At 41.3% G+C, this 257358-nt stretch overlaps 1 protein-coding gene and 1 pseudogene across 1 annotated transcript; one reads left to right on the top strand and one right to left on the bottom strand.

The window, feature by feature from the left end:
* Positions 1 to 130997: 130997 nt before the first annotated feature.
* On the bottom strand, positions 130998 to 257134 carry Stim2 (stromal interaction molecule 2). The gene is given in 14 exon segments (XM_037209035.1): positions 130998 to 132409; positions 136876 to 137149; positions 140920 to 141158; positions 141386 to 141486; positions 141887 to 141910; positions 142155 to 142322; positions 146597 to 146774; positions 147388 to 147565; positions 150632 to 150747; positions 151676 to 151787; positions 180200 to 180314; positions 207459 to 207589; positions 256628 to 256837; positions 256840 to 257134. Coding segments are annotated over 14 exon segments (2460 nt in total). The 5' UTR covers positions 256976 to 257134; the 3' UTR covers positions 130998 to 131931.
* LOC114690911 lies at positions 187983 to 189552 on the top strand (annotated as a pseudogene).
* Positions 257135 to 257358: the final 224 nt, after the last annotated feature.

The raw sequence follows: 257358 nt of genomic DNA, 5'->3' as shown, positions 1-257358 counted from the left end.
TTGTGCTCCAGAAAAATTTAGAAAAGGGTCTGGAGTGCAGAAATTATATAGCCACTCAAGAGCCAACATGTATATGTACACTTATACAATTAACTGCATGCCATGACTACCGAAAAACCAAGGCTAATGATCAGACCCAAGGCAGCCTTCAGAGTCATAGGTTCAGTTAGTGTTCTGACAAACAATGAAGATATGAGAAACTCAAGATCCAGGGACTTCAGCTTCTAGTCAAGAGAGACCAGATAAGTCATCTCATCCAAATGACAGACAAATACAGAAAACAGCAATTTAACATAATGGTTTCTGGGAAATGATAGTCTCAGAGAGACATGAAACAAATGTCATGTACCCCACAGACGATGCCTTGAGAATCAGGGGAACTTGGTGCACCCCTAGGTGGAGGGGATGGAGCTGACAGCCTAGGGGAAGTTAAACCAGAGTCAACAAGACAGAGTTCTAGAGAGGAAGCTCGGAGAGAAAACTGTAGCATCTTTTTGGAGAGACTTTGAGGGTCTCTCATGTCTCAAGCTGAGTGCTGGGCAGCCAGTGTGTGGAGAAACTAGTTGGGACAGAACTCCTTCCAGATCAGAGGAAGCCGTGTCTGGTGCCTACACAGGGCTGGTGACAGCCCCTGTCCCCACAGTCACTGTGGAACGCTTATCACTTGAAGGACCCTGGGGGAGACCTCAGAAGGGCTATGCTCAAAGTGGGTTGCGATTCACTGAGTGTTGCTTAGGACCTAACTAATAAATCTTCAGAATATTTATAGGACTACAAAACTATGCAGTGCCCAATAACACCAAGTTCATGGTATCTGATACCCAATTAAAAAAATATCACCAGGTGAGGCTGGAGAGATGGCTCAGAGGCTAAGAGCACTGGCTACTCTTCCAGGAGACCTGGGTTCAATTCCCAGCAACCACATAGTAGCTCACAACTATATATAACTCTAGATCTAGGGGATTCCATGCCATCTTCCAGCCTGTCTGGGCACTGGGCACACATGTGGTACACAGACATACATACAGGCAAAACACATAAGAAATAAAAGTCTTAAAAAAAAATCACCAGGCCTGCAAAGAAGCCTGAAAACAGGAACATAAAAAGGAGAGGGAAAAAAAATCGGTTGGAACCAAATCCAAACCAGCACACTAGAATTAGCAGATAGACACTATGAGATTGTTATAACTAATTCCGTATGTTCAAATATTAAATAGAGACAAGGAATATGTTTGTAAAGACACAAATCAAACTTCCAGCAGTGAAAACTACAGTGTCAGAGATGATTACCCATCACAGAAGGAAACGGCAGTGAACTTGAGATCAGTGATGAACACTATCTAAGATGAGAGGGTGTGGGGAGGAAGGGAGATCAAAATGGTGAGAAAACCAGTGAACTGTGGGCTAGTTAATGGTCTTCCATGTATGTGACTTGTGTTCTCCAAGGCTGAAGGAGAGACAGAGGCAGGGGAAAAAGAGAAAGAAGAAAAGAGTTCACTAAACATCCCACGAGAAGCACCATTGCCAGGCGACATATAGGCAGGGGTGAGCAGAAAACTCTAAAAGTGCACATAGGGGCTGAGGGTGGGAGGTGGGGCCAGGGTGGGGATTATCTATGTCAAGAACCGGAAGATAAGGGACAGCAGAGCTCTCCCTAAAGTGATGCCAGCAAGAAGACAATGGAGGGCTAGCGTGCTCTGGGCCCTGGTTCAATTCTCAGCCCTATGGTTAAAAGAGAGAGAGGGGGGGGGGAGAGAGATTGGAGTAAATGTGTATAAAGTTCTGACAGGGAAAACTTACACTAGGTATTAACTTAGAATTCTATCCCCAGGGATAGCATCTTTCAAAGTAAAGGCAAGATAAAGAGGTAATTTTATTTATTTATTTATTCATTCATTCATTAACTCATTCATTCATTTGCTTGTTTATTTATTTATTTATTTATTTATTTATTTGCTTGTTTGTTTATTTAGAAACATAGAAAAGCTAACAGAATTTGTCCCTAGCAGATCCTCATGACAAAAACTGTTAACGGAACTTCTTCAGGAATAAGGGAAATGATGCTGGGTGGAAATGTGGAGCGTCACAAGAGAATGGTGGCCATGGGCAATACCAAGATTTTGATTTAAATCCCTCTGAAGATAAGTGACGGTCTAAACAAAAATAACAATAAGCCTGAGAGGATTATGAAAAAAATCGTGTTACTCTGAAATGATACAACAGACGCTTGGAAAAGTGCTTTTTACTGAAAGCATGGATCCTCCCTGGGCCCATGAGGGATAAAAGCAGGAAAAAGTCTCCATCCCATATCTTTCTCTTTGGTCCTAAATTTAGGGTCAAAGCTGGGTATCCCAGTGCCCCCTTTAATCCCAGCACTCAGGAGGCAGAAGCAGGCCGGTTTCTATTACATAGTGACAGGCCAGTTCCTATTACCTAGTGAGACCCTGTCTCAAACCAACAACTTAGGTCCAGGCTGCTGCTTAGCTCTGCACACAGCATGTTAGTCATTCAAGGAAGGTCTGTGCAAAATCAGTGATACCTGATTTACCTCATTCCCCTTCGAGCGGGGAAGCATGCAGATAAAAGCTTCTTCCTGTCAGATCTTACGATGTTCTGTTTGAGACACCTCCCCTCCCCTGACAAAATGAAACACAGGGTACCAGAGAACAGCTGCTCAAAGAACACCCACCTTGAGAGTCACCATATCCATCCTCACCCCACCCCACCCCCTGGCACAGAAGTAGTTGTCTCATGGGAACTGGCTTGCCCCCTCAAGCAAGGACTTCAGCAGAACCGGAACTGACCAGTTTAACCAAGACTGCTTACTTAGGCATGCCTCTCACCCCAGTCACACTCATTCCTCTGTTTAACCTAAAGCCTGAGTCAGTTCCAGAAGATGGACTGCAAACGCTTAGTGGTGTTTGCTTCCCAGCATAGCTGTGTTCATTAAAGTCCTTCGCTGTCCTTTCGCCGTTATCCCCACCGGCTTCCTCTGGCGTAAGTGACGGGGACCTGGTATGTTGGAACTTCCAGAGCTGGACCTCTGGCCTAGGACTCCAGCTATGATCACATGCTGAGCAAGTGGCATCTCTGAAATATTATCAGCCCCAGATTCTATTCCCAGAAAAAAATATTTCAAAGATGAAGTGAAATACAGACAAATGCCAAGATAATTCACTGCTGGCAGATCTAGTGTACAAGCAAAGAAACGAGGGGCAGAAGGAGAGGCCTTCACGGATTCACGCAGCCCTGTCATCAGCGTGGCTGCTTTAAGGACTGGCAGGCCTCTGGCTTGCTGTGTGACCTTACGTTAGTTACCACCCTCTCTGGGTTCGTCTTCCTCACACATACAATCTATCTCACAACAGTCTTAAGAATTCTAGGAGAGTAGTGAAAATTTAGAAATTGGGGTCCTGGGTAAAAGGCAAATGGGAAGTCTTTATATTAGTTTTGTAACATTTTATAGGCCTAAAAAACAAAGGGGAAAGTATTATTTTAGTTATATGTGTATACATGTCTCTGAGACACCCAGCATATTCAGGAAATGGTGTATTCTGATTAAACAATGTGCTGGTGAATATGAATGTTTTTTTTTTTAAGATTAAGTACGTGTTCATGTGTGTGTGTGGGGGGAATAATGTGCACATAATGAGAGCCAATGGCTGAGGAGGCCAGAGAAGGGTCTCGGAAGGCCTGGGTTAGTTACAAGTGGTCATAAAACCACCCAATGTGAGTGCTGGGAACCAAGCTTGGGTTCTCTGAAAGAATCATCCACACTCTGAACCACTGAGCATCTTGAGAGCCAATGTTACATTTTAAGTTTTTAATTACTATGCCTAAGAGATCCACAAAAACACCTCTGGTCTACAAGTCCCTTGCCCAAGGACAGATACTTCCTGAAATGCTGGTGGCTATTGTTTCTGGGAGATAACAAGCCTCATGTTTTCACTCCCCTAAACAAGTTTGTTTGACCCATCTACACCAGATGGATGTGCTCGATCACATGTGGGGGGAGGTACGTAGGAGGACATTTGTCAGAATGTATGCTTGCCCCTGATTGGACCTGATGGGAAATGCAATGAATTATGGTTTTCCTTCTTAAGCCTTTGCCATACTTGATTCTGAGCCATTTCCCAGGAATCTGGGTATGGACCCGGCCAGAACCCATCCACCTGGCCAGTATTTAATTAAAGCTTGCTTCAAATTTGACTTTAAATTATGGTAGTGGTTCTTCTTCTCGACTGGTGGGATTAACACAGCCCTGGTGAGATTTCTCTAAGAAACTGGAATTGTACTATACATCTATTCAAGCCTCATGGAGGAACAGGATTGGGTAGGGTCAGAGGCTGCTGTGAGCTTTTCTTATTACAGGTTTCCACTGATGTGTACATACTTGAGATGCATGTTGGACATACATATACAGGTGTTGTACATACATGTCAATACAACAGGTCTGCGTGGAATGCCTTGGTTTCTGGGCTTTTTGCTTTAGGACTGATGGTCAAGAATACCACCTTTAGGGTTTCTAAGACCCTCTTGAGACCTTGGTATCCTACTGTAGATGGCAGAACTACTCCAGCTCCAGCCAGCTTATCCAGTCTGAGTCCTTTCTGCTCTCAGAGTGGTATCAAACCCTAGGAGCAACTTCAGAAAGGCATGGCGTCTTCCATGTAGGTCCAAGTAAAACTTCTGAATGCTGGACACATGGCATTGACAGGTTCCATCCACAAGCACACACAGACCCTTCGCTTCTCAGGAAAGCACTCTAGAGTAGGCAAATGTACTCCCACTCAACTGCTGAGCTCAGATCCCACCCCACCCAGACACCTACTAGGCCAACTGTTGTCCCATCTATCTGAGTAGCTGCACAACTATTCCGCCTAGCATGAACACAAACATGGCTGAAAGGGGGGTGGGATGCTACATTCCCATTGCCCCCCCCCCCCCCAAATCTCTTGAAAAGGTTTCCTTGTAATGTAATTCATGAGGAGCTTACCCTAACAGGATTGTACGTTATGTAGAGTATATCAATGTTCACGAGGCTGACTGAGAGGGATTTTTAGCTAAAACTATGATATAGAGACATAAATAGATTCTCCGATTTTCTACCCGAAAATGCTGTATGGTGAAGATGAATGTATAAGAATGGATGGAGATAATAGATAAATAGGCAGATGATAGATAGATAGATAGATAGCTATAGATAGATAGAAGTAATGAAATAAAGAATAGAATAGGATTATCGAGTGTACACAGTAGAATGATAGAAAAATGGACGTTCACAAGTAGTTGACTGATAAGAAGAGTAGCACGATACCTATTGATCTCAGCACTAGTTAGATAGTAAGTCGATCAGAACGTAGATATGATAGATGATAGGTAGTGATTAGATAATATAATACGCTAACTAGATCGGTTATAGATAGGAATAGATAAGGAGTATTCAGATAAGACTTATAAGAGGCAATGTATAGAACTAGATAGGAACTCTCGAGTAGATCGAGCTCAGAGTGAGAGAATATTGTGTGAGTATGAGGCATCTAGCACTAGATAGAGTTGTGAGTATAGCATTATGAGCACCTGAGACCTTTAGCCCATCCGCACATAAAGATCCTATTGACTCCACCACTTGTTAGGAAATAAGAGATAATTTAGAGTAGATTGAGATAGTCCTATTTAATGACCAGAAAGATGTCGCCATTTAGAAGAAGACCACAGAGGGCTATATGGCTCAAGGGATCGAGAGTTCGCTTATTCTATGGTTCTTACAGTCCTCTTTGCCAGGTTCTCGCCAATGCTCCTCATAGCCCATAAGTCATCAACGCAAAGATGTCTGGCTATGTAGGCTTAATGGTAGAGCAAGTGTCACATGCACTCGGTTTGGTTGTGTCGCTTAGTGAACCTCATAATCCTGCGTATGTCTACTCTAAGACGAGATTATGGAGAATGAGAGCGATGAACTCACACCTATGTCGTAGTAAGCAATATATCGAGACCTCTGACTCTCCACTCCTATACTACACTGCACAATCACCAAACAAGTCTTCTAATTCCACCTATATTACGGTTCACGACACCATCGATAATTAGAAAGCAGAGGAACAAAATCCATTGAATTAGATGACCAAAGTTATATTATGACTGAAAATAAATAAATTTTAACTGTATAAGCCTACCCTAAGCTTAACTCAATTGTTTTTCTTATATAACAAATGCTAACCCTAAGTCCCGTTAACAAGCATTATGTGAACTGTTGCTCGCAAAGCTGCAGTTGAGAATAAAAAGAAAAAAGCGGTTGTGATGATGATAACGACTTTTAAACTGACGTCCCTCTAGCAGCCCTAGAGAGCAGATGTATGATACTAGAAGATGACATGAAATGTGCCCGCAAATGAGGCTTTCTGCGAATCAACAGAGGACACAATTGAGAACCACTGAATAGACGTGTGTGTGCAGACTTGTTTTAGAAAGCAGAGGACGAGAAAGAAAGTGCTGTCACAGAAAGAGGTTACCAGTTGTGAGGGGAATGGCACGACGAAGCAGGAAGTGTGATCCAAGTGTTCCGTGCGACCCCACGAGAACTGAAGAGACAGAGTAGAGTGAGAAGTAGACCACCATTGGTACTCAATAGCTTAGGCGCGGAAAACCGCGGTAGAGAAAGGGCAGCGAGTAAGGAGTGAGTTGGAGAAAAAGAATGGCCTTAACAGGATAGGAAGGAGCGAATTGGAGGGTGATGTGTCCCAGAATACAGGCTCAGCCAACCAACTCTACAAGGGAGAGGCTGCGCAGTGGCTGTCTCTCCTCACTGAAGTCGCTCAGCACTTACGTGAAGCTCCAATGCAGTCAAGAGTAGGAGAAAAGTGCTTTGATATAGTATGTCATATCCTTGGTAATGGTACAAAGAAAGAGAAGAGCGTCGTCCCTATGTATGCCGTAGGTTACAAGGTAATCCCTATTTCTACGAGTGCATTTTCTGAGGAATGCCAAGCGTTCCTAAGACTCAGAAAGCCGACAGTGGTCCAGCTCATCCAACTCGAGCAGCTCCTCTCAGTGTAACTCCCCCAGATAGAGAGATCGAAGAAAGCAATCACCTAAAGGAAATGGATGTTAGTCTCATGGTCTTTATACATATGCATTTGGTGTATTCAAACTGTCGATGTGCAACATTACGCTCTCAGAGAGATGTGTAGAGATATGTTGCAACAGGCACTCCAGGAGCGTGGAAGGGTACACAAGGACTGTGCGAACAACCAATTTGCGTCTTAAATCCATTCCCTCTTGTAGACTATTTGGTATCAACGAGGTAAGACCGAACAACCCCAAGCCCAACCAAACTCAGAGCCACCCTGTCTCATCGCTAACCCGCAATAGTGGAATAGCCTCTAAACATAACTACATAAGAGGAAAGTTCTAGACACGCACAATCTCAGAAAGACGCACACAGTTGTATCCTCAGATTTTAAGTTTACATGTCAAGTGAAAGATCACTCTCTACCTATGATACAAACTATAAACTTAAGAAAGAAGAAAGAACGTGCGAGAGAGATGAGCGCCATAGACACATATCAAGAGTGGAGGAGAGTGCATTCAAGGGCTGAAATAACTGTCTTAAAAGATGTCCAAGAGTGGATAACATCTTCTAAGCGCCATCCCACATAATTGAAGACATCCCAAGTGTTACATATCAGTAACCTATGTCGGTCCTCTAATGCACGAGCTATGTAGTGTTCCAGGAGATACACATCTCCAGATTCTTCCCATGTGTCGATATGAGCGCTAGCTTCTGTAAACCATCTCTCCGCGCGACATATTGTTTTGCTTGGTGTCAGTGACTGCGTGCACGATATATCTCTGGCATAGAAGCTCTATACTACGGAACCACAAGCTCATGGAACTCGAGCCAGCAAGTGTAGCTACGAGTCTTTCAAACACGCGTGCACTTGATCCTATAGTCCTTCCATGTAAAGAAGTCCGAGAGGGAAAATAACTCCGATAGTTTATAACCTATTATTCTTATACTCGAGTTCTTTCTAGCGTCACACTTATCCATATATTAAGAAGCTTGATCATGCGCATATCAAAGAAGCCATTGCAAATAGCTGTGGTACTTAATGAATAGGCACATTGACAAATTGCGAAGGTATGCTCTCCTTAGTTGACACGACATGAAGTAGTACGACTTCTGGCATTTGTCGCTCGCTCGAGCAACACGTATCCACGCTCTCTTGTAAAGACGACTCGCTGCTGAAAAATCTCCCTCCTCCGTGTAAGCGATGCTGTTGCTGCTGTAACAATAACTAGCTCTCACAAGGTCACAACAGAGGTGTCTGCTAGGCTGCATTTATTTTCTGAAGTTAGAATCCTCCTCCAAACTATGAAGTTGAAGACAAGAGTCGGGGTCCTCACCGTTGTGGGACTGAAGTCTCAATCTCTTCTGGCTAGGGCTGCACTTTCCTCTTAGAGGCCAAGCCCCAGTCCCCAAGTCACTCTTCCACAGAGTTGACAACTACAGCATGGCGCTTATTTTCTCCTGGCACGGGAATGGTTTCTAATCAACACTCAAGAGGTGTTCGGGAGACGGTTCAGTGGGTTACGGCTTGCCGAGCGCAGGGATGAGAGCTGAGTTTTGAGATCCCAGCACCAGTGGTGAAAGCACTGTTTTTTTTGTTTTTTGTTTTTTTGTTTTTTTTTTTTTTTAAGCAGACGTGCCTATAAATGGCTTTAGGTTACGTGGGGTGTAGGAGGCAGGAGAAATTCCCCAGGGCTCACCGGACACAGTTAATGTACCAATCCAGTGACTCCCCAGGGTCACTGCAGAGGGCCCTTTCTAATAATAATACCGGAGAGTGCTGATTCTCTTCATCCGTCCCATCAGACACTAACCTGTCCACACCAGCTCTCCATGACTCAACCACTGCCTCAATGCCTTCCTCACACCTTCAAGTGGAGGAGCTAGTCTTCAATATAAGGAGTGTGAGGAACATAGATATCCAGTTCATAACATAGCTTTTTAAACATTTTTCAATTGCTGTCATTGTGTGAACACGTTACATATCATTAATTTGCTGATTTCATGGTGGAGACAGTAGCAGGCCTTCAGGTCCCCTTTCTGGTTCCCTCTGAAGGATAGTTGCTCATTCAGAGCTTTTCCGCTAGAACGATTGTGGAATATAAGGGTTTGCATGAATTTGTGTTTGGAGCAAAGTTATAATATGTTTTTTTCCACCGAGTGAATCGATGATCAAACACCCCGAGTATATTTAATACTCTTGCACTCTAATTGTGGCAATAGCTTTACAATAGATTATATCGTCCATGTTACTCTCATATTTATGTGATAATAAAATGTTAACTTCTACTATGATCCTAAGTAATTGGCACTAAATAATAATTATTCCTGTAATGTGTGTGACTTGTAACCTTTTTATTACGTTATTATAATCAATGATAATATTCTCATCATTTTAATGAAGATGGCGAAATCGTATAATCTTCATTTGAATTTTTACAACATGGTGTCGCTCCGATATATAACGAGTTATTTGAGGTACATAGCGTAAAGATAGTAGTACAAATCCAGGTGATGCAAAATACTAGGAGAATTAAAGTTCAGAAAGAGAGAGAATTAGTCATTGGTTGAGAATTTAGAGAATAAGAAAATTAAGATCACATAAAAAACAGAATCGGCGAGAAGGAGACGTTTAAACACAGAGAATAAAAAATAAAATAAACCAATGCAAAGTTAATTAAAAATTATTTTATAGTCATCAAAATAAAAATTATCCTATAGAGTCACAAAAAAAAACAATGGAATAAACTCCCTAAAGTACTCTTTGAACTCCATCTAGGTGAAGTGTAGATATTCTTGTGATTGAAACTTACCGGGGTGTTCTTTACACCAAGTTGATTGTGGGCTCAAACCAAGAGGTACTGCTGCGCTGTTCCCTCCACTCCTTGTCCAATCTCCATTAGTTTCTTCCCGTCTTATGGCCTGTAGGTATCCCATCAAGATGCCTTTCATGCCTCCTTTGATTGGCACATGTTAGCTCAGAGAGTTACACCCATCTTCCTACTCTTGCGTCAACATCCTCTCGCTAAGCCTACCTGCCCATAAAGGCAGAACCTGTTCAAAAGTCCTCGTCTCACAATTGAAGCTACGAACACTGTCGCGTCCCTAATCGTGCTTCCCTGCCTTCACACCCGATGTCACCTGAACTAGCTGCTCAGACTTACTGCTCCGCTTTGCTCATCCCTCCTTCTGTCTCCCTAAAGGTACTCACTGCCAGAAAGACCTCGAGCCCACGTTCCACCTCGCCATCGCTCATACGCTCCCAGTGCCTCTTTTGCTATTCCATGACAGCTCTCTTCCAATGTTCCTCACGTATCTTCGTAATTTATGCCAGCAGAAAGTGATACACCGAAGTTCCTTCACAGTCTCCTGCCTCCCAAAAACTGCATATGAGAGCCTCCAGCTCTATTACCATTGCAGAGTGTGGTAGGGAAGACCTGTAACCGAAGTCCACCCATTTCACGCCCCCCCCACCCCCGCCCTCGCTCACTCTCGGCCCTGCCCTCGCGCGTCCGCCCCCCCCCCCCCCCCCCCCCCTACTTACTGATTTGTGAGTGTGTTAGTTTCGGAAAATTAAGGAGCAAGGATTAAGATCTTCCGATATCTGGAATCAGGCAAGATGCTATGGAGAAAAAGCTATACACAGGCGTAGCAGCGTCATATGGCTGAGAAGTGTAGATTGTTTGGTTCTTATATAAATAAACTAGCACGTAATTATAGAGGGTGAATTGTTTAGCAACTGATAATGATAAGTACGTCCGTCCCTTTATCGTACATGGCATGACATGATGCACACATAACATGGATTAAGAAAGCGAAGAGCACACGAGAAGTGAATTAAGTCAAGACGATGGATCACACCCTCAGATTACACTGTAGTGAGCATATGACAGAAGAGCATAACCAATCAGCATCTTACTTGCTATAAGTCATGGTCTAATCTTAACTACAAGAACAATAAGAACACCTGACATAGATACGAGAGAAAGCAAGTATGATCAGGCATTTACGCAGTTGCATTTGTCATAGCTGGGCACGCTCTGGAAGCCTGCGAGAGACGGGTGGCGAAGAACACTCTTGGCCTGATTACGAGCATGGCTCATGGAAAGGAAGAAAGAGTCCTGGGGAAGTGAGTTGCCCCACACATAGAGGAATGTGTGATCTGTCGCACTTCTGTCCTCCTACTCCTCCCTCACCTCGCACCACTCTCTCTCTCCTCCATGGTCCAGGTCTTTGGTCTCAATACCGCATGATGTGGAGGTACCCTGCCTTAAAAGACGCTCCTGCTACGCTATCGACCACAAAGATTAACAGCCGCAGCGTGTATGTTAGTGGAGCTATGAACAGCAACTATTAGGGAGTGGCTGTAATTGACAGACATCGATTAGGGTGTAGATAGATGAACTGGTCTAGAGGCACATTCACAACACCGCGCTACAGTACCCGCTATTTATCCTAATTAATTTTTTTAACCCTCGTGTATTCTATTAAACTTAAGTATCTCTATAGAACTTGTTAGAGTTTGAGTGAAATACAGACGATTCATACTGTGGAGGATTGCTCGCTCAGTAAGATTGACCACTCTCCTCTTGAGAGAACATGCTCTCAGTCAGTGTTGCCTTCGAGCAAGTAGGAGCACACAATTGAACATTCGTCCCTCCCAGCACAGCAACCCTTATTACTCATGAAGGACATATGCGTACTCATGAGCTACTCGTTGACACTTCTTCATTGAAGATCCCTGTGTAAACATGTGTGTGGTAAGTGCTCAGCGAAGAGAGGATGTCGGGATGGGGAATGAAAGGGATGTGAGCGCCACCGGGAAGGGAAGGAAGGCTCACGCAAGATGCTATATCCTAGTCCAACTGCTGGTTCTCAACCGCGAATATAATGCCTGACTTGTCTCTAGCAGGGGGGTTCATCTCCTATGTAGTTCTAGTGAGTGATAGATTCTCGACACAGAGGGCAAGAGATGCCAGCCCTGGACTACGGCATACACTCACGCTAAGATGAGTAGTGCGAAGTTGGCACTCTGATAAGAGCCTAGTGGAGGTACAGTTCCACTTAGTGCTCTTCTCGTTATCCTGTCGGCTAACATACTATCTTGAAGCATGCCACTTAACTTAGAGCCTGCTCCAGCGCCGAAACCAGGCGTCCACAGTGGAGTCCCCTCCCTCCAGGTGACGCGTTCTGGTCGATGTGGGGGTGGAGCAGGATAGATGGTGAATTAAGAGCTTGTTCTCATTGATATGTCGTGGGAGGCTCCTGTCATGCTCGATGTGCGTACCTTAGATCTCGTGTCCCTCTGGCTTAAACATGAGCTAGGCTTTTGAGAAGGTGCCCAAAGAGATTCCCCTATTCTCTCTCAAGTGATTGTGCCAAATGACCTCTCCCTATCTCAGTCCTCCGATGGCACACGCAGGGTTGGAGGAATCTGTTGGGACCCTTTCTGGCATAGCCTGTACTGATTATGCCAGCTTGTCCGAAGCCGCTAATCTCCCACGGGAGTTGGCCTCACCCTCCTGTAACTGAGGCAGGTAGATAGGGAGGTGGTGGCGGGGATGGCTGCGGGAGGTGAAGGTGCGGCTGTAAAGGAACGCCAGAGGTGACACAATCTGGTCGCCGCTCAGAGTATGTAAATAAAGTAGGATCTTAAAAAGTGAGAGGAACTACTCATGCAGTTGGGCTGGTAATACACGAGAGAGAACTAAAATTGTGGTACAAGATTAGGGCACTTATTGACTTCTCTGGTGTGGCCAAATGAATACAGGAGAGCGAGTGGGGATCCTCCAGGCAGCCTTATATACCTCATGGCAGATAGCTCTGAGTATATCTTTGAGCAATGGAAATCGAAACCACTAGGCGCTCTAGTTGACTGACGAATTAGAAATCATAGAAAACTCGTAGTAGAGCGTTTAATCTCATACACTCTCTCACGAATTCAGTACATATCGGTTGCCATGGACCTGATAGTCCCATTTGCTACCTTAGCAGCATGCTTCAGTCTTAATGCATGTTACCATAATAACAATATAGAATCATAACCAGAAATCAGGCCTGTTGTCAAATAACCTGCCAACCCTAATCACTAGGCTGCAGTGGACTCCTAGACTTTACTACTGATCGAATGCAAACATGCTGAAGCTATTATGATCACTGCCACACTCCTCAAGGATGAATCCTGCACTAGATCAGCGCCTAGGGCTATCTCTACTATCATTGTAGGCGTTCTACCTGATGTGGGACTTTAACATTCAATCAATGGCCTGGTTAGCCTCATTCTGTTTTTTGTAGCCTTCTTCAGACAAAAATGAACTCCTGCCCTAATCACCTATACTGCTCTTTTCTCAATAACACACACTTTTATAATTACACTAAGACAAAAAAATGTTTGCGCGAGTCTTAATATTGAGTTTCTACTTTCTCTCTGGGTATATCTCTGAATGTGATCTCACATGTGACACTATCTTTCTGTAGGATAACATTCACCATTCCCAAATTTTGAATTCAGCGTGTTTATACTACCGTTAACTTCTTTTCTCCACGTCTCATAGCACTGCAGCATTCCTTTATTCGAGAAACTCACTCCAACCTTTATGTGCACTTATGCATGGATCCGCAGAGACCTCACAGCTAACTTGAAAGTCCAATGGGGAGTCGCTTAATCATTAAACATGCTTATAGAGCTACATCTCTTGAGAGAAGTGCCAGCACTTTGAGTCCCACGAGAGAGGCTCACAGATCGAGTAGCAGAGACGAGAGTGCTTCTAACGCTCGCTGCTCATATCAAGACACTGTGATAACACCTGTTTCTTGAACACACGCATACCGGGCTCTAGTGGGGGAATGGGCAGATGGCCCATCATTCTTTGGCTGCTCTCATGTAGATGAGGTAAGTGCTGTGCAATGAGTCTGCAGCATAGTTTGGCTGAACGGAGAAAGGCGTCTGCATGGTCCTCACTCCAATACTTCGATAGGCCCTTCCAGTCATCAGCTGCATAGGTCTCACGCGAGCTGCCCTTCTGCTGATAGCAAACAGAGTCTAACTCCGCCCAGAGCCACCATCACGTTCATACAAGACCTAACACAGATTGCTGTCACCCTGTGACCAAGTTATCCTTTCGGGCAAGGACTGGCCAAGGCAGGGTCAGCGCTCTCATGTCCACGAGCAGAGAAGGACTTGGTGGTCCATTTAACATTTCCTCTCTGCGGCTTCTCGTCTGACCACCAGCACCATTAGATTAGATGACTGTGGTTGAGCACGCAGCCTTGAAAGGAATCTTTCTCCTCTCTTTTCTCTTTATCTTGGTGGTCCGCACGTCGTCAGCTGTGATGTCAGGCTTATTGTGGTTTTGTCCATTGAGAGACGGCGCCTCGTGCGCAACGTTTACCTAACGACTCTGGTGACATCTTTTTGCTATCGTGAGATTGTGGGTTTAATGTTTTCAAAATTGCAACAGGAGTTTGTGGTTGCTACAATTGATAGACAACAGCTTATTCCTCGAGCATCTGAAAGAAGGTTGTCTCCCCATGATTTGTTTGTCTCACCCCAAGGTCCTTTTCTTCCATTGCTAATCTTCTAGAATTATTCTCGCGAGGAATATAAAAAAGAAGGAAAAAGTTACTAGCTTATTGCGTGGTGAGGATGTTCTTGTACTTCCATGATGGGAGCCGTTCTTGGTTCCTCTGGCTTTAGCCAGCAGGTCCGCTAGACCGAGATGATTAGGACACACGGCGTCTAGCAGTACAGGTTGTCTGAGATGCGGCTTGCTTACTTGGTGCTGTTCCGCTTTGGGGGCTACTGGCCTTTTGTATCTTTCAAGTTCTCTGACTTGTGTCAAAAACTAAAAACCTGATTGGGCTCGTGGCTATGGCCGGATAGTCTAGGCTGCGCGCTATACATCTAGAGACGGCGCAAAATACCTACCAAGAATCTAGTAAGGACAGGAGGTTCCCCAAAGCCTGGAGGCGCACCTCCAGGACAAGGATAGAGTGTAAAAGGGATGACGTTACCGCACTCACGAAGCTGCATGGCAGTATATAGAGATTGTTGGAATGGATCTATCTCAGAGCCGGTATAAGAACAGTTAGTAAGGAAACTGCGAACCGATAAGGCCGTACACCTATTGTAAGCGCACCCCCAAATTACTATAGTCTTCTCCATGACTGATGTTTACTCTGTAATGAGGTCGTGGAAGCAGGAGGCTTGTGGGACTGCGCGTGTGTGACAAAGTTCTTCTCGTCGACTCGTATCTGTAGGAGAGCCAAGGGAAAGAACCGTCATCAGCAGTTTTGTTATCAGACACCAGGAGGATGGTGAAACCTGTATGTGACAGGCCTTCCTGACGAACATTTCCCAAGCGCTTGGTCCTATCGCGTTATAAGTAGTATGAGAGACAGGAGCTGGATGAAGTATACAGGTTCAGCACATGCAACTCTTTCTTAAGTAGCTGGCGCACACATCACTGATCAGGTGCAGGACACCGTAGCAACACCGCTGCGTGACAGGCCAGCCCGGCTGGCAGCTCCGTGGAGTCAATGTGCTGTGTCAAAGCCTCGGAGCACCAGGGGAGCCTCGCTAACCCAATTGCGAGGTGAGAGCGTGACTTACTGCACACACCCGCTTTTTAGTACGATGAGAATGAGACAGGATTCGATGACGCTTTGTGAATCTGTTTTGGGAGGCATCTAGCTGTGGTACGGGTCTGTGCTCATTGCATGAGTGGCTGTTTGAAACGCTGAGGGTTATGCGCGCGGGCACGCTGTAGAGCCTGCAGCCTGGTATGAAGGGCACTGACCCTGTCTCGGTGATTCTTGAAGCCTACAGGTCGCTCTCTCACGTTCGTCAGGGCTGCTTTGCCTCTGTGAGGGTGAGACATGTTGGGTGCGCTTCGGTGGGGTAGGCCATCGATTTGTGGAAGAGAATGGCCTTCTGGCTACAGAAGCAGGAGGATGACCAAACACATTGGAGAGAGAGCGGCTAACCCTGATCCTTAACCAAACACCACCCTGTGCTTCCTCACGCCCAGCGCTGCCACCTCCAGCTGAAGCCTTGTTATTGCCTGGCTACATGCTCTCCTCATTGCCAGACAGATTACCAGTAAGGCAGAGTCTGAACCCCATGGCTCACCCAGAATGCCACCCCACCGGAGCCTTGGGGCCACCGGAGAAGGGCTCATTTAAGACCACAACTGCGGACAGATAACGTCTTGGTCTCAGACATGGCAGACCAGGCACGCAGTCCACAGCAGAGTGGTTTAACAAGACACTTTGACTGGTTGCCCCTGTTGTAACTGGCTCCCGGCTACACCTGGTCAGTGTCCCAGAGAAGTAGCTGAAGGTTGTTCTTCTGCCCCTTTCAAATTCCCAATAAAGTAGTTCACTGTGTGGGTGAGAAATGACCAATGTGGCTGCCGCTCTACAACGCCAGAGCCACTGCTCTATCTATGAGAGACTCCTATCCTTAAAGGCCTTGTCCTTTCCTTGCGGAGGCCTCAAGCGGGCCGTGTTAGGCGAGATGCGCGCCGCGACGAGGGGAGTACCGATCTAAGGGAAATCTGTGGATTGATAGTGTGAGTATTATCTCGAATGGGTCTGTTAAGACACTAGATAGAGAAAGAGAAAAGAAGATGAAATGAGTTCCTCTCCTGAATTTCACCTTAAATTAAATACTATTGACTCTATGAAAATTCACCTCCGAGCTCTAGAGCAACTCGTATACTCCTAACTATTGTCTTATAGTTCGCGATAAGATACACTTTGATCACACTTAGTCCACAATGTAACTGTATCAGACGTAAGAGAATCCTTCCTTTCATCGAGGATATTGCAGTTTGACCTGATGTCTGGTAGGAAGTATGGCTTAGAATGTGATATGTTGTTGTATATGTCAGAGCAGTGTAGCAGATGTGGGTCAATCATGAGCCATTACTTTTTGTCAATTTGATACCAATGTGAAATTGCCTGGGAAGAGGGTCTCAGTGAGGGACTGTCTAGATCACACCCGCTTGTGGACATTTGGCGGGGAGGCTATCTGGCTTGTCTTAATTTGGAGGACCCAGCCTGAAAGTAGCCTCACTGTGCCTCGGTTTGGAGCCCTGATGGTTGTAAGTATAAAAGGGAAGCTGAGCAGTATGTACCCAGGCATTCTTTCTCTCTGCTCTTGACTATAGATGTGACATGAGCGTCTCCAGTCCTATTGCCTTGACTTCCTGCTCTGATGGACTACAACCTGGAAATGTGAGATCAAATAAGCCCTTTCTACCCTAAAAGAAAGAAAGAAAAGAAAGAAAGAAAGAAAGAAAGAAAGAAAGACAAGAAAGAAAGAAAGAAAGAAAAGGAGCAAGGAGGAAGGAAAGGAAGGAAGAAGAAAGGAAGGAAGGAGGAAGGAAGGAAGAAAAAAAAAAAAGAAAGAAAAAAGAAAGAAAAAAAGAAAGAAAGAAGGAAGGAAGGAGGGAAGGAAGGAAGGAAGGAAGGAAGAAAAAAAAGAAAGAAAGAAAGAAAGAAAGAAGAAAGAAAAAAAAGAAAGAAAGAAGAAAGAAAGGAAGGAAGGAAGGAAGGAAGGAAGGAAAGGAAGAAAGGAAAGAAAAAGAAAGAAAGAAGAAAGAAAGAAAGAAAGAAAGAAAGAAAGAAAGAAAGAAAGAAAGAAAGAAAGAAAGAAAGAAAGGAGCTAATGATCAGAGTAGAAAAGGCCTGTGGTCTGTCCCCTTTGTGTAACAAAAAAGACCAAGAACAGGCTTCCACACTTTTCTTTCCAGAATGTTCCCACTATGACATCTCCTAGACCAAGTGAGTATTGACTCCACTCCTAACCTCAGTTTCTTCCTTTCCTTTATCCTAATTTCTCCACCTGTTGAATTCTTTCTCTCCCATCTAAATCTCCTGACTTCATCCACATGGAGTCGATAGGAATCAATGAAAAAAAAAAAAAAAAGAACAAAAGCAAAAGACACGATGCCAGAGATAGACATGAAAGCAGAAGGCAATAACTGGAGGAATGATAAGCTCTCTAACACTTTGCTGGGACACCTGGGGGCCACCTAGCCCTCTCACTAGCCAGGCTATTGATATTAACAATCTAACTAACCTAGTGTAAAGAGCTGTGTGCAACCAGAAGGCAGGGGAGCTTGTGGATACCTAGGCAGCTTACATTAGTAATACTTACACATGAGACCTGTTGGCAAGACTGACATTCTGGGTAGAGTATGAAAAGTTGCAAAGGAGTATTTGTGCCAAGTCTTAAAAAAAAAAATCCAGATAGGCTAAAGATCATGTTTTTAAACATTTAGAACTAGCAATGTAAAACACTCAAATTAGTGAAGTTCCATAAAAAACGAGATACACTGCCTCAGTGACAAGACACTCAGCTGCCTTCCTCCCTTGGGGGTGGGGGAGGCAATGAAGAGGCAGAGGAATTGGTAATGAATGGAAATAAGGAGAAAGCGGAAGAACTCACCATAAAGTTGTAATAGTCATTGCTGTGGTTTGAGAATCTCCCATAATTCATGTGCTGAAATGAACCATAGCAGTGTTGAAAGAAAGAAGGGGCATTGTAGTCCCAAGGGCTCTGCTTTCAGGATGGGCTAATCTACTCACAGAGTAATGGATTAACTGGTTATCTCAGGGTGGCACTCTTAAAAAGTGAATTTTCCAGCATACCTACTCCGTTTTACCCTGAGATGACTTAAACCACATATTGATACAAGAAGGCATTCTACCAATACCAGAGCCATGCTCTTGAAATCCAAAGCCTCCAGAACTACGAGCTATAAAATCTTCTACTCTTGATAAATTCCCCAGTCTGTGGTATTTACTTGTAACCACAGAATAGGGACCAAGATCACATACTTTATAGATTAAGATCTTAAGGGACTCAAGTAAAAGGATGAGTCTGTATCCACTTCCCAAAGCTTCTTCGAAGGCCTTCTGCAAGCACGAGGAAGGTCCAAAGCAGAGGAGGAGGCATATAAGATCCACCTCCCAGATGAGGGAGGATTGAAGGCATCGTTTCAGATACAGAGTGCATGGCAGCTGCCTATGAAGGTCAGGGACAAAACAGCAGGAAAGATACTTGATTGCACAAAGCTAGTAAATAGGACTAGAAGGAGAGGAAAACTCCCATGATCTAAAACATGGCAGCCAAGATGTACACCCACACCCATTTTTCCCACCCAACCTCAAGTGCACTTCTTTAAATCCAGAGTCTACTTTCTGTTGCCAGGATGTGCCTGTCCCTAGGGCCACCCACTGGAGCATGGGTAACCTATCAGGAGTTGCATTGCTGGAAAGAACTGAATCTCCTTCCCCCAGAAACCACCAATTGATAACAGTCCCTCAGCTAGCGGTGGGACTTCCTGAGCGTCTCCCCGATCCATGCTGGAATTTTGGCTGACTTGATCGTATGTAAATATTGTACAAGGCACTGAGTCCACGTGTGCAAGAGCCCCGTTGTGCCCAGAAAACACTGCTTTTGCAACAGTCTTCCACCACCTCTGGCTCTTCCAATCTTACTGGTCACTCTTCTGCACAGATGAATGAGTCTTGGGGACAGGGAGAGCGGGGGAGGGAGGAAACAAAGGAGGGAGAGTTATAAATGTCCTATTTAAATTGGAGTGCTGAACTCATATTCCCAGCACATTGACCAGCTGTAGGTTTCTGTATTCATTGCTCTCTATTGCAAAAAGAAACTTCTCTGAGGATTGAGAGCTGCTCAATCTGTGAATAAAAGATAAACATTTACAGGGTGGTTATAAAATTTGCAGGTAGATGGCTCCTTGCCATTCCCTCTTATATGCCCATCAGAGGCCCAAAACAATGAGTTCTGCCAGTCATGTTTGGAGCCTCCAAAACTGGGAAACAAAAGAAAAGAACATTTTCTCTTTATATGTTCATTGTTTCGGGTATTTCATTAGAGTGATGTAAAGCTGACTTGTCCATTTCTTTCTTACATTCTTATGGGAGCGTCTCCTTTCTCCTTTAAAACTCCCCTTTTCAGAAATCACTTACAGAGAACATTTAGTTACTCACTTCTACATTTAAAAAGAAAACAATGAACATCAACAGCAAAAGTAAAAACAATTTTCTGATGGAATTCCAGTGAATTCCTCCACTCTCATCTTGATCCTCAAAAGAATTTCCTCAGTGAGCTATGATGGGAAGGGACATGTCACCCTTTCTCCAGCCAGCCACCTATGACCACCAATATCATAGTTGACTCCTCATCTGTCAGGGTACAACTTAAAAGAAACACATTCAAACAGCACATTTCTGACAATGGCCACTTCATCTAAAATAAGGACACACCACACACACATGCATGAATGTGTACATACAGACATATATGTGCACACATATACACATATACATACAAACATATATACATTCATACACATACAGACAGACACACATGTGCACAGGTATATACACATACAAATATATACACATTCACACACATGGATATGTACACATACTTATGTATATGCATAAACTTAGAGATGTATGCATATATATATATACAGAGACAGAGAACATGCCCACCACAAACTCACATTCACATACACATTCATACATATGCATACACATACATATACATGCATATAGAAATACACACACATATACAGACAGACATATATACATGTACACGCATGCATACAATAGACACATATGTACACATACACAACATATGCATACACTCACACACACACACATACATAGACCATTGAGTAATAACTCTCAGATTTTCAGCAATAATAGTAATTGATAATAGAGGGAGTGGAGGACACCAGGAAAAACAAGGCCCTTTGAATCAACTGAGAAAGGTTCATATAAACTCACAGAGACTGAAGCAGCAAGCACAGGGCTTATACAGGTCTGCACCAGGTCCTCTGTGTACATATTATAGCTTTCAGTTTAGTACTTTTATGGGACTAATGAGTGTGTGAACAAATGAGTCTCTGATTCTTGTGCCTGCTCTTGGGACTCTTTTCCTTCTGATGGATTGCCTTATCTAGCCTTGATGGGATGGTTTGTTTTATCTTATTATATTTATTCTGTCATGTTTAAAATAAATAAGAGAATCAATAAATTCACACTAAACAGCAAAAAAGAAAGAAAGAAAGAACAAAGGTCTGTCACTCTCTGCAAAATGTACAGGGTCTCTGTCCTTGTCCCCTCTGCTGCAGGAGGAAGCCTTTCTCCAAGGATGGCAGAATCAGACCCTGATCTCTAAATACAGTAGAATGTGACTAGGAATCATTTTATTGCTTTATGAGATGTCTGAGTGATGAGTGTGTGCGTGTCTCTGCATCTGTATGGGATTCTTATGCTTTTTCTTTGTCGTTTTCTTGTTTGTTTATTTTGTCCTGTTCTGGTTTATTTGTTTTTAATTTTCTTGTTTTATTATATTATTACATTTTTAGACACCTGTTTGTACTCTAATGAGAGATGGAAAAGGGTATGGATTTGGGTAGATGGGGAAGTGGGGAGGATGAGGAAGGAGTTGAGGGAATGGAAACCATTATCAGAAATATACTACATAAAAAACTATTTTCAATAAAGTATTGAGTCAAAAAACAATAATAATTGGTGATTAATGAATCATTCACTTGTTTGTACTTGCTCCCACGGACAAGAAGGTATATAGAATCTGGGATCATATTTGTCTCATTCACCCATAAAATTTTAGAAATGGAAATCCAGAATCAAGGGAGATTATGTATTTTTGAGCATCTAGAAAACAACAGAATTGATTCAGACAATGGCCAACTTGTAGGGCACCTCAGCATCCAACCTGCCACACAACCCCATGCCTATATTAACAAACATTTAAAATTTCACAAAACTAACGGCAGAAAATAGAAAAATCCATAATTGTGGCTACATATTTTAGTATTATGTAGAGAGAAAAAAAACAAGATAATATGGTCAGTAAATGCTAAGAAATTGGCTTTGAAAATAGTGAACACTGAAAGGCGATTTGCAGTAAAAGCAATCCATCCAAGTTCCTTGGGTGAGTCATTTTCTCACTGCAACAGCTTAGGGTAAAGCCAAGCTCTGTGTAGAAATCTCAGAACTTCAGTGACATCGAAAAAGGGTATCTCTTTCTCATCCCTGCGTCACACAAAATGGCATTCTTGACTGATCAGCAACAATCTTGTGTAGCAACTTAGCCACTCATTCGCGTTGACACAGGAGAAGGAAGAAAGCCGGAAGAACCACACATCACATGGGATGTCTTGAAGGCGGCATTCTGCTTTGCAAGCCAGGACACACCTCAGAAGAATATGGAGAGCAGGTGTGCAGACTCCCAGGCCTTGGTCTGAGACGTTTGATTTCAGCAAGACTGAGACAGCACTGGGTAATCTGCATTTCTCACAGTCTACCAAGTGACGTCATCCTGCTGGGCATGGGCCACATGGCAGTGGCACTATGTGCGTCACTCCTCTGGGACACTTTTGGCTAGCACTCAATGACATAACCACACTCAATTAGAAGTGTCTGGCAAACACAGGCTACGTGAATGCTAAGAAAGGGGGAAATGGTTCCGATGAGTAGCTGCGGTCTCTCCCACATGCTTTACTTTTTAATCACTAATTTGTCCAGGCAACCAAAGAGCCAGAGAATCAAGAGGGAAATTTATAAATTACTGTTCCCTCATCTAGTCAATCTTCCACCTTCAGTAAGATTTGCCACTCAAGGAGTCAGCCAGCTAAGAAAAGATCAATAGCTGTATTTTGAAACTCTGTCGCTGTATCAGAAAAAAAAAAGAAAGAAAAGAACCAAGGGTAATAAAAGGAAATTAAAGGCTAAAACACACACGGGAATTTGCATATACACACAGGAATTTGGATATACAGGATGCACAGTACTAGCCGAGGGGATGACACGGTTTTTCAGGATGTAGCCAAACCTATTCTTGCAAATGGAAAGGCTAATGGCTCCTTAACGTTTGATGCTGTATTAGTGCTCTCAACACACTCATCTCCAGACCACATTTAATGCACACAACTCCCCAACCTTAAGGTTTTACTTGTATTTTTAAAGATGCCCCTGAGAGCCCTTTCTCTGGCCCCATTTAGCCACTGGTCATGGGATAACAATGCTCTGTGATGGAAGTAATTGCTCCTAACAGTCACAGCCCTCTGGGGCTTCTTTCTTCCCCAGGAGTGTGTCTCCAGGACTGGAGGGACATAGAGAGGTCGATTAGTCTATTCTATCCTTCAGGCTGGAATGTACTTAAGAGCCATCCCAAAGAAACAGAAACGAAACTCTAGCCAGTAACCTTTTATAATTTCCGACTACTCTCCCCAGTAAAGGATTCTGCCTTGGTTTAGCCCTCTTATTGCATTCATTTTGACCTCATTTTTCCCCCAACAGAAAACAAACCACATTTGTCCAACATTATCCTAAGTTCAAGAGCATTTCAGAAACATAGACATGGAACACATAAATTAACTTAGCAAACACAACACTCTGTGAATACTTAGCACTGAGGTCATAGAGAACACATAGGAAATTCTATTGGTAGAAAAATAGGACACTGGTAGTGATAACAGCAAGCCAGTGCTTTAATATTTCTTGAAAAGAAATATAGTCTGTAGTTCCCCTTAAGATGGACCTAATACCTCTGGAGAGGCAAGACATGTGTTTGGCTTGAACTGTATAGGGAGCCCCCAGGTAGTGAGACTGGGATCTGTCCCTAGTGCATGAGCCGGCTTTTTGGAGCCTAGTGCCTATGGTGGGACACTTTGTGCAGCCTTGGTGCAGGGAGGAGGGGCTTGGACCTGCCTCAACTGAAGGTACCAGGCTCTGCTGACTCCCCATGGAAGACCTTGCCTTGGAGGAGATGGAGATGGGAGGTGGGTTGTAGGGAAAGGTGGGGGGGGGCAGGAGGAAGGAAGACAGGGGAATCTGTGGTTGATATGTAAAATGAATAGAAAAATCTCTTAATAAAAAAATTATTTTAAAAAAGATGGGCCTAATAATAATAGACATAGCAGACAGTAGTGAAATCGTACCTTCTCCTAGGCTCCACCGAAACTGGACTACCTGGAGATGGCAGGATCCTTTGAACAACTGTCTCTAAGCATGGGCCTTTAGAAAACCACCTGCAGCAGACACTGTCCGAGTGCAGGATCATTCAGGATTCTTGAAGCACCACGTTTGGAGAAGTGCTGAGCTAGGTGCCGTAGTAAACACTAACAAAGGCAGGATTGGTTTCTGCCCCTTTGGGAACTCAGAGAAGCGGTCCATTGGGCAATGTCTGTATATGTCAAGTCTTTTCCTTGATCTTGGCTGTGCTAAGCGCTGTCCTGAGAATGGCAGAGCTGCGTCTAAGATCACTGAGGAAGGACCAGAGCTACTTGGCAATGTCTGCTTGGAACAAGGAAGATGGGGTTGGAGCATATTGCCCAGATGTTCTCTGCCTCAATCTAGTATCTCCACTGAACAAAGATAAGGACCCAAGAAGAGGCCACAGAGGCCTGAAGTATGCAGGGGTCAGGCTTTAGAGAGAGTCCTTTGTGACATCAAGAGGAAAGTCAGACTTTTTGCTATTTTCCTTACCTCTCCCCACCAAAAAGAATACCTCAACTAAGTAGAATCTGGTCTTTTCCCATGTATATTCCAGGTGCCAATTCCAGAAAATATAAAAGCACACACAGCTGGAATCACAGAAACAAACATTCCCAGTATCCAACACAGGATTGGTTTTTCCCATTTTGTACGTTTTCTTGATTTGACTTCATTCCCACAGAAGATGGCTTTGCGGCTCGGCCTTGAAAAGTGTGACCTGAGAACGGGCACATACATCTTTCCTGAGACCACCTGACACTTCATAAGGAACTTTATGAAACCAGAGAGAAGAAGGGAGGGAAGTAGAGAAGAAGAGAGAAAAGGAGGGAGAAAGGGAAACAGGAGGGAGAGGGAATACAGAGTCTGTGTCCTGAGCACACAAGTAAATGTCAGCTAAGAAGCCGAGCCCCAGCCACTCATCCTCAGGTACCTGCTCCCACTTCATGCCGCACCCTGGGAGGTAGCATGATGACAGTCCCTACTTCCCAACCCATGTGTCTCTGCGCTTAGGCACACACTTAATTCCAGTTGTGATGTGGACCTTACTGAGCTCTGATAGGGGACCCTGCTTTTGCCTTTACCCAATGTCACTAAATCGTGTAAAGTCCAGTTTTATGGGGCTGTTACTCCTACCTATCCACAAACACATACAAAGAAGGTTTCTGACAAGTCTATCCCCTTCTGCTGTATTATCTTTTGATTCATTCACTGTGACTTGGTAAAGAAAGCTTGGATTTTGAGAGGCCCAGGTTGATGAAGAAAAATCACAATCAATTAGCAATGTCTGCCATGGATGTAGGAGTCTACTCTCATTCACAGATGTATTAAACGACTCTAATTTTAATTGCATAATAGGTATAATGCCAATTTAGGGCTAGCGAAGATGGAAAAGGCCATTCTTTATTCATTGACTAGGCCAAGAAGCATTTACTTAACATGAGAAAGCAACGTGGAACAGAAGACCGCCAATGTCATAGACCAACAGTGATCCTACTTTCTAATTGACTGCGAACCCTTCCCATCATGTCTATTCTAACCTACTACCACAAAGGCACATTCTCTTTAAGAAAACTAGAGCCATTCATGAGAATTATGCACAGCCCTGTTGTGTAGATACACTGGAAATCCTGGCTGTGAGTACTGTCTTCAACATAATCAGGCCCAAGCCACTGATACCAACAGTTCACATGTTGTGGGTTGCAAAGTCACATGGAATAAACCAGTTTCTTCCTAAATTACTATCCAAGGCTAAACCTCGTCATAACTTTATAAGTTGAAAAACAGGTGAGAAATTTCAGTCTACAAATATCCAAAATTGTAAACATCAGCACTCTTACAATGAATATAAAATAAGCAAGGATGCTTTGATACTCTAGGCCTCTGCTCCTAACTTTGGCTCCCACAAAGTAGGAAGTAGTAGGGAATGATGGCCTTACTATGATTTATACCTGAGGCAATGATATCAAAAAGACCGTTAAAAAAATGAGGTGAAAACAGTAGTCTTCAGAAAAAACACAAAAAATTAACTTCTGTGTTGTTCTCAGATAACTGTGGAGAGTATGGGAAATATTTTCAGTTCCTCTGGCAGATCCAATGCCTCATTGACAGTCATGAAGATTCTTCTAAGAACTTTAATGTTTTTCTGATATTAGAAAGTTTTCCCATCTAATCCCGTAGTAGAAGATGCACTGTGCACAAGACGATGGCAGATCAGATACAAGATCAAGGGAGTTTGCCTGTCTATGGAGGCCATGTAATTAGCAAGTGAGTTTCTGGGATGGCATTGACAGAGACTTTAGAAATAAGGCAAGTGTGGTGGTTTAGAAGAAAATGGCCCCCAAAGGGAGTGGCACCATTTGGAGATGTGACTTCAGTTAGAATAGGTATGGCCTTGTTGGAGGAAGTGTGTCACTATGGAGGCAGGCTTTGAGGTCTCATGTATGCTCAAGCTATGCCCAGTGAGACAGTCTACTTCCTGTTGCCTGCAAGATGTAGAATTCTCCAGCACCATCTATACTCCCAACCGCCATGCTCCCCACCATGATTATAATGGATTAAACCTCTGAAACAGGAAGCCATCACCACAATTAAATGTTTCCTTTATAAGAGTGGTCATGGTGTTGCTTCACAGCAATAGAAACCCTAACTAAGACAGCAAGTAGGATTGGAGTCAAAACTTTAAGACCAACAAAAAGGAACCAGAAAAGGCTTAGGCAAAGTCCAATAGAAGAACTCATTAATAAATCCCTCTCATTCAGATTCCAGGTTGAACAAATGATGTTTTTATTGTGACTGTGTTTTCTGGGTGTGCTCTGTCGCAGGTTGAAGTGTGTCCCTCAAAAGATATCTCCAGTTCTTAGCACTGGTATTGCGGATGCGACCTTCTTTAGCAATAGTCTTTGCAAATGCAGTTTGTTAAAGATCTCCTGATGACGTTCTCCCTGGTTCTTGGTTGCCCTGATTCCAATGTCTGGAATCCTAACAACAGAAAGGAGAGGAAGACTTGAGACCCAGAGACATGAAGAACAAAGTGGTGTGAAGATAAAAAGCTCAGAGTTACACTGCTGTAAGCAGAACCAATGTTAGGAGCCACTGGAAACTGCAGAAGACAGGAAGGATCCCTGAGTCTGCAGAGGGAATGTGGTCCTGCTAACACCTTGAGTTTTCACTTGTGGCCTCCAGAGAAGGCCACTATAAGAGAAGAAATGACTATTGTCTTAAGGCACTAACTATGTGGGAAGTTTGTAATTGTTCTAGAATAGCATATGATCTGATTTAAGGGAACTATTATGTTGTCTTAAGTACTTCAGTGGCTCAATCTCAAATAGCTTATATGGTACACCTTTAAATTAGCTTTCCATTCCTATACAGAAATCTCCTGATTTAATATGCCTAGCAGGACAGATGACGTTATACCACAGTGATCACATGAAATTAAGTGTCATGTCATGTGAGGTTAGCACCACAAAGTCCCAAGACCAGGAAATCTGGCATGCCACAGATGTGCCAATGATACCATAGAGTGCTCATCTACAGCTGCAAAGAAAATATAATACATAGACATTCACCCCCAACTCCTCCATTCTTTAACCTAGAAATCTACAACTTCTGCCCAGAGCCAACCAGCAAATACTACTCACACAGCCTCACCTCGTGGTGGGAGTAAAGGGACATTTTGTGAGCATTATTGTGACTCTTGGACTTGTGAATCCACAGTTTAAAAAAAAAAAAAACTACCCTTCTCTTAATAGACTTAGAAAGGGAAGAGTACTGAGTTTATACACATAGAGGTAGACATGGAAGTGAGAGCAACTCCTTTTATATCTCTTAAGGATTCACCACAAGGCTTCTTCTGAGTCACATGTCATTATTTTAATACAACATATAGAAAAAATACTCTTTAATATTTTTAACTTCTATGCTACAAAAATATTGGAAAAGTTACTCAAGATACATCCCAATCTAACACTGTACCTGTTTGTCACGTATCCCAGAACAGCTTCTGGCATCATGGGACAGATGTGTCCCACTCCTGCTTCCCGCCCTCTTCCTGCTTCCACATACTAAACGTTCTTGACATTCTCGGGAAAGATTCTCATGATCCTAGAACATGAGAATTCTTGTCAATAGCAGAACCAAGACCATGAAAGGAAATTTTATCACTGTGTATGTGTGTATGCATTACATGTGTGTATATACATGTATGTGCAGATGGGTGAATGTGTGGACATGAATATATGTTTGGTGCATGTGGTGCATGTGTGTGTGTGCTGTGTGTGGTGTGTGTGTGTGTGTGTGTGTGTGTGGACAAGTATGTGTGAGTATGTTCAGGTGCTTTACATGGATCCTAGAGTATCTGAATTCAGGTTCTTATACCTGGACAACAAGTATTTTACCCATGATCCATCTCTGCAGTCCTGTAAGGAAATTTTTTTTATGCCAAGCCTTTACTACAAAGGCTTCCTGAATCAACTACTGACCACTGTGGAGTCACAGAAGCAAGAGCAATCTTTGATGTTCTGGATAATGCAACCTCAAGGTTCCTCTTGATAAGACACTGACATCCACTTAACACTGTAGCTTCAAAGGACCCCTCCCAAGCAAGTAGAGAAGACTTTCCTTGAGAGGGGCTCAACCGGGCACATACAGGTCTTGTCTCTCCTCTCAGATAATCTCCAGTCACACATCCCCTTTCATCAAGGCTTAAGAGTCCAAATGCAATCCAAGTTTACTTCCCATCATTTCCAAACAACAAAATCTGGATCCCAATAATTACCACTGAGTATGATTTAGAGAGGAAAAAAAAGTAAACACTCTTCAAATTGTGATCTGCTGCAATTTCCAGCTGAGGTAAACAAGCTTTGCAAACACAAACGTTTGCAGAAAATTCTTCCTGTGCTGGGGGAAACTGTCTTAAATTGAGCCAGGTGGTTCTGGTGTGACTCCAGCACAGCACTCGCTATTCCCTTAAGGGCACGCTCCCTTCCCACTCCTTAACTGTTATTTTTGTCTACAAATTAATAGGCACCGTTAACCTGTAGTTGGGATTTAACCGGTGGATGGGGAATTGGGACCTGAGAGACTACTGCATAAAGGAGAGAAGCCAGGTCCCTCCCTGGAGCACTGTCAGTGTCCTGAAATGATGCCTTAAGGTGAGAAAGAAATGCCTTACCTTGCAAGGGAATTAGCCTGAAGGAAGAGCAAAGGAGAGCTCATTTAATTCACAGTAAGCCATCCAAAAGTAGAGGAACTTATTAGAAGAAATGGTGTGTCCTGTCACCAACCTTGAGCTGTGCTACTGAAGGAAGGGAATCTGGTGGTCTCTACTTACAATCTTCATTGACTGGAATTGTTGGACACCACCACAACCAAGGTCCCAGCTACTGCTGCATAATGTGGGAACAACCAGCTTCTCCCTAAAAGATCGCTTAAAGGGGTCACACTTACCTAGCTAGTTGGTTGAAGGCAAGCCTGAGTGTTGTGTTTAGTGGCAGGTAACCTTATGGTTGGAGTTAAAAACATGAATGGTGATGCTAAAGGTTCTGAACAGTCCTAGGAGGCATCCTTAGTCCATGTTGACTTCATGAAGGTAAATGTGTATTATTGCATCTCCTCAGCAGATTCTGCTGAGGGCTCAATAGATTTAAATGAGCCATGCTATTCTACTAGTAAGTGATTAACACTGCCATCCTCATACAAAAACAATATACCAATATGGTCAGTGAAATATTTTCTTCTTCAGACTCATTTGATGTTTTGATATTAATGTCACATCTAGTCTGGCTAAATGTGACATTACATCTTCAGTCATTGTGATAGGCCAGAGTAAACATTTCACGTAAAACCAGTGGGGACTGTGGAAATAATTCAGTTGATAAAGTGCTTGCCACATGTGTCTGAGGACCCAAGTTTGGTACCCACATTAGAAAGCTGGATGTAATGTCACATGATTGCAATCCCAGCCCCAGGGAGATAGAGGCAGGAGGAACCCTGGGACTCCCTTGCCAGTCAATAAATCTATGAAAACAAAAAGTGATGGATGATGAGATACTATGCCTGCCAACATTTGAGGCTAAGTCTGGCCACACTTAAAAGCCAAATCGTCTAGTCTACACTTTTTAGCTCCTGAGGTCACTAAGTTCTCTCTCTTTTTGTTCATTTCTTCAATTAAGTTTTGTCATCCTGTAACGAAATTACAAAGATTTACATACTTATATGTCATTTTAATGATAATTTCAAAAAAAACAAAGCATAGACTCTTTGCTCAAGAAATATATGTGCTAGTTAAAATAATATCCATGGTGCTACTTGGAAGAGGCACTAGTTATCATGAATTAAATAACCTGCCACCCTGATAAGTTTTCAGAAAATTAGAGCCTGACAAGTTATTATGGTTCTATGGGAAAAGGAAGTGAGGTTACCCAAGGTCCTGTTTTTAATTCTGGCTGCTAAGTACCAAAAAGGATCCATTACGACACTGACAGGAGCCTTCTTGTAGCAGATTTTGAGCCCTTGAACCTCCACCCACCACCATCGTGTCTAGCTTTATTGTTGAGAGTGCCTGAAGCTTTGGATTCTGAACTGGAAGCTTTTCTGAGCCAAGGCCTGACATGGCAATCTCAGCTCCACAAAGTACAAAGACTGTCAGAGATGCTCTATAAATTACACGGAGCAGTGATGAGGGGAGAGGAGGTACAAAGGAACTGTGCTCCTCTGAGCCTTGCGATGATGGTATTTCAAACTCAAACTAAAAAGTCGGGGAAACAATTTGGACCACAAACAATGGAAGATGGGGGGAGCTGAGCTCTGTGTTCTAATATGTTATGACTAACCTAGAGAGAAAAGCAGAAACTTTAAGATCCAGAACATTCTCCTTCAAGGACATAATGCCTTGTACAGATTTCTGTAAACTATATAGAAATGAGTCTTTAGGTTAAAAATGCAAAGTTATCATGAAGCTGTTTCTTTCTTGTATGATCTATGTATCTCAAAAGTTGGTATATAAACCAGTATGTGAAAACTGTAAGCCATTTTGAAAAATATTGTTTTGATGCTGTATGTTAGGAAAAAATATAAAATTCAAAAAAGTAATTTTACAGACATGGAAAATGACACAGGAAATATAGAGGCTCCTAAGATATGTTTTCAAGTAATAAACAAATATGAGGTGTATAGATAAATCAATTGACATTGCCATTCTATGACAGGTTTCCTGTTTTCTCCCCCATTCCTGTCACTAAATATGTGATTAAATGGCCCAGATGACAGATATCCAAAGGACAGGCATAAAGCTCCACATTAACATTTGGTCTTGATAGCACCTCAAAAAGCAAAAGGAAACTTGGATGGTCAGATGGTTTTTGTTGGAAAGGAATCCTCATGTACTTAGAGCATTCACCATCTTCATGTAAAATTCAGTGATTTCTAGTGTATTCACAAATTACTGAAGCTGAATCAGAAAGTCTATTTTAAAAAAGACTAGTAATATTATTTCCTTTGTTTTTTAACTTCTAATGGAAGAATGGGAGGATATTGTTTTGAAAGCTTTCTCTGCTGTTCATATAAATGCTAAGCTATGAATTTCCTTGTAAGCACTGGACAAGTTGCCTCTCCTAAGTCTTGGAGTTTCTCTTGTGGTTTTCATTTATCTCAAAATACTTTCTAGTTTTCCTTGTGATTTTTTTTCTTTGACCTATTAATTATTTAAGGGTGTGCTGTTTAATTTCCATGCATCTCTAAGCCTCAAATTTTCTCCTTCTGTAAATGATTTCTAGTTCCATTACATTGTGATTTATGATCAGGGAATGTACTTTCTATGGTTCCAATCCTTTTACATTCATGAGGCTTGTTTTACAGTATATCACATAGTCTATTATACAGACAGCTCCATGTATCTTGACACAAATGTGTATTCTGCTATTGCTGAGCATAGTATTCAATAAATGTGCATTGGATCTCTTTGATTTATACTGTTGCTCAAGTCTTCTATTTCCTTATTGATCTCAACTCTGGCTGTTCAGCCCCTTAGTGAAAGTAGGTTATAAATGCTTTAACTGTTACTATTAGGTTGTCTATATCTCCCTTCAAGTCTGTCTGTTTGTTTTATGTGTTTTAGGGTGCTCTATTGTCAGGTGCATAGATGTTTATAATATTTATGAGTTTTAGATAGACTGTCTTATTAAAAATTTTGTTAGTAGTAGTAGTATTTGTGCGTGTGAATGAGAGAGATAGAGAGAGTAACAGACAGTGGACATGTGTATGCCACAAGTAGGTATATGGTGGTCAGAAGACAACTTTCTGGAGTTGGGTATCTCTTTTCTCTGTGGATTCCAGGATCAAAATCAAGTCATCTGACGTGTTCAGCAAATACTGTTACTCTGTAAGCCTCCACAGTGGCCTCAGGTTGCCCTATCATTATATAATGCCCTTCTATATTCCTAGTAACAATGTTTGACTTACATTCTAGTCTATCTGATAAAACAGATTTCTAGTCTTCTTTTAAGGACTGTGCACATGGTGTATGTTTTCAAACCTTTTAGTTTCTTTTTGTGTCTTTGAACATGAAGAGGGACAATATATGCTTATGCCAACATTTGCCTCTTTTAATCTGGGGCTATGGAAAGGGTTTGAAACAGGGTTTCGGATAGCCTAACCTGTTCTCAAACTGTCTTTGTCATTTAGGCTGGCCTTTAATGCCATTGTTCTGCCTCTGCCTGCTAAGTGTCAGGATTACATACATGTGTCACAACTCCTGGCTCAGTATTTGCCTTTTAATTCAAGAGTGAGTATGATTCACTCACATTTAGTGTAAGCGCTAATAAGATCAGATTTATTTATGCTCTTTTGATGAGAGAGCTGTCTGCATATATTACTGGCTTCTGTTTTCCTTTATCCTAACACTGTCTTCGTTCACGTCACATATACGTTTTCTTCTATTGCATCTTAATTGACATTTCTTTTGCTAAATCATATTAGTTATTTCCTCGGCAGTTTTGTGTGAGTTATAGTTATTATTCAATGTAGATCTATTAGCACCATATTCCTTCACACCATTGCCACAACATTTGCATATTTATCCATTGCAAGCCCACTAATCCAGTTTTTTACTCTTTCTGGCTCCTCTTTACAATGTTTCCTGACTCTCAGAGGTGTCATACTCTCAGTCTTAATTACACAAGCCTATCGCTTTTAAGTCATCGTGTTAAAGAAAATAATTAGGAAAAACACCACTACCTTTAAACTGCCTTTTACATTCACCTGCTCTTCTGCAGTGTTCCCTGGGCCTTAGCAGGATGTGCACTCTTAACCTCTACCAGAAGCCTGTATCTCCAGTGAATGGTGGTGAATGCTGAGATGCAGGGTCATAAGAAGATGAGTATACAGCCTTAACAAGATGATTTGTGCTCATCTGTAGCTACACGGCCATGCATTGCATTGAATCTCTTAGAGTGTCTTTTCTGGAATTTCCTTGAACTTCTTGAATGTGCTGGTGTTTTTATTAAATATAAGTAGTTAGCTTATTGGTCAGCTAATTATTAAACAACCAATATATATTCTACTCTTAAGATGTGTTTGTGGTGTGTGGTGCATGTGTGGTGTGTGTGTGTGTGTGTGTGTGTGTGTGTGTGGTATGTGTATAGTGTGGTGGGTGTGTGGTGCATGTGTGGTGTGTGTGTGTGTAGTGTATGTGTGGTGTGTGTGTGTGTGTGTGTGTGGTGTATGTGTGGTATATGTGGGGGGATGTGGTGTATGTGTTGTGTGTCTGTGTGTGTGTGGTGCATTTGTGATATGCGTGTGGTATGTGTGTGGTGTGTGTGTGTGTGTGGTGTATGTGTGTGGTGTGTGGTGTATGTGTGTGTGTGTGTGTGTGGTGTGTGTGTGGTGTGTGGTGTGTGTGTGGTGTATGTGTGTGTGGTGTGTGTGTGTAGTGTGTGTAGTGTGTGTGTGTGTGTGTGTGTGTGTGTGTGTGTATGGTGTATGTGTGTGCTGGAGCACATATCTGGTTTTCATGCAGGCAATGTGTACCTATTCCTAGTTTTCATTTCCTGACTCTACAGAGCTTCAAGTTCACCTGAGACAATAACAGCTTAGATTCTCTCAAGGTTTTCCTAAGCAAGCCTTCTAGACTCCTGGATATGTTCAAGATTTTCAAATTCCCTGTTCGTTTCATTCTTCATTTTTCTTGAGTTTGTTGTCAGCCCCTTGTTAGCTTGGTGACAGCACCTCAAGGAGCTGCAATGTCAAGTGATTGTTCTTGGTTGTTTTTCACCAAGTTACATGGAGGTAGGGTTGTTCGTACAATGTGTGTTCCGGTCCTTTCAAATAATGTTCTGAGAACAGTGCTCTTCTGCAAACTTCCAGACAAGTCAGATGCTGACAACTGCCGAAAGAAAGCACTTTGGGGAACACCAAGCACAGCCCATTTGCTTCCTCCAGTAACTGCTCACATGCTAGTGTTCACAGCTATCATGGTTGCAAAGTTGTAGCTGTATAATACTACCACAAAGCTAGGGAGAGGGAAAGGGAAAGAAGGAGGGAAGAGAGAGGGAGAGAGGGAGGGAAGGAAGGGAGAGGGGAGGGGAGGAAGGGAGAGAGGGAGGGAGAGAGGGAGGGAGGAAAGAAGGGAGGGAGGGAGGGAGGGAGGGAGGGAGGGAGGAAGGAAGGAAGGAAGGAAGGAAGGAAGGAAGGAAGGAAGGAAGGAAGGAAGGAAGGAAGGAAGGAAGGGAAGGAAAAACACCTCTGGACTTCAATATGCCTCTATGGTTCTCAGCAAATATAGTCCATCAATGACTAGCAGAAGCCTTATTACAATAGCGTAAGAAGTGCTAGTGGTTTAACACCCAAAGTCTACATTGCCCTCTTAGTACATACCTTGTGATGGGTAAGGCAGAGAGACCAAGAGGTGGCCAGCGCACAGAAGTTTTCACTTTGACAGGTGACTTCTTGATCAATACTGTACAAGGAAGCGAATCTTCCACTAGGTCTTAAACCTTCTGCCTCAAAAGTTTCAGGACTTGCCAAATTTCATTGGCCAAAATAAAAATCACCTAGACTAGAGAAGTGTAACTTGTCACATAATTAGGAAGAGAGAAGTGCTGGGATATTTGTGAATATCCATAATGTTTGGTGCTGTGACTCTTATCATTTGATTCTTTCTTGCAATCATTCTTTAATTTAGTAAGAATTTAAAGGCACATATATATGTATGTCAATTTTCACCAGTATGTTTAACAGGAAAAACAATGACTTGGTATATGAAATTCTAGTCACTCCTCAACTTATTTCCCTAGAGAAGTAAGGAAGGATAATTTCCACTGGGAGAATTCTAGGTTCCCCAGTAGGCTTCCAACCTGGTTAACTATACCCCACAATATCTTTGGCTTTGGAGGCAGAGATTGAACGTCATAATAGTGACCCCCTTCCTTCCAAAGACAATCATGGGCCAGTACACACAAATATACTTACATGACACTCAGTAGAAGTTTACTGTTGGACAGACTTGGTCCTGTAAACAAGAGTTCACACCTGGCATGTGCTAGGAGCAAGGAATGCAAGAAGAATTCATTCCAACCTCTACCCTGGAAACAGTACACAGACAGGTGGAGGGTCATGGCTGTGTCACCTAATGAATGCAATGCAGTCCTTCCCAGTCAGGAACTCTCCCCTGAAACTGATTCTTCAGACCCACAAGAAGCCTCAGATTATATCTTTTCATTCTTAACAAAAGTAGAGAAAAATAGTGTCTGCATTATATGGAACAACTGACCATCTTCTAGATAATTACTTCCTAAACTTTGGTGTGTAACACAATTCTCTAGAAAAAACAAACAAACAAACAAAAATTGTGAGCAATCCAGATGCCTGGGAATATCTCAAACGCCCAGACTCTGCTGGTACAGTCCATGTTGTCATAGTCTCTCTCACATTCTCCCTGTTATAAGTGAACTCTATCTGACATACGGTGTCTCTACATGTGACACACTTACACAGCTAGTTAAGATCAACAGTCTGCCTCTAAACCTGTATTCCTGCCATCTTTACATAGCACTCTGTTCCAGTTGTCATAAGAAAAACTATAGGTCCAGCAGCTTAAACATCGATCTTTACTCTCTCCCCATTTTGTAGGCTGTACATCCCAGATTATGGCATCTACAGGCTTGGTTTCCTCTGAGACTACTCTCCTCTGTGTCCTAGCATAGCCTCCATTCTATGTGGACACATTACTGGCACATTTGTATTTCAGAGTTTCCTATCCATTTAACAATGCTTATCTGGCTGTATTAGATGTAATGACCTCACTTTAACTTGACCCCCCCCCCTTTTTTTTTTTGTTTTTCAAGACAGGGTTCCTCTATGTAGCTTTGTGTCTTTCCTAGAACTTACTCTGTAATCCAGGCTGGCCTCAAATTCACAGAGATCCGCCTGCTTCTGCCTCCCGAGTGCTGGGATTAAAGGTGTGAGCCACCACCGCCCGGCTTGACCACTTTTTTAAAGGTGTTTTCTCTAAACATAAGTCCACATTATATAAAGAAGCTTGGACATAAAATACAGGAAGAGACCCTGTGTAAAGACAGAAACAGAGAGGTGTTGATACAGTAAAAGGTACAGAACACCAACAAGTTCAGAAAGAACCATCTGCCAACACCTTGATTTGGGCTAGTTCGTAGAACTGTAAGAGAACACACTCCTGAGCCTAGTCTGTGGTCTTTTGTGATGACAGCAGATCAACACACACATGCTTCCTACCAGTGAACACTGCCTGGGGTCTAATTAACTCAATTTCATCACCACAGAGCTTCTGGCCACAAGGGCCTGTGTTGCCCATTGATTGTAGTAGAAGGGCTGGGACGTTAATGGCTTTCTACGTAGGAGCGATGAAACAGTGTGTGAACAGCACAGACTCCTCCCTGCTCTGAAGTGAAGACAGCACCTTGCATCAAGTCCTGCTGTGGTGTTAACCTCCAGTTGTTAACATGGTAAATGGTTTCACACCACACTAACCATCACCTGCCTCATCTTCCCTGCCCCCTCCCTCCTGTTTCCTTTCCCGGCCAGTGTTTCCTTCATCCTCCACTCCCTCAACCCCATTCAATGCTTCTCTCAGGCTCTGTTCTGGGATTCTGAAGTTCTGAGGCGGAGATCTGCATCCAAATGCAGTCTATTCCTGGCTCTGCCTTGAAGGTAGACCACTTCAGAGAGTCCAGTGTCTATTGCCAAGACCAGTTAGAACCCAAGCCTACACAACTATCTCAAGTATTTTGCTGAGATCTATTTTCATATGAGACTCTTGATCAACAGAAATGAAATAGCTACTAAAAGAAAAAAAAAAAACCTTCTAAATACATCATAAAACTCTATCTATATACATGGACCTCCCAAGGTTTATATTTTGAAAAGCATTTGATTACATGAAAGTTAAACACTCTTTACATAGTGAGGACCCTTCCTGTAATGCTAAGAAGTCTACTTTTACTCTTATTTCCCTTTTGCCATGGTGACCAGGAAGCTCTAAGGTGAATCACATACATTATCCTCGTTGAGCTGACATTTACACCATATCAGTTCTTAATATTTTCATGCTCTTATGCTTCATTTCTCCCTCGATTTCCTTTTTCAGAGAGTTGAGATAAAAGAAATAAAGCGAACCTCGGAGCATAAAGAAGGAATTGACTAATTTCCCAAGGTTACTAAAGCCAATGGCTTCCTTGTCACACTTTATATTGACTTCCTTTAAGGAAAGGGTCTGGGATGCATTGTACTGGCAATGGAAGCCACATAATAGGGACTCCCATCATAAACAATGACAATGGATTTGAGCCAGTTACCCAGTTACCAGACATTCATTTGGTCTTAACATCTGAATATACCTTACACTAAAAAATCCATCCAGGGAAGGGGAGGATTGACAGAATCAACAGATCTCCCAAAAAGAAGTCAGCCTACACTAACAACTGGCAGTTGTGTGCAATTGCACACATTCCCCTGGGAAACTGCTGTGGGGGAAACAAGGGTTCCAGGTTCCATTCCCTTTTCCATTCAGAGCAGCCCACCTCAGACAAAAGCAGCTTTATCTACTGAGCAAGAACCCCCAAGACTAAATTCCTGCTAGTCTGGAGGCATCCATAGAAGTCAGCATTCAAAGATTCATTCATTGAGTAAACATTTTCCCAAACTATACACCAGACACCACAGCATTGGAGAACGTCCAAACAGCACCATAAAAGACCTTCTCTTCATGAAGCTTAAATGTTTATAGAGGAGAGCAGGATATCACACCAGTGAAAGACGTAATATGAGGAGAGGGAGCTAAGTCACTTTAATGACTCTAAAGAAAATGAACACAGAGGATATTAGTTGAGGTCCTACTATACACACACTGATCAGGGAGATGATCTTGAAGCTGATGCCTTTAAGTTGTGGCTTAAAGAAGACTCTGAACAAAAGCTTATAGGCATGCTGAGTGACAAGCACACAGACCTTGCAATAAGATGGGCATTTCCCTCCAGTTGGGGCTGAGAAAAACTCCATAGAGAAGAAAAAGTGCACACAGACTAAGGACTGAATGAGTCACCAGGTAGAAAGTAAGTCCCAGCCAAGGGCAGAGGAAACAGAGCAAGAAGCAGGACTAAGGCTCATGCTAATGATTTCTTCTAGCTACCAAGGTCTGTGTCATCAACTTCCTGTCAAGCAAGCATTTTAGGCTTCCTGCATTCTCTTGGGTCAATTTGAGCTAATCCAAGGTAGGGATGTGTTCTGTATGAGCCACCTTAGTGGTCAGTGGCTCCTGATAAATATGGCCCAGGACGGCACCACAGTTAAAGCTTTGGCCACACGATGCAGGGGTCCAGTGTCCTTGTGAGTGGTGAAGAGGTACACAAATCCTCACCAAATCCCAAGAGAAATGCCTGGCAGACTGGAGGAGCAGCTGTCCTCATCAAGGAGCATTAGCGGAGGATATGAGGCCTGGCTCTGCTCCACTGACTGTTACAACAAGCCCAGCCTCAGTTTCCCCATCTGTTCCACGTGGACCAATCATTTGCACTGCCGTGCCTGCTTCTCTGAGCTGGGTGAAGTTAATTAGGCATGGCTCATAAAGGCTGGTGAGTCCTCCAAGCACTTTATGTAAATAAGACATTACACCTTCTAGGGCTGTGGGAGGAGGCTTTTTGCTTTCCATTTCTACAGCAGCTCTTTCTTTTTTGCTGCAGAAGCAATTTTATCACACCAGAATTCACAACTGGAGTGAGGGTGGGAAGAAACACTTCTCCATTTTACTTCCCTATAATCCAGAAACATATGGTCCCTGGATTTATCACAGAGGAAGCCAGAAGGGGCCAGGTGAAGTGTCACCAGGCAGAAGGGGCACAGCATGGGGGAAGTGCTACCAGAAACACCATTAAAGGGAAGAAGTAATTAGGCCAGGCTGCGTGGGACAAGTAGTGGGAGAAAGTAGGACACAAGCAGGGGTAGATAGTCGCCCTTTGCCACACATTCATCCTTAAGAACGGGGCCAAGAGGAAGTGCCCCCCTAACAACCAGCTAATCACCTCATCTTATATGCCTACAATAGCCTTCCCTCAGTCTTCTCAAAGTGTCGAGGACAGGTTCCAGGACCCACCAGTGCTCAAGTCCCTCAGGTAACATGGCAAAATATTTGCACATCCTCCTTTATACTTTAGGCCACCTCTCAACTTCTCACCACATCTGAAAGGATGTGAAGGAGTTTGGGGGACAATGACAAAGGAGGAAAGTCCATACGAGTTAAATATAGATGCTACTTCGTCATCGTCCTTCAAATATTTTCAGTTTGAGCACAGATAAAGCCAAAGATTCAGAACCCACTGAGAAGAAGTCCCTATATAATTTCTGCTCTGTGACCTCCAAGCAAGGACCCACCTGAGTCTCCATCACTTGTCAAAAGTGGTATCAGTAAAGCCACTTCCCCTTGGCCTCCACTGACTGGTTTTTTGTTTTTTTTTTTTTTTTTTTCTCCTGGGTCAGAGATTGCTGTAGTGAATTACAAAACACATTGGCAGCCAAATGAGTAGAACTGTACAATAACAGCCAGATCTGTGTTCATGAGAATGAAGCTGTTCAGGCTTCTTCACGGAAGGGGTGCAGGTCAGATGGTCGCCTGAGAGTCGTACTACAGCTGCATTTGGTCTTGCTGGGTCTAAGAGGTAGAAGGTTGGCTGGAACTTGTGACTTCAGATATGCATCCTTTTTTTTTTTTTTTTTTTTTGCCATTACCCATGCTAGACTTGGACTTGTCATTGATGAAGCTGTCTTTGAGTTGACCCATATTTCCATAAGTAACTCATTTCCCTAAGTTTCCTATCGATAACACCAATAAACTCATAGGTTCAACCAGCTGATTGATGGGATGCCTGAACAGCTTACAGCAGGTAGTCAAGAAAGACCTCTTATTGAAGGAAATGTGTAAAAAAATGAGAAAGAGATCTGCCCATGCAGAAGAGAGAGACGGGGTTGAGAACAGTCCTGGAGTAGGGGTGAGCTGCACTGGAAAGATGGGGGTGGAGGGCGGTGCCAGAACAGACAGTAAGTTGGGAGATGGTGAGGTTAGGCCAGAGAAGGTTCTGAGTCACTAGATGTTCTGGCGCTGAGACTGGCTACCATAAGGATTTCGAGGTTGTACATGAAACGGGAAGGCACTCGCAGGACTAAAGCAAACGGGTGACTGGCTATGATTTGGCTCCATGTTTACAGATTGCTATGGCTGCCCTGTAGAGGGAATGAGTGGAGGCAGAAAGATGTAACAGCAGGCAGACACAGGGGTCCAGGAGAAATCAGATGTTAGCATACGGTGTGGAGGTAACTATGGAGACCGTACTCCAGCCATGCATCCACGCTGCCTGAGCTCACCCTCATTCAGACCTTACCCAGTTTGTATCAAACTGTGACAGGAGCCTCTGCATTCTTTTTTTAATTTAAAGTAATTTTTTTTCAAACAGTATATTCTGGTCACAGTTTTCCTTCCCTCCTTCCCTCCCTCCCAGATCCTTCCTACCATCATATCCATCCAATTACATGGATTCTTTCCCTTTAGAAAACAAACAGGTGAATAAGAAAAACAAACAAACCAGAATAAAATGAAGCAAACAGACAAACAGGAACAAAAGAAAAAGCACAAGAAATACATACATACACACACACACACACACACACACACACACACACACACACACACACACACACACACACACACACACACACGCACACGCACACACACACCAACAAACATAAAAAACACAAAATCGGAGACCATAATAAATAAACAAAAGATAAGTAGGTCAAAAATGCTCAAACACAAAACATCTCCAAAACCACCATTGAGTTCGTTTTGTGTTGGCCATCTACTGCTGGGCATGGGGCCTGCTTTAAGTGTGGTTTGTTTACCCAGGGAGACTTCACTGGAGAAATGTCCTTTGCGAGCAGTTGTAACTTCTGGGTTGGGGGTAAGAATTTGTGTCCAGTTCCCCTCTCAGCACTGGGACCCCATCTGGGCTTGGACCTGTGCAGCAGGCCCTGTGCATGCTGCCACAGTCTCTGTGAGTTCCTATGTGCGTCGGTCCTGTTGTATCTGGAAAGCACTGTTTACTTGGTTTCTTCCATCCCCATGGATGCTTACAATCTTTCTGCCTCCTCTTCTACATAGTTCCCTGAGCCCTGATGGGAGAGATTTGATGAAAACATCCCATTTAGGACTGAATGTTCCAAGGTCCATCGCTGTCTGCATATTACCAGTCTCTGTATTAGTTCCCAAACTACAATCAGGAATGAGACAAGGATGTCCTCTCCATCCACACCTATTCAATACAGTACTGGAAGCCCCTGCATTCTAATCCTTCTACTTTCAATCCTACACCAAACTAGCTCTATGCACCATGACCCAGTAACATACTAGACTATCGCTGTGACCTCACTGCTGGACATCTGTGGGCTCCAGGTTATTTAGTGTCTGCTTGGTTACATATCACTCACTGTGTTTGACTAGTTTTTAACTGTTCACCTTGACACAACCTGTATCTCTTAGTAAGAGGGTATTAGTGCAGGATTATCTAGATCAAGTTGGCCTGTATCTCTTAGTAAGAGGGTATTAATGCAGGATTATCTAGATCAAGTTGACCTGTTAGGGGTTGTCTTGAGTGCTGATTGAAGTAAAAAGACCCAGACCATTGTGGGTGATACCATTCCCTAGGTAGGGGGTCTTGAACAATATAAGAGAAGAGAAAAATGGCTGAAAGCAGATAAGTAAGCAAGCAGGCCTGCATGCATGCTCTTGAGTGTGGATATGATGAATTGTTTGAGTTCCTGCCTTGACTTCCCCTCAGGAATGGACTGTAACCTGGACTTGTAAGCTCACTGAAGCCATTTGTCCCTGGAGGTGCTTTGTGTCCTGATACTCTCTATCAGGCTACTCTTACACATCAATGGCTCCACAGCACAAGAGTGATGACGCCCACAACTTGCCTTTACCAGAGAGATGCTGTAGAGTGAGCCTTTTCCTTGAGTGAAAAGATGCAAGTTCTTGACTTAATAAGGAAAGCAATAAAAATGATATAATGAGCTTGTTATGATCTGTGGTGTCAGAATGAATCTTCTAGTCATGAAATGGTGAGGGGAAAAAGTAGCATCTGCTAGTTTTGCTGTGTATGTTAACAACACCTTCCCCTGCCCCCCTACCCCCTCCCACTTAGGAGCCACCAATATTGTGTCTGTGAGCACTGCCACACGTGACGGGGGGAGTGGCCTCATTTTTATCCCCAACCTGTGAAGAGCCATGTGCAGTCTGACTTAGAGTTTACACCTGCTCACCACTGAGATATCTGAAAACGGAACTGGCAGCTCCGACTGAATAAGGTCCGTGGAGTTGCTGGTCTTCATACAGACCTGGGGGTGGGGCAGGGAGAACCATAAATAAATCCCAGGAAGCTCACAGCAAGCTATTGCTTGGACTATGCTATTTAAATAGAAAAAGAAATTTGACCTCAGTTTGAATTCTAAGCTCTGTAAAGCCAGACCCATTGCTTAGCTTTAAGATCAGTGAAAACAATAATGCTATTTTCATTTGAAAGAAAGTGAAAGTGCAGAAAGGGCCTGGCCTCCTGAAACTCAATCCAGACTCACTGCAAAATCATGCATGCCCACGGTTTCCCAGAACTTAACCTGAACCGGCAGCTCAAGTTTCAAAGGCACAAGAATGCTCTTATTCGCTCTTAAATGTGGATGGAGGGAGGGTTGGGAGAATTAGTGAGGAGACTGGAGCTAGAGGGAAAATAAAAACTCGTGGATTTGCTCTTCACTCTGTAAAGATGGTCAGTAGCTGTGCGAGGACACCCTGACTGGTCCATCCTGCTCACCTAAAGCTGCCTGAGGCTGAATTTGAGATGGTTCTGAGTCTCCTAGAAAGCTGTATTTTCTTTCTCAGATTTTTTATTTTTCTTCTTGTCTCAAATTCCACTGGTATCTTCAGTTTGAGGCTGGAAGAGTGAATCTGGGATTGAGTCCCATGGAGGAGAATATGGGGGCTGCAGTGTACACCCTTTTCAAGATGTATCATCAGTCGGCAATAGTCTTCACTTCATCCTGAGCCTGGCAGAATGTCGATGCCCCTGCTGTCTCCGCCATACTTGTTCAATATATACTGACTGTGGCCTCAGCTGTGGGATTCTGGGATTTCTCATAATACACACATGAGCAGCTATACAAACAAAAGAAATTCCTTTTGTTCTTCCCTTCCCTTGCTGGCATAAGTCTACCTTCAACCCAGGATATCAGAAGGGGTCTCTTCAAATGGGGACAAGGTAGACATGGATGTGACACAGATCAGGGAAGGTGGCCGGCAATCAGTGGTTTGGTTATTTGTTTAGATAGGGTTTCCCTATGTGGCTGAGAATGCCCTTGCATTTCTGATCCCTTAGCTTCTACCGCCCGGCTTCTTGGATTACAGGCATGCACCCACACCCAGCAAAGGGTTCTGAAGCAATGTCTTAAAAATACCAGCTAGCTTTCTTCAGTTTCCTTTTGCAAACCTGCTGTATGTCACAGGGTCTTCATCTTTGTTCTCTGCTCTGTGTTGGAGAGGCCATCTGGGAACCGGAGGCTTGAGCGTTTTCCCACAGCCTTGCTCATTGCTGCTGGGGGGTAGGGGTGTAGTGAAGCACTTGAGAAATGTCCCTTCCCTGGTCCAGAGAGTCTGCGAAGATGTAAAGTAGGGCAGAGGGCTCCCAAAGGGGTAAGTCTGATCACATAAAAGCAAGGGGAAGCCCAGTTTCCCCACATCTAAAGCACGTGACAGAGTACTCGATATCCAGCCCCTCTGACCGCAATTAACCCAAGTTCACATGACGCATACAGCGCACATCAAGGAGAAGCTAGGCATAAAGAAATTACAGGGGCTACATGACGGCTCGGTCAGGAAAGCACTTCTTTTGTAAGTGTGGGAACCTCAGCGTGAGCCCCAGCACCCGCCTTAGAGAGCCGGGCATCAAGGTGCACAGGTGTAATCCCAGCAGTGGAGAGGCAGAGGCCGAAGGATCCTGGGTTCACTGACTAGCCAATCTAGCCACATCCGTGGGCTCCAGGCCACTGAGAGATCTATCTCATAGGAGGTGATGGTACCCGACGGTGAGACCTAAGGTTTTCAGCCTACTTCCTGCCCTTCAGCTACATGCCTCCACCTCTCTCTCTCTCTCTCTCTCTCTCTCTCTCTCTCTCTCTCTCTCTCTCTCTCTCTCTCTCTCTCTCCCTCCCCCACCTCCCTCTGATCCCTTCAGCTGCCCCAAGCTCATTCTGGCCCTAGACACTTGCCCTTTGTTGTCTCATCCACATTAATCTGTGACTGTCACCACTGGGGGCGGGGGGGTCATTCAGGGCCCCTTCTAAGCTGTCTTCATCCTAGAAACGCTGTGTTTGTCCACCCACCGACACCCACAGCCATCCTCTGCCATGTCCTTTTCTTGTCAGTCTGAGTCACTCTGGGCAGGGATGTCAGCACAAGTGACTGGCTTGTCTCCTTTCGGCCATCCCCATTAGAATGTAAGCTTCGCGAAGGCAGCATCTTTAAATGTCCAGAGCAGCACAGGCTTAGAGTGAAGAATCCACCCAGGGAGGAGGTGCCACCCTGGTTAAGTGCCTAGCTGACGTGCAATTTTAAATGCGGTAAATACCGAGAGAGAGAGAGAGTAGATCTGAAGTGGATTACCGCCAGGGTGAGGGTGAGGATGGCCATCGGCACCTGCAGTGGGGACAGTCAGGAGCTAAGAGAGGGAGCTGTGAGGAGTGTGTTTGGGCAAAGTACTCACACCAGTGTGAACCTCCCCCAGGGTTGGGACAGCTGGGGGCTGCTACTTACACTGTGGATTCTCCAGGCACAAAGAGCACCAGCACCAGCGAGACACTTCCCTGAACCCCAAAGCCCTGGGGAACCTGCAGGAGTAGGAGTTTAGGGAACATGATACAAGTGGGGAATGGGGGTAGGCATGCTCCCCAGGCTCCTCTCTGAACCCAGACTCAGCCAAGGGGACTGGAGCTGGGAGGTGGTTTCTTGCTGATCCAATTCCGCTTCTGGGAGTGAGGGTGAGTGTAGCTCTGAGAAAGGAAAGGGAGATGGAGGTGATGCTAATGGAAGTGAGGGGCCATGCTCCTTCACTTACAAAGTGGTCATGTCCCCAGAAAACCTATTGTAAGTTGACAATGCTCACTTGGAAAAAGGTACTCGGGGAGGGAGAGATAGCTCAGTGGATAAGGTTCTTGCCTTGCAAGCATGAGGATCTAAGTTCAAGCATCTGGATTTACATTAAAAAGCCATGTGTTGTGTCCACTAGCTTGTACAGCCAGCATTCATGAAGCAGAGTCAGGGCTCAGTGGCTGGCCTAACCTACTCTGAGAACTCCAGGCCAATGAGAGAGTCTGTCTCAAAAAAATAAAGCAGAACGACAATTAAGACTGACCTCTTGCCTGCACCTATAAACATGCACCCATATGTGTCCTAATGAGCTTACACTCACATGCACACACACAGACATATACATATGTGCGCGTGCGCACACACGTACTTACTGTATCTGACCTACTGAGAACTGGAGATCAGTCTAACCAGCTATAAACATGATCAGTCAGAACACACGTTTGTCCTATTGCTGGGACAAATCATCCCCACGAAGCCTAGTCCACAATAAACTACAGAACATCTCCTGCAATTCATTGAATACTGTACAGAGAGCAAGAAAACAGAATGGTTATTCTGTACCATTGGCCAAAGAGAAGATTAAAATTCTAAGTCGAGTTTTTACTTAATGCACATGGCTTTCATGTCATTGCAATGTAAAGAAATTCTGGCAGAACCAGCAAAAACTGTACCATCTCCATTTCCACTCTGCATACAGATTTATAACACAGCCTTGTTTTCCATCACCTCCTCTGGCCCCTTGGACACCTCCGTCCTTCCTCTCTGTTCCCCCCACAGTGTGTCTCTGCCCTTTGCTTGTCAGACATGGGAAACAGCGTGGTGGCTGCAATCTGCAGCATCGTCCTTTATGTGTAAGTACTGCCTCAGGTCGTGGTGCAGAATAAACTGAAGGCATAAAAAGGAACGGTTTTCTGAAGTTCTCACTGAGCAGGGAAGCAGCAGGAGACAGCAGAACAAGAGATTTGAATTTCATGCCCTCCCTCACTGAGGCAGCGAGTCTGAAAATGCAGAACTCCTAAAATGCCTACCTTGGACTTGACGAAACTTGTGTTCAGGGTCCTCAGGAGGACTGGCCTGCTCTGTTGCTTGTGTTTCCTCCACCCACCCAAGGACCTGGTATCCACACGTTCAGCACACTGTGAAAAACACGGTATGAATGTCTACAGTCCAAAGAGTCACTTGAGTTTTTGTTTTTGTTTGTTTGTTTCCTCTGTGTCAGTTGCTTGGGACTCTAATTGTGTGTCTTGTCTCAACCTTCATACCACAGAAGTACTGAAGATTATCTACAAGAATCTGTAAATACAGGTAGCACACAAAATCTTTTTCTTTGTGTGAGAAAAGACTGAGGAGTGAGGGGGAAAAAGAGAAATGCCAAGTTTTTTTCTGAGGCAAACATGTACAAGGACAGCCATGGCGTGCCTTAGGAAGAGCTAAATATCCCCACCTTCAGGACCTGTGCTCCAGCATCAGGCAGACATGGCTGTCACAGTGCGAGGTACCCACGGTTGTCATTCACTGCTGGGTTTCCCATCACCACTGAGGAGACACTCAACTTCCCATCAGAAGTATTTCTGTACTCTGCTCATCACATCATTAAAGTCAATGAGCAGTGTAGAGCTCTGGGAGAATTCTGCAGCCTGACCAAAGGCTCAGTGGTCACAGACTACCCAGTTGTGCTTGGTAATCTAGCCTTCTTAATACAGTCACCTGCATGCATGGAAAATAGCTCTGCAGGGATGAGGAGATGGGTCAGCCAGTTAAAGGGCTTGCCTTGAAAGCCTGAGGACATCAACTGGATCTCTAGAACCTACATCAGAAGAGCCAGGTGCTGTGGCATGCTTGTGACCCCACAACTGAGACCACAGACCAAGCAAATGACTGGGGTTTGCTAGCCAGACAGCTTAATCTAATCAGTGAGCCCTAGATCCCAGTGAGAGATCCTGTTTCAGTAAAATAAGGTGTATGGCTCCTAAGCAACATCTCAGGTTGATATCTAGCCTTCACATGTATACATGCACACACAGAGAGACATATACCACAAACACATACCACATACATACACATACACACATGACATACATACATACACACCACATACATAGCACACACACACAAACCCCACATATATACACACAGCCTTGGAGAAGGGGATGCGATGCAAGACTCTGGCCAAGAGCTAAGCCCTGCTAAGAGCTTCCTAGGGACAGGAACAAGAGAGCAAGAATCTAGGGCTGTGGGGTTGGCTAAGAAGAAGAGAGGTGGGAATAAAATGAAAATTTAAGTTATTGGCTCATGGTCCTTCTGAAGGCGCATGTAGAGACAGAACTTTGGTTAAAGCTGGTTTTGTTCGACTCCAGCGTTCATTTTCTCCATTTGACAAGAGCTTGCTTACTCTTCTCCCAAACCTCCCTTCCCTAAATGTGGCTCACCTCCACGCCAGCTTAACTCTAATAGCATGAATTTTTCCCCTTCTCTTCTCCTTCTCCTCCTCTGGGCAGCTGCCAAGATAACAGTTTGCCTGCCTTGAGGTTTTTCTTTTGAACTCTAATAATACTGTCCTGGAGCTTCCATGTGAATCTGTTCCTAAATTCTTTCACTAATGAGAGTAAGAACCCCAAGAAGAAATGCTTATTCCACCACCACCACCCCCCCACCCCCGCCTCTTTGCTGGCCTGGCACCTGTCACTAGAGCCGTACAGTAACTAAGGTGTCAAAACGTGGGTGTAAGTCTACAATTCAGAACTTGATCCACGTGTGGCATTATCCTTAGGACAAAAAGTGGGCAACATGCCAGGATGGGTGCCATGACCCACCCACCGTTGGTACCTAGCCAAGGTGATCGCAGGTAGAGGATGCAGCCACTGGCGTAAGCTGTGTGCAACATGGATGAAGCCTGCTGAGAAGGGCAGGGTGAACCCAAATGTGAGAGTTTGATCCATGTTGGCATCGCTGATGCCTCTACATACATTGTTGCTGGAGGGCTTCTCTCCAGGTTCCACCAAGCCCCGTAGTCCCACAATCCACGTATAAAATAATCACTCAGACGCTTATATTACTTATAAACTGTATGGCCGTGGCAGGCTTCTTGTTAACTGTTCTTTTATCTTAAATTAACCCATTTTTATAAATCTATACCTTGCCACATGGCTGGTGGCTTACCGGCGTCTTTACATGTTGCTTGTCCTGGCGGTGGCTGCAGTGTCTCTCCCCCTTTTTCCTGTTTCCCCAATTCTCCTCTCTCCTTGTCCCGCCTATACTTCCTGCCTGGTCACTGGCCATCAGTGTTTTATTTATATAGAGCGATATCCACAGCAATACATTTTAACTTTTTAAATGTTGCGCTGTTCACAACTGGGCTTCGTAGTGTCTCCTTGAGTGCCAGATGTGAGTCCTGCCCTAAGACGGACCACCCATCCTGTCCCAGGCCAGTCCTCATGTTTCATGTACCAAGCAACTTCATACCACACAACCTTTGCTCTAAGACCCTCTGTTCCCAGACCCTGCTGCCTGTGCTGAGGGAGAGTCCCACACTGTCTCAAGACTAGGCCAAACAGTTTTTAGGTTCGGTAATACATGAGTCCATTCAATTTACTTTTTTCTCTTTTTCCTCCTTTCTTTTCTCCCCACCCTACTGAACATTTTATAAATATATATATATTTCTCACCAAAATTCTAGAATCAGAAAGCTGTGAGCTCTCCAATAGAAAATCAGCCTAAATTGTGTCGTTACCCTGAGGAACCCAAAGAGCGAATTGAAAGGAATACATAAAATTCACATCACCTGCAAATGAGTTGTCTTAATGCAATTCTTGCCAAGAGCTGCCCGCAGAGGGGCTCTTTGCAGGCACAAAGTACAGCTGCCTTGCGCCAAGCAGTGGCCAGAACTGTTTTGCAAAGTGTGGAAGCCTCACCAAGTCCAAGCCTTAGCAAGTTGCCTGAAGCCTGGTCCCACCAACTTCTCTCCCACCACACCAACCCTAAACGATGCTGTTAAGTAATTCAGTTTGAAGAACTCTTACAGAGATCAATTTTACTAATGTGCACACAGCACAAAGGAGGCTGGGCTACTGTCCAGAGAGGAATCTCATGCTTTTTCTTTTTAAATCAGACAACAAGAGCAAGAATTTTACTGATCAGGCTGAAGCGGTGGCCTGGGAATGACTTCCCAACAGATTAACATTGCCTGACTTTGGGCTTTCTGAGAGGTTACAACTATTTGTGTTGTGCAGTCTGCATGGGAAGTAGCAGGGCTGCACAGCACCAGCCAGGACACTTGTTAGGACTTCAACACAGACATCAAAGTCCCCGAATTCCTGATGACATCTCTCACTAGGAATCGACAGTAGCTTGTGCATGGTTCTCTCTCCCCACCTCCCGTATACTTTAAAATTAGTTTTTAGAGTGCTTTTGATTCATTTACTGACTATCCATTGTAGCTTGTTCCCCAAATGTTAGGTTACCCAGTGGACTCTGCAACTTAGCAACTGTTCCCCAAGACAGGCATCTAAACAGCTTAAAGACAAACCTGGGTTTCGTGTAATGATTTATTCAAAGCATGCGTTGCTAACAGAAGCCAGGAATCAATGAATGGCAAACCACTTAGAAAGGAAATATGTAAAAGGGAAGGAGGCTGGGCTACTGTCGGTTCAGGAACTCATTCTGGACAGTGATGAAGTGACAGTCTTCACCTCGTTGGGCTGGTTTACTGATGACACCTTCTAGCAGTGTCCCTCCTCCCATGGGGTGTGCCACAGCTGAAGGTGTCCCTGGGGCTCCTTCAATTAAGGCCACTAATCTCATTCATAAAGGCTAATCACCTCCCAAAGGCCGAGGAAGGTAAGTGGAAATTTCAACCTACAGATGCCAGGAGGGGAGGCCCACTCAGAGCCCAAGCATATTAAGCTCAAAACAATGAGCAATCAAACGAAGACCCATGGCTGGTGTTCCATATAAAACCTACTCTCTTAAAAGCTTTGATTTTCTAGTAACAGAATTCTCTGTCCACATGCCTCAGACTCAGACCTTCCCAATGTAATTCTGGCTATGTATTAAGGACATAGTCTGCCACAGCAAAGTAGAACAGGAAAGAGGCATTGGCCAACCAGTGCTGCTTCCTAGCACTCAAGAGGCCTCCACAAGGGCACACAGAACCTGTTTTTGAGTGACTCTGTTTTGCAGCAGCTAACTTGACACAAGTTTCCATGGAGGAAGAAAAGCTAAAGGGGTGGAAGGGAGCATACTCAGGACTCTGCTGACTGACAGACACCATGCTGGGCACTTCCAGACCTACTTCCCACATCTGGGTCCGTTTGCCTTTCTGTTTCCAGAGGAGCCTATTCACTGCAAAGTACCGCACTGTATCCTGTTTTAATTATTCTTCGTATCAGTTTGGCTACAAAGGGACAGAATCTCAATTCAAACCAGGTTTGTCAGGGAGCAGGATTTGTCAGTTGTGAGCCCCTACAGGGAGAGGGAAGAGAGACCAAGGCAGCCAAGCTGGTGCTGGCATCTGGAGCCTGGAGAGGGCTTGCTCCAGGCGCTTGGAAATACCTCTGTTTGGTGGTCTGGCATTTGCTTGACGTCTCTCTGATTCTCACCGCTTTTCTTCACATTCACATGAAGACACATGAGAAAATAGCCCTTCCCAGAGCTTGACATCCAGCCTACAGCTTCTGCCTCACTAACCAGCGATCAACAAGGGTCTGATCTCAAGACCAAAACTCCTAGAGAGGTGACTTTATCTGGAGCAGGTGTCCAACGGGAGAGCTTACAGTGGATACAGAGTGCCCGTGGTTGCCATGGGAGGTGAACATCTTCTGAGAACAAAGAGTGTGTGGGCAGGAGACCCCTCAAAACTCCTTACAACCATCCAGAGAATATTTCTCTCCTTAGTGAATACCGACTTCCGTTTCTAGACTGGAATAAGGCTTCAGTGAGCGTGCATGGGGCGTGAAGGGCAAAAGGGGAAATAGAAGGAAAAGAGGAATAGACAAGCCCGGATGGTTCAGGATGTCAGTCCACAGTAGCAGCATCTCTCCCCCACTGGTGAGCTCACTACCTGCAGATGTGCAGTAAGAGCCCAGAGGAGGGAGACTCCAGGGTATTTAGAAGCGAAGACGCCTCTGACCATACAATATGGCTCTCGTGTCACCACTCATCCCAGGCTTCTTTGATCTCCCCCTGAAGTGACATTTTCCTTCTCAGCAGCTGGTATGAGAAGCCATCCCCCTGGGAGAGATCTACCTTGTCACTTGAATGCTCTGCTAAACCCACTCAGGGACTCGGGTCAGCAGAGTCTTGGGATTATAGAGGCAAACAGGGCTTCTCTACCTAAGAGACATCCAGATCCGGGAGGGCAGGGAGGGAGGCGGCAGAGAGAGGAAAAGGAGTCTTCAAGTCAAGGACAAACCCAAGGATGCTGGAAAGAGAGAGACATGTGGCTAATGGTCTGGCGGTCCCTGGGATAGGCTATGGAAAGCCTCCTCACCACACCAAGCATCCTTCACACTGCAGCAATCCACATTCACTAACTAGAAGGCTTGTTTTCAGAGAAGCCTGAGACAGGAATGGACTTTACCTCAAGGTCAGAGTAGACCTGGTCCTGTGAGCAAAAACAGCAATATTAGGCTTGGGTTCCCAATACACCAAAGTGGCAATGGCCCACATGCCATCCCATTGTCTGTGCCCACAGGGGGCCAGGCGGCACATCACTGCTGGTGTTTTCAGGGAAAGACAGCTGGCCTGAACTTCCTCTGATCCGTGGGGAGCGAGGGGAGTTTTAACAACTCTTGCATTTGTGGAGTCTCTCCCTTGTAGAAAGATCCCAAGACCCTGGAAGTGTGCTGGCATTCTGCCCTGAGATGTTCCGTCCTTTCTCCTCCTCCTTTGACCTAAGCTCCCGCTCCCTTTGGTTCTCTCTCCACCCCCCTCTCCCTGCTCCAAGACACTGTGCTGTGCCCCCTTTAGCATATTTTCTATAGCCTTCAGTGTTCCACTTCCCCTTGATGTGACCATGGTTTCCTAGCTTATCTCAATCATCACTTCAACCATGTTGGGTTAGAATTTACTCGCCACTTATCTGCCTGTTTCTCCTATCAAACTATAAGTTCACTGAAAGCAAGAGCCACATGGCTGTTTGGGCCACTTCCCCATCCAGTGCCCATTGATGCTCATAAACACTCACTGGGTAAGTGACTGCGTTACTAGTGCTCTGAGAAACCACCACAGCCTCATGGTTGAAGATAGGCCCTCTCCTTGCTTTGCCCTGAGCCCTCCATTGGCTCCTATTCAAGCAGATGGGGTTTGTGGTCATGGCTCTATCATCAAATAATTCTTATAGAAGAATGTTTTGCAGCACTCTGTGTTGTAGACAAATTGCCTTTTGAATCTGAAGACTCCCACCCTGGGCAAGCAACACTGGAAAATAAAGTCATTGATGGGAAACCAACTCTTTAGTGCTGTCACCCCTTCTGGCCGCTGGTTGAAGTTTTGGTGATGAGTATCAATCTCTGAGACCCTCAAGTGTGTACCCTCCTTACGGCAGTGGAATAATCAGAGAACCATTGACAGACATCTATAGAAGCCTCTGGACTGTCTTGAATCCCTGAAACACAAAGCATAGAATGGCCCCCTTCTCAGTAAGTCTGAACTATAGTTTAGAAGTCTAGACACCACAGAAAGCCAAGATGCAGCCCATCAAGGCAGCCTCAAAGAGAAATCAGTGCACACCGGAAGCCCAGAGACAACTGACTCAAAGAAAGGATAGGGACAATGTCCTGGGAGAGGTAGGAACCAAGTAGCTTCTGAATAGGTAACAGCATTAGAAAGGGTAGACAGCATTGAGAACAGAGTTTGTTCAAGCCCTTAGGAAACTACCACTGACTGCAGCTGGAGCAGGTGAATCACAAAGGAAAAAGAGAAGCAAAAGGGAAGCAAGGACTTGGTGTTAGTCAGCTTTCCATCACTATAACCAAACAACTGAGACAATCAATTCAAGAAGGAGAAGAAGCAGGAGGAGGAGGAAGAGGCTGGAGAGGTTATTTTGGCTCACAGTACTAAAGGTCCTAGTCTATGATAAATTGTTTGGGGGACTATGGTAAAATAGCACATCGTATCAGGACATGTTGATCAAAACTGCACACTTTGCGGCCAGGAAATGGAAAGGAATGAGGAGAGTCTGAGGTCCCACCACTATCTTCAAAGGTGCCTCCCTAATGACCTAAAGACATTCTAGGTCTTGCCTCTTGAGGATCTACCACCGCCCAGTAGTACCCAACCATAGCTCAAGACAACAGAACATACTAACCTTTGGGAGACTTCAAGATCTAGACTGCTGTAAGCTGCAATATAAAAGCCTGCACTTAGGCTACATAGTTCAGACCTTGACTTCTAAGTCATAAGGAGTCCTTGGGAGTTTTTCTGCAAAGTGAAATTTGAAGGTGGTCCACTGTAATGTTAAGGGAGTGTTAGAAGAAGAGGAGGTTGATGCAGAGGAGCTGTCCAGACTCCAGAGTTCCCAGGTCAGGGTCAGAATAGAGATCGTATACATAATGTGTATTCATGATGGATATGGCACCCATCCTGGAGGTGCTGAGGAGTGGAGAGAAGAGGGCATCGTCATTAAGCAAGTAGGACTGGGGTGGAGGTTGTCAACAAAGGGAAGTTTAGCTTTATCAGAAGCATTTTAATTTTCACAGGGAAACTATCTTCATGTAGTATTTGAGTAGTTGCAAAATGAGTATTAAAGGAAGAAGCAAGGAAGAGATGAAATAGGAAATTTGAGACAGAAAAGGAAGAGGGAAGGAAGGAATAAAATTTCAAAATATCATTCCGGGGATTCATGGAAGGAATATTCAGTGGCAGTCTGTGTGCCACCAACTCTTACAGGCACTGAAACGTAATAATACAAAAGACAGAAAAAAATGCATTCCTTGAGAATTTATATTTAATGGAGGAGCCAGAGAATTAACAAATTGGCAATATTGTCTCATTAAAATTAACCCAACAACAACAACAGCTTCCAATAACAATGATGACTCGTTTCGTTCGGAAGATCCAGGGAGGCAGGGCTCAGTGGGGATGCTCATCTCTGCTCCTGTCACCCCTTGGGGCATCTTGAAGGAGGGATCCTGGGACCACCTCCTGCTGTATAGCTATTTTCTTTGAATCTGAACATTGCCTCCTAGGGGAGTGGAGAAGTTCATAAGACTCAGGAAGAAGCTTACCCAACCCAGGATGCCAAGAAAACTTAGAAGGCCCAGGAAGCTCTTGGAAATTAAGATTCACAGGCCCCACCCTGAGGCTATATAAGCTGTAACGATTGCTGGGGAGAGGAGATGCTTGGAGCAGTGAGCTGTCTGTAAATTGTGCAGGGAGCTCTAAGGATGCAGCTTTCATGAGCCATCAGCCATGCTTACACTGGGTAGGTTTTTCAGTGAGGCAGCTGCCTTTGATTGGCTCATGCTCCTGGAAGTAAGCCCTCCCCCACACCCCTGTAAGCAACCTCAATGCAGGAAAACTTCCGACTACACTCACCAGTCCACTAGTTAGACTTCAGCGGAGCTGTTCTGTGATCTGTCATTGGTGCCCTATCTGATATGAACAGATATGGCCAGGGCTGCTGGGGATAGGTCATGTGACACCTCACCTTGCCGCTTGTGTTCTCAGGTCTGGAGCTGCTGCTGTGTTGTAGCAGGGACCTCTGCTGGGCTGGCTGCCTGAAACAATGTCATATGGCCTGTCCGGGTAGCATGGGCTTCCTTACAATGTGGTAGTTAGGTTCTTAGAGCAAGATTCCTAAAGTGTGTGTGTGTGTGTGTGTGTGTGTGTGTGTGTGTGTGTGTGTGGTGAGAGAGAGAGAGAGAGAGAGAGAGAGAGAGAGAGAGAGAGAGAGAGTTGATATATAAGTACTGTGTGCCTGCATCTATATCAAGACTTTACTCTGACGACTTGGCATGGGGAGTTGTAGTAGCTGGCAATGTGAAATCCACAGCTCAGGCATAAGTCAAAATATTGGGAGCAAGAGTCCAAGCAAGGGGTCTAGTCTGACCTCTACCATGTAAAGATGGCACTGCACATGGGACAGACATAAAGATACCCACTCCAGGACTGGCCTGTGGATCTCACCTTAGGAAAGTCAGACTGGAAAGAAAACTACAACCCTCCAGAATAACAGGCATCAGGAATTCAGGCCCTGGCCAGCTGGCTCCAGCTGCATTCTCAAGGCATCACTTGGAGACCAGAAATGTTCAGCAGGGGATGAGAAGAGAAAGTGTAGAACATTCCAGGGATAGCTCTCCAGGATGGCCCATCCCTGGCCACAGAGGAAGTTTCAAGTCACTGAAGCAAGGAAAAGACAGCAGGCTGAGGAGAACACGCCTCCACTCCCTGCCTCCTGAAGAGGTTGCCCATGTGATGAGGTATTAAAGGCTGTCCCAACACCAGTGGAGAGGCGAGCAGCACGCACACATGCATTACTTATGAGACACTACTGAAATGTAAATGGGGGGTGAGTTCATTGGTTCCCTTGGTCTTAAATGGAATCATAAAGAATTCATCAGGTCCAGCCAGGGCCTTTCAGATCTGGAGCTCAGAGAGAAAATATGTGGCATGCTAAGGTTACATTAATAAAAAATAAATAAATCCATGTCCAGGAAACGTGTGCTTGTACACTATAAAACTGCCCATTCTGTAGATATTAATGTTTAATGTGTTTGTAAAAAGCAGTCGGCTTTGCAGAGCACAGCAACAAAAGTGTCCAGCACCCATCAGTACTTAACATCTCAGCATGGCTCCTAAGTGCCCTGATGGAGAACAAGCTGGTGAGGGGGAAAAGAGAGTTCTGGGTGGGAGTGTCCAATGGAGACAGGGCAGAAAGCTGCTGTGCCCAGAGGCAATGGGCTGCTCCCTTGTTTGCTGCTGATCCCTGAGAGTCAAGCCTGTGCCTACCTTCCCATTCTGTCACCTCCCTGTCCTGGGGAGAATTAGAAGGAGATGGTGTTTTCAGACTAGCATGTAACGACTCGACACCCGCTCTAAAAAGACAATGGAAACACAACACGTCAAAACAAAACCTTTTTATCGAAAGGACTGGTAAATACCTAAGGAAGGAAAAGTAGGGGTGTTTCTGTTGACATTGTTGTCGTGTCAATGACTTCTAGAGCTCTGGCTGTTTCTCTAGAAGGTTCCCGTGATGACAACGATCTCTTCCGCAGGTGCACCCACAGTCAGGGCTAGACTAGCATGTCATTGGCTAGGCCACACTCCACAGCTACCTTGTTTTCTTTTGGTCCTAACTCTGTGAGAAGGTTGTGCCTCCCCCATGCTGATCTGCAGTCGCGACACAGTCCACCACCCCTCAGATCTGCCGGCCAAACCTTACCACATCATTACCTGGGACTGAAGTGGGGAATGAAAAGCGACGGGTACAAAGCCCAGAACGGAGCACTCAGGAATGGAAACGGGTACTTGACCCCAGCACCAGGCTGAGAACTGCTCAAGGGATTGAAACATCCACACGAGACGGACTCCCTCGCTCTCTCCCCCGACGCTCAGGATTTCGGCAGGCCCGTTCTCACTTCGGCACACGCTTCAAGACCCATTGGCAGCGTCCCCGAAGCTGTCAGCCAAGCTCCAGAGAGAACAGGCTTCACAGCTTCTGAAGTTCCAGGAGACATGTGCAACCGGGCTTCGCTGTGAGGAAGAGGCTGTGCCAGGCAAGAGCTTCCAAAGGAAAGCTGTGCCTCTCTCACCCAGGACTGTGAGTTCAGTCAGGTTCCCTCAAGTGACCTGGTGCTAACTTGTGATTGTGCTGTTGGAACTTACTCACGTGACCTCGTTTGGAAATAGGGTCTTTGCGTGTGTAATTAAGCTGAGATGGGACCAACCTGGGAGAATGGTCTGGAAATCCTGAAAGTCCTCAAAGGCAAGAGTTCTGTTCCCACATCCTCAAAACTGAAGGGATGTAACAACTGTGAGAAGCCCAAAGAGAAAGAAAGGCTTCCCTGAGCCTCCGGAGAAGCTGTCCCTTTGGCCACACCTTGTTTCCATAGGCTACAGAGAAACTGTCACTTTGCCATACTTTGTTTCTAGTCAAAAGGACATATTCAGGTTTGCTTGTTTTAATTCACCCCATTTGTTACAGGGTGCTAAAACAGTCCCAGGAAATGGATACCCTGAGAGGGACAGGGACAGCTCAGGAATTAAAAGGGAAAGAAAAACAAACAAAAACCTCCTAAGGTCTTGGTCAGTGGCTCAAGGATGAAGATCTCACAGCTGGCCCCAAGAGACACATGGTGGGGACTCACCAGCATTGCCAAGGAAACCCCAGGGGAGCAGAATGTGGATTGGGCGTGCCTGTCTTTAGGAAGGCTGCGTAATGTAAACTCCAAGAAAAGCAGGTGGTGTACAGAAGCTACCTCTTCCAGGTTCTTCTCTTCTTCATGCTCGGGGCTTGGTTCCTGATATCCGTTTTCCTGTGCAGGCTCACTGTTCTACAATTCAACAGTCTTCCAGGGAACCGGACTGTTCTAGAAAGTTGAAACATAGTCGTGTAGAGCCTAGCCTATCAATGCTTTTCTGGAATGAACCAGAATTATTTCTTTCTGTCTCTTACATAGACAAAGGAGAGAAGGAGAAAGGGGAGGGGGCAGAGATAGATTGAGAGAAAGAAGGAGAGAGGGAAGGAGGAACGGAGGGAGACAGCAGAGGGGAGTTTATCCAGGTAGGCTAAATGACATTTGGCCCTAACAATAGGAGCCCATATTTTAGAGACAAGTGATAGATGTCTATTGCTTCCTAGATCTGTGGCCTTCAGCATAGCTAACCTCTCAGAGTCTCCATTCTCTCAGCAGCAAAAACAGCTATTTCTATGAACTAAAGATCATCATGCAAGGCTTCTAGCACCTGCTAAATATCAGGTGATCCTTATTCATTCCTCCATCTGAACCATCCCCTCTGCTTTACTATAGAGCTGATGAGCCCCACCAGATGGCCAGCCTTGTGTTCTAGCAGCTTCCCCAAATACCCGCTCATCAGACCAATGCTAGCATCCTTAGGGGAAAGGAGGCAGAGGTCAAATGCCCTCCTGCATAGAGATGCCAATAACAGAGTACCCAAAACTGGTGGCTTCAACCAGCAGCAATGTGTTGTCCAGTTGGGGAGTTTTGAAATCTGAGATCAAATTGTCAGCGGAGCGAGAGTTGTCTCAGGCCTGTCTCCCAGCACCTGCTGGTCTCTGGCCCTCCTTGCCATTCCTTGGCTTGTTGACACCTCACCCTAACCTGTTCTCCACCTCCCCACAGTCTTCTCTTCATCTGTGTCCATCACTGTGTCGATGTGTCAAATCCCCACTCTGGTAGGAAGTCATCTACCGCGCCAGGGCCATCCGGAATCATCTCATTCCACCTGATCAGCTGGGAGGCTCTAGAACTCATCCGCAGGCGCTGGTATTTCAAAGCCTGCTGAACCCATCACATCTCCCACGGCAGTCAGCAGATAAAGAACCAGTACTCACACTGCAGTCTCCTAGCTCTCTACCTTGCTGCCCGTCGCTGTCCCTGGTATGACTGCTCTTACAGACATGCAGGGAAAATTCAGTGTGCACAACCCAGCCTCACAGAATCAGCTGGGGAGAGGGCAGGTCAGACTGGAGACATTGAATACAACCGTTGAACAACTGGGGATGTTGAGAGCCGAAGAGTGGCAAGGTAACACTGTCAGGTAAACAGGTCTCCAACTTAAGCACAAGATGCCCCTGCACATCTTCTATTCTCTATGGAAACCCCCCCCCCAACAGACCCTCCAGCTGGAAGCTGCTAGCTCCCTTATTAAGACTGTGAATGAGGAGACTAAGACATTTTTTTTAAACATGAATCTGCATAAAAGGCTCATCCCACTGTATAAAAACACTGGTGTAAGCAAAGTGTCTATCTTAAGCCAGATGAAGTGACTATTACGATAATTCTCATGATCATTATTATTCTAATCTTCAAGTCCAAATTTCCAGAAAGCCCAGAACACCGATTTCCTCCCATGCTTCAAGAAAACAGGCATAGAAAACAGGCCAGAGAAACTGAATCACAGTTTCAGCTAAATACATATTTAATTCCTTATGTATTTTTTATATTTTGTTTTGTGCAGGACTGTTTACCTAGTTAATGGAGAAGTGGAATCTATTGTCACCAAGCGACTGTGGACGGTTATTTTTATTCAGTCTTGAAGTGCCCCCTAGTGAAATGTTTCTGTATTTAAAGAAGCTGAGAAATAAGCTGGAAATTGGATTTACACATAGCTGAAGACGTTTTTCAAAAAGAAATGGGAGGAAATGGAGATGGGGGAAGACGGCTCCTGTGTCTCAAGGTAATTTGCACACGGCTAAGATAAACCCTCTTCCTGGGGCCCTTCTGTATGCACACTCACATAGATTCCCTTGCAGATGTACCCACAGAGCACACACCAGAAATCCTGCAAGCCTACTGACTTCACAAGGCAGAAAGAAGCAACCGAACCGAGCTGCACTGCTGAACAGGAAGCCAGACTTTTTATCAGTACCATAAAACTTGCCAACACTGGATTTGTGCGTGAGCCTATGGAGTGAACATCTCTCTAAGAGATAAAATTTGAGTCTCTGGTCATTGCAAGTTGATAAGGAAAACAACAGCATTAATGTTGGATAATATAATGAGGAAGGAGACTAGATGGGAATTCTCTCTGATTATCAATCAAAGATGCTATAAAGCTAAAATTGCTCTGGTTTTCTTTTTTACCTTTTAAATGAAAACTCTAGCCTTTGAAAAAGCAAAACCCACAGGAAGTAGTTTTGAATCATGGTTCTTTGATTAGTAGCTTCATCTGGTGGGCAGTTTGCAGACCTACTTACACATCATAACTACTTCCAGAACTTTCTAAAAGAATGCATTTCCTGCCTTCCCCCTCAGAGCTTCCTGTGAAGTTGGTCTGAGATACAGCAGGCATCTTTACTCCATCAAAAGTTCCGATCAAGAAACTTGAAGTACCGCCAGGTGGAGAGACATACCAAAAAGACGCCCCCTGCTCAGGCTCCAGGATCTCACCAAGTCTGGCTGAATTGTGGCCTGGTTCCCATGAAGTCCTTTTATAAGCAGGAGTTCAGAAGCAACTGACCACGAATCTAGGAAAGACATGAAGATTTCCCACATGCCCTGTTCCCCATTCCTTGGAGTGAACAAACACAGTAGCTACAAATTATGGACTGGCTTCCCACCATGTCCACAAGAGGGTTGAGATCTCCATGCCAACTTCAATCGACAGGGTGATTTTATAAACAAGCTGTGCTCCAAAACAATGCTGTGATGTAGCTTTACACCCCAGAGTACGGTGCCTGTAGTGGGTTCCCCAGGGTGATGCAGTGTGTGCCCAGTGAGTTGGCTGGAGATGGCAGGGGTGTCATAGCATCACCACACAGGCCAACATCCCAGCCATACCTTTGTCTCCATCCTTACCTGGATTCTGTCTGGTTCAGCTTCACGGGACTTGAGTCTGGATGCACCTTGAGGTCTTTGAAGGAGGAAGAAAGAAAGGAAACTTACTTATGAAATAGATACATACATACATACATACATACATACATAATGAGGGTGTACTGGCTAGTTTGTGTGTCAACTTGACACAAGCTAGCATCATCAGAGAGGTAGGACCCTCAGTTGAAGAAATGCCTCCATGAGATCCAGGTGTAAGACATTTCTCAGTTAGTGATCAATGGGAGAGCGCCCAGCCCATTATGGGTGGTACCATCCCTGGGTTTTATAAGAAAGCAGTCTGAGCAAGCCAGGGGAAAGCAAGTCAGTAAGCTGCTCTCCTCCATGGCTTCTGCATCAGCTCCTGCCTCCAGGTTCCAGCCCTGCTTGAGACCCTTGTCTGACTTCCTCCAAGGATGGACTATGATCTGAAGTGTAAGCCAAATAAACTCTTTCCTCCCCAACTTGCTCTTTGGTCATGGGGTTTCAGTGCAGCCATAGAAACCCTAAGACAGAGGTTTTCTCCGCAGTTCTCCTTTTTCCATCTTTTGAAAAAAAAAAAAAAAAAAAACAGCCTCCAGCTGTCCATCAGATTGTGGGAAGAGGCCAAGGTAATATACAAGGTAATACAAGGAAAATGATGGAGGGCAGGGGAGGTAGCTCAGTTGGTAAAATCCTCCCTTAAATGGAAACTGAGTTCGATCCCTGGCACTGTATGAACTGGGCATGGTGGTGCAGGCCTGTAATCCCAGCACTCAGATGGTGGAGTCTTTAGGATCCAAAGATCAAGGTCATGCTCAGCTACATAGTGAGTGTGGGGCAAGCTTAGGCTACCTGATATCCAGTCTCAAAAAAAAAAGTGAAAACCACGCACCTCATAAATTCTCAATGCACAAATAGCAATGAGAACTGCCTGGAGCTCTTACTCAAGATGCAGGTTTCTAGTCCCGCTTAGCGATACTAATTCAGCAGGTCCAGGGTGGTTTCCAAGGCTCTTCCCTCCTTCACCAAATATTGAACAACCTGGGACTCTGTGTCAAGCTCTAGCCCTGGGTCTGTGGATATGGTGCTGAATACATCCCCCTCTGCTGTTATGGAACTCGGCATCCTAGAGCAATCTTCATTTCTAACAAGATGTAAAAGTGGCTTCTATACAGAAAGTGCTGGACCACAGATGCTGACCATTCAAAAGGCTCACATTATAAACGTGGAAGCTTCATAATTTATAATAAAACCCAGAGAGGTGGCTGAGCTGTGTACTCGTGACTTCCTCCATCTTCAATGTTGGGCGCTTCTGCCAACATCAGCTCCCCTTCTCTTCAAACACTGCCGCCGGAAGTACTCTGGAGAGATGCTTTTGGTTAATACTGTCCGCACCTGCTTTACCCTCCAGGACATGGATTTGCAATCTCCCTATGTCAGCTTCCCCGGCGGCGGGGATTACAGGACTGTACCTCCGTGCCCTGTTGCCCTTTACTGCTTTTTACAGAGAAAGGCCCTCACTCTGTAGACCAAGCTGACCTCAACCTTAGAGCAATCCTCTTGTTGCAGCCTCCCGAGTGCTGGGACTGCAGATATGAACCATCATACCCAACTCTCATCAATGCATTAAAAAAAAAAAAAAAAAAAAAAAAAAAAAAAAAAAAAAACCTTAATGAATGCCCCACCTTCATTAGTTACTCCAGGCAGATAGAGTCAATCAACATGTAATGGGGAAAGTCAAGGAAAGCTCTAGTCTTGGGTTCAAATCTCAGCACTTTGCCAATATGTGTTCTTGGTCATTTTCCTAACATCACTTAACCTGTTTTTCCATCTGTAAAGTGGGCATATAAGGTTCTCCAGACTTGAGACATAACACTTCCAGAGCTTCCCAATGTAGTCTAAGCTACATATGGGGGCTTCTAGGAGCTTTTCCTTCCCAGAATTCTAAGAGCTATCCAGGGAGCATCTGCATGCTTTAGAAAGCAGCCTTGTGACTTGTCAGTTCCACCTCGAGATCCCTGAGCCTACACATCTTCCACTCCACCCTTGCTGTCTGAGAGTTACTTCTTCAAGCTTCTGTCATCCCTGGCCTGCTGTATCCTCCTTCACACAGCAGGTAAGCCCATCCTGGTTTGCCTCCAAGCATCACAATAGCACCTCAGTGCTTATGATGGGAGTTCACACAGCATCGTGGCAATCTCTACCCTCAGCTCCCCCGCCCCCTTATCTCTGTTTGGGATAAATGTCCCATCCATTGAGAAAGAAAAAGAGAGAGATCTTCCTGGGGGGGGGGGATGGACAAGATGAGGGAGCTATAGAGGAAGGCCCTTGGGGGAGGCTGGATGGTGGAGCAGCAATTTAGGGGAATCACATTAAATGGGAGAAAAATTACCCATGTGAAAAGAGGGCACTGCTCATAAAGTGCTGAATGAGGTCCCTCAGAGGAGGAGCACTAGAAAGCCTCGTAGGATACGACCATAGAGGCATCACCAAAGCCCATTGGCCACAGCAGATCTGCGTCCTCACCACCAGGAGTGGCCCTGCCCTGCAGCATCCGCCAGCACAGGAGAGGCCCGTTCCTCGGCCACTGCCTATCCAACCAGAGTGGCATGGCCGTGGCTGTGGGGCTGCCCGTATCAACAACTGCCATGGTAAACGTCCAACGTTCTGAGTAGCCCAAGACACACACCAAGGTAAAAGTTGTTGAGCCAGAGCGTGTACCTGAGTGACTGGGGACCAAAAGCTTCTGTTCCTATTTCAAAAGGAACTCCACCCTGCTCCTAGCGACAACTCCGGGGGTAGGGACCCCCTTCCTTGGCACCACTGCCAGCCCTGGTTGTCTCACTCTAAAAGAACCAACGCCATTGTTCTCATGTGGTTCCAGCATGGGCACTGCTTGGTGGCGTTGCTAAGCTCCATGCTCCCAGGAGGACATTCAATGATGGGTGAGGCAGATGCTATGGTGATGGATAATGATCAGAGGTGGTAGGGTAGCTCAGTGGTAGGAAGTGTGCTGAGCATGGAGGGGGTCCTAGATGCAAGTCTCATCACACACACACACACACACACACACAAAAAAAAAAAGATCAAATTGAATTAAAAATAACAACAACAAAATCATGATCTAGGGCAAAGCTATGACCTGCATAACACACACACACACACACACACACACACACACACACACACACAAAACAAAAACAAAAAAAACAGTATCACTTATGAACTGTAGTTAACAATATTGGTTCATCACTTGTGAAAATCATACCACTTCAAGGCAAGATGTTAAAAATGGTGGAAAAGGAGGTGTGGGCATATACAATACGAACTCTGTGCTTCTTGTTCAATTTCTCTATAAAGCTAAAACTACTAATTTTCTACATGGGGAAAAAAGCAGGGGCCCCGGGAGGCAGCTACCATTGCCAGGCAATCAATGTCCAGCATAAGAGGCACTTTAAATGCCAAACAGACCAAAATACAATAATAATCAAAATGTCCACGCAAGAGAATGAAGGCCACTTGAGAGAACTTGCAGGCAATGCCCTTGCCAAGTCCAGCCTGATTGGTCCCCAGAGCAGTGACCAACTGCCGGAGGTCCTCAAGGCCTGGCAGGCAAGAGGCACTAAAGTCATCGGGAGCTTAGGGTCCTGCTAAAGGCTCAAACTCAGCGTAAATGGAGCCGAGTGGAGACGGGCTGCTGCTCTCTCTCTCTGCATTGCAGCCCAGCTGCTCCCAGGACTGGGAATTACTTACTTACAAAGGTGACTACTTTCTCCGGGGCTGCTTCCCGCCAGCAGCATTGCCCATGCCTGCTTGCTGATAAATGTGTACAGAAGATCGCAGCCGGAAAGTCTGTACGCCCCATTGCGCTAGCCACCATTCCATCTATCCAGGGCTGATGAAAGCCGCGGCTGCCCACCCTGACTAAGCCAATTTGTTTGCTAGAGGGGGAAAAATTACGTTGAGAGGAACGGCCAATTTTAAGACAGAGGTTGCTTTTTCATTATTGTGAAACATTTAGTGTAAAGGGCTATTTATCACCCTTTGCTTACTGCATTCCGCTCTGGTAGCTATAAATAAGGAGCCTGGCGTTCCCATTATCCTGAAGGTGGTTAAGCTTGCCTCGGAAGCGCTGCCAGGGAACCCTTTTGCAAACAACTGTGTGCCAGCGCATGTCCCAGGAAAATGACTACGCAGCGCCCCCTACAGGTGCCTAAACGAACACAAAACCAGCGCCACAGGCTCAGACTCAGAAGGAAGATCTTCGTTACTGGGAAAATATGAAAATATCCCGAATGTAAAACCCCTCTGTGCAAGGCACCAACAAGGAATCGTTTCCAGAGCCTGTTATTGGCCTTGTATAACTTGACCAACTTTTCCCTTTGTCTGTGAGACGCTCTTGGTAGGTGTAAGTTCTCTCCTCTCAGCTCGAAGATCCGTCCTTACAAGAGAATCATTGACTGTGGTCTTGGCTGACCATCTTCTCTCCAGTCACTTGCTAACATAACATCCTCTCCTCAGTCACGTCTTCTCTTACACACGGCCTGGCCTCCAGGAGACACTTGGGAGATGCCTATTCACTGGGGAGAGAAATGTGAGACTGAGGAAACCAGCCCCAAGGCCACATCCCTAGACAAAGAGCATGCAGTTCACTCACTCCCTTAATGATCTGGCTGTGGTGACATACCAGGAGAGTGACAAAAAGGATAGATATGACCCAGAGTGCTGAGCTGGCTGGTGATCCCATGCTCTGCAGAGCTTGGGGATAGGCAATAGCTTTGTGGCAAGATAACCAGTCTACTGGCATCATAGCCAATCTAATGTATCGGGTAACCATGTAGGTGTTGTGTATCCTTTGACAGTGAATGCATTGCTTTATCATTAAGACCAAAACAACTAACAGACTAGCTAAAGAGAATGGATTCTAACCCACCATTCTGTGACATTTTAACTTGTCAGGGCAGGAAAGCTGAGTGGAGCGTCTCCATCCATGGCAAGAGGAGAAGGAAAAGGCTATCCAAGTCATAGCAGAGAGAGCAGCCAGATCTAAGGGACAAGCTACAACCTTCAAGGACCCAACCATAATGACCTGCTTCCAGCAGCCAGACCTCCCCTCCTAAAGGATCCACAGCCTCCCAAATCAGCTCCACCATCTTGAGAACAGGCATTCAAAACACAGCCGTGGAAGACAGATGGATAATATCCAAGAAACGCTTCTCAGATCTGTGAGGAACTCAAAGCTGCTGAGAATGTTGAATGCCAAGCCCCATAATGAGAAGATTACTGTCATCAATACTAACAGGCCCCAGGAACCACTGGAGAGGACATTCTGGGTCATCACAAAGAATACAGGACACCAGTATTCTGGTGAGCCCCAGGCCATCTCTGCGTGACAGTGGTAGAAAGACCTCCTATTAGGATTTGAGCTGTGGAGAAGAAGCACGAAGCAGGATGGGCCTTGGGACCAGCTGGAGGAAGCAGAAGTGAAGGTCATAGCCCAAGGTCATAGCCCAAGGACACAGGCTCTGTGAAAACCTGAAGCCCTACCCAGGGAATGTAGAACATTCACCTCTGACACTTTACACATTGGGATTAGGAGCAGCAGACTCCCTGGAAAGTGCTGGAAAGAGAAAGGCACTCTGGGACGAGATTCTCCCATCCTTTTACATTGGTTGCTATAGCCTGGACCTGGACTCTTGCCCACAGGCTCATGGTTTGAAGACACCCCCCCTCAGATAGTTCTGCTGTTTTGAGGGGTTGTGAGAACTTTGGGACTATGACCCCAGCTAGCAGAAAGGCATCATAGAGGCAGGCCTTGAGGATGGTTTCACTTTGGGTTCTGGCCCAAGTTCTCCCTCTGCTGCTGCTGATGCTCCAAGGTGTAAAGAACCCATTCTATCGGGTCACAGTGGCGCAAATGGAGCTGCCTGGGCACTCATGCACTCCCTGCAGGGATGGCCTTAGAAACCGTGAACCAAAATACTTCCTTTCTCCCTTAAGCTGTTTCTGTGAGGTATTCTGCTGCAGCAATGAGAACAGCGGCGTGGGAAAGCCTTTCACCGACAGTGAACCGAGCGGAGGCAAAGAAAGTCTTGAACACACAGCTGGCATGCCTGCAGGGAACGGAGTGCTGCTTGTGAATGGAGGACCGTGAGTGGGAGGAGCAGCAAGAAGTGAGGACTGAGAACCAAGAGAGAGACAAGAGCTCGGTCACTCAGCCCTGAGGCCAGAGGACTCACCAGCCAACCTGGGGTGAGAACTCAGGGACTTGCTTCTGTCTCAAATGAGTTTGAAGGGGACAGGAAGAGAGGAAGGACGGGTTCACCCAAAAGCAAATTCAAAAAGGAACCAGGAGGGTGAACAGGATCCGATGGAGACTGTTGGGTCCAGAGGCCCCAAAGATAAGAAAGGCAGTGAGACCCCAGAACACAAACAAGGGAAGTAAGTGACTGTGAGATGGTGATGGACCCAAGAAGTCAGGTCAAGGGGATCCCATGGCTACTTAGTTTGGAAATGTAATGACTTGAGTTGGACCAGATGGAAACCTCCACCCTCAGGACCTGCCGTGCAGGCTGTGGAGGCTGAGCAGGAGGGCACCTGCTCTTCCTGGTATGGCCACAAACTCCCTGCAAGGCTCCTACACCTGCTGAACAGCAGTGAGACTATCTCAGCTTTCAAATCCCAACCTTTCAATCCCTGCACAAACCTGCCAAGCAGGTGCTTAGGACCCCAATGTTCAGAAGCTTGAGGTTAGAAAAGAGAACTACTAGTATAAAGTGGTGTTCCCATCACCAGGCCACTTCCACTATGGCTGGGTCTCTTCTAAGAACTGACCAAAACTCACTAGATTCTTACTCTATGAACAGGACGCTTTTACTCTCCCCATTTTATAGATGAGAAAACTAAGGCCCAGAGGAGCAGAAGCTTACAAATATGGGATGTGTATTCAGGATTTGAACTGAGGCTGACAGGCTTTAGAGGCATTGTTCCCTGGCTCTAAGCAGTACAGCCACCCACAAATGGAAAGAGCATCAAATCTGGAGACTAGAATGGCTGACCCTGGTACCTTCATTCCTCCCCTGCCTCTGTGTCCAGAGACTATGGAAAAGAATTCTCTCCTGCCCCATTGTGCTTCTGAAAACCCTAATAAAGTTAGTGCATAGATGGGTGGGCACGGAGGAGCAGAAAGGAAGAAAGGAAAGAAGTATAATTTAAGGTTGCCAGAACTGGGTGGGGCCAGTTTAACAGGCAAGGCGTGACCTTTACAGGTGACCAGTGTTCTGGAATGAGACAGTGGCATTGGTCATGCAAAACTACAGAATTGTACACATCCAGTTAAAATGATTTTCTGCTCTGTGTATTTCAGAGCAAACTTTCTAAAAATGTTGCACAAATTAATTTCTAATCAACTTTAATTCCCTGTTTGCTTTATGGTTCCCCTTTCTGTCTTCTTCAGTTGAGAAGTAGATGGCTTCTCACCAGGCTGGCTCCCACATTACCCCAAGGCATCACCAATACTCTATGTAACTGAGCTGGGAAGGGTTGGTAAAAAGGCAAGCAGAGCTCTCAATAGCTTAGAAGGAAAGAAGGAAGGGAGGGAGGGAAGGGAAGGAGGGAAAGAGGGAAGAAGGAAAGGAAGAAAGAAAGAAAGAAAGAAGGAAGGAAGGAAGGAAGGAAGGAAGGAAGGAAGGAAGGGAAGAAGGGAAGAAGGGAAGAAGGGAAGGGAAGGGAAGGGAAGGGAAGGGAAGGGAAGGGAAGGGAAGGGAAGGGAAGGGAAGGAAGGGAAGGGAAGGGAAGGGAAGGGAAGGGAAGGAAGGGAAGGGAAGGGAAGGGAAGGGAAGGGAAGGGAAGGGAAGGGAAGGGAAGGGAAGGGAAGGGAAGGGAAGGGAAGGGAAGGGAAGGAAGGGAAGGGAAGGGAAGGGAAGGGAAGGGAAGGGAAGGAAGGGAAGGGAAGGGAAGGGAAGGGAAGGGAAGGGAAGGGAAGGGAAGGAAGGGAAGGGAAGGGAAGGGAAGGGAAGGGAAGGAAGGGAAGGGAAGGGAAGGGAAGGGAAGGGAAGGGAAGGGAAGGGAAGGAAAGGAAAGGAAAGGAAAGGAAAGGAAAGGAAAGGAAAGGAAAGGAAAGGAAAGGAAAGGAAAGGAAAGGAAAGGAAAGGAAAGGAAAGGAAAGGAAAGGAAAGGAAAGGAAAGAAGGAAATGTTTACAACTTGTTTCTTCACAAACTGCACCCAAATGTTCTCCTCTACCCCTTCAACATGATCTTTACATCCTGGTCCTGGACGTGTGTGCTAAGGTGAGTGTTCTTTGGTCACTTTTATAAATGTCTTGGTGTGAACATCACGGAGAGGAGTGCATCTTTGCTCATTCCGCAGAGCCTCCTCCTCCGGCAGCAACCACCGGTCTCCACTGCCCCCTATCTAGCAAGGTTCCCACGCGCTGGCCCCTGTGCTCAGCCCAAAGCACTGAGACGTTTGTTTCTGCAGTTTCATCCGAGCCCCAGCCTTAATACTTTCATTCCTTGAGGGGTGTTTATTGATCTTCATTTGCAATTTTAATCATTCATTTAGAAAGTGTTTACAGGCATTGTTCTAGGACATGAAATCAGAGCATGGGCAAGGGAGATAAATCCAATATTTAGTCAGTGGGGCGGGGGGAGGAGGGGTACGAGGAGGGGGACGAGGAGGGGGAAATATTTTAGCTGGATGCTGGGGGAGGGGTGCCCCCCCTCCAGAACTTCGAACAGCTCCTTCCCTTTTAATTCTTCTGAAAATTGCGCTGAGACAGTCACTTTTTTTTTCTTCTTTTTTTAAAGAAAATAGGACGGGGACGTGTGTTTTAGGCAAAGAGATGGCTGCAGCCGGCTTGTATTTCGTTTTGCCAGTATTAATCTCCACATTCAACTCCGGCCTGCTTTCGCTGAGTCAGCGCTCTTCCTTTAAGCGACCTGATTCTGTAATTCCATTATTAATATCATAAAAAAAATGCCTTTCCTCTACACCATTTTGCGCTATCAATGGAAAAACCACAGTTCCAAAATGCATTAGCCCTTGCAGGCTCCGGCAGGATTATTTGCATCAATATAAACCGAGTTAATCAGAGGTGCATTTGAATAATCAGTCACGTGGCTCCCGCGCCTCTCGCTGGCTCCGCAGCACCTCTAAGGCTGTGTCCTCGCCCCCCTCCGTCCCCCTCCCCCGAGAGTGCAACTGTGTCCTGGTTCTCCTAACCACCGCAGATTTTCCTGCTTGCCATCGCTGCAATATCTTGCCATTTATTTTGCAATTTTTTTTTTTCCCTCCGCTTCCCTGACAGTGATGTAAGTTGGTTCCCGGTCCCCTAATCGCCAGGTCGGAGGTGGTAAACCGTGGTGAACCGCCCGTGTTCAAACCAATAAGCATTAAAGAGAGAAGCAGCAGCGTTCATTAAGAAAAAATAATGAGCCTAGGAATATTCATGTCAGCACGGCAATAATTCTTGTTTTTCACAGCATTAAATGGTTTTTCCATAGCACAGGCCTGTGGGGCTTGCTATCTCGCTGCTTTTCAAACCCAAACTTAAGGCAGATGACACTACGGCAGGCTTCGCGTTAACTGGGAGGAAGGAGGGTTTTTATATTTCAGACATTTGTGGGTGCCCCAGTGTGGCTGCTCACCCCACAAGGTATTCTTAGGGGTCAGTTATACATCAGACGCTCCCAGACACCCCTTGGATGTTTGTGTGCATAGATTCAGGAGACTGGCCTCCTTTCTCTTCCTGATGGATGCTAAAGAGAGTTTGGTAAAGGGGCTGTTACCTCCCAGCTGCCCTGAATATGGACCAGGCAAAAATGCCCGTCCAAAGCTGGTGCGTTAGAAGGATCCAAATTTTCTTTCTTACTACTGTAAAAACAAAAAAAAACTGAATTTTGGTGGGAAATGAGGCTGGAGAAGCCAGAAAGTGGTCCTATTACCCAGCATTTGGCCTCAAGCAAAATATTCCCAATGATTGGAAACCGTTTTCTGGGTTGCCCTGACGTTCTCTGACTTTCTTCCTGCCTTGTGTAACTTTCTAAAACTTGGTGGCTTAAGACAACAGCCACCCATTTGTCTCCCGAGTCTGCGGGTAGTTTGAGCTCAGATGGCCTGGTCCATTTTGCTCACGCCCTTGTGGACAGTGGCGCGTGATGGCAAGGGCCTTGGCTGTTGACTGGGGCTTCCCTATGTGATCGCATCCATCTTCAAGCACACTGGCCTGGCTTGTTTCCAGGGCGACAGCAGAGTTTCCATCGCAGCACTCAGAGAAGCTGTCAGACCTGATGAGACCCAGGACTGGAACTTGTCCTGTGTTCCTTCAGCCACGTTTTGTGTCGATAAAAGCAGGTCACAGGAGCAATTCAGATGCCAAGGGTGGATAAGTAGACTCTGCTTCTTCTGTGGGAGAGCGCTAAAGTCTTGTGACCACCTTGCAGTCTCCCACACTACCCCCAGGTAAGCCTCGCCTGATGCTTCATGGAGCCACCCAGACTGACTAAAATTTTGCCTACCCTTAGACTCACGCTTCCTTAATTTTATTTTCTAATTGTGATTCTTGGGTTCTTTACTCAGAAGGCTCTATGAGAAGGAGCCAGCTTATTTTAGAAAGAAAACCAGAAAATAAATAATAGAGGTGAGAATATTGATGGGTTACTCTAAAATGTTCCTTGGAGTAGAAGCTCTGGACTTCAGAAGAAGGCACACCTTAATAAAGCCTGTTTTAAACTCCCATGGTCATAAAGGGTGCCCAGAGAACTTGTAGAAAATAGAGATTCCTGGATCCCATCTGAGGTGGACTAATTTTGAAATTTCTGGGAGGAGCCTACGGTCTGTATGTTTCATTTCCACAGCGTTTTCTCCAAAGCACAGCTTCCCACTGGCCCTGTCGAGGCAGGGTAAGATTCAGGCTCCTGGAGAGACAGACGGGGTCAGGTGTACTTCTCCAATCCCTGAACCTGAACCAGGATCAGAGCTGCAGCCATGTGGACCACAGTAGATTGAATCTGCGCTTCTCACAGCATGCCTCACCTTCCCAGCAGCATCCCCTTGTCAGGAACAGATTGGAAATACAAATGCTTAGAGCTGGGGCTCTAAGGTCAGTGGCAGAGCACTTCCCTGGCATGAGGGAGTCCCTGGGTTTCATTTCTAGCCATGTTTAAAAAAAAAATGAACAAAAAAGAAATGCAAATACCTGGGGCCTCCCTGCCTTCGCCAAGCCTATCTGAATTAAATGCTACATGTACCTGTGAGTGGGGAAGCCTGGGCTGTGAAAGCCTGGGAGCATCTGCACAATGGATGAGGAGGGACCACTCAGCTTTGGCCGGAGGCAATGTGTTCCAACTCACCTGGCCTTGCCTGGGTCTTCCAGCAGCTGTGGAGCTCTTTGATGGAGTCCGTCCTGCAGCCCTCCTCACCTCTGCCAACCCACTTATAATCTGTTGCTGTTCTTTCTTCTGAACTCTGGACAGGGCATCTGGCCCCACTCATCAAGCGGGTCTCCAGGATGATAGATTGGTCGTTCCTGCTGAGTGAATAGTGCTTTCAAGCTGGTGTCAAGTCCCCCCTCAACCCCCCTTTCTGAGGAGCTTTTAGAGCTCCCTGCCTTAGGTAGAGTGCTAAGGGCTTAGGAATTTAAAAGGAATTGGTGTGAGAGGTCAGCGTTCTTGCAGAGTTTCAGATGCACACTCAATTACTAAGATTGTTATATACACAGTGTCCGAGTATTTGCACGTGTGCACGCACTTGTCCATGTGCATGCACACACACACACACACACACACACACACACACACACACACACACCTCCAGATAGCAAGTTGTTCCTGGAAGCCAAGTATTGCTTCAGTGTGGTTTCTTGACAAAACACTTGGGGGAAAAAGGAATATAGTAATTCCCACTCAGCTAAAATAACTATTAGCCTTCCAGTTTCCCGGGCTACAAGACCAGCGGGAGAGGCTGGAGATGGAGGAGAAGAAAGCTCCTGTGTCTAGGTTTCAGGAGTCTGAGAGAACAGCACCAGATAACACTGCAAATTGGTGAGCAAGTGGCTTCCTTTCCTGATGCCTAGTTCATTCTGTGAGATGTGACACCCATTTAGATAATACTTTCCTCCAAAACATTTGTTGAGGGTGTTCATAAATATGAACATATGTCAAACATACTAGAAACACAGAAATGAAAATAAGGAGTTTCTTACACCTTAGTAGGTATTGATGGTACGAACACAGATTGAGAAAATATGAACATTAAATTAGACCCTGAGAGCCTAGAGCCAGGCAAGGAGAGGTGGGCTGTGTGGTAGTTTACATGTAATTGACCCATAAGCTCATAGGGAGTGGCACTATTAGGAGGTGTGGCTTGTTGGAGTAGGTATGGCAGTTGTTGGAGGAAGTGTGTCACTGTGTAGTGGGCTTTGAGGTCTCATGTATGCTCAAGCTATGCCCAGTGTCTCAGACCACTTCCTGTTGTCTGCAGGTAAAGATGTAAGGACTCTCAGCTCCTTCTCCAGCACCATGACAGCCTGCATGCTGCCTTGCTTCCTGCCATGGCAATAATGGACAAAAGCGCTGATCTGTAAGCCAGCCACCCCAATTATATGTTTTCCTTTATAAGAGTTGTCATGGTCATGCTGTCTCTTCACATCAATAGAAACCCTAACTAAGCCATGCTGAAAAGATTTATTTTTTCCTCTGCTATCAGGTAAAAGAAAGGGAATAGAGTGGACAGGATTTGAGCAGGCCTTGAGGTGGTCCCTAATGAAGGAGAGGGAAGGTGTGAAACCCTTCCATTTCAACCAGGTCCCTTTCTGACGTGTCTGACACCTGGAAGTCCCTGATGTCCCCACACATGGTGGCTTTCCTTGGCTTTAGTGGAGAGCACACATCAGTCAAGCAGACAGCTTCTCTTGTTCATCTCCCATGTCGGTGACATAGTTGGACCACAGTTAACTGTCATGCTGGGCTTGTACCAGCAGATGCCATTCTGCTAATGGAGTATCTGTTTTCAGACGGGGTTTTCAAATGGGAAATGCATCTTTCAGCTTGATGAAGAATAAACTTCCATTCTTTGCTGAGTGTGGGAATGCTAAGACAAGGGGGTAGGGGGTGAGGGGGGCACATGGGGATGGACAGAACAGCGAGTAGCCAGTGTCATGCAGACTTGTGGGAAGAAGCTGTATGAAGGAGGGATCCCTACACATTTTAGGACATACTAAGGGCCAAAGTGAACACAGCAACCCGAAGCGGGAGGACAGGCAGGGACACTTCCTACAAGCTGTCAAGACCTATTGTAAAGCTATTGGTCCTGGCTCAGGCAAGCAGGTCACTGGCTAAGGATAGAGAACTCAGAGGACTCCACAGATGTGATAAACATCTCACAAAGGTCAAGCCAGCCAAAACTGACATGACGGGCGTGGGGGAGGGGCTCTCCAGGCGCAACCCCTTACTAATGGTCTGTTGGCAGTTGACAGATGCCAGAGAAGGGAAAACCGTTCTTTCTTTGAGGGAACAGCCACTGTGCTCCTGTGGATGGGCCCACAGCCATGCATATAGAGGTGGCATCGACTGGACTTGGTGGGTTATCACAATCAATCAATAGACAGGAAGTTAAAAGGTGGACATGGGGGGAGGGGCTAGGTCCATCCCCAACACAGTATGACAGTCTTATCCCCTATGAGGAGGAGTTGGGGGAGGGATGGGAGTAGGTGGGGGGGAGTAGGAGGAGAGGAGGGAGGGGGAACAGGAGTTGGTATGTAAAAAGGAAAAAAAATATATAAAAAAAATAAAATGGCAAAACATAAAGAAAAAGGTGGACATGTTGGGGGAAAGTTGCAGGAGGGAAATGGGAGGCTGATATGGCATTTCATTGTATGTATATATAAATTTTTTGAGAAAAAAATTATAATTAAAAAGTCACAGATCAATGGGATATCTAGCGTTCTTCAATAAATGTTTTCTTTTTGACAATTAATTATTAAAATGGAGCAAAAGGAAATGACAGCCTTAATATCATATGGATTAAAGATGTCATTGCAGAAGGACATAAATATGAAAATATAAAAACATAGGAAAATAGAAAATCTTTATACACTAAAGAAACAGTGTAAGTAGAACTTTACTAATTTTACAACTGTCCAAACTCATAAACTACAACACAATGCTGATCTGTGTTAAAACACACACAAAAATATTTACCAGAAGATACGTTTAAAACTAAAAGATAAGTCACAGGAAGACATAAAGAATTAAAATACAGAATACAGAAAGAATCTTCTAGTTAGAAAATTTTGTCTTTTTATTGAAAATATATTTTCTCACATAAGATATACTGATTAAGAATATATTATTGCTAATATGTTCCCCTCCCTCTACTCTCCTTGCTTCATCCCACTTCTCCCAGATCTGGATCTACCCTCCTTCTGTCTCTCACTAGAAAACAAACAAGCTTCTAAAGGATAATAATAAAACAAAAATAAACACATCAGAATAGGATAAAACAAACAGAAGGAAAAGAGCCCAAGAAAAGGCACAAGAGACAGACGTAGAGGCAGAGGCCAACTTTCATGCCCACTCAGGAATCCCATAAAAACACTAAACTGGAAGCCATGATATATACACAAAGGACCTGTAGGGTAAAAAGAGAGAAAAATAAATATATTTACATAATAAAAATATGTAATATATAATAAAAATAAGATAATTTTTTTAAATCCCTGACATGACATTATGAGACAAGGACCCTCCAAAGATGCCGTTTAGTTTATTTTCTGTTGGCCATCTACTGCTGAGCGTGCAGTCTAACCTTTAGAATAGTTTGTCTCCCCAGTGGGACTCCCTTGGAGAACACTAAATTTTCAATTTGCAAGTGGTTATCCATTGGAGACAGCTTCTGGATTCGGGGCGAGGGCGGGTGTCCACTTCTCCTTTCAGCTCTGGGACACCAGCAGGCACAGACCTGTGCAGGCTGTCTCAATCATTGTGATTTCCTATGTGCACCGATCCTTTTGATTCACAGGGCCTTGTTTCCTTGGTGTCCTCAATCCCCTCTGGCTCTTACATTCTTTCGGCCTCCTCTTCTGGAGGGTTCCCTAAGTTCTGAGACATCCCATGTAGGGATAAGTGTTCCAAGGTCTTTAATTTTCTGTATAACATTGTCTGGCAAGGCCCTGTTGCTGAAGACACCACCCACACAACTTACTGAACAAGGAGAAGTCGAGCTGGTGCCTACAGAGAGCCTTCTCTTCCGAGTTCCAGTGTCTTTGGTACAGGAAGGTACTCTGTTCACTACCAAAGGAGAAACATAAACACCAACCCAGTCACAGACCCTTCCATCTACAATGGTGTCCTGGCTACAAGACATGCTAGCGCAATAATGGCAAAAAGCTTGTGGGGATAACCAGCCAATATCTGATTTGACTTAAGGCCCAGTCCGCAAAATAGAATGCATATGTGGTGGTTTAAACAGGAATGGCCGCCACAGGTGCATGATTTGAGTGCTTAATCACCAGGGGATGGTACTATTAGGAGGTGCGGCTTTATTAGAGTTGACGTGACCTTGTTGGAGGAAGTGTGTCGCTGGCTTTGTTCAAGCCAGGCCCAGTGTCTCTCTCTGTCTTTCTGCTGCCTGCTGATGCAGATCTAGAGCTCTTGGCTACTTTCCCAGCACCATGTCTGCCTGCTTGCCACCATGCTTCCTGTCATGACAATAAGGGACTAAACCTCTAACCCTGTAAGCCATCCCCAATTAAATGTTTTCCTTTATAAGAGTTGCTGCTGTGGTCATGGTGTCTCTTCACAGTGATGGAAACCCTAACTAAGACACAATACTTGACACTGTTGGAATGACCAAGAGCCTGAGACTAGCTAGTCCAAGGACCTAGGGTAAAACCAGATACTACTGTTTTACTAAAAGAGCATAGTAACAAGGTGACTCCTAATGACATTCTGCTATACTCATAGATCAGTGCCTTGCTCAGCCATCATCAGAGAAGCTTCCTCCTGTAACAGATGGGAACAAATGCAGAAATTTTTTTTTCCAATTTAACAAGAAAAAGATAAAGAGATTAGTCAGAAAGCAACATGATTGAGATCATTTACTGAAGTAGGCATATCAAGCACTAAAAATCATGTGAAGAGATACTTAACCTCACTAAGAATAAGGAAAAATGCAAACTAAAGCCAAAATTAGATACGATTCACAGCCTCAGGTGAGCAAAAACTGGGAGGCCTGGAAGAAGCAAGTTTGGATCAGGTCATATGCAAAGGGATCCTTTATCTATCATTACCGGCAATGAACATCCATAAACTACTCAGGAAAAAAAACTAAGGCACATCTATTCTGTCAATCAGAATAAAACTGCTATGTTAAACCATAGCTGAATTCATACTTATATACGTACCATTCACAGGTACATATGCATCTTGTATATTCAGGTGAGCATGCATACACAAATATACACTTCTATACAGATATATATGCATGCATGTATAGCAAGAATCATAAAAAATAATCATAGAAGTATTATTTATTATAGCAAAGTACTAGAAATTTCTCAATCTACATCCAGAAGAAAAATAAATTGTGCTATGCCTATGAGGGAATCCCATATAGCAGTGAAAAGGAATACACCAGAGCTCCATGAATCAATACCAATTAATCCCATAAGCACTCTATTGATCAGATGAAAGCAATGTATAGGTGAGCATTTGCAGTATGATAGCCTCATGAACACTCCATGCATGTGAAAAAAAGTGAAAAGAGAAAGGGGAGACAAGAAAGAATACAAATGAATAGCCAGACCCTAAAAACAGCAGCTGGAGAGATAGCTTAGGAGTGGGTGGGTGGGACATGCTGTAAATCCCAGTACCCATATCAAAAACTAGGTGTGGTAACATACCTGTAACCCCAGCATATAATAAAGCACACTTGATGTTCTCTGCTGGCCTCTGCACCCACACATGGGCATATACACCCACATACATAGACACTCATACATCACACACACAAACACACTCACTTATATAAGTCCCTAAAAATCAGGATAAAGTTTAAAGGAAGGAATGTGGAAAGGGTCTGTTGGTAATGAATTATTTTTGAAGCTGAATGGTAAGTACTGGGATGCTTGTTTCGTGGTCTTTTGTTCTCTCTTGTGTCATAACTACAGAACTGATCAACAGTGGCTGCATTGCTGATTACTCATCCATGGGTCCTTCAGGAATGAGCTAACCCCATCATAGTTATTCCATTTTCTCTTTGACCCACCTTCTCCTGTTCCCCTTATATATAAGGAATGGACAGCTTTTGCATCTAATATATTCATTTGTAGGGGGAGAACATAGTTCTGAGAAGCTATTAGTTTGGAGTGGGACGGAATTTCATTGTCCGCAGCCTCTTCCTTCTTTCTGGGAACACTAGAATGAACATGTGATGTCTGCCATGGAACCATCTAGGATCTTCAGGTTCTTAAGTCAGCAGCAATATCCTAATGTTCAGCTACTGGAGGTTGACTTTCTATCGCTTGTGGTCCCAAATCCCCCACATTACAGCTATTGACACACAAAGCCATACATTCCACCCAATGACTATGTACTTGTCTCTAAATCTTCAGTAGTTGATACTATTTCTGCAGCATCATAGAAAACAAAACAAAACGAAGTGCCTTAGGATGAGTGGTACCTATCCTGTGCCTGTCTCTCAGAGGACAAACAACCTAATACTAAAACGGATGCAGAGGAAGAGAAGCAGAGAAAGAGATGTTTGAATGGCCTCCCCACGAGTGAACTCTGCAAAATGAACCCTTCAGATGTTCATAGAATCAGCCACATTCACAGTTGCTAATGGTTTTGTGTGTTTAGCAAAATTATATTTTAGCTCACTAGTTTATTTAAATACTGCTTTCCTCTCATTCCCAAGTCTTAACTAGTTGTAAGTGACAATTGCTAAGAATATATCTGTGGAGAAAAAATTAATACATGGGTACTGCTGAGCTCTTACAAGGTAGTTGCTTTCTCAGGACTTGAACTACAGAATTGTGGGCAACCCTTATGATCAGGTCAAGGTCCTTTTGGGCTGGGTCCTACAGAGACATAGCAAATGCATCATGGGAATCAAATAGACTTAAACATGGTACCGCTCCATGCAAGCTTATCATCAGAGCAGAACAGAGGTTCCATGAAATAGTCTTCCTGTGTTCTGAAAGACTTCCTCTGTGTTTTTAAGCAGCTGATGTGCACATATGTGGTGGGGGTCAGAGATGAGGGGAAAGCAGGGGAGGTCGACAATTAGAATAAACTCTAGAGTGTGATACACCGAAGTGTCTACATTAATGCAGACTTTGTGTCGCCAGAAGGCTGAGACCACTAATTGGTGCAGGTGTTGAGAACAGCCCTCAGCTGAGAGCAGATTCCATCTGCAACAGGCTTAGACTGAGCCAGAAAGCTAGTTTGCAGCAGATCTTGACTCTGAAGAGGGTCTTTTGAAAAAGTTATTAATACAAATGTAGGTGAATTATTTGAGTGTGTTTCATTTAACATTTAGTCTTTGCTGAGTATGTGCATGCTCACGCTTTACATACATCATCTAACGTATATTGACAACAATCACAGGAGGCAGGGACTCTTACTGTTTCCCTTTGAAAGAAAGCATGCTTGGGAGGTGGATCAGATCACAGAACCCATGGAGAAGAGCCTCCCATTTGCTGAGACTTGGATGTAATTCTTGTTTGTGAGTTGGGCAAATGCCACCCTCCCAGAGTTCTGGGGCTAAATGGGCCTTGTGCATAAAGATTCCAGGTGCTTGGTTATCACACCTCAACCTCTGCTGCCCAGAGGTCTGCATTCATGCAGGTGACTCCAACCAAGGTCAAGGGGCAGAGAAGAGCCACAGCATTCTTGAGATATTGACCTTCAGCTGTAGAATAGGACAGTTAGGCTGTCTCGGCATGCGATTAGCAAGGAAGAAGCTGGTATGCAAGCCCTGATTGGAGATGTGGGAGCTGCTGGAAGCTAACCTAGAATTTTCGTGACACTTAGCAGTGTATTCTGGCTTCTTATGGCAAGAGAGGGAGATGTATTCTACCCATCGATCTGTTTGTCACTGGGTACTTGTCCCAGGTCCTCCAAGGATCTGGGATCCTCTGACTTCAATCTTAGAAAGGGAATCTTGACACCTAGATTTGTCTGTCTGCCTCTTATCCCAGTTTCTCCCCAGTGTGTTATCTCCAATATCCTGGGGATGTGTTCCCCCATACCTGGGTATATGTTCCTTGGTCCATCAAAATGCATCTGCTTTCTTTCTTTTCTCTTGAGGTCTTAATAGCTTCATCAGTCATGCTACCGCCTGTATCTTATTATTATTCATTGTGCATATGTATTGAAGTATCACACTACACTCCATAAATATGGACAGTTAGGGCTATAGAGATATCTCAGCTGGTATTCACTGCAAATCAGGAGAATCTGAGATTGATAGCCAGTACCTACATAAAAACCTGGGTGTAGTGATGCATATTTGCAGTTTGTAGTTTGAACACTGTCAGATGGAATCAGGGGGATTTCTGTGTCCCACTGGCCACCCAGCCTAGCCTTATCAGTAATCTCTAGACCAACAGTTCTCAACCTATGAGTCATGAGCCCTTTGGGAGTCAAATAACCCTTACATAAGGGCCAAATATCAGATATCCTGCATATCAGATATTTACATTATGATCCACAAAAGTAGCACAATTACAGTTATGAAGTATCAATGAAAATAAGTTTATGGTTAGGGCTCACCACACTATGAGGAACTATATTAAAGGATCATAGCATTAGGAAAATTGAGAACCACTGCTCTAAATCAAATCAAAGGCCCAGTCTCAGAAAACAAAGCAGAATGAAGTTGACCTCTGGCTCTCACACACATGCACATGAACCCAATAAACACATGCACACACAAAGCAGTTAGTATATACAACTATCATGTGTCAAAATAATTAAGAAAGTTAAACATAGGAATGAAAATGATGAACTCCATTAAGCTTTGGGTCTGTAATTTAGAACAAAGTATAAATGGAAAGGGACTCAGGAATGAATGGAGGAGGAGGAAGAGAGCAGGGTCCAAGGGCTCTTTTCCAAGAGCTGGGGACAACATTGGTGACAATTCCTGTTATGTTCTCCTCAAACCCCACTGCCAATATCTGTGAGGATGAGTCAGGACAAGGCCTCTGTCGTCTTCTCACATGCAGCCTTGGCTGTCAGAGTGTACGGAAAATGTGGTAACTGGACACAGATCCTTAGTTCATGTCCTGCTGAAGATTTGGAGAGGGGCTGGTTCTCTGGTGCTATATTGCAGGAAAGCCCCCAGAATGAATGAAGGCTGTCTGGGAAGGCAATGAAAACAGTGCATATTAGTGGCAAAAATACACTAATTTTCTTCCTTTGTCTGATTTTAAGACAGGGTCTTGCACAGCCCAGGCTGTCCTTGAAGTCATGATCCATCTGCCTCAGCTTCCTAAATTCTGGAGTTATAGGTGTGCATCTCCATGCCAACCTCAGGATGTGCTAATTCCAATTGAAACTTTATCTAGTGCAAGTCTAGGTCTGACCTATCTAGCTCATCGATTAGCACAGTTTGATGGGAAATGTATCCTTCAATGGCAAAGGCCAGCTCCAACAGACTCATGGATTTATTTGTGTTTTAATTGGGCTAAAGTGAAATATGCATCCACTGCAGACTTCCTTCTCTTGAAAGGATAGCAAGATTCAGCATCCAGCAAGAGGACCCGGGCACTCTTTCAAAGAGCTCTTGTCTAAGAGATACTCAACTTTCTATCACTCATTCTGGAATGCATAGGGATTAGGCTTAAATATGTCTCTCCATCCCCATTAACTGTGTCAATCTTTGTCTTCATGCACAAAAAAGCATATTGTATAGAAAGGAGCAATGAAATAATAACCTTGTAAAATATTTCTTTAAACTTGCTGTAGTTGTCAAGAGAAACTTGGCTGTTTACTAGTAGTGAGATATACTCTGTGCCCAGTTAGCCATGGATCGTATTCAATAGTTACTATAGTACTAGTACTGAATAGTTAGTATAACCCACACCGTTTTCAAAGCAAACAATCGTGTTAGTCCCTCGTTTGTTTTGTTTTCTCATGGTAGCAGGAATCTGTTGTGTAGCTGTTTCCTGCAAAGTGTAGTATCCCCCCCCCTTGGAAGAAGAAGGAGGCTTGTCAAATGCACAAGACAGGGACAAGACTCAAGAAGCTCGTGAAATGAACAAGACTCACAAGGCTGCAACTGGAGATTGCATAAGCAGTGGAGCGGGTGCTGGGACAGAGAGAACCACAGTGACGCAGCTGCCTGAGTACGGCCCAGGGAACCCCGGGGACGCAGCTTTTGTGAGTTTCCAGCAACAGTGAGGTCGGCTTTTGGGTGATGTAGCTCCTATAAGTAAATTCTCACCCGTGATCCTGAATATAACCTCAGTAAACTCCCTGGTTCCCAAAGCTGGAAGGAAATAGAATTGTTTCTTTGCTGTGTATCACGCTCTGCAGCTGAGAGAAACAGAAAACGGAGTTCCCAGAAAAAACCACAGAGCTTCCCAGAAAAAAAAACCACACAGAGGACTGAGACCACACCCTGGGAATGCTCAGTAAATCTAGATTGATATTCTCCTTTGTTTTGTTTTAGAAATGTCTTGTTCATTGATAGATTTAAGGCCAATACAGGTTTGCTACATTGTGGCAGTGAACACATCAGCATGGGAAAAAAAAAAAATGATACAAACACCAGGATACAAACAACCTGAAGTCATTACTGACAACATTACATAGCAATCAAGTTCCTCACTACTGATTTCTACTTTGTCCACATTGCCAAACACCTCCCCATGCATCAAAAATCAAAAGTAAGAGCATCAAAACTGGGAAGCATTGGAGGATTCCACGAATTTTGCGATGATATTAGGCAAGTTTACAAAATGTATCCTAGTCATCCCTCCACAACCTCGTTTCTAGTCATTTTGCAGTAATAATTAGTGCACAAGAACAAATTGACATGACTATATAGCAGGTCATCAGGGTTCAACACAAACTGCTACAGATTGTAGGTAAAAAAAACATGTTGTATGAGATGTAAAAGAATTAAGTAAAATTCCAAAACTTAGCGGGCAAATGAAGACAACTAAGAAGCATTTTCTAACAAGATTAAACTTGTTATTAAAAAAACAGTTGAATTTGTCTAGCTAAACAAAGACAAAATAAGGCAGACTGGATGGGCTGTTCATACATCACTGTTCCCTTCCATTTCTTTAGCCCATGCACAACCAACCAGAAGAAACCAGCCCAACATGTGTCTTTCTGATGCCAACGACAAGAACAAAACTGTCTGAACACACTCTAAAGCACGAGATGTCATCACCCCATGTCCAAAGGCTCTTCTTCTCCATGTCTTGTATGAGGTGAGTCAACATCACTGAACGCACTGAGTTGAATCAACATGTCAACACATCTGCTCTCACTAGTGATGGTGAACAAAGCAGAGATTAGAACATTTCCCACAGTATTTTTCTTATCATAAGCTCTGTCAAAGACACAACTCTTTTAAACCCCAAGGTTCTCTCTTTGCACCTAGTGGTCCTTGTTTAGCCGGGCTGTGCACTTCCAAGTACTGACTAGATTTCTCTCTAACTGCACTGCTAATTCCTTCATCGCCACATTCTCGTATTTTGGGTGAGTTTGCTCAGCTTTCTCTTCATTCTTGTCCATTGTCCTCTGTTTCTGTCTTGAAACACAACCTGTCTTGATTTTGCCTATTGTTACTTAGGGAGGTAGGTCAATAGCAGCACCAATCAGAAACCTGGGACCTGGGTTTCTAACCTATGCTTTCTCATGAACTCCCACTGAGGAGAGCAAGTCAGAGGAGTCCACTAAATTAGATTCTTCTTACTTTCTGATCTTCTGGTTCTCCTAGACGAGTTGAAGCTTTCTATCCATGTAAGTACTTTCCTCATGGCATTTATCTACTGTAATCTAATGTAACTTCACGAGGGTACATGTTTCATTCTTTCTTAATGTGGACTTTCCCATGGTATGACCATATCTGTGATAGCCCGATCCCTAATGTGTGCTGATAGTCATTGACATTATCCTGGTGTCTCCTAGAGCCACTGGAGATTCATTTGTCCATTCAGGGGTGTTTCCAGCATGCCTGAACTCTGATGTATCTTGTACTCATGTTGACCCATAAGCATGGATGCACTGTGCATGAGAATTTTTTTTTCTACTTCGGGATCAGCTGGTCTCCAGTTCCTGCTCTGGCTCCTGTGGCACAGGGCAATGGCTTCCATGAAGAGACCCCAGGAATCAGCCACATGCCATATGGTTTGCCCTAAATCACAGGGAATAGGGGCATGTCAGACGGTATCAGAATGGAGCACAAACTAAGAGGCACGGTCTACTCTCTTGTATTGACAAGACATTGTGAAGACTGGTAGTCCTTGAAGGAGATGATGGCTCCAGGACAATGGGTCAGATACTATACATAGAGGACGAGATTGGAGTAGCCTGGCAGTATGGGTTTTTATTTCCTCTGTCCCTCTGCTTTGAGATCTATGAAAGTGCATGTGTCCTTGATGTCATGCTTGCTCCCAACGGAATGAAAGAATAGACACTTGACTCTGGTTGACCATTCAGAAATTCTCCCCTAAGAACTTAGAATTGGAGTTGGAGAAAGAAATTCAGTTTTGGACTGTCTGGACCACCCCAAAGATGAAAATTACCAGGCAGAAGGAACAAGCAGACACAAAACAAAACAAATACAAACCAAAATGAAAATCTGAACTGTAAGAGGGAAGGATGTAGTAGGGTTGTGGACATGTGTGGGTGTGGACAAGTGTGTACGTACATGCGTGAATGTATAGGAGATGAGAGACAAATCAGTTCTCCCTTGATCCTCTGTAGTCTGGTCACATTCATGGCCCCATGATACTGTCATGTACTGTCATGTAGTTTAGGCTAGCTTCTATAACCTGCAAACAAAAACGCCCCTTCTAATAAGGCACTCTCTCAGTCTACTTAGGTATGAGCTAAGACGTTTCTTCCCATGCTGTTGTGCAGTTTACCAGTTGTTTGAGTAATCAGTCATTCATTCAAGAAAATGCTTGATCTGTTTGGGAGGCATCTAGGCAGTGGTACCAGGTCCTGTGCTCATTGCATGAATTAGCTGTTGGAAACCTGGACTTATGCAGGGACGCTTGGCTCAATCTGGGAGGAGGGGACTGGACCTGCCTGGACTGAGTCTATCAGGTCGATCCCAGTCCTTGGGGAGACCTTGATCTGGAGGAGGTGAGAATGGGAGGTGTGCTGGGGGAAGGGGAGGGGACAGGAAGGGAGAGAACAAGGGAATCTGTGGCTATTATGTAGAACTGAATAGTATTGTAAAATAAATAATAATAATAATAATAATAATAATAATAATAAAAGAAATACATGGAGCTCTACCATGTGCTGGGCACCTTTCTGGGTTCTTCGGAGATACTGAAAGACAATTCAAACACAATGCCTAACCTTACGAAGCTAACAGTATGAGCAAGAATGATAGTATGTTGATCTCCTGTGGCCACCAATTTGGGAGAATTGAAGTAACACAAGCCTATTTGTATGCATACAGACAGCTCAAATGTCACACACTCACCATACTCAGGTGTGTAGAACTGTCACCCTTCCCACTTCCCTATAACCAAAGTTTAGTTCTGAAGACTCCATTCACCACTGATGATGGAAGAAAACAATCCTACATATTCAAGGACACCCAGTGGCTGTAAGATGTGAACTCCAGCAACTCCATGCAACTGCTCAGCTGCCCAGGCATAGATTTCATTGTCAAAGCTCATGCCATCAGATCTTTCTGTGATGATTTCTATAGGTATTATATATATATATATATATATCCTAGTCAGTGTCCATTCATCAACCTTCCCACCACTTCTGATGACCCAAAAAGTCCACAACCAACTGTGCACTGCAATAACCCACTTTCCTGCCTTCCTTTCACACCCTGGGGGTAAAGTTTAGTAGAATACAGTCATGCCCATTCATGTACACTTTACCATGGCTTTCTTCGTCTCATGGTGGCAGAATTCTGTAGGTGCAACAGAGACTCTGGGTCCCCACCAGCCTAAAATACTCATTACCTGCCTCTTTGCTGAGAGAGCTTGTGAAGTGCTAGCCTAGATACATTGGCTGCTACTTCTCCTCGATACCTCAGTGCAGCAGATATTCTGTTTTCTTTAGCATGAGAGCAAAGCTAAGACCTTCCAACTTCCTGTGGTTTCCAACAACAGCAGGACATTTGTCCATGTCCCAAGGAGCACAGCCATCATTGCCTTAACCCTAGTGACATCATCTCTGCCTGTCCTCTCCTATCAACAAGCCATGAGGTCTTTGTTAGCTTTATTGCATCTTTGGACAGAAAATTGATCTTGTATAAATTTTATACATCTCTCACATGTATCACTTAGCTGTTGATATTGACAAATGACCCCAAGACTTAGTCCCTCCGAAAAGCAAAGATTTATCCTTTACCATTTGCCTCCACCAGCAGTTTTGCATGCCCTAGTTTGCAAGATTGAGTCAGTGACTCTCGTGAGGTTTCAGTCACCCTATTGTTCCTCAAGTCTGAATTCAGGGACACCCCACCACCACCATGGCATGCCATCAAGGTTCTGCTGCAAGCTTACAACAGTCTTGCCTTCACAGAGCTGCCTTCTGATGTGTCGGCAGGCTTTTATCAGAGCCAACAACACCCTAGGGAGTATGTGACACCGCCCAAGAGAAAATGTCTTTTCATACTCTATTCTATTTCATTCGTTAACTGTACTCATTGATATGCTTCATTATGACACTATCATTTATGCATATGATTACTTTAATCATATCCCCCACTGTCCACATGAATCCCTAGCACTTACACCTTATTCTTGAAAGACATCCTATCTCTTCCATATTATATATGGGAGAAGGAAGTCACTAAGTATAGTCCATATTTAATATATGATGGATTAAAGTGCTTCTGAAAAGAAAGAGAAGCAATGTGAGGTTCAGTTTCAGATCACCATAGTCCACCATCCAAGGCCCATCACAAATCCCAGCCTCAAAACACCTCATATCCAACAACAGCAAATCCCTTGGAGGAGAAAGCCTAAGCTACCAAGAAAACCATGTCTACAACTTCAAAAAAATTCATTGAGAAACTTGTTTTGAAACTACAAAGCATCTTTGCAAGGGGTGTGTGTGTGTGTGTGTGTGTGTGTGTGTGTGTGTGTGTGTGTGTGTGTTCAAGTTTATGTACATGTATGTACACTTCTGGAGGATGGAATACAATCTAGGGTATCATTCAATCCACCCTGTTTTTTGAGACAAGGTATCTCACTGGCTTGGAGCTTGCCAAATAGTCTAGGCTGACTAGCCAGTGATTCCCGGACAACTGCCTGTCTTTGCCTCCAGTGCTGAGAGTACCAGAGTGTGCCATCCTGCCTGACTTTGTTTTTTAGATGTGATTTCTGGGGATCAGCCTGCGGACCTCCTGCTTACCTGGCTATCTCCCTAGTCTCCCTCCATTTAGCATCTTTAAAATCCTCCATCTCAGTTTTCTCCTGAAGCAATGGGGTGGGAAAGATCATCAAGAAAGCCATTAGTTACCTTCTAATTGTTTCCCACCATATTTACTTAACTAAGCATCTGAAAGAAGCAAGCATCCACAGGCCTAAGTGGACAACTCATTGAGTAGACATGAGAGTGATATAGAAATAGGAACAAGTCCTCCAGAGATGGATTCTGGAAAGTGTAGAGTGAATTCACAGTCACTGCTCAATGGGAAACCATGCCTTGTGGATATCATTTTCTCCTCTCTAGCTACTCCAGGTCCTTGCTCAACCTCACAACAGCAAAAGATTCACAATGTCTAACAAAGATTCTGGCTTCCATAAAGACTAAGAAGATTAAAAGTGTTATTTTTGTTTTCTCATTGTAAGAAGTAACAATAAAAATAGCAACTGCTGCTTCCTATGTCCATGTTATCTGTTATTTTAGTGCACATTTTAAGTACATTATCTCATCTAACTCTTATCCTTAAGACTTATAGAAAAACTCCTTTAGGGCCAAGGCCCTGGAACACAGCCAGTCTCCAGGAACCCCTACCCAGCTCTGGCCCAGTTGCCCACCAGCAGGGAAAACTCCTGTGGGCAGGCCCCCCACCAAAACCCCATCTGACCCTACAGTCTATAAGACCCATGCCATCCTAATACCCATCTGCCTGTGACCCCAGTAACTTCCTGAGACACTGAATTCACCAGCTCTCATTGGATCAAGAGGTGAGTGACTCTTCTCCCACCCAGAGAGTCCTTCCTCTAGGACCCAGACCTTGGAAAACAACCACTCCTGAGAACTCCTACCCAACTCTGCCCCAGTTGCCAGCCATCAGGGAAAACTCCTGCAGGAAGACTCCCCCACCATAACCCCTAATTCAGCCTTGAAATCTACAAGACCCACGCTCTTCCCTAATATACATCTGCCTGAGACCCGAGTAACTTCCTGAGACATGGAATCCACCAGCTCTCATTGGACCAAGAGTGGCTTCCTGAAACACAGACTCTGTCAGCTGACTGGACCAAGAGCCCTGATAAGACCAAGAGCAGCTCTCTGAGACACAGAATCAATCTGCCAGCTCCAATTAGACCAAGAGCTAAGATTGGATGCAGAGGTGTCCCCTGAGACACAGACACAGCAAGCACAGATTGAACCAATAGCAGCTTGCTCCTCAGACACAGGCACCTCTCACATCTATTGGAAGAAGAGAGGGGTAGATAGCAGTGCAAAAATACAACATAAAGAGCAATATGGCATCACTAGAACCTAGCCCTTCTACAACAGCAAGACCTGAGCATCACAATGTAGAAGAAGCAGAAGAAAGCAACCTTAAAAATAACTTCATGAAGATGCTAGAAGTCTTTAAAGAGGAAATGAAAAATTCCCTTAAAGAAATTGAGGAAAAGACAAACAAGAAATTGGAAGAAATCAATAAATTCCTTAAAGAAAGCCATGAAAAAGCAATTAAACATGTGAAGGAAACAGTTCAAGATCTGAAAAGTGAAAAAGAAACAATGAAGAAGTCACAAACAGAGGGAATGCTGGAAATAGAAAATCTGAGTAAACAAACAGGAAACACAGACACAAGTATAATCAACAGAATACAAGAGATGGAAGAGAGAATCTCTGGTGTAGGGGATACAATAGAGGAAATAGATTCGTCAGTCAAAGAAAATACCAAAGCCAAAAAAATCATAACACAAATTGTCCAGAAATCTGGGACACCATGAAAAGGCCAAACCTAAGAATAATAGGGATAGAAGAAGGAGAAGAATACCAACTCAAAGGCACAAAAATATATTAAACAAAATCATACAAGAAAACTTTCCCAACTTAAAGAAGGAAATATCTATGAAGATAAAAGAAGCTTATAGAATACCAAATAGACTAAACCCCAAAAAATGTTCCCTTGCCACATAATAATTAAACCACTAAGCATACAGAATAAAGAAAGAATTTTAAGAGCAGCAAAGGAAAAAGGCCAAGTGAATTATAAATGCATATCCATCAGAATAACACCCAACTTCTCAATGGAGACTTTGAAAGCCGGAAGGTCCTGGACAGATGTAACACAGACACTAAGAGACCATGGATGCCAGCCTAGACTAATATACCCCGCAAAACTTTCAATCACCATAGATGGAGTGAACAAGACATTCCAAGACAAAACCAGATTTAAACAATACTTACCCACAAATCCAGCCCTACAGAAAGCACTAGAAGGAAAATGCCAACCTAAGGAAGTCAGATACACCCACAAAAACATAGGCAATAGATAACCCCACAATAGTAAATCCCAAAGAGAAATACACACACACTACCCACCAAAAGATAACAGGAATTAACAATCACTGGTCATTAATATCTCTTAATATCAATGGACTTAATTCACCTATAAAAAGACACAGGCAAACAGAATGGATATAAAATCAGGACCCATGCTTCTGCTGCATACAAGAAACACACCTCAACTTCAAAGATAGGCACTACCTCAGAGTAAAAGGCTGGGAAAAGACTTTCCAATCAAATGGACTTAAGAAGCAAGCTGGTGTAGCTATCCTAATATTTAACAAAATAGACTTCAAACTAAAATCAGTCAAAAGAGATTGAGAAGGACAGTACATGCTCATCACAGGAAAGGTCCCCCAAGATGAAGTCTCAATTCTGAACATTTATGCCCCAAATACAAAGGCACCCGCATATGTAAAAGAAACATTACTAAAGCTTAAATCACACATCAAACCCCACACATTAATAGTGGGAGACTTCAACACCCCACTCTCACCACTGGGCAGATCTGCCAGCTCAAAACTTAACAGAGAAATAAGGGACCTAACAGACGTTACGACCCAAATGGCCTTAACCTATATCTACAGAATATTCCACCCTAACAAAAAAGAATATACCTTCTTCTCAGCACCCCATGGAACATTCTCTAAAATCGACCACATACTAGGTCACAAAGCAAATCTCAACAATACAAAAAAAAAAAGTTGGAATAACCTATTTTTAAACCACCATGGTTTAAAGTTATATTTCAATAATAACAAAAATTTCAGAAAGTCTACAGTATCATGGAAGCTGAATAATACTCAACTGAATCACCAATGGGTCAAGGAAGCAATAAAGAAAGAAATTAAAGACTTCCTAGAATTCAATGAAAATGAATATACCACATACCCAAACTTATGGACACTATGAAAGCAGTGCTAAGAGGAAAATTCATAGCACTAAATGCCCACATAAAGAAGTTAAAGAAATCTCACACTAGTGACTTAACAACACACCTGAAAGTTCTAGAACAAGAAGAAGCAAAGTCACCCAGAAGGAATAGATGCCAGGAAATAATCAAATTCAGAGCTGAAATCAATAAAATAGAAACAAAGAGAAAAATACAAAGAATCAATGAAACAAAGAGTTGATTCTTTGAGAAAATCAACAAGATAGACAAGCCCTTATCCAAATTAACCAAAAGGCAGAGAGAGAGCATCCAAATTAACAAAATCATAAATGAAAAGGGAGACATAACAACAGACAAGGGAGAAATCCAGAGAATCATCAGGTCATATTTCAAAAACCTGTACTCCACAAAATTGAAAAATCTAAAAGAAATGGACAATTTTCTGGATAGGTAAATCAAGTAAAATCAAGACCAGATAAACAATTTAAATAGACCAATAACCCCTAAAGAAATAGAAATAGTCATTAAAAGTCTCCCAACCAAAAAAAAGGCCAGGACCAGATGGTTTCAATGCAGAATTCTATAAGATTTTCAAAGAAGAGTTAATACCAATACTCTTCAAGTTGTTTCACACAATAGAAGCAGAAGGAATGTTATCAAATTCCTTTTATGAGGCTACAGTTACTCTGATTCCCAATCCACTCAAAGATGCAACAAAGAAAGAGAATTACAGACCAATCTCCCTCATGAACATTGATGCAAAAATACTCAATAAAATATTGGCAAACCAACTCCAAGAACACATCAAAAAAATTGTCCACCATGATCAAGTAGGCTTCATCCCAGAGATGTAAGGATGGTTCAACATACAAAAATCTGTCAATGTAATACACCATATAAACAAACTGAAAGAAAAAAAAACCACATGATCATTTTATTAGACGCTGAAAAGGCCTTTGACAAAATCCAACACCCCTTCATGATTAAGGTCTAGGAGAGATCTGGAATACAAGGAACATACCTAAACATAATAAAAAGCAATTTACAGCAAGCCAACAGCCAAGATCAAATTAAATGGAGAGAAATTTAAAGCAATTCTACTAAAATCAAGAACAAAACAAGGCTGTCTTCTCTCCCCATATTTATTCAATATAATACTTGAAGTTCTAGGAAGAGCAGTAAGACAAGAAAAGGAGATCAAGAGGATACAAATTGGAAAGGAAGAAGTCAAACTTTCACTGTTTGCAGATGATATGATAGTATACATAAGTGACCCCAAAAATTCTACCAGGGAACTTCTACAGCTTATAAAAACCTTCAGTAATGTGGCAGGATACAAGATTAACTCAAAAAAACAGTAGCCCTCCTATATACAAGTGATAAATGGGCTGAGAAAGAAATCAGAGAAACATCACCTTTTACAATAGCCACAAATAATATAAAATACCTTGGAGTAACTCTAACTAAGCAAGTGAAAGACCTGTATGACAAGAATTTTAAGTCTCTGAAGAAACAAATTGAAGAAGATATCAGAAAATGGAAAGATCTCTCATGCTCATGGATAGGTAGGATTAACATAGTAAAAATAGCAATCTTACCAAAAGCAATCTACAGATTCAATGCAAGCCCCATCAAAATCCCAACACAATTCTTCACAGACCTGGAAAGAACAATACTCAACTTCATTTGGAAAAACAGAAAACCCAGGAGAGCTAAAAGAATCCTATACAACAAAGCCACCTCTGGAGGCATCACCATCCCTGACATCAATCTCTAGTATAGAGCTATAGTAATAAAAACAGCTGGGTTTGGCATTAAAAACTGACATGTGGACCAATGGAATCAAATTGAAAACCCTGACATTAACCCATACACCTATGAACACCTGATTTTTGACAAAGAAGCCAAAACTGTACAATGGAAAAAAAGAAAGCATCTTAACCAAAGGTGCTGGCATGAGTGGACACAAACATGTAGAAGATTGCAAATAGATCCATATCTATCTCCGTGCACAAAACTCAAATCCAAGTGGATCAAAGACTTCATTATTAAACCAGTTACACTGAGTCTGATAGAAGAGAAAGTAGGAAGTAGTCTTGAACACATTGACACAGGACACTACTTCCTAAATATAACACCAGTAGCACAGATGCTGAGAGCAAAAATTAATAAATGGGACTTCCTGAAACTGAGAAGCTTCTGTAAGGCAAAGGACACAGTAAATAAAACAAAATGACAGCCTACATAATGGGAAAAGATTTTCACCAACCCCACATCTGACAGAGGGCTGATCTCCAAAATATATAAATAACTCAAGAAACTAGACATCAAAATATTGAACAATCCAATTTTAAAAATGGGCTATAGAGCTAAACAGAGAATTCTCAAAGAAGAATATCAAATGGCTGAAAGACATTTAAGAAATTGCTCAGCATTCTTAGTCATCAGGTAGATGCAAATCAAAACAACTCTGAGATACCATCTTACACTTGTCAGAATGGCTAAGATCAAAAGCACTGCAGACAGCTTATGTTGGAGAGGATGTGGAGCAAGGGGAACTCTCCTCCACTGTTGGTGGGAGTGCAAACTTGTACAGCCACCTTGGAAATTAGTGTGGCAGTTTCTCAAAAAAATGGTAATCAATCTTCCTCAAGACCAAGCTATACCACTCTTGGGCATATACCCAAGGAATGCACAATCATACCACAGAGACACATGCTCAACTATGTTTATAGCAGCATTATTCATAATAGCCAGAACCTGGAAACAACCTAGATGCCCCTCAACTAAAGAATGAATAAAGAAAATGTGGTACACATACACAATGGAATACTACTTAGCAGAGGAAAACAATGACATCATGAAATTTGCAGGCAAATGGATGGAACTAGAAAATATAATCCTGAGTGAGGTAACCCAGACTCAGAAGGACAAACATGGTATGTACTCACTCATAAGTGGATACTAGAAGTAAAGCAAAGGATAACCAGACAACAACCCACAACTCCAGAGAAGCTAGCTAGCAAAGAAGATCCAAAAGGGATGAATGGATTGCCCTGGCAAGGGGAAATAGATGAGATCTACATGAGTAAATTGGGAATGAGGGGTGGGCAGTGGAGGATAGGGGATGGGGAATGAGAACATAAGGGAATGGGATGGTCAACCTGGAACAGGATGAAGTGGGAAAGCAATGAGAGAGATACCATGATGAAGGGAGATATCATGGGGATAGAGAGAAACCTGGTACTGGGGAAGTTGCCAGGAATCCCCAAGATGACCCCAGGTTGGACTACCAGAAATAGTGGAGAGGGTGCCTGAACTGAACTGGCTTGCCCCAGTGATCAGACTGGTGATACCTTAACTGTCATCACAGAACTTTTCTCCAGTGACTGATGGAGGCAGATGCAGAGATCCACAGCCAATCACCAGGCAGAGCTCCAAGAGTCCAGTAGGAGAGAGAGAGAGGAGGGATTCTATGAGCAAGTGTATCAGGATCATGATGAGGAAACCTACAGAGATGACCAAACCAAACTAGTAGAAACTCATGAAAGTTGGATCAATGGCTTTGGAGCCTGCATGAGACTGGACTAGGCCTCTGCATGGCGAGACAATTGTGTAGCTTGATCTGCTTGGGGGCCCCCTGGTGCATAAGTGGGCTTTTGGGAACCCACTACCTATGATGGGACACCTCGTGCAGCCTTGAGACAGGGGGAAGAGCTTGGACTTACCTCTACTGGATGTGCCTCCCCGTGGGAGGTCTTGCCCTCTTGTTGGGGGCAGTGGGGAGTGGAGGGTGGGGGTGGGAGGAGGGAAGAAAGGGATCTTTGATTGGTGTGTAAAATAAATGAAAATTTTTCTTAATAAAAAAAACTTAAAAAATATATCACTTTGTTACATTACTAATATTTATACATATACACGATGATTTAAATGTGATTTATATGTACTTTAAATTGTAAATAAATAAAAATGTGGTTTTTTTCTGTTGTGCCTCAGGGTAGAAAAAAAGACTTTTAGAAAAATAGTGGTATGGTATTCTTTTTCTTTTTTTTTTTTTCTGTTTGCTTTTAGATAAAAAAATAAACAAGCTTAGAGAAAAGAATTCCCTGAGTCACATAGCTATAAAATAAAGGAGTCCGAGTTTAAACCCCCATTCCACCTGAGCCTTGAGACCGTTGTCTTTGCAGAATTATTATTATTTCTTAAAAAAAATTAACCTGGTATATAAATCTTGTGTCTATGAAGGTTTATGGGATAAATACTCTTTCCTTATTAAAATAATAATTAATATATTATGCAAAGGGAAAACTAGTATGCATTGTTAAAACCAAACACGTGTTATGCTTTGGCCATGGGCTTAAGCCATCCACAAGATCTCTGGGCACGTGGGTTTCCTCTTGCTTGTGTTTTAATTTTCCTCTACTAGAAGTCTAAGCAGCCGGTTCCCCAAGCCTCCTCACAGATAAGTGGCCAACAAATTGAGGCTATCAGGGCTGAAGAAGGTTCTGGCTTTACATTGTTAATACAGTCCTGGTGAGGCCTCCCCAAGGCAGCAACTGCAGCTTCTCTAGAAGAGAATATGCATGCTTTCCCTCTTCATTCTTGTCCGCGCTGCAGCCCTGCCTCTGAGTTCCGCTACAATCCTATTGAGATCTTTGCCAGGGAATGAAATGTTTCGATTTGTTTGTTGATTTCAAAGGCAACTCCCTGAGAAATACAGCAGCAATTGTGTTTAAATTCACTTGAGTAAAACACTTTACTTATTAGAAAACAGTCTTTGCAATAGGAGCGCACTCTGGCTGAGACGACAAAAGGGCCAGAGTCACTCTGCAGATTCTGATTATTTCCTGGGATGTGCTGACGTGTCCTGTTGTAACACAGAGGAAAGAGAAGGCCGCAAAGTGAGGCAGTCTGAAGAAGGGCAACTCGATAATTTAGACTCTATCCACTGGAAATTGGGATGCAGCCCAATTCTTCTTTAACAACTGTCCTTTCAAGAGTTCCAGGGGGACAGGAGAGCAGGCCCTGCAGCCCACCTGGACAGTATACTAGAGCTGACCCTGTTGTTGGGGCCATAGGTGAGGCAGACCTGAGGGTGTGAGAGCAGGGGAGCAGACCCGCCCCCCATATACCCACTACAGCAGTTGGAGAGAGGGGGGCCAGACACCTCTCCTGGGCCAAACAGCAAAACTGGCTCTGGTGGTGTAAGCGGGTGTGGGCCAAATCTGGGGACCTGAGGGCAGGAGAACTGGCCCCACTCCTTGCTGCAGGAAGTACTGAATGAGTTAGCAGAGGTGGTGCTGGAGAGCTCTCCTGGGTAGTGACAGTGAGGGACAGCTGGCAGGCTGACCAACCCAGCTACCATCCAGGCCCAGAACCAGGGCTATGACTTGGACCATCCCAACATCCACTGCATCTATGAACTGTTGGAGCCTGTGAAGGGGAGTAATCTACAGATCCAAAGCAGCAGGATCTCCATGACACAGCACAACAGGACATCCAAGAGGAGCCCCAGAGAGAGACCATTATCAAAGGTGTAGCAGAAGCCAAAGCAATAACTCATAGCAATGAACACTCACAAGTAAAGATGCATAGACTAATTTTTTTCCAGAGGGGTTGCAAGGGTAGAGGGCAGAATCGAGGGGACAGGGAGGTAAGTGGGATCAGGATGCATGATGTGAAATACACAGAGAATCAGTAAGATTCTAGGAATAATAATTTAAAAAAAAAAAAGACTGAGTGTGCTACATGCTCTGCAGCAGTGCATCTTGTCCATTTCCATACAATAACCTATGTGGGGTAATAATTGTTGTCCCCATTTGGCACATGATGGAAGTGTTACATGAAATGATTCAAGAGATCCAGGAACTTTTGAAGGTCATTGAGCTACAGTACGGCAAGGTTGGAAGCCAGATGAGGGTCTGGTTCTGCAGGGACAGTAGTTACCAACACATGCTAGACCCTAGACAGTCCTTTATCAGAACAGCCATAGCATCCTTCTGGAAGCCTTTCACCCTTATGAAAGTTCCCCTTACCAGAAGCTGTCCCAACCCTTGGAAAAGGTGAGGATACAGAGGCCAGAGAAAGGGCTATTTGAGATCGTGACCCCAGCAAGTACCAGAGCCTTGAGGAAACAGCACGCAGCCCCATTGTGAGTTCACTCTGAGGAGTGCACCCCAAAATGGCTACAAACATCAAACCAGCATCTGCTGTGCTTCTACTCATGACTCTCATGAAGGACAAAGCTTCACCTCCCCCGCCGCTTGTGCTTGTGGAATCTTACTGCAGTGTCGCTGATCAGCTGAATATACCCTGGAACCACACCATGGAAAGAATTGTGGGGGTGTTCTGGTTGCCACGTATTCCTTAAAGTGCAAAAGAAAGTGAGCAGAGGTAGCAACAGCAGGGAGCTGACTAAAGGGATCAGGATAGATCAATCACCAATTTATAACGCTACTAGACAGACCTAGAACTAGCAGATGGAATTGTAACTTTAAAAATGATGACACTATTATATCATTAACCCATAGTTCTATGACCACTCAAAATGTAGTGGCTTAAAACAAATCCCAGCTGTGTAGCTCACAGTTCCTGTAGCCCTTCTCGTGGGTACTGCACTCGCCTTTCAAGGCCAGTGGCTCTGCCTCTCTGGGGTTCAGAGACTATTGACTAGGGCAAAGGGGAAGGCAGACAGTTCCCTCGTGCTCCAGCTGACTGGCCAGGCTTGTCCCCATGGAAGCTGGCAGAGCTCCCAGGGTATGAACTGAGTGCTGCAGAATTTCCTAAGGCGCATCACAACTATCCTGTCATTTCATCCACATCCTACTGACCAGCCAAGGCCTGGGGCTGCTGTATTTTCTACAATACAAATCCAACCAAGAATCAGCAACAGAGAAACTGACTCCATTTACTGATAAGAACTGCAAAGTCACGATCCAAGGGACTTAACGCTCCCAGAGTGTCGTGAGGGCCACTTTTTTGCAAGTGTCTACCTACCTAAAACGTCCTGAGAAAGTAAGGAAAGGAAAGGTCAATGCATTTTCAAGCCCCTTGATAGACGTCAGTACACTACTACGCAATACTTATCTCCACGAGGAATGCAGAATGTGCGGCATCCCCCAAAGCTTCGGCAGCAGTAACACCGTTTGCCTTCGCTCACCTCAGCTTGTGGGGCTGGTGCTCTGAGAATCATCTCTGTGAAACACCATTCCATGCATTGAGAATTCCCAGCCTGGGTCAAGAAAAAATGTCTAATATCGTAATTTAGGGGATGAAATGCCACCAGTCGGGCACTTTTTCTGGTAGAGGAGAATGGTTTGTTTTATAGCAGGGCTGAGAGGGGGAAATAAAGTACCATCTAGACCCTCAACCTTTGCTCCCCACCTGGAAAGATCACAGCGTGGGTTCCAGCAGCCTCCCTGAAGTCATTAAGACTTCATAGCGTGCTGAATTGCTGGATAATAACAGTTCTTTTCACTTAGAGGATGTGTTTCCTCTGAGGAGTGCCAAGTAATTTACTATCACTTATTAATTAATCCTCAGTCCCCATGTGAGATGAGGAGGGGTTATTATGCATCTTTGACAGATGTGAGAAGCAGGCAAAGGGGTGAAAAGTGACATTACATTTCCACCCAAGGTCACCCTCTTACTACACTTGCTGGACATCTTCCCAGCTCCAGACACCTCCCCTCTTCCAGAGAAGCGGTGTGGGATTCACTACTGTGGGGTTCCCATCTTTTTGGAAACATCTGGGGTTTCTGTATTGAACATGAGGGGTTTTCTGGCCCACTTCATAGAGGCTTGAAGTTTCTCATTTTACCATTTTGCCTTTGGTTTTGGTACCGATGTGCTGTTTTAAAATTTAGCATCCGAGGATCCATAGTTCTTTTTCTTCTCGTGTGTGTGTGTGTGTGTGTGTGTGTGTGTGTGTGTGTGTGTGTGTGATGTGTACATGTGAATGCTGGCTGACAGGTGCCATGGTATATGTATGTAGGGGTCAGAGGACAGCTTTGGGGAATCCGTTCTCTATACTGTGGGTTCCAGACTCAGGTTGTCAGCCTCATGTAGCAAGCCCTTTTATCTACATCTATCCTGCTGACCTGAAATTGCTTCTAACTCCATGATTTGGCTCTTTGTTCACTGTGGGGGGTGTGCATGCCCTTGGCCGAAATGTGATGCCAGAACTGCTCAGAGTATGGCAGAGGGGCAGAGTTGCAGAGGATGCACGTGTTGTCTCATATCTTCAAGGCCACAGCGAACTAGGGAAGGAATGCAGATCTGCTTTCCTAAAGGGAACATACATACCAGTGCTCAGCCTGTGTGGAATCCACCTCCCTCAACTGTGGAATGAATGCTGTGGAAAGCAACTGACTCCCAAGAAGTCTCCTATATGACTTAAAGATGACCTTTCCTGGTTACTCTTTAAAGGTTTTCTTCCCTGTGACTATGCATGTTTCTGCAATACCAATCCAACCAATGAAACAGACTTGGTTTTGTAAAGAGCTGGAAGAACCTGTCACACAGGAAGAGCCACATAATTTACTAAAAGACACCTTGAGTCAAACAGCTCCATAACCAAAGAACAAGAGCCGTGGCTAGCCCTCTGAGCTAATCAAAACCAGCCGTGACCATCTCTGGCAAAAGACACTTTAGATGTCATGAAAATCCAGGAGACAGAGGTACAGAGATGACTCAGTGGGTAAAAATATTGGTTGTACAAACATTAGAACCTAACTTTGAATTTCTAGCACATGCTCATGCGCGTGCACGCACACACACACACACACACACACACACACACACACACATGCCCCAAGCATGCGTGTAACCCCAGCATTGGGATGTAAAGATAGGCAGATCCCAAGAGCTTGCCATCCAGCCTAGTGGAAGTTGTAAGCTTCTGCTTTGGTGACAGACCTTGTCTCAAGCTGATGAGACAGGGAGTGACAGAGGAAGATGCCTGACATCCTTGGCTTGCCTTTACATGTGAGCACATGGGCACGCACACCCACATGCTCACATGCATTCACCACATACATACATACATACAGCATACACATGCACCCCACCCTTGATGATTGTAAGCAGTACTTCATTTCCAGGGTCAGCTTAGTGGAAGAGTTTTGTGATGTTTAGAACCTGAAGCAATTCTCTCTTGATGAAACAAACTTGTGCTAAGGAGCGGCCTGCCTCCGGTCCTTCACACATCCACTTGTTTATCAGATGCTGACCAAACCCTTCAGCTGTTGGAGATCATGACCTGGGCTGTAGAAAGTTACTTGCAAAGCTCGAGGCCTGCCGTCAAACATTCGTGAGCGCATTTCTTCAACTCTTTCCTATTCCCGCTTTCTCCCTGCAGGCCTGTGTGCAGGAGGCTCTGCTGGATAAGCTGGTCCCATTCTCAACAGTGGGGGGTAAAGCAGAACTTGTACTGGGGAGCAGTCACATAAAGCTTCCAGGGAGACATGAAGGAAGGAGGTTGTAATGGACCAGAGGCCAACAACAAGGTTGGGAGGCAGGAGAGGAGGTAACCTAACAATCTAGATCACACACCCCCAGCTAAAGAGCTCTGGGCAGTTGGTAGTTGTCAGGGGAGGGGTAGTCAATTCTCTGTGAGGGTGGAGCTTCTGGTGGGTAGCCCACCCTCCAGTAAAGGCTACACATGCAATACTATATGGACAGCATTACTAGACAGGTTTAAAAAACTACACTAGATGGTGTGTGTGTGGGGGGGGGTGTTTGTTTGTTTGTTTGTTTGTTTGTTTTTAAGGACTCCAGGTTTGGTTGGAAGGGAAGGGAGGTAAATCTGAGAGGAACTAGGGAGGGGTTGGATATGATCAAAATTAGCTGTATGAGACTCAAAGAACTAATTTTTAAAAACAGGAGGGAAACAAAAAATAATCCAGACCACTCCCTGCTGTAGGAACTGTTTGTCATATACACAGTGGGGCAGTAGGGACAAGGGACAAGCATGTCACTGTGCCTGGGGATTGGCCTGCAGCTGGCGGCTCACACAGATTGGTTCCCGTAGGACCACGGGAGGGAGCAGACTTCTATCCTTTCTCCCCCGTGAGCTGCAACACCGCTTTTTTGTCTCTAGGTCCTGAGATTAATCTTGCGTGTCTGTGGATGACAAGTGAATGTATGTCCTAACATGTGTTTTAACTAATTGCTCATTACTGAGTGAAATTTGTCATCTTCAACCTGTCCTTTTTCCCTCCCATCTGCCCACACCTGTTAAATCCTCTTGATTATCCTCCGAAGTCACATTTCACTGATCCAATCTCTGCTCTACCACTGCGTGGCCCTGGGTAAAATGCTCAGGCCTCACTGCTTGCGTTGGATGTTTGTTTCATGGGGTTATTGTGAGGAAGAAATGAGATACCTATACATAGTTTGCGCACAGGGTCGACCATTAGCAAATGTTGGTTATTTTATTACTCGCTTATTCTCCTTCTGGATTCCCATGGCAAAGGATTCATCCAACTACATGGGGTGTAGAGTCAGGCTGCCTTGTGTAAGTTAGTAACAATAAGCCCTTTAAATTAATGATGAATCTATATTGACCCTACGGGAACAAAGACAGAAACAGGAAGAATGGGCTGGGCGGGAGGTGGGCAGGAGTGACTGATTTTCATAGGCACCTTTACCAAGCACTTAGACCTAGTTGTTTGTTTATGATCCAAATTTTTCAATTTCAAAACATACATCAAACCAGCCATATTCTGCAAGATAATATTCTGTAAACTTGCTAGATGAGAAAGTCATTCTATGTTTAAAGAGACAGAAGGAAAATTAAGGGTAGTGGGGAAAAATTAAAACAAAAAGCTGTGACCCAAATGTGACTAGGATACAAAAGAGGCATGAGAGAAAGACACAGGTCATTGGTGAAGGTTTTGCTCCCTCTGGCTCTGCCCATGCTAATTTATACAACATTGTTAAAATATGTATCATAGGAAGTACAAAGTTTGGCAGACATCTGAGAAGTAGCAACTGGTAGCTGATGAGTTAACTAATGCACACAGTATTTGAAGACAACTCCATTTCTTTCTGACCTAGTTAAAAATGAAGCATAAAAAGATCTGATAAGAAGCAAAGAGAAATTTCACTCTTTACAACGTTCTCTTCCAAGAATTCTTCCCAATGTCAGTATGTGAACGCTTTGTAAACAACCAAGACCCGATAATAAGACTCCAGTTATCTGCCGAGTCTCATTTTTCAAGGGCCATCTATTTCCCAAACAATATTGGGCAACATCTTTTGTTCATGAGCCAAGATTATTTTGGGAAAGCACGAGAATTGAAAAGAAAATTAGCCAAAGCTTTTGTAGCCCCCACCTTTCACCTCCCGTGCTGTAAGGCATGTTTTTGCGTCCTCAGCGGACGTTGCCCAGTCTACATGAACACCAGGTACTTAAGCCACCAGCATACCAGCCTGCAAATGATCTCTGGCTGGCCTTGCTTGTGACTGGCGAAGAGGATCCAGAAGCAAACCTCCAAGCCGCCTCCTACTGTGAGTGCTGCTCAGCTCAGCAGCATTTCTATCATCCCATGCTCTCGGGCAAGAACTGTGCCTTTCTCTGCATTTTATTTGGAGCCAAATACACTTCAGGCAATCCTGAAAAGAGAGGATTATTAACTGTTCCTACCCCAACGATGCCTTGTGGCTTAATTAAGGACAATGGTGGCTCTGGGGGACTGCAAATATGTTAGGACACCAAGCCAGTCCTCACAGAACAGGACCCACAAACACACACACACACACACACACACAACACACACACACATTCCTCGCTCTAAGCAGATATCAGGAGAAAACAAGACAAACCAGAAGGTCACCAAACCTCACCAAAGGTGTCAACGCTCTAGTTCTAAAAAGAGAGGCAGAAAAAGCAAGAGTGAGCAGCCGTTCACCCACAGAGCTGTTGGTACACACATGACACAGGAAACAGACACACACGTTACCGTTGTACTCACACTTCAGCCCACAGGATCAGCAGTACGGACCCAAATCATGTTATGCATGCAAGATAGTCGGGCTTCACACATGCACACACACTCACACACAACACACGCGTGCACACATATACATAAACATGAGCGCACAGGTATGCGCACCCACACACATTCACGAAGATTTTGTTGAGAGGGATGTCCAGGAATAGAGTGTTACATCTCTTCTCAGCGAACGCACACCCCCTCTGACCTTGTGCGTTGAAGGTGTCTATAGCTAATCTGAGCAAACACAATCAAGCCCTGTCAAGTCAAGGTGTGTGCCAGCAGCCTTGGGCAGACTTTCTGCTTTCCACTGATAAACGGCTACACGCAGCCACTCCACTTAGCATGCCGAGCGTCAGAATCCCCGGGGTCCTCAAATTCCCCTCGCCATCTATCACGGATCGCACCATAGTAAAGCAAACATAATAGGTCTCGTTCACATCAACTGCACAATTGGGAGACAGTTTTAAATTTTATTCCATAATGAGGGTGGCTTTATTGTTGGCGGCACTGGAGGAATACAAAGCAGGAGTTTTCCATCCATAAAAAGGCCAGCGTTAAGAGTCTGGAGGAGTGTGAAGTTGAGAAGAGGGACTCTTCCCAAGATTTATGTGTAAATAAAATGAGAGCTTTACACACTGAGGGGAGAGGACTCTTTAATGTGGCTCTCCTTTAGAAATATCTACACAGGCCTGCAAGCCAAGCCCAATCATTCAGTCGATATGGGAGGTGTTCACAAAAAAAAAAAAAAAAAAAAATATCAAATATTAAACCTCCCATTTTGCTGAAAATGTGTTGTACAGGCAGAGTAGAATTTAGGCAGACTTCCCATTGTTTTCCACCAAGAAGGATTTGAGCTTCCCCTCCCCCTCTCCCTTATACATTCTAGGAAGGAACATGGAAAGGTTTGTTGCATTCATCCAGGTCCCTCTGCAGGACCTCAGCCACTAGAGTGACTGAGCACCAGCCTGGCCCGCAACAGACAGAGGTGCTGAGTGTCCAACAGTCCTGCAGAGGAGAGAGAGGCGAGGCTAGGGTGGAGCTCAAAGGCAGAGAGCTTCCCTAGGCATAGGTGAAACCCCCGGGCCAATCCTGAGCACAGACAAAAGGGAGGAGGAAGGGGAGGGTGAGGGAATGGATGGAGAGGACTGAGGGAGAGGAAGAAGAAAGGAGGTGAAAGGGAGGGAGGGTGGGAGGGAGGAGAAGGGTGGTCTTCATCCCAGGCGCTGAGATTAGAAGCTTTCTAAAGAGGCAGCTGACAGGGTCTCGAAGCAAAGCCATCACTAGGTAGGTGGCTGCTTAAGTCCCCACACCTCTGCACGTGCTAGATCCTCTGCTAAGACTGCTAATCTCTGCTTCCTGGTCTCAGAAAACATCTGCGACACCCTTCCGAATCTCCAAGCCCATGCTCAGGCATTCTCCTACCCCACTTACCTCTCAGCCTGGATCCCCTTCCTGTTCCAAGTCATGCAGCAGCCTTTGCTAATGCCGCCAATGACACATTGCACAGGCATTTGACCAGGGAGCGGGGCTTGACAGGGGACTTCCAGACTTGAACAGAGGCATAATTGTTCTAAGGTGGAAATGCAGACCTGCTGCTTCTCATAAGAGTCCTCAGCCAAAGGTGACAGTGTTGACAATAGACGCTGTGTATAAAAAGACTTGAAATTTTTCGTGAAACTAGAAAGATTGTCAAACTTTCCGTGCTCCAAGGAGGTAGATATTTATTTGCTCTCACTCACATTCCACTTAGCAACAGCAGCAGAGCCTCCAGAAACCTGGCAAAAAAAACATAGGGCCCTCTCCTGTTGGGGAAGTCATTTTAATTACCTCCAATGGGGTGAAGCTCAGAGCTGGAAGGCTTTGGATGAAAAAAAAAAAAAAAAATCCCAAAACCCTGTTAAGATAAAGGTGACCCATTCAACCTTAGCAAAGATCCCAAGGAGACCAGGGGGAAAGAATGATGGAAAGATGGTGAGAAGGTCAGGTGCCAGGGTCAGAAACATCGTGTGCCTGTCGGGCAGGGGGATCATTCTAGAGGAAGGTGGGCTGCCCCCCTGTCTCTGAGAGGTAGTAGGATCCAGCTCATGTTGCCAGGGAGATGTGGGAGAGCAGAAGGCAGAGCTAACATGACCAAGGCTCACTCTGAACCAAAGCTACCTTCCCAGCGGGCTGAGATGAGCAGAAGCAGGACAGCGGTTCTGAGATGTAGGACACTGTATTTAGGGGTGCAGAGGAGTCAAGACCCCAGACACACAAGGATGTCTTTCTCATAACCGAAGAACCAAACGGAAAGACTCTGCGGTGGGGTATTTGGTGTAGACCCACAGGAGTGTCTTCTCTGCACCATTTGCGACATCTGGGGGCTTGTGGGGAAGATCTCAAATCCCTTGCCCCAGAGGAGCCCCGAACTTGCACAGCCCTGCCCATCTGGCTGCCTCCTTTCCTGTTGTTGTGCTCGCCTTCACTCGCTGTGAGGAAAAACCTCCATCATGGAGGCCATCATCATGTTGACACACGGTCACACATATCACCCCCATCCCTGAACGAGTTCCTGTAGGAGCAGACAGCCTGTAGGGACCCTGGAAGGCAGGGACCTCGAGCTAGGATGGACATCAGGTTCTAGACACACAAAGGGCTCAAATCTTCTTTAGACATCCAAGTCGTGACTGAGAATTGCCGGCTCCTGTTTCCCACTCAGTTGTCAAGCAGAGGAGCCAGGACAGAAAGAAAGCAAACACCAGAACCAAAGAATGAAATCACTAAAATATTAGTGAGTCGTGCTTGAAGACAAAATTGAACACTTAATATTTGTCTGCTGCCCACCAAAGCAAATTGCACCAAATAACTCAAAACAAAATATTGAATTAGCTACTCCGAAATGGATTTGTTTTCAAGCCATTAATCTAATTAACACACCCAGCTGCCCCCCAACCCCCGCCCCGTGCAAATGCTGGCCTTGTTCATATGAAGCCGGCATAGAGCTCATATTTGTCTACTCGTGTCCACGGCTATCTGTAAGAGCCTCCCCCTTGCTGCACAGACTACTATTTTCTGCTCCCTTGCTTCCTGTATTTGTGGATAGCATTCATTATGAACAAAACAAAATAAAGAAACTGTTCCAAATGAGAAGCATTTGATGTTTCGAACTGTACAAGGAAAGGGCTATTTATCCAATGTGCAGTGCAGATGTGGCAGCTGGATGCATGTGCACATGCAAACCAAATGAACAGCCCGCATAATCGTGACAATTATACTTTGCAATATGCTCCCTTTTCACTATTAACTCAGGAAGCTCCAAGGAAGGAGAAGAAGGGGGAAATAAGCCTCATTTTATTCTTTTAAATTTTGCAGCTTTGTGGACTCTACCTGCTTACCAATAAATTTAGGACTATTGAAAATGTGCTGTAATAAATTTACGAGCAAAAATTATTCCCACTGAAAAATTATATAATGAACAATTTTGGAGGCATCTAAAATAAAGAAGAGCCGAGAGAATGCCGGTGCAATATTGCCATCTACAGGAAATAATGGAGAACTACACAAAGGTTATTTTATTTATTTTTATTTATTTATTTATTTATTTATTTATTTATTTATTTATTCTGCCTGGTTTCCTCCAGGGGAGTAAAGAAAGCATGATAAGGACATGGCCTGTGTATATTACAGATATATAGATAGAGAAAGGAGACTCTGGATTTTTAAATGATTCAAACTCAAGACCACAGATCTTCAAATTTTTCTTCACTTCCCTGTTCCCTGAGGAGTTGGAGAGATTGAGTGGGGCATGCTGACTAGGAGGAAAATCAACCTCCACTCCTGAAGGACTATGCAGCCCCAGTCTTAGCACTTCTCGATCTTTCTGTAGTCCCGCTTCAGTTTGTTTGGGTATGGTTTAAATGTGAAATTCAAACAGGCTCCAGTGTTCTGCTTGGTACCCCGCTGGTGGTACTGTTTGGAGAAGTGATAGGAATTTGGGGGAGTGGGGTCTGGCTAGAGGAGGTAAAGTGAACTAGACATGCAGTCCTGTCCACTCCTGACTCCCCTGTTTCTCATGAGATAAAACAGCTCTTTCATGCCATAACTTCTGCTTCCATGATGTTCTGCCCAATTGCCTGGGCCAACCACCCATGGACTGAAGTATCCAACACAGGCTAAACAAATCTTTCCTTCTCAGATTGCTCTCTTGGGTATTTGGCCACAGAGACACAAAAGTAACTAATACAAATTGTTTAAGAAAGCAGAAATATCGTACGTGTATGTGAGATCTCCAGATATCTTATTCTGGTGATTAAATCATTAACTCTGTGGTCTGAATAAAGCATGTCTTGAGGCCAGCTGTGGCTCAAACAACAGGTAGCCTGTAACAATTGGAGTGAAAAAATATTTTTTTCATGTACACTGGACAAATGAAAACAGAGGAACCTAGGAGCTTTGTTACATGTATGGACATTTATCAAGCGAGGTTTCATGCCATGTGCTGAAATGCCAGTCTAGTCTGGTAGGTGATCCTCCTCTAATCCAGAGACCTCTGTGGTGCAGGGCTTAATGACAATGTGCATAATCTACTGCATGCAGATGCACTAAGCTATTCCCCTGCCTCACCACATACTCTGAGTCTACACCTGAAAACTCTCCCACATGAACTGTGAATGACACAGTGGAAGAGAAAGGAAGGGAAAAAACAAGAACCAAAAAAACAGGAAGAAAATAAAACAACAGTCTCAGACAAGAAACCATCACAGAGGAAAAGGGGGAGGTTGTTGTAGTCTTGATTTCCAGATAGCCATATTGAACAAGGAAGTCAAAACTAGCAATGCCTACAACTCCAAATAACCAAGAGAAGTAAAGAAAGAGCTACACACAAAGCTGCCAAGTTCTACATGTGTCTATTAACCAAATACATTGTTTCAGATAACCAGCAAAGAGCAGGCTGTCTGAGATGTGGCCAAGGAGACCCACCTTTCAGCTGACATGGCCCAGTCATTTCCTGACTAAATAGTTGCAGATTTATATTATCACAGAACAGTGAGATCTAGAGCACACATGTTATAATTTATTTCACTGATTCCATGCATGTTTCCTCCAATTAATTTTCTTTTATTTTTGAAATTAAAATATATCGTTCTCTTTTTCTCCTTCCAAGTTTGCCATGTATGAGAGAGAGAGAGAGAGAGAGAGAGAGAGAGAGAGAGAGAGAGAGAGAGAGAGAGAGAGAGAGATTCCTAAACATATAAATCCAACCTGCTTGGTCTGTGTGTTATTGTAGGTATATGATTTCAGGGCTGACCCACTTGGTATTGGTTAACCAAGTGGGGAGTTTATCCCTGGATAAAACTACTTTCTCCAGCTCTCAGCTTTCCTTAGCTTCCTGCAGTGCTTTGTCTATTGATGAGCTCCTATAAGTTTCTTCCTTCCATGCTTGTCTATTGATGTCATCCTTGTTTGGGTCTTGTTTAGGCAGCCATGATGTTGAGACTTCTTGGGTAGAGCTTCCCTGACATCTCTAGGAGATGCAATCCCACAGTAGATACCTGATTTCTTTCTCTTAACTCTTATAATCTTGCTGACCCCTCTTCTACAATGTTCTTTGAACTTTGAGTACAGGAGTTGTGTTGTAGATGGGGCAGTTGGAGCTGGACAATCATGTTTTCTGTATTTTGATTGGTTGTGGGTTTTTTATGATAACCATCTGTTGCAAAGAAAAATTTGTTGAGGGGTGATAGCTATACTTATCTGTGGGTATAAGGATATTTAGAATACAGTTCAAATTATGCTGGTGTGCTGCGGAATAATCCCTTTGTATATTGTGAAAATTTGTCACTGTGACTGAGTTAATAAAGAAGGTGACTGGCCAATAGCTGAACGGATAAGGTTAGGCGGGAAAGCCAAACAAAATGCTAAAAGAAAGAAGGGCGAGGTTTGAGGTGTCTCAAGCAGAAGCAGGGAGAAGCAAGATGGACATGCTGTACTGAGAAACAGTACCAAGCCATGTGGCAAAGCATACATATGAAATATGGGTTAATTTGAATGTAAGAGTTAGCTATTAACAAGCCTGAGCGATTGGCCAAGCATTAATCATTAATATTAAGACTCTGAGTGGTTATTTGGGAGCAGATGGTCAAGACAGAAATTTCCACCTACTCTGGTATAATAAAATGGCAGTTTTAGGTTCTCCCTAAAGATCCACAACCTTACTAGCTCCAGATGGTTGATTAGGTTTCCAGTACCTGTGAGTGTTACAGCTCCAGAGGGAAAAGTATCCTGACTTGTCAGGAAGTTAGGCTATATCTGCAAGTGTTACAGCTCTGGAGGGAAAGGTATCCCGACTTGTTGAGAAGTCAGGTTATACCTACAGCTGTGAAGGGAAGTTATCCTGGATACCTACAGCTGTAAGGAGAAAGGTATCCTGACTTGTTGGGAAGTCAGGCCATACCTGAAGCTGGGATCAGGTCAGGGGCAGTCTCTCCCTAGGATATGGCAATCCTGCTCCTCTCTGAGAGAGAGCTGTTACAGTTGAGCTCCGCTCTGCCCCCCTAAGGGAGTTTTCCAGCAAAGGTATCCCTTTCTTCTCATCTCTAGCCCAAGATGTTACTTCTTCTGCTTCACTCTGCTATGAGGAAAAGCCCTGCAGAAATGTAGGAATCTGCTCCAGCTCCAGGGAAAGTTGTTACTTCCGCTCTGCTCCCCTCAGGGAGTTTCCCAGCAAAGGTGTCAGTTGCTTCTTCTGCTCTGCTCCCCTAAGGAAGCTTCCCAGCAGAGATTCTGCTCCATGCCAGCAAAAGAAGATCTTCACCCAAAACTCTTTCAAGATAATTACTTGGGAAGGTGGAGTCCAGGAGAGTGGCTGCCTTTGTCAGGGTAGAGAAGGACAGCTGCCAACTGAACAGGCAGAGGAGCTTATATAGGGTTTCTTAGGGGCAGAGTTTTTCCAGGGAGAGAATTGGTCAGATTGGGATCCCCTTGAGCTTGGACAAGTTCAGGTTAGCTAGATTTTGTGCTCAGGGATTGGTTGGTTTTCCTGCTCAGTGATTGGCTGTTTTTCTTTCTCAGGGAATGGTTGGTTTTGTTTTCACTTAGTCAGGGGCAGATTTGGTTCTGTTTTCTTGGGCCAAAGTGTGCTTCTTTAACTGGCCCTTTTTAGTCTTTTGGCTCTAGTTTCAGGGCCAGAGTGTGTTCCTTTCACTGGCTCTAATTCCAGGGCCAAACCATGTTTCTTTGGCTCTGGTTTCAAGAAATGTGTTGTTTCTTTGGTTCTGGTTTCAGGGCCAAAGTGTTTCTTTCACTGGCTCAGATTTCAGGGTCAGGGTGGGTTTCTTTGGCTGGCCCCTCTACCCTACAATACCAGGCATGATATTCCTCTTGTTGAGATGGCGTTAAGTCCAATCATAGAGCTTTTAGTTATTGCCAAGATATGAGTGCCAATATCCTTGGGGATTTCCCTGCGTTTCTTATAAGCAGAATAATAAAGGACATTTCAAATTACATATGGGAGAGACTCAGGCCACAGCAGTCAGATAGATGAAGAAGAGGGTTATGAGTTAAATCTGAAATGTCCCTCCACAGGTTCATGTTTTAAATGCTCAGTGTGCAGCTTGTGGGACTGTTTTGAAGGCTACAGAGGCTTTATGAGAAGCCTAGCTGCAGCACACGACACCCCTGAGCAGGCCCCGTGCTGAAGGGTATCCAGCCAACACAAAACCAACTCAAGGGTATTTTTGTGAGCATTTTGTTTCATTTTTCTGTCCTTTGGCATTTTTGTCTCATTGGTCTTTTGCCTGTTTGTTTTGGTTTTCACTTTTTTTTTTTGTTTGTTTGTGGGGTTTGTTTGACTGTTGCTGTTTGTTTGAGAGAGGGAAGTGAGGGAAGGAGAGAGAAAGACAGAACATAAACCTGGGTGGGGTGGGGGTGGGTGGGAAAGATCTGGGAGGAATTGGAAGAGAGAAAAAATGATTAAAATATATATTGTCTGTAAAAGATAATAAACAAACAAATCAATAAATAGTAGGCCCCCAGGGACAGACATTTGATGGGTTACCCCTGCTTCAACACTGCACTGACTCCTTTCTCATCCACACCATTTGAACCATTGAAACACCATTTGCTGTCCTGTGTGTTTCTGCTGCTGTGGACAGAGCTACTCGGCCATCATGGGCTGGAATAAATACACTTTCCCCCATTAAACTCTTCATAGAAACGCAAAAGTAACTAGCACAGAAAACTGGGGACCTGGAGCGAGGCTACTGCTGTAACTAAAGCTGCCTCTGCAGTCCTTCAGCATAGGAACTGGTTGGTAGGAAGAGTGCAGATTTTGCAGGCGCAGGCTTCAAAAACCCTAAATGCTGTGAGTGACATGACAGTAGCTGATTCTAGTAAGTCTAGGAGGACAGAGAGTGGATAGTAGAGGGAGATTGTGCCACAGAGTTCCAGAAGGCAAGAACTCCACTGGGAATGAAGCTAGAGGACTTCCCTGTTATCTTCTAGCAAAGAATCTGGCTGTGTGTTCAGCCTGTGTAATGAACTTCAGGAGCGGCATGGTTATTGTTGGCTGCTGTTAACCTGTAAGCACCAGGATGCTAAATGGAATAAAGGGAGTGATGACCTTAGGGCAAGGCTCTAGCCAGCTGAGCTTCCAACTTGTGAAAAGGAATTAAAGGAAAGCTTAAGCAGTAAAGGAAACCACCACCAACAGGAAGCTGGTGTAAATGTAACTTAAAGAGTGGGCTGAAAGAAGCAAGCAGCAGAACCTGGCAGCTTTGGGCTATGTGGTTCTGACTTTAGACTCCAAGAATACAAGAAAGAGATTGTGGAATCTCCTTCCATGACTAAGGAAAGCCATTGGGGCCAGGCATGTGTCAGGGTGTCCCTTCATGGAGGCTCAGAGTAGCCATTGCATGAATCTATGAAGGAGAAACCCGGACTGTGCTGGAGACCTCAAGATGTTGAAGATGCTAGAGGTGTGGGATACGTGCCAAAGAAAGCTGCAGACTAGGCTTGGAACCAGCCCGGGAAAGAGACGTGTGTTGCAGTCAACAAAGCTGAAAGGAGTTGGAGATCTGAAGAGCCCTCTGACATCAGACATGGAGATGCAGGATTTGGAGTTTACTCCACTTGTTTTGAAGTTGCTTTGGTCCAGTATGTCCTCACTATGCTCCCTTTTCTCCCTTTTGGAACAGTAATTATATTCTGTGCCATTGTATGTTGAAAGCATGTGATCTGATTTTTTAGTTTGATTTTATGTTTATAGTTAAGAAACTGCCATGAGTCTCAGAGACTTTGAATTTTCTTAATGATTTGTTTATTTGTATTTTATGTGCACTGGCTTTTTGCCTGCATGTATGTCCGTGTGAGTGTATTGGATCCCCTGAAACCAGTTACAGACAAAATGTGAACTGCCATGTGGATCCTGGCGATTGAACCAGGATCCTCTGGAAGAATAGCCAGTGCTCTCAACAGCTGAGATATCTCTCCCACCCCAGAACTTTGGACTTTTTAAAGTGTTGACACTGTGATAAACTATGGGGACTTCTGAAGTTGGACTGAGTGCATTTTTTGCATTATGATATGGCTACAAACCAATGGGAGCCAGACAGTGGGATGTAGTAGTTAGGAAAAGAACGGCCCTCATAGGCTCATGTATTTGTATGCTTAGTGCCCAGGGAGTGGAACTCTTTGATAGGATTAGAAAGTATGGCTTTGTTGGTGGAAGTGTATCCCTGGGGGTGGGCTTGTTGGTTGTCCAAAGCCCACAACCAGGTCCCCCCTTCTCTCCCTCCCTCCTTCCCTCTCTCCAGGCTTGTGGATCAGGATGTAGCTCTCAGCTACTCCTCCATCCCGATAAACTAAACCTCTGAAACTGTAAGCAAGCCCCCATTTAAATGCTTTCTCTTATGCCTTGGTCTCTTCACAGCAATGGAACAGTGACTAAGACACCACCAAAGCCAGGGTGCTTATTAATAGAGTGGCAAACTCCCTCCATACCTGTGACCACTTGTAGTCTTAAATGAATTCTTTACTCAATTCACTTTAAGTAATGAATGTGATTGGGGTTATTTCTCTCCCTTTTGCGGGGGGGCGTCTAGAACAGTTTGCTTCATGATGTGCTTCTTACCTCTTCCTCCTCCCTTACTTGTTGGCTTTTTAAATTGATAAAATTTTAAGAATCCCATGTCTTCCACTGAGGTCTTACCTGTATGTTATTTTTATGGCGGTTCCTTTAAAAATTTTAGTATTCATCTCCATCTTACCACAGCATACCTGGAGTTAATACTGTTACCACATATGCAATGAAAGTTCTTTGCAAGAATGCATTATATGTCTCCTGTGCTAGGACTGTCACATATTTTATTCTACATATTATGAATTCTGAGATACTTGCTATTTGCAGTGCCTTTTACGAGGCTCTGTGGATCTGAATTTCTATCTGACAGAATTTCCCACAATAGAACAACTTTTAGCATTTCTTATAGTGCATGTCTCCTGACAACAAACTTTTTCGTCTTTCATCTAAAATAACCTTTGTTCTACCTAATTTTTGGCAGTTGACCCACACCCACACCCCGCAAAATTGTTGAGGTGTCCTGAATCGTTTTCTGTTGTTTCTCATCAGAAGTCATTTGGTATACTCATCATTGCTTTCACACAGACCCTGACTGTATTTTTCTTTTCTTTTTTTTTCTCATGGCTTGCTTTCAAGATTTTATTTTTATCTCCAGTTAGGATGGTACTTACTGTACACTGGTATTCTTTGTAATGTTCCATTTTCATATGAGCATTTACTGAAATTCTCTTTCTTTTTGACCTTTTATTTATACTAGGGATCATTAAACTATAGTCTAGGGCTTCATCAAGTCCACTGTGGGTCAAATATATCTGTTAGCAGGCAAACTCCAGGTATACCCAATATTTACATAATGCCTATGTTTGCTTTCATGATATAAATGGCAGATGTGAACAAATTTTGCACCAGAGACCCATGGTCTTTTGTAAGAAAAACTTGCCAATCCATTTTAGACAATACTTTTGCAAAAGTAAAACAATGTGTCAGTGATACTTTGTTCTCACTGACCCCTCAAATTCAGGAACAGATACTTTTTAATTAAGTCTCTTAGAACTTAAAGATGATTATCATTCTCTTTTATTGTTATGTGCATGGGTGGTGGTTTACCTGCATCTATGTCTGTGTACCGTGTGTGCAGTTCCTGTGGATGCCAGAACAGAGTCAGATGCCCTGAGGCTGGAGTTGCAGATGGTGTGGGCCACCATGTGGTTGTTTGAGACAAATTCTAGAGTTTAAGATTGAACTACCCCTGATAAGAAGAATCACAATCTAGAAAGCCTCCGATCAACCCACCAGAGCCCTATGGTAGCCACAGGAAGCAGTTCTTGGGGAGGGTATGCAGACATGCTGAGATGTTCAGGTGGCATGAAGCTAGCCTTATGCAGTGGAATACACAATGAGAGGTAGCCTCACCTTCTGTGGCTAGATGACCCCACCACCCAAGAATTACTGACAGCCCCACAACTGGAGTTATCAAGTGGTTAACCTCTAGATCTACCTACCTGCTGGGCACCCACTACAGATAAGACAGAACATTCATAGTACAGCACAGTGCCTTGAGCCCCAAGCTGCATCCCTCCAATAGAATCTAATGATGCCTCAGATTTGAAAGCACTGATGTTTGTCCTCCTGGAGATACTGCAGTGTCCTGTTCCCCCCCTCCCCCACTTCTCAATGCACTTAAGACCCCGAGTGTACAAAGTGTGAAATCTCAGGAGCATGGAATAACTTGCTCAGCTTACAGGTCACAAAGGTAAGTGTAGTCATTAGAATTTCTAGGTATGCCATGAAAATACAACAAAAAATTCTAAGAATACTAACAGCAACAAAATATGGCATTTTACTGATCTGTGTTCTGCACCAACATAAAATGGTAGGGAGGACAAGAAGTTCCAACGTCAGCTACCCCACCACATACATCTACCTAGTAGACTCCAACTTTAGAGACCCCAGAGCAAGCAAGGCTGCTCTAGCATGTCACTTGTGGATTAATTTGTCCCTTTCAGATCCTTTTCTTCCTCTTAGTTTTAGTTAGTATTTTGACTATTTCTTTAAGTGTTCATGTATCTGTTTCACATTTATATAATTTTACTTATGTACTTTTATTGTGACATTTTATCTCTCACCTTCTCTCATCTTAACGTTCTTTTCCACGTGTTCTCTCGGCTTTAATTTTACATCTTGGCTTCCTTTCCTGTTCCTGCGATAAAGCACTCTAACAAAAGCAGCTTTAAGAGAGGGGGTTTATTTGGCTCTCAATTCCAGGTTCCAGTCCATCACTTCAGGGAAGTCAAGGCAGCAGGAAGCTGAAGCAGCTGGTCACACTCACAGTCAAGAGCAGAGAGGACAGATGTACGCATGCTCACACTCAGCTTGTTTTCTCCTCTTTTATATAGTCAGGACCCAAACCCAGAGAGCAATGCTGCCCACTTTTATGCTAGGTCTTCCCACACCAATTGATGTCATCCAAACAACCCAACAGACCTGCCCATGCCTGACCTAATCCAGACCATTCCTATTTAAATCTCCCCTCCCGGGCAATTCTAGTTTGTCTTGACAATTAAAACTAACAACCTCACTTTGTTTCTCCTTTCTTTTCCCCTTCCCACATCCATCTTCTTATTTCATTCATTTTCTTTTTCTTTTATCTTTTTTTCTTTCTTTCTTTTTTTTGGTTTTATACTTTTCTTTAGCTTGACAGACTACTTTAAATCATTTTTGCCATTTTCTGTTCTGTGGTCATTGATGGTATTATTAGCCCACTTTAATATGATTTTAGGGAGACACACACACACACACACACACACACACACACACACACACACACGTTTGTTGCTGTTTCTGTTGGAGAAATTTGGTTCCTACTATCTGGATAGTACTGAGGAACAGGCTTTCAAAATTAGGTTGCTCACTAAGAAGATCCTGAAGTAAAACTGAAGGAAATATTCAAACCAACAAATGAGTAAGTCCTAACAGACACACAAGAAGTGTGAAAAAGCATGGCAACACACTGTCTCCAAATGACCACAAATCTTCAATTACAGAATTAAAGATACTGAAGTTGTTAAAACAGCAGACAATTCAAGAGTCTACTTATAAAAATGATAATGAGCCAGGCTGTGGTGGCACACGCCTTTGATCCCAGCACTCGGGAGGCAGAGGCAGACGAATCTCTGAGTCTGAGGCCTGCCTGGTCTACAAAGTGAGTTCCAGGATAGCCAGGGTTACACAGAGAAGCCCTGTCTCAAAAAAAAAATTATATATATATATATATATATATACGTGATATATATAATATATCACATATATAGCAATAATGTGAAAGAGAAAACAGCAGATGTATAAGTAAATCAATTCCGTGCACAGGTAACAATGTCAGCAACACATATTACAGAAATATGGATAATAAATTCATTGAAGAAAATTAAATCTTGGGGAAATTCAACCAAATAAAAATAGTGGCAATATCATCAATAAATTACAACAAGAAGAAAAAATGACAGGAGTAAGAGATTGAGGATATAATGCACTCAGAAAAAAATTAAAAAGCATGAACATCAGTTCCAGAAACTCTGGAACAAAACCAGGAAAGGAAATCTAAGAATCCTCGGAGGAGTTGATTTTTTAAAAAAGGTATAGAAAAATCTATTTGTTGAAATCATAGGAAAGGAATTTCCCAAACCAGGGAAGGAAATAGTTATACAAATAAAAGTGATTTAGAACCCTAAATAGATATGACAAGAGAAAAATGTCTCTGCGATAGTCAGTAGTCCAAACAGTATTGCCTTTAGTTTTGTGCTGTGTTCAACTTCAGTCAAAGAAGTTTCTTTTGTGGTGAGTAGTGATCCAAAGAGTCTAAAACTATAACTGACAATGAGCTTTCAGTTAGAAGAACAAATGAAAGAAAGAGAAAGAAAGGGGGAGGAGAGGAAAACAAGAAGAAGAAGGGAGAGAGGGAAGGGGAGGAAAGAAAACACCAACTGAGCCAACCAGAAAAACTTAAAAAATGATAGAAATCCAAAAGGCCCTGTCATTAATAACTCTAAACATAAATGGTCTTGCTTCTCCAATTAAAAGATGAAGACAAGTTTCTAATAGAAACACATTTCACCGGCAAAAACACATATATAGACTACAGCGAAATGAATCTATAAACAAGTACAGGCAGAAAAGGAGCTACTGCTACATTTACGTCTACTTCAAACCAAAACTGGTCAGAGGCAATAAAGAGTATCACCACATAAATAAGGAACAATCTATCAAGATGATAGAATAATCATAAACATAATGTTAATACACCAATTGATGATACACTCAATTTCGTAACCATTACTGAACATAAAGGGACAGACAGCCCAAATATATTAATAGTGGATAACTTTAATTCCCCCCGCACACTATAAAAAGAGCAAAGAAACTTCAGAGTTAAACTCATCCCCAGAGGAAATGAATTCAACATCCATAAAACATTCTATCCTCCAGATGTGTAATTCTTTTTCTTTTAAATGATCATACATTAGGACACATATTTGGGCATCTATCTGAAAGATTATTGAAGACTCACAGTAACGTTGTCATATCTTTTTTTTCAAGATTTATTTATTTATTTATTTATTTATTTATTTATTTATTTATTATGTACACAGAAGAGGGTGCCAGATCTCATTAGAGATGGTTGTGAGCCACCATGTGGATGCTGGGAATTGAACTCAGGACCTCTGGAAGAGCAGTTGGTGCTCTTAACCTCTGAGCCATCTCTCCAGCCCCACGTTGTCATATCTTATCAGATTATAGTTGGAACAGAGCTGGAAATCAAGAGCAAATGAAACTACAGAGACTACCAAACAAGTAGACAGACTACTATACTCTTGATCAATCAATGGATCACTGAAGAGACCAGAGGAACATAAAATTTTCTAGAATCAAATAAAAATAAAAAAGGAAACAAATCAGAATCTTTGGAGCACAGCAAAGGCAGTTCTAAGAGGAAAGTTTATAGTTATGAGTGTTTAGGTTTAGAAAAATAATCACAGAGATCTCAAATAAATAATTTAATTATGTACTTCAAGGTCTTAGAAAAACAAGACCAATAGAAAAATTAGACCAATAGAAGGAAATAATAAGGAGGAGTGTGTAAATTAAGTAAATAAATACTAAAAGGAACAATAGAATCACTAAGACAAAGAGTTGTTCTTTGGAAAGATAAATATAATAAACAAACCCTCAGCCAAACTAAGCAAAGCAAAGGAAACCTAAATTAATAAAGTTAGAGATGAAAGGGCAGCTTAAATACATACCATAAAAACAGAGGACCATAGAGAATATTTTGAAAATTTTCCCAAAGATGGGTATTTAGAAGGAATATATAAATGCCTGAATGCACATGACCTACCAAATTAAAATCAAGAGGATACACACAGCTTAAACAAGTCTCTAAGCAAAGAAAAGCTTAGGACTGGATGGACTCATTACAAATTCCACAAGAATATAAAGAACAAATAGCAAATGCTCATTACAATACTCCAGAAACCAAAAGGGAGAGAACACTTCCAAATTCATATGAAGCCAGTATTACCCCGAAACTAAAACCAGATAAAGATACTATAAAAGTAGAAAACTGTAGACCAATCTTCCTGAGGAATACAGATGTAAAAATTCTGAATAAAGCTCTTGAAAACTTAACACATTGGAAAGATCATATACCATATCCAGTTGGCTTCATTTATCTGCAAGTATGGTGTAGCATATGCACATGTAATACAGCACATAAATAGATTACTAAGAAACTGAAATTACAAGGTCATCTCAGTAGATACAGAAAGGCCTTTGACAAATTTTAGCAATTGTTTCATGATAAAAAATCTGAAACTAGAAATTTAAAAGGAATGTATTTCAATATAACAAAAGCTATACAATAAATGTGTAATCAACATTGTACTAGATGAGGAAAAATTGAAAGCATTTGCTCTAAGATCAACAATGAGATATGGGTGTCCACCTTCTCCGTCCTTATTTAGAGTATAATGCTTAAAGTCTTAGTGAGGGCATTAAAGCAAAAGGATGAAATAGAGCTACAAACGGGCAAGCAAGAAGTCAAACTAGCCCTATGTACAGACAGTAGGGCCTATTCTTCAAAGACCCTAAGATTATACAAAATAAACCTCTTAGATTTGATTTTAAAAATCTCAGCAAAGAATCAGGATTTAAAAAAAAACGTGCAAAAATCAGTAATTTTTCTATATGTCAGTAATGAACTTGTTAAGAAAGAAATCGGAAAGAAAATCTCATTCACAATACTTTCAAAAGAAAAACCTTGTAATAAACCTAAGAATGTGGAAAGACCCTGACCCTATAATGAAGACTTTATTGTATGCATACACAAAAATAAAATAAAAAATAAATTGAAAAATATTGCTAGAAGGTGGAAATAACTCCCATGTTTATAGATTGGCAGAATTAATATTGCAAAAAGGGCTCTATTACCAAAAACAAGCTGTAAATTCAATCCCATAAAAATCCAATGGCATCCTTCACTTCTTCACAGAACTCAGGAAAACAATCTCAAACTCTGTATGAAAGCCTGAAAGACCTTGAGGCGTCAAAGTAATTCTAAGCAGAAAAACCAGTGCTAGGGGTATCAAAATGCCTGACTGAGAAATCATCAGTCTACGAACTACAGATGTGTGAATTTTGATAAAGGTGCTGAATACATCAGAGAAGAAAGCCTCCACAAGAAACGGTGCTGGCTGAACTTAGGTCCACATGCAGAAGAATGAAAGTACACCCTTATTTTCCCCTTGTATGAATATTAATATAAAATGGTCCAAAGACCTCAATGTAAGCCTAAAACTTTGGTCAACTGGTAGTGGAAAATATAGGTAAAACAGGCATAGAGAACATTCTAAAAACAATTTCAATGGCTTAGGAAATAAAAGCAAGAAACTTACAAAAAGGATTGCATGAAATTCCAAAGCTTCCCAACATCAAAGGAAACAAACAGAGGAGGAAAGAGACAATCACAAACAGGGACAAAATATTTGGCTACATCTGACAGGGTGTTAATATCAAGAATACAAACCTGCAAATAGTAAATATCCCAAATCAATTTATCCAGGAACAAATGGGCAAGTGAATTAAACATGCAACATTCTTAGCTCTCAGAGAAATGTGAAATAGAACTACATTCAGACCTGTTACACCCTAGTCAGGCTGATATCAAGAAAACAAGTGACAATGATCTTGGATGAGGAGGCAAGACCCTGTACACTATCCTGGGAATGAATGAAACTAATGTGGCCACACTTTGGGAACTGGCATAGAGGGTTCTAAAACCAAAACCTAAAAAATAGAACTGTGTATGATCCAGCTAAACCTTCCAAGGTCTATACCTGAAGGAATCTGAGTTAATACACCACAGAGATACCTGGATATGTTTACTGCAATACTATTCACAAGCGCCAAGATGCAGAAATATCCCAGACGTCCATCAACATAAACACAGTGTGGCTCTACATACAATAAAGAATAAAATTATGTAATTGGGAGGGAATATATGGAATTGGATATCATGCCAAGTGAAATAAGCCAGGCTAAGACAAACTCAATTTCTCTTTGGCAGAATCTCAATCTCCTCCATTATCATGTGTGTGTGTGTGTGTGTGTGTGTGTGTGTGTGTGTGTGTGTGTGTCAGTGTCAGTAAAAGAGAGACTATGAGAAGGAAGGAAGAGATTTAAAGGTAGAAGGGAGTAAAGGGAGTGAATATGGGCCAAGTGCAATGATATACAGGTATGAGAGTCATAATTAAATCTACTTACAAGCTAAGTAATAAGAACTCAGGGATGGAGTGGGAGAGCAATGAAAGAGACATCTTGATAGAGGGAGAAATCATGGGGATAGGGAGAAACTTAGTACTAGGGAAGTTCCCAGGAATCCACAAGGATGACCTCAGGTAGATTATTAGCAAGAGTGGAGAGGGTGCCTGAGCTGGCTTAACCCAGTCATCAGATTGGTAAAAATCTGTCATTATATAGCCTTCATCCAGTAACTGATGGAAGCAGATGCAGAGATCCACAGCCAAGCACCAGGCCAAGCTCCAGGAGTCCAGTGAAGACAGGGAGAAGGGATTATATGAGCAAGTGGCATCAAGATCATGAAGGGGAAACGTACAGAGACAACCAAAACAAGCTGATGGGAACTCATGAACTTTAGACCAACAGCTGTGGAGCCTGCATAGGACTGGACTAGGCCCTCTGCATTAGTAACAGTTGTGTAGCTTGGTCTAATTAAGGGGCCCCTGGCAGTGGGAATAGGATCTACCCCTGGCACATGAACTGGCTTTTTGCAGCTCATTACCTATTGTGGGACACCTTGCACAGCCTTGATGCAGGGGGAGGGGCCTGGACCTGCCTCAACTGAATGTACCAGGCTCTGCTGACTCCCCATGGGAGGTTTTACCTTTTTGGAGGAGGGGTGAGGGGTGGGCTGGAGGTAAGGCTTGAGGGAGCTGGAGGAGGAATGAGAGGGGGATCTGTGGTTGGTATGTAAAATGAATAAAAAATTTCTTAATAAAAACAAGTTTAAAAAACTAATAAAGAATGGGGGAAAGAAAGCATGAATTTGAACATGTTCATAAGAAGCCATCTGTTATTCAGTGTGGAGATTTGGTGGTGTGGTAATCACAGGTAGAAACAGGAATGGGAGCTCATGTCGAGAGCAGGATCAGAGCTAAGGAGAGCACTGGTAGCACACATCTCCTGTGGGAGGTCAAGAACATGCGGAGGAAGTCGCAGGTGACTGTTATAACGCACTGTGCAATTCAGGAAAGACAGCCTGGGAGGAAAGTGTGTAACTGATGAGCACAGGCAATGTGAGTGACACCAAGGGAGTGGCTTCCATGAAGAGTCTAGGGGGAGCTAAGGACATGCATCAAGAGGAGCAGGTCACAGTGGCCAAAGAGGAACGGAGAGGGTCTGAAATGAGTCCACAAAGCCTGTTGGTGATGACAAGCTCCTAGGAAACAGCAGAAGGTTTAATTTCCAATTCTGAAGGCTTCAGGATGGGATCCAGGACAGGCTTAGGAATCATGACCTCATCAAGGAACATCAATAAAACCCTGGGATCTCACAGGCTGTTAGGAAGTAAGATCTTTTTTTACATAGGAGCAGAACTTGATCTTCCCCTAGATAGCCTACATGACCCAGAGCTAAATACCAAGAAAGAATAGATGAGTACCTCAAGAGTTATCTGCTAGGGACCCAGCACTGTGACGAGTCCTTCACATGTCTCAGCTCATCTACCACTCCTAACAGTGAAGTACTATTACATCCCCACTTCATAGAGAAACAGCCCCAGAAGGATATTATTTGCCCCATATCACAGGTGGGAAATGCTGGGAGTGTGCTCAGGGCTTTCAGAGTCCAAAGTTCACTTTTCTAATTACTACCACATAGAGACATGAAGAATGAGGACACAGGACTTGGGTGGAAGCAGAGTAGAAAAGAAGATTGGCAAATGCAATAAGATGTTACCTTGAAGTATCTTAGGTGTTCCCAATGGGGGAAAAAAGCATCAAGTGTTATTACAAGTTATGGGGTCTTTTATAAATTATTATTATTCTTAATTGTTCTAGTCAGAAGCTTGTTTGTTTGTTTGTTTTTCGAGACAAGGTTTCTCTGTGTAGCTTTGGAGCCTATCCTGGATCTCGCTCTGTAGACCAGGCTGGCCTCAAACTCACAGAGATCAACCTGCCTCTGTCTCACCAGTTCTGGGATTAAAAGCATACACCACCACCATCCGGCCAGAATGCTCTCAGAGCATGCTCCAGTGGCGTAACTGGTTAGTGTCTGGTATGTACACAATAGAATGCTCTTTCCCTGGTATTTGCAAGATTCTGCCTCACTCTCTTCATGTCTTTACTTGGACTTAATGAAGGTCTTTTCTGACATCTCACTTAAAAACTGCAAACCATCATCTAGAACACCACTAACTCAGCATGTATTTCCTTCATCTAACATATTACATATTTTAGTTTTTCATTGTCTTGCCCAGTGTAAGCCAGCCCCGGGGAGGAGGTAGGCTTTTTGTCATTTTTTTTTTTTTAACGTCTAGAATGTTTCTTGAAATATAGTGCATATTCAGGGTACCCCCAGTATCTCTGAGAAGTTAGTTCTACCACCACCCTGTTTGAGGTGCCAGCATTCCATGTTTGGGAATTATGAAAAAAATTACACACACACACACACACACACACACACACACACACACACACACACATTGCTCAAATATTAAATTGTGTGTGTGTGTGTGTGTGTGTGTGTGTGTGTGTGTGTGTGTGTGTAAAACCAGGAGCCTGATACTGGGGTGAATGCTGAAAAACCAGAGAAGCAGAACAGCCAGCAACTAGTTCTCATCTCTACAAAATCCTCAGCCTAAAGAGAGTGAGTTCCTGTTTCCTCATGCCTTATATACCTTTCTCTGTCCTACCATATTACTTCTCAGGATTAAAGGTTTGTGTGCTTCCCAAGCAAAGGCATGAGATCTCAAGTGCTGGGATTAAAGGTGTGTGCCACCACTGCCTGATCTCTATGTCTAATCCAGTGGCTGGATCTGTCCTCTGATCCTCAGGCAAGTTATTAGGGTACACAATATATCCACACACACACACACACACACACACACACACACACACACACACCTCTAGGTACTTTAAGTTTATGATTCTGTGTATTCAGATAGTCTGGGAGCATTTCTGCCAAAGAGAGGTAAGAACTCTGGTGATCTTTGTTATTTGCTTAGTAGCCAGCACACTGTAGATTCTTACCACATAATTAAAGAATCAGTTCTAGTAACATTAATTACCAAATACGTAGTACAGCCATTAAATGCTGCATCTAGAAGGCACTGACACCAAGACCGAATACACTAAGTAACTATACTAAGCACATAAAAATCTAAAACAACCTGAAATTAAAGTATCAATTCTTCCTACTAGGCTTATTCAGTCACTACTCATTAGTCGGGCTCTGAAAGTGTTTCTGCATGAACATATATAGGTGACTCCATGCCATAAGACTCACTGCTTATACCTATATTGGTTACTCTTCAACTAGTTCCTAATGATTAAACTCATGAAGATCCTTAACTATATGGAACTTGAAGACAGCAATAGTGCCTGTCACTCATTTCTGCACTCATCAGACAGGATTCCTGAAGTGTCCATCATTTGGGGTGTGGAGCTAAGAAAGGCAGGCTCCTGCAACTTATGTAATTGAGTCTATCAGGTCAACAAGTAACCATCATTGTACTGCGGTATCAAGGTTAAGAGGGCAAGCTGTGACATGTACCTTTCCCCTCTTCTCCCCTTCTCCCCTTTTCCATGGTCAGTGCTCAGTGCTCTGTCCTGGTTCGTCTTCTAACCTTTAAATGTCAAAGGAAACCACTGGCACAGCAGTTCCCTATTGCACTTAGGCTTCATTTCCCCCCTTCAGTCCCTTTAATGCCTCAGACTTCCTGGTTACTCAGATATGCCTTCAGTGTCAATAGCTTTTTTATGGAGAAGAATCAAACAAACCCCCCACACACTGGCTTTGAAAACCTTTCAGCCTACAAACAGCTTGGTATTGGCATAAAAACCGACATGTGGACCAATGAAATCGAATTGAAGACCCTGACATTAACCCACACACCTATGAACATATAGTTTTTGACAAAGAAGCCAAAAGTGTACAATGGAAAAAAGAAAGCATCTTCAACGAATGGTGCTGGCATAACTGGATATCAACGTGTAGAAGGCTGCAAATAGATCCATATCTGTCACCGTGCACAAAACTTAAGTCCAAGTGGATCAAGGACCTCAACATAAATCCAGCTACTCTGAACCTGCTAGAAGAGAAAGTAGGAAGTAGTCTTGAAAGCATTGGCATAGGAGATCACTTCCTAAATATAACACCAGTAGCACAGACACTGAGACAAACAATCAATCAATGGGACTTCTTGAAACTGAGAAGCTTTTGTAGAGCAAAGGATACGGTCAACAAGGCAAAGCGACAGCCTACAGAATGGGAAAAGATCTTCACCAACCCCACATGTGACAGAGGACTGATATCCAGAATATATAAGGAACTCAAGAAATTAGACATCAAAACGACCAACAGTCCAATTGAGAAATGGGCTTTAGAACTAAACAGAGAATTCTCAACAGAGGAAACTCAAATGGCTGAAAGACATTTAAGGAATTGCTCAACATCCCTAATCATCAGGGAAATGCAAATAAAAACAACTCTGAGATACCACCTTATGCCTGTCAGAATGGCTAAGATCAAAAACACTGAAGACACCTTATACTGGAGAGGATGTGGAACTAGGGGAACTCTCCTCCACTGCTGGTGGGAATGCAAGCTTGTACAACCACTTTGGAAATCAATATGGCACTTTCTTAGAAAATTGGGAATCAATCTCCCCCAAGATCCAGCTATACCACTCCTGGGCATATACCCAAGGAATGCTCAATCATACCACAAGAGCACTTGCTCAGCTATGTTCATATCAGCATTGTTTGTAATAGCCAGAACCTGGAAACAACCTAGATGCCCTTCAACTGAAGAATGGATAAATAAATTGTGGCACATATACACAATGGAATACTACTCAGCAGAGAAAAACAATGACATCATGAGGTTTGTAGGCAAATGGATGGACCTAGAAAAAAATCATCCTGAGTGAGGTAACCCAGACTCAGAAAGACAAATATGGTATGTACTCACTCATAGGAAGATGCTAGATGTGGAACAAGGATGACTGGACTGCTACTCACATCACCAGTGAGGCTACCTGGAAAACGGGACCCCAAGAAAGACACGGAGAAATGGAAGAGATCTGCATGAACAGCCTGGACATGAGTGGGAGCAATGAATGTCGAGGGTCGAGGGAAAGAGAGCGGGAGATCCTAGCTGGATCAAGAAAAGAGGGAAAACAAGGAATAGGAGACCATGGTAAATGAAGACCACATGAGAAAAGGAAGAAACAAAGAGCTAAAGAGGCCCACAGAAATCCACAAAGATACCCCACAATAGACCGCTGGCAATGGTCGAGAGACAGCCAGGACTGACCTACTCTGGTGATGGGATGGCCAAACACCCTAATAGTTGTGCCATAAACCCCATCTAAGGACTGAGGAATATGGATGCAGACATCCATGGCTAGGCCCCTGGTGGAGCCCTGGGAGTCTAATTAGGGAGAAAGAGGAGGTTTTATATGAGCGAGATTGTTGAAACCAAGGTTGGATAAAGCACAGGGACAAATAACCAAATGAATGGAAACACATGAACTATGAACCAAAGGCTGAGGGGCCCCCAACTGGATCAGGCCCTCTGAATAGGTGAGACAGTCGATTGGCTTGATCTGTTTGGGAGGCATCTAGGCAGTGGTACCAGGTCCTGGGCTCGCTGCATGAGTTAGCTGTTTGAATCCTGGGACTTATGCAGGGACGCTTGGCTCAATCTGGGAGGAGGGGACTGGACCTGCCTGGACTGAGTCTACCAGTCCTCAGGGGAGATCTTGATCTGGAGGCGGTGGGAATGGGGGTGGGCTGGGGGGAAGGGGAGGGGGGCAGGAAGGGAGAGAACAAGGGGATCTGTGGCTATTATGTAGAACTGAATAGTATTGTAAAATAAATAAATAAAAATAATAATAATTAAAAAAAAAAAAAAAAAACCTTTCAGCCTACATGCCAGTACCTCGGGGCCAGGGGTTGATATGCTCAAGCCTCTGTAATTTTCACACATGGGAGAAGGCTCTACATGGACATTTTAGAGCTACTCCTATTAAAGAAATGGCACTCGGAGAAGTGCAACAGCTGCATGTGACATTCAAGTCCACTCCAAAAGACAAACTGTTTTGACACAGGTAGCAGCTTCTAGAGTTGGACTGTTAAAGGAAGAAGGAGTCTGGAGAGGGCAGAAGCCCTTCTGCCACTTGCAGAGCTGGAGATCGAGCAGCTCCATCACTGCAGCCTGCTGGCATGCACCTACCTGCAGAGCTTCTGCAGGCAGAGGCCAACTGCCTGCCTTACTGTAGCTTAGCACATTCCCTCGCTTCTGGAGGCTGATGCAGATGGTCTTGATTCAGTACAAGCTTCACTAGGGTGCATCAAAGTCCAACAGCAAGGACCACGTAACTCTGAAGAGCATGCTTGGGATTGGCCTCAATCTAGTCACACAAAGAAATCAGTATCTAAAATGAGGCTGCTCTACAACGTTGCATCTGAGCCTATAGTGGATATGGTCTTCTAGAGGCTCCTTAGAACTTATAAGACTTGTAGAAAACCCAATCTTAGGACAAAGATGAAACTCCGGAAACTTAGTCTGAAGTCCACTGGACCCCAATTCATTCACAATTAGCTTACATCTACTCAGATATCTCTGAAGGATGGTGTCTTTCAGCAGACTTGCTCATAATAGCTGGTGGGGAAAACAGCTTTTAATCAGTACTATGCTGTGCTTTGGACAACTTACCTCACGACTGTTAAATGGTTTGCTGGAATTCAGTAAGTGCCAGCTCATTTGAGAAGCCATACTAATGAGAGAGCTAAAACTAACTTGTCCTTGGTCCTATGGTAGCCCCATAGCCAGTCTCTTGATGTCTTTGACAAAGGAGCACCACTGAACTATCTTTAATTTATTAAAGCTATGGAATACATACTTGTTCTATCCATGAATCTCTAGCTCCTCAACAGTCACTATATATTTCTAACATACAAGGATTTTCGTTTCATCTCCTTCTCCTATTACACATTAGGTTCCTTTACAGCAAGAACCTGTAACATCAGTGTTCACATGTTTGGGGCTTCTCACAACACGTGGTACAAGGTAAACTACTAAATATTAGTTGAAGGAATTAAGATGACCCTGGGGGCTAAGGAGATGGTTTGTTGGGTAAAATGTTGGCTGTGCAAGCATGAATTTGAGTTCAGACTCCCAGCATCCATGTAAAAAGTCAGAAGCAGCAGTGCAAGCCTATAATTCCAGTGCTGGGGAGCCAGAGACAGCAGACTCCTGGGGCTCACGGAGCAGCCACACTGCTGAATCTGGAAACTCAGTTCAGTGAGACAGGCTGTCTCAAAAAGTAAGGTAGAGTGTGATGGATGAAGATACCTGATATTCATTCATAATTTCTGCCTCCTATAGGCATGCACACACATGCTGTGCACATGAAGGAGTCCACACATGCACACACATGTACTAAGGAGGAGGAGACATCACCGTTGCCTCCATATTCTTGTTTCCCTGTAACACTGTGGGGAAATCCATCTCAGCTACAGAAACAAAGTTAAGATTCTAAACAGAAGATCAGTAAGACTAAAACTTGAACCTAGTTTCCTTTCCACTTACTTTTAAAATAAGAATAAATATATCTACATTAAAAGAAAACTTAGCTTTATTGTTAAACAAAACACAATAGTTATGTTTGAAGGAGTCATTGTAAAAGATTTAGAAAAACACTAGATCCTTAAGAACTTATGAGCAAAAAATATAAAAAAAAAATGAACAAGCAACTCGCTAAGGTGAAAAATACAGGCTAACAAAACAGTAAAAACTGTCTGATCTCTAGACATTCTTTTCCTATGAAGTTAGTGAAGCCTTAACAAAACAGCAATTCAGAAATGAATGAAGTAAAGAGGTACTCACACTCAGTATCTTGGGGAGAGGATGTGAACATGGCTCTAAGGCCTTAAAGTTACCCCCAAAGTACATGTGAGACAAACATATATATGCATATGTATGTAGGTGTGAACTAAAATTATCTTCACATTTTGTTATACATTCCCTTAAAACACACTAAGAAATCTGTATGAGAATTTACACAGTATTCTTCAGACATTAAGAGCAGTGCTCTCTACCACTAACCACATGCCCTAAACAACCTATTAAAGTCTGGGCTGTCTGGCCATTGGGAAAAGAGTGAGATGATGATGATGATGACGATGATGATGCAGCTATTGTACAGGTTGGTATAAAGATTAAATTAGAATATGTACAATAGTTTAAAACAGTGCCTGGTATAGAGAGTAATCAACAAGTGTTAAATGCTATTACTCCACATGTAATAAATTTGTTAGCAGTCTAATGTTTAATGAGATTGTTTTAAATGATTACATATTATATAATGTTAAATAACAGACTAGTATTTTAAATAATATATATTTTAATGTTAAATGACAGAATGTTTTAAAAGATTGTAGTAAATCCATACAATGCTATACTATTAGATAATAACTAAAATGTTATTTGTAAATAATTTTTAGGTTTGGAGAAATGCTTGTGCCGAAAGTGAAAAGGCATGATATAAAAATGACTTCAATTATGTAAAATACATAACTATTTTGAAAAATATCTAGCAGAAGTCACCTCGGAGAGCAAAAGCAGTTCAGATAGCAGAATTTGAACTGTCTGCTATTGTTTTTTCTTCATACGTCTCTACCAGGATTCTTTCTCTTTTTCCAGTAAGGAAGAACCAGGCAAACATCGTAATTTTGAAAGGCTAGAGTAAGGCGACAAATGTATGTAACGCTTACAGAAATGCCCAACATTTTATGTGTGATGTAGCACAGAAATGACTGTGGCTTCCCACAACTCCAATCTTTTCTGTTGAATTTCCAAATACTGTTATTAGTGCACATAATATGACAATATGCAACAGTGAGTATCCCTTGGTTGGATCTGTTTATACACGTGTAATCTGGTATGCACAATGTACTCCTTGCCTAAAACCACCCACACATTATCAGGCCAGCCTCTCCTAGTCTCTACCTGGTTCTGACCTAAAATGTCCGATCAGAATCTTGCAGGCTAAGCCGCCTACCAGCACACTCCACACTCTAGTAGCTTTGACCTTTTCTATCCACCAAACCACAAAGCTCTTATCTCTGCTGCAATTATCAAAGAAAATGCCTCTTGTCCAACCATGGGAAAGACAAAGCATCCCATTCACTCTGAGGGTTCCCAGAATTTTCTAATTCTTTATGCACAACTGTTTCCCTTTCTGTAGTGCTCCAGAGCTGCTTCTGAACTCCATCTTTCATATCTTACCTTATCTGCACAAAGAATCTTCACTTCAGACAGCCAACTTAAGTTCCTAGGAGTTGATCTGTAACCATGTAATCATCAGCCTCTGTGGATACCATTTAAGACCTTGACAATTTTAACAGGACCAATGCAAATAATCACAACTCATGGAAGATCATGAAATTCAGCTTCTTAAGAAAGCATTCCTGTTAAGCAAATCTCAAAAGAACTTCTCACTTGTCTATCAGCATCCCCACATATACAGCACTGAGTTAGACATTATGTACATTAGCCAGTACTAAAAAAAAAATAAATAAAATCTAGTTAACATGTATCAGATTTCACCCAACCACCCATCCTCATCACATTTCCAAATAATTCTGACTGCGGTTCTAAGAGCTGAGTAAGAGGAAACTAAAAAGGTTCATGTGCTGTTGTTCTATGTGACACTGCTCTCAGACTAGCCTATCATCTAACCAATTCCAAAATTTACAAACTGATACAACGCAATCTAAATGCACCATAAATTTATATTTGTTAATCTTGGTATTAGAACATTTAAACATTTCAAACTACATAAAAATATGACAAACAATATAAAACAAAGAAATTTGTTGACAACTTAGTTCCAAAACATCACTATTTCTTATACTGCAATTAAGCAACAGGACAGCTTACATAGCTCTTCAGAAAACAGTGTTTTTAGTGGAGTGTTATCAACAAAAATCAGCACAATCCCACACAATAATGTCTCCAATTTATTATCTTTTCCACAGTACAAATTTTTCAAACCATAAATCCTTTGCATTTATTCAAAGTCTGTAAACAAGTGCCTGATTCCCCACCCCATCTCAGTTTAAGCATGTGAATGTTTTAAGTCCTTCCATCAAGTTTGAACTCTTCATGTGTATAAGGAATCAAGAGCCTTCTCTCTTTACATTATTTATATTTTATCATACAGCCTGCAGTGCAGTAAATCACAGTGAAAGCCCTGGGAAAACAAAACATGATCTTTACAGCAGGACTTGAAACTTTATAATAAATGCATTTGAAGAAGCGTCCCATAATAAAAGTGTGGGTTTTCATTTCCAGAAAGCAAGTCAATTAGAAACTCTAGTTTCTACTTAAAAACCCATTTGGATCTAAAAGTGAAAACAGTCCCCTATCCACATTTTATAAACTCTATACAGTTTTACTTGCAGAGATTTTTTTTCCAGTCTGGAAAACAGTAGTGCAATTAGTTTTACTTCTTTTAAGTTATTTAGTCCATGATGGAAACAGCTCTGTGGAAAGATAAGAAGATATTCTGGTAAACAAGAAATTTTTGCAAGCCCATGCTGGCTTACAGTCCATTAAAGCTTGTAAATCCATAGCGGCTTTCAACAGAATGCTGTGTATACATCACTAACATCAATGCAGAAATAAATAGGCGGAAATAACTGTAAACTGTCTCCTCTCGATGACTCTTCGGTAATGGCGGCCTTGATGAATTGATGGCGTAGTCTGTTAAATCATCAGACAGTAGACAGTTGCCCTTAAGGACATTTCCACTATGGCATCAACTCTGGAAAGCCCCAATGGAGTTACATTCCTAAAATAAAAATAAAAACGGAGTGGAGGGTGGGAGATAAAGTTCACAGATGCCACTTGAATGAATTCCATCAAGTCGCTGAGTCACTTAGACTTCTTCTTGAAAAGACTTTTGATTTTTGATGGCTTTTTGCTTTTCTCGCCATTATGACAAAGGTCATGTGGGATGCTGCTTATTCTGGAAACATTCGAGGCTTCCTGAACTGGCCTGCTGTCATTGCCAGTTGAGGAACATGATGTGTGTCGAGGTTTAGGCATCGGGATGCCACTAGAAAGTTGGTTCATGCTACAGGATTTCTCCAAGTTGCCACTGTATACTTTGCTGGCAGGACTGAAGATCATGTTCTTGGTTTCTGTCAGTCCCAAACACTCAGGGGAGCCCCGGGAGACATCTGCTGTCACTGGCGAATCCCCCCTGGAAGAATCCTCCAGGGAAAGCTCATCTCTTGATACCTTTCGAGAAGACAATGTTTGGTATATCTCAAGGCTTGAAGGAGCAGACTGTTTCCTTCCAATGGAAGAGTTCAAGGAGTCACACTCTGAAGCTGTGTCTTGTACTTCCCTGAATGAGATAGACAAAGGTAAAACTTTTAGATCTATAAGAGTACCAGCAAACATTCTAGTCAAATCAACCTTCATTCATTATTTATCCAATTATAAAAGGAGATATGCTATAATTATATATAGAGATAAAATTTGAAAATTCTTTTTATATTACACCCTATTATCTTCTGTGTGTGTGTGTGTGTGTGCACGTACACATGTGTGCATGCACGCACCCACGCGCAAGAAAGACTATATATGTATTTGTGTGAATATCTGCATGTGTGCATGTGTAGGCTACAGATCAACACTGAGTATCTTCCTTGATTGCTATCCATGTTATTTTGTTGAGACAGGGTCTCTCAACAAATCTGGAACTCATAAATTCAGGTAGGCTAACTGGCTAATAAGCTAGAGATCTGCTTGTCCCCATCCTCACCCCTACTGGAAGCAAAACAAGTGTGGCAGTACCTGGCTTTTACACAGGTTCCAGGGAATCCCAGCTCAGCTTCTCATGCTCATTTAGTAGGCAATGCATTGTCTGAACCTCTCCATAGCCCAAAACTTGTTTAGTTTTAAAGATAAATTATAACCATCAAAAACTATTATTTAATTAAGTTATGCCTTCCTTAACGATCATAGAAATGAAAATGTTTGAATTTGAGTTTTCTTAAGCCCTTCTGACTTTTGCTTCCTTCAACACTTTTTATTTCTGAATCATAGAACTGCCAGTATATGTTTGAAAGATGGAATTTTAATGCTTAGTTAGTTACTTTTAGTGTTTAGTTGTGACCTTGATGAAATAGGCTTTCTGAGGAAGTAAAATATGAACACTGCACTAAAGTAAAATCTCTATCAAGTTTGGTGGAGACAATGTGCTAAGGCACAATGGAATGGAGAGGAGATAAATGGCAAACATGACGCTATTGTTCAAGAACGGACATTCAGGAAGTTTCTACAGAAGAATTTCTTTGTGATTAGCACCCCCCATTTTATCTACAGTGGAAAAAGAGCTCAATAAAACAGAACACTAAAGCCCCAAACAGTCACCATTGAGACTACCAGCCTCCTCTGAAACATCACAAACTTGCCCTAAGTGACTCCACGGCTTCCTCATCAGTCTCTCTGCTTCTATCCCAGAGCAACTATCTATCCCAGAGCAACTTCTCTCCACAGCCACTGAAGTGACCCGAAAAGCTCAATCACTACATGTCACTCACTTGCTCACAACTTTCTACTGTGCTTCCTCAGACAGAATTCAAAGGCCCTGCACATCTATTTGGTCCTTGGTTCTCTCTCCAACCACACTCCCTCCCTCCGCTACAGAACACCCTTCCTCTTCCTTCAATACACCTATCCCAGACTTCCTCAGGACTCTGCAACCAGTTTCCTCTGCTGGAATATAATCCTCCCTCTGTTCTGTGACTGGCTTCTTCTCATCCTTTAGGTAACTACTATCCAACACCCAGAGAGGCCTTCCCTAACCATCCTATATAAAATGGCATTTCCTCTGCTTTTATTTATCTTTGTTTATCATCTAGCATGGCCTAGTAACAAAAATGGTGTTTTCTATTAACTTCAAAGGAAAAAAAATCCTATTACGACTAGGAGATCTTATTAATGATTGTATTCTCTGCATTGTAATTCATGGCAACCGCACAGTAAGATTAATAAATACATACAGAATGAAGAGTGAATGAAATCCTGAGGAACAGGAACCATTTCTAATTGGTTTCTGCATGCACTCAGCACAACTTCATTAAAGAGTTCTTTAAAAATGAAAGATAAAATTATGGTAAAACTGGGTGAAGGAAGTCAGGAAAAAACTAACAGGACTAAAGACAGAGCAGCAAAGTAAAACCTCACAGGAAAATGATCTCCCAGCTGGAGCTAGCCCAGGGTGTCTTACTTACCTTGGTAGCTCAAGGTATCAAGTATGTAGGACATAGCAAGCACTAAACTCATATTTATAGAATTAATCTCTTACAGTGAATGCTCTATGACTACTATCATTTTTCACATTTTTTACACTCACTTATTTCTGACAGTTATTTCAAACTAATATTATATTTTAGATCCATATTAGATTGCTGAACTTATTTACTCACATATTTTGTTTTACTCATACTATATATGTAAAGCCTTCCTTAAATGTGTTCTACTATATTTACTTATGTTATATGTGTGTATTTATATGTCTGTGTGTCCATTTATTTATGCTATATGTCTGTGTGTTAAGTCCCTTGGCTCAAATGTGGAGGTCAGAGGACAGTTTACAGGAACCGGCTCTTTATCTACAATGTGGGTGGGTCCTGGGAAGTGAGCCAAGGTAATCAGGCTAGGCAGCGAGTGCCTTTACCTACTGAACTACCTTGCTAACCCAAGAGACTGTCTTCACACAAGCTGCCATAAGAAGCATTATCTGCTAGCCCCGCAAGGGTGTAATGTAAAAAGATTACCAAGCTCAGGAGACATGGCTCCTCCCTCCTCCCCTAGTCCTGTTGTTAATTAGCTGTCAACTTCACGAAAATCATCTCATTTCTCTAGTCTCAATTTTCTTATATGCCAAAGTAAGACTTTGATTTGTCTTTAATGTTGCATCTACTTCTAACATTACAATTAAAAAACAGCAATGATCAAACGTATTGCTTCTTCCATGTAACTGATCAGATCTGCATCCCAGGTACTGCACAAATGAAAATTACTTTATGTTTTAAAATGCACATTCTTTGTGGTGCATGTTTCCTTTGGAACTGAACTTAATCTTATACACCATTACATTAATTTTGTATCATTTTCCCCGTGGTCACGTGTAACTAAACACATACAAGTTTTATGAGAACATATGTGTTTAGAAAGAAAATGAAGAAGACACGTTGGGTGAGGGCTAGCTGAGGGTACATGTGTACACTGTGTGGAACACAGAAGGCTGGCTCCCCAGCATGGGTGAGGGATAGCTGAGGGTACATGTGTACACTGTGTGGAACACAGAAGGCTGGCTCCCCAGCAGACAGCCGTCTTGAGGAAAGCAGCACGGGTGCTAAGTCAAATTCCTCCCATACTCATGTGGCAGCTGTGAAGTTCTGCCATGCTATGTGAAACAAGAACTTAACATTTCCATGACAGAAAGGTGCGGTGGGACAGGGCAGCTCTGGCGGCCCTACTACTTTCCAGAAGCCACCGAAAAATGATGTGAGAGTAAAGCCTCCTGCTCATGACTGTGGTTATACTACAAAGACACATAAAATGCTAATGATAACAGGCTTCCTGAGGAAAGATGCATCAAATTTTCTACTTGCAATGAGACTGCAAACCCTGATTATTTCCTTAGGAAGAAGCCTCAGAGATTACCTGCTAATTAAAACCTAACGTTCACTAGGCAGAACAATGATTACAGGTGACAAGTGATCTGACGGAAATGTCACCAGAGTCATGTGACTGACAGCTGTGAGGAACCACCATGTGCAGTGCTGATAACTAAGGGCAGTTTTCCTGTCACAAACACCATTCTGCTTGAGAAGAGGAAGACAGTTTAGAAGTGAGCTCCCCACAGCAACAGGCTCACCTCAAGACAGAATGGAATGGAATGCATGCAGCTATACTCACTGTGGCAAAGAAGTTAAGTCATGAATTGAATTTAATTTTATCATTCTCTCCATTAAGCTCCCAATATCTTCTTGAGCCCTGGGCATATAACACTGCCTATGTGCTAGCAAGCAACAAATTATTTTGAAATTTCAGTCATACTGATGTCTCTTTATGTGGAGGCATACTCAAGTCCAAGATGCTCTATTTTACATCCACATTTTCACCTGACAAGTTTATGGTTGGAGACTAGTCAACTGCACTTGTTACCATCTCTGCAGTTACACCTCCCAAAGCTTTGACCGCCCAGTGGCAACAGAGCTCTCCACTGGCTTCTGAATTCCCCAGGTCTCCTATGGTCCAAAGAGGAAACACAAATGCTGATGAGAAGGGCTCTACAAATACTACGGCCCCAAACTCACTGATATTCATAAAGATTATTGTTCAGCCAAGCCGATCAGCAAAGGCAGAAAATACAGAAGGCAGGTCTCTGCTATCAGCATTAAAGATTAGGTCACCCGACAAGGAACAGTGGGGTGGCCTTTAGAAACTGAAAGCAACCAGACCCATGCTTCTAGTGACACAGAAACAAGACCTCAGCAATACAACCACAAGGAACTGAGTTCTGCCACAAACACAGGAGGTTCAAAGGGCACTCCAGATAGCACATGAGAACTCAGCCCAGCCAGCATCTTGATTTTAGCCTCTGATACCCTGAGCAGGAAACCCAGCCAGCCCAGACTTGCACTTCAGATGTACAGACCTGAGTGTCCATAAACAGTGTCACGTGAAGCCACTGAGTCTGTGAAAGCTGGTTGTGTAACCCCAGAATACACAGCAGCACTGCTGCTGCTACTATACCCTCTTAGCCCGTACTCTGCAGTTACTGATAGCCAATACCATTGTTTTTCAGCAGTGAAGTAGATGGCCTCCTCGTCCTCTTCATTCCGATACAGAGCAGGGCAACTTGACACAGACAGAATGTCTGGATCTGGGGAAGGTAGTGAGTGCTGGGGATGCTGGGGATGGTGAGGATGCCGAGGGTGGGCTACCAGAGGAGCATGTGGAGGAAGCTGAGCTCTCTGGGACTGTGGGGAGGACGGCACAATGCTTCGACGAGAGCGGCATAAACTACTGCTCCTGGCTAAAGACCCAGCAGGTTTAGGCACGGTCCCTGAAAAACACAAGCCAACAGAAACTCTCAAAACCACCAATGTCCCTCATCCCTTAACTGTCTTCTTACAAATATGTACACAAGAAATGATGTAGTAAAATATCAGATTTAATGTTTATTCCGCTAACTATATAATAACTGCCATTCTCTACCACCTACAAAAAATTAAACAGCAATAATTACAAATGTAATAAAAATGGTAACGGAGGTAAAACTAAACGAAAATAATAAATGTAATTTTACTGTAAAAATCTAACACTACTAAAAACAAAGACTTAAAACTTTATTCAAAATAACATTTAAATTTAAAGTCAATATAGCATATTTATAAGGAGTGATAAACTATTTATGAACACTATACTGAAGCAGAAGAAAGAATAGAATAAAGTATCAATGGATAGTCTTTGACATGTCACCACATGTTCAACCTTTAAGAAGGTTTAAATAAAGACTGTACAGACATTCTCTTAGCTGAAACCAAAGCTTGCTTCCGGAACACAGCTCCTCATGGACTAAGTCTCTGTCTTAGATCTCCCTGTGTTTACCACCTGCCTCAAGCTAGACCCATGCATGTGGAACAATTGGACTCCTCTTCAGTTTCTTTTCCTGCACTCAAGCTGGCTCTTGGTGCATGCTGCATCCCTCAGTACCACAGCACCAGGACAGGAGGTGCTGGCAAACCTTACCCCTGCACCCTTCATAAACTGGGTTCTTTCTGAAGCTCACGCTATTAGACAACACGAATCCTCCGACTACATGACAGTGCTTTCTCCCCAGCAGTCTTTCTCGCTCTGGCCAAACCATGCACTCATCATCAATGTGAGTAATTTCACTTCTAAGACTCATCTGACCCTTGACCAATCAAGAGTTTTGACTTCTCCTTTGCCTTCCTGTCTATTCTGATGTCTTGACTTGCCAATCATATTATGATGAAGCCACCGAACAAGAAATGAAACAATTCTCCTGGTATCTGAAATCATTGATTACCTAAACAGAAACTAACAATTTGAGTAAGGACAAACTTCTCACCAACAACTTCAAAACAGTCTGGAGAAAATAAGGAATCAAATTGAACTACACCTGTTATCTAGTTAAACTATTATTTTCCAGTAAAGGCGAAAACAGACACTTTCTGCCAAAGACAGAATTTCTCGCTTTTAATTTGTTTAACAAAATACTAATCAACACTATGCTTTCAGTAAAGAACAAAAAGGAGGAAAGAAAAGTAAAACATAACAATAAACATAGAAGCATATTTAAATAATGGCTAAAATTATACCAAAAGTGATGAACGTTATGAGTGGCAGTCCACACATCAGAAAGCACCAGAGAATACTAATACACAAATGAAGAGTCACTACAGTTCAAGTTCTCTGGAGCACCCCAACTGTCAAGAATGAGAGAGGAGGGAGGGGAGAGGAAGGGAAGAAGAGTTCGAAAACAAACCTTACTTAAGAGCCCTGGGATAAAACAGATCAACAAGCAGGTTAAATATCTGCATTAAATATCCCCCAAACATCAAGGAAATAATACCACATAATTCCCAAACTTGCTGTGGGAGGAGGAGGAGTAATTCTATTCTCTATTCTTCTACTCACAATAAAGATATCAATTAACAGTTTCTGGGGTTTCTTCACTTAGAATTACAGACAGCATTACTCATGTATTAGAATCTTTTACTTTGTTCTTTACATACAACAAGCATGCTTCCTGTTCATTATTTCAAACATAACTAACACATAATATAGACCAACAAAGAGGCATTAAATGAAGCCCTTTCATCATACCTTAGACACTATTCTTATGGCTGACAGCCTTTGTTTTACAAGGTCCAGAACTTAGGCTCTTGTAACAAAGCAGAATGGAGTAACACTATGTGGCCAGTAGGTGGAGGCACAGCTCTCCAATCCTTTAGCAATCAGTTTAATTCCTAAAACTTTCTATTAAATTTCAAACCAGCTCTTGTACTTTTTCATATTTATAAGTATTAATGTCTATGTATAATACATTATTTAAAACATATGCCAATTATTCACACTTAGTATTTTCTTTTAATGAACCAAAAACAACAAAAAAGTGCTTCAAAACAGGCAAATAATAATAATAACAACAATAATAATGGAAATAGATCATCCTCAAGTACAATTCTCATTCATAACAATTACATATTTTAAATAAAAACTATTTTTAAAAGGTTTTGTATTTAAACAAATGCATATATTTATTAATCAGTGTTATGTAGGGCACATATATAAACAAATAAACAAATAGAATAGACTAATTCAACTTGTAAGCCAGCTTGAATATAAATGCAGCCCAAACAAGGACATGAGGTCACCACCGGCTTCTGGTGTCCCCAAACTTACAAGCTGTCCCTCTCAGCCGCTCCTCTGTGACAGTCACTACCGCTCCCTCACTTCACTGCACCACAGAGAATTAAAGCCAGAACAACAAATGCAGTCACTGTGCTGGCAAATTAAAGCCTGATTGGATAAGAACTGTTCTACACGATCAGAGCTGTTGCAGCAGTTTCTGGAAAGCACTAAGAGTTGAATAGGAAAAGTCAAAACTAAAAATACTCAGGTAGGATGACTTGATCGGTCTCAAGAACGAAACCGTACGTTTTCAGCTAACCAAAGACTAAGCTAACACACTTCTCCGTTCTTCAGAGCTCTGTTCTACTGACACCGTAAGAAGTCACAGATATGGGGAACAGACCGGGCAAGCAGTAATAAGAATAAAACATTTTCCAAATGATTCCTAATCTAAAAAAGCTGCAAATGGAAAACATCTGTAATTCTGCAGGAAGTCAAAAGTCAAAGCATTCAAATTTTATCTTACCAAAATGTGTTTTCACAAAGTAAAACTCAAAAACATAGCACAGAACTAAGCAATGTACTGCACACGCAGAGCCTGCTGTGGAAGGACTCACTCACAGTCTGGCAAAGAAACATGGTGGCACACATGTATAATCCTAACACTCAGAGGGTAAGGCAGGAGGCCAGCCTGAGCCACACAGCATGCCTCATCTTAAAACAACCAGAACACATCTTCCTTATTTACATGTATATATAACGTGTCTTACATAAACACACATACATATCACGTCTAAGTTTTATAAACAAGCACAGCTTTTGTTAAAGGCAAACAGAATCAGTACCTCATGATATACACAGAGCAGGGTAACACTACAATAAAAGAACACACTGGAAAGAAAAGAAAAAATACTAAAAAAAAAAAAAAAAAAAAAAAAAAAAAAAAGCCTTGGGAATGGCACAAATCCTGAGCTTACGAAGAGTCAAGAGTGGACTCCAGCAGAGCTAGCACCCAAAGCCAGGAGTCTAAAACCTTCCCTTAATCTTCCTTTCTACTGTAGTTTTCCGTCAGTTTAGCATTCCATTTATATAACCACTGGCAGCCATAATGGTGTATCTGTCCCTTTTTAATGTGACTCTCCCATTTCAATTTAATGAAAAGTAATGGTTTAAAAGCAAAATCCTACAATGAGTTATATATAACAATTGCTGAAATATAACTATTGCTAAATTATTCAAATTATTCAACTATTCATGCCTCTTGATAAGGTGTATTTCAAAAACAGAATATATAACACATATATAAAGAATACATAGATGAGACTATCTCATATAGTACTCTCACAGAGTAAAATAAATAATAAAAAGAAACAAGAGTACCTTTCCCCCCTAGATGTCAAAGTACGTCATTCCTAAAAGGGCACGTCAGGAACTAACTTGGCTGAACTCACTTACCTGGAAACTGTGACACTATTGGGGGGGTGTCTTCATCTAAGTCATCGACTCCTCCAGCAATAGGGTAGGGTGGGATGGAGACTCTAGGCATCACCACCCAGCTGTGGTCAGAGTACAGAGAGGAGGTAAGGCTGGGGAGCCCAGAGTTGTGAGCTATCTGAAAGCCACAGATCTTCTCAATCTGCTGCCAGCGAAAAAGCCGCTCTCGCAAACACGTTGTCAGCTCAGAGAGCGCTTTCCTGAAAAGTCAATAGATGAATTACTTACTGCATTGAAGTCTTGAATATGATACTGAAATGAAGGCAGTGACAGACCATGGAAATTAGCTGATCTCAAGAAGAAATTATCCAGTTTCAGAATTAGTATAAATTATGTCATTACGTAAGCTTCACTGATTAAATATATATTATCTACCTAGTACATGGCTCAACACTGTACTAGACAGACTGGCAAAAGAGCATCTCACTTGGCTTCCAGAATCTTGTGATCTACTTCATCCAGGGAGGAGCTATGCGCAACATGCAGGGTCCCAAAGACTGTGCTTCTCTTCTTTTTAATTTTTTCTGCCTGGAACCCAAAAGGGAAAAGGTAAGGCTAGGTTTAGGAAAATGACTATTACATACTAGTAAAGTTGATTTTGGTTTTGACTGTATTAATAATCATAAAACCAGTAGAAAATTATTAGCCAAGGTACAGACATGTTTTCAAAATAAGAAAACAGATGAGAAAGAAAGCATGCTTTCCTAAGTCAAAGACATTTAAAGCCTTGTTCTAGGGAACTGTTTTTCTTATTTCTATAGCTGAGAAGGACCAGAATCTTCTACTAAAACTAACAGAAAAACATGAACCAAATCCTATTGCAATGAGGGTTAGTCAACTATGCATTTTTTCCAGAATTCAGATTAAGGCTTACTCTTATTCCACACAATTTAATAACAGCAAACATGAATTTCTAGTAACTACTAACCTGCATCAGATATGAGGCAGCAACCTGGAGGAGAAAAGCTCCGTATAAAACGTTTACAATAGTGATAACAATGACAATTTCTCAAGGAGGCTAAGGTAATTTTGAAAGCTATATATGCACTTCTCTAGAGAGAGTAATTTTACTTTAAATTCAATAATGACAAGATTCAATTTACATGACAAACTCTGATTTTAAAAACAGAATCTTCAAGAAGGGCTTTCCTGGAGTTTTTGTATTCCAGGTGACTAATCATGAAGTAAGATAATACCTCGTCCTTAGCGATGGCTAGCTGCATCTCAGCATTCTGTCTCTTAATATTGTAGTACTGTACTTCGACTTCATGTGTTAGCTGAAGCCATTTCTGAAGCGCATCAGGAACAGACCAGCTGCTTCTCATTTCAAACTCCTTTTCAGCCTTTTTTAGAGCCATGCGGACCTGCAAGGACAAAAGGAAGAAGACACAAAGAAAGGGAAGAGTGAAATAAAAGTTGGTACCAAAACAAAAAGAAAAACCAACTCAATTATGGATTTTACAAAAACCTTTTAAAGTCATTAAATCTAAAGGTACTTTTTATTTCAAACTAGAGCTGACTTTAACTGCATTCTAAGTTTACTGGGCAAAGCTAAAAAGTCACAGCTTAGAGAAGGGCATATGGGCCCCTCACATATAAAAAGTTGAAATATTTAGTTTTTGTATTTTATAGTTGTCAAGCTAAGAGAAGTAGGGCACAGAGGGGAAAAATCTAGGAAACAAACAAATTGCTGATCACACGTTCCCCACAATGTATTGTTCGTCACCTAGGATACGAAGCAACGCCTGAAACGTAGGGGACTTTCTGGTTCTCACTGCCTGATACCCTGTCTGTTATTTCTCTTGTGTGGTGATATATCAATTGTGCTGAAATGTGATTTTATTTGTATGTTAATAAATAAAGTTTGCCTGGAGATCAGAGGTCATTAGCGAGCCAGGAACAGAAGTCAGGTGGTGGTAGCACACGCCCTTAGTCCGATCACATGACAGGCAGAGTCTCTGTGGTCAAGGACACAGCCAAGTGTGGTGACCCGAACCTTTAATCCCAGTGCCAACCATAGAGACCCGGAGGTCTCTATAGACAGGCAGTAATGAGGAAGTCATGTGGTTGGGTTTAGAGCCAATGAGAAGGCAGAACAGAAAGGCAATAAAAAGACAAGTCACACAGGGAGAAAGTCTCTCTCAGGAGAAGGACGGCAGCAAGTGGTAAGATAAAGGTAGTCTCGGTTCTTCGCTAGTGCTCTGATCTCTTGGGCTTTTAACTCTGTATTTGGCTCTGTGTTTCTTATTTAATGAGACTGTTTAGAATTTCGTCTGCACTTGTGCTTCTCTTACTACAGTCTGTTCCACCCTTTCTATCTCATCCACTGCTCCTCATACAGCAAACAGCAAGTAGACACTGAGCATGAGTAGACTGTGTAAATTTTAAGAAAATCACTTCTAGTCAAGAATAGACTTGATTTTCCCTGTGAGAAACTATGTATTGCCTTCCTTGTAGATATGAAGTATTTCTCCCACATGCCAATTAAGGGGCCATCAAATTAAACAACAACAAAATAAAATGTCTGATGTGTTAAGTATAATAACTGCTAAGGAAAAAATCTCTAAAGAGAAGCCTCCCTAACAAAGTAGGAAGAGAAAATCTATTCTTAGACTAGCTTACTTAACATTCTGACAGGGTACGAGCTAGAAGATATGAGGTGACACATGGTGGGGTTGGTGTGTGTAACTCCCAGCCTTCCCACAAAGCCATGGGGGCACCGTGCAGCAGCACAGTGCTTCTGGTGTCCGACCCTAACTGTGGAGTAATTGCTCTCACAAGCTAACTAAGGCAACTGAAACTCCATTCCTAAACCAAAGTGCAGAGGAATGTTTGATCTGAACAAACCCAACTTATTTACATAAACTTTTCTGTTTGCCAGAATAAACTAAGAAGAGGACTACACAAACTTTTGATAAAGAAATAGAACAGCTGTTGGGCAGTGTGGAAAAATATTTTAAAACTCCAAAATTAAAAAGAAATCACAAGACACACAGTCCATAAATCTAAAAAAAAAGTGAAAGAGTTGGAACTTGGAACTTAAAAAAGGAAGGCTTTTTCAGTAGAAGCGACTTCTCAGGCAACACGCACCTGGCATGATTTATTGTGTAACGTATATGGGACAATGTGAATTGAATTAGACAGTGGCTAAGCTCTGTGGCGTCCCTGATAATCTCTCAGGAAGAAAAAACTCGTGGTCATGCCCTGCAACACGTGGCCCTACAGAACACAAGCAGAATGCAGCAAGCCTTTCCTCTCACAAGACTTTGAAACTAAGAATCCAGTGTAATTTAAATGTGCAGGCTACTAAACACTTGATAATCCTAAAGATTTTCCATAAATTTATTTCTCTTAAAATAGTTCAATTATTTTGCACTGAAACTATATATTTTGGGGCATAAATTGAGGCTGAGCAACCCTTAAATTAACGGTTAAATATGTCTCAAACCTGTGAAATTTATGACCATTCCATATTAATGACTATTCAACAGTTATTATTCATGGCTTTGTTACTTGATGAAATCTTAACTCTTATTTTGAGTTATGCTGTTATCCATGAAGATGGTCAAAGTCAAATTAGCTAGTAGCTTTTACAAATGAATTATATACCTGAAAACTATTTATATAACTCTGGCACATTAAAAATAAAACAGCAACAAGTAGAAACACATCAGAAATAAACAACCCACACACCTCAAACCTGGCTTCTAGACCTAATTTGATTGTATAAGCCCATGACGTTTTTGGCAAGATCCACACTTCTGAGGCTCACTGTCTGAGACTTAGAATGGTAACATGAGATTTTTAGGAGCAAAATCATGATGTGAAAACTATTTTAATAACAAAAAAATATAAAGTGATAATAATAGTTAGCCAAAAGTCTTCATTTAAGGAAAATAATACCATATGATCATTTTTGAAGTTATCTCCACTAGGAAAAAAGTATGTTTCAAACTAAGTAGAATTGTAGGGTAACATATGGCTATACCTACATTAATTTCCCAGTTTAATTACTTCAGTAAATGAAGCATTAGACAGCAGTACAGGAAAACACAGATTTGGAATAGGACACACCAAATCTTGCCTTGGCTGAATAACAGTTGTGTTAACACAAGGCAGCAGTTACTCAACCTCCCTACTATAACCTTCTCTTTTCAGCACAGCCCAGGGTTCACATTCAGAGCAAGCAACCGACAGCACAAACAAGCGCTCTATACACTGAATACTCATAAGAATACTTAGATTCTTGGCCCTGCTTGGTAATTGACTAATTCTGAACAAGTCTCCCAATCCTCATTTTGCTTCTCAGTTTTTCAGTCAATAAATGGCCAAGTCAGAAAAATGAGATAGCATTAGGGACACAGAGGTTCACAGAATGTATTCTGAAGATGAAAGAAGAGCCACAGAACAAGAAATACAGGCAGCTTCCTGAATGGAAAAGGAAACAGATCTTCCCATACAGGCTCCACTAGATTCGGCCCTGCAGACATTACAGAGTGATGATGAATCTACATTTATTTATGCCACCACGCTTGGAGTAATTTGTCTCTGCATGTCTGAGGGTTTCTACTACTGTGAAGAGACACCAAGTCCACAGCAACTCTTATAAAAGAAAACATTTAATTGGACCTAGCTTGCAGTTTCAGAGGTTTAGTCCATTATCATCACAGCGGGACATGGTGCTGGAGAAGGAGATGAGAATTCTACAATTTGATCCACAGGCAATAGAAAGTTAACTGTCTCACTGAGCGTAGCTTGAACATAGGAGACCTCAAAGTCCACCCCCACAGTGACATACTTCCTCCAACAATGTCACACCTCCTAACAGTGCCATTCACTATGAGCTTATGGGAGCCAATTACATTCAAACTACCCCACTGCAGGAACAGGAAATTGATACACATGCATGCCATGAGATTCTTCTATAATCCTCTCTTCTCCAAAGCATTGTGAAATGTCTGAAAGCCTACTCCATCCTATTTTGAGTAGCTGGGTGGAGGAAGCAGACATCAGGAAGGACATCTTTGTAGATTACTTTGAAGATTTTAGAAGATTATGTTCTAAAGCTATCTAACAGGTTTCAAAGGAATGACTAATAGAAATCCTTAACATCTGTAGCCTTTGGCTTTACAGAAGCCCAAAACGAGATGTCCTTTCTTTTACTAGGTGACATTTGAAACTCAAACTTACTGCAGGTACTAATAAACACCTCAAGTGAACTCTAGGCAACAAACCTAGCATGACCTATGATGCATGGAGGAAGAAACATGCTGGCAACTTCACCTTTCAGTTACCACTTTGTTATATTTAAAATATGAATTCATCAATGCTGAAAACATTTTACTAGCTGAGGAACAGTATACAATGAAAATAAATGCAGATACAGAAGATGGGACAAAACAAAAGAAAAAGAAAACACTGGCCCTGCTCCCCTGAGTAGCAATAGGAACACCTTCTTAAAGAGTGATACCTGCGCCGTGGCACACGCCTTTAATCCCAATACTCGGGAGGCAGAGGCAGGAGGATCTCTGTGAGTTCGAGGCCAGCCAGGGCTACAGAGCGAGATCCAGGAAAGGTACACAGAGAAACCCTGTCTCAAAAAACCAAAAAAAAAAAAAAAAAGGGGGGGGGGGGGTACCTGCTCCAGCTCCTGCTCTGCATACTGGCGTCTGCTCAGCTCACACTCTGCACCTTCCCTCAGCTCTCTCAGGCGACAGGCCTCCTCCTTGGCGTAGTTGATTTCATCCATCATTTTTCGCTCTAGATTTTGCTTTTCTACAGCAACAGTTCTGTTTTCTTCCTGTGCCTTTTCAAGTCTTAAAGAACAATAAATTTTTAAAAAATTCCTCAAGTATCCAGAATTTCACTTTTATGAAAAAAACATTGTTTCAAACAACATCATACTTTTTAAAATCAGAATTTAATAGTATTTCTATTCATCTTAAATTAGCATAAATACCCAGCAACCTAATGTTTGGCTATTTTTTGTTATTTTGGGTTCAAAAGACAAGGACTGTAGAAAACAGTCTCTGCAATGATACTGTCCAGAAACTTGTAAATATTCAACTACATTCTACCTTTCCTCTGATCTTCTACACATTTATTCCCAAGTTGTAATTCTCTAAAATACAAAATGAAATGAGTATTTATACCCAATATGAACACTAACCCAAAATAAGTGTTTACATATACTCTCGGGTATCATTTTCACCAGATATATTTGCTAGTGTGACTAACAAGAATTAAGCCTGGTTTTAGTAATTCATTTTGTCTTATTTTGTTTTTCTGAGACAAGTTCACGTAGCACAAGCTGACCTTGGAGTCACTAGCTATACAGCCAAAGATGACCTGAAGTGGTCATCCCAGCTCTACCTCCAGGACCCCCAACACCAGCCACCGCGCCCAGGCTGAGGGAGATGCTTCAGTTACCTCTCTTGTAAGTCCATGAGACTTTGCTCTGCAGTTTGTAGACTCTCTAGGTCTTTCATCATTTTTGCAACATGTTCCTTTGATGTCTTATTTTGTGTATATGCAAACCAACACCCCCCAACACCAATTACTATGGAAATTGTGAGAATAAAATCCTTCATCCAGTTATGAGGTGGGCCTGTAGGGGAAAAAGCAGATAGTTAATTTTTGAATGCAACATAACGTAAATGTACAGAAAAGCAGATATCCAAAGCAAACAAAACTAAACATCTCCATCCCCCAGATACAAATTCTAGCCTAATAAAATCAAAACTCTCTTCCAACAGTCAGTATGCTTATTTTCCAACAATCAGTATGCTAACTAAGAGACGGGACCTGCAGAAAGGCAGAGAAAAACCCACGTGGCCACGTCAGGCCTCATTTCCAATGCCATGCTACTGAGAGAAGCCCCGGCAGAGTAAAGAGGGCCATGACTTGCTTCCATTTTCCTCAGTCAGGCCAGGTCACTAACAATGAGACACAAACTAGATAACCAGTCATTCACCAAAAGGCACTTTCCCAAGTATGTATACACAACAAACTGTGCTCATCAGTGGACCGTGACGTTGGGGGACATGCTACCCACCAAACAGACATGACAGTGTTTTGTTAACCCACAGGGAAGTGTGGGGGAAGTTGCTGCTTACACCTCAAGAGTTGAGGCCAGGAATACCCCAGCACCCTACAACTGACAAGAAGCCTCTTCCCCCATACCCTCTACTAGTCACAAATACTATCCACTACTCCACCATGTACAGAGCTGAGAAGTCCTGGGTGTACATAGCTAGCTAGTAATGTGGGTCAAATGGCCATCTGTTTGAGATACAGGAGTTAGGAGGAGGGAAAGCACAGGAACCTTCTTCCCTAGCCTACCATGCTATGATGCCAATGCAGCCCTGCAATATAAGGCAAAAGGCACCAGGGCCACTGTCTTCAGGAATATAAAACATAGAAAAGCCTCTACTCAAGTACCATTTTAACCTAGCCCTGACTGTCAATATACACCAACTTTCCAGGGACCAATTAGAAGAGATATACATGATCTCTAATAAAATACAATGTTGTGTTTTAATGCTCCAAGGAAATATAATTTAGAGTGGCAAACTGCCTGTCCTGGTTAGTTTTACGTCATCTTGACACAAGCTTATTAAGTCATCTGAGAGGAGGGAACCTTAACTGAGAAAATGCCTCCATAAGATTGAGCTGTATGCAAGTCTGTAGGGCATTTTCTTAATTAGTGTTTGATGTAGGAGGTCCTAGTCCACTGTGGTTGGGGTCATCCCTGGGCTGGTTATCCTGTGTTCTATAAGAAAGCAGGATGAACAAGCTATGAAGAGCAAGCCAGTAAGCAGCACTCCTCCATGCCCTGATTATCAGCTCCTGGCTCCTGGTTACTACCCTGCTTGAGTTCCTGTCCTGACTTCCTCCAGTGATGAACAGTGATGTGGAAGTGTAAGCTGAATAAACCCTTTCCTCCCCAAGTTGCTTTGGTCATAGTGCTTCATCACAGCAATAGAAACCTTAACTAAGACATTAGCTAAACACATAGTGCTCCTGCCACAGGACATTCTGCAACTTCCTGTGGGTGAACTCTATGGAAATCTCAAGTGGCTAACAAGTCCAGGATGCATGCGTGTTTGTCTCTATGCTAGAGAGTCTCAGTGTTCCATATTTCCAGAGCACACACCCTCACCTGCCATGCAAAACATGCACTGCAGGCAGCTACAGTCTCAAAAGGGATTGCTTAGATTTCTGCTTCCAACCAAGAGGTTCAGCTCAGGCTTCATTTCAACCAGGAGCCCTATTCTCTGACTCTGAAATATAATCTCCAGGAATAACAATATGCAGATTCATCAGTCCCAAATTCCAAAGCACTACACACTAGAGAGTTGAATAAAAACTCCTTTAACATGTATCTTTTCATTTGACCACATTAGTTTTTGTATGAAATCTAGCTTGGGCATTACACTGTGGTACTTGCTCAGTCAAATGGTAATTCTACAACAAACATATTTAAAAGGTAAATACATCATCAATTTCTGAGCTGGTTTGCTTATTAAAATGCATGTTTAACAATACTTTTTGAAAACAATTTGATAATACTATATTCTCTAGATATGAAGCACCTTGTTCCCAGATAGATACAGGAAGCATTCCCAACCAACGGCAGGTAGACCAAATTCTCTACCTCTAATTCTTGTTTCCACTAATCAGCTCATGGGAAAAAAACAACACTTCACAGAAAACAATCACCTAGTGGATTCAGAGAAGGAATTAGGACAAGGAACAGAGTTCAGGGGTCCTGGGCATTTTCAGCAGAGCTCCACTTCCTCTCTTATAATGCCCATCAGCTCACAAAGGAATTCAGACTGCTTTACCAACTGCTCACTTAGCTCCAGCCAAAACAGAATCATGATCAAAGTCAAGTGATCGGTGAACCACTCTCTTCAGCCTTCAATAAAAGAGCCCACCTCAATCAGTATCAGAGATACACTCCAGAATCCAGGGAGAATAACATTAGTTTCCTAATCTATATTCTGCAAAAGCCATATTCCCTGTATTAATTTTGACATTCCTTTTAGGATTCTGAACAATAAAACAGAATTCTTCTAAAATATATACTGTTCAAACACTTCCTCCAAAAGCTTTCAGAAATTTTATATTAAATAAACATAATAAACTTCTCTTTTGGGGAAAAAAGTATTCCTGTCCAGGTTAAAAATGTTTAATAAAAATGTGACATAACACATTCCTTTTCAAACCAATCAAATAGCAGTGTCCACTTTGTGTTCCTTCTAAAGATTTGAGGGGTCTTTACTTCTGATCCATATCTTCAAAGTTCTTTTCCTGGTGGCTAGGGACTCTGTTAGGACTTACTACTGGTGCCATCAAAAGTTAAACTGCCGTGGTTCTTAAGGATGAACATCCAGCTGAATTAACATCAACAGTCACAATAACCCAACATTTTAAATCTAGAAATCCGAATGATCACCTAGCCAGTTTCATAGCTTTTTACATTAGTAACTACTTTTGGAAATTCACATTTTTGTGGCAGAGAAGCTCATCTTATAAGCCGTATTTCCTTCACGGTTAGCAAGTGGCTCTCTTCTTGGTGGTCTGCTCCTCTCCAGTCTCTGTTTTCTTCAACAACACAGGGATGGGCAGACTACGCTACTGAATCACACTGAATGAAAGAGATACTAACGTGTCAGAGGCCCAAACAAAACCACATCGAGTGCTTTGAGCTGAAGTTTCTGTCTGTGACTCCGGTCGCTGATTTTCAACTGGGAAATCATAAATGAAGTTTCATGAACTGCTATCCTGTACATAGAAAAAAAAAGTTCATATGTAATAGACAAAGTATTTCTACTATATAAATTTCAATGCATAAGCAATATATTTACTACTTCACACGGTGATCACTGTTGAGAACTCATCTGTATTAAAACACACTACTTCAGAAACCCTTTCATAACACTTAGCCACTGAAAGCCTTCCTTGGGCTAATAACTGTCTTGCTATATTGATGAGCTGCTGTTTTCTAAAGTGACTTTCTATTGTAACTTGCTCTAACTGAGAAATTTATAAAACTGAAAGTATTTTATAATAATCAACAAATGTCAGCATTTTCAAAAAGGAAAATAAAATAGTTACAGGACTTACTAAACATTTTTAGCAGATGTTAAAAACAGTTCTTACTTTCGGAGCTTTTAGTTAGCAGTGCGGAAAATGCTCTTACCACACTCTTAGTGTTTAACTGCTTGAAACAAACAAAGCATGCTAAAAACCTAAGTGGAAGGCAAAAAGCCTTCTTGGATAGGTTGAGGGGTGGAGGAATTCATGTAATATACAGTTCTTGAGTGAGTTAGGAGGTAGAGGCAAGAGAATACTCAGAAGCTTGGGGGCCAGCTAACCTGGTATGTGCAAACACTAGTAAAAAGAGGCCCTGTCTCAAGAAGGTGGAAGATACAGATCACCAGTTGAGGTTGTCCTCTAATTTCCACATATGCTGCTGGGTCATCTACATGGACCCACACTCATGCCACAAACATACATACGTACTATATATGCATGCACAAAGAATAAAACTATAATAAGAAAACAGATACAATTGTTAAAAGAAATACATTTATAGTATTTCCTTTATACCACCAGGCCCAGAATTATCATGTAGGTTCAGAATTGAAAAGTGGCATCACCTAAAACATACTTCTCAATGCATGGAAAAGCCCTCTGGGTAACTACTGACCTGGGAAGTGTTGTTCCCTTCACATTATTATCCCTAAAATTCTTCTCATATTGCGGGAGTTCAACAAATTCTATCAACCACTGCAGGGTATCCTCAAGGGTCCAATTATGAACTGCAAAACAGAAAAGAAGGTATATTTTAAAGCGCACCATTCTCAGAATTAAAACCCTGTACACAGCTATAGAATTTTAGCAGAAGCAAAGATGGGAGAATAAATCTTCAATTAAATTCAAATACTAAATTAGTACTAAAATAGTATCTAGCACTCTATAGTAAACTAAAATATTGAGACACACACTTGCTCTTCCTAAGGACATAGGATCTAAAACAGAAGAAACACATAAAAACAACTAAGGCAACTAGTAGCAAAACTAATTCTAAAATAAGCATTAATACAGAGTTTTTAAAGGATGAAATAATCCATGTCCCTGGGTGTTGATAACTTACCAGATATAGATTTAACTGACACTTCCCCTAGCCCATCAATGCACATAACACTGTGAAATACCCTTGGAGAGCCAGGTCCAGCCTAAGCATCACAAGTAAGGCAGTGAACAAGATGAGGGAAATGTCTCTCTCTGTGGAAGCTAAGTGCCTCGGGCAAGCATTCAGGTGGGGCAACTTAGAAATAAAGGAAAGACAGGGGAAAGGTTTAAATCATGTGAGCCATTAAGGAAAATGGGGAAGGGGAAATTCTCACACAGAGAAGATAGGAAAATAAGCCCTCTTAATTGACTATATCAACTAAAACCTAAAATAAAAACCCAAAGAATTCTGAAAATCTGAGAGAAAAATTCAGAATTCTGAAGGTCTGAGATAAAAACACCCCAACCAGAGAGGAATGCTAACATTCAAGTCTTCAAGAATGGATAATCCTTCTGGGTTTGGGTGGGTTGTTTTTTTTGTTTGTTTTTTGTTTGTTTGTTTCTTTGTTTGTTTTTGAGAAATAGGCAGAAGTTAGAGGGAAACCCTATTAGGAAAGACTGGATTTGAACACAGGCAAACTCAGCTCAGAACCTTGCTCTGCACTACTTTGAAAGTAACAACTAACAGCGAAGCTATAAAGAGGAGAGAACCCTAAGCATCAAGCCCGGTGCTTCGTCTGCTCAAAGAATTCAATAGGCTACGATGAGTTTCTTCAAGGGAAGGCTGTGAGTGGGTCTGAAAAAAGGAGTTGCGTAGTTTCCACATGTAATGTGAGGGTTTGGGCAAACTGTTTCTAGACTGCACAAGAGGGCGGACAGCACTGCAGATGACAAGGAAGCACTGAACGCAGTGCTGTGAATCCATTGCTGCACACACGGATCTAGGAAAAGAGCATCCTAACAAAGCATAGAAAATTCTGAATTCACATTTGCATGCAATGTTTTCACAGTCTGCCTTTTTCAATATGTGATCTTTAAAGAGAAAAGCTTGAACAAATCATAACGAATAAAAACTTTATTTTAAAACTGTATTGCTAAGTGGCAATTTTATACTGAGACAAAGCTGTTTCTCATGTTCTCTTTCTGATAGCACTGTCATAATGCCTGTATATGGGCCTGAGGCTGCTGGATCCATGGAGCCTAACAAACGAGGCTACCAGCCAGGAGCCCGGACGCCTCCCGCTGAATCTAATCCAGTCAAAGTAGGCTTTTTACACGAAGGCTTCTTCCTTCTGGGATGACTGCATGAGAACTGCCCCATCTGACTGCCAAGAACCCAGAGCACAGCTGCACTGCACACACCCACACAAACTCTAAGCCAGGGAAACAGGAGAGGATTCTCCCTGGCTTTTCATTTTCAATAGCAGATGATTCGATCTAAGCGATCCAGCACATCAAATACTGCCCCAGTTCCAAGGAGGACAGATTCAAAGGAAGAAAATCAAATAAAAAGGGGATGAAACTGCCCAGTCCTAACACTACTTCACCTCGGTAGACAGTTGTGGTGGTTCTAAAGTAGCTTTGCTTGTAATACAGATGTTTCCTTATGAATGTACAACACAACCTAACACAAGACAGAGTTACTCGAGGGAGAAAACTCACTTCCCACTTGCTATCTGGGTTCCTTAAGATGCCTTGCAAATACCTTTTCTTTTCTTCTCAAGACCAGGACTTGGGTTTTGTATTAGCATCCTCTGCTCCTAAGACTGCCTGTCTTTCAGTCCTCAGGACAACTCATTCTTACCCATTTTATCTTATCATCTCCTGTATTTGGTTAGCCTTCCTTTCTTAGCTAAAATTTCAACTCTTTGTAAATCATTCTGAACTTCTTTTCCCCCACAGAATTTAATTAATTAATTATCTATAAGAAAGGGAATTCTTTCAATATCTGCTTATCCCACTAAAGGATGAGTAAGTTCCTTGCTGACCACTCTATGCTAAACATTCATGCACTAATTATTTGTTGGGTGCTACATAAAAATGAAGTAGATCAGATTTAAAGGGTAAGTACTATAAAAATCTATTCATGTTTCAATGAGGAAATTAACAAAGGCTTGTTTGCATAAGAAATCCTCAATGTCAAAGAGCTATCTGAGGCTACCCCATCCCTTCTGCCCACCTGCAACTGAGCTATCTAAGGCTATCCCATCCCTTCTGCCCACCTGTAACTGAGCTATCTAAGGCTATCCCATCCCTTCTGCCCACCTGTAACTGAGCTATCTGAGGCTACCCCATCCCTTCTGCCCACCTGTAACTGAGCTATCTGAAGCCACCCCATCCCTTCTGCCCACCTGTAACTGAGCTATCTGAGGCTACCTTTCCCTTCCTCCCACCTGTAACTGAGCTTCTTCATGCTGCACAGCTGAGCCGCACCTACACCAGAGGGCAGGCAGGGAAGGACACACATTTTTTTAAAAAGTACTTAGCAATTTAGTTAGGAATTGCTAACAAAGTATTTTTGTTCAAAATTGTGGCAAGTGCTATAGGTTGATTGTCTCGGTGGTTTTTACAACTAGTTCCAACACTAAGCAAGAGAACTGTGGGATGGGAAGAGACTTCTGTCAGCTGCACAGTTCAGCCAATCACAGTACCATCACTGTGGACTCTTTAACGCGGCTTCGGTTTTAAATGAGCAGACTAATGACAGGGCTAAGCCATCTTTAAAATCCTGTCTTTACGACTCCATTATAAGAAGAGAGGGCCGCTGTCTGAAGCACAGCAAACTAAACAGTCAACGGAGAACACCTCATTACAGAATGGCAACAGGGAAAACGAATTCTAAAAAAGGACACCAATAAAAACTGTTGCTAACATTAACTATTTACTACACACCAAATTTATGAGTGGCATTTCACACGGACACTGCAGCAACTCTGAAGTGAGCACTTTACTCCCATGCTGAGCCTACACTTTTCTCAAGGTAACTAAAACTCTTAATTAGGTATAACGAACCTGTAAATGGCCACAGGAGGTTGCAGACCAAGCTGTTTGGAGAACTGCTGACCACTGTGCTGCAGCTTCCCCTAGGCCCCTCACGATCGGCAGCTTTTTAATGTGCTGTGTCCCTGTGTCCCTGTGTCCCTGTGTCCCTGTGTCCCTGTGTCCCTGTGTCCCTGTGTCCCTGTGTCCCTGCCACTCTTCCACTCGGAACAGCTTTCCTTTCTTCCCTTTGCCTGCCTTGTCCTTACTCTTGACTCCAGACATTCTGCCCGTCGCCCATTTCAACACTACAACTACCCTCCTTTTTGGTCTTTCATCGTCTGTACACGATCAGCCATGAGCTAACCACACACATGGAACTGTCCTCAACCAACCTGCTCCCTGGATGAGGAGTCGAAGACAACAGGAACTTACTCTTTAAAAACAACAACAACAAAAGTGGTTTGCATTAATTACTGTGTGTGTGTACACATGTGCAAGTAAGTGTGCATGTGTGTGTTTTAGGTGTGGAGGTAAAGAACAATTTTCAAGAGTCAGTTATCTCCTACCGATGGGTTTCAGGAATCAAACTCAGACTTGGCAGCAATTCCCTTTACCTGCTGAGCCAACTTGTCAGCCCAGGAATGTGTTCTTTTATTAAAATGGCATTCCTTTAATTAAGGGATTTTTGTTTTAATATGCACCTACACATCCATTTTCATTTGAACCTATAACTATAGTGAAATGTAACTGTTATCTCTAAATTCTATAGAGACACCTGGCCAAATGATCACACATATGGTCACAACTGTTGTAGACTACTATTTTAACTATGTAAAGAAGTGTTACATTTGTTTAGGCCTCAGAATATTACTTTAGCTGTGTAAAGCTATGCTACTTTTGTTTCTGCTGCATTTGTTTAATGATGGAAAGATGTGCTGCATTGTTCCACCTTGCCTGCCTAAGGCACCTGATTGGCCTAATAAAGAGCTGAATGGCCAACAGCTAGACAGAGAAAGGATAGGTGGGGCTAGGAGGCAGAGAGAATCAACAGGAAGAGAAACCTAGGCTCAAAAAGAAGAACAAGAGAAGGAGGAGAGGACGAGAGAAATGCCTGGGGCCAGACGCCAGCCAGACGCCAGCCAGACGCAGAGAAGCACTGAAAGTAAGATATACAGAAGAAAGAAAGCTAATAAGCCCCGAGGCAAAAGGTAGAGAGAAACAAGCTAACTTAAAAGCGCTCACCAGAAACATGCCTAAGTTAGGCCAAGCATTCAAAACTAAAAAGTCTCTGTGTCCTGACTCGAGAGCTGGTTGGTGACCTAAAAGAAAAAGCCTGGCACAATTAACACTTGAGATACTTTTTCTTAGAAACTTAATGCTAATAGTAAACAAGTGCAGAATGTGATCAACCAGGAATCTACTACAAGTAGTTGTCTCAGTGGACTTGTGGATGTCCACAGAATGTCAGGTATGCATGGGGCTACTGAAGTATATTACGGCAGGCAGTGATATGAAAGCTCAGGAGAGTTATGTGAATTTTTCATAATAGAAGCCATGCCTGTACATGAGAAGAAACACTCTAACAACCTGAAAAGAATATGTCAAAGAGCCAGTAGACTTTCTTGACTTTTTCTTTTCCATTTTGTTTTTTTTTTTTTTTTTGGGGGGGGGGGGGGGGGCACGGAGGAGAACAGTGTTTCTGTCCTGGAACTTGCTATGTAGACCAGACTCACAGGGTATGCCTCTGCCTCCTGAGTGCTGGGATTAAAGGCCTACAACAGCACACTTGGTGAGGGCTCTGAAGAGCAAGAGTGTTAGGAAAACGGCTGGTGAACAGAAGCAGAACTTCAGGAAAGATGGAGCTCTGATATAAGATGTCGAAGGGCAGACATCTGGAAATTAAAAACGAGACTTTTTTGCTAATAGAACAATTTCTGTAGTTCCTCAGTTTGAAAAAATGAAATAAAAAACTGTGTGCTTCTGTCCCCTCCTACTCTCCACTTGCCAGTCCTACCATAATGGAGCTATTTTGGAACAGCACATGAAAAAGATGAAAACTAGGCCTATGAAGCAAGAGCTCTTTGAAAGCAGTCGGGTTCAAGAAATAAGAATTAAGAGATAGGAAGGGGGTGGATACATTCATCAACAGAGGCCACTATAGCCCCGACTGAAATAGCCCTCTAAGAAAGACATGAATGATGCACAGGGACACAACCAGGCTTACAGCTAGGTTAGAACTAGACGAAATGCTCTAGCTGGCAGAGACCTCTGCCCCTGAATTCCTATGGTACTTCCTGCTTCTACAGAATGTACAGCATATGAGCTGTCTTATTTTGCTAACTCCCTGCTAATATCACGTGCCGTACTATGTTGTGAGCTTCCATACTACACGAGATAATATTATACTCCAACATAAAATTACCATTTAAGTTCAATGAGTGTGTAACATTCTTCCTTTAAAGGAACCGGTTTTCATTTGAATTGTCTACTTGTGACCCAGGAGTTATAATAAAAGTAAACACTACTACCCTCAGACTATTTCATCTCAAAGCAGCCTGGGGGAATCCTTGGTTCTAGAAAAGATCCCTGAGACCTCGAACATAATAGAGACACCAATTTATAATTGTCAGTTGAAAGGAGCATAAGAAAAGGGTTTTGTGCTTTTGGCCCATTCCCCGGCTTAAGTACACTTGATATACAAATCAGTATGGTGTGAAATCAAAAGTTTAAAAGAATAAACTATGCAAATTACTTGTTCCTTTCATCCATAAAAGGCAATCTTATAAAGCCAATGCAGTCAGTACCCTTAGCCACACTTCCATAAATTACATACCTAAAAAAAAGTTTACTGAATATAAATTTTAAATTAAAATTTTAGTTAATGCTGGTTCTCCAAATCTTAAAGATGTTCATAAAATCACCCAAATACTAATAAAAAATGCCCTCTAATCATAAAGCATTTCTATGTGTAAAGATATGTTGATAGTTGACTGTGCTAAAAGATTCTCATGGCTTAATTCATGAAACTCATTAAACTATGAAGTAATATTATAGTATATATATCAAAATTATATAGATATTATATCCAGACGTAGTATTATAACTTTGGTTTATAGATCAGGAAGCTGTAGATCAGAGAGTTTAAACAATTCCCAAATTCATACTCCAAATAGATAGTGTATATGGAACCAAATTTACTATAGGTTTTAAAGCTCAAACTACTGAGTATCATATTCTTCCTCCTCCCTAAACCCTTCTTCATTTTGAGAAAAATCTCAAAGTACAGCCAAGTTCGGGGTTGGCTGAAGCAGAGCTTGACCAGAACAGATGCATAATTCTGCATTTAATTTTCCCTAACTCTTAGCTGCTGCTGCAGCATAACCTTACAGTTACACATGATTTGTGCTCTCAGGGTTAAGAAGTAACTGGCAGAAGAGTTATTTCAGACAGATCCACTTCTGCTGACATTATATAGAACAATGGATAAGTGCTGTGAAGCTAAATACACTTTTTCAATTATATCATGAAAACAACCTTATAAAATACCAAAAGGTTCGTAAGGGCACCAGGGAAGAGAAATCACAAAAGAAATAATATTTAATGTTGCCTAGCATAAAATGTTCTGTGCTCTGTGTTTTGACATTTCTATAAAAGTCCAAAGACATGATGGCTTGAAAAATGAAACATTAGCATGTTTACAACAATATTCTAAAAGGATGTACTTATACAGAAGTTATCGCAATTCAATTTCAAATGGAGACTTTCAAGTTAGAAAGCCTCAAAAGTTTTCTTTACAGAGAGCCATTATGGGGTTAGGGAGAAATCTGGTCCAGTGAAACTCCCAGGAAACCACAAGGACGACCCCAGCTAAGACTTCAAACAATATTGCAAGAGTGCCTGAACTGGCCTTCCCCTGTAATCAGATGGGTAACTACCCTAATTGTCATCATAGAGAATTCATCCAGTACCTGATGGAAGCAGATGCAGAGATCCACCGCCAAGCACTGGGCAGAGCTCCTGGAGTCCAGCTGAAGAAAGGGTGGAGGGATTTTATGAGCAAAGGGCCCCCAAGATCATGAGGGGAAAACCCAGATAGCTGACCTGAGCTTGTGCTAGCTCACAGACTCTGGATGGACAGCTAGGGAGCCAGCATGAGACCGACCTAGGTCCTTTGCATCTGGGTGGCAGTTGTGTAGCTTGGTCTTTTGTGGGGGCACCAGCGGTGGGACTAGGACCTGTCCCTGAAGCATGAGCCGGCTCTTTGGAGCCTATTTCCTATGGTGGGATGCCTTGTTCAGCCTTGATGCAGGGGGGAAGAGCTTGATATGCCATGCCTGTAGATTTCCAAGGGAGACCTTACCCCATCTGAATGGAGACGGAGGAGGAGTGAATGGGGATGTTGGGTACAAAGGAAGTGGGGGGAGGGAACAGGAGCAGAGGAGAGAGGCGAAACTGGGGTTGATACGTAAAATAAAATAAATTTAAAAAAAAAACTTTAAAAAAAAAGTTCTGTTTGCACTGACAGACATAACTTCTCACAGAAAACTTTAATTACCCTAAAATGTAAAAAGGTGGGGCTCTGATAATGACATTTTAATTAAACATAAGCTAAACGTGAGAGAAGCAACATCTTCCGAAGGGTGGAAGAAGCTCCAGGCCTAGTCCACCTTTCATCAGTTGGCTTCATGGACTATGTACAGTAGTCACTTGTGAGCGACACTCCTAACAGCCAGCTGCCCAGACAAGGTTTCTCTTTAGAACGGGGCCAGAATGTGAATTCTTAGCTGCACATCAATCAGCAGGACATGTCTCTGACATGGATTAAATCCCTGCATCATGCTATATTTGGACACCTAAAGCCATGCCCTGTACTTGGGAAGTTCAGATATTAGTGGTTGTGCTAATACTTTTAATCATGTATTCCTTGCCTTGCATCATGTAAGAAATGTGTAGAACTTTTTAGAACACAAAATGACCGTTAGCAAATTTCTGGATATTTAAAATTTAAAAACTATCGGGATATTCTGTTCCCAACAGCAATTCCAGCTATACAGGGCTTTGTAACCTTTTCTTACTATAAACGGATATCTTACAATTATTTAGACTATGTACATTACCAGTGGTTACTCAGAGTTCAGTTCCCTGCACCTGTATCACATGACTAACAACTGCCAGTCACTCCACTTATGGGACTCTGCTGCCCTCTTCTGGACTCCATAGGCATTGACAAGATATGGCTTTCTATTTTTTTTAAGGCTATTTCATATCAAATGAAATAATCTCTATAAAGATGGGCATTGTTTCCTTTACCTGGATATTCTCAACATGTCAACAATTGTGAAGTACTTAATAAATGAGGAGTTGTAGGTACATGAATGAAAGACAAATGACTCCATTAAACAAACAAGACAAACAGGAAGAAGTCAACCTTGACTGATTTGTTTTAGAGGTATTTCTAGATAAAGCTACAAATTTCTTCTAAAATGTGGTTTTCTGTCATGAAGTAATGAACACGCTATTTTCTAAAAAGCATATTAAGCAAAAAATTATGTTTTTAAGTAATAATAGCTTTAGAAATGTTTGCTTTCATTTTCTGTTGCTTTCCTTCTTTTTTCTTTGAATCTTAAAAAAAAAAAAAAAAAAAGGCTTCTTTGTGAAAACACAATAGCAGACGATGCTGGTGTAACTAGAGGGCCCAGAGGACCTGGAGGCCCAGGATTAGGAGGCTTCCTCAGATTTGACTCTTAGAGGTAAGGCCAAAGACAATGAGTAGATCCCCTATCACCAAGCTGGGCAACCTGGTTACATGAAGATCTAGTCCCTAGAGAAGAGATACCTGCTCTCTCTGCCCAGTAAAGTATACAAGATTATTGACTTTTCCCTGGGAGTATCCTCAAAAGACCAAGGTCAAGGCTTTTGTCACTATTAGGGTATGGTGATGTGAGTGAAAATGACTCTCATTAGGAGGTGTGGCCCTGCTGGAGTAGGTGTGACCTTGTTGGAGGAAGTATGTCACTAAAGGTAGGCTTTGAGGTTTCAAAGCCAGGCCCTGAGTCACTCTCTCTTCCTGCTACCTGCAGATCTAGATGTAGAACTCTCAGCTACCTCTCCAGCACCATGTCTGCCTAAATGCCTCCATGCTTCCGGCCAAGATGATAATGGACTAACCCTTGAACTGTAAGCCAGCCCCAATCAAATGTTTTTCCTTTATAAGAGTTGCCATGGTTATGGTGTTCCTTTACAGGTATAGAAACCCTAAGACATGTAGATTGTAATGGGCATGCTGGTCTTGATGTTAAGTGTTCCAAGAAGGTAGCCACTGCCATCCAAAGGGCCAAGCTTTCCATCATCCCCGAGGGAGAGGCTACTGGGGAACAAGACTGGTCAGCCCCACACTGTTCTGTGGAAGATGATAGGCTGCTGTGATTCTATGTTAGTGCATCTCATCCCTGCCACCAGAGAGACTGGCATCATCTCTGCTATTGTGCCCAAGAAGCTGCTGCTGATGGCCAGTACTGATGACTACCACACATCAGCCAGGGGCTACAATACCACCCTGAGCAACTTTGCCACCTTTGACGCCATCTCTAAGACCTACAGCTACTTAGCCCCTAATCTCTGGAAAGAGCCTGTGTTTACCAAGTGTCCTCATCAAGAATTCACTGACCATCTTGTGAAAACCTATACTAGAGTCTCTGTTCTAAGGACTCAGGCTCCAGTTGTGGCCACCACATAAGGGTTTTATACAAGAAAAATAAAGTGAATTAAGTCTGTTTAAAAAAAAATATGTATACAGTCAACTTGGTATTTGTTCCCATAGCAAATATTTATCAGGTACACAGTAATTAATATTAGGTGCTGGACAAATAAAATACTGGAATCCAAGAATTAACAAGACTATCATAGAACATAATATAATAAAATACATTTATTTTTGAGGAAGTCAAACACCCCCCACTCAAAAAAAGGGAGAAGAAAAAAAGCCCAATTAAATCCTTCTTTTAAAGGCCAGTAAACTAAAGGAGTAGAAATAGAACTTTCACTGCTCAGTATTACATTTGACATTCAAAACCTGAAAAAATAATAATAATAATTTTGTTTTCCTTAAAAATTGAAAACCCCACCAATCCCAATGACAGAAATATTCTCAAGTAAGTTTTACTCACAAAACTTCTGTCTGATCTCCAACTACATAAGACTTTTTCTAGTACATTTAGCATTTTAAAATCTAGTAGTTCGAAAATATTTTTACTTGGTATGGAATGTTTTCTAAGTTAGGTTTTGTTTAGTATATATAGTCATGGTTTAATGTTTTTGTGGCAAAAACAACTCTTAGGAAAAATTCCCTCAATTCTGAGTAGTGGCACAATGGTTTAAATATTAAGCTACTAAAGAGGCTCATTCACAGAGGACCTTTGTCAGCAGCTCAAGAGTTAGTTACATAAGACATGCAAACTATGAATAGTGCTTCAGTCAAAGTAAATCCACACTGACAGACTCACTTACCCAAAGATGCTGAACAGTGCCCTCTAAGGCTTCCTCCAAGTTTTCTCCAAATCTCAATAATCTTTCTATTGCTTGAAAAGAAAGTTACTGCTGACCAGCACCTCTGTGATGTGGCAATGGGATAGCAGCCCTACGATGGCAGAAGCCCACACAAGGCAGGGTCTGGAGTGAGGCAGCAGCAGCAGTCTGATGGGGTCAGCAAAGGAACTATAAACAGGGAATGAGTAAGCAGACATGCTGGGGATAACAGCCTATCTACTTATTATCAGTGAGGAAGAGGCAAATAGCGAAAAGTTCAGTTAAAATCAACTCAATAGTGTTGGGCTGAAATTAGAAATATAAATTATCAGTGTGAACTCGTGGTTTTTAAATAAAGAAATATGTACAAGCTGTAATGTTTAAGTTTGACCATTGAGAAATCTAAGAATAAAATTCTAGTAGCAACATTCTTGCTAAAATCTCAACTTCTAAATACCACATCAACTAAAGCTATCAGTGTCTCTAAACTGGCACTGAGAAATAATATGATGCATCTATAATACCTTCTCAGGTCAAAAAAGGAAGAGTTCAAGAATGGAGGGGTCACTTAAGGTTTACTAAAGCCAGCATAGAAGACCACTTGCCAACACTGGGCATCTGAGCATCAAAATAAGACTGACAAAATGAAAACCCACAGAATAAAAAAGAAGAGTATGGCAGTATGAGCAAATACATGCAGAAGATGAGTCTTCTAAGAGTCAGTGAGATGCTGTGGTTGATCTTTTCCCAGGTGCTATTTCCAAGACATGTCTATTATCATCCAGCATCCTCACATGACAAGATGTTAATAATGCACTGTTTAAATCTCTTGCAGTAGGATGCCAACTAATAAACAGAAGAATGATGGAATCGGAAAAACTGCCATTTGGCAATTATCAATATAACAGTTAATCCAAGAAAAAAAATCTAAAGGACACTAAAAGAAGTGGGTGAAAATGCTATGAGGAATATGATACTTTTACACAGTTTTCAAGTTACAGCCTCAGAAAAAGTATCGTAACAGGGGCTGGAGGCATAGCTTAGCAGGCAGAATCCTTAGGTAGCATGCACACAGCCCTGAGTTCAATGCCCAGCACTGTATAAAACTGAGTGTGGGGGGCTGGAGAGATGGCTCAGCGGTTAAGAGCACTGGCTGTTCTTCCAGAGGTCCTGAGTTCAATTCCCAGCAACCACATGGTGGCTCACAACCATCTGTAATGGGATCTGGCGCCCTCTTCTGCCATGCAGGCAGAACACTGTATACATACTAAATAAATCTTTAAAAATAAAATAAAATAAAACTGAGTGTGGCTATACACACCAGAGCTACATAGCCAGTTTGACACAGGTCTGGACTACATGAAAGCCTGTATCAAACAAGAAGGAAAATCTCATGGAAGAGAGATGGAAGTCCACGTACAAAAGTACAGTAGACACTATCTACAGTAGTGACCAAGGTGAAACCACTGGCATTGAAGCAAAGCTGGCGCATGTGCCACAAAAGAGGATGTAATGAAAAAAATCACTGACATGACAATCCATCCAAAATGCATAACCTGAGCATGTAAACGTGACAAATAAATTCTAATTTAGGAACAAAAAAATGCTACAAGATGGCATTTTTTCAGATGACTAGCCAAAGTGAGAAGGGTATAAGATACAAAGGAACTCTTCCAGTCTGAAGATTGCAGACACACACTGGTTATTGTGCATAATCGTGTACTTTGTAGCTGTAAGTCATTATTAGGACAAATATCAAAATTGAAGCAGTGGTGTTATCTGGACAAACAGTAAATGGGAATTCTTTTTTTCTGGTTCTGGTAACTTCTCTAAATTTGACTTACCTCAATTATGAAATTGAAATTTAAAAACAAAAGTTTTCTTATGTAAATTTAAAAAAACTCTTAATTTTTTTATCTTGTGATTTTCTTGAAGCCAGTAAGCTAATTGTTTTTTGTTTTTGTTTGTTTAGCTGTTCTGGAACTCCTTATGTAGACCAGGCTGGCCTACAATGCAGAGAGATCTGCCTGCCCTAGCTTCTGAAGCTTCTGGGATTAAAGCCATATGCCACCACACCCAGCCATAATGGTAATCTTTAACACTGACAACAAGAATAACAAATACAGAGCCCTAATTAGCTCCCAAGTACTGTTCTCACTAACCCTCAGCACAGCTAAGTGAGCGATTGCTACTAGCTGCATTTTACAAATGGGTACAAAGGGAACCCAGTGATTAAGTTACTCACCCTAAGTTACAAATTGAGAGAGCGTTATATGGAGATCTGAATATAGGAAGTAAAGCCAAGGCTCTCACTCACTTTGGGATATTGATCTTGTCTATTTAGGAAAGGGGGAGAGTCTGCAATTAGTAATGAAATGGTGAAAGGTCTCAAAACCTATAGTAAGTCAGAATTCATTTAGAAATAAGTTGAGAAGATGTAAGATGAAAATACCTAATACTAGAAATCCTGTACTATAGGTTTATGGTATTTATATAAAAAAATCACTATAAAAGCAGCTCAGATAATTTCAACAGTTTAAAGAAAGGCTGGTTCATGACTTTGCAGTGAGGAATAATCTGTAATTTAAAAAGTCTTTTTAGGAACATAGTGATTACATGTGGTTAAATTACTAAAACATCTCGTATTTACTTTCAACTTTATGGGTTGGAGCTGAAAACAATCTCTTTGTGCCTGTTTCATATTATTTTCACTGTTCTAATTGGCTGCTTACTGATTCCCAAATCTACACTGTATTTCTTAGTCTTCTTGTGACTAGCTCTAGGAATTTTATTTTCTCTCTCTCTCTCTCTCTCTCTCTCTCTCTCTCTCTCTCTCTCTCTCTTCTCTGCAGGCCTCCAGCTGTGCCAATGAAGAAGAAAGTAATCTGCTCTCTTTGCTGAATGTGTTGGAGATGAATTAATATGATCTAATGAAATATAACTCAAAGCTCTATTTAATTATATAATATTCCTTCTTGTAGTCAACAAGCCATGCAAGCAAAACACTTTATTACCTAGGAATTACTTGTTGCAAAGAAACTGTCAACAAACTAAAATTGACCTCTAAGTCCTACCTAAAAGACTTACTTGTAAAATAAATTTTTAAACTCTAGACAAAGGCCTATTTTTCATGCCTTTAGCCTAAACAAAAGCTACTAGTGTAAGTACTACACAATACCATTTTTCAGAGAATGCTGATCCTTGCTTCCCATTAATATACAGAAAAAGACTGTTCACAATGGTGTCAAATTGGTTTATGAAAAGATGCTAACAAGATCCTCCACTAGATCATACTGAATGTGAAGAGAGCTAATAAAAACTATGTCAACTATTATTTTATAGTAGCATGGGACAGAAAAGTACTGCTTCTCCTAGATGTGACAGTAGAAGGATGTTACTTTTGGATATTTCAACAATACTATCCTAGAACTAGACAAGTTTTTGATGGCTTTGTAAATTTCAGGTATACTGATGACTACGGTGCTAAATGTCCATCCTGGAGGAGCCTCACTGGGAAAATTCAACAGTAACCCAGATCCAATTCTCATATAAATGAAGACAACACTATTAAAATGTCCTTCATGTTCATGATTTGAAACCATAATAGTTTTGGCATCTTCGTAATGAATGAAGTATAATAAATAAAAACTGGTATTCTATGAATGTTTAGGTATTATGAAAAGAAACATCTATCCTTCTAATGTACAAATATTTGGAAGACATCTCTCTGTCAAGATTTCCAAACTAATTCAGTGTACACAGTGTCCCTGAGTTTTATACCATCCCCAATTTACCCTTTTCCTTCTGCAGTGATACTGGGGAAAGTGGCCATGCCTGTAATTCCAGGGCTGATGCAGGAGGCTATCAGAGGGCCAGCCAGCTACACAGTAAAACCCTCTCTCTCAAAAGTAAGTTTTTCATTATTTAAATGTGCCCAGTGAACTCGGGTAAACTCAGTCAGTTTTGTCCTGTCACAGTACAAAGTACCAGGCAATACCTAAGAAAACTGTATTGTAATAGGTAGGTAGGGTTTTTGTTTTTTTTTTTTGTATGTGTGTTCATTTGTTTGTTTATAATTTCTGGAACTGCATTAGCCCATTTCAAAACAATTGAGATTTAACAAAATACTACATTATTTACTAGTGTGTTTACTGTTACATCATGTAATCCATGGTACCAGACCCACCCTACACCCACACTCAAGCAGCCTCTGGGGCAGTCCTCTGTCTGCCCTTCTCAGTCTAGCTGCTCTTGCAAATTTGGCTGTAGGGCTGGATGCTGCTAGGTACTCCGTTTCTCTGCCTTCTGATCATCTGAGGGAATGAAGTAGGAAGAAGTAACTAGAAGACCTCATCATGGAGATAACAGTCATCAGTTTGGATTTGACTTCCTAGAATTTTTCTAACTAGCACAAGCAAGAAAGATGCCTACTTCCCTTTGGTCATCATCCTCGAAAAGGCAAGCCAACAGAGACCAAAATCCATAGAACTAGCCTCTAGAAAGCAGCCAATAAAATCCCAACTTATAAGACCGGCATGGGAAGTCTAATTATATACCTGCACTGTCCAACTCTGTAAGGGCTATTTTTCAATTAGATAGTTCAGTCTTCCTCCATATCAATTACGACTGAACTGGATCATCCTATTAATATATAAAAACACTGGAAACCCTCTCATCGTAACATTTTAAAAAGATTTTTATTCATGGTTATGTGTGTGAGTCTGAGCATGTGCGTGTGGATTACATAGTCTAGAAGAGGATGTTGGATCCCTTAGGGCTGCAGTTACCGGTGGTTGTGAGATACCCAGCTAGGCCATCTCTCAAGCCCCACAATTTTCTTCACCTCGTGTCTGCCTTCTGGAATCAGAACCCCATTCTCTATGCCTCCCTAAGGAAGTCAACAATATTTACTGTCCTCGCTTCATGTTTAATCCACCCTATTCACTTTCATTTGACCACCAGCATGAAGCTCTGTCTATACAGAGCACTAATAACCTCCATGTCAGTCCAACCATGAACCCTGTTGTCCTGTGGCTTGAACTCCTCTCTGGAGTTCGTACTCATTCTTAAAGCATGTTCTTTCAGAGGTTTCCAGATTCTCACCCTCTCCTGATTTTCTTTCTCTTTAGATACTTCTCGGTGTTCTCTCTCAAAAATTCCTGTTTCATAGCCCTTAGTCCTCCACCTCACTGCATCATTCAGAAAGCTCAATCAGTATTATTTTTTTATTAGAAGCTAGAAAGATTACATTTGGGAGCATTTCTAAAAATTATTCAAAGAATCTAGACCTAGCCTTAAAATAGACTAACTTAACCTACCCTACTTCAAAGCTTTCAATACATTATCTAAAAGAGAATGCAGTCTAATGCCATAGTCAAATGCATGCAATTAAGCAAGCCCATTAAAAACAGACTAGAGAAATTTAAACAACTACCAAAGCAGACGAATCTTCAATTATCTCACACTGCAATGTGGGATATGCTTACCTTTGCTAAGGCCACAGGCTCTGGATCAGTGGAATGCAGCTAGTACAATACACAGAAACCTATTATTATTCACTGTGGGAGGGCTAGAATAGCACTATCATTAAATTCTGCCACAAAATATTTGGTATTGGCCAAAACATGTAAAGAATGATGTTAGCATTTTATATGCTTACAATATATAATTGAGAAACTAAACAAATGCATAAGCTAATTTATAGGGTAAAGAATCTCTTGGGCCGCCCTTCTCCATCCTCTACTATCTCCAATGTCTTACAAAAAGTTACAGTCATTACTTAACAAGGGTTGTTGTTCTAATCTCCCATGAGCAATGAATTTGAAGAAGGATTTGAAAATGGTGAACAGCCTGGAGTCACTACCACTCCAATGGAGAACTAGATCTCCAGGAAGTTCCTTGCTTGTCTGAGCTTACACTCATTTTTTATCAATTTTTTGTTTGTTTGTTTGTTTTTAGTTTTTTTTTTTTTTTTTTTTTTTTTTTTTTTTTTTTTTTGGCTTTTTGAGACAGGGTTTCTGTGTGTAGCCTTGGCTGTCCTAGAACTCAATCTGTAAATCAGGCTTGCCTTAACTCACACCTGCTTCTGCCTCCAAGTGCTAGGACCAAAGGCATGCACTGCCTCTACCCAGCCCAAACTAAAAATCTTATCAACTCATGAATACAATTATTCCTGAAGGAAACAGATGCTGTTGTTAAATGTGAAGATATAGGAAGACCACCTCTGATAAATGGCTTTTCAAAAAGTACTAGCTGTGATGAAATCTTTTGTGCTTGTAATTGTCAATTGCTTCCCTTTTTTCTTTTAAGTACAATCTTATCTACTTGTTCCCCAGAAAAACCCTTTGCTTAATCATACTAGCCATTTGCAGCTCCGTTCAATTTCCTTTCATATTAACTACCTCTTAAATAGGGTATTAATCACTGTTCCTACTTATCTCACTCTCTTTGATGTTTTTTATTATGGTAAAATACATATAATAGGATTGACTATCTTCACTTTTTTTACAAGTATAACCAAGTGAAGTTAAGTACATTTTACTGTGCTTCTGTCACTAAAATCTATTTTCAGAATTCTTTTTATCCTGTGAAACTGAAATTAGTATGTATCAACTATAGTAATTCCCTACTCTCACTTCTACCAATTCTATCATTGTGATTTTTGACTACTTTGTAAGTATTGCACATCTGCAAAATTATATAGTATTTGTATTGTTAGATGTATTTATTTTACTTGGCAATGTATCATCATGAATCATCTATATTGGGTATATTATCAGAATTTTCTTTCTTTTAAAGCTTGAATAAATAATTCACTGAATAATAGCTCATGATTTATCTATTCATATATCACTTGAATCTTTTGTGAGTCTGCATGCATACATATGTGTGTCCATTCACTATATCAATGCCTCAATCAGTTTCTTCAAAGTTAATGATTTGCTCCTTACCAATTCTAAGTTTTTGGTTTGGAATTTTTATACCATATTTCTTTACCTCCAACTATAATACAAACCATTTTTTTTTTTTTGGTCTTTTTATATCTCCCACTATAGGGAGAGAGCTGTGCAGAAGGAGAAAATAATTTTTTTTACAAAGATGCATGCAGTATTAATAAAAGATGAATGGTATCACTGAGCCAGGAAATCAAAAGGAAGCTAAGAACATGTGTAAAATATACATAGGATTCTTAATGATAGCTACATACAAGTAAGCAAAAAACATAATTAGTCATAGACTTACATAATAAACACAAAACCCATGCTGGCGTATTGTCATGCTTATTATTAAGAACAAAGGGGCAGAGTTTTCATTAGGACTCTTAACAAGAACTTTGCAGCATGATAGACTATCCTGCCAATGTATACAGCCATCTACCCTCTTCCCGAAAACATTCCTCTCTCTAAATATGGATGGCACCATTCTTTCTGTCCCTTTGGGTTGTAAGCCTTATCCTTTAAGGGCTAAGCCCACCATCCCTTTTTGATTTGCCTTGTGTCCCTCTGAAGGCCACTACTCATTTCATTAGTCAGACCTTGTATGCCTGCCAGTATTCCCTAAGGCTGTCTCTCTTTCCCTTTCTTTCAATGAACTGCCAATTCCCATGTCACCACCACCCCTAAAGCCCCACCACCACATACACGTAATGGTTCTAGAGACTATAGTGTGGTAATATTCTGTTTGTGCTCTAACGAATAAAGCTTGCTTGGAGATCAGAGTGTAGAGCTAGCCACTACTTAACCATAGAAGCTAAGCAGTAATGGCACACACCTTTAAACCCAATACTTGGGATCTCATGTCTTTGATCCCAGGATTTGGGAGGCATATGCCTTTAATCCCAGCACTGGGAGGCGGAAACAGGAAATGATATGACTGGGCTGAGTGAGGAATATAAGGCAGGAGGAGAGAGGAGCTCACCCCTTTCAGGCTGAGGAGTTGGAAAGGTAAAAGGTGACTGTAGCTTGCTCCTTTGTCTCTGATCTTTTAGTATTTACCCTGATGTCTGGCTCTGGGTTTTTATTATTAAGACCAATTAGGATCTGTGCTACATTACAGAGGGCATTCCACATGATGTCAGGTGCTTTACCACTGAGCTATATATCCAGCCTCTTTCTACTTTTCGTTTTGAGAGAGTGTCTTGGTAAACTGGACTAATTCTGTGGCCCAGACAGGCCTTGAACTTGTGATCCTCCCTCTTTAGCCTTTTGTGTGCTGGGATTGCTGATTTATGTCAGCAGACTTACTTCCTCAATTTCTGACTTTTAACTACTACACATTTCTGTTAAGTGTTAAGTCTATTGTGTTGAGCACTTAAAAGCAGTGAGATAACATCTGTTTCATGCTCTTTTTTTAACTTACTGCATAATAACAAAAAGAGTTGATGATGGAAGTAAAAACTGAACTTGTTTCAATGAGGTGTTGACAATTCTTCATTTTGTCAGACTAATCTAGATTCTTAATCTCAAACAAATAATTGCAGTAAATATCTACTAAAGAAGACACTTAAAATCTAAAGTATCTAATGGTCCATTATTTTCAATACTGTAGAAGTCATAATGAAGCAAAGAGAAAGAAATGCTTACTTAAGGACCGTTTGGTCAGTTTAAAAAAAAAAAAAAAAAACTTGACCATTAAGACATGGAACCAAATGAAAAAGCTAGACGACATGTGTGTGTGTGTGTGTGTGTGTGTGTGTGTATGTGTGCGCGCGTGCGCATGCGTGTGTATTTGTAAAAGTGCTATGTAACTTATCCCATTTTTATCTAGCATTTCTTCTAACTATGTCTTTATAAATGCAATATGCATTTCATAATAGAAATGTAAAAAATTTCAGAAATGAGTCAATGTGATCACATACAAATTGAAAACCTTGACTAATACCATTATGTTTATTATAGTTGATTTAAAAATGTTAACAATCAGTTGAATGGAGGACTCAAGTATAACACTTACTTTAAAAAATGCTTTCTTAAGTAGACAATCTTTGGAGAGAACACCATTGCTTTTTATTGTCTTATTTAAAATAATATTTATTCCATGTAAAGCAGAATTTAACTGAGTGAATTTCTGTCAAAAACATGTATCTGAATATCAGAACTACATTCACAGCCCTAGCCAGGAATGGTGGCACACATCTTTAATCCTAGCACTTGGGAGGCAGAAGCAAGAAGATCTCTGTGAGTTCAAGGCCACCCTGGTTTATAGAGCCAGTTCCAGGACAGCCAGGGCTACACAAAGAAACCCTGTTTTGAAAAATAAAGCAAAATATATATATATATATATATATATATATACTCACAGTCCCTCCTACCCATCCCCTTCCCAAACCAAGGAGTGATAAGGCAAAATTCAGCACATATCCATATGCAACTGATTCCCAACTGCTGGGGAAATGGTGAACAGAAAGCAAACAAAAATACGCTGCTCAGAAAACTGTTGTTTCCTAGGTAACCCACCACCAACAGTGAAATGGATAATCCTCATTGTTACCTTCTGCCAACAGTTCTCTTACTGTACTCCAAGCCTGAGTATCCCTCGCATTTATGAATGCAGAAAAATGTGGACTCACTCAAACATACAGAACTAGAGAAAGGACAAGTCACAAACATTCTGAAAATAGTGCTTCTTCACTGCATAAGTCTTCATGCAATGAATTTATAGTAGAAAACTTGTATGAGAAAAATGAGCCTCAAAACACATTTACTTCAATTATTTCAATAGATAAAAATGGTCACCTTTCCAGAGTACAGACAGAGATGTGACAGGCAGTTGGTCTCTGTATCTTCTGAGGGGGGTTCCAGAGCAATTAGAAGACTACAACTGTATGAAAGTTATATATATTCTACAAGTTGAGAAAGTGTTTAGTCCTGGCAAGTCAGCATATGCAGCAACCCCAAGTCTCCCAAACACCAATGCCATGAAATAAAAGAAAGTATGTCAAGAGAAATAGGAAATAAGAAAAATAATGAAATCAAATCAGGCCAGGCAGAAAGTCTTAGAATGAAGAAGCACAAGCACTAATGCTAACACAGGATGGTGATCAAGACTGATCAAAGCTGGGCATGGTGGCACATACCTTCAATCCCAGTAAGGCAGGGGAACTGAAAATCAAGGCCAGCCTGAGCTACATAATAACACCTTGCCTAAATAAATAAATATCAGAAACTTATTAAGAGTGCACTCGAGAGGCAGAGGCAGGCGGATCTCTGGGAGTTGGAGGCCAGCCTGGTCTACAAAGCAAGTTCCAGGAAAGGCGCAAACGTAAAGCTACACAGAGAAACCCTGTCTCGAAAAACCAAAAAAAAAAAAAAAAAAAAAGAGTGCTCTGAATTCAGGACTTAATAATAAAAAGAAAAATATGATTACAAAAGAATAAAGGATATACTTCACATGAGTTACAGAGTTTTGTGTTATTTGGTTTTGTTGGTTTTGTTTTGTTTTCAAGCTAGACTCTTATAACACAAATCTTAAGTCTTATTAATAAAAACAAACCCAGAGCCAGATATTGGAGTGAAAGCTGAAAAATCAGGGAAACAGAACAAACCACATCCAACCTCACCTTGCCAATTTCTCAGCTGATCTTGTTTCCTCAAACTGGAAGCCTCTGAGTCCTCATCCGAAAGGATCTCAGCTGAACTGCTACTCAAAAACCTAAAAGCTTAAAAAGCCTCTAGTTCCTGGTCCTCATATGCCTTATATACCTTTCTGCTTCCTGCCATCACTTCCTGGGATTAAAGGCGTGTGTCTTTCCCAAGCAAGACATGAGATCTCAAGTGCTAGGATTGAAGATGTGTGTCACCATTCTTGGCTGTTTCCAGTGTGGCCTTGAACTCAGAGATCCTGATCTCTGTCTCCAGAATGCCAGGATTAAAGGCATGTGCTACCACTGCCTAACCTCTATGTTTAATATAGTGGCTGTTCTGTTCTGAACCCCAGATAAGTTTATTGGGGTGCACAATATATCAACCACAGACTCTCAAGTCACAGTCAAACCTGGAAGCTGTGATCCTCTTACCCAGCCCTCTGAGTTCTGGCTCATCACAGCTAGCACACTCAAGTGTTCACCTGGTATGAAGACATGGTATGAAACAGATGTACTACTTTTTTAGCAAAACCCATATTGATCCCTCTAAATGTTGATTGACAGAGTGAACCAGCAACATCTTTGTGTTACCTTCCTTTACACAGACACAGCTCTGAGAATACTAAAAACCTTTTGTTAGCAATACAAATAAATGATGGCACTGTTAATCCTGAAATTAGACTCCATCTCAGGGAACAGGCCTTCCTTGTCTAAGGTGCTTTTGGCGCACATGAAAACTCAGACTTATAGTGAAGCAGACAACAGCTTCTGAAACTAACAGCACTACACACAGGATCAAAAATACTAAAACCTGATCTGCTAAGCAGTATTAGCTAGACAGCTTACTAAGCACTGTCTTTCTTTAAATATGCTGTATTAATTCCTAAAATCCTTAGAACTATTCATCCAGCACAAATTCCCAGTTAAGGATGACAAGGTAAATGTCACAGAATACAACCCTACTCACCTTACTTAACCTCTGCTGGCAGGCCTTTTCCTATCTATCCCACAGTTCCTTTTATATGCTCTCAACAGCCGATTGTAGAACATCCCTTAAGTACCTGTTAGTGGGTCTTTCCACTAACAGGTCATGAACAAAGCATTCTTCATCGGAGTATCTTAGCCTGGGACAATGTCTTGCTCCTAGTAAGCACTTACAAAATACTCATACTGTGTGAGCAATTTAATGGACACCCTCAAAGCCAGTATATTCAATCTAAAAACCTTAAAGTCAATGTGTTCAGTCATAAGAAACAAGCAAGCAAACAGACAAACAAAAACCACACAAACAAAACCCTCTGAATACCTCTAAACAGAGGAGCAAAGTTTCCAAGTCCTCCTGTAAAATGTTTGTAGAATCCATGATATCCACTCTTCCCACTCAAATCCACATTTTATACATACAATGGTAACAATCTTCTTGCCTGTATATGGTGAATAAGTCTTTCTACAAATTCCTGTCTATTACAAGGCTTTCTTGGAAGCTTCAACAATGTCTAATATTTAGAGGTGATGACAAAAGTCTACATGAACTGCTACATCCTACACATACAGTAAACTGCTACTCATAACTGCAATGCCATCCTCCAAGAATACCTTTATCTTTGCTGCTGAGAAAACCATACAAACTAACAGTTTCCTTCAGAAAACAACTTTTGGGTTCACCGGCACTGGTATAAGAGCAGAATCTTAACATGGCACTCCAACATTGCTTAACTTAGCATGGTAACATTTGCCTCACAGAAATAATCATAGCAACAAATAGTCATTGAGCATTTGCTTGGGACTCCGCACTGCTCTGAGCACTTTACCTCTGATTATGAACAACTTTCTAGACAGTTGACAGTATTCATCCACACCACAGAACTGAGACACAGAAATAAATATTCAGTGACCTATCACAAACAGTAAAAGAAATTACATGTCTGGCTTATAAATTGTGCTTATTCAAATAATCCAACACTTAAATGTGCCATTTTAAAAGGCTCGTTTACTCATGTTAAATGTGCTAACCTGAACATCCCTGACTTTCTAAGAAAATGTATGTCATCCAAATATTAACTCATGCCCTAGAATAAATCTCTCCATATTACTAAAGTCCTCTAACACCACTGTTTAGGTAATATTTACCAAGCATTCTTATATCACTATCTAGCTTTTCATCTGTGTATATGAAAAATGCTGTTAACACTCCTTGAAGAAATGGCTTGACACTTCCTTGGATCTTACTAGTGACTGCCATGCATACTGTAAATAGACAAAGTATTCTATCACTGGATACCACAAAAATACTACTGGATTTCCAAGTTTTCTGTTTTGAGTAGCTCTGACAATAATGCCAAACAATATGTATTCAGTCCAATTCAGTCTCTATGTAAAAATCAACAGTGAACAACTAGAAAAGGCCAGTAGCTTTTAACAATATTTAGAAATCCACCCACACTAACACACTCAGAAGAAAAACCTCAGCATAAAAAGGGTCTATACAGGGTAACAATTTATGATGTGTCTTACTTTTAAGAATTCAAGACCCATGGCCAGGAATTTTTTACTTTTATGTAATGTTTACAAAAAAATTGCTGTCATAAACAGAAAGAAACTACCCAAGATCATTTTTTTCTGTTTAAGTTCATTTACACTAGAAAATAATAATTATTAAATACCTAAATCTCTCCACTTTCTGAATTAAGGATAATTTAAGTTGCTTAAGCTAAACTTCTCTAAATTTTACATATCTACTCGACCTATTATAACCCTTTAAGCATAGCTTAAAGTTTTAGTCTATAGAAGTACTACAGGAACAACACTTGCTAAGAGACCATCTAGGGTGTCAGAAAACAATCCATTTACATTATAGAAGATTCACATTCTATAATTGAGCCACTTTTTATTATTTTTAAATTTTATTTTATATGTATAGGTGTTCAGCCTGCATGTATGTCTGTGCATTACATGTGTGTCTGGGGTATCTTTAGAGACCAGAAAAAGGTATTAGATCCCCTAGAACCGGAATTACTGATGTGGGATGGTCTGTGTGTCAAATGCTCTGATTGGTCAATAAATAAAACACTGATTGGCCAGTGGCCAGGCAGGAAGTACAGGCGGGACTAACAGAGAGGAGAGTTGAGGGAACAAGAAGGCAGGGAGAGACACTGCCAGCCCCTGCCATGACAAGCAGCATATGAAGACGCCGGTAAGCCACGAGCCATGTGGCAAGGTATAGATTTGTGGAAATGGATTAATTTAAGCTATAAGAAGTTAGCAAGAAGCTTGCCATGGTCATACAGTTTGTAAGCAATATAAGTCTCTGTGTTTACTTGGTTGGGTCTGAGCGGCTGTGGGACTGGCGGGTGACAAAGATTTGTCCTGACTGTGGGCAAGGCAGGAAAACTCTAGCTACAAATTACAGATGGTTGTGAGCTGCCATGTGGGCACTGGGAATCAAACCTGTGTCCTCTGGAAGAGTAGCCAGTGCTCTTAACCACTGAGCCATCTCTCCAGCCCTGTGAGCCATCTCTTAAATTACATCACTTGGAAGTCCATACACTTTGAGTAGCATGCCACCTTTACTTTCAATTTTAGAAAGTATTCAAGTATTATTAAAGAAGGAAGCATTCGTTGTATACTTTATAGTTTTCCTTTTATTTTTAGTTTAGTTTTGTCTTTTTATTCTTTGACAATTTCATGTGTGTACAGAATATCTTGATCCTACTCACTCACAACTACCCTTCTCACATAACCTGCCTTCCTTTCTAAGACCTACTAGTCAATCTTCACAGTCTATTCCAAATACTACCTTCTGTAAATAATCCTACTAATGAGCTAATCGCTCCCTTCTATGAACCAGCTCCATTCTCTAGCCTTAACTGTACTGTGTATGTATCACCTTATACTGTAATCACTTACTTTCTTTCTCTCTTCTACTCAGTAATTTGCTTGGTACAGCCTGGACCCATGTCTAACTTAACTTTAATCCCCAGGATCCAGTGGTATGCCTGCTTGGCACAAAATATATAATAACCCATGTAATGTGAATTATCTTACGTATGACTGGTAATTAGAAAACTGTCAATATATTATGTCATGCGGTACTTTCAAACAAGTTAACACTTCATATCATGTAGCAGCAAAATGTACAAACTCTATCCATCCCCCACCAACACACCAAGCTGTGACTCTTGCCCTTCCTCGTGGCTCACTTGGCCACGGCCACCTCCCGCCATGCATGCCTTGCAGCTCTCACCTGCGTCACTTGCCTCTCTTTCATTTTAGGCAACCTCAACCCAACTTAACATGGCAGTGCCTTTCACCAAACTGCAGTCACTGATTATTTCTAATGTACATTCCTATACCCAGTGTGGCAGTTAGTGGTTAGTAATTTTACGTTTCTTTTATGAGTTCCAGTACTGTGCGGAATCAGGATACATAGCGACCTAGATTTTGAGTCGTCTATTTCACCTGCTTTTCTTTTCCATTAACTGTCATTTTAAGTTCATAATTTTGCAAAGCAAGAGTTTTTCAGGAATTCATGTGCTACAACATGACATAAATATTTGAAATGGATGTGGAACATGGTGTTTTCAACAGGCATGGTACTTTTAGCCATTACTCCCACATTTGTTGAGTATCATGCTGAAAAGGGCCCCTGCTCTAGCCACTAGATACCTAAACACTGACAGGCTGAGAATGAATGTGTGTGTATATCGTCACAGACACAAGTTTAACACATTCATCTCATCAATATTCAATTTACTATGTTTTTACATTCATTCTAGAATCTACTTTCAGTAGTTTTCAAATGAACAGGTTGCTTTCTAACAGAAGTCTTAAGAAAGAAAAAAAACAGATCAAAGGGAACTCTTTGGGTGTAGCAAAGCCCAGCTCCCCCGCACGGTTTAATAACTGAGTTGAGAGACTCATCCCCATCTCTGCAAACTTTCTGCTGAAGTTATATTGCCTGAATCCTCCACACACAACTCCTTTCTCCTTCCTTCTGGGCAGCTGGGCTAGCAGGAACTTGGCAACCACTCTCTTAGGCCTTTACCCCAAGCAAGTGAGATGGGAGGTCAAGCTCTCAGAAAAGAAACTTGCGTCCGCCTTGGTGCAGTGGGAAGGGGCTTGATCTCCCAAGGCTCAGTGTGCTGGGCTCTGCTGACCCCCCATGGGAGACCTCAAATTTTGGGGGATATGGGGATGCGGGGTGGCTTGGGAAAGAGGGCTGGGAGGTGGGAGGAGTGAGGAGGGGGGATCTGTGGATGGTATGTGAAATGAGTAGAAAATTTCTTAATAAAGAAAAAAAATTTTTTTGATTAAAAAAAAAAAAGTACCCTGGAAGCTCTCGATCCTGACTCTTAGGGGCTCTGTCTGAGTTCTTTTAAAGTACCACCCTCCACTTCTGAGACGTAGATATACAAATATATGCAGCTATATGAAGTCGCAATGTATCTTGTGCTGTCGTCACCTAAGTGCCCCAGCATAGCCTGCTGACTTCATGGTCTTGTGCCAGGTTTAAAACGCCTCCTGAATCGGTGCACAAAGGGATTTTCTTTATACTACCTTTCATGTTGTTTGTATTTTTGTGATACTCTCAATTTCTATTTAAAAAATAAACATGGTATTTTAGAGAGAGAGAGAGAGAGAGAGAGAGAGAGAAGAGAAAGAAAGAAAGAAAGAAAGAAAGAAAGAAAGAAAGAAAGAAAGAGAGAAAGAGAGAGAAACTTGCATTAGAAGAGTCGGGCAAGCGATTTGGACTTACATCGAACCATCGCTCTGTCGCAATATAGAATGAGATAAGACAGAAGTGAAAGCTTAAGAGAAAAAGATTAAGGGGCTATTTACCTGGGAAAGGTCTTAAACTACAAAGAAACAAATCAGAAACATTCTCACAGATCATGAAAGATCTACTCAAAGCAAAGTCATTAGATGGGGAACAAGAAGACTTTTGAGGACAGAGCCCTCCCTCATGTGGAGATTTCCTAATAAACACAATAGACTCTTCTCTCTAAGCCTTACCTCGTGGGTAAGGAACAGGTGTCATGAAGAAGTCACTCTACAACACTTTAGAACACAGTAAGTGCAGGCGAACAACATGATATGAAGGATCACACATGTTGGAAAACCAAAGAGAAGAAAAGGAAGTAGGCCACAATGGGAAAATAGTCTTAATAAGGACTTTAAAGAAGGAGATAAGGGAGCTAGCTGAAAAGACATCTGTATCTGCACACTGGAAAACAGGAAATGGCTAGTTTGGATGGAGCAGGAAATGAAGGCGATGACCAAGAGAAGAGGGAAAGTGGGTAACAGTGACTGAAGCATGGGTTTGGGTGCAGACCACTGCATTAGAGTGATCTGTGAAACAACCCATTAAGTGTTAAATGAGTGTTCTAAGTAGTATAACAAAATATTGTGCTTTTCTGGCAGGAACGTGAATTATTCCTGTGTCCAGAGTATCCACACTGTATATGCTACCTGCACTGTAACAGCAAAAAAGGACCACATCACAGAACTTTTATTTATAATACATTGTTATAATCACTTTACTTTGTTATTTATAATTGCTGTTAATCTCTTAATGTGCCTAACTTATGAATTAAACTTCATTGAAGAAGTTTATATACAGGAAAAACAGCATGCACAGGATGTTTCTTGTGGAGGTCTTAGAACATTGCCTTAAAGCACAAGGCAGACTACAGCATTATCAGGGCTTACAGAGAACTTCAGGAAAAGCTTAAAATTCCTGGGCTCCTGAAGACTTTAGACATTATTCACAATTAAAAAGAAAACTTCAGTTCTCTCTTTTTTCTAATTTGATAAAACTTTTATAAGAATACCATTTAATAGCTCACACAATGAGCTCAAATAGACATTATGTTATTTAGTCTAGTACAGGATATCAAATTATCTAAAAACAGCCTGTAACTTTAATGGATCTAAGAAAAATTTTAATGTAAATATTCTCACAGAAATATGATCTTACAGTACTTCTTTAAAATTATATGCAATTAGTAGGCTGCCAGCGCCAAGCAGGGCAGCAGCAGACAAGCAAGACTCCACACCACTGCATAGTCTTACCTTCTGATGTTTTCCATTGTTTCCACAAATCCTCAACAGTTATGTGCTTATCTTCTCTGTGCAGATGACTATGCTTATTCGAAGCATCTTTATATTTCATATCTTCTCTTATAAACTATAAGAGAGAAAACATTAAGTTAAACATAAGTAAAATCCTTTAGTCCAATAAACTAAAACAAAACAACAAAAATGGTATTTTAAAACCACTTTCTCATGACCGTTAAACACATTTTACAAAATGTCTTCCAATCATGAGAACAGAGGTAGTGTAACTTTATTCAAAGTTCATGACTCAGTAGATATTAGTTCACATTTATACTGTGCAGAGACTACACATGCACACACACAGACTGTTTCTAAACTTCATGATGGACCTGTAAGGAAAGCACTGGTTTAACTCTGTTTTATAAATGGGAACCAAGGCCAATGGAGGTTAAATAACATGCCCAGGGTTAAAACAATGAACAAGTATTGAGACCAAAGCCCTGGCTATCATCAAGCATGTAGTTTAGTTACTACTGGCTCAATATTACCTTTTGACACATAAACAGTGATGAGTTATTTCCAACCACAACTCACACTAATCTCAATCACTTTACCATAGTTCTGTTTTTCTACCATCTAAGCCATTATTCAAGGAAAGCGGGCTACAATGACACAACTAGTATATTTTATAAACTTATGTATATATCCTTAAAATCATACTTTACAATATTTAAAAAGAAAGCAGCAAAATTAATCTCTTCTAAAAATTAACCAGGACTGTAATATTTCTTTCCCACTGTCCAACAAATAAATAGCAAAGGCTATTATACCTATAAATCATTCACCAACGCTATCCCTGACAATTTTTCAGGTTTTTATCTCCTCAAACTTCCTCTAAATAACCCATTATTCTAATTATATGAAACAAGTCTACGGCCATACCACCCTGAACGCGCCCGATCTCATCTAATTATATGAAACAAATAGAATACTTTAAATTATTATCAGTATCACTTTTAATTGTTGCTCAACATTTTTTTTCCCCTTGTTTTGTTATTTTACTTGTATCTGTATTGACTATCCCTTGATTCTGAAAGTAGATCATAGACTGTTTCAGAAATCCAAATACAGAAAGTCAAGCCCCTATGGGCTTAAACTCTAGAAGCAAAGTTCTTATTTTTATACATTAATAATAAACATCATCTCAGACATGACAAAATTTTGGTTTGACTAGAGTAAGGCTATACTTAACAGTTATACAGTATTAAGTACATCATTTACCTTTGCAAGTTTCAATGCTCAGCTTTTAGGATCAACACCACTATTTACAGTGACCTCAACAGACTAGTTGGTGACAGCTTACTCACACTCTTCTACTATAGGTATAGAAATGGAGAGTGAGTACTTAGGAGCCTTTGTAGAAGTGATCAGATAACACTTTCAAAGCATCTGAGCCAAACATGTGGCAAATGTGTTAGCTGTATAGACCCTGCTATTATGAGACTGGGAATTAAAAATCTGGCCATACATCAATTAGCTTGAAAAGCAGTGATTTAAAAGATTCACTTTAGATTATTTTTCTTCTGTTGCTATAACTAGTGTCTTGTTTTATAAACTTCTTTTTGTAAAGGTACAGTTAAAGGGGCTTCTCTGGCTAGCCTCATGCCATCCTTCCTAACTGATATCTTTAGAATCTAGTATAATATTTGGGGGAGATGGGATCACTACACCTAAGATGCTTAGAAACTGCCCATCTTGGAAGAGGTCCAAGAGCTGAAGAGAATCTCGAGCTGAACACCATGATGATAGACTGAGCAAAGAGGAAGTCAGTCTTGGAAAGAGTCCAGTCAGCTGGAACAAAGAGCAACTGTTCCATTTACGAGATACACATCAAAAAGAATGTCTTCTATTCACTGGGCGAGCACTAATAACTGAAAAGGATGGTTCTATGGTTTCAGAAATAAGCTAATTTCCATATAGATGAGATGTGATACTTAGTTCATATTTGAGAAACTACAGAATGAGTTTATGACTATATATTAAGCACGTGCTTAACAAATCAAAGGGAGATGGGGGTGGTAGAACACTGGTGATACAGAGGGGAAGGAGAAAACAACTGACAGGAAGTTTTAAGTGTAAAGAGGGACAAAGGGGAAGGCAGGAGAGGGACAGGGAGAATGATAACAGCACTAAGAATGTTTGAAGTCATATGGAAACCTACTGTTTCACAAGCTTCCTATGTGTTTTTTTCACCCCTATATTTGTCTCCATGTCTTTTATTTAATAAGACCATTTAGAAACTTATCTACAAGCATTTAACTGCAGTTCCCCTACAGGATATAACACTCTTCCAAAAAGCCATATGTTGCCAAATAACCTTAGTTTCAAGTGTAGGATACCTCCCCTAGAGTTGTTTGGGGTGTCCCAGAAACTCTCAAAACAATAAAATAATCATTTTTAAGAAAGCTAAGTAGGCTGAGTGGTGGTGGCTCATGCCTTTAATCTCAGTATTTGAGAGGCAGAGGAAAGCAGATCTCTGAGTTTGAAGTTAGCCTGGTCTACAGAGACAATTCCAGGACATCCAAAGCTACACAGAGAAACCCTGTCTCAAAACAAAAAGCTAAGTAAAAACTAAATATATGGAATTGTACTTTTCCTAGAATTATCAAAAAATACTTTTGCTTTAAAAAAAAAAAAAATAATGATCCACTGTGCAGCAGAGCGATGCCTGGGTAGTTTGTGCGGCTACCTGGAGCCATGGTGTTGGCTGGGCCTGGGCTGTGGCCGGGGACCATGTCTGGGTCCATGACCCTACCTCAGCCAGGATCTGTGCAGATGTCCATGGCCCATGGTGCCACCAAAGGCCACAAGGATGTCTGGGTTCTGAGTTGCCACCTGTGACTATGTTGGAGTCCAAGGGACAAGCAGCTGCTAGGACCATGTCACTCTGTGGTCTGGGGCTATGGTGTCTTCTGGGCTAAGCTGCTGCTGAGGGCCATGTCAGGGTCTCTGGCCCTACCACAGCCAACATCTCCATTGACGTCCATGGCTCCTGTTACCACTGAAGGCTGGACACATGCCCAGGTCCCAGGTTGACACCTGAGGCCATGTTGGTGTCCAAGGGTCATACTGCCGCCAGAGTCATACAGATTGGGGTAGCCTGAACTGCCACCCAGGGCCATGGTAACATCTGGGCTCTGGCCAGAGGCCATGTCTGAGATTCATGGCCTACCGCAGCCAGAATCTGTGTTGATGTTCATGGCTCCTGTTACCATCAAGTGCTTGCTGTGCAACTAACCCACCCTGCAGCCCCCACTCCCCACCCCTGGGTCGGGTCCATCATCTGGGGTTATACTGGAGCCCAGGGACCACACTGCTGCTGGGCCCATGCCAATCTGAGATGCCTATGCTGCCACCCAGGGCAATAGTAACAGCTAAGCCCAAACTGCTGCTGATGGCCATGTCTGGAGCCAAGGGACCACACTGCTGCTGGGCCCATGCCAATCTGAGATGCCTATGCTGCCACCCAGGGCAATAGTAACAGCTAAGCCCAAACTGCTGCTGATGGCCATGTCTGGGTCCAGGTGATGGACCCGACCCAGGGGTGGGGAGTGGGGGCTGCAGGGTGGGTTAGTTGCACAGCAAGCACTTGATGGTAACAGGAGTCATGAACATCAACACAGATTTTTGAAAAGTCATAAATAACCAAAAACACATAAGCAAAAGACAACTATCTTTTAACTTATTGAAATCCGTGAGTCAAGAAATCTGAAAGCAGAATCTAAATTCAATTAAGTAAACAGCATCCGTGGTATAGATACCAATCCCACAAACCTACTCCAAGAAATCGTAAGCTGACAACACTAATCAAGGAGTGCTCTGTGAATGGCTGGCTATTTAATATGCTTTTCAGAGAGATTCCCACACAAGATTCTACTAAGTAAACTCTTTCGGTACCATTAACAATAAAATAGACCGCTTTACATATCTAACTGCAGGAAGTCATATCATAAACTAATTACAGTTTTTGCACTATAATATACATCTGGTATCTGTGCTGGGCTTTTTTTTTTACTCTGCCGTAATAAAATCTAACATATATATAATTAAAACTATTATTTGGCTGCTCTACTTAGTTGCAGCCCTTTCCCCAGGAACTACTCAATTCATAAAGATCCATACACACACTCAGTCACTCCTCTCACTCTGTCACCCACTTCCACAGCTACTTGACGGGAGGACAGCTCACCAAAAAATAAAAAACAGTAACTATACAAGAATGGCAGAATTGTTTTCTCACAAAAAAACTACAATTAAAATCATGAAAACCCATGCTTCCTGGCCATGACTCTAGATCTTCAAGGAGATAACTGCTGTGGGATGGTCTGTATGTCAAATTGCTGTGATTGGTCAATAAATAAAACACTGATTGGCCAGTGGCCAGGCAGGAAGTAGGTGGGACAAGGAGAGAGGAGAATTCTGGGAAGCGGAAGGCTGAGGGGAGAGACACTGCCAGCCGCCGCCATAACAAGCAGCATGTGAAGACGCCAGTAAGCCACGAGCCACATGGCAAGGTATAGATGTATGGAAATGGATTAATTTAAGCTATAAGAAGTTAGCAAGAAGCCTGCCACGGTCATACAGTTTGTAAGCAATATAAGTCTCTGTGTTTACTTGGTTGGGTCTGAGCGGTTGTGGGACTGGCGGGTGAGAGAGATTTGTCCTAACTGTGGGCCAGGCAGGAAAACTCTAGCTACTGTGGTTCTGAAAGTACCATACTACAGTAGTCACAATGGACCTAGTGCTAATTCAAACAGATGAAGCCCATAAACATGCAAGACCAAATAATGACAACAGCAGAGGAAACCACAGAGAGGAAGAGAGGACAACAGCACAAGCTGCCCGGGGCTCAACGACTTCCTACTTTCAGTTCCTGTACTGCACAGGTTTTATTCTTACTTCCATTATACAAATCTGGACCCTCTTGAAGCCTCAACACCCTAGAGACATGACTTATCACAACAGTAACTCACTTAGACTCTGGGATCTGATATATGTTCAAAATCTGACTCTACCACTGTCAAGACATCTGCAGGCTACTGAACTTCTCTTTAGTCTCCTATTGCTACTCCAAGCAAGGAGAGAAATAAAACTGCCTCCCACATATGGTTATAAAGGTAAATTTAAAATGTATACACAGTGTGCACAGAAAAGTATTTTGCAAACACAAGTAAATAAATCAGTATTAGTGAAATATGAATAAATGCTGGGCATGTTATTTCATAACCACTGTACTCAGAAGGCTAAAAGAGAATCATTGTTTTTGAGTCCAGCCTGGGCTACAACCAAAACCCTGTATCAAGAAAAAGCATGAATAAATGAATTTCATCTTGACTGTATAGGTAACTTCTGAGGGACTACTAGATGTTTATAAAACCCTGACTCCTAATATTACAGAATACCGCTTCAGATATTCTAAACCATAATATGTAAGACTTAGATATGGAAGAAAACTACAGCTTTTTCACTGATGGTGGAAGCAGAGAGAATTTTACAAGCACACTTGTCATCAAAATCACCAATGTTTAAGGTCTGATAAGTGAGTTACTTAAAGCAGATAGGCTCCTTAGAAACAACTGCAGGGTCTTCCTGTCTTGAAAGCAATATGAAAAGAGCTTAGTACAGGATCTCAGAAAAAAGATGTACATCAAAAACATTACTACTACCATGCCCACTTTATTTTATATTTATTAATTTGTGTGTACACTCATGCACATGGCACAGTGTGAACATAGAGCTTCAGAGGAAAACTCGAAGGAGTTTCTCCTTCCACCATGTGAGCTCCAGGATCAAACTCAAGTCATCAAGCTTGGTGGCTAGTGCCTTTACCTGCTGAGTCATCTCGTCATCCACATTCTCACTTTTAGAGATGAAACACAAGCACTTGCCACCAAGCCTGATAACCTGATTTCAATCCCCCAGAAACTACAAGGAAGAGGAGAGAACCGAACTCTCTAAGTTGTCCCATGACTGTCACAGGTGTGTTGACACAATCAGTCAATCAATATGTATAATTTAAAAATACAAAAGAACACAAAGTGAAGTATGTTTTCACAAAACTAGTAACAAAAGATAAAATTATTTAAAAATCTGAAAAAAAAATGCTTTCAGTTCCTAAGTTCAGATGTTTAAACACAATGCTAACAAAAACTTGAAAATCATTTGTGCAGCTTATACTTTAACACAAGCATAACTTTACTCCACCCACTACAAACTAACTCACTATTCCTGTGGTACCAATTCAGAACATTTATTCCTATTCCCTGAGCTACCCAAATTCAAAATCCGTTAGCCAAGCCACAGCTTACCTGCAATAAATACACCAGAATGACTTCTTCAAATTCTATTTTCAGAGGCACTCAGACCCAAGAGGCTTCATAATTACTATCAACACTAGTAAAGTTAGGTCAGACCTTAACCATTATTTATAATAATGATTCCATTGGCCAGTCAATAGACAAATGATAGATGATTCAAGTGACTTATTTACAAAGAAACTTGAGAAATACAATGTTTTTGAGTTGGAATCTATCAGTATATGATCTATATCAATGACTCCTCCCCAATATTATAATTACAATCCAAAATATCTAACAAAATTGACTATAATTCCATTAATCTGTCCATTAACTTAAAAATGATACTATAATGACATTAGAAAAAAACACCAAATTAATAGTCCAAACATATAAACAGAAGACTGATCAAATCTGTGTTTTTATTTCAAAAAGACAAAAAACAAAAGATAGAGCAACAGAGGCAGAGAGATTTTAAAAGAGAACCCGTAACAGTGACTTGACTCAGATTTTTCTACTTTATAATAAGTTCATTAGTATTAAGTGAATTTCTGAAATATATTAATACAGTGGGTTGATTAGCCAAAGAGTACCTGTGGCATGTTGAAAAATTGTTAGTATTTTCACATACTAACAGGTTGGTCCCATTTTTCTCAAGTTTTGCTTTTTTAGTTTCACTAATTATATATAAGATTTAAATTGTGTACTGACTGGTCTGAGTACTGTGATGAAGGCTCACCATGATGTTCCTCTTCTATCCAGGCTGTGAATATTTCTAGCTGTACAGAGTATCCATGCTGTATACAGTACTTACCCATTAGTTACTCAGAAGCTATCTCAGTAATCAAGTCTACTCTTTGGTATTACTATAGCACTGATGTGTTCAAGTAAGCCTAATTATACTTGATAATATCCCCAAAGAGAAGACTAGCAATACCAATAAATCACATAAGCCAAAAGGAGATACAAAGTATGTCCTTTAGTGAAAAAGTAAGAAAACTCTCACCTTGAGAGGAGAAACTTGTATGACCCTGCTGAAATCTATGATGAGTTATCAGTTCCTTACTCTGTCCATAGGTCTGTATGTTCAGGGAAAATATACTATATAGGATTCAATGCTATCTGCTGTTTCAGACATCCATTGGGAGGTCTTGAAATATGTCCCCTCCAGCAAAGGGGGTGGGGGCTGCTGCTGTATGAATGTTACAGTAAGTAGATAGCATTACTACTAGAAATGTACCAAAGTCTTTGGCATTAGGAGCTCATCAAAACCTACCATTAGGTTTTGGCCCTAAGTTCCAGGATTCTTGAGCTACCATATTACTAACTTGACTGTCTTTTTGCCATCTTAGAATTTATGAAAACTAGAATAGCGCCCATAGCTTCCCCGCCCCTCCTGCAACGCATGACCCCAGGATTGCCCCCCCAACCCCTCCCGGCTTTTCTGCCACCATGGCTGACAAGGAAGCTGCCTTTGACCACACAGTAGAAGAACGTGTGATCTTCTATGCAATGAAGAACACCCCTTTTCTTTATGATTTGATGATGACCCATGCCCTGGAGTGGCCCAGTTTAACTGCCCAGTGGCTTCCAGATGTAAACAGGCCTGAAGGGAAAGATTTCAGCACTCATCGGCTTGTCCTGGGAACACACACATCTGATGAACAAAACCACCTGGTGATAGCCAGTGTCCAGCTCCCTAATGATGAAGCCCTAATGATGATGCCCTAATGATGATGCTCAGTTTGATGCATCACACTATGACAGTGAAAAAGGAGAATTTGGAGGTTTTGGCTCTGTCAGTGGGAAAATTGAAATAGAAATCAAGATCAACCTTGAAGGAGAAGTAAACATGGCTTGGTACATGCCCCAGAACCCTTGCATCACTGCAACAAAGACTCCATCCAGTGATGTGCTTGCTTTTGACTACACAAAGCATCCTTCTAAACCAGACCCTTCTGGAAAGCCCAACCCAGATTTGCGTCTCCTTGAACATCAGAAGGAAGGTTATGGTCTTTCTTGGAATCCAAATCTCAGTGGGCACTTACGTAGTGCTTCAGATGACCATACCATCTGCCTATGGGACATCAGTGCAGTTCCAAAGTGGTAGATACAAAGACCATCTTTACAGGGCATACAGCAGTAGTAGAGGACGTTTCCTGGCATCTGCTCCATGAGTCTCTGTTTGGGTCAGTTGCTGATGATCAGAAACTTATGATTTGGGATACTTGTTCAAACAATACTTCCAAGCCAAGCCACTCAGTCAATGCTCACACTGCTGAAGTGAACTGCCTGTTTTTCAATCCTATAGTAAGTTCATTCTTGCCACAGGATCAGCTGACATGACTAGTTGCCTTGTGGGATCTGAGAAATCTGAAACTCAAGCTGCATTCCTTTGAATCACATAAGGATGAAATATTCCAAGTTCAGTGGTCACCTCACAATGAGACTATTTTGGCTTCTAGTGGTACTGATCATAGGCTAAATGTCTGGGATTTAAGTAACATTGGAGAATAACAACCCCCAGAAAATGCAGAAGATGGCCCATCACAGTTATTGTTTATTCATGGTGGTCACACTGCCAAGATATCTGATTTCTCCTGGAATCCCAAAGAACCTTGGGTGATTTGTTCTGTATCAGAAGACAATGTCATGCAAGTGTGGCAGATGGCAGAGAACATTTATAATGATAAAGAGCCTGAAGGAAGTGTGGATCCAGAAGGACAAGGATGCTAGACATGTCTACACTTGTGCTTTAGACTCCCTTTGTTGTCCTCTGAACCCTAGAAGGATTGAACACTGGTTTGAGACACAGACTTTGTTCAGCTCTCCGGCTACAATAGGTGCCACCAACAATACTACTAGCCCAAACCATGGGGGTTTTCTAATCTTAACTGGGGACTTAATTCAACAAAGCCACAGACTTATATTTAAATTTTTCTTCAGGAATTTTCTAGTAACAAACCAGGTCTAAAGCAGCTTCAGAAATGGGGCATATTACATGTGATTATTTTTCTTCTTAAGCTATAGCCTCAAGTTTTTCAGATTCTCAAGTAAGAGGCCAGAGTGGATAAGGAGTAGAGTCAAGTGAGGTAGGTGTCTGAGCCATGAGTATAACTATTGCAAGATGTCATTTTTATTCAGGAATTAGGGGAGAGTCAAGTCATAGAGTTTAAAGTCCTCACACCTGGCTTTGCATGATGCACACGTGCCTATGTAAACCAGAGTCTTGGTTTCTTTAGTTAAGACAACACGTTCCTCCTTCCCCTTATATTTTTGCTCATTAGTGTATGTTTTGAGCAGTTTCCATATTATTCTTTTCCTTTCTGTAAAATGGTTTTGGTGTGTGTGTGTGTGTGTGTGTGTGTGTGTGTGTGTGTGTGTGTTAAAAAACTTGGGACCACCAAATTGTAAGGTGTATGTTTTTAACTGACAGTCATACCACTGGTGAACTGTCAAGTTGAGAAAGAGTGAATTGCTGGTTTGTCTTTGTTTTTAAAATTAAATTAATCCTTGATAAGAGCTGCATTTTTAGGGGTTAGTCCTTGACCACCATGTTTTGATGCCATCTCCATTTTGGCTGACCTGTCTCAGCATCGGGCCTGTTATTCTCCATGACTAACTGTGTAAGTGTGGAATAAATAGAGTGTGTAACTGTATAATGGAATAAATTGCTTTTCTATGATGCCCCCCAAAAAAGAATTTATGCAAACTAATACTTCTGTAAACATATAAGTCAATATTATATCCAATTAGCACAGCATCAATAATACACCAAATTATTCAGAATTAACTTGTGAATATTTAAGGAGAAATTACGTATTTAGACCTCCATGTTTTACTTGCTAAAACTGGTAAGTCAGAATGTTCATTTCCAGTATAGATGAAGTTAGAGACTAGATTTAGCATCCTCCTACACAGAGCAACTAAAATACCAGGCAAACTGTATGGACACCAATTTTTAAGACATTGAACACAAAGCAGAAAAGGATAGTGATCCTGGAGAAACCAGAATCAATCGTTTTGGTAGCTCAGGGAATGGGGTAAATTGTCCTAAATTTACAGAAACAATTTCTAGAACATGTTACATACAGGAAGAAAGAAGCTAAAAGAATAAAGTCATTGCTCTCAAGTAAAGATATACAATAGGATTCTGGGGAGACTAAAGGATTCAAGAGACTATGGGACTGTGTTTTAAGAGTGAGCGGGAACATCTAGAAAGGATTCTTTGTGCCTTGAACTGACTTCCACACACACGTGTGAGGAATCTCCTCAAGCCAAGAAAAAAATTAATCTAAAACATTAGAGAGAGCAATGTTCTCTAGTACTCACACAAGGAGGGCACAGTGCCCATTTCAATCAGAGTGAAAAAAACCTCCTAATACAGAACTAACCAGAGAGAACACTATGGTTGGCTTTACTTTATTACTGAAGAATATTAACCCTGAAATGAACTCTACACTGATTCTACCTAAACTGTTCTAAGTATGAGTGCCTCCCCCCTCATACCCACCAATTAAACTTTCTCCAAGTAACTTTGCCCAAAAAGAAAGCTTGGGAACATTTATAAATCACAATATCCTGCACCCAAGATGATGTTTAAAACATGCGGCACTCGGGCAGATCTCTGTGAGTTCAAGGCAGCCTGGTCTACAGAGCTAGTTCCAGAACAGCCAGCACTACACACAGAGTCATTCTGTCTCCCAAAAAGAAAAAGAAGAAAAAAAAAAAACACCATGAGGCACTTAGTCCAGTTACTGGACAGAAGCCAAAACTCAAAGATCAATCATTCAAGATCAATTAAAAAGTGAAATAGCTGAGAATTATATTTTGCTTTGTTTTTTAATGCAATAAAGATTACAGGGGCTGGAGAGGTGACTCGGAGGCTAAGTACACATACGGTTCTTCCATAAGTTCTGAGTACACATGTGGCTCTTCCAGAGAATCTGAGTTCAGCTCCATACCCACAATGGGCGGGTCACAACCTCCTGTACCTTCAGCTCCAGAGATTCTGATGCCCTCTTCTGGCCTCTACAAAGGTACCTGCATTCATGTACACATACCCCACACATATGCACATAATTTAAAATAAATGTTTTATAGCCATCGCCTACATATTCAATAAGCTAAGATATATAGTAGGCATGTTAAATAGAGGCATATACAGTTAAAGTTTTAAAAACAAAACCCAGGTCATTATTTTTGACACAAAATACTGGATGAAAAACAGAGATTTATGGCTGAGTATGGCAAACAAAAGCATAGCAAAGCTGCAGAGTATCTTAAATGAACAGTTATCAGAAAACTACACTAGTCTATGTTCTGTGTCTGCTAAAGCCAGACACAAACAGAAAGTCTTAAAGGAAACCAGAGATGGGAGAGGCATACTTCTCAGATGAAGGAGATAAAGACAGCAAGTGTTTCATCAGATGAAATATAATGCAGAAAACACATGAGCAGCACAAATAAATATGAAATAAAAAACTGCCAATCTAGAACTCTCATCAAAAAAAAAGTCAAAATAAAAATGCAATAGAACTTAAGAAATCAAACACTAACAGAATTCAGCATCAGGAGTCCTGACTACAAGAATGTTAAGAATGTTTTGTTTTTAACCCAACTATAGGCAGATGAAGAGGGCCATAGATAGAATTCTCCATCTTCCAAAAGGATTAAAAAATATGGGTAAGTTAACTATGTAGGAAAATACATGTAATTTATCCTAAGCCAATGATATTTTAACAAAGCTGTTGAGAAAAGGATGTGATTTATCCATTTTGTACAAAACCACATATTCATACCTCAGTGGGAATACAACTGGAAGGGCCTTTTTGAAGGCAGCTTTAGTAACAGGAATCAAAAGTGTTAATTCATCATTGTCCTTTATCAAGCTCTTCAACTCCTTAGAACTCCTCATACAGCAATACTCACACAACTATGTAACATGCCGCCACTGTAACATTACAAAAGTAAAAAGCTTGTGACTATGCCAGCTGCTCCCCAAAAAGACTCGTTAGACAAATCAATGCAAAATTAAAAATAATACAAATCTCTTTACCCTTAATTTTAAAAAAGCAAAACTTGTCAACAGTTGATAATTAATAAAATTACATAAATTTAATGACTAATTACTTGACGATATTTTTAATTCAGGGTCTAGATAGTTGTCATAGACTAAATGTATTTTTAAAACAGAATAACTGTTATCAGAGCCCATGATACACATTTTCATACTCTCTTAACTTCTAACGGAGAGAGGTATTACCTGGACCCACTAGAAACTTATTGAAAACCCCAAGACCACCACAGAACTGAATCAGGCACTGCCCAGGGTCTTTAAGGAACGGACAAGAGCCTCCATCCAATAAACAGCTTGTTTTAGTCTATTTTCTACTACTGTATCCAAGTGTCCAAGAACAGTAATTTGAAAAATTTTTGATGATGATAAAGATAAATAGACTTTCTCATATTTCTAGACAGTACTTAATCTAAGATCAATCTGATGAGGGCCTTTTCATCCTCATGTGGCTTAGCAAGGGCCCACCCATGTCCTTTTGTTCACCCACATTAAAACATGTAGGAGAGGAGAGTCCTTGTGAATTAATACTGATTATGCCTGGCCTCCCAAAACTTCCAGGGCAGGTTAGATTTCTGGCACATAAAATTTTGGGGAGAGGCTAAGGAGATGGCTCAGTAGATAAAACGCTTGCTGTGTAAATGTAAGGACCTAAGTTAGAATTCCCAGCACTCGCCTAAAGTCATGCACTCCAACAGGCATTGGTAATCCAGCACCGAGGGCTAAGCAAAGAGATGGGGTCAGGGGGTAGGGAAACAGTGCATTTCAGGGTGCTCATTAGTTAGTCCGTCCAGCTGAAACTGAGCTACACCAAGTAACAACGGCAAAAGTCTAGGTAGATTCAAAACAAAACCCAAGAGAAACAATACACATGTCCTCCTAGAGAGATTTTGTTGTACTCAAAGAGGAAGAGAGGAACAAAGAGCAAAAGGGAATATTTGATTCAACAATGTTTTTATTCAGTATGTTTACACAGAAGGAAGGTTACAATAAGGCAGACGGGAAGGTTTCAGGAGAAAAGGGGAAACACAGCTATTGGAGGAGAAGAGGTGTTCTAAGAGCTGTCCTAGAATAGGGAGATAGGGGATAAGCACATGAGGGATGGTGCTGCTTTGCGAAAAACGTGCACAGAACGCACAATACATAGAAAGAAGACAGTTTATAAACACAAATGTCATTTGTGTGTTCTCAATGGCTACAGGGCCTCTGGCAATGAGACAATTCTAACATCGTTGGTCAGGATCAGATCACCAGCAGGTTTTAAACACATCACAAAATAAGGGAATAAGATCTAGATGCAGAGGTAGAGAAAAGTTACCATCCAATGATACATAAGCAATTACAAAACACAAAATTTTATCTCTGTTGTCTTCTAGTAAAATAATGTGAGGATTGAAATATATATCTAGTTCAGGCAACAGATACACAAGTCGGCAGATTTTTCAAACTGTATACCTAAAATCTATACCATTACACTGTGCACAGATACAAACATGTGTCTATCCTTCAAAATTCAGAAACTACTGAACTAAAATCCCTGTATTAAGTTGTATGTAAAATATGCATCAAAAACGTAGGGAGTATTGGGGGTAATAGAGGGAGATAGTGATATGTGATCAAATTACTGTTAAGTATGAAATTTTCAAAGAATACTTTTTTTTAAAGGGACCTAAGTCATCAAGATTTGAAGAAACTTGGAGCCGGTAAGACAGCTCTGTGAGGAAAGGCATTTGCCACCAACCCCATGGGACAGAGTTCAATCCCTGAGACCCACACAGTGGAAGGAAAGAACTGACTGACTATCTCGAATTGTCTTCTGACTTCCACACATGTGCAGTAGTGTGTGTACATGCTCGCTCACACACACACACACACACACACACACACACACATACACACACACACACACACACACACACACACACACAAGATAAACGTTAAGAAATTAGGAGACTTTTCTCACAAAGACAGACGATTAGACCTCCTATACACTCCCACTGCAGGCCTTGTCTTTCTTTGGGTGCCAATATCACTCCTGCCAACTTGGTGAATGTTCCTAAGACCTGCCAGACATTCTGCAAGAAATGTGGCAAGCACCAGCCCCACAAAGTGACACAGTAAAGGAAGGGCAATGGTTCTTTGTATGCCCAGGGAAAGCAGTGTTATGACAGGAAACAGTGGGTAGGCAAGACTAAGCCTATTTTCTGCAAAAAGGCCAAAACTACAAAAAAGACTGTGCTGAGACTTGAGTGTGTTGAGCCTAACTGCAGATCTAAGAGGGTGCTGGCTAGTAAGAAATGTAGCTAGAGTTTCCCTGCCTGGCCTACAGTCAGGACAAATCTCTGTCACCCGACAGTCCCACTGCCGCTCAGATCCAACCAAGTAAACAGAGACTTATATTGTTAAAACTCTTTGGCGTAATGGCTCAGGCTTCTTGCTAACTGTACTTACATCTTAAATTAATCCATTTCTATAAATCTATACCTTGCCACGTGGCACGTGGCTTGTGGCTTACTGGCATCTTCACATGCTTCTTGTCATGGCGGCAGCTGGCAGTGTCTCCTTCCGCCTTCCTGTTTTCTCAATTCTCCTTTCTGTTAGTCCCGCCTATACTTCCTGCCTGGCCACTGGCCAATCAGTGTTTTACTTATTGACCAATCAGGCAACAGATTTGACATACAGACCATCCCACAGCAAAGAGATGGGAGCATTTTGAACTGGGAAATGGTAAAAAAGAGAAAGGGCCAAGTGGTCCAGTGTAGTACAATATTTTAAGGTGGGTTACTTTTGTTTATGTTGCATTTGTTTAACTCTGTGAAGCTATGTTACTTTGTCTGTCTAAAACACCTGATGGTCTAATAAAGAACTGGCCAATAGCAAGGCAGGAAAAAGGATAGGTGGGGCTAGAAGCATAGAGTATAAATAGAAGGAGAAACCTGGGAGGAGAAAGCTAAGAACTAGCAGGCAGAGGAGGACAACTCCAGGGGACAGCCACCCAGCTACACAGCAAGACATGGAGTAAGAGTAAGATTTACAGAAGTTAAAAAAAAAAAAAACAAAGAAAAGCCCAGAGGTAAAAGGTAAATGGGATAATTTAGGTGAAGAAAAGTTGGCAAGAAATTAAGCCAACCTAAGGGCGGGCATTCATAATTAAGAATAAGCCTCCGCGGTGTGATTTATTTGGGAGCTGAATGGCGCCCCCCCTCCTCTCACCCGCACAAAAGACCAAAGACCAAATAACAACAATAATCCAGTTCTAAGCTGATTTTGTTATAAAGACAATAAAATCATGAGCTTTTACTCACCTCAAAAAAAAAAGTTTATCTACTAAAAAGATACTTCCTTCTCTTGGATGCTTAAGAAAATTAATCTTTAAAAGACCTCATTACTTTGCAACACAGTGCAATTGTTAGGCGTATCTACCACTTGGTTTTTGGAGGGTGGAATTTAAACAGATCTACCAGTGAGATTCAGGGAAGTAACTATAGACTAGTTCCTCAAACATGAAAATTATTTATCAATAATACTTAGGAAATGGCCGTTCTTTAGGCAGTATGTTATACCCTAAAGAGATCAATTTTCGTCAATCACCACATGTAACTATGTAACAAACGTGGGCTAGATAAAAGTAAAAGAGAATACATGATGAAGGGAATTAGACTGGAAATCAGATCAAGCTAAATTAAAAACATAAAAATACCAGTAATACAGTTCAAAACAAAGGACCACTCCAAACTCTGAGTTGGAAGAATAGTGATGGAAAATAATAGAGAAAAAGAAGGATTTATACTGAGATTCTACCTGTACTAAATCTGAAAACTAACATTAATCTTACAAGGTTCAAGCTAAGCAAAAGCTACAACTGAGCTACATCCCCAGCCCTAAGATGACTGTGCTTTTAACAAGCAAAATAAAAATCACACGTAAAATGCCTCTGTGAGCTTGTATTTGTTAGGGTTATTATTGTGATGAAATGCCATGGCCAAAGAAATTTGGGGAGGAAGCGGTTTATTCATTGTATGCTTCCACATCATAGCTCATCATCAAAAGCAGCGAGGACAGGAACCTAGAAGCAGGAGCTGATACAGAAGCCATGGTGCAGTGCTGCTTACTGACTTGGTCCCCATGGATTGTGCAGCCTGCTTTCTTTTTGGTTTTTTGAGACAGGGTTTCTCTGTGTAGCTTTGTGCCTTTCCTGGAACTCACTTGGTAGCCCAGGCTGGCCTCGAACTCACAGAGATCCGCCTGGCTCTGCCTCCCGAGTGCTGGGATTAAAGGCGTGCGCCACCACCGCCCGGCGCAGCCTGCTTTCTTAAAGAACACAAGACCACCAGCTCAGAGGTGACCCCACAGACAATGGACTGGATACCCCTATATCAATCACTAATTGAAAAAAATGCCCAACAGGCTTGCATACAGCCAGATCTTAAGGGGGCATTTTTTAAATTGAGGTTCCCTCCTCTCCAATGGCTTTAGCTTGTGTCAAGTTGACATAAAACTAGCCAGTACAGGGCTTAGAAATAAAAGATGTATATATAAAAAGCTGTCAATAATTCATCTTGGTTAAGGTAAAAAGAAGATGGAGGAAGCTGTATAGTAAATGATCACAACTAGACAAACAGGTAGACTGTACCTAACTATAAAAGACCATGAATGCAAAACTAAAAAGTCTAGACTGTATCTGGTAGACTATGGCAGTGGGTCTCAGAGCATGGCTACTGGAGCAGCAGGAGCAGCATCACCAGGGAAGTTATTAGAACCTCAAATTATTGGATTTCATTCCAGATCTATTGAAAAAGAAACTGAGTGTGGGTGGGCTGAGCCATCTGTGCTACAAATTGTGATGCTCATCAAAGTTTCAGACCACTGGACTATGGAGATTTGACGTAAGTTTTTAAATAGAAGAGAAAATAACAAAGTATAATACTCTAAAATGTTTTTATCAAGCAGTAAGAGTCAAGATGGATTTGAAAGGAAGACTAGCAATGGTCAAGCCAGCTATAAATGATAGAATAGTAAACTCAGTAGCTCAGAGAAGTTAGAAGGCAGCGATGAGACTACAACATGAGAGGAAAACTAAGCTGATAAAGCAAGTGAGAAAAACACCTAATTTAAAAGAGAACAAGAAACGTTTTCTTTTTTTGGTTTTGCAAGACAGGGTTTCTCTGCGTAGCCCTGGCTCTCCTGGAACTCACTCTGTAGACCAGGTTGGCTGGAGAGATAGATCAGTTGTTAAAGGCTAGTCTCACAACCAAAACCATAAGGAACACTTTCTTTCAGATAGTGACTGAGTCAGCATAACACTTTCTAAAAAAGAAAACAATGTACTTTGCTAGCAACTAAGACAGGAGTTGGAAATACTACTAGATCAAATGTGAAAGAAATATTCTAGAGCGGTGGGTCGTGATCACTTTGGGGGGGAGGGTCAAAGGACCCTTTCACAGGAGTCGCAGATCAGATATCTTGCATATCAGATATTACATTACAATTCATAACAGTAGCAAAAGTACAGTCATGAAGGAGCAATGAAAATAATTTTATGGTTGGGGTCACCACATCATGAACTGTATTCAAGGGTCATAGCATTAGAAAGGTTGAGAACCACTCTTTAAGAGAGAAGTTCAAAAAACTAAGATACATAGAAGTGATAATTAAATCCATGGGCCTGCATAAAATTCTAAAAACTAAAAAGGGAATTAGCCTAATGACAAAAACTTCCTACAGAATACATACACTGAAGGTACAAGAAACTAGAGAAGGAGATAAAAAAATGAAGAGGTAGCATCCTGTTCTCTGCCGCCCTGGTCTCGGCAATCTAACACTCCCAACAAACTAAACCATTTCCCTAGGAAAACTCAGCACATCACTCTCCCTCTATCATTGTTTCTATATCCTAATTCACATCACAGAATGTCCTACATGTCAGCCAAGTCTGTAAACACTACAGCCATTAATTTCACGAGGTCCAACACAGGCTCTATACCAAGCTTTGTCTGACACTCCTAAACACACAGATATTATCTCCCCTAAAACATAGTCCATTTCCACGGTTGATTTAAATTCCTAGTATGTAATTTGCCAGAATGTACTTTTTATTATACAGTTATGACAGCATGTGATCAACTAGATGGTAAACTCAGTTATTTATACTCATGTCCACAGTGTTCTATACTTAGCATAGTACTACATTTGAACAGGAACTTCAAAATACTCGGTGTATTATGTTTAACTGAATGATCAAATATCAGACACATTTACTAAACTCTTATAGGACCAGGGAAAAGATAGGAAAGAAAAATGAGAATAAAATAAAAATCAAAACATTAAAAAAATCACTATATCTTTTTAAATACTATTTAAAAGAAATGTTAGGACATATTTATGAGGTGCATCAAATCACTCTACATATTAACTATGTGTGTGTCCAAATATAAATACACCAAATTAGACCTCAATAAAGATGAGACAATTTTAGAAAGAAAAAAATAAATTTGGGGTCTAAGAAAGTACAAAATTATAAAATCAATGAAAGTGTTAATGAGCAGTGTTTTACTCTAGAAAACATTATGCAGCTATATTATTTCTAAAGAATTAAAAAAATGACAACTTTAAGAAGGGAAAAAGCATTTAAACTGTCTGAGGTGTGAGAAGCACAAGTACCTGAGTTCAGTCTCCAGAACCCACGTAACGAAAGCCACACATGGTAGCCTGCAACTGTAATCCTGTTGCTGGGAAGGCAGAAATAAGAGTCTCACTGGTGGTAGCTGGCCAGCCAGCCTAGCCTAATTGGTGAGCTCTGGATCAATGAGAAATATTGTTTCAAAACAAAAACAAAGTAGATGGCTCCTGAGAAATGATATCCAAGGTTGTCCTCTGGCCTCTAAACATATGCTCACACAGCTATATGTGTATCATGCACAGATACACCCACATACACAATTAACTTTCTGTGGAAGTCTTCCATGTTACTAGAGAAAACTGAACCAGATGAAAAGGTTCTGAGTAATCATATAAATTCAAATAGTAAAAAACTTGACTTAATATTCAGACTAATTTATAATAACTTAGGAAGGGAGCAAACACTGAAAATTTAAGTATAACAGAAAGCAGAATTAGGATTAGCTGTATGGTGAATGTAATAAAGTGGCCGTGATACTGTCTTTCACTCTTAAAAGTATATCAGTTTGAACGAAAATCTATATGACTATTATATAACAATAATAAAAGACTAGTGTTGGTAATATTACACAAAGACATCATTGCATTTCATTCGTGGAATATGTTTCTGTACACACTCAATTTCAGACATCTTCTATAAAACGCAACAATATGTGAACGTGTGCTAAACTCTCCAGAAATGTATTATGTAAAATAAATGCAGTGCCATGCTGTGGTCCTGAGCATCCTCAGAGGGGGAGGAGAGGAACAGGACCAGCAGTACAGACAGGCTGCAACTGTCACGGCCAGATGCACAGCCCTGATTCACTCCCACGCCTCTGCCCCTGCGAGTCTGTAACACTGTTGAGTGGGAAATTCTTGTTGGAGGAAATTAAAAATTAATGAAACAGGAATGTGAAATTATTTTTTAAATGAAAATGTATATTTAGCATGTGGTTTAAGTTAAACTGAAAGAACCTGAGAGGCAGCAAAAAAGATTTCCTAGTTAAAGCAAAGTTGTGGTCATGCATAGAAAGAGGCAAATAAACTGAGTTGAATGTTTTACTGTTCTCTAATGCCAGAAAATGATTCTGGAAGTTCTTGATTCTTTAACAAATCTCAGATCCACTCTTTCTGAGTTTGAATTTACCATTTTAAGCTCATAGTTCCACAAAAACTATATATACATGTTTATGTTCGTACTTAACCAAAAGGGCCAACTTAGTCTACATGTAACTGAACTATTAAATACTAAAGGGGCTTCTCAAATGACCTTTAACAAATGCAGACTCAAGAAAGAGCCTGCTGTAATAAATCAGAACTGTATGGGAGAGGTTAAGATACCATAAACAGAAACAAATGGCAAGGTTACAAAGAATCTTTTCTCTCCTACAGTGATTGCTGTGAAGGACACACAGATATACAGTAATAAATGCTCTGGGAGACTCTTTTTCAGAATGTTGTTTGACAATTTTATATACATGTATAATGAGCTTGTCCTAATCCACCCCCAATTCCTTCCCCTCCAACTCTATCCTTCTACATTTTCTACCACTTTTCTCCCAGCTTCATGGAGTCTTTTGTTTGTTTTTCAAGACAGGGTTTCTCTGTGTAGTTTTGGTACCTGTCCTGGATCTCACTCTGTAGACCAAGCTGGCCTCAAACTCAGAGATCCGCCTGGCTCTGCCTCCCAAAGGCGTGTGCCACCACTGCCCGGCCATGGAATCTTTTTTAAAGCCGAAGTTCAGTAAATGAGTTCTAAATTGGTCACAGTAACACATAAGAGGCTGAGTACCCAACTAAACACTGGAGCAGGATAGGAATTTCACAGTTAAATTAAAATGTCTAGATATAACTATAAAATACTAGAATATTTTATTAAGATCTGAGTCAGTTCTTAATCATCTAGATTATAACCACCTTATTTCAAAAATAACAAATGATTTTCTCCACAAAATATACACCTATATCTTTTCTACATTAATTGTATGTCCATATTTTCTTAGAGAAAATACAAAGAAAAGTTGAAGGCAGAATTTGACAAAAAGCAAAATCACCAAGCACAAGAGGAAAGCGGGGTCTTTGGTCAGACCTTCACAGCAGTCAGGCCTAAGCACTGCTTAAAATAACAGAAAATGTCACACAAGACAATGACGTTAACCACTAAGGCAGGAGAGGGAGACCTGAACTGTTTCTCCAGAGCTTCAATAATGAAAAAGTAAGATATATAAATATCCTTGTCAGCACCAAGTTAGGATACAGTGCTTGTGCTACTGTCCATGTCATCGAATGACCCTCAAACTGCATCAGCTATCGTAATCAAAGGACTTGGTACAGAGAATCGTTTAGGTCTACCCCAGACCTCTGACTCAGCAAGGCCGGGCACTGCTCAACAACTCTTGTGACAAGCGAGTGCAGGTTTTCTAGGGAGCACTCTTTGTTCTGGAGTTTCTCCCCACTGTGCCAATTCCCTTTCATCTACTTTTAGAAATTAATGATACACATCGTCACAGAAAAACAACACGGACTGTGAGCCAAGAATGAGTTATGTATTCAGGTTGAACTAAAACCCCCATTCTATGACTTATAACTAGTGACCATGCCTTATGGCCCAACTTCTCTGATATATCCAAGTCAGAAAATAATAGCATATTCTTTGCTCTTAGTGTTTCTATGAGCATGCCATACTTTAGTGTATATAAACTGTTTAGACTATAAAACAAATAGTAAATGTTCAATGTTATTCCTATACAACTTCATAAATATTTCTAGTCCCACAGTAACAAAAATAAATGACCCCAGCAAAGCTTTCAGTATTTATTAAATAGGCAGCAAAAATTCTCCTTTACTTACTTTCATCACCTTACCTTTTGACCTGCTTTAACTTGTAGAAAAATGCCAGATGATCCCCAGTCAAACAAATTATAGAGTCACCATTCATTACAAAACACTACTCCTCAAGTAAATTTTAATCACATATCATGCCTTAAAAACTTGGATTTCATGCCTTGAATGTACTTCCTTAAAAGAGTCTCAGACATGCCTGTTCTTATAGAAGTGCAGAGCAGACCAGGCAGCATATAGCACAAATTTGTTTTTACAATTTATAAACGCAAACACCTCCAAACTGAGCTGTTCAAACCTCACAGAGAGGTATGCAGTCTAATACAGTTGAGAGGAAAGAAGTTTAATTGTATCTCATTTTTAAGTTTAACACTTATAGTTTATATGCACCTATTTAATATCTAATACACACATATTATTTAAAGTCATAATTAAAATTGTATCTGAGAGTGTATTTGCAGAAGTTTCTTACTATAATGATAGAGTGCAGTAAGAAAATAGTTTGGAGTACAGGTGGGCAGAGCTATTGTCAGCTTCCAGAAAGTTCTTTACTTTCATTGCTATCAGGATCACTGAGTGACTTACCAGTATTATTTCTAAGCTCTCTTTATATATATATATATATTCAATAAGACATCTTTGTTTTAAGAACAAATGTGAAAAGAAGACTTTTGAAGGAGATGACATAATTTTACTACTTTACAATGTTTTATATTCCTGTGAAGAAGCTTCCTATTGAACATTTCTAGTCAGCAGAATACAGAAACAAGCTGTGGTAAGCAGCATCTAAGATGGCCCTGATAGTCCAGAAATTTTCCCATTCATTTTCCTGACCATCACCCCAGAGTGTCAGCTAGGCTGTATCTAAGTTCCAGCAAGCAGGCTAAAAGAAAGATAATGAAGCATCACTTTAAATACAGAGACTCTGACCTTTGGGCTGGAGAGATGGTTCAGCAGTTCAGAACACTTGCTGTTCTTGCAAAGGAACCTGAGTTCAGTCCCCAGCACCCACATGGCAGCTTACAGTCAACCTTGACTCAAATTCCAGGGTGCCTAGTGCCCTCTTCCTGCCTCCATGGGCACCAGACACTTAAGCACATAATACACATACTACATACAAGAAAAACATACACACACATTAAAAAACTAAAAAGCCTGTGACTTCTGTGTTAGTGGTCCTTCTCTTGGGGACCCACCTCTTCTGTTCAGAGCTCTTGCTACACTTGCTCTGGGGGAAGTCAATGTTATTTTGTAAGGTTATCTCTGCCTAACACCAGGTGGATGCACCCCTCACATGCCCTTACCACCCTGACACCTACATCAACCTTCAGATTGTGTAACACTAGCAGATACATCACCAGCAATGTTAAAGAGAACAAGAGCCTGAAGACACGCTGTTAGGCTTGAATCTGAAATGTCTTGCACAGGTTCGAGCGCTCGTTCATGGGCTGGTACTGCTGGGAAGTAACCATTAGGAGGTGGGAGAGCTATCCTGCAGAGCAAGTTCCTAAGAGACATCTGCTGAAGGTCATACCTGGGGCCTGATTGCAGTCACTCTCTGCTTTGTGGTCCACCATGACATAAAGCACGTTCATCACACACTGCCACCACTGTGCACTCCATCATGCCTTCCCCACACCCGCACACTGAAACTCGGAAATCATGGTGGTGGCGCATGCCGGTAGGATTTGCTGAAGGAAGCGGAGGCAGGAGGATCACGAGTTCGAAACCGGCCCGGCTAGCTCAGTCAGTAGAGCATGAGACTCTTAATCTCAGGGTCGTGGGTTCGAGCCTCTCGTTGAGCGCCAGATATTGGGGAAATTATATAGGCCACTCCACGTAGTTAAAAGGAAGATTTATTTAGTGGGTGACTTACAAATGAAGGAATAGATAGGCTGCGGGGGTCTGGGGAAGGTGTATCGCAATCCAGAGGTGTTCTCAGGAGCTCTGCTCAGTCAACCTCCACAATCCTGGGTCCAGGAACAGAAAGAGCGCTTCCCATCCAGGTCTCGGGTTTCCAGACGCCTCCCTCTGCCCCGCCTCGTAGGCGTGACAGTTGCCAGAGTCTCAATGGGGGTTGGAACTTCCAGATCCAAGCTGGAATAGCTACCCACTACAACTTCTCTTAGTCAGAGTCTGTCAGGCGGTGACAGCGAGGAAAAGGAACTTTACACCCTCCTTGCTAGCACTGCCGCATCTGACCCACAGACACCAAACGGTAATTACATTATTGTAAACACTGTTTTCGTGTCGCCTGTTAACATGGTAAGAGATATTACGTGTTAAAAATTTTGACATAAAACTTTAGTATAAGTCTCATTAACATTTAATCCTCTGGATAACTAAGAATTCAAAAATTCACTGATCTTTCTTGAAAATGCATCTTCTCCTTTTTTCTAATCTTAATTTCTAATCTCATAAGCGACTCTCCCTTCTCAAATGACTCCCAACAGATAAACAGGTTATACAGTGAGGTCTGTCACCATCAACCTTGGAACCACCTATTTTACATAACTACATAATAGAGTGAGAGAGAAGAATGAATGAATGAATGATTTTAAAAAACTAAAAAAATTAAAATGTTTAAAAATAGAAAAGGTTCATACACACTGAACTGTAATAACTTGAATTCTCAATGTCATATGACTGCCTTGTTCATAAAACAACCATTCACCTCTCTTATTTAAACTATTTGATCAAATACCTACCAAAATGTTAATATTGACAAAACATACCTACTTCACCATAAACAACTCAACCTAAATAGGTCAGAGTCAAGACATACTGACATCTATTTTTTATTATCTTGGTCTGGAAAACAATGACTTTTATCGAAAAGGCTTTATTCATTTTTTTTCTAATTTGAAACATTCCAAATCTTCTAAACTCAGTTTTACCAGAGCCTGGAAATTTACCAGAAATGTCTTCTACTACTTACCTGTAAAATAAATTGATACACTTGGGCTGTCGCTTACATGAGACCATCTCCAACACTCTATATGAAGTTACATGCAGCCTCTTCCTTTCCTCACCCCCTTCCCCACTTAAGCATTGAGTTTCTTAAATGTGCCTTCCCACAAACCCTACCAGAATGTCAGCTCGAAGACACAGATTTCATCTGTTTTGTTCCCAATCTATTATTCCAAGCATCTATTTGGACATCTGGCATGCAGCAGGTCCTCAAATATTAGCTCAAAATTAAATGAATGAATACACACTGTGATGATTTGAATAGGTATGGCCCCCACAAACTCATGTGTTTGAATGTTTAGCCTTTAGAGAACGGCACTATTAGGAGGTGTGGCCTTGTAGGACGAAGTCTGTCACTGTGGGAGAGAGCTTTAAGGTCTCATATACTCAAGTTACACCCAGTGTGGGCTCAGTTCACTTCCTGTTACCTGCAGAACAAGATGTAGGACTCTCAGCTCCTTCTCCAGCTGCCATATACCAGCATGATGATGATGGACTAAACTTCTGAAACTGTAACTACCCTATTAAATGTTTTCCTTTATAAGAGTTGCCATGGTCATGGTTATCTCTTTACAACAACAGAAAGCCCAACTAAGAAACACGCTATACAGATAAATACTTTCTCATATGACCAAAATACAAAACAAGAAAGCAATGAAGAGAAAAATAGTTTTAAGTCAGCATTTTAAAATGCTAAATACTTCTGAATTTTCTTTAAAAGTGATATTACAACTCCTAAATTGCAAGAAATCCATATATTTTAATTTTGTTTTACTAAGCTTTCTCATTAAGCTCATGAAATCCCCTAATTATGGCTAACTGACGCCTACTACAGAATTATTTACTTTTTTAATCAGATACTTAATTTTTAAAAACACAATAATAAAATGACACCAAACTAGCACAAGAACTGCAGAATTAACCACTCATCCTTTAAGGCCCTCTAGACTAATACAACCAGAACAAAACGGAACTTAAATTTTCTAAAGGGACATTAAATGAAAACAAGTTATTTACACTACTGAATTTAATGTCACTAATATGTCCAAGACATTATCATCTTATACATGTTATTAATATTTTGTGGATATATGTACATCTGTGTGTATAATGTACAGATGAAGGCCGGAGGTCAGTGTCAGGTGCCTTTTTCAATCAGTCTTCATCTTATTTTTTGAGACAGGCTATCTCACTGAATCTGGAATTCACCAATTCAGCTCGACAGGCTGGACAATAAGCCCCCAATCATGCTGTCTCTACCCCAGCACTGAGATTACAAGCATGCCCCACATGCGCACCTTTTTTATATTCTGAGCACCTCAACGTAGGTCCTTCATGCATAGCAAGCATTTTATGATCTGAGGATTTTAAAAATTTATACTTTATTTTCCTCAAATATTCACATTTTTACATGTATTTTATAGTTAATAACATACCCAAATTTTTTGTCAGGGAGGCCACACAGGCCCCTAAAACAACACAGGATGCTAACTTTACCCATGGTTGCCCACCATAAATAGACCCTATCACTTAAGACTTCATAAGGTAGGACATAGAGAAATCACATAGATTTCCCTAAGTCACATGACTTGTCTTTACCAATCTGATACTAGCAAGTGCTAGCAATGAGAGGCATGATAAACATTCACACACAGGAACTTCCTGGAATGCTACCACTTAGAAGACAGCTTCCAGGCAGTAATAAACTTTCACCGAGACTCCTGGATGATAGACATACAGAAGAAGAAAATATGAAGGGTAAGACAATATCACAGCACCTCAAATATATGCCAACTGCCATAGGTGACCACCCATATTTACAGTAACAAAACCATTGCCCAGTTAGCCCACAGAATTTGGAACAGACTGTTACTAACACACCATTTCAGAGTGGTCTGTATAGCAGCACTGGGTAGTGACACAGCCAGAAAAGGACATGTGTTTGAGAAATCTATGACTATGAGATATGTATGTAACTGAGAAGATGGAGGCTGGGGGAGTGGGCAAGCAGAGAAAAGAACAGACATGTGCATGTCTAGAGACCCTACTAAGACTAAGGATTTTGAACCTAGCAGTTTGAAGCTAGCCTGAGTAATATTTCACAACCTCATCTGAAAATCAAAAAATCCACAACTACCAATCTGTGAAGTCCCAATTACATTGGAAAGGAAAGGGAAAGGAGGACGGGGGTTGGTGAAAAACGCAAGCAAACAAAGTCAGGAAAAGCCATGCATATACAATAAGCAAAATTACAGCTTAAAAAAGAGAAAAGCTAAAGGCTCTGAAAATACTGAAAACCGAGCTGAGTCCTGTAAGAATCGAGGGAAAACTAGAGATTGAGAGAGAAGGCAGGAAAAGGCGCTCCACCTACTTCGTCACTCTCGTCCACTTCGATCCCTCCGTCCTTGTCGTCATCCATTTGTTTATGGATTGTCTGAAGCGCTTCCAGACTAAATCTGTCTTCTTCAGTGAAGCATGGTGGACTCAGTGATATACAGGGATCTAAAACAGAACAGAAGAGAATCACTAACTTGCCATACTAGAACGCAGGCTTTAGACAGATGTAATCATGAAGGGGGAGAAAAATCAGACATCAAAGACCAAGATCTTTTGTCTTACCAGAATATATGTTAACATTAAAGATATAATAAACATAGTTGAGTAAAAATAGTTAACAATAGGCAGCAATATCTCAATTTATCTAATAGTTCCTCATCTTTCAAGATCTCTTTGTATCCAATCTCTCTAAAGAAAAAGAGATTTCCTTATACTGAGAAGAAAAAATTAACACAGAATAGATGATGCTCCTGTTGTACAACCCAGTTTAATTAAAATGAAAGGTTTAGGAAATATTCAAAATAAGTAAGGAAGGGAACTGTAAAACAACTTTCTATTTATGATAATCCAAGAGTCTGTCTATCTGGCTTTTCATTTTACATTTCATTATACATTTTTAAGGTCAACAAGGTTTTTTTAAGGAAACTTTCTTCAAATCTTATTTCCCATGCTTTCCTTAACATCTTCTTATTGGATACAACCCTCCCAATGGAAGGCTGAACATCACATTAAAGTTGTCAGCCTGCCATGCATGAGCCATTGCATTTCATTCCCAGGACTGAAGAAAAGAGAATAATATAACAAAAAAAAAAAAAAAAAAGCACTACTTAGAGGGCATATGTCATATGAGGGTCTTCAAAGACTTAAGGCTAGGTGCATGAAAGGTCCCTTCTGATGCAACGACTAGCAAAAGCCTATATGCCAAACTGAGATAGCACTGAGCTTTTTAACTCACATCCTATATGGATAACTGGTAGACTATAAAACTGGTAAACTTATTGCTTACTATTTTACTAAATCATTAAAATAGTATCATTTAAAATTACAGAATCAGATGCATTCCTAGATGCAGTGACTTTAAGTTTTAACATAATTTAATAAACAGACTGCCACAGTGTAGTTATCTCACCAATAGGTAAAATTTGGTCCTGTTGTGAACTGTCAACAGTTAACTGTGTACAAACCATGTCAATGGTCTCAGTTATCTCACTCATCTCTAAAATAAAGCAAAGAAGCCAGATACTTTCTAAAGTCTACTGTAGTAGTAAAAGAATATCTAATATGGTATTTATAAAACATAATTACAGCAAAGTGCCTGAGAATCACATTTTATTTTATTTTCTAAAAGATAATTCACATCCAAATATTTACATGTTCCAGTTTATAATCTGAAAAATATCCAGGTAATTTAACATTTTTAATAGTTTTAATTTGAAGTCTAATTTTAATTTCTTTAGTGCTAAAAGAAAATAGAAGAGAAAAGGAAACTATAGAAGGTGGGAAATGCAATTACAGGTCACATGTAGCTCAGTGGTTAAAAGCACTTGTTGCTCTTCCAGAGAACCTGGGTTCGATTCCCAGCACCTACATGGTAGCTCACAAGCATCTGTAACACCAGTTCCAGAGCATCTGATGCCTTCATCTGACCTATGCAGGAAACAAACACACAAGTGATGGGCAGAGAAACATGAAGGCCAAACACCCATACACATTTAAAAAACAAAAACAAAAAAAGATTGGGAGGGGGGAATAAAGAGTACATGCTTAAACCAGCTGTGGTGGCACATGTTTTTAATCCCAGCACTCGGGAAGCAGAGGCAGGTGGATTTCTGTGACTTGGAGGCCAGCTTGGTCTATATAATAAACTCCAGACAAGCCAGAACTACATAGTGAGACCTTGTCAAAAACACCCAGGGCTGGAGACAGTTCAGTCATTAAATGAAGGGCTTGCAACCAAAACATCAAATATTCAAAACACTAAGATTTGCTGGTGGGGGGGAGGGTATTTAATAATGATCAGTTATGATTCCTATTTATGAAACAACCAGAACATTGATAGGGCTTTGAGTTCAAATTCATGTGTAGTTAGTGGACAGATTCAAAGTAAAAAAGGCAAGCTTCGGGGTTGGGGATTTAGCTCAGTAGTAGAGCGCTTACCTAGCAAGTGCAAGGCCCTGGGTTTGGTCCTCAGCTGGGGGGGGGGGGATAAATAAATAAATAAAGTGCAATCTTTCACACTCCAAAACACCAAGTAGAGTCAAGATCTACATGATGCACAATTACCTCCAACAGATGACTTTCTATGCATCTATTTTGCTATTTAGAGTGACAGAGTTTGTTACAAGTGATATAGAATGGATAAATATAGTCCTACACTCTGACCACACACGTTTTATAGTTCAATTACCTAAGAGGCATTAACAGTAAGAACTGTGATGCCTTTAGAAAGTCTCAGGATAAAATTAAGAGTAACACATAACCTAGAAAAATGCATAAACAGATGAAAATTGGGCCAGGCATGGCCATACATGCCTATAATCCCAGTACTCCAGAGGCATAGGCAGGAGGATTACAAGACTAGGTTACATAGCTAATGCCAGGACAACCAGTGCTATAGAATAAGATCCTGTCTCAAAATCAATTACTTAATTAATTAAAATTAAGATAGGTAACTATTTACTTCAATGTATGTCATAAAAAAAGTTAACTCATTTAATAAAACACTGTCAAGGTCTACTTCAGAGTCTATGTTTTCAACAAAAAACTTTCACAAGTACTATGTAATATACACTTCCTTGCCCAAACTCCAGTCCATCTACTAACCAAGTCTCGTCTATTGTGTACCTACTGTGGTAGGCACTGGAAATGGCACAGTGAACAAGAGACAAACATTCTACCCTATTCCTCAAGGAAAGACAGATTAAGATGAGTAAGGGAAGATTACAGACATTCTAGAAATGGCAAGCACTTAGGAAAAAGAAGGCAAAGAGCAGGTACAAACTGTTAAAGAATTTGAAATGTTTCATTCGTATTTTCAGATCATTCTACCTAACCCCTCCTGTTATGCTATACTCTGTCTGTGGCTTTATGTATCAGTCTGTCCACACAGCTAAGCACAGAAACAGGACTGTGTTCTTCCATTTCTTACAAGTTCATAACTAGGATTTTTCTGGGTATATTTAGATCTGATTAATTCTGACGCTGGGTACTTTAGATCACAAACTTCTGTGTCATGCAAAGCGAAGACAGGCATTAGGAATTAAAGACAATGAAGTCACTAGAAATTAAAACGAGTATCATATACTTTTAAAGTTCAGAATCTAGTGAGAAGACATGCAAATTCCTACATTATATTAGGAACTATTAAGAACATTAGTTGCATGGTGTCATGATTTGAGAATGCCCCTCAAAAGCCTTGCCCTGGAAATAATCCCCAATGTAATAGTATTGGGGAAGGGGCCTAACCACAGGTGTTGGGCTATGAGAGCCCACCTTCAGGAAAAGATTAATGCTAACAAGGAGCATGAGGATGACTTTGACCTTTGGCCCTCACTTGCCCTCCTTCTATTTCCTCCTACCTCAGACACTCTTGTCCAGGATGCTTGTACCTAAGTGCCAGCTCCCTGATCATGAGCTTTCTGGCCTCCAAAACTGTAAGAAATGAATTTCTGCTGTTTACACATTGCCAGTTCTGTGGCATTCTGGTACAGCAGCAGTGTAAAATGCACTAAAATAGTATGTTATGAGAATATGGTCAGAGTCTAATCCAGACTACGAAAGAGAATCAGCCAATTTTTCTACAAGTAAATTTAGAAAATTCAAAAAGACTGATACCTGATGACCTTGAGGAGAGAGAAAAGCATGCCTGAAAGAAAATGTTCAGTGACAGGCAGAGATTATGTGACATCAGACGCATGCTAATGGTCCCTGTGTATGGAGTACAGAGCATAGGAAAGGGGATAAGAGATGGTTCAGTGAGTTAGCATACTCGCTGTGCAAGCCTGGTACCCTGAAGTCAATCCTCTGGCACCCAGAAGTCTATCCCCAACCTGACTTTGATCCCTGGAAGTGGAAGACAACCAATTCCACAAAGTTATCCTCTGGCCTCAACAATGCACCATGGCATATGTGCCCTTCCCAACACACACTATGTACTCCCACATACGCAATATTATCATTTTTTAAAGGAATACTATTTCCTTTAAAGTATAATGACTTAAGACCTACAAATTCCAACAGTCATGAATTCTTAACTCTATTACCATCTCTATGCCTCTTGTTAATTCTTTCTCAATCGTTTCTAGATTAATTCAGCAAAAAATATTTGTTTACTGTATTATTAATTGGCTTCTCTTGGGTTGTTTTGTTTTGTTTTGTTTTGTTTTGTTTTGTGGGGGATGTTGTTGTTTTTGTTTTTTCAAGTCAGCATTTCTCTGTGTAGCCCTAGCTGTCCAGAAACTGTAGACTAGGCTGGCCTCGAACTCAGAGATCCACCTGCCTCTGCCTCCTAAGTGCTGGGATTAAAACATGCGCCACTATTGCTCAGTTTATTAAATGGCTTTTAAAAATAAATGTTTGGAGAAATATTTTAAGAAATCAGTGAAGGGATTAGAAATCCAAGCTGTATCAATGGATAAATCCTCATTCCTTTATGGCTAAGGTTAAATCTAAGTAGGCAGTACAAATTTAGTAATACTGCACTTCTACTCAACTACTTCATGTTCATCTGAGGCTTACTATGACGTCCACTCACTGTCAGATATTACTGTTTACTTACTGAACAAAATACCCAGCATACTACGCAAAAATAACCAAGCAGAACTTTAAAATGTTTAACATAGCCTTCACAAGGCCCCTGCAGTAGTGAAGGGAACTGTGATGAAACTCCATGAGGTCAAGGACTAAGTCTGTTCTGACTCTACCAATACTATCCATACTCTACCTATAGCATTACTCTAGTATGCCTAATAAACAATGTGCCCGGATTTTTACATGTGTTCAACTGTCTCTCCCATTGTCTGATGAAAGAAGGAGATACTTCTAAGTAAAAGGGCAACAAAAACAAACTGCAGTAGGAAATAATATGCACTCTGGAACCCACAAATAATACAACTTGCTAGCAGGCTCCCTAGGAGGGCTCTGGTCTCTTTTGCTCCCCTCTCCTCACCCCTCCCTACTAGTCCTGGCAGACTGTGGATAGATAGTCTATCTTGCGAGGACATTAAGCAACTACATACACTGCACAGGGCAATCTTACACAACACAGTCCTCCACTACGCTAGCTTATTCTCCAACTCAGAGGAAGAAAGCACTAACGAGTGTGGGTAGCGCTGCAACAGGAAGTGAATCTGTGCAGACAGCCTGGGGCTATCAGTCAGGGAGGTGCCAGCACATGGGACTAGGATTCTGAAGGGACCAGCTCAGGGGTAAGACACCTGCCCACACAGAGTGCCACCTCCACACTAGGGAAGCTTAAGGCCGGGGGTGAGAATGATGCGGGAAAATGTCAAAGAAGAAACTTTTTGAGAATTTTATTATGTGGTGTAGTGCAAATCCTCACTCTAGTCAATTTTATTTCCTAATAATCCATTTGTAACTAATGAATGTACACCCTGTCACACCTTGTTATCACCAAAGGCCATACTTTATAAAGCTCACTCTTACTGTTGCACACTTTATGGGTTTGGATAAATTCACTGAAACACACAGCGCAGTATGACTGCCTCCCAACCCTTGGCAACGGCTGATCTTTTTAGTTCTGGGTTCTATCACGGTTTAGATCCTTATATAAAACCTTTACAGTTTGGCTTCTTTTGACTAGTAAAATGCACTTAAGACTCCACTCTGGGGACTTGGTGATGGCTCAGTCAGTAACATATATGCTACATAAACATGGACTAAGCAAAGCAGCAGTAGGGAGGGTGCATCTATAACCCAACTAGTGAGACAGATTCAGGAAGGCCCTGGAGCTTGCTGGCCAGCAAGTACAGTGGCACCTGTAAGCTCCAGATTCATGAGAGACCTTGTCTCAAAATGCAAGAATGACTGTGAAAGACACTGCCATCTATCTCTGGCCTCCGCACACACTCACATTAACTCATGTACGTAATGTACATACACACACATAAGCAGATTCGTGTTTTCTTGCACTGGCTCATTTCCTTTTACGCTAAATATTATTTCACTGTCTGGAAGAACCACAGTTTATCTGTCCACTCCCTACTGGAAGACATCTTGGCTGCTAAGCCTTGCCATCATACACAAAGCTGCTACAAACAATTCTTTGTAGGTTTTTGTATAAATGATTTTCCAACTCTTCTGGATAAATACCAACAGATGTAATCACTGGACTTCATGGAAGACTGATAAGCTTTTAAAGAAACTGCCAAACTGCTTTCTAATGTTATTTACACTGTTGTCCACTCTATCGGCAGTGTAGGAGTTCCTGATGCTCCCTCCACACTTCTTCAACAGTTGGTGCTGTCAGTGCTCAAGGTCTGCCAAACTTGAAGGGGTATGTCATATCTCACTGTTCTGATTGGCATTTCCAACTAGCATAATGCACACTATGATTTCATGTGCTTATCTGAATGTCCTTGATAAGATATGTTGGCTTGATTTTAATCTGGAGATACATATTTGCCACCCAAGAATGTCTATCACAACAGTCTAGACAGTAAATTACAGAATATAAACTACAGGTCTAGGGATGTGACTCACTAGTACAGCACTTCCTAGCAGCGCACAAAGCCCTGGGTCCTATCCTCAGCACCACAAGAAAACCAAAAACAAAGAATATAAACTACAGGTATGGTAATAAAAGGTTAAAGAAAAGGTCACATACTGAAATGACGAGGACTCTTATGAAGGAAAGGAAAACAGGCAGGGATGACATTTCAGGATTAAAAGTCATCTAGACAAGACACATTTCTCCTGTTTGGCTAAGCCACGCTATATAAAGCTTCCCAAATGTACTGAGTGTAATGCCATTAAGCTTCCAATGGAGAAACATACATGCCATACTCTCTATTTTGTCATCACAGTCTATAGATATACATAGAGAATAGTTTAGAAACCTACCAAGAGATGGGGGGGGGAATAAAACAGCAAATACAGTCTTGTTTCCCTCTTATAAGGGAAGTTGAGTCAGTAAACTTCAAGCAGAAATGAGTAAAAAGTAGAGCCAGGTGACTCTTAACCATAAGCCAATGGCTGTGGCCCACTAACCATGCACAGTATCACACCGTGCCAAGAGCTCAGCTTATCATCTTGGTGACTACTTAAGAGTCTCATGATTAGGATTTGCTTAATTACTACCACTGAAAGAAAATAAAACAGCTTGTGTGTATTACTTCCATGAACAGTCCAAACATTTATCAAATCAAATATTTCGATCTAAATACTTTTAGAGCAAACTTTAATATCATCAGGAACAATTCCCTAGTATCACTTTCTAATATGCCAAATACCGGATTCAAACTCACAAAGAATGATTGATGTAATATCCTTTCTAGGTCAGAGGCAATCTTACATTCCTAGTATTCTCTTACTCTCCCTACAGCTGGCATGAGACACCCAGCGTTTAGTAGCATTAGTAGATAGTTCTCAAAAAAAAAAAAAAGAAAGAAAAAGAAAAAGAAAGAAAACAGAAAAACGAAAGTGCTAAGTATTCCTTTCAATAAACACCATATCATATTATCTGGTCAACAACAGGCCTTTAAAAGATGCTAGCATTTACTAGGGCACGTTACATAGCACAAGATGAAGGAGAACAGAGCCTTGTCATCAGATGTGTGTATCCAGTGCAATATTACAGTGCTATCAAAACACAAGTGAAGAACTCCAGATTCCCTAACACCTAAGGCTTTCTACAGATCTTGCAAATAAAGGGCCTGGAAGCCACATGCAGCTACATCTAATTACAGTGCTGTGCTATCATGGAGGAAAAATAAGAGCCCTTTGTTAACAGCCTCTTTCAACTGGCTGCCTCTTGGAGCTCTGAATCTATGAGCCTACGTGGCATAAAAGGTGCCTATTAATTTACCCTGGCCCTAGCAGTAACAAAGTGGTTTCTCTTCACTCTAAGTTAAAAGTTCCCCTAACACTATGCTATTTTTCAACGTTTTGTGGTTTTAATTGAATTATGAGATACAAATTCAGTCCCTTCCGACTTTCCATGGCATTTTTAAAATCAGAATTTCTTTTCTGATTATTTCACACCCACTTATTCCCATTTATCCCATTACCAATACAAAGCTACTTCCCATTTATTCCCATCTACCCAAAGCTACTTCTTAGGTCTCTGATAACCTTTTCAGTAGGTGCTAGAATTACTGCTTCTACCTCAAAAATGTCTTAATATGAATATGATTCATTTCCTAGCACAGCCCTCTATACAATATAATTCTTGGTTAACCAACATATTCCTTCAGTGTATGTAAACAAGAGAATTCTTCATATAGCCATATTTAGTTCTTCACACACAGTTACCTCTTTTTTTCATTTTCTTTTATGCTATACGTACTCCCAGAATGTAATAATGTATCTGTCTACAGCACTGTAGCATCTGTTAGATGGGAAAATATTGTTGACTAGGTGCAAAGAAAAAAAGAAAGCAAACAGGTGCATGTACATACTTTTTGACTCATGGTTTCCCAGGATGTTATGGAAATGTAACAAAAAATATTTTGAACACAATAAAGCAATTTCTAACTTCTCTCCGAAAATAAGAAAACTTCATTGACTGAGCGCAACATGATCGAGATAAGCGAGAAGTAGGACCCCCAAGCAGCACCTGCTCTTCTTAGACTGTATCTAAGGGAGAGCTACTTGAGAGCCTAAAGCACAGGGGAGTGTCCACACAAAATAAAAACAGGAACTGAAGGAGGCACTATGAAAACAAGCTACAATGAACACTGATCCTAATACCACCCCACTTAAGTCCACACTAGGGAACCAGAGAACTTTGTTCTTACTGTCAAGTTATAATTCATTGTTTTATTTCTCTATCAATGTAAGCACTTAAAATCATATAAAATTAAATTAGTGTCAGTATTACAGAGGAAAGTTGAATGCTCTACGGAGAAAAAGAAATATTCAATTTGTTTTCACACTGTCACTTAACTAAATAAGGAAAACTGTTTAGCCTCTTTTCCTTAATTTCTTCACCCATAGAACGGAAATAATACTAAATCTTACAAAGCTCTTGTCAGAACTAAATTATACATATATATTACACATAGTAACATACATTAATTTGATACTCCATAGATAATCATTACTAGAATGGTAAAGTACCCACCATGATTAGCTATTCAATGCCACAGTAGAAACCTACTAAATCTCCAGTAATCTGATTCTTCTGTTATACTATTGTTAAGAAAAGTCAGCAAAACAAAATTTTAAGTAGATTTAACTCAAATAGCTTTTGATTTTCCCCAACCCAAACAGACTTGGAACTACAGAGACACAATAGAAAAAAATTAATGCAGCACTTACTGTGTGGTTGTAACATAAATAGGTGTTCTAATTGACTAAGTTCAGATGTTCTCATCAACCAGTGTCAGTATCAAACTTCTTCCCATGGGGAAAACCAAGGTGTTCACAGCATTCTCCAAAGGCAAAAAGCTAGTTAGCTGCTGAGCTGTAATTCAGCACAAGCCATTCAAACTAGAGCACTTCTTTATTTCCATCTCCTAAGCTGTTTAAAGAATCAGGTTTTCTGATCGCAACATTATCAACAAAGAATATTCTACAGAAAAAGACTCATTCATTTGAATTCATTTATTTATCTATTTGTTTTGTATAATATTGGCACTCAAATTCAGGGCCTTTGTTTTCTAGGCAAGTGCCCTACCACTGAACTATATTCTCATTCCCCAAAGGACTATTCTGAAAGCAAGTTTCAAATCAGGAATTCTAAAGTTTTTTCAAAATTTAGTTTCATTCATAATACCACTGAGTAGACTGAGTACACAACTTCAAAAGATCCTGTCTTGGGATGGAAGATGCTCATTTAGCTAGCTAGCTATCTGACTTCTGAGGAACACTTTACTATGACAACATCGTTCTGCTGTGTATTTTTTCAATCAGTTATTTTAGGGAATTCTTAATGTTTTGTAATAAAAGCGAACACACTTTTCCAATTGGAAAACAGAGTCCATTACCAAACCAATAGGGTCTCAGCAATAAAAACAGGAACTGCCTTTCCTACTCTTCAGTAACAAAGCTATCCTACTGTCAGAAGCAAGGAGGGAGGAACCAGGGGTGTGTACAACAGCAGGAGAATGCAGCCACAGAACTTAGTGGCAGCTGCAGATCTATGTTGAGACTGCATACACAATCTATACAGGAAACCAGCCAAAACACACACACACACACATACACACACATACACACACACACACACACACACACACACACACACACACAGTATTTTTGTCTGTGTTTTGAGAGAGGAAGTTTCATAAAGCCTTACTTAGCATATTAAAGGTTTACACATTCAGTTCTAACATGAAGAGCTACAAAATTTACTAAAATAATTATTGATAATTTAAAACATCACAGCAAACACTTTTATGCTGCCTCTGAATTTTAAAACTGTCTTTCTAGAATGTTTAATAGCCTAGTAAGGCATTCCCAACAGAAGAGAGATTGAAGATAACAGTAAGAGCTCTGCATAGCTTCCATGCAAAATCATGGAGATTGGTGTGTTTACCAAAACTAACACTGAGAAATAACTTGATCTGCTAAGACAACCTTTTCTATCTTTTTCACTCGATACTGTAATAGCATGCAATTCCAACATCTATTTTTGCTTCAAAATAAGTAAGTAGAAATAAAGGAAGTCCCTAATTAATCACTGATGATTCCTCACATATTGTACATTAGTTCATTACCAGTAATGTAAACTCAAATATCCCCAATATATTTTTTTTTTCTCTCAGGAAGTGTTTTTCTCCATTTCATGGTTTCTTCATATTAACTCATTTCATGGTTTCTTCATATTCGTTCATTCTCACCCTGCCCTCCATGTTTTGTGGAAGACAGTATTAAAGGTTATAAAATGGTACAATCAGAGTCAAGTACAGTAGATCCCAGAACTTAGGAGACAGAGCAGGAGGATTTAGAGTGAAAGGGCAACCTCAGCTGCACAGTGAGCTTGCAGCCAGACAGCAGTACATGAGACCTTTACTCACAGAGGTGGGGGAGAGGGAAAGGAGTGAAAAGGAAGAGAAGGAGAGGAGGGGGGAGGGGAGGGGATACTCAGCCACTAACTGAGACTTATATATTATCCTCCACACTCTTTACAAGAGCGGAACTTCTTCTACTAAGGTGCACCAAGCTTTGGAAGCTGTTCCATAATCACTCTGCAGAGCATCATTTCTAGCCCAAAAAGAAAAATAGGTTCTAGTGAAGAAGAAAGGTTGTGGACCGTAAACTATAAACTCCAACACATCAGCCCTTAAACTTACTTTTTTAAAATACTTTTTAGAATATATCACTACTTTTATTTTTTTTCAATTGTGATATACATAATGTAACTTTTCTGGGCAAGTAGTAGTAAAACATGAAAAATATACAATCAACTGAACCAGTTACCGGGAGCTAAGTGCACACACAATACAATTTAAGATAATTGATCCATTTATTTCAGGCATACTAGTTTCTCAATATTAACTAAGCCAAGTGCAAATTTTTCAGGTGTCTTATTCAGTGCTAAATTTCCATCATCTGGAATACCACCTGAATCACAGCAAACATGAGATTCAGTGTTTTTTATTCAGTGTTTATTTATTTCCAAAGGAAGGAAGGAAGGGAGGGGCAGAGGGAGGGATGGAGGAAGGGAGGGAGTCAAGAACTTAGCTGACGTTTTCCCTTTTTTTCTATTTTTTAGACAGTCTCACTATGCAGCCCTGGCTGCCCTGGAACCTGCCTTGTAGACCAGATGGGCCTTGAATGCTCAGAGATCCTCTTGTCTCTCTGTATGCACCACCACACCCAGCAATATTTAGCTGATTTTCATTTACATTTGGTTTGCTTAATTTTACTAATTTTTTTCTTTTTCTATGCTATAATCAACAAAGTGTAACTATGCCCCAGAACACTGACAATGAAACATTTGAGTTCACAGCAACTCCCTTTTCTAACTGCTAGGCAAAAAACTCCAAAGCCACTCCTCTTCTCTGACACACTGTCCAGCATCGGGAAACCCAGCAGCTCTCCTTTCAAAGCATTACCGAGAGCCGCCATCATCTCTTGCACAGATGTCCATTACCCTTTGATGTCTCCCCTCTCCTTTCACAGCCTGATTGATGGCCACTCATAATCACTTCCCTGCAAACAGCTACAGCCTCCTTGCCTGTTTCTCATTTCATCATGCTCAGTTAGCAGAGCCATAATCCCAGCTAAGTACAATTCTCCGCCAACTCTCTTTACACCTTGCAGCTAAATGGCTGATCCTGTCTTCAATCCATACACAACCAGAGACCTTCACCTGCACCCTTAATGCTGCCAGGGCAAACATATAACTCCCAGGTATGCCCAAGCCCTTTCTATTTCATTCCTCGATCCTCACCTCAACCTCAAACCACTCCTTTGTCCTTACTCAGAGCAAGGACTTTGCTTTCTATGTTTCACTGAAAGCAAAAGAATTACTGTGAAAAGAACTTCGCTAACTGCCATGGTCAGAGCAGCACCTCCCTGAGTCGACATCCTCAATAACTACTGTCACCATTTAGGCATTCAAAGTTTCATAAAAGCCCATTTACACACTATGAACGCAATCTCGTCCCACTTAGTACCTCATCACTTCAGAAACTCATAGGGCCCATTTTGCGCTTGATGAACTGTTGTCACTGGCTTATCAACAGGCTAGATTTTCTTCCACTTAACGATAGAAGATGCTCAACCCTATTTCACTGCCACTGTTTCTTTTCTCCCCTTGCAGAAAATATCCTAAAAACATTCCTAACATTCCAATTTCTCTCCTTTCGCTTTTAAAATATACCCAAATCGGCTTGCTCTAGATCTCAGGTAACCTCCGCACTACAACATCTAATGAGCTGCCTCATTCCTAGATGCGCTTTGCCTATCTCTCAATTAGCATTTGCCACGGCTGCCCATCTTCTTCATGTTGCTTCCAGAACACCCCACCCTCGTTCTCCTCGCTGACTGTTCTTTAGACTCCTCTTACAGAGAGCAGATTTCTGTAATGAGCAGATTTGAGGCTTGTGGTTGTATTAATTGTTGATATAGAGATAGAGATAGAGATAGAGATAGAGATAGAGATATATAGATAAAACACCTGCCCAAGTTGCACACTGAAGTATGAACCTTTTATTGAGTATGAGCTACATGTCAAAGAATTTTTTTAAAGACACTTGTAAGTCTTTCACATCTTCCAGTCACCAAGACTGCTCAGAGGCCAGGAACATGCGATGGACATTAAATTTTTTTTTTAAATCATAGGATGGGGGCAGCTACCTGAGCCACTAAGAATAGTTAGTTCATTTCTCATCTAATTCTCTCTCAATAACTTGGATCTACTATTTTTAATTAAACACTTACTTTCTTAATAAAAAGAGATCAAACGGGTGGGACAGAGTCCGACGTTCTTCTTGGCATGCACTATCATTATAGTTTCAGAAATTACCTGCTTCCATCCTGGTTTTTCCCCTAAGCATAGTATTTGTGGAAAGGTCTTTTATTACCCTGAGTGCTCTTTAGAAGTCTCAGTTGAGTTTAACCTTTACCATCATGAAGGTATGTGTCACGATCTGTGCCCCTTTCTTACTATGAATTAGGTCTCTGATTTTCTGTCTTTTAATAAGTTTATATATCTCAACTAATATCCATTTGCTCAGGTATTTCAATAAATACTAATCAGTAAAACACTTCCTGAAACATACAGGAAGAATTAGTTCATTTAAATAGTTTATGAAAATTAAACATGTGAGTGTGTGTATACAAAATCATGAGAGATTTGACAGCAATCAAGTGAGCAGAGAACCTGTTTATGTCTGTTTATGCCACAACTCTAAGCACTTAACAGAACACATTAGCAATGAGAGAATCATGGAGGCATGAGTGGACAGTGTTGGGTTTGGGTCTTGCACAAAATACTCAGAAAGTTGCAGGATGTGTTAGGAGGAGAGACACATTGTCTAGCATCATTAAAATATAAGCTAAGACAGTGCTACAATGAGATCAAAAAAAATTTACAACTTAAATTTTATTAATTCACAGAACTCTCACTATTTCCACTGTGACATGCTACCTCCAGAACAGAAGCATCTCACTAAATAGGAAGAGACCTCATCTATAAAAGTACATAAAGTAAATTTTAGTTTTTAATTGCATAAACTTTTTTATTCAAAAACTAGCAAATAACATTATAAGTAAATGTTAAATGATCACCTACTATAGCTAAACACTAAACTCATTGTATCATAGACTTTTATTTCTGGACCTCTTAACAATAGGAAGATCATACTTAACAGAAAATTCAAGAAAACTCTACCTACCACATGACATATTGGAACAGTGCAACAGCTCCTTTCCAGAAGGATATAAGGAAAGGGCAAGATGCAAGGTGACATTAAATAGGTAGATCTTGCCTGGGAAGACATGTCAAAAAGGCTGACAATAACTGCATTATTCTTGCCTGCAGAACTCAATCAGAAACTTCTATAAAATGGTTTCAAATGATCTAGAATGAGAGAAGTCATTCCTAACTAACAGTGTTGATCATTAGAAGGTAACATTCACTTTGCTTTTAGGACTGCTCCTATATATGTGCTATAATAAAAGTCTTACTTCTAATACCATAATCCAGACATTTAGCTTTCATCTAACTCAAAGAACTTTGTGTCACTAAGAAATGTGTTTTATGTCCTTCTTAACAATTAAAAGCAGCATTCTTGCCATATCAGCTATCAAAAGATAACCAAAAACCCAAAGTTAGCCTGGTCTATATGAGTTCCAGACCAGGCAGGGATACATAATGTTATCCTGTCATAGAAAAAAAAAAAAAAAAAAAAAAAAGTACTGGTTCTGTCTTCTAAGGCCTCCTGACTTCTCTAGCAGATACTGTCTTACTCATTCAGCATCTAAGCATAAATACTATATTTACAACTTAATCATTTCAACATCAGTTTCTCAAAGCAATAGTAGAATTTCACAAAAAAGACTCTCAATTCCTAAGTTAGAACGGTTTTCAAATCTCAAGTTCACTGTTTACTAGAATGTCATTTCCATCAAATCTCTAAAGGTATGAACATTTTTAACATCCTCAAACACAAAATTAGTACACAATATTTACCCTGACTTGTTCCTGTGAACAATAACAAAGGGGATATAAAAATAAATTAATTCTAGAAAACATGTTAAACTGCACAGTGCCTAACAACATCCATAACAACCTGAAAAAGACTACTCATTACAAAACCGACTGGCTGGCCTTTGTAATAAATGACACATGCAATAAATGCAATAAATGTCACCTGTAATAAATGTCTCTTAAAGAAAATGCTCTGCTTTTCATAGGGAAAACTGCAGAAACCTACACAACATAAACAAGCATCCACCTGTCCCTCATGATACCTGAGTCAACAAAAATAATTAATGTTAAGTACTTACTAACTCCTCATAGAAATCAATATTGAAACAGAAACTTTTAATTCAAACTATTCACAAATAGCATGTGCTATTATCTCTTTAAAGGAGTGTGCAAGCAATAGCACTAAGGATAACTTTTAGAACTTACTTTAAAATGCTACTTATATTTTAAAGTTGCCTCAGTAAATCTTTTAATGTGGCCTTAAAAATCTTATCATTTCATAAGCAGCAAGGTTCCTGGAAGAATTTAGAAAAGAAATACTTATGTGAAATCAGACAAGCATTCTTAAAGAAAAACTTGGGGAGGGGTTTCTGGCCCTCAAAAGCTCAAATAATAAGAAACCTTTCAAGTGGTATCAACTTGAAGAATTTGAAAAAAAGATAAATTATCTGTGATACAAATATTTAGAGAAACTAAGGAATTAACTAGAAAAAACAGAACTGCCTTTAACAAACACAATTAGTTTGAATTTTCCACAACAATAATAAATTAAGACTTTACTAAAACTATACTGGAGTGATGATTTTCCAAGTAAAATTTCAACTAAATCCCAGTGTTTTGGTGCAATCACACAAGACCTTATTCCTCACTATATTAAGTGAGTTTTAATCCCCAAATACTGTAACAAGGCTTTCTTTGTGTAGATGGGCTGGGGGAGATTCAGTAACTACTTTGACTGCAATTTTAATTACTGGTAACTTAAGAAACTGAAGTCTTAACATTCCTTTCTCCCTCTTATGTCACATGTACTCTGTCTAACCTTTTGAGAAAGATACACTCAACTAGAGCTAAGGAGCCAGAGCTTCTCTCGATGGCCCGATTCTTCATGAGAAGGAAGGCAAACAGGCAAGTCCAGCGTTCTGAGCAGTAGGAAGTCTGAGCTATACTGTCCGCTCTGCACACTCACTGCTCACAGAAAAGCTTGGGCAACTCTCTGCCTACCTTGGCCTCCATCTTTTTTTTTCTTTTAATAAATTTCATTTATTGTACACACCAACAGTTGGTATTTACATATCAACATACTAGCATAGTGTCCCATCCCTCCTCTCTTCCTGTTCCCTCTCCCCACCTCCCATCTATTGCCCCTACCCATCCCTCCTCCATTCAGAAAGGGACTTGGCCTCAATCTTCTACAAGTTGTGCGGATGCAGACTCAAAGGTTCCATCTCACTCTTACTTCATTTGAACATTTTTTCCTTTTTCATTAATTTTAAAACTTTCATTTATACAATTAATAATTCCCAAAGCACTTCTCCATCTACTCTCTTGGGTACTACAAGAAGTAGCTATTTCTATTACAAATGAAGTATTGAAGCGCAGAAAGAAATATTGTTAGAGCTCCAAAAAAATAGAGCCTAGCTCAAAAGCCTCTCAAAAATGCCAGTAAGATTCTTGATTTAGAGTCCATACAAATTTAAATAATTTAAAATATAAACAAAAAAATTTAATAAAATAGTATATTATACAATTACTTTTAAATGTTAACTGTATTCAAAAGAAATTCTTTGAGTCAGATCTCATCTATCCCAGGTTAGCCTTGAACTGCTTATATAGCTGAGGATAACCTTGAACTTCTGACCCTCTTGCCTCCACTTCCCACTTGTGGGAATACAGTAGTCCATCACCAGATCTGGTTTTATGTAATGCTGGGACTCAAACTCAGAGCTTCATGCATGCTAGGCAAACACTCTACAAACTGAGATACAACCCCAATCTCGCAAGTATTTCTTATGAAGCAGCATGTTGGGGGGGAGGGGATGAACAGATGAACATAGGCTATTCTATAAAAAAAAAAGTATGAACCAGATGAATAGCTCTTGTGTATGGTAATGTCAGACTAGCCATTTTTCAAAATATACAATTGAGAAAAAGAGAAAAATGTAAATCCAAAATGTACATAAGATTACAATAAAGAATTAGTAATACTAGTTTAGTCATCCCAGGAAGATTCTTTTCCTTGTATTCTTAAAAGAAAAAAGACAACATTAACAACTAACCCATTTGAGAATCCAGCTCCTAAATCCACAGGGAACTGTTCCAGGCCAGACAGTTTCATTAATGAGTTCCAGCAATGATCAAGAGAAAAAGACTTCTACCTTGGCAAGCTTTTCCAGCAAACAGAAAGGAGAAATAGCCTCAGTCATGAGCAAGAGATACAGAATTCTAAAATTATTAGCAAATTAAATCCAATCATGAAAAGGATACAACTTTAAGACAAAGCTGAGTTCACTGCAAAAATGGAAAACTAACATTAGAAAAGCAATTAGCATAATTTAACACTAAGAGGTTAAAAGTAGGAAACTCATATGATTGTGGGAGCAAATGTAAAACATACGCCATAAAAAAACTAAGTATTAAAACATAATGTACAGGAAGACAAAGGAGCACTGTGACGGTACAGGACGCGTTCAGAAACCACCTCTATCTTTACCGGTAAGGAAGGAGAGACAGGCTGCAGAACAGTACCACCAGGGTCTGGAACCACAGCAGGAAAGAAAAGGGACAATGCAGACTGTGAAACCTTCCAGGAGAAAACACTGCCTTCAAATATGAAAGGAGAATTCAGGAAGAGTGCTTGATTGGAAATATATACAAAATTCAACTGTGCTTGCAGATATAAAACAAAATTTCAAGAAAATGTCCTAGGAAAAGCATCAAATGTTCTCTAAAATTCACAAATTCAAAATGATGACAAAGAAAATGAAAATAATAAATAAATAAATAAATAAAAAACCTCAGCAGTGTCAAGTAAATTCCAAGTCCTAATCTGAAACTTGATAAGGGAAGGGAAAAATGATCATTTCCTCTGCCTTCTCAATAAGGACTATATTTTAGGAGAACTAAAAAACTGATTAAAGTTCTGGACAGCCCAGCTAATAAACAGAGAATAACTAAACTGAAAAAAAAAAATCAGTTTGTAACTTCAATTAATAGATGTAGGCAACAATCACCAATGCTTAGGATTAGGAGACTGAATAGTGGTAAATCATCTCCCTTAGGTTAAAGACCTTTAAAATGCAGGGATAGGATCGAGCTGAGGATAAATCTACTGATCCAACTGAAAAGCAGGAAGCACAACAACAAAGCAGCTGGACATGTGACTCTTGGGACAGGAGTGGCACATGGTAGGTGCCCTGGAAGCACATGGCACCTCCTGGGAGCATTCATATCTAAAAATTTAAGATAGATCTAGCCAAGTGGCCAAAACTTGCTATCAATATGGAGGAAACAATTAGAACCAGTTAAATGACACAATATGGAAGGAAACCAGCCAAATTCAAATTAGTCCAAAGGACATATGACCCAGTTTCTCTGACTATTCAATTGCCCGTGGGGGGAAGAAAAAAGGTCTTTCAAAAAGCAAGCACAGAGGCTGAAGCATGTATAGCTTAGTGGTAGAGTAGTTGCCTAGAATATGACGGAGCCTGGATTCAGTCCTCACCAGTGGGGGAAAAAGTGCAGACATAACTACACAATAGCTCTTATGTACATACGTCATTGTACGGTTATGTCAGACGAGCCATGTTTTAAAATACATCCTTGAAAAAAAGAAAAATGTAAATCTATAATTTGAATAAGATTTCATTAAAGAATAAGTACTAAATACACTAGTACACTCAAGGTTATATTTTAAAAGCACTTTTAGTGACATATTCGTTTTTATAACTTCCTCTTTCCTATATTCACTCCTCCTTTCTTCGTAAAAAGAATATTTTTCTTTCTTTTCTTTAAAAGATTGGATCTCATGTTTCCCAGGCTTCAAAACCCCTTTTTAAAACAGCCAGTAATATATTTCTAAGTGAAGTATTATGATAAACATGGTTGTTGATCTTGATTCAAGATGGGATTTAAAATCACCTAGGAGTCAATCCTAAATGGCATGTCTGTGCAGGTATTTCCAGAAAGTTTTGATTAAAGGACGATGAACTACCCTGAACGTGGGCAACACCATTCTACAAGCACGGCACTTCAAAACTGCTTCACTTTAGAGAGATGGAGAGGTGGGTCGACGGTTAAAAATGCATACTGCTCTTGCAGAGGAGCTGAGTTCAGTTCCCAGCTCCCATATTAGGCAACTCACAACTGCCTGCTGCTCCTATTCCAGAGGATCTGATGTCATCATCTGTGGGAATCTATACTCATGTGCACATACGCACACACAGACATTCATATGTGTGTATGTATATGTATGAATATGTATATTTCATATATATGTATATATAAAATAACTAAATCCTAAAAGAAAAGTCATTTCATTCTGAAACAATAAAGGTATACATATTTTATGAATAAAATCTACTTAATATTCATTAAAGAGGCTGTTGTATAGAATGAAGTTAATAGGCAAGCTTATTATGAAAGATATACATATATATAAACATTTTAAGTGATGTATCTAGAAATTAAGTGAAGAGCTACTTGCTGTCTGTGATGGTAGATATCATGCACCAACTCTGTTAGGCACAGCACCTAAGTAGTCAATCATGCACAACTTAAGTGTTACTGAGAAGGTTACTTGTACAAAACAGCTAAAATCGGGTGGTGTGGGTAGGCCCAATCCAATTATCTAGAAGACTTTAAAAATGACACAGGCGCTTCCCTGAGACCCAAGAGTATAGAATCAATTTCAGACAAAAAGTTTCTAAGCTTTGATCCCTGTCCTACAAACTTTAAACTAAACTCCATAATCACATAAGCAATTTCTTCAATTATTTCATATCTGTATCCATTCATTCTACTGTTTATTTTTCTCTAAAAGAAACTGATTTGAATAATAAAAGTGGTTCTGGAGGGGAGAAATTTTTTATGAATTTTCTGAATTGGTTCTCTACTCTTATTAGATTTAGGCAACAACAGACTCTCATTTCCATTGGTAAAGAGGAGCAGACAGCCAACAGTACAGTGCATCAATAAAAATACACAAAATATAATAATTAGATATTCCTAATGAATATTACTAAGCCAAGGTTCCACATGAGCATGTATGTATTTGATAGCTTAGAGCATCTTTCCAACAAGTATAATGAGATTAGCTGGTGGCTGCCTCCATACTGCTAAATGAAGTGGGAAAATAAAAGTAAAAACTCCAAAGTGTCATATGCCTAATTCATGTGTTGCATAAATGACCTACAAACTTCTACGTCCAAGACTAGAAGAAACTTTATCCACTGTCGTTACAGAGCCAATTTCTGAACACCACAACTAGAATGTCATCCTGAGTAGCTTGATGACAAAACAAATTGAATTCTCAGCCTCACAGAATCCTGTGTATTAAATCGAAAGCACTGATTTGGAACTAATGAGATTCTGAGAACTGGAATGGGGACTTTGCAGTCTGTGATGCTGTGTACATCAAACATCTAATTGAGCTGGGACTTCGGTAGTGGAAGCACACTTTCTACCACCTGAGGTGAACTGTTCTGCTATGATTTGAACACGGTCTTAAAGCGTTCATATGTTCAAGGTTTGCTCCTCAGTGTGACAGTGTGGGAGCTGATGGCACCTCTAAGAGACAGAACCTAGCAGGGATCAACACTGTTCTTGGCGATTCCAGTTACTGCAAGAAAGTAAGATGGTCCCTGCCCGCTGTCTTCTTGCCTCACTCACCTCTTGATCCCTCTTCAATGTACTGTCATGAAGCAATCTACCATGAAGTGCTCATGAGAGGTGAAACAATATCAACATGATGACCTTAAACCTTAACAACTGTGACATAAACAAACATCTTTTCTTTATACAGGCATTTTGCTAACAAAAAAAAATGGACTATAATATACTTGCTTTTCAAGAAGACTGTAATGGCTTCTTGAGATAACCACTTTGCCAGAAATAGAAGATTCTCCTCAGGACTAACCCCTACTCTGCCTCTGGTTTTGAATATTACCAAATTCCAGTTCCAGCAGGTATCAAAGTACAACCCACAGGCATGCAATTTATATGAACAGAAAACTGGGAAGTGTGTATGGGAACTGGTGTTAAAAGTGCAGAATAATGTAAACAAAAGTTCAAGTTTAACCAGACCAAATTTATTGATAAGAATCATTAAACAGAAAGTCTAGGTTAATGCACTGGGTCTAGCAGCCTAGCTGCTTAGTTGCAAATATAAATCAAAATGAGGCCTATATCAAAAGAAGTTCCAGAGCCAGAACCAGTAGGGCATATACTATGCAAAGGCTTAGGTCAATGAGAATAGCATAGTGGTTTATCACATAAAATCTGTTTACCTAATTTAGTAGGATTTAAATTACTCAGCTTTAACCACAATTATAAGATATAAATCTTGAGAGTCTCAACATAGTTAAAGAGCTCTAAATTTGCTGTCTAAGTCACAAATTACTATGAGAAACTTTAACACTGATTGTGAGGTCCTTAAATGCAATGAAGACAACTGAATACTAGAAAGCAGGGACCAGGTAACAGTGCTTAACAACCAAAGGTGAACACCTATGGGACAGCAAAACCAAACAGTAATCTGGTACACAAAGAACAATAGAATTACTAGAACAGAGAAATTCTACTGTACCAGATGTGATGTCTCCACTTGCACACTAAGTCATTCCTTGATACCTGGTATGCAAATACTGGTCTGAAATATACTCATTCTTTTTAAAAAAAACCTCTATTAATGAAGACAATCAGGTTCAGTTTGTTTTCTGCAAACAAAGTTGTATTTGAAATATGCTTTAAGTGACTTTTACCTCAGGGTTCTATCAACTTTCTTGACCTAAGCTCTGAACATTGCCCACAACAAAATGCTCTACAAAAAGCTGAACTGCCATGCAAGATTTTCTGCAAGATGAGCCAAATGATCCAGGAGATGCTTCAAGTGGCAATGGCAGATATACTGTCTGGATCCTTTAGCAAGCCCCTGTATAGGTAAATCAAAGTACAGATCCCTGAGAACTTGGACCAGAGTCCTGTCATCCTTCATGGAAAGTTAACTTTCCATCTGAGAAACAGAAGCTCGCTTGTCCCTAGGCTTATTAGAGACTGAATAATAAGTCACCAAGTTCCCACGGGATCTGAACTCCATCATGAACTGAACCATCAAACTCATGATACTTGGCATATACTGCAGTACTGCCAACAAATGCAAGCACTTTATGCAAGATGGCAATCAAGTGCACCCTGAAAGTATAATAATTTATGAACAAGTAACCTGGTGCCCATGATTCCCCTTCCTACTACATTATTTGTTCTCTTGTAGCTCACACCTACAGCCTCATGGGATTGAATACTCAGAGCTGACTAGAGAAGGAAAAGGCTAGGTCTGTTTTACAGATGACTCTACAAAATATGCATGCATATACCACTAGGAAAATCAATTGGTGTGGCCCCTTCTGAGACATTCCTTTAGTGATGAAAGGGAATCCACACAGTGGGCAATCAGTTTAGTTCTTCTATTTCTTGGAGAGTTGTTAAGAGATGCTGATGCCTGTATCAACTCACAGAATATGCCCTATAGTAGCTAGATGGTCACAGACTTGAAAGGACATGATCAGGAAACTACCATGAAGGAAGTCTAAAGAAGGTATATTGACAGATGTCTCTGAATGGGGGTGGAGAGAAGTGAAGATATGTGCCCAACATGAATGTTCACCAAGAAGTGGGATCAGTAAAGTATTTTAAGAATCAAGTAGGCAAGATAACCCATTCTGTAAATACCAGTAGACTCTTTCCCTAGTCACCCCCATCATTATCCGATGGCCTTATAAGCCAAGAGGCCACGGGAGAGAAGAATATTGTGCATGTGTTCAGGAACATCAATTTTACTCAACTACAGCAGGCTTAGCTAGAACCACTCATCTGCCAACATTGAGTCCCTAATATAGTACCAATTCACAAGACGATCAGCTAGTTACCTGGTGGCAGGTTAAATATATGAACCATTTTCACCATAGAAAGGGTAATGTTTAGTTCTTACTAAAACAAACACTCTGGATAAGGATTTGCCTTACCTGCACACAAGGTTTTTGCCAAACCGACCATCCACGGGCTGACAGAATGACTTATCTACCATCTAGCTGTTTCACGCAACATTGCTTCTGATAACAAATTCACCTAAAAAAAAAAAAAAAAAAAAAAAAAAAAAAAAAAAAAAAAAAAAGACAGAGAAGCACATAACACATTCAGGGCCCAAGAAAAGCTCATCATGGAAGTCTCACAATGGTCAAACAACTAAAACATGCTTACCAGCAAACTTTTTTTTTTTTTTTTTTTTTTTTTTTTTTTTTTTTTTTTTTTTTTTTTTTTTTTTTTTTTTTTTTTTTTTTTTTTTTTTTGTTTTCTCTGAATATTTTTATTAGATACACAATAGTGAACAATACACAATTCACTGTCTCACCATGACGCAGCCAGCTTGACAGAAGGGTGGTGAAAGAGACTTTTGAAAGCTGTTACACTATCAAGTAGGTGACAAAAATACTCTGAAGATCTGGAGTAACGATACCCACAAGGTTGTGTTTGCTCTAAATTAGTGTCCAACAGAGTACTGTTTCTCCCATTGCCAGGCCTGAGAATGGGTGAAAACAGCAATGGCACCACTCTCTACTCAATACCACACCCACAGCCTTATGGTCTGGCTGGTCTGGAGGTCTTGCTTCTGAAGTGAAGAATGCTTCCATTGTTGTATAACTCCACTGAAAAAAGGAAAGACTGCATCTGAGACTTGGGTTCTTCATGCCTCTGAGTCAACAAGAAAAAGGGAAACACCTACAAGTCCACACTGGCCTACATAACAAAACTCTGAGCTTTCTCTGAAAAGGAAACACTCTTCCTCAAGAGACTATAACATCATCCCTGGCCCAATTGTCTGCCAACTTGTTCTTAGACTTCTAGACTGACCAGTCTCCACAACCACCTGAACCAATTCCTTGAAATAAATTTCTTTTTTTTTTTTTTTCTGAGATCTGTGTAGCTTTGCACCTTTCCTGGATCTCACTCTGTAGACCAGGTTGGCCTCGAACTCACAAAGATCCGCTTGCCTCTGCCTCCCAAGTGCTGGGATTAAAGGCGTGCATTTCTTTAGACCTATACAAGTCAATATAGAGATGAGTGCGACATAATTATTTTAAATTACAAGTTCAAATACTTAAAAGATGATTAAATCATTGATTAATGTAATTATAATCATACATGTGTGGTGGTTTGAATGAGAAATGCCCCGCATAGGCTCAGGCGATTGAACACTGTTCTCCAATTGATAAGCTTTGGAGAGGTTCAGGAAGTGTGGCCTTGTTGGAGGAAGCATGTCACTAGAGATGAGCTTTCAGAGGTTAAAGCCTATTTGCCATGTCTAGTTTTAGCTCTCTGTTTCGTGCTTGAGTTTGAAGACAAGAGCTTCCAGCTTCCTTTTTCAGCCTCCATACCTCACTGCTTCAGTGTGCTGATGCTTACCCTTCTGGACTGATGAGCCCATATAAAGCCTTGGCTTTAATCTTTTATCAGAGCAACAGAAAAGTAACTAATACACATGAAATATTTTTAATTATACTAATTTATTTTGCCTTGCTAGGTATCAAACCCAGACCCTTGCACATGCTAGGAATGCTAATTTATATTTCTGTAGGGAAAAAAGTTATTAACAGAGACTTTAAAAAATATTAAGAAGCTCCGGGCGGTGGTGGCGCACGCCTTTAATCCCAGCACTCGGGAGGCAGAGCCAGGCGGATCTCTGTGAGTTCGAGGCCAGCCTGGGCTACCAAGTGAGCTCCAGGAAAGGCGCAAAGCTACACAGAGAAACCCTGTCTCAAAAAAAAAAAGAAAAGAAACTGTTAAAAAAAAAAAATATTAAGAAGCAAGGACAATCCAGACAAAGCAAGGAAGGAAGACCAAGGAGAAGAAACAAAAGCGGTCCAAGCACACAGTAAAGAGAAAGACTAAAATCAGGTCTCTGCTTTATGAATCTGGGACACAGTAGAAGGCAAAACACAGTTTGAGGTATCTGTTTTGGTGTATATGCTATTCTACAATATTTTTAATCATATACATTTTATGTTTTATATTACACTGAACTTGATTTTCAGGGCAATAAGGCAGAAAGGTTTTCACTTTCCACTGGATTTCATGCCTGTGCAGTATCACCTGTACCACTTCCACAACCTCCACAACTAACAAGGGAGCATCATCACCTCCCTACTGAGAGGAGCCCTTCTACAGCCTGTCTTCATTAGCCTGTACAAAGTGGTCCCTTTTCAAATAGAGATAACGCCACGTCTTTTCTCTAAAACCCTGCAGTCGCTCCCCATCTCATTCCCCAATGTCCTCACCCCAGTAAAAAAGGACTGTGTGCATTCTTCCTACACTCTCTCTCTGACCCAGTCTACTTTTACCAATGCTGATCATGTGCCAGCCCCAGAGTCCACTGAACGTTTCTACAAAGTCCAACCATGTCACCTTCTCCACCTAAGGAAAAATGGAAAGACATCATTCCTGTCTCTTTGTGTTTCTTTTCTGTCTTTGGTTTTTATTTGTTTGCTTGTTTTTTCTTTTGTTTGAGACAGGCTCTCTCTGTGTAGTCTTGGCTGTCCTGGAACTTGCTCTGAGATCAGAGCTCTGTTTGCCACTGCCGCCCTTGTGCTGGGTGGGATGAAAGGCCACCAGGCTCTTCATGTTTCTTGTCAAATGTCTCCTAAGACACCTGTATTTGATCACTGTATATAGACTAGCAAACACACACTCACACACACACACACACACACACACACACACATCCCTGACAGTCTCTCTTGTCTATTTTTCGTCTGCTAACATCTATCACTTCCAGACATGCATGTACACTTGTGCAGCTCTTTACCATCTTCCCACTTCAATGTGTGATCACTGTTTTGTTTCGCTCACTACTCTAGTACCCAGAACATATGCCCAATAAGCATACATTGAAATAATACACTAGCCTTACATTAAAATGTTAATCAATCTTTCTAATTATGTGACTATGCAAGAAACCGTCATTTGCTCAGTTTGCTATCACCATTCTCCTTACTGATTTTGTCAGACAGCAAATTTGAAAAGATAGTGAATGTCCTACCTGTCATAGTTCTGCTCTTTTCTATTTAACCACAGGTAAGATCCACAGGCCCAACTTCCTCATTCACCAAATAAGAGGACTCAGTCATGTTAATCAGCTGGTTAAAACTCGACTCTCTAAGCCTTAAAGTGAGGCAATGTTTTTATAAAACTTTCAATTAGCCATCATGGTATTTCTTAAGCTAACTCAACACTATATCAGTAAACACACACACACAAACACACAAACACACACACACACACACACACACACACACACACACACACACAGAGCCTACATTTAAACTTGGGTACTTAATTCCCCTTCACTTTCATAATGCAAATCGCACTGGACTCCAGGTTATGTTTCACTGATCCTAGGCGCTTTAGCGTAATAACCACCATCCATACAAAAGTTACCTTCTGACATTACTTAGTCAAAACACAGAAAAAGAACTCAGAAACAGAAACTTGTCACACGCATCATACACTAAAACCCAATACTCTTACTCAAAGGAGAATCTTATTTACAACTCAAGCCATGATACCTATCTTCCATCTTAGCATGTACTAAAACAAGCTATACAGCTTCACAGTAAAAAATGTGGCGTAATCATATGCTCATGATTCCATTTACATCATAATCAAAAATAAGGACACAAACTCAAGGACCACCTTGTGCAGAGACACACAATGATGACAAAGGAACATATAGTGTGAGGACAATGTCTTTACTGATATAAGTGTTGACTAGTAAGTGAATACGTGCTTTGAGCAAAGCAGATACGCTGTATATTGATGACTTTGAAAAACTCTATGAAAAGTAAATAGCAAGTAGTTGAAGCCCATGAAACACAATGCTGAACAGAGCAACACAAATCAGTTAAGAATATCTGTACTTAATGGAGAGAGATGGCTCAGTGGTTAAGGGCACTGACTGATGTTCCAGAGGAACCCGGTTCCATTCCCAGGCTGTCCGTATCTGATCACACCAGGAAAAAATTTTTAAAAAAAGGAAAAAGAAGCCGGGCGGTGGTGGCGCACGCCTTGAATCCCAGTACTCAGGAGGCAGAGCCAGGCGGATCTCTGTGAGTTCGAGGCCAGCCTGGGCTACCAACTGAGTTCCAGGAAAGGTGCAAAGCTACACAGAGAAACCCTGTCTCGAAAAACAAACAAACAAAAAAAAAAAAAAAAGGAAAAAGAATATCTGTACTTTTGTACATGTGCTATCAGTAACCTTTTATCTGTTTACTATAAAGTACATTCTAAGAAAGGAAATAGCACATTTTAGAAATTATTAGTTTCTAAAATGAAACAAGTTTTATAATTCAAAGGTGTTAATATTCAGCAGACAATTTAAAGTGAGCCCTGTAGCTGGCAGCCCTGTGAACCTGCACTTAACTTCTCTAAGTCTCTGTTACCTCTCCCATAAAATGAGAATCTGCCCCTCAGTCTGCTGAGGACCAAATAAGTCATTTCATACAAAGCGTTGAAAGCAGCGCTAATGCACAGTAAGCACTGAATAAATGTTGGGTTTTGCTCATGTGGGACATTTAATCTGCCAGTGTTGCTACACAAACAGTATTTCTGGGCTAGTCATTGGAGATGAGTACTGAAAAGGAACATGGCACCCTCTCAAAATATTTGTACTTCCCCTACATACAAAGCAGTACCATTAATTGTTTTCTTTGTGTTTAAGTTTGTCAAAGTAGTTGCTGTAGTAGAAATCAATCATACTCTGGTCTCATTCTGGCTTTTAAACCTTTATTACAGTTTAGACCCAAAGCACTTTTAAAAATTAAATAAACATTTAGAGCACTGCAGCATAAAGCAATGGCATGCTTTGAAGGAGTTACTACAAGCAGAACATTGTGTTCAACATTTTTCCTATATTCACAACAATCCTATTAAATAGATGTGTTTACTATGCCAACTAAAATGGCATAAATCCGTTTTACTAGAGTACGCCCCTTCATTCCTTCACTTCAGTTAGAAGATAGTAAGGCTCTGGCATACAGTAAGAGTCTCAAAGCTGTTTGTAAAAACCAGATCATAACAAAGAGGTGAGAGCTCTCCAGCCCAACTTCTGTTCCATCATATTTTATAACAGGCATGTTCTCTGCCAAAGGACATGAAGAACTCAAGCATCTAATCCCATTATTTCAATCCTGCTTGAGATAAGGTTCTTGGTTTACTGAGAAGCTTATTCATTTGCCAGGTGTTAATCTAGGTGACAATTTGATAAGCCGATTGTTAACAGGAAATTTTCAAAAAATATGGTACTCTAGATCCATGTGATGTCCTTATAATGAAATTATGTCCATTATAATGAAATTATCAGTGTCATAATAAAACATATAGCCTTGAAGAATTATGTGAACCACTTAGTATCCAGAAACATATTCAAACACCTTTACATGTTTTCCTTGTCAAGTAGTAAAACTAAATTATTTACTACAACACTGTCTTCTTCAAATAAATAAATGTAGGAGGAAATTTTCATTTTAAATTTGTCAGTCTTTTTCATACCATATTTTCACTGTACAATTCTACTTCCAAATGTAGCTTTGTTATAGAAAATGAATCTATTATAACATTTTGTCCCACACAGTATAAGAAGCTCAAGAGCCCTTGAGTAAGGAGATAAATACAGAGTAACTGAAATGCAGAGCTATGGGCTGAGGGTGTGGCTCAATGATAGAGTAATTAACCCTAAATTCAATCCTCAATACTAAAAATCAATGAATGGATGAATGAATGAATGAATGTTCCATTATTGTTTTCTCTATTTCCTTCCCAACCCTCCTCTGCACATGTGCTCAATGAACACTAGTTCCTATGGTAGAAAAGAAATATAGATAATACCTGTACTTACATTTTAAAGTCATTAAAATGTTAATGACAAACTGTAGAACAATATGCCACTATTTTAAATGAACTAGCATGTACAAAAAAGGGTCATACCAAGAGAAACTGACAGAACAAAGTAAGGATGACACTGTTACACTGTAGTAACTGACAGACAACTTTCAGAAATCCACGTTGTTAAGAGATTCAAGGGCTGTGTCTGCTAAGCACTCTACTACTAAGGAGGAAGAAGAGGGGAAGGTAGGGAGAAGAGTGGGTCTCAACCCTTTTAATGAACTCTCATTTGTAGCCATGGAAGAGCCGGTCTCAACTGTCTCTCATTGTTACTCAAGAATTTCCTACCAGGTCCTCCCTCCATCTCAAAGGGGCAATCTGTCCAGTAACACCCACAGGAGAAATCAGGTATGGTAGTACACACCTGCAATCCCAGTACTCCTGCCTCTGACTCTCAAGAACTGGGATATAGGTGTGCGCCACCACCACCAAGCACTCTAACTATATTCTAAATGCTTATCGCTATACCCACAGATAAGAAATCTATCCAATAAGAATGAATAATTTATATCTTCCATTTCATTTAATGATTAAGAAAAAGCTCAAGATATGCTATATTTTAGGAAGCAAAATGCAAAATAGCAACTATGATAATTCCTATTTTGTCTTCATCCATTCAGATACTATAACAAAAATACCTTAGACTGAGTTATTTCCCAACAGAAATCATAAGCAGAAACAGTAAAGCCACACGAGCTCAACTAACGACAAACTGACTCAACCTATCAGAGAATCCATTTCTACACAAAGGTAATGTTCTCAACTGTAATTATCATTCAATCACGAAGTATGGAAGACATAAAAGAAAATAAACCATTTTCAACATAGACAACAAACAAGAAAACCAAACACAAAGATGAGCCAAATGTTAGCCCTATCACATAAGATGCTAAATTGACTGTATGGTGATATTTTATTTGTGCTGAAATGTGATTTTATTTGTATGTTAATAAATAAAGTTGCCTGGAGGTCAGAGCTAATAGCAAGCCATTAAGCAGAAGTCTGGCAGTGGTAGCACACGCCCTTAATCCAATGACATGGCAGGCAGAGTCTGTGTGTTCAAGGACATAGCCAGGTTGGAGACACACGCCTTTAATCTCAATACCAACCATAGAGACCTGGAGGTCTGTATAGATAGGCAGTGACAAGGAGGTCATGTGGTTGGGCTTACAGCCAATGAGAAGGCAGAACAGAAAGTCAATAAAAATACAAACACACAGGAAGTAGGTCTTTTTCTCAGGGGAAGGACGACAGCAACAGTGAGGGGTAAGAAGGCAGTCTTAGCTCTTGACTTTTAACTCTGCATTTGGCTCTGTGTTTCTTATTTAATGAAACCGTTCAGAATTACATCTACATGACTGTCACTTCAATGTTAACAGATCAAGAGGAAAATTCCAATGTTAGAATCCATGATGAGCAGCCAAGGGATTTTAGCAGACATAGAAACCACAAGTCAAATAATAATATTAAAATTAAAGAAAGAAAATCATCACTTCAAAAATGAAGTATTTCTTCTACAAGATTATCAGTGAATATGAGATATTTTGGTAGAAATCATCCAACTTAAAGCAAAAAGAAGAAAAAAGTATCAAAAAGGGGAAATGTTTTTGCCTTACAGTTATGACACAATATCAAATATTCTAGCAAATACTTAGGAAGAATGCCAAAGGAAAAAAAAAAGAAAAAAGGAAGAATGCCAAAGAGAAAATAATTACCTGAAAAAGTCAAGCTTTTCCAAAATTATGATAAATACCAAGCACAGATCCAAGATTAGAAAGCCCTATCTGAATTGTCAAGTTATGAAGTGTGGGTAGTTGGTTTTGGTTTGGTTTTGGTTTTGGTTTTGGTTTTGGTTTAATCTTTGGGGGCCTGCACACAGCTCCCAAACAAATACAAGGAGACTTATTCTTACTTATGTATGCCTGGTCTTAGCTTGGCTTGTTTCAAGCCAGCTTTTCTGTCTTAAATTAATCTCGTTTCTCTTTAACTATGTTTTGCCTCTGGGCTTTTTACCTTTCTTTATTCTATGTATCTTTCTTTCCATCTTATTTTGTGGCTGGCTGTATGGCTAAGTGACTAGCCCCTGGCATCCTCTATTCCTTCTCCTTTTCTCGCTTCTCACCCGCTCTTTTTTCAAGCCTAGATTTCTCCTTCTATTTATTCTCTCTGCCTGGCTATTGGCTGTTCATCTCTTTATTAGACCAATCAGGAGTTTTAGGCAGGCAAAGTAACACAGCTTTACAGAGTTAAACAAATGCAACATAAAAGAATGCAACACATCTTTGTGTCATTAAACAAATATTCCACAGCATAAACAAACGTAACACATCTTAAACTAATATTCCACAACAATGTAGTTCCCTCAAGCTGTACAGTCAAAGTAAGCTTCTTCCCACTATATAACAACATAGCTGAGACAAGCACTGTTATGAGAAGGGAAGTTTGTTTGGGCTCAGCATTTCAGAGGTTCCAGTCTGGAGTCAATGAACCAAATCACTTTGAGGCCTATGGTGAGATGGCATCTCCTGGCAGGGGACACATGGGGGGACAACGATGAAAACATCATGACGATCAGCAAGCAGAAGGAATAAGAAACCAGTGAATCTTAGTCCTGTTAAAGAGCATGCACCAATGACTTGACTTCCTTTCACCAATTTTACCTCCCAAAGGTCCTATCATCTACTAATAATATGTGGGGCTGAGGACCAAAACATTAATACATGGGCCTTTGAGAGGCATTTAAGACTAAACTACACTGTAATATTATATTAAAGACATGTTTGGGGGAAGTATGTAGATAGGAGATTTTGTGGAAATATATTCTGTAATCCTTAAAAAGTCAACATAGGATTTACCAACACTGTATAAAATGAACTAGAAGAAATGGGCTAAAACAGAATTAAGAAAAGGTAGTAAGAGATATGAGAGACTGACTCTGTGCTCTATAAAACTCAACCCAGCAGCAGTTTCCTTCCATGTTACTAATGTAGATATTCAGACTACTTTAACCAAAAACTATTGTTTAGCAAATATGTTAAGCAAAGGCAGTTAGTTATGAATTGTATAAAATAATTATGAAATTCAGTATATCCTTGGTAATGACAATTCTAGTTCATGAAAACCCTGAAGTTTTTAGCCACTCCCACTAATATCAGAATAAACAAGAAAATGACTAGAAAAGAGATTTAGAGATCAATAGGAAAATAAGGTAGGAAGTGCAATCTAAGGCTAGGGACACAGCACAGTAAGAAAATACTTGTTCACAGCTCTGGGTTCAATCCTGATTATTTAGTAAGTAAAAGCAAACTGCAATCTTGCCTGTAAAAGAAATGCAGCTAAGGACAGCTGGTCTTAAAAGCAGACCCTTGTGTCTGAAAGCTGGGTGTATGCTACAACCCAAAGGACTATCTAAAGAGTGGGAATGAAGATAAATCAGAATGCCCAACACCACATGATACCTGACACAAAAGATCCCCATAGGAAGAATTCTAATTCAACCAATACTTCACGTTTAGTAAACAGCTACTGTCTCAGCCATACTAGCAGACATAGTCAAAAACTTATTAACTGAATTTACCCAAAGTTTTATCATTTTCTTCACCAAAATAATAGCCACACTCCAGGCCACTGCTCAGCCTAAGAAGTAGGAATTAACAATATCAAGTAAGAACAAAAGCTTCCTAACTTTTCAATAGATTAGATACTGAAAAGTACCATAATGTACTATTTAGTGAACATAACATCTAGTGTGTACACTAAAAAACTTCAAAAGAAAGGGGAGGGGAGTACTCATTTCAAATGTGACACAATGTGAACACTTTCTTGTTATAAAAGGATAAACCAGGTGGTGGTGCACGCCTGTAATCCCAGCACTCAGAGACAGAGACAGGAAGATCTCTGAGAGTTTGAGGCCAGCCTGGTCAACAGAGTGAGTTCCAGGCCAGCCAAGGATACACAGAGAAACCTCGTCTCAAAAAACAAAAAACAAACAAACAAAAAGAATAATAAATGGAAATTAACTTTTCTAAATTACAAATTAAGAACTTGCAAATTATTCTCTCCAATGGCATCTTTTAACAAATACAAAGATGAAAGTCTCGTGGCTTATAGACTCTCACTCTGAAGTCCACTTACCCAAAAGATCTTGGTGATTTAACTGTAAACTCTGTTATGATAAAGCTCTTCATTATGATTAGGAAAAGACTTTCTCTAAACATACTAGTTTTGGAATTGGCATTTAATTAAAACAGGTGCTCTTCACCTAGAACTGCAAGACAGACAACTGAATGCAGATTTCTTACCTCTGAATAGAGTTCATTTTCATACATTCACATTATAAATTATACATCCTAGAAGAGCCTTAGTATCTTTTACTCATTTACCAATTTAGAACATGAAGAAAAAATCATCCTAATTTTTAGAATCTTAATATTCAAGACAGATGATGAATCTATCATTATTAGCTACCTACCTGAAAATCAACTTTAAACGACTTAAAATGTAAAGCTAAACTCTCAATATACTACGAAAGCTACAAGATAATTTTATAAGAAAGTATATAAACATAAATAATTATACGATGAAACTGAAAAGACCAACTTATTTGCATGTTTCTGCACGATTTTTAAGACGCATCCTACTACACACACAGGCATACATAGGCATGGTAGTGAGCACTTGCTATCTCAGCATTCAGTAAACTAAGGTCAAAGAATCACCACTTTGAAGCCAGCCTGGACTCCACAGAGAGGCCCTGTCTCAAAAATAAGTAAATAACTATACTGCAGCAGCCAGTACAGTGATTGACACATCATCTAAAGTCCCAGCCACTCAGAATGTACAGACGGGGATCATCTGAACCCAGGTGTCTAAGGACATCCTAGACAACCCAGCAAGATCCCATATCAAATAGAGCATGGCAACAATCTAAATGTCAAAATTTATAGATCTGGGCTCTAATTCTGGTTTATGTAAGATCTTAAAGTTGATCCTAATGTAAAGCACATGTATATGCTTTTTACAAAACTCAAGAAATTAACCGCTATGACCTGTATAACTGATACTGTAAATAAGTAAAATTATCAATAAATAAAAGGCAGTATGCTGCTTGACTTTAGTTAAAGGAGTCAAGACAATGAATCCTGAGATCACTGGCAGTCACAATTGAGCAAAGTGCCAATTTGTTCTGGGTGCAAGATTTTGTAAAGCTACAGTTGCACAACAATAATCAAAATATTAAAGATGAAACCATGAGAGAAGAGATTATGACTTTAGTTTTCTAGTAGTGTTCTAGAACGTAAAAAGCTAGCACATAATATTGTTTCACATACCGTCAAACTAAGAAGCAAAATGTAACTTTATAGATGCCTAATAGAGAGCTTATAACTACTAAATTCATATAACTAGCACTTTTTATAAGTTACATTAAGTGTAATATCCTTTTAGTTTTATGTGCATGTGTGTGTTCCTGGGTAAGTTTATGGGCACCAGGAGCTTCTATGTTCCTGAGGAGGCCAGGGGGCATCAAATCCCCTGGAAATGGAGTTAAAGGCAGTTGTGGGCCCCCTGACATGGGTGCAGGGAGCCAACCCTAGGTACTTTGCAAGCACAGTAGGTGCTCTAAACTGTGGAGCCATCTCTCCAGCTCCTTAACCAGCGCCTAATAAAATGTCTTTTGAAGTCTGGAACACTACAAGTTGAGTAAAATTCCAGGCTTTTAAATAATCACACCAATGTAATTACCCTAGACTCATAAAAAGGAGATTATCCAAGTTCATGAGTTAAGACAAATGAGTAATATATTAGTCATAGCCACTCAGTTTATATAAGTGAAAACTGAAAGTTGATCCCACAACATTTCTCTACTAGAAGCTAGCAGTCACAAATAAAGATGAGTTACACAGTTCTTCCTCAAAGTATGACATTCCAAAATTTTCATGTATCACTAAACATAGATCAAGTAGGAGCAGATGCCAATAACTAAATCATACTATATTCCAGACTACCTGACCACCTGTTCTTACAAACTGGACATTATCAAAAAATAGATAAATCATTTATCATGATACAGATTAAAGGTATCAAGAGCCACAATAGACTCCAAAAGCAAACCTTCAGGTCGTTAAGTACTTATGAGCTATGGAGCAACTTTTTAAAAACACTCTAATAGATACCTGAGCAGTCAAGGAGTCACATGTCACTGGGGATAATTGGTAGGACTTTATGAAAGAAAACCACAGACAAGTAGGATCCATGTCAAATGTTGCCCGTTGCTGTACCTTCAACTTTCAAAGCAGTGCACTGAACACAAAATATTCCCAACAAATATTCACCAAATGAAGGACAAATATTTGGAATGGTCTTTGAGAGGCAGGACAATCCAAGATGACAGAACATGAAGCAAAATAACGGAAAAAGAGAGCCCAATTTTCCAGATGTATACTTGAGATACACAGATCAACAGTTTGTCTCCTCCAGAAACCTCACACCAAGTTTAGATCTAACTAGTGACATGGAAAAATTAAGTTTTACTACTGAACATGACATGTAAGAGAAGCCAGTGTCAATTACAAGATTATTTCTTCATCTAGCCCCAATGACTGAGTTTAAAACAAACATGAAAGCCGGGGGGCGGGGGGGGGGGGGGGGGGGGGGGGGGGGGGGGGGGGGGCGCGCATGCCTTTAATCTCAGCACTTGGGAGGCAGAGGCAGGCGAGTCTCTGTGAGTTCAAGGCCAGCCTGGGCAAGAGAGGGAGGGAGAGGGGAGAGGGAGGGGGAGGGGGAGGGGAGGGGGAGGGGGAGGGGGAAGGGAGGGGGAGAGGGAGAACTAATTATGTAAGTGCCATTTCTCCCTCCTTTTTCCTCAAAGAATCAGACAGGAGATGCAACATGCAAGGTAAAGTGAGCCCCTTCTCCCAGCTGTAGGAGGAGGAAACATGTTTGCCCTAAACAAAGGTAACAAAACCAGCCTGACTTATGAGGCAGGAGAAGAAATATGCTGGGGTTCGCTAGGAACACTGTGTCAGAATTATGAACACCATGCATGGCTTCAGGAACAATCTAAGAACTGTCTTTGTTTCCTGTTACTGCCACAGCCACGTCCCAATCCATACACAAGCCAAATCAATTCTAACTCTAAACTACCTAAATTCTTCCTCTTCCCTCAAATTCTACAACACTCCCAATGGACAGGGTATCCACCTGCCTAGACCAGGCTTCCCATCAACATTCCGTCACCTACAAACAGCAGCCAACAGGGCTTAAACAGAATTCATACAAAACATGGAACCCTGCACACTTCCCAAGGGCAGGCTTGTAAATGGTGCTAATCACTTATAAAATAGCATAAAGATCCAAGAAAATAAAGAGTAAAAGCAACACATATGCAGCAATCTCATTTCTAGGTATCTAGGAAAAAGAACTGAAAGTAAGGTATCAGAGAGAAATCAGCACATACATATTGCTAGCATTACTTACATCAGGCAAAGCATGCCTATGGATGGATGGATGGATGGATGGATGGATGGATGGATGGATGGATGGATGGATGGAGGGTGGGTAGGTGGGTGGATGAATGGATAGATGAGTGGATAGATGAATGGGTGGGGGTAGATGAGTGGATAGATGAATGGGGGTGGATGAGAGGATAGATGGATGGGTAAGTGGGTGGGTGGGTGGGTGGGTGGATGGAAGGATGAGTGGGTGGGTGGATGGATGGATGGATGGGTGGTTGGAGAAAATGCTGTCTGTATATAAAATAAAGTGTCTGACTTAAGAAACTCTGTTTAATGTTACAACTTTTGACAAGGATAAACCCTGAGGACATTCAGTCAAGTAACAACTTAGTAACAATTTGACAGATACTGTAGGATTCTACTTATATCAAGTACCTAATGTAAACAAATTCACAGAAACAAAAATTTATAATGGCAGTTACCAGCAGTTGGGGAAATAAAATTAACAGGTATAGCTTTAGTTTTATAAGACAAAAAAGTTCTGGTAACCAACATTTTAAAACTATCTAACAGCACCAAAAATATACACTTAAAAGTAGTTTTATTTTATATATTTTCTATCATGGCCTAAAAAAACTGTGGAGGTCAAACAACAACAAAAATTACTTCTATCATTGCACTTCCCTCCTTAAAATTCTTCACTGCTTCCCATCACCCTCTGAAAAAACCCAACATGGGGAAAGATCTACAAAGTTCTGTACCATCTGGTCCTACTCTCTTCAGCAGCCAGATCTCATCCTGATCTTCCCCCTCTAAATATGCTCAGACAAAGCAGCGCTCCCCCCACCCTCTCTCATAGCATGTTCATGCAGGCATGTGAAGATACACATGGGGTTATGCTGTGTGCCCCTAACTAACAGAGGTTGACACTGGGTATCTTCCTCAACTGCTTTTCCACCTGATTTTCTAAGACACTGTCTCTCACTGAACCAGGAGTCCACGGTTCAGCTAGTCTGGCTTGCCAATGAACTCCAGGGGATCTGCCAATCTCCACCTCCCCAGATCTGTATTACACTCATGTTGCCATGCCCAGCTTTTTACACTGGTGCTCTTTACTGACTGAACCATCTCTCCTACCCAAAATGGATGTTTTTGTAATTCAAATTTTCTTGCCTCAGGATCTCTAACTAAGCGACTATTACCTCTACGTGGTATTCTATCTCTCAACTCTGCAATGACTAGTCCTTCAAATACTATATTAAAAATATGGGCTTAAGCCAGTGCACACCTTTAATCCAAACACCCCTGAAGCACAGGCAGGCAGATCACTTAAATTCAAGTTTGAGGCCAGCCTGGTCTACAGAGTGAGTTCCTGGACAGCCAGATACATAGTAAGACCCTGTCTCAAAACTACAAAACAAAACAAAAAGAATATATATGATCTTCAGAGAGCAAGTAAGTTGGATCAGTAGTTAGGAGTACAAACTTGCAGAGAGCCTGTGTTTAGTTCCCTGACTGGAGAGCTCACCATACAAGGAAGTCCAGCTCCAGGGGATCTGACGCCCTTTTCTGGCCTCCATGAGCACTACATCCACATACACAAACCTACACACACACACACACACACACACACACACACACACACACACACACACACACCCAAAAATATTTTAAAAGTAAATTCAAATACTGTACTAAAACATGACTTTCTGGCTAGTGAGCTATCAGCAGGTAAAGGTGCTTGCTGCCAAGCCTGACAATTTCAGTTCAATCCCTGTAACTGGGGGCAGGGGAGGGGAAGTGCAGAGAGAGGGAGAAGGAGGGAGAGGATGTAATTTTTTTATATGAATTTCTTAAATGCTTCCCCAACTAGCCCACCCACCTAAATTAACAGGTACCCCACACCATCTCATCCACAAGACTTTCTATTTCATGTATGCTCTTTTGTTCCTTAACAGGTATGTCTCATAATTTTAAAATATTAATTATTGTCCCAACTTAAATATTAATATAAGCTCTGAGAACAAGGGCCTTATAATCTTATTCATCAATGTTCTCAACACTTTTAATAAGCCTATATAATACACTTGACATCCAAGTATTCACTGACTTCACATTTAAAATTACTCTAAGCACATGCTTAGCTTGAAAAGGCCCTTGGGACAAATCTCTAACTCCAAAAATACATTTTTAAAATCACATCCTGAGGTTATTACATATAAAAATACACATTTTTAAGAGTGTAAAAAATAAATAAATAAATTGCCTGAAGAGTTATTGAAAGTTGTAAATGTGTTCTCTAGTTTAATCTTTCCTAATTTTTAAATTTTCTACAATAATCTTTTAAGTTCAGAAATTGAGTTTTTATTGCTGACATTTCAACTACAAAACACCGTAAAGTCTTTGGTTAGCTAAAATAACAAGGGCAAACTGGGGATGTAGCTTAGTGCTAGAGTGCTTGCCTACTGCGTGCAAGGTCCTGGGTTCAAGCCTCAGCACCACAAACAATAAAATAAAATACATACAAAATAGCTTAGCTAAAGAGTCTTAAAAAGACTCTTAAAGTCTTAAGAGTCTTAAAAAACATCCCAGTACTTTCTGATTTCACTGCTATAACTAGCGCCATTTTCTACACTCTTGTAACTTATTTTTCGAGAATTCCATACATGTATACAATGCATTATGATCAGTTTCTCTAACTGCCCCCCCCCCGACTTCCCCAACAAGTCCTCCTCCCAACTTCACACTTTCTTCATATAATGTTTGTTAATATCTCATGGCATCCATTTCATGCTGCCCACATTCTCATATGGCATCCACTGATGCAGGGGTGCCCTACTAGGAGTCACCCCAATGAAAACTGGCTGTCTTTCCCAGCCACCATTTATCAACAGCTCCTTAGCTAGGGTGGGCTTCCTTTTGAATGGCTTAATATTGTACAGATTCTGCCTGTAATCATAGCTACAGTCAGTTTTGGACCACTAACAATCTGATTATTTAGATCACAGAAGTGTCTTAAACAATACTGTCATTTATTCTGTGTGTGTGCAAGCGAGTATGCGTGTATGCACACAGGATAGAAGTTAATCTTGGTTATTTTTCCATGCTCCATCTACCTACTTTTTTGAGATAGTATCTGTCTCTGAACTAGTGCTTACTATGTAGCCTAGACTGGTAGGCCAGCTAACCTCAAGGATCCTCACAGGTCTCTACCTACTAGTGCTGGGATAACAAGTACATGCCACCACAAGCAGCAATTTTACACCATTTCTAGTGATGGAACACTCGCAGACAGATGCTTATAATCAACTTCCTTCGAGACTGAGCTATTACCCCAGCCTCATATTTAATTTACTTTTAATGTGACAAAAAGGGATGGGAATGCAGTTTTGTAGTAGTAGGCAAGACCATGTGTCCAATTCCCAGGACTGCCCTGATGAATACATAAAAGTAACAAAAAAGTACCTTACTAATACTCAGCAAGCCTCAGCACATTTCTACAACTATCTCTCATCAGTATATATGGACAAAGGGGGGAACAGCTTTAGAAGTAACTGAGTACTTACATTTGCCAGGGTCTATATTAAGCAGACTAGTAATTCTTTGTTCTTTAAACCCCATTCTAAAGATATAGAAATATAGATGCTAACACATTAAGTCACCTACCTATAATTATAAACCATTATCAGATTGGGATTCAAACTCATAAAAATCCGCTAGGGTCTACAGGCTGTAGTTTTAATCAAATCACATTACATAAAAGAAGAACAAACTTATACCCCATATAAAAGTTGTATGAATCTTAAAACCACATTCCATCCAATAAGGAATATTCACAAAAAACAAAGCACAAACACAAATTCCCACTTACTGAGGATACTGACTTTTTGCAGCACATACAGATATATCACTGGGCTTTAGAATCTGTATATTACATAGGAATGATCTTTAAAACTTCAGAGTATGCTGGGCAGTGGTGGAACATGCCTTTCATCCCAGCACATGGGAGGCAGAGGCAGGTGGATCTCTGTGAGTTTGAGACCAGCCTGGTCTACAGAGCGAGATCCAGGACAGGCTCCAAAACTACAAAGAGAAACCTTGTCTTAAAACACACACACACACACACACACACACACACACACACACACACACACACCAAAAAAAAAAAAAAACCCTTCAGGATATTTCACAGCAAATTTTGATTAATAACAAAGAAAATGAAGATGTAATTCAAAGGCCAATGGACTTGACAACTGAAGTGTATATAGCTATTTTAGGTGTACTATTTGATTTGATAAGGGTGTAAGTGTGAAACAGTCATCATTATCATGTTTGGTCAATGTATCAATTAACTCACATCTTTACCTTTACTTTTGGTATGAGATAAACCTATTTATGATGTACTCTCTTACAAAATCTAAAGTAACCTGGAGACCTCCATTCTACTAAATTTGACAGTGTTGGATCCCACACAAGTGACACCATGCAGTATTTATCTTTCTGTGTCTGTTTTATTTATTTCTGATTTGTTTTATTTAGCAGAATGCTTTCCAGATTCATCTATACTGCCACAAGTAGCAGAATTTCCTTCTTTCAATGGCTGAAGTATGTCACGTTTTCTTTATCCATTCTTCTTCCAACAATAAACATTAATATCCCGCTATCTATATGTATATGTATATTATACTTTCTCATCCATTCTTTATCAACAGACATTTAAGTTCCACATCTTGGTGAATCTGAAAAAACGCTGACAAAGATCATGAAAGTATAGATATCTCTAGTGTATTCCTAGTAAACATAGCAATGTAAACAGATAAGCTACAAAATTAACGCTTTCTTATATTGTGCAAATACATTCCCAGGCAACTTTCAGGTTTACTGTTCTTACAATAATGTTTTCTTAAGGCAAACTGCAGCATCTTTATATCCCCACTTCCTCAAGTCATGGTTACCTCACAACAATCATAAAATAGTGTGTAAAATTTTATATAAACACAAACAGCCACTAAAAACTGGCTTTTTCCTTTACTTCTCCTCAGTTCTTCCTCAGACCCATTATCGAAATCCTACAGTCTGAATGCACATCAGACAACAAACTCACAAGCACAAAGCAGAAGAGCTCAAAGATGACCAGAATGAGGAGACAGAGAAACTTACACTCGTCTTTAATGGCAAAATCAGTTGTTTGCTGGTGGAAAACAAGAATAAAGGAGGCAGTTCAAGATCATCTAGGGACTTAGTATCCGATGTTTTTAAAAGGAAAGAGAAACAGTAGAGGGAAGAAAACACTGATCTGTAAAACGGACAATGTTGAACAGAAAATGAAAACTTCAAAAAAGGGGCAAGTATGGTCACACACACTGTAATACTCCCAGCCCTGGGCAGGAGGAAGCAGGAGGATTAGCAGGAGCATCTAGTTCAAGACTAGCCTACAGAAAATGAAAAAAGACTAGATTAAGCTACATAGCAAGACCCTGTCTATCAAAGAAAGAACAGAAATTCAAGCATTGAAAATCTGTTTTCATTCCCTGAGAATCACTTGACAAATACAAATCACTGTCATTACTCCAAGGATTCTTTTAATGAGATTGTTTAATATTCAGAAATCATGTAAATAAGATTCAATGTCAGCATTTTCAAATTAAAAAGCCCAGCACTTAATTCAGTAAGAGTTTTTGAAGTGTTTCATGTACATAATGGCAAGCAAGTTCAAGAAGATCAGAGAGAGACAGAGAAAGCGAAAATAACTGGAGGCAAACAGTTGCACAGAGGCCAAGATCTGCAGCACACATAAAGATCAGCTCATATGCAAGCACTCAGAGCAGGCCCATCCCAGAAAACTGCTTGTCGGTTTGGGGAGGTGCCCTGGATCTGATGGAAAAGCTGGCATGGGGAAAGCTGGTTACCCCTCTCTTTAAGAACACTCAATCCTCACTATTAACATCCTGAAAATCCCTTTATCCTTAATCCAAAGTAAGTTCCCTGAAAATTACATGACTGACAAAGCCTAGCTGAAAGAAAATTATCCTGGGGATGGGAGCCCTGATGGCTGTGCAGTAACTCTGAAAAGGCCCAATGAAAAAAATCCAGAAGTCAAATCAATCACTGGCCTGGGGTTCCCTACTCCAGCAGAACTTTCCTAGTAATGAAGTTCTCTGAGGAGGAAATAAATGTTCAGCTGGAAGAACACAAGACTGAGAACTGTGGTTTAGGAGAGAACCATCCTTACAATCAGCAACAAAGACTCCTATCAAGGAAAGTGGTTACTGAAAGTCAGACTAGAATATGTCAAGAACTGACATCATAAGATCAAAATGGAGAAGGCAAAAACAACCCACTGAAGTTTGGTGTTAGAGATGATCATCTACAAACCAGGCTTGAACCTCACACAGGAAATTCAACAGTGAATTTTGAAACAAATAATAAGCCAGTACTCAGAAGAGGAGACTCGGGAAAGAGAACATGCTAATACACGATACAAGCTCAACCTGGACACAGTCATTCTTTAATACAGAATTTTAAAAAATACTGAAATACAGAATACAAGGCTTTATGTAAACGTGCAAATATAGTATCTTTAGCTATCAGTGTTTTGGTTTATCAGACAGTTAGCAAGTATATTTGTGATGTTTTGTTGTTAACAACTTTGCAAATCATCACAGAAGCCAAATCATACACACAATACCTAACTTTGAAATGATAAATAGACACACTTGAAGTAAAAAAGACACTATGTTCCTTCTGGGAGTTTTCAAAGGTTTGTACTAATTTAAATCATTCTAGAAACTCTGAGATTAAAAGATAAGGAACAGCCAGGCTCCTGGCTAACACAAGACTAAAACTAACTTTCTAAAACTTCTTGCAAGTGCTTTCAGAGCCACTGAGTAACTCAAGTCCTCTCTTCCTGCACTGCTTCCTAGCTACCCTCTAACCACCTTCATCCGCCCACTTCCGCCCACCCAGAACTCATTTTCTCAAACACAGGCCACTCTCATGTTCAAATACCACAGTTCCACTCCCCCTCGATGACAGGTTAAAAGACTCAAAACTCCAAGAGTTTATGAACAAAACTCTCGGGTTATTCAAAATGTCTTTTGATTTGCCCTAAAACATTAAAGTAACTTTACATTCTCCAGAGTTATGTACACATTTAGTATTTTTAAATGTTTTTAATTACAAAATAAATTTTTCATGTCAGCTTTCCAAGTTAACAAACAAAATCAATGTGCTAAGAAATTTTACCACATTTTTCTGATTGCTTCCCATCTTCCTTCGCACTTGGCTGAGAAACCCAATTTTAGATATGCTAACATTTACCTACACTCCAACTACACTTCGGAGCACTTGATAATCTGGACCCAACCTTTTCTCCTTTCCTCTACACACACTCCAGGCAGTTAACTTCCTCCTTATTCTCATATTTGCCTCCTCTTGGAAGGCCCTTCCATTCACCTCTACATGAAGTATATCATATATACCTGGGGCTACCACAAATTCTACAGAAGCCTCTTCCTTTTCCCAACAGTTTGCAATCCATTATTATGCTAATCAAAGTTGGCCTCCAGTTGTTCAAATTTATAAGCATATACAACATAGTCATAAAGCATCCATTGTCTTATGTTTTGTATGAAAGTAATGCTCTGACAGATTTAGTCACGATCTAAAAAGACTGATGCATAGGAAGCAGTTAGCACTTTACAAGCACCTAGTAATAGTTTAGTTCATGCACCTGTTATTCCCCAATCTGTGCTAGCCTGGGTTCCCAGTGAGCAGACACAGGGGCTGCCCTTGTGTGTGTGTATTCGTTCATATTCCTAGTTTGCTATCTCTTGCATGTATTCAGTAACTGGTTGATAAAAGTTATCAAATTAAAAATAATCTCTTAGTAAGTTCCTAACTTGGTCCAAACTCTAATGAATATCAAAAGTAGCTTATTAAACATTATTGGTTAATAATTTTAATTCACTTAATCAGTCTATACGTTACTGCATGCATAAATATGTATCTCCAAGCATAACTCCGAAAGTATTCACATATTAACAATGACTACCCCAATATCCAAAATAGTAGATAGTTACTCATGAGTCTAAATTACCTAAAAACATCAACATTAACCCCACCCACAAATTAAGTCACCAGCAATTATCTGTTTATTCTTTTTATATAAAAATAAGCTTTTTTTTTTTTTTTTTGGTTTTTGGTTTTTGAAGAAAGGGTTTCTCTGTGTAGCCCTGGCCTTCCTGGAACTTCCTCTTTAGACCAGACTGGACTCAACTCAAAGATTCTCTTACCTCTGCCTCCTCCCAAGTGCTGGGATTAAAGGCTTGCACCACCGCCACCACCACCCAGTCCAAGTAGAAGCTAAATCTTAAACCCTTATTTCCAACTGGCATTTATGAGATCTTCAACAGTGACCAATGGGATTCCTGAGAGTCTTAAACAAGGAACGAGATGTTTCTAAACAAGGTATAACTAATTTTAAACATGCAGAATAGATGAAACTCAAATAGAGATAAGCAGGTTCTGTGGCTGGTAATACAATGTAAGCACAGCAATGGCCAAAGACTGGAGAAGAAAAAGAAGCAGCAGAAGGGCATCGAAGAAGGCTCATGGAAAACACACTCTGTGTCACAATGTAAACATTAGCACCGGCCAGCCTAAGGAAGAGCATGACTCAACGGGGCATACATACAGCACACCCCAGCCAACCAGTCACTCAAATATGGCATTAATAAAGTAGTGTCTACTGGAGAAGTCTTGGGAATGCAAGATGAGGGACAATTAAAAGCTTGAATTAATATTTTTCCAATGGTAACCTGAAAAATTCTCATCTAAATTAGTGGAAGCCCCGCAGCATGGGTGTTTTTAACACTTCTGGATAAAGTGGCCCTTTGAAATGGTATTATACTTTCAACTGAGAATATTTTAAGGTTTTGTTGAGATTTTAATACGTCTAAAGAAAATATCCTAAAGTTTTCATTTCATACTAATAATATACCAAATCAGTGAAGTGATAAATAAAAATCTTACGATAAAAATCTTTAAACACTGAAGAATGTTACTCTAAAGCCAGGTGGCAGTAGCACAAGCCTTTAATCCCAGCACTCGGGAGGCAGAGACAGACATATCTCTGTGAGTTCGAGGCCAGCCTGGTCTACAGAGCGAGATCCAGGACAGGCACCAAAACTACACAGAGAAACTCTGTCTCAAAAAAACAAAAAAACAAAAACAAAACAAAAAAAAAAAAGAATGTTAAGAGCATTTTAAAGCTAATGGTTGTTTTAAAATTCTGAAACACTTAGCTCTGTGCGTGTGTGAGAAAAAAGTGTTAAATTATTCTATATATTTTCCCAAATTGTGTTTTGTATACATATACATGCATATATACGTGGGGGGGGGCTTACTTTTACCCTTCCAAGATTTCTCAGAATCCATTATTTCAATATTTTGATCTCAACCACTCCCCACTAAGGTCAATCCATTAATGTTGTATGTGTTAAACAAAAGTACTGATTTAGAATATAATCTGTCAGCTTCAAGTCATCAATCCTTAATCTGAATTAGATTTCAATCATTTGAATTACTTTTTTAACTAAATATATATGTGTGTATGCACACAATTTAAATTTTTTCCATGTGATATTATAAATATTGGTTCTACCTTATTAAAACACTTAAGACAATGGATCTATTTATTTTTATGGTGTCACTGCCTATCTCTGCAAGAATACTTTTCTTGCTCCAAACAAAGAGCAAGCCAGATTGAAAAGACAATTTAATCTTAAAATACACTAACATAAAACCTTTGTAAGGTAAGCTTCGATGAAAAGGTGTCTTTTAGTCTGTATTTATGAGGCAAATTTCTAAGACGTTTCTAACGGTTGAGTATTAAAAATACTAATCTGGAGAAGAAAACAGAAAGTGGTCTGGCTGTCAATTTACGAAGTGCCAACAGTGAAGTGACAGCTTTAAATGGGAACCACTGAGAAAAATTCTCTCACAATTCTTTCAATGGTTTTCAAATTTCAAAATCCACATAAAATGTAGTTCTCTTACAACTGATGCTCATATCTTTACCTATCCATGTACAGAGTCTAGAACATAACCAGGCAGTACCTTGGGTTTGTCTGTGGCTCCACTTCCTGAAGTGTAAAATATCACCATCAATTTATGTTCCAGGCTTAATATAACAAGTAGAACCATAAAAGAGAACTGCCCTCAAAACAACTGCCATAACTATATTCTAATTTCACAAATGGTTTTCAATATACATTCCCAAAACGCCAGCCCTACTGACTATATTTATATAAACTTATTAAAATTACTATGATTCAACCTGGATACTGTGCAGTCTTATAAACTGAAACTTTAAATGGAAATGTTTAACTTTTTAAAAATAATACTAGAACAAAAGGAAAAAAAAACTTGAGGTCAACAGAAATAATTCCAAGGTTAACATAATTTCAGTAAACTTAGTTAAAAGCACTACCACACAAATTCATTTTGTGTGATAAGTCTGATTGTTTCCCACTAAGAATCACTTTGTCTTTTCCACTGTGCCACAAGTAACTTCAGAAAAAATTACAAGGGTTTCAGCTTATTAAAATTCCATCTGCACTTATTTTCTTGATACAATGTTCTCAGCATAACATACTTGTTAAAATAGTCAACAGACACCAGAATTCTAGATCACTGCCTTTCTGCCAATTACATTAGATAAGGCATTATGCAATTATCTACTAATCAAACATTTCTTTAAAAAAAAAAAATCTATACTCCTATAGCTTAGAAGCCAAAGCAATTCTGTGCCATTCCCACGGGAGGCAACAGGCCCTCAACCACAGTCCTACTTAACTAGTTTATCACTGCTGCCTTCTACACTTGCCACATTTTTATTAGAAAATAACTATCCGAGCATGAAACTACCCAGTCTACCCCTCCCTCACAGTATTATGTACCTAAAGATGATCGTTCTATAAACGTTTCTCCAAGCGATGGGTCCCCTGTGTCAGCTGAACAGGCTCTGCTAAGTTTTTGAGTACCTTAAATAAGCTGATCATTATGTTCTACACCCTACAACTCCCACATTGCCTGACAACATCCTTCTTCTCTCTACAACAGGAAATAGTCTGTCACAGAACTAAAGAAAGGCTGCTTCCATCTAAAGTCTCCTGAACACTTCCCAGAGCAGCTGTTAGGGACTAACTACCAGGCGCCTCTTGGGCTATCACAGTAGTTAAATTAATAGTGGGTCATCTTCTTCCTCTTTAATCTTGCTATTCCTCCAGAAAATCTAGAGATCTACTTTAAAAAAATAAACACAGGAGGAAGAAAAAGAAAGTTACTCTAGCTCCACCACTTTGCCCCAGGAAATCATTTCAGGACCTTTACATCATTGCTTAAACCACACCAGATCAGTTATATAAGACAATGAAGGCTTTAAAAGCATACAGTTTTCTACTTCACCTTACCAAACATATTTGCAAGTTTTCAGTAAGCGCTAGAACGTTCTGATGTAAAAGATGCTGGTGCACTCCATCAGAACTATGCTGCCCAAATCCACGTCGCAAATCGCCTGCACTTGGTAAATTTTAGGTGTGTTTCTGGTTTACCTGCTGCGCCTTCTGCACCCTTTCTCACCCAGTGATGCTCTCAAACGGCATACACTTTCCATCCCTCAAAACCGTCTCGTAGCCCACAAAAACACACACCAGACTTTCACGTCTCTTCATAACCACTAATGCCACTAGGTGCTGTGGCTCTCAAAGAATCTCCTCAGCAGCTTCCCCTGGGACAAGGCGCTCGGGAGCCCGGCTCGCAATCTGTAGGACGCTGCCAGCTGCCTTTGCAAAAGGCAGCAGAGGCCGACTCCATACCGCATTGCTGCCGGGGCTGCTGCTACCGCCTACTTTCTCCGGCAGCTTTAGGAAGAGGGGAAATGAGCGCAGTCCCCTCCAGACCCCAGGGGCCCCTTGGGCAGCACGAAAGAGAAACCAGTGCATCGCTCAACGGGGAAGCTCGCGGGAAACCCACTAACAGGGCGGAGAAGCCGCAGTCGAGGCGCCAGTCGGGTGGACAAGGAAAGCGTCCCAAGTGCGACGGCCGGCGCCAAGGCAACCGCGGGGCGCCCTCTCGGGGGAGATGGGGTCCGGCCGGGGGGGATCCCGCCAAGCCTGCCCGCCACCGCGCGGGCCTCACCTGTCAGCAGCGCCTGGCGCTCGCCCGCCGCCGCCGCCGAAGGAGACGCAGCCGCTCCGGCCGACCCCGACGCGCGCCGCCCGCGGAGGTGCCGGGGCACCAGGTCGCATCCGTCCGCCGCGCTGGCCACCAACAGCCCGAAGAGCAGCAGCGAAGCCCAGCGCCGCCGGAGACGGCAGCCCGAGGCCCCGCCGGGGGCCGCGGCGGGAGGAGCGCTCGCGGAGCCGCCGGCCGCTCGCTCGCCGCCAGCTGCCCCGGGCCCCGCCGCCTCGGAAGCGGACTCCCGCCGGGCGCTAGCCTGCTCCCTTCCCCGGCGGCCCGCGGAGCTCGGCTCCCCGCCGCGTTCATTGGTTCCGGTTATTTAAAAAAAAAAAAAAAAAAGTGGGGGAGCGCTGTGGCACGGCGTCTTCCGACCCGGCGCGACACCCGCGCAGCTGCCGCGGCGACACCGGGATCCGCTGCTCTGGCGCGGCCAAGCCCCAGCCCAGCACCCGCGCCGCCGCCGCCGCCGCGGCGCATCCCCCGCCCCCTCCGGCCCGCGCCCGCCGTAGTACCACGCTCGGCCGGGACACCTCCCTCCCCTCACACACTCGCTCGCATACCAAGCCCCCGCCTTCCTCGGCTCTAGCCACCGCGCAGGCGCGACGCGGCGGCACTGCGCGTGCGCGGCGCCTCGGGAGCTCTTTCTCCCCCCCCACCTTCCCGCCCCCTAGGGGCGTTCCCAGACTGGT

This window comes from Peromyscus leucopus, chromosome 10 (assembly GCF_004664715.2).
Source record: "Peromyscus leucopus breed LL Stock chromosome 10, UCI_PerLeu_2.1, whole genome shotgun sequence".
NCBI lineage: Eukaryota > Metazoa > Chordata > Mammalia > Rodentia > Cricetidae > Peromyscus > Peromyscus leucopus.
The sequence above is the reverse complement of the archived record's forward strand: the minus strand, read 5'-3'. Positions and strand labels throughout refer to the sequence as shown.